Consider the following 259,099-nt stretch of genomic DNA (forward strand, 5'->3'; position numbering starts at 1 on the left):
CTCAGGGTGTGAATGCCCTGCCAGTGCTGAGGATAAATGAACCACACCTGATGGGCTGTGAGTTCAGCCCCCTTTGGAGATCCCATTTCACCTCTGCTGCCCTTGGAGGTGGCTGCCCATGTTCCACTCCAAGCCCATTGCACCTCTTAACCTCTCTGGCAGCATCCACAGGCTCCAGTTTTGTCCTCTTGATGCTGTGTGCAGCTACTAACCAGCCCTGATTGCTCTGGGTGATAAAAGCATTTGCTCTGGGTGTTTCCCATGCATAATGCAGGGCTTATGCTGGGTCCAGGCACTTTCAAAGGCTGGCTGTGCAGCTTGAGTTAAGAGCCCAATCAGAAGTTACTCTGCTGCTTCCCTTTGAAAGGCTCCGGCTGAACTTTGATCTCATTTCCCTGCTGCATTAAGAAAAACCAACCTGCCTTGTCCAGACAAGGTGAAGGATCATATCCAAGGGCTTTCAAGTGGAGTTGAGCCATTAAATACATCCTCTGAGATCAAACACGTTCAGAGATTGCAGAAGGAACAGTGACAGCGGCGCCTGTCAGCTGAGCCTGTCCCTCCTGTGGCACTGCCCTACAACTCCCAGGTGAGGGTCAACCTTTTCTTCCAGGTAACAAGCAATAGAACAAGAATGAACTGCCTGAAATTGCACCAGGAGAGGTTTGGATATTGGGAAATACTTCTTCACTGGAATGAGCTGCCTGGGGAAGTGGTGGAATCACCTTCCCTGGAAGTGTTCAAATAGCAGGTACATATCATGCCTAGGGACATGGTTTAGTGGTGGGCTTGGCAGTGCTAGGTTAATGATTGGACTCAATAATCTGAGAGTTCTTCTCCAACTTTAATTATTCTGCAGTTCTGTGCTGGCCCATATGGACTTCCCCAACCTGCAAATCCCCAGTATGGCCTAGGACTCACAGCTTACCCCAGTGTAAAGTGAGCAATCTGTGGGCTCTACAAGGCTGGATTAAAGCTGTTAAACAGCAGCCCAGGCTTCCCCCAGAAATCCAACCACTGCAGTAAGTTTTTCTGAACATCTTCCCATGGGAGTAGGTGAACACAACCCCCAACCCCTCCAGGTGAAAGGAGGGAGCCCCAGGAGATTAAGCAGGTGCATGGAGGGGTCTGGGGAGACTGCAGCACAGCTGATATCACAGCTGACATCCCCAGGGACTCCAGCCTGGACTTTGCAGGATGCTGTCAGGATGGACACCACGTGGGCTCATGCTCTGCAGTAAGCCATGCTGCAAACCAAACCCCACGAGCAGCAGCTTCTTGAGCAGGCAGGCTGCAAGGATCTGCAGGAGCTAATAATAGTGTGTTCCCCTAACGAGCTCATTAGCTTCTGGAACACTGAAATCATCTCTGACATATCCCTCCTGATCACTGTGGTTGTATCTTGTGTTTCTATCGAGACATTACTAATAGCTAATATTCATTGTGGTATTTCAATATGGGATTTACTCCCACTCTGCAAAATAGCCCTGGTTCAGCCCCAGGGAATAAAAACAACAGCATCTATCGGAAGTGTTAAGTAGTTGAGAATTTTTCTCCTCTGTTTTTGCCAGTCTTTTACATCATTTCATCAGTTCTTTGTGGAAAGGAGCCCTTGCTCCCTGGGACAGAGGCTGTGTGTGCTGGGCAGAGCCTGTCCCAGGGGAGCAGCTGGGCTCAGCTCAGTGCCCAGCATCGAGGAGGGGACAGTGCCTTGGCTGCACCACGGGTGGAGACAGGCTTTTATCTGGGCACTGCCAGAACACATCCCTGCAAACAACAGCCAGTGCTATTGGCCCTCCTGAGACAAGGAAATCAGCTAATGGTGGGAACCAAGCACTGATCCCATGAAAGAATAAGGCTTCAGCCCACAAGACAGAACTAGCTCACAACTAGAACACCAGGCAACAGGATGCCCACTCTGCAGAACCATTTCTCAGCCCTTAGTGTCTTCCTCAGGCCTCTTCTGGTCTCTTTATGTGATGCTGCATTTGCATTCCCAGCTGCAGCCTTCATGTCCAGTAGTGTTCAGGCACACTGCTCACTGGAAGCCACCAGCACCACTCACAGGCTGCACCATCTGACAGGGTTGCACTTCCCTTCACCTGCAGCATGGTTTTTGGTAGCACTGACAGAAAGTGTGGACACTCTCCAGCCCCATCTTGGATCCTGTGGATGGAGCCAATGGTTATCAGCAGAGTCTGCCATCATCCCAGCCTCCTGCCTTGTTTTCAGCACAAGCTCCATTCCTCTGGGTTTTATTTTCACTAAGAATTCTTCATAACTTGTATTTATTTACTCAGTGTCAGTTAGATGTCTGCTTTTCTGCCTGAGCTATCTTTAGCTTCCAAAATATTTTGCATTTCAGGGAAGTATTTGAGCAACTCTTCTGAGAAGAAATAAGGCAGAGCATCAGCACACAGAAAGTGTCCTATTTGCTTTTTCTCTTTTCTGTGTGGGGGCATCCATGGCCTCTCCCAGAATGACTGAGCAAGACTTGTACCCAAGGCAAGATTAGTGGGGATCATGGAAATAGGATGGGCATGGCAGCACACAGCCATGCACAGCCCATCTTACAGTTTTTCACTAAAGAAGGATTTCCATCTAAAGCCCAGGGAGGGAATGTGAATAAAACTGAACTCCCACAAAACCTGCAGGATTAGTTTTCTTTTTGTTGTCACTGAGACAGTTGTTTGCTGTAATACTTGCCATGTTGTTTGGGTCCTGGTTTTCCTTCTAAAAAGCATTTTCCTAAAACATTTTCCTTTAAGAATCAGTGCTTGCACTATTTGCAGGCAATCAATCATTAGCATGGTGACTTCTGTTTTGCATATGCAAATTAGCTATTTGCATTTTCTATTTTAATTTTAGCACATAAAAATAACAGGCAAAGAAAACAACAAGAATATGCTACATTATAAATATGTTATGATATGTTATGATGTAATATGGGATATTTTGGAAAGTGTTTTGCACACAGACTCAGGCATTAATGGTAGGAAGTCCCCTTTGATGTAAGTGAGCAGGAGAGGTTTGGCAGCGTCTGTCTAGGACTGTCACAGTCCCCAGCCACCCATCCTTCCCATGCAGGCTGCCACACTGCACAGGACCACAGGCAAACCTCAGGGTGGTGATTAACCCATCCCAGTGACCTTCAGAGATCTCTGCCACTTATTAGGACATCTCCTGGGCGCTGGAGCAGATGTGGCTGTTCTCAGCCATCCCAGCACACGGACTGCCCTCACTGCTGTGGGGTTGCACTGATGCCCAGCTCCATCCATCCCTGGTGCTGCAGAGCTGGCAGGAGCAGCAGCTCTGCTGCAGCTGCTCATCAGAGCCCTGTCTGTGTATGTGTCTGTGTGTGTGTGTGAGGGGGCACACAGCAGGCTGCAGAGTGGCCCAGTGGAGCTTGTCACTGTTAATGAGATTACACTGCCCTAATCTCACAGCAAATCCGATTGTCATGGTGGCGCAGGGAGCAGCGCTCTGCATCCACTCCTTTGGCTCTGCTGAGCCCTGGCAGGAGGGGCTGGTGGGTTTTCCTTGGGCCCTGGGGCTGGGAGTGAGTGTGGCCGTGCAGGAGAGGGGAAGGGGCAGATCTGAGCCCGCACCGCTGGCGGGAGCAGAGCGCAGCTCTTGGCACGCTGTCCGGCACCAGCAGCTGCGCTGCTTTCTGCAGGGTTGTGCAACTGCTTTGTTCCCAAATAGTATAACCAGTGTTGTGTTTAAATTCGTACCAAATCTTGTTTATCTTGCTGCAGTTTCACAGAGAAATCATGTGTGAAATTGTAGCAGGGCCTGAGGAGGGCTGGCCACGGCCGCAGCGCGGGTCCTTCCAGGAGGGCTGGGGGCTCTTCCAGCCCCTCCTGGGGAGAGGTTCTGCTCCTGCTTGGGCACTTGTGTCCCCTCTTGTGTCCTCTGCTCCCCTTGGGGATCACATTGTCCTGTCTCAGTGAGGGCTGCAATCCCAGAGCAGTGGTGAAACCCCGTGGCCTGATCTCTGCGGACGTGGAGCAGGGGATGAGATGGGCCCAGGGAAAGGCATCCCCAAAAAGAGCCAGCAGGAAGAGCAAGTGCCCAAACCACAGAACATCCCTCAACCTAAAGGAGACCTTTCATCTCCTGGTAAGCCCAAAGCAACAATTACATCTACCACTGGCTGATCTGACAAAACAGCCACATTTCTTTTCATGCACTCATCAGAAACATGGTAAAATGCCAAGGTGCTCCTAGGAGTGAGGAAAAGAGGTTCCTATAACCTCTCTGGGCTCCTGCTGCAGCCAAACCCACACTCCTGTGAAATGCAAGTGCAAGCTCAGCATCTGTGGCATGGCTGGAGGTGGGAGCAGCATCCTCATGTGCTGGGCAGAAACTGCACGGGAAGTCCTGTGTGTGCAACTGAATTTTAGGAGTCCCAGCCCAACTGCTCAGCTACATATTTAGGACAAAGCTGCAATAACCAGAGAGGCTTTTGAACTTGGGAACAATAGGAGCTATTTTCAATGGGTGAATAATGTTGAAAATCTGTCCCTTTATGTCAGCTCGCAGAGTCATCATTTTTCCCAGCAAATAATATAAAAGTTTAATTTTTTTCTCAATGGATTTCAATGCAACATTTACTCTGAGACTGTTTATTCCTCCTCCAAGAATAACAGGGAGACACACTGGAAAGGGACAAGATGATCTTTATCATTTTAAATAGAGCAATTCCAATTTTTTGGAATCATCTCACTGTAGTTCTGCATGCTTAAATGCATGCCATAAAAACAATTTTACAAAATTATTTCTTTTCATGTTTTGCATCACATGCCTTTGATGAAGGGAAATAAAGCTGAAACTCACAGATACTGCTACTGTTGGTGTAAATAAAATAAAATAATTCATTTTCTATGCAAAAATGAAGCATGTCTGAAGTAATGTATTTCAGGAGTCTGTTTTGATGTTTAAAGGAAAAGAAACATTATTCAACTGGATTATTTTTCATGGTAATAATTTACAAATGTTCACTGAAGGCTTAAATATTGTATGAGACACATATTTTGACTGGCATAATATTTTGACACTACTAAAAAAACTTTCTGAATAGACACATTTCAGAAATCCAACTTGCAATGGAAACTAATTTTGAAACACTGGAATCTCTCTGATTTCAAAGTAGGTCTCCTCATTACTCAGTGGAAGTATCTCTTCTTAATTAAAAGAATACTTAGAAGCATTTTTCATAGCCTGGCAGCAGTGTGCTGGGCAAATAATGAATATTGCATTGTCTTCTTGGCAGTGTGGCTCTTTCCTGCAACACCACTTGGACAGAAGTTTATCCCTGCATGAACTAGGAGCAGGCTCTGCTAAAATAAATTTCTGATGTGGAGATATTACAAGGACTGAAATTTTATTGCCACAAAAGCAGCTTTGCACAACAATTAGAAAATAGCAGCTTGTTTAATCCTGTGTTTCATGAACATGGCTCTCATTTTGTCAATTCAGAGATACCATCCTGCTCCTGTCAGACTCTGTGCTTGCAGTATTTTGTTTTTTGGTTATTGTTGAACACATTTAAACTGTGTACAACTGTTTTCCACTACTGACCCCCCAAAATGCAGCTTGCCACTGTGCACAGGCAAAAGCATTGAGGATGGCATGAAACCCCAGCTTTTGTTTAGAACAGAGTTGCCAGATAAGATTATTTAAGCTGATAAAACTCCACACAATCTCAGGGTCACCAATTTTGCCATTCTGGCGCATTTCTCTTTATGAAGTAGTTTTGGCCAAGGGGCTCCTGCTGATCTTGTGGCTGTTGTTTGTAACCTCCTGCCCAGTGATGATTTCAGCTGCTTCTTGACACCATTCTGCTGTGATTAGAAATGATCACCTGATAACAGGTCTGAAACAGAGGGATGGGCAGGGTGTCTCAGACAGGTGTGGGCAGGGGTCTCTGATGCAATTCCACGAGTGATCAGCTGTGGCATCCATTCTGTGCTGCACCCTCTGACACCAGCTTGGTTCAGCAGGAGTGTCCCCATGCCAGTGTCCCACCCTGCATCTCCTTCACCTCAGTAAGAGGGATTGAGAAGGTGGCAGCAAGGGAGCCAGCAGTGTCCTTTGGTGATGTTCTGCACATGGAAAAGCCTGGAAATCCTTTAAGTTTAAGCAAAAGACCAGGATGGAGAGTTGGCTCCCTGCAAAGTTCATCCCTTTAGGCAAGAGCAAAGCAGAGCTGGAGCAAACTGCATTTCCCCCATTGTGACAACAGCAGCTGCTTCCCAAAGTTTCTGGGTGGCTGCTGCCCCTACAAACCACCTGCTGTAGCACAGCCCTGGGCTGGGCTCATGGCACATCCACCCAGCAATGTCCTGCCAGATTCCCAGAGCCATGGGAGAAGGTTGTAAACGCCTGGGGAGCTGCTCCCCTGCACTAATTCATGCTGTAACTGCTCACAGCCCTTTCTCAGGCCAGCAGTTCCTCATGTTCTGCAGCCCAAATCCTTTCCCTGCCTGTCCCAGCACATGCTTCTCCTCTGGCAGGACAGGGCAGAGTCCAGTGAGCAGTTTTCACCTCCCTTCAAGGCACTGACACACTGACAAGCAGAGAGAAGATCCCTTGAGCTTAAACTTGAGCAGAACTGACTGAATGTGGCTGACTTTTGCCACAATTTCAAGAACATGGAAATTTTTAATGCATGTTTTGATATGTGCTGGGATAATCTATGGCCTTTTGAGTCTTTTTATATCCAAAGCAAACTTCAGAACACAATCCTGGCAGATTTCTTGGAATCGTGACGCTGAATGATTTTACAGATATTCCAAATGATGCTCTGAGAGGAATGAAAATATTTTCAAATTGTGTCCCATTTAGCAAAGGATGAAAGTGAACAGTAAATACTGAGTGTTCATTGCATGGGAAGCTTTCAGAGCAATCCCTTTGTATGTCTGTATTGTGTATCCTAGTCCCAAAGGAATTCCTTGCATGTTTCTGCAAAATTTAAATAATGCCCACTCTTCAGAAAACAATTTGTTTCACAGACTTCATATGGTTTTCAGAGCATTTGGGGGTAGGGAGTTCTGCTCTTTCTCAGGGTTGCAGTTTATCAGAATTTGCCTGTTTCACCAGCACCCAGAGTGTCCCAAGGCACAGCCTGGGCACAGCCAGGTGTCCCTGCATGACTGTCCCATGGCCAGAGCAATGTCTGCATCGTGTCCTTCACCCAGGGCAAAGCAAACTGCCCCCAGAACGGGATGGGACTTGCTGGAGACAGCCCTGGCTGAGCAGGCTTTACTCAAGGACACCAGCACAGCAAATTATGTTTTCAAAGCTGAGCTGCTCACAGTGCATGCAGAGCATGAGGAACTTCTCGTTACTGTCTCATTCTAAAAGTCAAGAATTATTTTCCCTAACCTGTCCAAACTCCTTGAGGAATTCATCTTGTAACATTACCATGGAGCAGGGCAGACTTGTTAAGAGTCTCCAAATAAAAGAGATTTTAGCCCATGTTATCACTGCTCCCCTGCACCAGGAACAGAATTTCTTTCACCCCTAAACTCTCATGTCTGTATCTAACCCTACTGACAGCCAAGAGAAGATCATTCAGTGTCCCTCTAATGCCAAGTACCCATTTAACATGTTCCATTTTCAATACAACCCTTCAGAAGCTCTGCAAACACCAGCCAAAGGGGTCACAGCTGAAACCTTGTCTCACAGATTTTTAACAAATGCTTGACTCTGTGCAGGCACAGCTCAGCACCTTTCTCACTGATCCTGGTTTCTGGGCTGTTTAAAGGATTATCTTAGATAACCTGCTAGCTAATAATTTGGGTGGGATGAGCCTTTCTTCAGCTGCTCCCTTCATCATTGCTAAGGGAAGTCCAAGGGATTTGCCACAAAGAGGAAGAGAGGACAACAGTCTAAATTGACATAATGAAGACATAAACGCAGTGGCATCTGTCAGGAGATGTTGTTGTAGGAAACACAGTGTTTGTGTGTTTGTTTACTTCAAAATCACTTTGTTTAGCTGCCAGGAGGACATTGCATGAGGAACTTTCTTTCCAAACATCATGTAGATGCCATCAGCCCCCACTCCTTCCTACTCCAGATGAGTTTCTTGCATGTGATTCCCAAGCAGAAGGAGTGGATGAACCTCTCTATTCAACTTGTTCTCTTTCTATGGGAAAGGGAACAAGAAAAACACACGGTCCTCATTCTGGAGAGGACAGCAGCATGTGTGAAAGTCCATCTTTGCTCATCAAAGCACTTAAGCTCATGTTTAAAGCTAAGAAAACACTTAAGTGCTTTGATAAAAAGGGAAGATCTGATGAATTGGGACTAAAGAGATGCTAGAGTTAATTGATTTCCTTTGAGGGCAGCCTGTATTTTCCTCAAAGGGCTAATACTGTAGTTCTTCTATTCAACTCTAAAGCTGTTCCAAAGCTGCAGCAAGTTTGATAGGGTTGGCATTTCTTAGAAGCTATTTATTCACCCATGACCAAAGTATTAAGACTCTCTCCCTGCAGTAAATATGCACAAGTGGACACACACTGGGAAATTCTTTGTCTTGTCCTGTTCTGCTGCTGAAGGAAGACACATGGTTTCAATGATGTCTTTGTTATCTGATCAAGCATTCAGTCCAATTTGCAATTTTAATGAAAATCAGACACCTGCACTGCAACTGATCTCCACTCCCAGGATTAACAACAACAAGGAGAAGCAGCAATCCCCCTTATGGGCAGAACTGAAGCCACCAGTATCCTGTTACCAGAGCTCAGGCTGTGATTTCAGATGTTGCCCAGAAGAAAGGAACCCTTTATCCCTCTTTGGGCAGTGATCTCCTCAGATGGAGAACCAGCCCAAAATGGGCAGCTATGGGTAACATTAGCCTGAGTGCAGAGCCACAGCCTGGGGAGCTCTGGCTGCACCAAACCTCTGCAAGCTCCAGAGACAGGCGGTGCTGGCTGGCCCTGGAAGCACAAACATTGCACTGACCACAGAGACAGCTCTCCTTTAAAATCATCTTCCCAGAACTGTTACCAGAACATGCAGCTTTTGGTGTTGATTCAAGTTTTTTTCCTCTTTTTAAGTCTGTACAGGTTCATTTGTAGTCTGTCTTGGATATGAAACACTGTAGCCTGAGAAAATGAAATTGGAAGAAGATCTGGAAATGGAACAGGTGTCCTGGCTCCAATGCCACCAGGAGAGGTCCCCCAGCACATCACCCTGTCACAGCTGAGCCTGAGCAATGCCCAGGAGGGCAGAAGCTGCACAAGAGACATTCAGACATCAGGGGGAAAAGAGCAGCTCAGCACATGCCTGGTACCTGTTTGCAAAGCCACAGCTCCAAATGTGTGCTCCAAAAATCTCCACAGCTCTCCAAAATGGGAGAAGGACACATGTGTGTAAGAAATGGGAAATCATGTAACAGACTGCATCAGAGTATCCTCCACTCCAAGACATGAAGAAATCCACTTCCTCGGAGTTTTAGCCAATGTTTACTGAAGTGCTTTCCAAAATGTTTCCTGATTTCTCCTCTTGCCTGAAGCCCACTTCTTCCCGTCATCTGGTTGTTTGTGTTTGTTGGTGTTTTTCACATAGGGAGAACAGGATAAGAGAAGGAAAGGAGGAAGTAACAACACTAGTGAGAATCTTCAATGAGTTCATAAACCTCAAAGACTGCCCCAATCAAGCACTTCTACTAAAATAGGCATTTTTTCACACAGCCTTTGGTGTTAAAACTTGTTTCAATTGAACCCCTGCTCTGGTGTGATGATGCTCAGGTAGATCTGATGAGATCAGAGAAGTTTTACATTCCAGAACTCTTGGGATCATCTTTGTCTTTGGAAAAAAAGTTTTATCTGCAATAGGACAAGAAGAAATGGCCTCAAATTGCAGTGGGGGGAGGTTTAGGTGAGGAAAATCTTCAGAGAAAGTGTTGTATTGGGAAGCACTGGAACAGGCTGCCCAGGGAATTGGTGGAGTCACCATTCCTGGAAGGATTGAGGAGATGTGTAGCTGTGACAGGGTTTAGTGGTGATTGTGGCAGTGCTGGGGGAATGCTTGGGCTCGATGCTCTCAGAGGTCTTTTCCAGCCTGGATCTGTGATCTATTGCACAGCTCATTGTCTCCTTTAACTTGAGCTCCCTCTTTTGCCCTGCTGAAGGTAAGTCAGGCAGCTCCACAGAAAGGGCTTGGCAAATTGTTTCAAGCCGTGGCTCTCTTCCTGTCCTACAGCAAGGCGAACAATTTGGGGACCCCAGGTCACATGTATTGCTGAATTGAGCTCTTTATGTGCCTGGGCTGATGTTTCAGAGAGGCAACGATGCTTTTTATAGCAAGACTATTTTCTATTCAGCTCTGAGTTGGGCTCTGCTTCCCTGATAAGGACTCTTCACCCCATTTTGCAAAGGAAATTGCACTATTTTGAAACAACATCTGAGGCCACCCCAGCCTCAGAAAATATTCTTGAAAACATTGTGCACTTGAACCTGCCACCCATGGAATAACAGAGGGAGCTTTCTCCCCAGGCTGTTTCTCTCTCTGTGTGGTTTAGGAGCAGCCACTCCACCATACAGTGGTTTGTGTCCTGTGCTAACACACCCAACCCAGCAGGCTGCTGCTGCTGAGAACATGCACACTCATTTCTAACGTGATCCAGGGCTCATGTGAGACGATTGAAAAATTCTCCTGTTGATTCCAGGAGAGCTGGACACCCCTACAACATCCCTGTGTGGCATTTGGACACACAGTGCAGGTGCTGCAGCAGTTCTAATGCAAAGCAGCTCCTTAAGAGCCTCTTTGATTCCTCCTGCTCATCCAAATGACACCCACAGCACCTCCCTGTCCCATCAGTTATCTTCCTGCCTCCTGTAAACACCAAGTCTGAAAAAGTTATTAAACAACCACAAAAAAAAGTTTAAACACCACCTTCAGGTCTGTGTAATGTCTCAGATCTCTTCTCCAAGCCCCACTGTCCCTGTGCATCTTGGTTGAGGAGCATTTGGTGAAGACAGTCAGGAACACAGTGGGGCATTAACAGGAACCAAGAGATGGCATTTGCAAACACCATCCAAGGTGGGGTTATGTGACTTAGTGCTGAAAACTGGATGTTTGGGTCCTAATGCTCAGGGCTGTGATTGCCCCATGGCCAGGTCTGCCCTGCACAGCAGTCCTAGTTGGAGTCCTGGAGGCAGTGCAGCTGTGTTGGCCCTTTATCCAGTGAGGAGCTGCTCTGATACAGCTACACTTTCTAACAACCAAAGCTTGATTTTTTAACAGCTTCCAGGAGGCTTTCTGCCCAAGATGAGCAGAAGTGCCTATTTTGCTTGTGCTTGATCTCAGTGCCCAAAGCTGACTCTGTAATAAAGGAGTTTTAGGAAATTCTATGCAAGGACATCTACAAGCTGTCATGGAGGGGATGTCAAAGGGCTGAGCACAGCTCCTGGGAATGTCCCCCTGCTCTGGGAAGGGCCAAAGCAGAAGCAAGCCTGTCCAGGAGCTGTGCACATGTCCTGGGCACGTCCCTGCTCACTTGTCACTGGCTGTGCTCTGCATGTCCCTGTGGGCTCAGTGGGACCATCCAGGTTTTCTTCCACCAGAGCCTCGAGGCACCACCACTGTCCAAAACCAAACCAGCAACTTCAGCTCTGCCTCCATCCAAGGTTTTTTAGCAGTTGTGGTGTAACTGTTGGGAGGGAAAATTTAAAGCTTTGTTTTTTCCTTCCTCTCTCTCTCCCTCTGCTCCTTTTTTCTCCCCTTTTGTTTTTGAAGCAGGCAAACATCTGCAGAGCACTTTGAGATAACCATAGCAATGACATGAGGACAGTTGGCAGGCACTCCCTGTGCTCCTCAGCTGTGATTCACTGGCCCGAGCAGCCCAGCAAGGAGGGAGCTCTCTGCACCAGGACCTTGCCCCGGGGTCAGAGATAGAGCAGCGAGAACTTTCATTGGAGCAGAACGGGGGGAATGCAGATATCAGGGGATTTTCAATGGAAATCACAGGTGTTTCTTCCCTGCCTCCACCCTCTGAGAGGCCCCTCTATGTTCTGTTAGGATTTGTTTTTCTGGCAGCCAGCGTGCTCTATTTTTCTTGCCTGTGTTTTTATGACTTATGTTTGGTTTCTGCTAAAACAACAGAAAACAGCACAGGGCTGGGGGTGGTTTTTTTTTTTTTTTTTTTTCTGAGCGGGTTATTGTCTTTTTCCTTTTCCTTTTAGGAACTATGCAAAGGGTCATTTGGAAGCCCTGATTCCAGTGAAACTTTGCAGAAGGATTGATGGAGGTTTCGGATCAGCTGAAGGTCACAGGTCAAATGGTTTGCCCCCCAGGCAGGCGAGAAGATGAGATTTGCAGCCCTGAAAGGGGACACGGCTCCCCAGGACACGCTCAGCAGCAGGAGGATGAGCTTTGAACAGAGGGCTTGCAAACAACTGCTCAGAAATGTCCCACTGAAGAGCCTCCCTTCCACCCCATCTCAGCAGAGAAAGTGAGCTGCAGCTGGCCAGAAGTGAGGAATTGGAAGGAAGCAGACATGAATTCACATAAGAGCAGCAGAATAAATATCTCCTTTTCTAGAGGAAGAGATTTTTTTTCATTTTGGTGGAGGACAAAGGTTTTTTTTTTAAATAACTGATACTATGTTTAAAAGCAAAATCAATTGCGATTCAGTGCAGACCTGAGCCAAAAATCAAGAAGGAAGTAAGAGCAAGTTAAAATAAATCTTTAGAGGAGTTGCTTCCAAAGGCATCTATGCTTTGCTCTAGACGTGAAGCATTGGTGCTGGTAAAATGCATTATCCACACACTTCCATCTAGCCAGTGAAGGATTTTGGCTGTTTAAAAGAAAAAAATCAGTGGCATATGGTCTGCATAAAGCATAAACATGATTTGTTCTTTTGGCTGATTTTGGCACAGGGGAGGTCACGAAATCATCTTCCAGAAACCCCAGCTGGACCGAGACAGAGCCTTCTCCCATTTTCCTGCTTCTCCTACCAAGACCCTTATTCAGAACTGTGACTGTCATTGTCATGAAACGTCCTCCCAGGACCAAAAATTTGCTGTTTTGAGTACAGAAGCATCTTGCTTTTACACATGGAAGACAGGGATAGAGGTTTAAAAACCCCAACCAAACCAACAGGTGTTATTCCCTGAGAAATGCATGCAAGTCCTCTGCATCTTTCATTATCATTATCAGTAGGGTTGGAAAAGACCCTTGAGATCATTGAGTCCAGCTGTTAATCTGACATAGCCAAGCTCAGCACTAAAGATGTCCCTTAAGAAGTGTCCACACTTCTTTTAAATACCTGCAGGGACTTCTAACATTTCAGATTTTCCCCCAATTCATCTGTGTTGTGAGAGAGGAGTCCAGGCTCTGCACAAGGCTCAGGACCCAGCTCGTGTTGCACATTCAATATTCACAGCAGCAATTGCTGCCAACTGTGCATCCCCAGGCTGAGGTAATGAGCACCCCTAACTTCCATGAGTAACCCTACCTGCAAGGCAGCCTTCAGGGGGAGGAGGACAGTGGAGAGTCTGGAAACAGAATATGGCAAGGGAAAATCCAAAGCTTCCATGTTATATGAGCTCATGAAGGCAAACTGCACAGCTCTGCAAGCAAACCCAGCAGGGCTCGTTGGCATGAACAAGCTTCCTTGCTCTGCCTTCACAAAAGGTTTGCAAAGTATTAAGGGTTTGGTTACTTGAGATCATGCAGAATGAGCAAACCTTATCCCATCAGTCCTTGAGATGGAAAGAAATGTGTTGTCCCCCAGCCCAGCTGAGAAATGTGTTTGCAGGATGGCCACAGCACGTCCTTAGCTGGGTTGTTTCCTCAAAGCAGAAAAAGAGGCTAGGCTGCCTTTTTCTTCCACACAAAAGGTGATTTATTTAAAGCCAAAAAGTGTGAAGGATTATCTTTTGAACCTGCCAAACTGGCTGCAAACATCCTGAAGTGCAGCTTTTATTGTTATTATTTTGCATTATTCTCTTCTCTAAAGAATGAAGGAAGCATTGGAAGCAGAGAGATGAAAACTGGCTGTCCCTTGACATATTTATTCCCCAGATGAAGTGTGTGTAACTGTGCTATACACACAGCAGTGCAGATAACAGAGGTGTGACTGTGGGACACTGCAGCATCCGGGATGTAATTTATATCCCTCCCCACGTCTCCACTCTCACACACATGTGGCTGATCACATTTGGCATTGCTGGGCTCTGGCAGGCCCCAGCATTTCAGCAGTCACTGCTCTTGAGGGGCTGCTTTGTCAATAGCCACTTCTGCTGTGTTTACCCAGGTATTATCCAGCTTTGTACCACTGAGACAAGCTGGCTCATGCCTCCTCTGCTCCTCATATTCTTTATTTTCTGGCATTTTTAACCTTTGAATTCATCTGTGAAGCACTTCTAGAATCTGCTGGGAGGCTGCAGAGAGGAGGACAGGGACAGGATAGGATATAGGATATAGGATATAGGATATAGGATATAGGATATAGGATATAGGATATAGGATATAGGATATAGGATATAGGAGATAGGATAGGATAGGATAGGATAGGATAGGATAGGATAGGATAGGATAGGATAGGATAGGATAGGATAGGATAGGATAGGACAGGATAAAGATGGGAGATGATGTTGGAGAACACCAGTTAGAAAAAGATTAATTTGACATTTCTATTAAACTTGATGTCTGCAAATTTAATACACATCAGAGGCATCACTCCTCTGTCCTTAACCTCACAGCATGAAGGTCAGTCACAGCTTTGGCAGACCTGTTGCCAATCCACTGAAGATAAGGGATATCTCAGGGAGGTACTTTTTTCCTTGTTTTGCATTTAACAATCACAGATTTTGTCCCAAGGGGAAATTCTGCCCTTTTCTCTTTCCAGCAAAGTACAATTCCAAGGAAAACTAAAGCAGCACAGTACACCAGGTAACATTTGGAGCCCAAGCCCTCTGCCCCCATGGAGCATGACTCTGGAAGAGCAGCTGAGGATGCCAGTGATGCTCCACCAAACCCAACTGCAACTATGAAAGTGTCTGCTCCACAAAGACCTCCAAGGACTGGGTCCAGACATCTTACAAGCCAAATTTCAGAGGATGGATATTAAAGCTTTCTGAAAGCCAAGACCTGTAGAAGGTTTTTCAGCTAGACACCCAATAGCTGAGGTGTCCCAAACCCCTGGCTATTTCTGATCATCTTGGCACACAGTGCTGAGCACAGGAAATGCATGAGATTAACGACTCCAAGTCACACATCCAACAGGATATGAAGGACTACATGAGCTATGTGCATAATGTGTCCCTTTTGCCAGTGTCAATCAAATTTTAAAGCACAAAAAAGAGTTTGTACCCACTTGGAGACCAAACATTTCACTTCTCCAGGTCAAAACTAAAGGGAAATATCCTCTTTCTTCTCATCCTTCTGCCATGGTCTGAGCTGGAGAATACAATTATCCAACATTCAAAATAAAAGTAAATAGACCAGCAAGTTTACAAGCTAAAAATTTCAGAGGGAACTTCTCCCTGTCTATGAACTCCTGGTGTTCTTGCTGCCTGAGAGAAGACTGAGCTTTTCCAAAGGTGTATCCAAGGATCTGGCACAAACACACTCAGCAGCACCAGACATTCCTTATCAGGGACTGTGAAAGCCCTGATAGGAAATGTGCCATTCATTCACAGCCTGCTGCTGGGATCTGAGGCGTGTTATCACAGGCTTTGTGTTGTCTGCTCCATCCTGAGAAAGAAACACTGCAATCAGACCGACATTTTCTGCTTCTGGAAATCAACAGCTTTTTTTTTTTTTTTTTTTTTTTTTTTTTCTGAGCCTTTTGCGTTGATTAAACGCCTTCCTGTTGAAACAGTAACTGGACAACCACAAAAAGAAAAAGAAAAAAAGACTTGGAAACTCGGTATCAGCTTCCCAGGTTCCTGTTGGCTTTCACATGAGAACAGAGTTATTCTGAATGAACAGGCAGGGAGTAGGTGGGGAAGGAGTGGAAGAAGAAATTTGGGGGGTTGGTTTAATGATGTTCACATCCTAGTGCTTGGATTTGATTCCTTCGGGCTTGAATCGTGCTGCCATGCATGATCCCCAGGAAAGGATCTGCAGATCTGCTGTGCTGAGCTCAGGGAGATTCTTCCATGAGCAAATTCATACCTACTTGAAATATTGAGGCCAAAAAATTGAAATCTGACACCACTCAGAAATTCTGGGAAATTTTACAGTTCACTAATTGAAACCAAGTCTGAATTTATTTCCAGCAGCATGTTTTTTCATTTTACTATGGAAAAAGGTTTTCCCATTTTTCTATCAAAAAGGTTTTCCCTTGCACGAGCTACACTCCCCATTTAGATATGCTCATTCTAATAAATTCCAACTTTCTGAATGCTTTTAACTGCACTTCCCAGCATGGGATACTTTTGCTGTGTCCTTTTACACCAGCTAAGGTGTAAAAGGATATTTTCTAATAGGAAGGAGAAGTCAGTCATTAAAAATGTACACACAGAGCCTCTGAGGCGGTGCACATGTAAGAGTAACACTTATCTAATCACACCAATATCAACCTGCTGTGACACTGCCTCCCAGAAAGGGAAAAAATTACACTAAAGTTAACACTGCAGCAAGATAAAGGGGATTTTAAAAGTAATTGTGCCTTTCAATTAGCTTCTAGCACTCATGGTTCTAGGCTGCCCTCTCTACAATTGTCCTTTCCTTAAAGGATGTTTTTAACTTTTTACTGCATGAAAATTCAGTGCAGGAAAACCAAAGCTGCTCATCTTTTTTTTTTTTCCTACACTAGCAAGCATCAAGATCTCAGGCTGCATCTGGGGATATCCAAGAAATAAATGCAGAAATGTAACATTCTGCCTATACGGGAAATTAAACATTCTATGGATAACAAAATATTCCCTGTATTACAATTTTTATCAGCTGAAAGAAGAGAAATAATGTGTTCCAGAAGTTATTTTAATTTCAGAAAGTCCACAGCAAAATTCTAGCTGTGCAGGGAGAATCCTTAACCCTCTCTTGCTTGTGTTTATAATAACCAAGCTGAGCACTTCCTCTGCTTCCCAGGCAAGTCCTGCACTGGGTTTCAGGATTCTGCACTGGTTTTGTGGCAGCAGCAGCTCTCTGACAAAGGACCCTGAGCTCAGTGGGGCTCAGGGACTTGGTGAGCTTGCAAGGCAGTGATATGCAGAAAGCAGGCTGGGTACAGAAATAATTGCATGAAAATGAAAATCCCAACAGACTCTCCCAGACATTGCTCAACTCCACGAGGAGATTCAATTGTCCTGGTAAGGAGAGATCCCAAATTCATCTTTGCCTAGATTTCATCTCAGTTTTGGTCTGGAACTCTTCTTTGTTCAGTGCTTGTGTTTCTTTAACCCTTATTCCTACCAGTTGAGGATTTTCCTCATGGCTACAACAGCTCTTATTCTGGTGTTCTTTAATTGACAATTCTGGATGAGTACATTTAGCTTGGGCACTGCCAATGTATGAATTCATACACATATATGAAATATATTTAAAAAATGGCTCATTGCTCTACTCAGTGCATCACAAACTGATGAAAAACAGCAAATAGCAAACTGTTTATTGGTTAAAAACTTAATAGCAGACACTTAAAATCCTTTAAAAATTCACCTTATATCAGAATTCAGCTGAAATTACTCATCAAATTCCACTCAAATCTGAGGCAAACAGCTCCCTAAGCTTTGTCTGGAAGGATGCTGAGCAGGAAGAGGGAGCTGACTGCTGCATGCACACGTACACAGACATCCAGGGAAGATTTAAGAGCCACTTTCTGCTGCAGCTGTTTTCATAATTTAGACCCAATGTTCTCACTCACTGCACGTAGTTGTATCAGTCAGGCTTATAGGCATGAGGAGGACCTAAAGATGAGTTCAAATCTAAGCCCTTCTCATCCATCTTAGTCATTTTACAGGCTTGCAGCAGGAGCTTGTGCTCAGAAGAGCACACCAAGCCTTTCCTGGGTCAGAGCTGGGCTGTAATTTATTGCAGTGCAGCCACTTTGGGAGGATGACAGCGTGATGACAGCAGGCCTGTGCCATCAGTCTTTCTGGGAGCACCCTGGTGATAACATCTCTGATGTCTCATGAAATTCAATGTGCTCTATAGAGCACATTGGAGTAGCACTTTAAAAAGGGGATGAAAGTTTAGGCCAGTGAGAATGATCCAACCTCCTGAATTAATGAGACCTTCTTATCTGTATAATTCCTGCCACGATTTGCCTGTCCTGTGACCAATCCTCAGTGGATTTTGCATCATTCTTGCTTTCTTAACCAAACTAGACATCCACTTTATGGTGAGCACTTACCAAGTTATCTGTTGTTTCTGGTTTCTTTGCCTCCCACAGGTGCTGAGCTCCCTCTCAGGGCAGAGGCTCTGGGTGACTGCTGCACAGAAGTCAAAGCTCACTGACAAGAAATCTCACAGCAAAAGGATCCCTTTGATCCAATCCTTAGGATCACTCCCTAATATCACTGATAAGTTGAGATACTGTTTTGGGAGAGAGAAAACAACTAATATCACAAGAAGAGATGGAGAACCACTTCGAAGAAGAGAGCCTTAGGCATGAGAGTGAAGCTATCCTTGGTCTGATCCATTTCCATTTCAAATTGCTGGGTTTTTCTGGGAAATCCTGACCCTTGAGACATCAGCATGAATGAATTCCTTGTTTTATTTCTACACAAAGCTCCCTCCTCTTGATCTTTCTTCATAAACTGTAACATCTTCTATTGCAGTTGCTTCCAAATGCACTCTTTATTGTTTTGGGGTTTTTTGTATATGGGTTTCTTTCTATTTGTCCACAGACCTATGCACATATGTTGAGTATAATTCAGGTTTAACTATCAGGGATGAGTCATTCCTAGAGAGTTTGCTTTTGTGTAGCACTCCAGTTTTCTGTCAAAGAATATCTGAAGTGGCTGTAGCTGAGACATCCTCTGTAAATTCACCCCTGGCTCAGGCAGGAGAGGCCAGGCTACAAAGCTAGATCTCATTTCTTGTTTAGATCACTTGCAGCAGAAGGTTGCATTATTGCTGCATATCCCAATTAGTTGTGCAGTTTTCCTGGGTACTACTGGCCTGTAAGTCAATCTGTTGGATTTGTGCAGGATGCATCAATTCACTGCAGCATCTCCTCTTCGTTCTCTAAAAGGAGGCTTTGTCCAAATGCCAAAATTCCATGGCTGGATTTCCAAAAGCACCATTTCTATAACTTTGTCTTACTGACTGCCCAGTGAACTATTAAAACACCAACCTCCAGGTCTAGAAAACTGAATGGGAGATTTCTTGGGACAGACCTGGCTTTCAGTGTGAGAAAATTCACAGGTTCAGTGTTTGGACTCTGAGGGCAGCTCCTCCATTCCCATCTGAGACCCAGATCTGCTTCCTCCCTCACTGACTCCCTAATTTAACACACCAGCATTGTCTGACCACATCTTCATGGGGCATGGGGCTTGTCATGGTGTGTGCCATGCTGCCTGGAGCATCCTCACCAAGGACAGCATCACACCCTGCAGTTTTTACAGCTGTCAATTTTTTTCTTCCTAAAATGGAAGCAAACCTTTGCAGACAAACTCAGTACACTGAAGCCAAGTCCAGTATCAGTAAATCAGTGCCCTCATCAGGAAAGCAATCACATGGTTGTTTTTATCTGCTATTATCTGTAAGTTTAATTGGAGTACAAAAAGTAAGTAAATTTTTAATGACAGCTGCATTCCACATCACAGCCTGTTGTATGACCTTCAGATATTGAAAACAAATGAATAATTGAAAACAATTCGATCATGCAACTTTTAGGTGTTTTTGAAGCTTGCCTAAGAGACCTCAAAAGACTCCTTGCTCCTACCAGAAAGCAAATACTTCAAACAATTCTGGTATTAACCATTTCTCTTTTAAAAATAATTAAAATCTATTTCTGTACCTTTCTGATATAGAAAAAAAAAATCTATATAGAAGCTAAGTTCTGATGGTTTTCCTGTGGCTTAAGTCAAATAAATTGCTCCAGATTTAAACAAAGAATTCACCGTCTTTGTGTTGGGAGATTTCAGCTTTGGTACGCATAAAGTCAATCTAAATTTCATGTAGAAACACTGAATTTTCTGGCAGAAAGAGAAGAAATGTATTTTCCATAAATAAATTAGGCAGGTCAGAGGTTCTGAACCAGCTCTGGACCATTTTAGCTGAGACTGTGTGTGTCTCTCCCAGGGTGACTCAGGCTGCCCCAGGAATGAAGCTGCAGGAGGAGCATCAGGGCCACACAGGGAGAGCCCAGAGATGTGGGGACAGTCAGGAGATATCACACACCCATTCCTGAACACTGAATGGGAAAACCAAGCTAACATCCAGCTTGTAGCAATGGGAAATGCAGGGAAATGTCAGTGGGAAGCACAGGCAAAAAAAGGCTTATTTCTAGTGAGCTCTTTGAGTGATGGGGGACCAGGAAAGCAGCAGCCCAGCAGGATGACAAGAACTTCTTCCATCACATGCCACACCTGGCAAGGTGATGCCTTTTCTCATAGAAACACTGACTGCAGGCCAGATTCCTGCCCAAACCCTCTCTGTTCAGGGTGTAGGAGCAACAACTCTGCCTATGAATTGTTTCCTTGAAGGAAAAGGAGCACACAACCAGGAAATTCACCTTCTATAAGCATCCAAAAAACAATCCCCTTGTATAGAAACCCTCCTTGCTCTGAGTGTCACCCCAGCATGGCCCATCCCAGCTGCTCCCCAGCTGCTGCACAAGAGGTTGGGGCACATTTTCCAGTGAGGGGCTGAGCTGTGAAATGCTGCACATTGCAGCCAAGCCCAGGGCACTCACCAGAGGTTTAGGAAGAAGCCCCTGAGATTTCCTTAGCTGGAAGAAAAAACATTCTCTGAATTCCCTGCTTGGACTTTTGCTTTGTCTTAAAAGAAAAGTAGCAGGGGGTTAGGGAGGGAGAGTGTCCTGCCCACCCTGCTGTGAGGGAGAGAAATTACTGCTGGAATTGTAAATAATCACCTGTGCATGAAGCACAGAGTGACAGGCAAATGCTGCCTTCAGCAAAAGCTGGATCTGGTGACAGATGACCAGGGAGAGCAGGCTGTTGACAGCAGCAATAAGGAGAGCTTTAATCCAAGTGCAGTTCTCTTTGCAGACAAACCCCCCTTAGCTGATGGCCATACACTCAATTCAGTGCTCACAGGTGTTGTCACCCTGGCAGAGCATCCTGCTCATCCACTGTTCCTGGGGTTTTCTTGATTTCAGAAGCCTCTTAGAAAGGAAAATAATTTTTCCTGCAGGTTAAGTCTTTCCCAGTGCTGCACAGCTGAAAGTTGCCCTGGGCAAAGTGCAACTGAAAAGGTTTTTCTGGCAAAACTGGCATTTTCTTTTCATTTTCTGTCTTAACTCTGAGATGTTAGAAGAAAATAGTGCATGCAATAATGAGAAATGTGTAATATACATATGTGTGTGTGTTTGTGTGTGTGTGCACCATTTCATATTTGATATTGGGCAAGAATTTAATGTCCATGAGAAAATCATTCCTCAGGGCAAAAACAGTCAGTAACTATTAATTTCCCAGTGTGGCAGGAGATACTTCTAATATCTGTAGCAGATTGGAGCACTTTTACTAGTGACAGTCTCATGTCATTTTTTTATCCCACTTTATGCCAGTGACTATTCACTACTGGATTAATCATTATCCTTGGCAAGGAAGAATGGGCTTTTATTGGAAAAAAGTATGAAACTGATAGCTGCAGTTATTTAAAGTTTAGTGGATTTTAAACTGACTAAACAACTGGAGTTCCAGTTATTAGAAAGGAATATTTCTCATTTTTACCTACTGGATCTCCCTCATAAAGAAAATTATCTTTGTTTAAATAGGTAAATCAAGCAGCATTTATCCAAAAAGGAAAATGCTGCATGCAGGATGTGAGTGATCAACAGCTTTAAAAATGAACAGGAACTGAGCACTATATCCCTAAAACATCCTTGCAAACCTCATACTGAAACCATATTTATACACCTTGACTCCAGTCTGAATGAGGCTTCCAGCCCAGATTTCTCCCCTTATCCTGAGTTTTGTTTCAAATGTACATTTTACCTTTAAGAAATTAATCTTTTAAATATGAATTGCCCTTCTGAGATGCCTGGCTATGATAAAAGGCTCCAGACACTGCCAGGAATGAGATTATGATGAATATTGCTATTTGTCATGATTTACTGCCTCTTTGCCATTTCATCTTATGCTTTGAACAGGAATAATCTGGGCCATGCAAATGAAGCACCTGTGGCTTCTAAATTCTTAGGCACTCAGAGAAAAAAGTTTTGTTCCAGAGGTGCTGCACCCCCAGCTCAGAGCTATGGGAGACATTTCCAGCTGTTCAGCAGGAGTTGAACTCCTTCCTTTGTCAGATTTTGAGGAAACTTGGAAGTCCTCATTCCTGATTACTGGCAAAGACAATATTTATTTTTTTATTTTTTATTTTTTTTTGGAAGTAGATATGTAAAGCCCTATCAAGTGCCCCTCCTTCCCTCCTGCTTGCTGGCCCTCCTGAATTTGGGCAGTCGTGTTTGCACACATTTGGTCTGCTCCCCATTCACTGTGATTTCTCTTGATTGAATAAAGCATTAGTAAGATAATCAAAACAAATGCCACTCTTTGTCCCTTTAGCATGTCTGAAGCTACACAAATCATTTGACATGATTGCTGGAAAATGGGAATGGTGTAAAACTGTGCACACTGTGCCATATGGCTTCCACACAGTATCATGATCAATCAGCATCAAATTAAAACCAGGAATTATTACTGAAGTTGAAATGAAGTACAGATAGAGAATGTGAGTACTTACAACTTCTGGGTCACGCTTGAGCAAGGAAATGATGCTGAGAGCTATAATTGGTTCTTTTTCAAAGGAGCCTTCAATAGGAGCTCAAAACCCTTTGAGAAGGAAAATGGTTTATCCCCCAAGAGCAGCAGAAGGCAGAGAGCTGAGGGGTGAAACTTGGCTTTCCCCACCTGAGCCACTTTTTTCTGGTGCTGCCTCAATTCCTGAAATCTGTAAAACGGGCTGGTATTCCCAGCAGCTTTGAGTGTGGGTAAAAGACACTGGACAGCACAGACAGAGCCTGGGCACCATGGCCAGCTGATGAGAGCAGCCTGGGGCACACTGAACCTGACCTGGCCCTGCAGCCTCCTCTCAGCACCCCTGGAGCCTGGAGGGACTGCCACAGCAGGGACAGATTGCATTTCTGCTCCCCACTCTTCAGTGAAGGGCGTTGCTCCCATCCCTGCCTTGCATTGTGTTGGCAGAGCTGATTGCATTAGAGGTTTTCCAGGAAATCTCCTTCCCAGCAGATTAGCAGCTCCCTCTCCCCACCCTCCATACCCACAGTCCTGGAGCACTCAGGAGGAGTTTTGGTCTGCAGGGCAAGGTCTGGTCCTGTTGCTAATTTAACTCACTTTTCCCTTTACACCATGGATACACATACCCACATGCCCACTCTCACTTATTTTATTAAAATTTGAGGAATTTTTCTCATCAAATCAAAATATCTATGGTATCTCTGGCAGTGCCATAAAATAACAGGTCTCTTCTGGAAAGCAAGAGAAGCAAAGCCAACAGCTGGAGGTGTGGGGCTCAGAGGACATTGGGGTGTTTTGAGGGTTTGGATTTCTTCCAGTCTTTCAGACTGAACAAGGGGAAAATGAGGATGAAAATTTTGCCAGGAAAATTACCTTTTATTATACAACTCTTTTAAAGGGAAAGTTCTGCCCACAGGCTCTTGTCTGGGACCTCATCAATGCAAAGAGAGGGGGAAATACATATTGACATTTTGAAAAAATATGGAGCTTTTAAATTTCATCCTATCCCATTTAAATATTTTTAGGTAGCTTGATTGTCTTTGCTGGTTTTCTTTAACCTCACTTATTTCTGTGGCAAGAAAATTTAAATATGAAAATATTTACATTAATTAGTGAGACACATGAAGCACCTTGAGCACCTTAAATAACCTATATCCCCAGTCTGTGTTCCACAAAGGCACTTTCCAACTCCCCTGAAACCTCAACCCTCTTTGGTTTCCTCACCTGCAGCAACCCCAGCAGACTTGATCATTTAAGTATTACAAACCATCTCCTTTTCTGCTTGTTTGTGTCCATTTGCTGTGCTGCCAAAACTCATATTGGGTTTTTTTTTACATTACTATTTTCTAAAGAAACAGGAAGTTAACTCGGAGTGCCATGTCCCTTCACCTGAACCATGTTTTGACAGGAACATCACAGACCTCTCCCATGTCAAGAAAAAGCTTCTCTGACATTTAAAGTTGTATTTCAACTAGCTCTTCAATTGTTCCATCAAACTGGAGAGTATTGGGGGAGGAAGAAAAAAAGGCAAAGCAAGCCAGGTACACTTTTGTCCTGTTTTTAAAGTAGAAATTCACCTCACACACCCTCCACTGATTCAGGCAAAATGCCAGCATGGGAATTCAGTGAATTGTCACCTTTTTTGCAGAGCTGAAAAATAAATGTTTCCCTTTTAAATGGGTAGTTCTGCAAGGGCCATACCCAGCCAAAGAGCTCTGGAGAGAGAGTCCCAGGGAAGGGACACCCCATGCAGGGACCCCACAGGGACACAAAGCCACCAAGGGACCTTCTCCTGCCTCCCACCTACACCCAAATCTGGCTGGGGACTGGGGCAGGGCAGCAAGGAAGAGTGGATTTTAAGTAATAAATGTACAAATAAGGAATAAAACAAACATTGCCAAAGGCCCCAAGCAAAAAAAAAAGCCCAAAGTGAGCCGGAATGTTATGTAATCCAGGGAGCATCTGGGAGCACTTCCTTCACTGTTTGCATTACAACCAGCACCCAAAAAAGTTCACACCTGTGCTGGGAACCTTGCCTAGAAAAAGCCCAGCCAAATATTTGAAACAAACACATTTGCAGACTTTTCTAACCCCAAGGCATTTTTGCTGGCATTGCCAAGGCTCCAAGTCAAAGCAGGGAGAGGAGAACAAACAAAACATCCCTCAGCCAAGCCCAGCTCTCCTGCCTTGTGAAAACCCCCGTTGGGATGACCACAGCCAGGCTGGGAGCTGGATTGGGCTGGGTTTCCTAAAAAAAGGCTTCTCCAGCTGCCAGTCCCACCTTTTACCATGGGCATTGTAGGGAGGAGCATTATCAGCTCGGCATCTTCAGGAGGAAGGGAAGAGCACCCTGATTCCAACACCTCTGAAGCTAAGGAGGACCAGATGAAGGGAATGAAAGAAAAACTAGGGAATGAAAGAAAAACAGGTTCAAAATGACAAGGAGAGGGTTCAGCAAGCGTGCTGGGCTCAGGGAGGTGTTCTGCTCACTCTCCCAGGGAGGTTTGACAGTAGCTTAGTAACTCCATGTCACCAAAATATTGCTGGGGTTTCCAACCTGGCAGAGCCTGCAGACTACATGGAGACCAACTGTGTCAACAAACAAAGCAGCCCCTCGGTGCTGCTCTCTGTTTAGCTGAGCACATCTTCCTGAGAGAAAGGGAAAGGTAATTCCTCAGCTATTTATGGGGGAATTTACAGCAGGAGTCACTTGCCCTTGCCATGTCCTGTGCCTTTGAGCCCACCTTGCTCCGTGTGCCAAGCAGTAGCCAGACAGAAGGGCAGACACAGATAATTAGCAGAGTCCTGGGATGGTCACACTGCCTGTGTGGTCCTGCTCCTCAAAGCTGCGAGCCTCAGCCCAGAGCCAGCCTAGGAAACGCTCAGGGGTGGTTTGTGCAGAGGACAAACTCCCCTCTGGCTGTGCCTCGAGGGGCTGGGATGTGCTGGAGGCTGCTCTGTGTGTTTGTCACTCAGGAAGGGCACAGGGAAGGGGAGCTGCCCTCCCTGCTGTCACTCATCCTGCCAGGTGTGGGGTGCTATCAGGGTAAGAGTGGTCCCCAACAATAGTTTTTATGTTTCTCAGATATCAGGGTAAAAATGGCAAAAATAAAAGAAGAGCAGGTACAACAACCACGACTTAGTAACATAAAACACTTTAATAATAATGAAAGTAAATGTGGGACAAGGCCCAAAAATCTGAATACAATAACCAAGAGAACAGGCTCTCCTTAGGAGCCAGTGGTTGAAGACAGAGATGAAGGGAGGTCCAGGGTATAAATGTGGGGCAAGAGAGGGGGTGGAATTGAGGTTAGAGTCCAATGTACCCATTTCCCATAGGGGAAATGGTGCAGAGGTGGGTAAGGGAAGGTAGGGTCCAATGGGATAGCCAAAGAGCTGTCTCAAGGTCTACAGGTGAGCAGTGAAGAAGCAAACATCCTCATCTCCTGCTATGACAGGAGAGAGACAGCAATACACCACTGCACCTCCAGTTTCCAGTTATCTGGGACAGGGTTCAAAACCCTGCTTGGATTGGTCAAATCTGTGAGTATCCAGACCCATGTTCTCCTTTCAGCATCTAAAATCTGAATTCCTGACAGGAAAGGCAGAAAGAGACAGCAAGGGAGTTAAACCCACAGTAGCCCTGCAGTTTTCCAACAGAGAAGAGGACTGCAGTTTGTTCCTGAGCCTGTCTGGCATTGTGAGAGGCTGACACAGTGCTCTCCACTGTTGCTGGCCCTGCAATGACCTGAGCTGTGGGTCAGATGGTGCCAGCAGAGGTCTGACTCTGCATGTGCACCCATGGCCCCATCCCCAGGGCAGCTCCCTGCACGCAGCATCTGCTCTGCTTCTCTCTCTGCAGAGAGAAATGCAGTGGCATGTTTGTGACTGCTGCACCCTTGCTGGAGTCTCAACAGCTCTGCTGGTGTCTGGGCTTCCGAGGGAATAAACAGAGAGGGGAGAAAGAGCCAAAGCACCAGGGGAAACGAGGAAGGAGACAGGGAGCTGCCAGCAAAGGCTGCCTCCTGCCTGTTCAGACAAAGCTTGTCTCGCTGCCAGAGTGGCAGAAGAATGCTGCCCTATAAAAGCAGGCAGGGAGAAGTGAAGCAAGAGGTGCCCCTCACTGCTGGCTGCTCACTGGGGTCTGTGTGCCGAGGCTGGATCCAGGGAATGGGCACAGCAGGATCCAGGAATGGGCACAGCAGGGTCCTGGAATGGGCACAGCAGGATCAGGGAATGGGCACAGCAGGATCAGGGAATGGGCACAGCAGGGTCCAGGAATGGGCACAGCAGGGTCCAGGGAATGGGCACAGCAGGATCAGGGAATGGGCACAGCAGGATCCAAAGAATGGGCACAGCAGGATCAGGAATGGGCACAGCAGGGTCCAGGGAATGGGCACAGCAGGATCAGGGAATGGGCACAGCAGGATCCTGGAATGTGCACAGCATATCCTGGAATGGGCACAGCAGGATCCAGGAATGGGCACAGCAGGGTCCAGGAATGGGCACAGCAGGATCAGGGAATGGGCACAGCAGGGTCCAGGGAATGGGCACAGCAGGGTCCAGGAATGGGCACAGCAGGATCAGGGAATGGGCACAGCAGGGTCCAGGGAATGGGCACAGCAGGGTCCAGGGAATGGGCACAGCAGGATCAGGGAATGGGCACAGCAGGATCCTGGAATGGGCACAGCAGGATCAGGGAATGGGCACAGCAGGATCCAGGAATGGGCACAGCAGGATCCTGGAATGGGCACAGCAGGATCAGGGAATGGGCACAGCAGGATCCTGGAATGGGCACAGCAGGATCAGGGAATGGGCACAGCAGGCACCAGGGAATGGGCACAGCAGGATCCAGGAATGGGCACAGCAGGATCAGGGAATGGGCACAGCAGGATCAGGGAATGGGCACAGCAGGATCCTGGAATGGGCACAGCAGGATCCTGGAATGGGCACAGCAGGATCAGGGAATGGGCACAGCAGGATCAGGAACGGCCACAGCAGGATCAGGGAATGGGCACAGCAGGATCCAGGGAATGGGCACAGCAGGGTCCAGGGAATGGGCACAGCAGGGTCCTGGAATGGGCACAGTAAGCACCAGGGAATGGGCACAGCAGGATCCAGGAATGGGCACAGCAGGGTCCTGGAATGGGCACAGCAGGGTCCAGGGAATGGGCACAGCAGGGTCCTGGAATGGGCACAGCAGGATCCTGGAATGGGCACAGCAGGATCCAGGAATGGGCACAGCAGGATTCAGGAATGGGCACAGCAGGATCAGGGAATGGACACAGCAGGATCCTGGAATGGGCACAGCAGGATCCTGGAATGGGCACAGCAGGATTCAGGAATGGGCACAGCAGGATCCAGGAATGGACACAGCAGGATCCAGGAATGGACACAGCAGGATCCAGGGAATGGGCACAGCAGGATTCAGGAATGGGCACAGCAGGATCCTGGAATGGACACAGCAGGATCAGGAATGGGCACAGTAAGCACCAGGGAATGGGCACAGCAGGATCCTGGAATGGGCACAGCAGGATTCAGGAATGGGCACAGCAGGATCCAGGAATGGGCACAGCAGGATCCAGGAATGGACACAGCAGGATCAGGGAATGGGCACAGCAGGATTCAGGAATGGGCACACCAGGCACTGTCCCTGCTGTGTGCACAGCCACATCTCCACCCTGCTGTGGAGGACAGGAGGAGGAGCAGGGTGCAGATGTGTGTCTCCCTAGCATGGCCCTCCTGGCACTAAAGCAGTAGGGAGCTCTTTTAAAGAGCTTCTCTCCATCTTTTCTGGATTAAACTGTGCTGCCTGTCTCCAGTCTGAATGTGAAGTCAAACTGGCTGCAATGTTCCTGCAGAAGCCCTGAGTGGAGCCTGGGACATTGTCTGGGTTTGAAAATCCCCTGTTTGAAAATCCCCCAAGGTCTGAGGCTCTCAAAGCAGAGCCCACCAGAGCTGCTGATAGACTTCCCTCTCCTTCCTGTGGGTTTTTGGCTCTCTGCTGAGCTGGGACACAGCAGAGCTTTGACCATAGTCCAGCATTTGGAGACGACTGGGGTGGCCAGGCAGAGGAGGAACCCAGCTGCAAGTCAGGAGATCCAGACTGAGCCACCAGCTCCATGATTCTGGATGTGCTCTGTCCTTTCCCTGATTATTGCTGACAGCATGATAAAGCCTTTTGCAACATCAATCATCTTAAAACAATTAAAGCCATAAAGCAGACCAAACATGTTTCTTCCAAACACACCAACATTAGTGATCTGATCAGCCATAAGAGTGACTTTATTATAATAAAATAGGTTTTATCAGTCCAATATTCTCAGCAAAGGCTACTTTAATAGCCTGGAGTTTATTTTCCTGAGCTGCCACACACAGTTACCACTGAGGAAAACAGAGAGGGCTTGATGGGACTCCAGAGCACGCAGATATTTCTTTGCAGCTTTAAAACTGATTTACTGCTTGCACATATGCAATGCTTCTGGATGTTTTGGATTCTGACAAGTTGCTTAGAGGGTTGTGCTTAAAAGGTGTCCAGGGGAAGCTTTATGTGAGCAATTAAAACACAGAGACACCCCACCCTAACACAGGGATGCTGCTGGGCATACACTGAACTATTACTTGGTGGCTGTTACCCTTTTTGTACTTGGCACTCCATCACAAAATCAACTCCCAGAGTCCAGTTTTCCTGGCAGTTGTTACTCAGCAATATCTTGAATATTTCCTGATTTTTGTGGGTTTTTTCTCTTTTTCCCTGCATGGGAAAGTAAAGCCCAGTTTCTACAAGTACTTATGGCAATGACATCCTGGTTTCTATGCTTGCCTGCTGCTGCCAGTAAAACCTGATGGATTTGGTATCAGTGAAAAGTGGATACAAAGGGTGTGCTCACAAGCAAATTAATGTAAAAATTCCAATGAATATTCATGACACTTTTGTGGCATGCAGCCATCAACAGCATTTTGGACTTCCCCCAGCAGCATCACAGCCAGCTGTGGGGAAGGGGAAAAGCTTTGTTCTTCACACAGGAGTTATCAACCCTTCACTGCTAAATTAGGACCCATGCAACTTTACTTTCTAGTGCTTAGCACAGCCTGTAAACATCCTAAACACAGCCCTAACTCCCACTTCTCCCCAGTTACCCTTGATGTGCTTTACCCCTGCAGCCTCAAAACACAGGGCAAACACCAACCTCTCCAAATTATTTCAGATCCACTGGTTCCTCTGCTAAAGACCAGCAGCAATTGGGGGACTGCCTTTCTCACAGAGACCTGGAGAGCATTTGGCACAGAGCAGAGAGCCTGAGCTCAGCCAGGTCCTCTGGCTGCTGCTAGAAGGCCTGCTAGGAGGAATGCTTTCCCTGATCAACAAAAATTCAAACAAATTTTGTATATTTACTCCTTGTTGACTGATAAAGTCTTGTGGGTAAAGAACAGACAGCCTCAGCCACCTGGAATACCATCTCCAGAGAAACATCTTCATTAAGACAGATAGTGCTTGCTTGCTGCAGTGAACATGACAATAAAATATGTTTAAGCACATCATAAAAATTAAATAGTACATCCATTACTTCACAGCTACTACATTGCCAGGGTGTTTGGTTTGTTGGATCCACAAATCTTCAGCAAGAAAGGCTCTGTAAATTCAGTCAACTTGTGATATTGCAAGATGTCAGGTCACATCCTTATAATGTGTTGTTTCATTGTGAAAATTCAGTTTACCAGAGGTTAATAAACCAGCCACTGCTGCAAGGAAGTGATGGTGTCTCTCAGTGCTCATCTGCACCAGGTTTTTCTGCAATCCTGACCTGGCACAAGGGCAGTGAAGGATGTCAGTAGGAGCAGGAACCTCAGCCCAAACAGCTGGGAAGCACTGACACATTTTTTGGGTCATAATTTGAAGTTTCTTCCTGCCACCCCTCCCACTTCCCCAAGTGCTCTAGCAGACCTGAAATCCAGTTCAAACCCCACCAGAGCCCTTTCCAGTCTCTTTTGAGGAACTTGATAAACTTGCACCAGTAAAACTGAAGGCAAATGGCTTCAGTCTGACCTGATGTAGCTCTGCTGGGATCAGTCTGACTTGGCCAAAGAAAAGACAAATATTCTCTCCCTACACAAAATAAGACAAAGCTGCAGAAAGCTGCTCGACAGCTTTTTGTCATGCAGAGGCACTTTCAGAGTTGTCAGGACATGAAAGCAAGTGCTACTAAATAATATTTGACTTGAGTATTATGTCACATGAAGTAAACATCATCTGTTGCCCTGATGGCTTGCTTTGGGCTGGAAAACAACCACCACTGCCAAGGCACCCAGGCAGATTCCTACCAGAGGCTCTTGCCCAAGTGCTCAGAGCAGAGATTTTTGGCTGCACACTGCGTTTGAGCTGGGGATGGACAGACAGAGGCAGAGGACACTGGAGCACATTCAGATCCCTTGGGGCTCAGACAGATGAGCAGGGCTGCATCCTGCTCCTGATTCCCAGATGTTCATGGGCAGCCTTTGAGGCTGGGGATGGGTTTCCAGCTATGGGACAATCCCAAGGATCACTCATTTGGACACCAACAGCCATCAGAAAAGTTGAGCCAAGTGTGCAGAACCACAGGAAGGTACAAGAGGTGTACAGAGATTTTTGGCTGTGGTAAAGATCAGGCTTATTCAGTGTTATCAGTCAAGAAATGAAAACAGCAGAGAATACACTCCAAGAATTCAACCTGGAAACTAAACTGCTTGAAGGGCAAAAAAAAGATGCAGAGGGAAGAGTCAAAACCAGAAGGAAGTGTTAGACTAATGGTTGGACTGAATCTTAGAGGTCTTTTCCAAACTAAACAATCCTATGATTTTGCTACGGAGAGCAAAACCACCTGATGCATCAAGGAGAAATTAATCCCAGTCTGTAAAATAATGCTATAAAGAGCAACGTGGGGCAAACCCAGAAAAGAGTTTTGTTTTCCTCTAAGAATGTCCCTGGAGACACCAGGAGGGGCAGAGGGCCAGGCACTGTGCCCCTCTCTCCAGCACAAGGAGCTGGGATCACCAGGATGCAGCAAGGGTCTGTGCAGTGACACAGACAGACCTTGAGGAGTTCAGTCCCTGGGCAGAGCAGTACCCAAGGAACACCCACAAAACAAAACAAAACAAAACAAAACAAAAAAAAAAAACCAAAAAAAAAAAAAAAAAAAAAAAAAAAATTGCCAAAAAATCCAGCACCTTCAACTCAGGGCAATACAAAGAACACCTGGAAAAATCAGTTTTCTTGGAAAAATTCCAGCGAAACGCTGTGGAAGTGACTCCACACCATTGAGGTTTTGCACATGTGGAATCACTCCTGCATGGAGAAGTCACAATTTTGGGGCATGCATGGTTCCCCCAGAGATCCCTGCAGGAAAACTCCTGCAGGAAAACTGTCGGAGAGTCTGAGCTGAGCCCAAGACAATGGGGCTGGCTTGGGAATGGCTGTGATTTTTACAGCCCTAAGTTTGATAGATTACCAAGATTTGTTCTGTTTGTTTTTTTAAGGGAAATGTTTTATGGAACCCAAAAGTATTTTGCTAAGGAAAATAAAAAAGCCACTTACAGAAGGCTTTGTGAGCCACCACATAGACAAACGTTACTAAACACAGTGTTTAACTGGGATTAGAGACATGGACATTAAATACCAACAGGCAACCTCTGGTGTGGAACGTCCCCAAGCCATCGATTCCTGTGGATCAAAACAATGCTGATGGTGGTATCAGGACCCTTTTGCTTTGTCCTTAGGTTTTTTCTCTCAGCATCTGCTCCACAGTCCCAAACACGAGGCAGGGCTAAGCTCTGGTCTGACCCACACAAGGGTCCTAACACCCACCACATACAGGATCCCATTCTGTGGTCAGATTGCAAACATCTCCTGGAGATCCTGGGGATTTTTCCTTTGGATTAAGTACAAAGGCCTGCTGGAGGTTTACAAACAAATGCCTTAAAGATAAATGCATGCCTTTTTTTTTTTTTTTTTTTTTTTTAGGAAAAGATTTTCTTTCAGGAAGAGAAGGAAAGAAAATGTGAGCTAATCAGGGCGAAGACAGAACAAATGAGTTCATGGCCAAAAACCCCCTAAATTCATTGCCATAAAAGATAAAAACTGAATGAGTAATGAGAACACAGCTCCATCACAGTGGGAGAAAAATTGGATGAAAATGCAGAGGCCCTTTCACCAAACAAATCTTTTCTACAGGAGGAAAAATGGGAAAATAGAAGCAACATCATTATCCATCAGCTGCTTTGGCAATTTTCTCTTAGTGTTCAGTATAATAAGAGCAACTGAACACTTTGGGTATGCAAAGTGAGAATTGTGTACTGGACTTTAGTAATGCTCATCTTTCTGTTTTCCTTTTCTCCCCTTTCCTCATTGGTAAGAGAGGACCTGGCTGCGAAAACCTGAATTTCCATTACTGTCCTTCCCTGGATAACGAGAGCATGGCTTGGCTGCAGCTGGGCTGTCCCAGTGGTCCCCAGCCCCTCTGGCCAGTGAGAGACTGCACACAGTCCAAAATGAAGGAGAAAACCACATGCCTGAAGATATCCTTCTCCATTCATTCATCTGCACAGCCTCCCCTGCACACTGAACCATTCCCTGTGTTTATTTTACGTTGCACTTTTCAGTGGTTACAGTTGTCAGATGCTTTCAGTGACAAGACACTGGTTTTTCAGTTGCTGTTGCCAAAATTCCTCTATTGGGGCTTAATTTTTCCAAGTGAGCATCTGCTACAGTCTAAGTCTTGGGGGGGAAAACACTTGAAATATGTCTCGTGTTTCGTAGAATGAGCTCATGGAAAACAGGGTTGTTTTGTCTACGTTTGCAAAAAAAAAAAAAAAAAAAAAAAAATAAAAGAATCATCAATGTTTCACAGAGCAACACAAACATTTCCATACAATAGCGTGAAACATTAAAGTCTGCTGGAGGAGAGAGGGGTTTGCAAGGCCATGAGAAGGAAACATCACTGCTGGGGAGGCTGAGCCATGGCCAGGATATTTTCTCCCTCTCTCCAAGTGGGAATCTGCCATCAGACAGAGCTGCTCCTGGGACAAACCCAGCACCCCCCCAGGAGCAGCTGGAGCAGGCAGGAGACCCTGACTGGATGGAGCAATTGCTCTGAGGATATTCCAGCCCTGGCTGGGTGCAATCCTGTGTCATGTGCTCTGGGACAGCCAGGCTTGAGCAGAGGGGTTGGACCTGGAAAACCACTGTGGTCCTTCCAGCCTGACCATTCTGGGGTTCTGTGTCCACATGTGCATCTGAGAGGGTCTCCCATGGATGCCTGGCCTGACCACGAGGTTTTGTGCAGGGCAAATGCAATGTGTTCCTGTCTGAACAGCACTGCTGAGGTATTTTCCAGCTACTTCAAGATGCAGCTGTGATTACATCATTCATTAATTTGTGGTAGGGACAAGTATCCCATAACTCAAGACCATGAGAGATTTCTAGGGCTTTGACACTAGAGATTAAACAGAAATAAACATCAGTATCAGTAAAAGTGACTGCAAAATAGCAGAAAGGATAAGTGGTTAAGAACAGATAAAGATCAGTTGTGTTAGCCTATAACAAGGATTTAACTGCAGGGAGAAGGGCACATAGAGACTGTGACAAATTGACAAGCTCTTCACTGTTTATGAATAAAGGAAGTATTTAAAAGAATAAATAGAGAGTTTCTAGAGAGGGGAGGTGTGTGCAGCCATAGAGTTGTGCATAGTCCACTAAGCTGAGTGTGCTGCATTTCAGATTTGCCTGGCTTGAAAAATGACTCCAAGGTACCTCATAACAGACTAATTAATACCTGCTTGTCCAACCCTAATTGTCTCTAAGGGACAGTGGTGTTCCACTGCAGCTGCCTCTGAGGCACACACATATCAGTCATGAAATCCTACTGCTTTCTAAGAGTTTTGGAAAGAAGTGCACAAAAAAGGCCCATAAACAAGGACAGCAGCAGTAGATCCATTCTTCTGGATCTTTACAGCCTGTTTGGGATCAGTAATCCCAAACACGGAGTTACTGCTCTGCCATGCACTCCACAAGGGATCAAATCCTGTGTTAAGCAATGCCAAAACCTTCCTAAACCCTTCCTTGGTTCAAGGTGTATTCCAGGGATTCACCAACCTCCGTCCCTTTAGCAGGTCCCTGGGACCATCCCAGCTCTGCCCTGGCAATTGTGGCCAGCAGGATTTGGTCACTATGAGCCCTCACCCTGCTCTGCCCTCCACAGGCCTTTTTTGCCAAGTTTTCAGATGCATTTGACAACAACCCAGTTGTTTTCTGTTTGTGTCAGTGCTGGGGGGCTGCACACACTTGGAGATAGCATCTTCATAATTTAAGCATCAAACAGAGGATGCCATGACACTATTTCAGCAAGAGAGTAAGGAAATCAAATTCTTTTAAGTCAATGAGTGATTAAACAAAATAACTTACATATACCTAATAATCTTAAACCAAAAGTAATGTTTCAGGAAAGCACTCTCATCTCCTCCTTACCCTTTCAAAAACTTCACATAAAGTCTTCAACACATAATATGGTTCTTCTTCAATCAAAATAATATAGTGTGCATTACTTTTGAGTTACTCCAGCTTATTTTTAAAGAAACTTTTCTCTTTTCAAAATTCTGAAATACACTCAAATCTGAAGGATGAGAGAATGAAGTGTGAGGGTTTTTTAAAAGCTTTAGTAGAGAAATTAAAGATTCAGCAAAATCAGCCTCAGTTTACAAGAGCTCCACATATCCAAAACCCAATTTTAAAACTATGTCCTTCTGTCCAAGGATTTGCCTTGGAGCCTTGACATCCTGCAACACCTTGCCCTAACCATGATTAAAAAACCTCCAGGATTATGAAAAAAAAAAAAAAAATAAAGACACATAAACCTGAGGAGTTTCCCTGAACAAACTGGGCACATGAATGAACTTCTGCAGGTTTTTCTGTGAGTGTAAAGAAATGCCAAGAACTACCTGTTGTATAGGAAAGGGCTCCATTTCTTGCAGTACCACAGGTTCCACATCCTGAAAAGTTCAGAATGGACCAGGCTGCAAGGAGAACAGGGACAACTCCCCAGACTGTTCTTAAAGGGTTTGCTAAAAACATGGCCAGCACGTGGAAAATATTTGGAACAGCCTTCATAAGAAAGGTTTTGTTCTATCTGTTCAAGTGAAGATATTTATGGTGTCTGCTGTGTCACTCCAGATTTGTCATGGGCCATTAAAAATCCACCTGGATATTGCATCATTTAACTACTGGAATGTGTAAGCATTTCTGCTGCCTGTGAAAGAGCAGCTCTGAGCTGTGCAGAGCATGAAGTGCACTGCTCCACTTTAACAAATAAATCAGAAAGTGGAGCAGATAATACAACTGTGTTCAGTTGTGGTGGACTGACTGTTATGTATATTTATTTCTTTTAACTGCTCATGACAAGAATGTGAGTAAGGACTGTATATATTATTTCTGGCCTGTCCTTGAGTTTGTTAATCTTCTCTGGGTGTCAGCAGCATTTTGGTGATCCATCTGAGCAGGTCTCTTCTCAAGCACAAACACAGTCAGAAGCCTCACACAAAGGCAGATGCTTGGCATGGACAAAAATCTCATCTTGATTCAAGACCATGCTCCAAATTTTGTGCACCTGAAGGTGGAAAACCATTGCTCAGCCCAGGTGGCTCCAACCTGTCAAGGTCTGGAACAGAATTCTGAAACAGCATCTCATTTCTGCTTTAGTACATGAAATGTCACACAAACACTGAAGTTTTTTGGCATGCAGTGCCTCCAAGGCATGCCCAGCCTCAGGCAATGGTTTTGTGACTTGTCCCCACGCTGGCTGCTCCAGCAGCCTCACATTTGTGTTCCAGTACCATCCACCTCTTTTCAGTGTGGCTGAGGGGGGACTTTGGGGTCATCCAGCTTTACTACAAACACCAGCACGGTGTCTAAGGTGCAAGAAAGGATCCATGGTTACACAGGGCACTGAAATGGATACTCCTCAAGAGAATGCCTCTAATGACATTTGACTGCAGACCTCCTTGGTGGTCCTGGTCTATCCCAGATTTTGAGAAAACATCTCATGCTGAACTGATGGAAACAAGGTGACATTGTGGTTGGACTGCTGGTGGATGTTGGCACCTGGTGTACAAGCAGGGACAGCACTGGAAAGAGCTGATTCTGCCAAAGCTAGGGGTTTTAAAATACATCTATTTCTTTCCAGTCCTCAGTGGGGATGGTGGAAAGGAACCTAAACCCTCTCCAAAATCAAGATGTAGTTATAGAGGGTTATTGGGGAAATAAAGTGGTTTCAGTGGGAGTGATTTAGCCATACTGGGGTGGGAAGCTGGATTTTGGGGCTGGGTCTCCTGGGGCAGCCTGTGAGCTGAGTGCCTGCTTGAGAGCCAGCAGCCCCACGGCCTCTGGCCTTGGCACACATCATCTCACAGCGTCCCTGGGGATGGGGATACTGGGAGCACGGCAGAGAGGTCAGAAAATCTGGCAGGTCTCTGCCCAGATGACATCAGCTTTGGAAGAACTTTGTAGGAATCAGTCCTGCTGCAGAGAAAGCAAGTGTCTGCAGATCCTCAGCTGCAGGGGAAGGAGCTGCTCTTTCTGCAGGAGGGTTTTCTGGTTCTCTGCAGGTTGCCCTGCATGCCCAGGCTCCATCACTTTTCCAGTTAATGTCTGCTGGTTCTCACTGGAGTGGCAGCAGCAGCTGCAGAGGCACAGGTTGGTCTCAAGTAGGATGTTGCTCCCTTCCAGAGCAGCAGAATGTTTTCTTTCGTAATTCCAAGGGATTGGACTGTAAATCTGATGTGTTTCCTCTGATAAACTGCTCACAACAGAGGTCCCCACCCTCCTCCTCTGAAACCAGCAGCATGGAGCACCGAGCAGGCGGAGGAAGGAAACTCAGTGAGATCAAGTCCTCTCACAGAACAATTTTATCAACAATTCCTAAGCTGCTCAGCTCTTCCCAAGCCCAGCAGAGGCAGGTGTTCCCAGTTTACTGGAAACCACCAGAGAAGTGTGAAACAGCTCTTACTGTACTGGGCCATATGGATAGGAAATCTGCCTCCAGGACAAATGTATTTCAATAAACCTGTTCTCAAGACACACTCTAGATTTAGCCTATAAAATAAACTCTGTAGCACTCATTTTGGAGGGGAGAGGGGAACTGTTTTCCTTGGCACCTCTCATCCCTTTTTGCCTCAGCTGCAGACAGAAGGAAAGCAAAACACACATGTGGTCCCTAGGACAGGAGGAGAGAGGGAGATTTTGCAGGGATTGGAGTTAGGATGCCATGGCACTCTGGAGAGCCCCTCCAGTGCCACCAGCATGAGACCAGCAGCTCACTGGGATCAACCAGAGCAACGAGCCCTGGAGCAGATAGTGCAGAACAGGAAAGGAAAGCCTGGCTAAAATGTGCAAACACAGCCTGCCAATGCAAGGCAGAGGGCAGGCAAACAAATAATAGCAGCAGGTAGAAAAGTGATGAATACAAAATTCCCGTCCTAAAAATATTGTCTTCCTACTGCTTAGATTCTATTACCTGAATTTCATCATCATCCCTAAAACCCACAGGGTGCTTCAAATTGGTTATTCTTCTAGTTTAAATACAGGAAAACTCCACATGAGCAGTCATTACAGAGGAAGCAGTGGAACCCCTTGTAGAGCAACCTGTCCTGATAGCTGTGAGCAAACAGAAACAGGTAAGACCCAGGTCGATATTTGATTTGCTTCTTTCCCAGACTAAGATCTGACTAGTAACAGCTGCCTACTTTATGGCTGTCTCCTTTTATTACTTTATTCACCCCTATGCCCCCCAAAATGGGGGAAGGGGGGAAAGAATGGCTAAAATTTACAGCTAGAAGAAACCGATTACTGTTGGCAAGTGAACTGAAGGGATCAATTGTTCCATACGGCAAAAGCCAAAGAACTCAGGGCTCTATTCACAAGAAAAGACTGATGTGCTAAAGGGCATGGAAATGCCACTTTTATTGTGTGGCAGAGAATTTTCACATTTGGGTCCAAATTCCATAGGAAAGCGTGGAATGTGAGAGAGGCAGCTCGGAGCTGGCCAGACGGCGTGTGTGAGCAGAGCATGTGCGCGGGAAAAGCACAATGCCCCGAGCACAAAGGTTCTGTGTTCAGGGCCTCCAGCACAGCAACAGGCTCCCACACAGGCAGGGAATTGTGTGCAGAGTGCCTGGAAGTCAGCACCAAACGTGCTCGGAAACAGGCAAAGCCAGAGCAATGTGCTCCCCTTCCCCAGCCAGCCTGGGCTGTTGGGTCTGGTGGTGGTGGTGTGAGAAAACTTGGTCAAACTCATGAGAATCCCTGTTTTAGGGTGGGAGAACAAACACCTCATGTTTCTGTGCTTCAGGAGAAGGAGAAGCCATTCCCAAGCTGAGCAGGCTGGGCCAGGTACCCGCAGGTGGGAGCAGGGATGCAGCACAGAGTGAGCACAGCAGCGTTTACAGCATTCAGGAGAAACCTTCAGAGTTAGGATGGGGTGAAATACAAGACCCTTGGCTCCAGGACAGACATGCAAACTGCTTATGTGTGTGTAGAGGGGCATGTTGGCAGAGCAGTTAAGCACGATGGGTCTGAAGAAGGCAATCCAAGCCATATTTTTGGGTTTGCATCTAAGGCAGCTCCAGTGGGGAACAGGAGGGTTGGAGGCCCTGCCATCTCAGCCCCACATGCTGAGCTCACTGGGGTGAAGTTCTCAAAGGTTCTTGGTGCTGGGTGCTGCATGGGAAGTGGGGACAGATGGTTCCTGCTCAACACTGGGGACAGCTATTAATTACCAGCTGATTCCGTGTTTTCCCATAGACAGCTGTACAACAGCAGGGAGGGATTTTGATTTTCAGTTTTACAAGCAAATAGGAGGTGGGCACACATTTAATAAATCCTCCAATGACAGCTGGGTACCTCACTCCCCAAAGAACCTTGGAAATCACAGTCCTTACTCAAGTAAATGAAAAACAAAAAACTTCTCAGAGCAGCCAAGTACAAATTCTTCTAAAGCAAATGCCAGCACTGAGATTTCCCAGGTTTTGTTTGGGGATGCTCTGTCTGCCGGTATCTGAAACTCAGGACACACAAGTGTTTATACATTTCAAAGGAGGCTCGTGGCTAAATTTGGGCAAAGTTTGAGAGCTGGAGGAAGGGGAAGAGGCTTTGGGAAGGATGCAGCAGTGGCTGTGCTAGTGCAGCCCCAGCTGGGCGTTGGAGCACAGCTCCTGCCGGGCGGGATGGATGCTCCCTGGAAGGCTGACAGCACAGATGTACTGCAGCTTAGCCTGGGACTAATTTTAACAAGCTGCTTGCACGGTTACAAATGGCAGATCTGTTGGCATTTTTACTTTCAACCACCTGGTCTTGACAAACATTTTCTGCAAATAGCACATATGTCATGAGGCTGGACTTGGGGAAGCGTGCGAGGCAGGGAGGAGTTTAAATCCTGAGGATGGAGGCAGAGGCTGGAAGTGGTTTTGGCCAGGATGTCCCACCAAACAGTCCAGGTCAGCATAACCAACTCTGGGCAACAGGCTGAAGGAAAGCAATGCTCAGAGGAAGAGGTGAAATATTTATAAGACAAATGATGCAGTTCAGTTGGACAGGTCTGTCACTCATGATGGACAAGGAGCCCTGTCCAGGCATGGACTGGAGCAGATTTCCTGCTCAGTATCACCTACAGAGCATTGACCTTAGCCTTGCACCAGCTCCTGTCCTGTCCATAGCTCTCTGAATGCCAGAGAGAGAGAGAGACAGCTCAAGGGAAAATGCCCAGATGGTGACAGAGGTTTGACTCTTTGAAGGAGACCATGTTGAACAGTTTTCATAGAAGTTTTTGACTAAAATAGTCCCTCTGTGTTTGAGCAGCAGGGGAGGACACAACTGCAGAGATTTGGTGCTTTCAGGGATAACCCTGGATCAGTTTGCACCCTCAGGCAAGGCTGTTCTTTTTTCATGAGATCCAGAGCACAGGCTGATCTGGTGGACCCAAACATGCAGCAGTGACCTCCACAGTTCTGCTTTCCTCACCCCACAGTAACATCCACTGCCAAAATTCAGGAAGGACTGGTGTGAATTTGTGTTAGAGATGAACATCCTCCAATTCAAGCGTGGTGACTAAGCACAAAGATAACAAAGGAGCTACTAACAGTCTCCATCCCCTGATGTCTCCACTGGCAGGCCATTTTGGGATAAGAGTTATTGGGCTCATTGCCAGTGTGACTGGTAAATCCCATGATTCATGAAATGTAAACTTCCAGTTGTTGATCTTGCGATACTCTCTGCCCTTAAAACTAATCCAGCTGTTCACAGAAGTTTTCTCTGTTTTCCTGGAGCCTGGCACAATGAGGGAGATGAAATGCAGGAGAACAAAAGAGTGAAATGACAAACTAGTGGGGCCATGACTCAGCTGTGTCATAGGCTTCTTTCTGAGATGGGGATGGGGAGGGACTGCTGACAAGCTGGGCTTTGATCAGAGCAGGGAAGGGAGGAGGACACCAAGTGGTGCAGAAACTATCACAGTGAAATTGCTTTTTCTTTCATAAGGATCAAGCTGGTTCTACTCTCTGCATTTAGAATTAATTTACTTTGGGTTGGGCGAGGAGCAGAGAAGCAGGAGAGCCCTGGAAATCTGCAGTTCCCCCTATTAAAATGTGTCCTGGCTCACAAACATGAACTGTTATTCCAGTTTGTTTTCAAGCTACACTGGAGCCATTTTCAGACTACAGAGTAAATCAAAAAGTCAACCAAGCAAACAGCAATCCAAGAGTTTATGTGTCAGATCAGCTGAAAAACTGGGTCTCTCCTCTCCAGAAAGTGTTTCATATTTTTACTGCAGCATTACCAAACGGGTCTCTGGTGACCTATTATATAAAGCTCATAGTCAAAACCAGACCACCAAAACCCTTCTGCACAAAGCCTTACCCCCAAAAAGGTCAGTCAGGAGCCTCCACAGTTGGTAAAACACACATTTTCAGCTGCCTACCCAACACACAAACTCTCATTGCTTGCTCTGAAATAGTTGTGGGACAGCAGAGAGGAACGAGAAGGAATTTGAAAAGATGGAGGTTTAGGAACAAATGATAATTTATGTCTTTCAGAAAATGCAAGTCAAACCTTGCCTGCTCTGGCCCTTCAGCACTCCTGATTGGAACAGGATATGTGTTTAGCATATCTCCAAGGTATTCTCACATGAACATGACAGCCAGGTGCCTACTGTGAGGACAGCTATAACAAATCACCCACATTCTTGTCAAGCCAACGCCGCAATTGTTCTGCTCAGATCATCTGGCTTCAGTGTGGGCTCCCTTCAATTTCTAACAGGGAAAGTATTTCCAATAGTTGACAGATGTCTTTCCTCGCTTTGCACTCCTTTCTTACCCTCTTCAGTGTCAGCCTTGCAGGAAATACCGAGTTAATTGGAGAGATTAGGGAAGGTCTCCTACAGCTATTGCAGGAGAAAGTGGGAGCAGACAGAATGCAGTTAAGAGAATAATTCATTGAATGTTTTATTTTTAGTATTAAACTTTAAATGTTAACAGCCAGAGGAAGGAAAGGCTCTAAAATTCTGTTGGATGTTTGTTATCACTCAGCACAAAGCAAAACGATCCCTCTCATAATAATTTTAAACTGGTAGGTTAATTCCTTGTTCACATGCAGAAGACAGTTTTCAAGAAGCAAGTAGTTGTAAACAGTTATTAGAAATGCATTTTGATTTTGCTCTAAAATACCAGAGTGCATGGTCCAGCTCACTGGTTTATTCCCCACACAGACCTCAGTTTTTTTGCCTATGAATTTCTCTCCTGTGGAAGATGAAATACTGAACCTCAGCAGAAAAAAAAAAATTAAAATAATTAAAAAATAAATACAGAGAAGATTTTTTTTAGTACATAGATAATGATAATTTCTATAGAAATTGTCTCATTGGATTTGAGTCAGGATTTGATGCCAAGATTTCTAAAGGACAAGAAGTCCTCCTGAAGCATCCAGGAGTGGAATCCAGGTTTTCACCTCCACTCCCTCTCCACCATTTCATGGGCAAAAAGAATATTCTCACATCAGTATCAGTTTGATATGGTGTTTGATCTGCTCTGATTTACAGGCTATATTCCAGTGTGAGAGGTTACAAAGAATTTTATTCCTAAAAGGACACAAAACACAGCCTGTCCTAATTGTGCCTCCATGTACTGGAGCCATCTCAGCTGTCTGGAGCCTACAGTAAGGAAGATATGTAAGCATCTCAATTTATTACTGCTTTGAAATGCTGTTCTTGCAGCAAGACAAGCACCATCCTCCTCAAAAAAAAGAGTTTTGTAATGAGAGGGAGAGGAGGGAAAAGAACACCCTTATGCTGCAGGGACCAGCTGCAAAATCCCTGCATGAGGAGAGTCAACCAAAGGAAAAACTCTGCACAAGCAATACTGAACATGCAGCTCTCAGCTCCTCAGGGCCAGTGCAGGAGGACAGAGATTGGGCATGGCTGAGCATGGATATATGAACAGATAATAAATTAAAAATGAGTTTTGTGTTTAGACCTCCTGAGGAAGCAGGGACAACTAGCAGAGACATGGTAATTCAAGGTACAAGTGGGTGACAGCCACTGCAGGGCTCCCCAGGACCCTGGCAGGAAATCACCCTCTGAGGGGCAGTCCCTGGGCTGTTACCACCATTACAACCAGTGGGGATAATTTGAGATAATTTTCAAGATTGGTATTATTTGTGTCATGCCAGCCAGCATTTATCCTGCAGGTCAAAACTCAGCACTCATTTAAAACCCATTTCAAAGCATTACCTGCTCAGGCATCTGGAAGTGCTTAGGCACGTGAACCTGTTTGCTATTTACACTGCTTGACTGTTCCCATGTCAGACTGTGTTGGGTGACAGCAAAGAAAACAGCCAAGAGCAGGACCCAGTGCTTTTTCCAAGGCAAAAAGATTATAAAAGTCCACTGGAAACTTTGTTTGCTCCCTAACTCCTCCTTGTCTCATGCCTTGAGAGCCCTGGGGAGCAAGTAAAAGGACAAGGGTAAGAAAATGAAGGGTGGCCATGACTTCAGATGAGGAGCCACCCCAATAACATCAGGATGAAGGCTGCCAAAGGCTGATGGAAAACAGGAGCATCCAGAAGGGAATCTGCAGGGAAGAAGAGCTGAACAAAGGTTTCCTCAGCTGGGACACTGAACAGATGAGATCCAGTGGGGAAGGATCTTCTGCCAGGAGCCATAAAGCAGAAGGAAAGCCCATGAGAACTGCAATGAGGGGCTGCAAGAACACTTCATGAGCACTACTGCACTGCCAGAAAGGAATCCTAGGTCTGCAAGTGGCAGAAAAACTGCCCACAGCACAGCCTGGGTGATGCTGACCAAGCTCAGGGCAGGTTTGTGCTAATAGATCACACCTCCACGTGCCACAGGTGGTGGCTGGCAGAAAAAAAGAGCAAGATTACAGCAGAAGGCAGGCCAGGATGTTTAAAACCTTCCAAACAGCCACGCCCCAGAGGCAGGACTGTCTCCTCAGGCACACAGAGCAGCAGCAGTGGGAGTTCAGTGCTGAGGGGGGCACTGCTGGAAGGTGCTGACAGCCCTGCATGGGCACAGAGTGACCTAGAGCAGCAGGAGGGGCAGGGAAGAGCTCAGCTGAATGGGGAGCACCCTGCAGTGTGTTCAGAAGCTCCATCCAGGACAGAATTCAGAGACAGGGATGTGCCACCCTGCCACAGGACACTCCATCCCTGGAGGACACAGGGCAAAGAAGGATTCAGAGAAGTAAACACTGAGGCAAGAAGTTCCCCTCTGAAGAGCCAAAGCAGCTACCTTAAAAGGAATCAAAAAAGGAGGAGACAAAGGAATCCACTTTCTATTATTTGAAGAAAGCTGATGAGGAATTCCTGTCTTCCTCCTCCCATGACTCCAGAGCTACCAGAGCAAGAGCAGTCCAGAGAAGAGCAAAAGGCACAGATTTGTTCAGTCTCATCACTGGGACGTGAGGCCACTACCGCAAGATTCCACTCAAACTGAAATCCTTATTAGCTTCAGGAGACAACTGCAACTGAGATGGGTATGAACATCCTTGAGTGCCTTCCCCAGGGCAGAGCAGGGGCAGGCACAGTGCTCAGTGCCAGGTGACACACGTGCACAGAGGTGGGGACAGGCACCTGCCAGCTCCCAGAGCCAGCACATGCCTGAGCCAGCAGCAGGAAAACAAACACAGCAGTGACTTGCCCCAGCAGCAACTTGAGGCTGCAGTTCCAGCTTGTCTGCAGTATCAATAAATTGCTCTTTGTCAAAGTGTGAGGTTTATTTGCTCAGAGAACACCCATGCAAATATTCAGGGGTATTTCTCCTGGGCTTGGGGGTATTTTAAATCTTCAGTCCTAGACACACAGCCTGTGGCAGTGCTGCCCTGCCAGTCTGCACTGCTCTGCATGCCCATGGGATCTCCCAGCCAGTGTGCCCATCATCCCACATCCAGATCATTTTCCAGCCTGGGAGTGGATGAAAAGTGCAGCCACAGCCCAGGATATCTTGCACCAGACTGATTTCCACATTGTGAGACCAGGCTGAAAAAACCTTTAATGCACATTAAGAGGATTCAAAAATTTTATGGCAAAATCTCCGATTTTTTTTCTCTCCTCAATCACGCCACAGGATACTTGGCAACAATTTTTCTTCAACAGGTCAATTCTTTCCCCCTTAATCTGCCAAGGCTCATACTCAAATTCCAACTTTCCTTTGAATCCCACCTTCTAATTGTCATTGTTATCTAATTCTTTTTCAAGAGAAAGGAATGCCCCTTGGTCTTTCAATCAGCTCAGATTTGTGACCTGACTTTAAATTCAGCTGAAAGCCATTAGCAATTATTCAATTGCCTTTGCTGTAAAATGGCTTAAATTACTTGACATTAGTGTGTTATTTGAAGAAAAAATATCAATTAAACCTTCAGGCTTAAAGAACTTAAATTTATACATTAGAGGCATTTAACAGTTTTTTTATTCTAAATTTTTTCCACCAGTTTCATTCAGAGCACAATTTTGCCTCACACAAGTCCTGTTGCATCTGAGGTGGTGCTGGACCTACAGTTTGTTCTGATGACAAGAAGAAGGAATAAAATAAAAGAGGAAAAGAAGGAAAGAGTCAAGTGAGCAGTTTGGTGGCAGTGCTGACCAGAGTGTGCCCATCCTCCCTGCTGCCTCTTGGCAGTGAACTGGGCTCAATTTTCTCCCCTTCTGCTCTGAGTTTGACTCTTCTTCAGGGCCTGGGATGTTGAAATACTCAGGTCTTGGCCATAAGAACCATCAGTCATACTCAGCACACCCCTCTGAGACTGTTCCCAAGACAGACCGACTTGTAACTAGAATTGTAACTAGAATTTTAATGCATTTTATTTCTGGAATTCAGTTTTCCCTAAGAAACCTTGAGCTGCATTTTATGTCTCCAACCCATAGGAAAATACATCAAAATTTTCCAAAAGAGGGAGCATTCCCCAAAAGCTCAGAGACAGACCCTCACAGTGAAGGGTGCACCACTCCCAGTGCTTCCATCCAGCCCAAACCCTGTCAGGTTTTGCAGCAGAGGGAGCTGACAAAGCCCTACAGCCAGGCTATATATTGCAGCCTGTTTCTTCTGCAAGGCACCAGGCCATCATGAGTGAACAACCAAGCAAGCTCTGACAGCTGGATTAGGTTTGAGGGGACCAAGTCTGACCTGGGGACCACAGCAAGCTTCTGCCACCTTGATGGAGACAGCCAGGTGAAAGTTCAGCCTTCAGGGGCAGCTGGGGCTGGGTGTAACTGCTTGGGGCAGCTGTCAGAGGGCAGCATGGGGTGGATATGGGGCAGGGGATGACTGCCTACATGGGGTTTTTGGGCTAATATCACCTTCTTTCAGTTACATGAGGTTTTTGGGCTAATATCACCTTCTTTCAGTTCCTCTGGAGCTGCGCTGTTCAGATGGACAATTTCCCCTGGATCCTTCTTCAGTGCACTCTGAAGGCAGAAAGGGTCAGTACTGTGATACAGGCAGTATTAAATCTCTTCAAATGGAAGGAGAGAAGTTCAGGTATGACACCATTCCTGATGCTGTGAGTGATGCTGCTGCAGAGAAGCACTTGGCTCTCCAAACACCAGGCCAAATTCAGATGCAGCTCCTAAGTGGCACGGATCAAAAGGCATTAATAGCTCAGAAAAAGGGAACAAAATTTGCAGTGCACAGACCTCCCCCCACACCATTCCACCCTTCCTTCTCGGCTGTTTTCTCAGCAGCATTCTCTGGGGCTGACAGTCCCTGCTGCAGAGGAGGCCAGCCAGGATCCTGCACCACAGTGGTGGTTTGGCAGCTTTACGATGTTTTACATCACTTTTGCAGAGAACACCAGAGCTATAAAATTCGTAGTTTTCCTAAACCCCCAGAATCCATTTAATCAAAACAGTCCGGTGGCCACACCAGGGCATTATGCAAGTGCATGGCTGCTGCTCCTTCAGCTGCTGGAGGAGGAATTTGCTGACAAGTCAAGATTAAACTTTCAGTTCCTTCTGCTCTCTGCACTCATTACGGACCGTTAAGAAATTTCAAGTTAATTAATTCAACCTCAGGAGAGGAAAATACTTGCAGGGTTTAACATGGTGCAGCTATGGAAGGGAAAGGCTGAGTGTGTTTGCAGCTGAGCAGAAAACAGTGCTTGTTCTTTGAAACTCCCTTCTCATCCTCCAGTGCACTGGGTGCTGTCATGGGGGAGCCTCGCTGGAAATCATTTCACATGAAATTAATTTTTTAGCACCTAAACGGGTTTGCACCACAAAACCCCTTGGTTTCTGAGCCACTTCTTGTTGTGCATTTTGTTTTCTTCCCAGAAACTGCCTGCATTCACAGCCCATAACTTGGCACCAGCACCAGCAGCCGCACCTCGCCTCCTTCCAAGCCAGAAACTGGTAGGCAGGCAATACAGCCCTATAAAACACAATTAACCTTTTCATTAAACAACAGCTCCCCAAGTGAGAACCAGCCCGTGCTGAAAGGAATGAGACTGCTTTATGTTAACGGTGTGTCTCAAACCTTAAAATAAAATATTTGTGCTCGCATAAATAGTTGGAAAGGTAAAAGTGTCATAACACTGGGTGTTTGTTATTGGAGCCGGAGCTTGCCTCCTGCCTGCAACAAAATGTCATAACAAAGCCAACGTGGGGCTCTCTGCGTTTACTCCTGGCTGCAGTGTTTAAACTCTGACACAAACCCAGCTATAAACAGATTGCGAGACAGCTCACGCCGGGCTCCTGTCGGAGTGGGCTTCGTTCAGCATGCCCAGCATCATCCAGGGGAGCAGAGCTTGTTCTGCAGTGGGTCTGAGATGGCACTGGGATTGAGATGATGGGGAGCCCCAGCCTGGAGCCAGCCCCTCTGCTAACACACCTCAATTCACAGCTGACCCGAGCTGTCCTTGTGTGACATCTTCTCCAAGCGTGTCAGGCACGTGAGGTGTGACTGTGCTCTCCTTGCCAAGGACAGGAGTTAATATTAACAGGCCATCAGATATTTTTTCTGGGTATTCTTGAAGCTCACCCCAAATTCCTGGGCCAGCCAAGCCTTTGTTAACAGAGAGGGTTTATTTGTCGTTTTTTACTGTGAGTTTCTCCTGGTGGAGGACACTCTGCAGAGTGGTTGGGGGCCTGTCCAGCTTGGGGCCACCAGCATCTCATGGCAGGCTTGGAGCCAGGGTCACCTCAGGTGATGTCACCTCAGCAAGGCTGGAGCCACCTCCATCAGGTGATGTCACAGCACCCTGGTGCCCAGAGTCACCTCACCTGCACCAAGGGCTGTGCCCTCTGGGACAGCACTGGCCCATGGCAATCTTGAGCCTGTGGCTTGAGCACCTTGCTGCCCAAAGCCTGCCCCAAAACCCTCAACAGAGAGTTGACTTCAGCCCTTCATGTCCTAAAATCTGCTTTTTTGCAGAGTGCCTTCATCCCCAGTGCAAACTAAGCCAGGCTTTCCAACCCAGCCCAGCCCAGGGGAGGGTGGAGGAAGACTTTTATCACACTTGGCCAACAGCAGCATCTTCCCAGCTGCTCACAGCAGCAGAGGAGCCAGCCCTGGGAGCTGTGAGCACTTGCTCAGGGCCCACCTGCTGCAGCAGGATGGTCTGGCAGCCTTTCAGCCCTGGAGTCCATCGATCCCATGGCTGGGAGGGGTTTCAGCTGCAGAGGAACCAATGTGAGGTGTGCTGCAGGGTGGAGCAGGGGGTTCTGTGGGTTCCTTGGATGGGTAGTGTCCCCACACCTCTAAGGAGGAGGAATTGGCACAGGGGACTGCACAGGGCTCCCATGGCCAGCTCTGAAGTAGCTCTGCTCTGATGGTTGCTCCAAAGCATGGACCACTCCCTGCAGTTCCCTGACCCCTCCTGCCTCCTCCAGCAGCTTGTGAACCCTGGGGTCACACAGGGGTCTGTGCCACAGCTCAGTGTCTGTCCCCTTGACTTCTGCACCCTGACCCACCCTGGGCATTCAGAACCTGGAGGAGGAGCAAGGGAGATTCAATCCTGTCTAACTGAGGCATAACCCCAGCATGCATTCAGGCACAGTGTGACTGGGCAGAGGGCAGGAGGAGCAAAAGCTGTATCTGACAGATGTACCAGCATCCCTTTTCTGTTAAAGTGCCACAGGTCACCTACAATTTACAGCCTGCTTTGCTAGCACAGGTCAGTACTGGTCACTGGTGTAAGCTGTGTGCAATGGTTTTGGGGAGCAATTGGCACTTTCCATGAAGCCCAAAGCAGGGACAGCCCACACAGCTGTGCTGTAAGAGGCAGCAGAACCTGTCCTTAGGACCATGCCTGGCTGACACACTTCTGCAGCTGTGAGCAGCCCAGAATTAACACTGAGCATAAAGCAGCACGATTCCCCCAGAACAGCTGTAGAAATGCTTAGCCTAAATTAAATAAGCATTACCATAGCAGCTAGGTGCTTATTTACAAATGAAAGCCTGGAAGCTGCAGCCAGATCAGCTTCCCCTGGTCCCCACAGACCCCCAGAGCCAGAGCAGGCAGCTTGCAGAGTTTGCACAGGCATGGGGCTGGGTTGATTGAAGGAGCAGGTCTCAGGGCTCATTCAAGGGTGGGGGTCTGCAGAGCTTGGGGGATCATTCCCTGAAGGGCTGAGCTGTGACAGAAGCCAGCCTGCTGCCTGGGGGTTGGTGCTGTGAGCAGGGCTGGTGGCTGTGCCTGAGCAGCCCCATGGAATGGGATGTTCTCCCTGAGCTGAGGCATCTCCCCATCACCCACCAGAGACCCTCTCACCCTTGTCCCTGCACCCAGAGCTGTGCCCTGGCCAGCTCCCCCTGGCTCAGGGACCCCTCTCTGGCACAGCAGCCTCAGACCAGCTCAACCTCACAGATGCTTTCCCACGTCCTGCACCAACTGGTGCCCTTGGCATGCATTTTCAGAAGCAGGTGTCTGTCTGGGGGCTCTTCAACCCACACAAAAGCTCCTTAAATTGCCTGATTTCCTGAGCCCCTGCCCACTCAGCATTCTGCAGTCCCCAGAGAGGCATCAATCCTGGGCAGAGGATCCCCAGCAGAGCAGAGCCCGTGGCTGCATTCCCTGGCCCAGGAAAGCCCCACTTTGTTTATTTGCCAGGCCTGGGCTGCAGACAGGCCCGTTTTCTGCCCCCCTGCTCGTGTGGGCTGGGGAGCAGCTGCAGCCTTGTCCTGGGTGGGTGAAGGCCAGCAGGAGAGGACAGCAGCAGCGAGCAGAGCGTGGCTGCAGAACCCAGGGGAGCCAGAGGAGGTTCCTGCTGCCCTCTCCCACCCCGCAGGAATCCGGGGTCACATCGTTCCCACCGGGAGAGCACTGCACAGCTGTCCTCCCCTGGGGCTCCCTGCTCCCAAAAACCTGCAGCAGCACTTCAAAGAGCAGAGGGTCTGGGAGCCAGCAATCCCAGGCTCTGAGTTTCATTAAAAGTGGAGGATGGAGGGAAATCCAGATGTATGGGAACACAGCTGGGAGAAGGCCTTTGGTGTTTACTGAGCTCAGCTCCCTCCTCCCCGCTGCATCACCTGGTGCCTTGAGGTGTGGTGGGTGCAGAGCTGCTGGCACAGCACCCAGGGCTCGGGGAGAGCCTGGGGCAGGCACAGGTGGGCAGCACAGGTGGGGCAGGGCAGGGAGCCATTGCCACTATCACACTGCACTCACACCCTCCCCTCTGAAATGCCTGGGCCTCCTGCAGGCTGGCACCTTCCTGTGGAAAAACGTGCCAGGAAGCTCTGCAGCCATCCCTGCTCCAGGGAGCCTCTGATAGCCCTGCCAGCCACCCTGGGGTCATCCTTCCTCCTCCCCACTGCAGAGGGACCTTTCAGAGCCCATCCTCTCCCAGCCTGGCCTCTCAGTGCCTCCCGTTTCTCCAAAGGAATTCCTGCACAGCCAGAAGACTTTACCACTTTGTTCTCAGAATATCATAATATTTTCTTTTTTAATTAAATCGCATTCCCCATCTGCCTTGCGTACATGTTTTGGGTAGTCTCCTTTTGCCAAACATAAGGTCAACATCCCTGCTACTAACTTTCAATAAAAGCTCACTAGTGCTAGAACTCTGTTTTATCTAAACCTGATGTCTGCTCACAATTTTGACCACACCCAGACTAGGACTATGTGACTTCACTGCCCCGGATTCCATCAAGAGCCTTTTAACATGAGTACACTCATTTAGCAGCAGGCATTGTCTTGCTTTCTTCATTAGCAAACTGAAAACTCACAAGAATGATTTACAATATTTCTGTAACAATGATGAACTTGTGGAGAAGGGTGGCTGTGTTTGATTTGAGCTGCAAGCAAATTAGCAGAGATGTCCTGGTTTTTAGTTTTAAAGCTCAAAAATGGGCTGAACTCAAGGGAATTCAAGAGAAAAAAAGCTAAAGCAAGGACATTAATAAGGGAGGCTGAAGGGGAGACAGCCAGGAAAAGCAAATCTCAACCTGCTGCATACAGACTAAAAAAATTAAATTCTATGCATGGAAAATGGACCACAAAAATATAGATATAGCAGGGTTTCTCTGATAGATGCAATAAAATGAAAAATAAAATTTCACATAACTCCTACAGGTTTTTTGTCCAGAGTTTCCACTCTTTTCCAAGGGAGGTTGCAACCTCAAACTCTCTCATTTTACAGAAGCACAAAGATTAATAATTCATAGCAGCTTCCATCTATATCCTGCAGTATGGAAAGGGGAGAAGGGAGCTCTGGCTGGACCATGCATTACCCAGGACCAGAAGCTCTATTTAATTCACAGAAGAAGGATTTTGAACAAAAGCTCAGCCATTCCCATGTTGTTGGGAAGCACAGTGCTTTCCCTCCTGTGCTGAAGCTGAAGAACAGCACTCAGCTATAAATCTGGACTAAGATCTGCAAGGCCAAATCAAGATAAGCACAAAGCAGAATGCCTGCAAGTATAAACTCATCTTCTTCAAAGCATTTCAGGCCCCAGCTGCAAATTGGTTTATTCCGAGAACAAATTGTTGCTCAACTACTTGGAAGAGTCTTCACAAAACTTCAGGCAAAGTATCTTTGATTGGAAAGAACTTAATATCAGTGATAAATAATATCAGGTGAGAACCTCCCCCAAAAGTGAGATAAGTAACATCAGGCATGTTCTATCACTTGCTGCTCCGTAGCAGCCAATAAGTTGCCCAAGAGCCTTCCCAGGGTATTGTACAAAATGTCCTTTTTCCTCTGTGCATAACAATTTTAATTCACTAAGACAAATTTACAGTAAAAAAGGACAAATAATCACTCTCTGTTAACAAAGAGTTGGCTGGCCTAAGAATTTGGGGTGGGCTACAGGGATGCCCAGAAAAAAATATCTGATGCCCTGTTAAAATTAACTCCTGTCCTTGGCAAGGAGAGCACAGTCACATCTCAAGTACCTGACAGGCTTTGAGGAAGATGTCACACAAGGACAGCTTGGGTCATGTGTGAATTCACCCTCCTTGTGCAGCTGTGGCACTCTGGATTCAGCACCACAAGCACCAGGGGCCTCTCACAGCTCCCACCTGCACAGTCATGACTCTGCCTGGACAGCAAAGGTGGAAACCAAGTCTCTTCTCTGCTGTCCCACCTGCTGCTGTCCACTGGCATCATCTGAGTGTGTGTGAGAGGCTGTAAGGCAGGTGGTATGATACTCTCACAGGTCATGGTCTTATTCTTCCTTTTGCTTTTTCCTACAGACTGAGAAATATGAGAAGAATATTTTACCTCCAACATGTTCTGTTTTTCAAGATGAACAAACAAAGGTCAAACCTGTTCCTAAAAGCCAGCCATCTCTTTCTTTCTCTTCTACTGCTCGTGGGGAAGGGTGCACAAGGAGGAGGGACAGAGAATGTGGGAGGACAATGGGGCAGTGAAGGAGAAACAATGTGAGAAGGCAATAAAATAAATAGTAACACATGAGGTAAACCAACCCTGATTTAATCACTAGACAGCTCAGCAGGGTCACAGATGATATGAGCAGCAAGCCCAGCAACCTCAAGGAAATATTTTCCAGGTTGTGTTTAGACAAGATGCTTTCCCCTGGAGCCCATCATAATTTGGGTTGGTCAGAGGAAGTGCTGCTGCTTGTGAGGGGGCTCAGTGGTACCTGTCCCCCACAGAAGAGATGCATGTGTTAGCAGGGAGTCAGTGAGCTCAGGTATCCCCCAGGTGCCCTCAGATCCTGCCCCAGCTCAACACCTGGGCTTGGTCCAAAACCAGGGCAGCGCTGCAGGGACCCACCTTGCAGCAAGACAAGGCACTTGCAGGCAGAACTGCAGCAGAATGAGGAGCCTCAGATCTTGAGGGATCAGATTGTGGGAGCTCCCTGGAGCATTAGAGCATTATGTCCCTGAATATATTTTGTTGTTTCTCAGAGATGAAAGATGAAAGATGACAGAGCTGCATGGTCCACAGCCACTCTCCACTTGGTGGCCACATGAGACTGGTGGCCACATCTGGGGAGAAACATCCACCTGCACTGGATTATTCTTCTGGATGTCAACCTCATTTTGGCTCTCTTGCTCAGTGTTTGAAGTTCCTCTGCAAAATCAAATTTAGCAGGGTCCATACCTAGGCTGAAAAATATATGTTCTGGGGGCACTTCCTCGGTCGTGCTGGCTTTCATTAACCCAGCTTCTCCACTGTCCTTCCTTCACACCCATTAACCAGCACCAAAGGGAGCTGGCAGTACATTTTCCTTTGCCCTTCTCCTTTGTGCTCCTCCTTGATGAATGGCTAAAGCAGATGCACAGTTGCCTTTGAAGGCTCTGGCCCATGAGCATGTTGAATCAATGATGGATTGGACCAAATGAATCACAGTGTGGGAGAAAGCACAAGGCAATGATTTCTAAGTGGCCTTCACATCTTTACACTTCAGAACTTGCTTTAAAAGCCTGTTTTCTTCTTTTTATCTGGTTCCAGTTTCTGCAGTGCCTTTGCATATGTTGAGGGAGGTAGGGGGGAAGGAGGGGAACCTTTACATATAAGCAGAAGAATCCACTTCTCCATTAGACAATAATGAAGCATTGTCATTTAGGGAGTTCAAATAGCTGGGAAACCACTTCAAGGCCATGCAAAACAACTGGGTAGCATCAGAAAGAACAACAGTTGGCAAACTGAGCAAGAGGGTTCAAAACTCCAGTAAGCAAGCTCACAAAAACCCACAGCTGGTTCAGTAGCCTACCTCCTTTTGCTGGGACACAAGAGCTGCTTCAGCAAGAAGCTGGAGTGAAACTGTGTTTTAAGGATATGGTGAATTGCCAGGAATAACTTGATAGATAACTGCTGCTGCTCCATCCCTGTGTGCTCAGCCAAATCCCCCGTGTCCCTTCCCACAGTGAGGGGGAGGTCTCCAAAACCCATCCAGAGCATCAGCTGCTTCCAGCTTGGCTGCTCTTGGGCCCTCCCTGTGACTGAGGACACAACTGTGCTCATCACATGGGTACATGCACCCACAGGTACAGCACGGTGCATGTAGGAAACCAAATTTTGCAGTGCTGCTTGGAAGAGTGATGCCTTCCTGGGCACAGGAGAGGGGCAGAGTTTGTGAGAAGAGGAAATTGTGTTTTTGGGCTGACAGTGACCTAAATGGAGAAGAACATGTGTGCAGACATACAAATTTTCAGGCTCAGACATCTGAAAAAAGAATCCCAGCAAAAGCCACCCCCCAGGCTGGGTGCTGGTTTTTATGGTGAAGCAACATGCCACACACGTTCCCCCCAGGTCTCTGCACTGCAGGCTGCCCTGGCTCTTGGTGCCAGCCAGCAGTGCCAGCAGCAGGACACAGGGGGCTGAGCCCTGCTGGGCAGAGGTTCTTCCCACACACAAGGCTCTGTGGGATCTGCTTTATGTTACAGCTCAGGACAGTGCCCTGTGTGGAAATACAAGTGGAAGCTTGTTCAGACCACAGAATTTGCAAAGCTGTTTGCTTAACCAGAGCTAAGCACGAGCCAAGGACAGCTTGGTTTGAGCTCCTTTATTCTGGATACCCCACATGAAGCGCTGTGGCTCCTGCAGTAGCTGTGCCAGTGCTGGACTGAGCCCATCAGGGACATCCAGGGCTGGCACACGCAGGAGGACAAACTCAAAGCTGCCCCCAAGGTCCTTCTTGGAGACCCAGTCTCAGTAGAAAGCAGGAAAAACTCCCTGAGGCACATGAAGGCTTCTTCCTCCAGCCTCCTGTTCCCAGAGCCACCATTGCTCACTCAGTTGCATCCACACAGGAATTGCTCATCCCCTCACAGCACCAGCACCACTCCCTGCCTGAGTCCCTGCCAGCCCAGTGAGGGACAAATCCTGCTCCAGACATAATGAACTTGGATGTATAAACTCCTCTGGAAGTCCCAGCTTGCCCCAAGCTTGCCCTGACCCCTACTCCAAGCAAGGGACAGATGCAGCCCACCTTCCCAATAAGTATTCAGATTCTCCATGGCCTGGCAAACAGGGTCTGGGAAGTGCCTACTGCCCTCCACACAGGCAGTGTATTTATGAAGTGCTCTGAGGTTTGGAATTATTATTTTATCCATGAACAATGGAAGTAGGGATGAGCTGAAACACGATTAGCTCGAGACTTTTCCAGCCTGACACCAAGTGTACAATTAAAACAGTGGAAAGGGCTGAACAAGCCTGTCTGTGGCCAGAGGATGGTACTGCAGCAGGGAAATGTGTGAAATAGAGGTGTCTGGGACAAAGGGAAGTCTGTTAAAGTAAGAAAAGCCTGAATAAACAGGGTTTCCCCCCCCCAATACCACTTTCAGCTTCATCCAGCCAGAGCTTAAGGACAAAAGAAAAAGGAGCTGCTGATTTTCCAGTGGGGGAAACCCAGCTGGGGGCTTCAGTGTTTATTAAGCACTGTGTTCACAAACTGATCTGATGAGGACTCAGAGCTTGGAGGTCAAATGCTCATGGGAGCTGAATCTTCCTTGCTTTACAGACCCCTCACATTTTAAGAGAAGTGAAAGATCTCAGCTGGACACCCCTGGGAGCACAGTTTCCCCCAGACCAGTGTTGGGACGAGCAGGGGATGCTGTGAGCTGTAAAACACAACATCCCTGTCCAAAGGCAGCATTTGCAGCCACCCCCATCACATTTTTCCCTGATTTTCAGTGCTCTCAGCTGCACACACTGTATCCCAGTGGGACACAGCCCCAGCTCAGCAATGCCCTGTGCATCTGCAGGGCACCACAGGCTTTGAAGTTTTGCTCCTCCAGCCAGAGCACTGGTTGGTATTGGAGCTCCCATGCTTATTAGGAGGTGAGGGTGATTAATTGCCTCTCCCTCCCTGCCCCTCTGAGGGGCTCCTCAGCCTTGTCTCGCTGACAGTGATTTTTCAGGGCCATATGGCACTTCCACATCCCATTAGTAACAGCCTGCAGCACCCCCTCCCCTGCAGCCAGGCTCAGCTTTCACTGGGCTGGGCAGCACAAAATACCAAAACTGGCTGAAAACTTCAAGGTCAGAGAGAAGTTTTGGGGAAATAATTCTGTGAAGAATTAAATGTATCTGCTGCCATGAGTAGTGCTGGTGTCACACAGCAGAGGATCACCAGCTTCACCCAGAGAAGGTTCCCTCTCCAGAGGGACCCCATGTGGGTGCAGAGCTGAGTCTCTGTCATTACACTTTCATAAAAGCAGCTAAAACCCTCTCCTCCCCTTGCCCCCACACTGTGGGCTTCCCCTGGGGCTGTGTTTGCTCTTTCTGGGACTGGCAGCAGTTGCAGAGAATGTGCCCAAATGCCCACAGTCCCAGGGAGCAGGGAACCTGCAGATTTTGTGGCTAGACAAGGCAGTGCCATGAGTGCATGATGCTGAAAACTATAGCTGTATGACAGGTAAATCTGGATTAAAATGGCCTCAAGTTGCTCAGATTGCTGCTCTTTAGTTGGTTGGTTTCTTACTCCATGCAATCCATTGGTTTATCTCTGTGCCCCTCTAAGAGTGCAGCTCACACCTGCATGGAATGGGAGCATCCCTCTGACCATGGGTCTGACAGAGAGCACCTATTCACAGCAGAAGCAATTCCCACCCCCTGCTGCTCCTCACCAGTGCCCAAGCACCTCTCCAGCTCATCTGTGCCCAGCACTCTGCAGCTAGGCACCTGCAGAGAGCAATGTGGGTGCTCTTGTCCCAGCAGCTGGTGCCTGACAGAAGCCAAGTGCCCCAGGAGTGCAGGCTGTGCTCACATTCAGCCACTAATCCCCACTCACAGCCCCCCTTGGCAGGCAGTGTGGAAAATGCCAGTGCTCACAGATATGGTCTCCAAGGAGGACAGTTTCCACAACCCACAGCAAAGCAGGAGAGCCTGAGCCAGAGCCCAGGGAGGCCAGGGGCCAGCACCCACCTCCCGAGGTGGCAGAGAGCTGTGACACCTGACAGGCACTTGTCCTGCAAGGATTTGATCCCTTACCCTATCTCTGGGTGCTGTTTTCACTGGAGAAAGAGTCCAGCCAACAAAAAAAAAAAAAAATCAATAAATACAAAAGCCAAGAAGAGAGCAGCTTCCAAATTACATTATTTTACTTGGTCATTCAGTTCCCATCACAGAAAGCAGCTGCTTTTTTCCAGAAAAAAAATAAAAGATGGTTGTTCACCTCAGTGTCCCCTGTGGGAGCTGAGCAGAAAGAGGCACCAGCAGTGGCTGCCAGCACCTGAGGGACACAAAGCAGCTCAGAGACCATCTCTGCAACCCCAGCAAGGCCTGCAGGGGCTTGGGACTGCTGTGCCAACACTGTCTCAAGGACCTGAGCTGGATCAGCATTGGGATTTCTGCCCCACACTCACTGTGGGCTCCTCTGCTGGGTTCCTGTTTCAGTGGACCTGGGGTCCTTCTCCTGCCTGCCCCCTGGCAATGGGCTCTGATGCTTCAGCTCCCTCCCTGGGAAGGCTGGGAAAACCCTCCCTCAAAGCCATTCAGAGCCATGTAAGGGGAAAAAGGGAGAAAGAGGGTGAGGGGAAAGCAGATCCCCACAGATGAGCCCCTGTGCCCACAGCACCTTCCCAGCCCCACCAGCATGCCAGCAAACCTTCCCTCTGCCTAATGTATTCCATGTGCAGCCTGCACCTCCAAAACATTACTTAAAATGGGAATAAATCCTTCATGAGACCTCTGCATGACAGATACCACTTGATTGAACTGCCAAGCAAGGAACTTTTATTCTGAGGAAAAGTCTGCATTTAACCTATTGTCACTCTGCAGCAGGGGGAAGCAATAAACTGTATATGTCTGCTTTCCTGCCAAGTCCAAAAGGTTTATCCACAAGCCCTTTGCAGCAAATCTCCTCCACAAGTTCTTTTGATACCTTGTGGATTTGCTAAACATTTATAACATGAAAGTGAGAATATTATACACACTGCCCTGGCATAAATCACAGGTCTGATCCTCTGTGTACACTAGCAGTGGAAAGGGGACCTGGAAGGAGTAAGAGGGTTCTAGGCTGCAAGGTGAGTCATTGGAAAGCTTTCCCTCCACCAGCACTAAATGCACAGCAAGGCATTAAGAGAAGCTGCTTCTCCCCCAGCCCCTCCAGTTTTTCAAGTTTTACACCTGGGGAAAGAAGAATGAACAGCCCCTGTTAGACACGGGCGAGGTGAGTGTACAGGACATTTAAGAAGTGGAAAAACATCTGTTTAGTCCAGATAGAAACCAGATGGAGGTGGGGGGAGGTGGAGGATGGAGAAACACTCGAGAGGAAAAACAGAAACCTGGTCAGGAAGAAGGAGGGATGCAGGAGGAGAGAGGCTTCCAGGAGGAGCAAATATCACCCACCGGGACCTGCCCGTCCTTCTGGGGTGGAGCAGGGCACAGCTCACAGGGTCAGGCACTGGGGGACACTCAAAGCAGCTGATTTTGGAAACTCAGATGCTGCCTGGCCACCTGGGACACCACATGGCCACCAGCACTGGGAATGGCTAAGGAAAAGTCTTGTGGTGGGAAGAATGGTGGATGTGGGCTTGTTTCCAGCCATCAGAGCCACAGGCTTCCCTGGAGGTTTGCAGCTCCCCAGTTCTGACCTCTGAAATGCCCCAGTGGTGCCTGGACCAGAAACACTTCCTACAAGGAACATGGAAAATCCTACATTTGCAAGAGAAAGTATTTTTTAAAGGGTCACTTGGCGCTATTCCCCACTCCTCTGTATCCTCACGTTCACCACGACAATCAAGCTTTTCTCTCCTGCTGCAGCCCAGCTCACTCCAAGGCTTTCAGAGGCACAGCATGGAGCTTTCACAGGCCCAGCAGGGCAGTAAATGAAAATTGTGCCTGGCAGACAGGGTGCAGCAAGCAAAATCCCACAGGGTATGGCACAAGGCGAGGCTCACACACACTTGTGGTGCCTGCAGGCAGAGAACAGCAATAGCTGCAGCAAGAGGGCTGGAAATCCCCCAGAGCTGAACTGGGAGCCTGGGAGAAGCCCTGCAGCACCAGGGACACGTTTGCTGTGGGTGCTTCTGCAGTGCTGCCAGCCAGGCTGGAAAGTTCACTGAAGCAGGACAGTGAGATGCAAAACTCACCCCTAGCCTAATAAACTGCTTCCTCCTGGTTTTGTGTCTGACTTTAGTCTCAGATTCCACTTTGGCTGGCAGAGTGAATGAAAAAAAAAAAAAAAAAAAGCAAGCAGATTTTTTTTTCAGACTGTAAAAGACTTCTCCAATAGTATCAAATGCTAGAACTAATGAGCAGTTTCCTCACTATATAATATTTTCCCACGGAAAAAATAAATATTTTCACAATGAACATTTTTGCAGGAAATGTTTAATTTTGAGGCCATTTTGATCCATTTCTTAAATCCAGGTGAAGTGTCCCATTTCAAGTGAGTGCCAAAATTGAAGGTCTTTTTTATGTAACTGTTCAAAACGTGTCTGTTCCCTACATTGCAAGTAGGAAAAGGATCAAAATAACTTCTCCCTTGTCCCCAGACAAAACCCAAGTGCTTGAACATGGTCACTATGTAATCTGAAAAACATTGTTCCAAAGGTCTCTGAAATATTCCCAGTTCAGGAAAATTTTGTAGTACAAATGGACCCAAGCTGCCTCTTAACTTGATTAACACTGCATAAAAGGAGACCTCAAATGTCCAGAAATCATTTGCAAAGAGGTGAGAGTAAATCAGCCCTTTTCTGACCAGGTACTGCAGGGAATAAGTGGAGAAGGAAGGATTGGAAGTTGTAGCAGCCAAAATAGAGAGGGAAGGAGGGAAAACATAGAGATTACCAACCCCTCCCTCCCAAAAAAAAAAAAAAAATCATAAAATAGTTTGGGTTAGAAGGGACCTTTAAAGTCCATCTAGTCCAACACCCATGCAACAAGCCAGGACATCTTCAATCAGATGTGGTTGCTCAGAGCCCTGTCCAACCTGGCCTTGGATGTTTCCATCCACCACCTCTCTGAGCACCCTGTGCCAGTGTTTTACCACTCCCATTGTAAAAAAACCATCAGCAGTCCATGCAGATTCTACTTCCAGCCCCTGCAGGCAGGACAGCCAGAGGGGTGACACTGAGACCAGGCTTTGGGACCACGAGCTGGACAAATGAAATCTGAATTCTCCAATTTTTCACCTCTAACAGGAGCTGCCCCTACCCAACCACAGCAGTGCCCACTTTTGAATTCCTCACTTCAGACACTGTGCAGCTGTGCATTTACACCTTTCTTACCAGATCACTATGGTCTCATCTCTGCCCTGATGACTACTTCTACAAAATTTTTGGAGCTCAGCTGTCCTGGAGCCGTGCACACGTACAGAGCAGTTCTCCTGCCAGCTTCCTCTCCGGCCAGCTCCCAATTTGTCTGCAAACCACAAGTTTAATTGGAGCTGGCAAGTGTTTTGACTTCAAAAACGTCTGTAACACCTGGAAGACAGCACTCAGGTTTAAGGGGGAGGGGATGGGATGACATCCAAGTGCTATTGTCACGCTCTCAGCTGCCTGCACCAGAAGGAATGAGTAGCTGCAGGGTCTGGTGCACGCACACAGCCCTGCTTCCCTCCAGCCTCACACTGCAGCAGGCTGTCCAGCTCACCTTACAGCCAGGTAAAAACCCCTTCTGCACAAATCAATCAATACATTAATAAAATAGACACACCCTGTAACGTTTGGGGAAAATTAATTGCAAGAACTGGGAAGAGATGGTGATTCCTGCAGCCCATAAACAGGCAAATGATCTAGCAGAGAAGGCAGAGGGTGGGAAAGACTGCTCTGATGAGGGACATGGTGGAGGGGACTCAGCATGGGCTCTGTCAGCAGCCTTAGGATCAAATACACCACAACTCAAATCTGCACACCCCATCATTCCAAAGGTGTGACTTCCAGCTGTCCTGGCTCCATTTCTGTGATCCTCCCCTTTAGGGTGGGCAGGGTTTTGGGAGAAGCATTCACCAGAGTCCTGGCTGGAGCTATGCCCTGGGCTGCCCTCCTGGTTTTTGGAAACTCTGAAAGTCTTCAGTGCCCACTGCTTGTTGACCTGTTGAAGGAAGAGAAGGAACAGAGCCAGTTCCCACTGGAGCTGCCCTGGCAGTGCTGGTGGACCTGGGAGTGTAGAGTTGGACCAGAACTACCTTTTATGCAAGAAACAGTTATGGACAAGTCTTGCTGAGGCTTTCAAAGACCAGGTTAGGAGGAAAGATTTATTTCCTGTGACTTTACCTTAATGAAGAGTGGAGGAGATTTCTCCTCATTGTGGGTTCTTGTAATTTCAACCAGTAATGCCTTGCTATTTATATTGGCCTTTCTCTAAAACGAGGAGAATTTTGAGAATTTCTCTAAAATAAGGAGCTTTGAGGGTGAGAAACATTAACCCTTAGATGAGATTTAAAACAGGATAAAACTGCTGATGAGTTGATGACACAGAAAAATCCTGCAGTGACACCAAGTTTTAGCATATGATATAAACCTGAGAAAAGCATTACATCCATTTGTCAGTTTCTTCCACAAGTTTCACCTTTTATTTTCATATATTACACTGTTGAAAGCCAGACTTGTTTTTTGGGATTTTTTTTCAGGAGGTCAGTTTATCTTAGTCAATTAATATCTAGATTGAGGGTAAACAAAATTTCAAAGGGGTCAATTGGCCATTTCTGTGAGTCTTTCATCTAAACTATTTATCAAACCTTTAATAACATCCACTAACATATGAGAAATGTTAACAGAGAATGAATGTTAAAAAAAAAAAGTGAATGTTTTGCAAGGTGCTCCAGCCACAGCCCCAGATCAGTGTGATTCATGTAACAGATTTCCTTCTCTCTCAGGGAACCATGCTGCAAAAGGACACAGGGGGCTTCTGACACATTCCTGGTGCAAAAGCAAAGCATGCAACCAGAAATCAAATAGCTGTTTTATTTTCACCCCATGCCTGCACATGCTGCATCCTGTCTTTTGTTTTCTTGTAACACACAGATGCTTTTCAGTATCATGTTCAGTGACTTCCTTAAACCTGGGCAAATTCTTCTGAGCCAGATTTTTGGAAAAAATCCCATCTGGAAAATTTGAGTGATAATTAAGGTTGTGACACTGGCACGATTGCCATGTGAAGGGATAGATAGTTTTGTTCATAAAAAAAAAAATCTCAAGAACTTCTGCAAGCAAGAGCAAGTATAACAAAAGCATGCAGTGAGTTGTCTCCCATTAACAGCACAGATCAAATGAGCCAATGCAACTGCTTCAGCTTTGCCTAAATAAATGCCTGGATCAGTCATCAAAGTAGAATTGTTTTCCACAATACACTTCCTTGAGCAACCCAGATAGCCTTTGTGCTGGCCCCAGTAGTGATGTAATGGGAAAAACTCCCAGGCATTGTCAGATTGCTCAAGCGCTGTTTCCCAAGGCTGCAGCCTCGCAGGTGTGCTCTCAGCCTGATTGATGGCTGTTCCCGGCTGTGGGCACACAGAGCCAACCTTTATCCAGTTGTGGATGGTCTGTGGGAGGATCCCAGTCACCTGGAGGCTGCCATGTGTGAGGGAGCTGTCCCAGCCACACAATCTGGGTATCTGAGAGAGGAGCCTGTGGCACACACACACCTCCTGCCTGTCCTGCACTCTGCCAGGGGAGGACATTTAGAACTACTGCCCAAGCCTCAAAGAGCCAAGGGAAACCACCAGTCCTGATGGAACCAGTCTGAAAATGCTCCTGCACTGGAACCAGCAGCCCCTCCTGAGCACCTCCAAGCGTGGGCATCTGGAGTCCCAAGGAAACACCTCACACAGCTCAGGCAATGCAGGAGCTCAGAGCCATTCAGCAATTATTAGTCAAACTGGAGGTAAACAGCCTAAAACAAGATAGCACTTGATAAAATAGCATTTAACACGAAAAACAAATCTCTTTCACTTACCCCTCACATGGTAGCTTGGGACCATGACAGATACTCCAAGTATCATAAGGCTCCACCATACACTCAAAAACATCCAGCACACCCCAGACAGATTCCCTTCTCCCCAAAAAAGGACAAGTTATAGGGCCAGAAACAAGGAGTCACCTGAACTGTAGCTCTGGCATTTCTGGCAAAATAGCTAGCAAGATCAGAATGGAGAGAAGAGGAGAAAAAAAAAATAGAAAGCAACCCACAACCTGCCACTTCACCCTCAAGGCTCCCTTGAAGGATAGAGGCTTGGGGCAGTGCAGGTGGTGCCTGGGAGGTTGGTAGCCCACAGTGGGTTTTCTCCCCACAGGTATAGCCCATCCAGGGACCCAAACACCCCATAAATACTGGAGAGAGCAGACAGCCCTGGTCCAGAGGGATGGTTTGTGTCACTAAAGGCTTGTCCAGGTGGTGGTGATGCAGCAGAAGGGAAGGAGTTCAGCTGCCCTTCCTCCTCTCAGCCAGCCTGTGCACAGGGCGCCTGGCTGTTTACTGCATGGTTGCCAGCTGGAGTCAGTGACTGCAAAATCCTCATCACAAGGGGGAAGTGGAAGGTAAGAGTGGCATTTTTGTTCTCTTCTTCCAGCTTCTTGTTTGGGGACTCTGTTGGACATTGCTTGTTCCATAGCTCTCCTCAGGGAGAGCTCCCTCCCAATGCCCCAGGAGCAGATGGAGCTGCTGTAGCTCTGTGAGGAGCAGAGGGGGTTGGTTGGTCTGCCCTTACCTTGGAGGTGTCTGATTTTGGATCCTCCAAAAGAATGTATTGTCCAGGGGGATCAGAATGGAGAGGCTTTGGCCAAGTGGGATGGAAGGGAGTAATACAAACCTCTTGGAGGAAAATATGAAAGCTAAGGAATAAAAATAAATCCTAGCTTAATTTAGCTCCTTTCTGGAGCAGCACAGGTGAGAGGCTAAAAGTTCTATGTTCTAAAAGTTCTATGTAGTTTCTGCTAATCCAAGAGATAAATTACATCATGCTGGAGTGTTTCGGGTTTGAGGGTATTTTCTTTCTTAAATTTGGGTGGCAAGGGACATAAAGCAACTTATGCCTCTTCACACAGTGCTACCTCAGATGACAAGCTGGTAAGGGATTAATTCTCATTATTTCTGTGTGAGCTCCTCATTACAGTGTCCCTTTCTGCAGAGCTGATGGAAGCAGCATCCTTATGGCAAAAGGAATGCAATCCTGCTGGATTGCAATGGAAACAATGGGAACAGTGGTTCTGCATCCCTGGAACTCCCCATGGTCATTCACATCTTGTGGGAGATGAAGGCTTGTGCTGAGAAATGGGTGTCACTGGAGACACACTAGCTTATGCACAGATTCCAAACATCCATCACTGGATCTGGGACAAAGTTGTCCAGCTACTGCAGTGATGGTGTGGTGTAGCCAGGACTCATTCATGTGCCATGGCAGACTCTGAGAGAAGCTTGAGACATTTTCCATCTACTTGCTTCCCCTGTTTCTAATTAGTTATGGTATTGGCATGAACTGGGATCTCTGTCTACTAAGGCTTCATGTGCTCTTCCTTATTCCCTCATGAAGTTATAATCCTTCATGTCATCCCAACTGTGCACTATGGGAGTGATTTAGGGTGTCTCAAATCAGAGGGTAATACCTCAGGTACTGAACAAACAGAATAACTGTGGAGCAAAACAAGCCTTGTGTCACACTCTGCTGGTAAGAACACATGTGTTGGCACAGGGAGACCAGTAGAGCAGTGGAGGAGAGGCTGATGTATCCACTGAAGAATTTGAAGAACAATCATGAGATTTTACACATGGCAGATGTCTAAGATATTTTGAGAGATTCTTCTCAGAGCCTCTAAGCCACAGCAGGGCCCTGCCACATATTTTGTTCTCCATATAATGATGCTGTGCCATTTGTATTGCAGTATTGATGCACTCCTGGGTGGTACCAGCAGGATGAGAAGTGTGGTTAATAGTTGGCTTCAAGGGCCAAACAGAAATATCAGCCTGCAGTTCAATCCCTAGCCAAGAATGAGGCACTCAAGCAAGGAAACAGATTTCTTTCCTAAACAAGGGATCAAAGTATGATGAAGCAGTGGACAAATCTTAATATCTTCCAGCCAGATGAAGCAACAAAAGACAGTTTGGTAGTAACAGCCCATAGTAATCACAGAGGCAGTAACTGAGTCCCAATAAAAGTTGTCACAAGGTATCTTGCCCCACTTCCAGTATGGATAAAGATCAAGGACATGAGTTGGGGAAAAAAATAGCTCTGACCTGTAAGGCAGTGCTTGCTTGCCAGATGCTTCCAAAGTCTGGCTGCTGGTCATTCTGCAATCATCTTCCTTAATTGTTGTATGGGATCTGGACCTCTGAGAACAGCCCTAACTTGTGCAACTCTCAGCTAAACTTGAAAACCCTGCCAGGCAGAGACCACCCCTGCTGATGGTGACCTTCATCTGCAGAAAAAAGACTGGACAGTGAGCTATTAAATAAATATGTTTTAAATTATACATTTAAATATGTTTATTAATTATTAATATAATATAAATACTCTGCTTGGCAGTTTTTTTCCAGAGGGCAACCTGCATTTACTCCATGTGGGTTTTTCCTTATCTGAGCCCACAGAGGGGTTGGGGTTGTTTTAGGGCAGGGTGAGTTACCTTTTTTTGACATGAAAGTCCCTGAAAGTCAAGTCAACAGCCACCAGCAAGGAAATACAAACTTTACTCTGGAAACACTTTGGAGCCCACTTCTTCCATTAAGCAAGCTCATGGCTCATTTCCCCACTCACACAGAGAGAAGAGCTTACAGTGAAATAAAGCATCTACTGCTTTTCAGCTGCACATGGAGTCTCCAGCCCTTTCTAGAGACTTATCCAGAGTGAAGAAATAGTCTTGATTTAAAGCATCCCTATCTGAAATGGATTAAACTTCTCCTCCAAGATTGCTATTTTTTATTTTCTATTGTCTGAGCAGGGGCAGGTGACTCCAATTTTATCTGCAGCAGGATTCCAGCTTCCTTGCTCCACTTGCATCTTTTCATCTAACACATTCCTCTGGGGTTGCAAGAACTTCACCCTTCCCTCTCAGCCTAGAGGTGAGAGCAAGGAGCAGAAGTCACACCATGTAATTATGGTTATTATGCCAGTTAATAGAGCTGCTCACAGCATAAACACTGCTAGCACCAGTCACTGCTGGGAACAGCTGTGGCTCCAGCTCTGCTCCTGCTGTTGGCACAGATCTGAGTCCAAGCCCAGATTTGAAGAGAAAAGCCCAAAACCTGCCAGCTTGCACATGGGGCCAAATCTTTCCCTGGGCTTGGGGAAACCTCTGGGGTTTGGAGTTCAATGTGATTAGTGTAATGTTATGCTGAAATGTGTGATCCAAGCAAACAGTTTTCAGACTTCAGGTCTACCAGATTTCTTCCTGCACTTTCCTTGTCTGCCAAAAAAAAAAGACAAGCCCATTGCCTTGTCTACAAAAAAAAAAAAAAAAAAAAAAAAAAAAAAAAAAGAAGCTTTTAAGCTTTGTAATCTCCAGGTATGAGTACTACAAGTTGAGTACTATTCACTCTTACCATGTATTTTGCCCAGGCAATATTCTAGTGCTGTCTTTTTCTCTCTCCCTTCTGTCTTGACAAGAAACTGCTGTCATGCTATTTTGATAGTCTGCTTTTAGAAAGATGAGATAAACACACACACATTTATGCAACAGTTTTATCAGAAGTCCTTCAGTATAGGAAATAAAAAGGAATCGGAGGTGGCAAAGTTGTGACAGAACTTGGATTTAGTTAATTGGATCTACTTATTTGCACCATTTTTTACTAACTGCCTGTGTCAGTTCCGGGCTGAGAAAGGAATTTAACTCATTGCCTGTGAAAAATGAAATGACAGCAGCTACTTGAGTGAACTTTCACATTAACGAAGCATGATCTGGTCTTGATCAAAGCCCTTATGTTCCTGGAGGACCAGAGTTCAAGCACCAGCCTCTAATTTCAAGAGAAGAATAGGTTTATGTGTCATTGCAAGGTAAACTTCAGAGTTTGAGGCCAAGGTAAGCTTTCATGTCAGCACTGTTAGTGACCCTATACTGAAGCTTGATTTGATCATCTCTTCCTTTAATTCTCACTGTCATATGCTGCCTCCTGCTCAGCTGAGCTGGCTTCAGCCATGTGAGCAGTGAGAGGTGATGTTATCAACTGCCAGTGCTTCCAGGCACCTGGGCATCATGTCATGCACCTTGCAGTACCAACAAAACAAGCTCTGAGGAGCAGGCTTGGGATCCAAGAGAGACAAGACACCAGCTTTGGGTGGCAACAAGCCATAAAACTGTCCTTGCAGGTCTGGTGTAACCAGAACAACTAATAAACCTCTGGAATGCTGATGCTGTGGTTGATCTGGTTGTTCCAGAGAAACCATCTCTTGCAGCTGGGATGGCAGGAGCCAAATCATGAGCAGCTAATACCAAAGGCCACTGCTAGAGATGTATTTATGTGACTGTTGCTATGCTGAATAGTCACTGCAACTCTGTGCTGTCTCCACAACACACCTGCTGAAAACTTTTTTGGCACCGTGATAATACTGATTGACACCTCAATGCACCAGGTTGACAATACAAGGGTTGTAGCCATGGCAGCAGTCGTTTTGCAAACCCCAACAGCACTGGTGTTGAGTGTAAAGCCATCATGAAAGTTATTAGAAGACAAATGTTGTTACAGATGGATCTGCAGCCCTGCAAACAGAAGTGAATGGAGGAGTGAATGAAAAATGTCAAATTCAAGGAGGTCAAAAAAAGCAAAGGTCCATCCTTTTCTATTTTGCTGCCTCCCACCTTCAGCCTGCCCCAGGAGAAGTCAAATGCATCATTCCCAAAGCTTTGCCATTGTCATCCATCCAGTGTGACACCTCTGGGTGCTCTGCAGATCACCAGGGCTCCTCCTCAGTGCTGGCTCTTGCTCTGACAGCCCAGGCACCTGAGAAAAGCAATATAGATCCTGGGTGGTGAGAAGTTAACTGGAAGGTCCAGCTTGCAAATCAAATCACAGAGAGACACTTCTGCAGGAACCAGGAGGCAGGAACTCAGCTGACACTGCAGATGAAGGGTGCCTGAGCCCGGGTGAGCTCCTGGCTATGCCCCAGGAGCCTGGGGTCACCTGAGGTGAATCATCTGGGGCTGCTTCCCCAGCTGGAAAGCAGGATCACACTTCTGTTCTCACCTCAGTTTGTCTTCTCTGTTTGGATTTCAAGCTCCTCAGGGCTGTGTCTGATACATGTATGTGCAGTTCCTAGCTTAATAGAGTCATGATCCAAACTGAAGCCTCCAGGCACTCCTGGATATTATATCATTGCTAATTTCACAAGAGGTTGCAATCAAATTCCTGTATAAGGGGAAAAAAACCCGTGAAAAATCCCAGAAAGGAATAAAGCAAGCTATAAAAAACTGAAGAACATTTTTGCTGAAGTGGAAATAATGGAACTTTGTCCCCAAATGTATAAAATATGTATTGCAATTAAATTCTCTATTGGCAAATTGCTCTACAATTAAAAAACACAGAAGCTTGAGTGAGGCAATTAGAATAATAGTGGAGTGTTAATTATAGCTTGATGGATTCTGCATGCTGTCAGCAATTACCTTCCAAGTGTGCACTTCTGAACCAACTCCAAATCCACAAAAAGACACCGGCAGAGTTAGAAGTATCTTCCGTGTTGGCATGCCTTTGCCATTTTAAAATTTGTTTTCATAAATACTTTTATAAGCTTTTTAATTAGATTTAATGAGGTTTGAGGAAGAAACATCCTCCATGCTGCACACAGACTCCAGCACAGGCATTGACTTGGGGATGAGGGAGAGCACAACTGAGAAGAGTCTCATTTCCTTCCAGCTGCCCTTATTCTCTGTGCAAGGAAATCTTGTGCTCATCTGAGGTGATTGGACACAGATTCCAGCAGAGTTGCTTCTAGCTTTCTGTTTTATAAAGATTATCTAAAGCTTTCGGATCTCTCTCTCTCTCCGTGGGAAATCCCATACTTACCAAATTGCCTTAATATTGAAAAATATTAACATGAATTAATGAATTAACATCAATTGTTAAAGTTAATTGAAAAGACTGGTTGTCAAATCTGGAAACACTGTAAAAGAAGCAAAAATATTTATTTCTATGATACCATCACTACTGAGCAGGAGAAATCCTCTCCATGAAAAGGCTTTTGGGTCCAGCAGAAGACTTGACTGCTGTCTGTGTCAGGCAGCTGGTGTAGTAAACTAAAAAATCCCTCTGCATTGTGTCAAATAAAATTCATGGCCCCACTGACCAATTTGTAAGAAATCTAGAAGAAAATACGGATAGGCAGGGGGTGAGAATGTCATCATCCAGAGTGAAAGCCTCCCAAAAATGTGTCTCCTCTCACACCTTCCCTCACATCATCAAGGCAGCACTTAATCACTGTGAGCACTGACAGTGATGGTTGAGAAAGACCTTGCAAGATTTTTGCCCAGTTTTGGGACTACAGGCAGGAATGCTGAAGCCCAGGCTGTAAAATCCAAACTGCTCATCATTCTGAGGGCTGGCTTGTCACCTGCCTTCCTCTTCTGTCGGCTGCTGATAATGCTCCACTGTGCTGCTTTTTCCTGCTGCTGGTTCTTACACATGGCTATGGAGAACAGGCTTCATGCTCCTCGTGAGGCTGCCAAAATCCCATGTCCTGCATGGGGAAGAGACACTGAGGCTTTGGCGTGGGACATTCACAACCTTTGGGCCAAATGGAGTTTCTTTGGTTGGGTTTACCGGCAAATTCAACATCACGTATGTTTATTTCGTTCAGCTGAACCTATTCTCTAGGTGACACCAATCCAACTTTGATGCCTCTCATGATTTTGTTCAGCTTATGTCCCACTCTGAACAGCCTGAAATGCCATTGCCTTTGTGCAGCCTGGTTTTTTTTTTTTGGGAAGAGATGCATGATATTGGGATGAGCAGCATGATTGGAGCATCCTGCAGTGCAATGCCCCATTCTGTTTTAGGAAGGAAATACGGCTCTGTCTCTGCACTCAGGAGGAATCTGCAGTAGAAGGTTGCAGATTTAATCAAAGGTTAAGCGGGATTGGCCTGCGATATGTGTTTCTCTCCCTAAAATATCCCCCTTCTCCCCATGTAACTCCTGCTGTAAGGGGTTAAATCGCTCTCCCGCCCGCCGTGGGTGCGCTGAACACTCCAGGAGCTTCCTTCCCTAAATGCTGTGCTGGGCCACATCCAAACTTGAGCAGAGCCAGCTGGATGCTCTCCCCTGAGCTCGGAGCATCCTCCCAGCCCAGCGCTCGGAGCGCATCCCTGCTCCAGAACGAGCCGTGCCCGCGATGCTCCCGGTGCGGCTCCCGGTGAGTCACGGCCCGACCCGCTCGGGCTGGCTGCTCCTCGGCATCTCCCGAGCTGGGATCCACACAAAGGCACATTTGGGAAGCGCATCCTCCGCTCAGGTGTGCCATGGAACACGCGTGAATAACCCATCCCCTCCTGCCACGCGTGTCGCGGCGGAGTGCAGCCCCACGGCCGCTCCGTGGCGTTTCCAGAGGCACAGCCCGGGGTGCGGGGATGCCCGCAGGCCGCGGTGCTCCCGCAGAACCCCCGGTGTTCCCGCAGAACCCCCGGTGCTCCCGGGGGTCCGGCAGCGCGGGGAGCGAGCGCTGGCGCGGCCCCTTTAAGAGGGGCGGCGCGGGGGGGCGGCGGCCGCGCGCGTTCACACCTGGAGTGGGAAATGGGCGGGCCCGCGCTGTGATTGACGGGCCGTGAGCACCAATGGCGCTGCGCGGCGCCGTGGAGGGGGGGACCCCTGACCAATGGCGGCGCGGCGGGGGCCGCCCGGCAGCCAATGGGCGGGCGCGCGGGGGGCGGCGCGGATACATGTTGCGGTGTCGCCAACGTGGGTCCGCGGCGAGCGGCGCTCGGGCCGGGCGGCAGCGGCGGCTCCGAGCCCGCGGCAGCGCACCGGGACAGGCCGGCGCCCGCCGAGCCCGAGCCGTGCGGAGCGGAGCGGGAGGAGCGGCAGGAAGCGCTTCCCGCGGCGGGGACGCGCACTCGACCCGGCCGGCAGTGCCCGGCGCATGCCGGTGCCGTAGCGCCCCGCGGGGCCGGCGGCCGAGGCGATGCTGCGGGCGGCGGAGCGGCGCTGAGCGCCCGCGGTGTGAGCGCTGCTGCCGCCGCCTCCTCTCGCCGCGGCCGTTCCCCGGTGCCGGATACAAAATGGCGCTGCCGTCACGGGCGGCGGCGGCGCTGCTGCTGCTGGCGCTGCTGGGCTCGGCCGCCGCCGGCTGCCCCGCGGGCTGCGCCTGCGGCGGGGACGCGCTGAGCTGCGGCGGGCTGGCGCTGCCCGCGCTGCCCCGGGACCTGCCCCGCTGGCCGCGGCACGTGTGAGTACCGGGGGGCACCGGGGGCGGTGCGCGGGGCTCGGGCAGCCAAACCGCCGCGCGTTGGCTTGTTGTCAAAGACAGGAAAACTTTAAACAAAAACCCCCGCGGAACTCCGGTTTGTTTGTTTGAGCCTTGCGGGCGCTGGGCTGCGCGGTGCGGAGCGTGTCCCGCGGTGCGGTGTCCCCTCGGGGATGGGGGATGGCGGGGTCGGCCCGGTGATGGGTTCGGTGCTGGTCCCGGGGAGGTGCTGTGGTTCGGGCTCCCGTGTCTCGGTCCGTGCGGGGCTGGCCTCGGGTGTCCCGGGGGAAAGGGAGCCGGGAGCGGGTTTGGTGTCTCAGCGATGGGATCTGCTGCAGATAACAGCCAGCTTGGGCTTCCGAATCCTTATTAGGGCATCGTCCGTCCGTCCATCTGTCCGTCCGTCCGTCCCGGGGCTGGGAGCGGGGCGCGCCCGGCTCCCCGAATCCGGACCCCAGCTCCGCCGCCGCTCTTCTGGCTTTTAATGCTGCCAGCTTTTAATAGGCTGTGAAATTCGGGGGATCGGAAGGGAGTCGAGGGTTTTGTGGCGTTTCGGTAAAATCCAGGTGTTTTCCAGCGAAGGCGGCGCGGCTGGCTGCGCTCCCTCGGTCCTTTGGTGTGTATAAGTTGTGGAGCTGCGGTGTATCGCATGTCCTGGGGCTGCTGAGCTCACAGCCCCGCACCTGGCGGCTGCTGCGGCACCGTGGGGTGCTTTTTACCCCTTAGGAGGTGTTTTCAAAGTGCTCAGGTTCGTGTCCAAGCGCAGAGTTGTGTGTCTGCTGTTTCCCGGGAAGTGCGGCGGGTCCGCTCCCGTTGTGTGACCGCTGCTCTGGGCTCGGAGAAGGTGAAATAAAACATTAAACACTTAAAGCTCAGGAGATTCAGGATGAAAAGTGTGCTCAGCATTGAGTTCGAGTCGTTTAACAGTCCAGGAGTACTGAGAGTGTGTGTGTGTGTGCTCACAAACTTGTGAAACTGAGTGCCTGAGCTGTTAGCTAACTTCGGGAAATCGGTGTCCAGAAAGGGAAACAGCGCTTCTGTTGCGGGGCCTTTCTGCTTTTTGAACAGATTCATAGATCATCGAATCTCTAAAACCTGGCTGCAATAGATACTCCTCAGCCTTGCCAGGAGAGAGGACAGTCACTGAAGTGTTGCTGGATATCATCCAGCTCCTTATTAAGAAGAATTATTAGAGTTTTGTCGCGTTCTCCTGGTGGTGTTCACTTTTAGCTGCAGAAGTGCCTTGTTTTACATGAAATTATCATGTCTCATATTGAGAGGAACGTGTGGCCTCTGTATTAAAGCCCTGACTCATCCCATTCACCTGTTGCTCTGAAGGATCTTTCCCTCACCTTTCAGAACAAGTTTTTAACAATTCCAGCATTCCCATGCACGTCTTAAAATAGGATGGTGTATCTTTGTTCGGGCAAGGAAGTGCGTTAATATCCCAGACAGAACAAATTTATTATTGAGTGTTTTTTTCCGGAGTGCTAATACCCAGGAGTGTCTTCTTCAAGTGGAGCAGGTTTTGGAGTATCTTGTGTTGAGTCAAAATTTTTTTTGTGAAGTAAGAACACGTATAAATCTTCTGCTATAGACCTATGGGTTCTTGATCTTTTAGACACTTACAGTTTGTAACTTTGTATGTTGCAAACTAACAAGAATTGATTAAAACTATGACTTTTGTATATGGAAATGCAACATTAAGGCTTTTTCCCCTCCTCATAGCTAGTGTAAAAATAAGAGATTGAAGCTGTTGCAAATACTTCTGTTTTTTCAGAACTAGAAACAGTGTTACTCTTAACTACTTAAAATTAGCTATTTCAGTTTAGGATCACAAGGATGACGCATATTTTTCAGGCTTTGTGGGATCATAAATTAATTTGCGAGTGAACAGCAGAGAGTTGATAACTCACTTCTTGAGTGGTTAAATGCTCTCTATAAAAGCACCGTGTGCAAGTATCTCTTGCTTTTTGTATTTTTTTTCTTTTTTTTTTTTTTTTTTTTTTTTTTTTTTTTTTTTTAACGAGAAAGAAGGCGAGTGTGGAGGTCTGCAGTGGTCCGTGGCTGATGCGGGGGCGCAGCCCAGAGGGTGCGGGTTCTCCAGCCGTAAATCGGGTAGGGACAGGCGATGTTGGAGCTGTGCATCCCGCATCTGGTCCCTGCTGGGCAGGCTGTATCCCGCCGGGGGTGATAAGCTTGGGCATGTTGGATCGCTAATAGGAGACGAGATAAAACCCAGCTTCCAGTGGCTCTGGTGGCACTGCTTTAACTTCATTAAGGCGCTATTGAACAATCCCTCTTTAGCAGTTTATCTTTATTCCTAACGAGTGCCACAATGCTGAGGCAGTGCTTGGAGTCGGCTTTCAGTGTGTTGGAGATAAAGCTTTTGTTTGTGGGGTTGGAAATGCGGCTCGGCAGCCGGGGAGGGTTCTGGAGCAGACTTAATCACGCCGCTATTTTGTCAACAGGACTATCAGTACCGAGGAAAAGCACTGGAGCTTTTTGAAACTATTGTTATTTCTCTGCTGGCAGCAGAGCTCGGAGTTGTAATTTTTCTCCCAAGCTTTCAGAAGGAATAGCTGATACTCAGAGGGGCTGCAGTCTCTCATATTTAATGTAGTATTGCATGGATGGTTTTAGATTGATTTGTTTTACTTTGTTTGTTTTTTTTTTTTTTTTTGTTTTTTTTTTTTAATATTTTTATCTTTCTTAAAAGCAACAGGCAGCTCAGCCCTCTGTACCAGTTATATAAATGTTCTTGACTTGCTGCACAGGGCACGTTGCAACACTGCCATGACCCATCCCATCCAGCAGCAGCTGGGAAGGGCTCCTGGTGCAAGGGGACAGTCCAACCCTGCTGGGCAGCTGATGTGCACAGAGCTCCTTTGCAGTGCTGAAGTTTGTTTTTACAGCAGAGTGTTATGTATGGCATAAAGTTTAGGGCTAAGCTTAAGTACAGAGTGCTTGGTGCCCCAAAAAAGCCAGGGCTCAAGCAGTTTTGGTGATGTGGAACATCCTCTGTATCCTCTGCTTCTGTCTCTTCACACATTTTGATTTTTGAGGAGTGACAAGAGGTATTATCTTTAGGCATCATGTATGACTGGGGTTTTTCCTTTGCTATTTAGTGATAAAGCAGCAATATTTTAGGTACAGCTTTTGGTGAGAAGATTTAGGGACAGTGAGGCTGTGGTTGAATAGTTAATTCATTGCTAGGTCTGCAGTAAAGACAGTTTTTATTCTAAACAGAAGTATTTTGCATTTTTGACCCAAATGACTGTGGGATGTTTTGGGAGATACTGACCATCCGTGCATGAGGATCCCTCTGGGTCAGGATGTGTGTGCCTGGCACGTCTGGGAGCAGGCAGAGTCCTCGGGTACCCAGGAGAGCTGGGCTGAGAGCTGCTGTGTTTCCCAGGAAGGCTCTGGGTTTGGCTCTATGGATAAGTTGCCCCGAGGCACCAGCTGCCTGCGTGCTGGCTCTTTGCACCGTGCTGCTGCTCTCTGGGGAGAGAATGCTTTTTAGAGTCCTGTGGGTGCCTGTCAGTGGTTTCAGGGTCTGGGAGTGCATTTGAACCGGGAGCAGTCTATTTCTGTGCTCAAGTGTATACATACAAAGACTTCGTTCAATGAAAATTGTTTGTGTCACAAAATTCCCTGTAAATTTCTTGCTGAACTGGCATTCTCATGTGTCGGCTCCTGTTGTTTTGCTTTCACATGTCAGGGCAGCTTCTTTGCTTGCTTGGTAAGGGGCTCTGGTCATGCTGGTTGCATGGGATATTTTGGAAGAAGGGCATTACTTGCTCTTGGGCTCTGCAGTGAATCTGCTCCTGCTGATGCTGGTTGCATGGGATTTTTTTGGAAGAAGGGCATTACTTGCTCTCGGGCTCTGCAGTGAGTCTGCTCCTGCAGATGCTGGAAGAGGAGCTGGTGAGGGGGGACTGTCCTGCTGGCAGTGCTGGGAGGGGGAGTGCTGCTGGCAGTACCTCTCCTGCATGCCCTGCTTCCAGGCCTGCTGAAATAATGGAACAAAGATTAAGTAATGGTCACCCTGGGCTCCTGGCCCCGTGCAGCTGTGGAGCTCAGTGTGCTGGCTGCCTGGGGGGCTGCAGCCTTTGGGAGGATGGCTTGGTGCAGGTGCTGGTCTCGCTCCTCCTGGGGCAGCAATGGAAACCCAAAGCCTGGGTGGTGCTCCAAGGGGGTTTTCCTGCTCAGGTGGGACAGTGCTGGAGCTGGTGGTGCTTGTGAAAGGACTCCTGTGTGGCTTGCAGTGACACAGATGTGGTGTTCTGCAGCCTGTCCTTGCTGTGCCCTGCTCTGGACAGTCCCCAGGGCTGCAGGATGGCTCTGCACTTGCAGGGATCAGCTCCTGCCCTGGAGCCTGCCCCGGTGGGTAACAGCAGAGCAGTGCCTCTCCGGGGCTGCTGCTCAAGCACAAATAAATACACGTGCTTGTGAGTAAATCCACCCTTCCTGTGCGAACATGTGTCGGTGGATCCGCTGACCACCCTCAGCACGCTGCAGTATTTATTTATCAGCTCCTACAGGAGGGCTGCAGTTACCAGCAAGCCTCTGCATCTGAGCTTCTCATCTCCATCCCACACTGAGCCACAGCCGGGCAGACATTGGCTCATTGGACTAGGATTAAAAGTAAATAAAATACTGATAAAAGGAAAAAAAAATAAAAATCCCCATTTAAGAAACCATTCTGGCTCTCGCAGAGGCCCCTGGCTTCTAGTGGAAGGCTCTAGGAGCCCCTCAGCCTCCTCTGCATATTCCTCTCTCCTTTTGAGAAACTTCACAGGCCTTTAATCACTCTGAGACTTTTCCTCTCTGCAGTGACTGCAATTTGAAACGCAGGGGTCCCATACAAAAGAAGCAAGTGCTCAATGGGCTGTGTTAATATTCAGTGCCATTTACAATGGGTGCAGTTTGAAAAGGGGAGAATGGATGGTCTGGGAGCTGGGGGAGGAGGAGCTGCAGAGGGAAAATTCCCAGGACAGGGGAACCAGCATCTCAGTAGGCAGTAAAAAAAAAAAAAACCAAACACACCATCAAGTGTTCTCTAGAAAAATCAACTATTATGTGTTAGGTACAGTTTAATATTTTTTTCTTTGCTTGTGCAAAGTGCTCTACAGTTTTCTGGTTGTAAGGTATGGGGGTGGCTGAGCTTTGCTGGATTTCCTGCTTGGAATTTAAGGAGCGAATGTGAGGTTGATTGTCTTATCCCTTTGCTTGTTGGCATCAAGAAGCTAAGTGTGGTAAACTAATACGTTTGAGACCCCAGACACTTCAACAAAGCACTTCAGGTACTTAAATGCTTCCTCAAGCATGGGTGAGATTTCACTTCCCTGCTTAAGATGCTGCTGAGTCCTGTCTGATGGGGATTTAGGCAGATGTAGAAGTGCCTGGAAGTGGGGCTTTTTTGGTGTGAGGCTCACCTGGTGCAGGGAAGTCTGAGAGGAAGGATGGTCCCAGACTGCAGCTTCAGAGCAGCCTGCTGGAAGGGCTCAGGGTGCTTTCATGTTGAGGCAAATCCCCCAGGAATTGTCCCTGAAATGCCCTTCTGGCTCTGTGCTTGCACCTGGGCTCAAGAACATCTCCCACGGGAGTGCAGGGCAGCTGGAATTGCTGAGTGCCACCCTGGGCATGCCCCAGCAGTGCCCAGCTTTGGGTTCTGAGGGCTTTGATCTGTCCAAGAGGGGATCAGATTTTGTCTTGAAGTTTGAGTGGCTGTAAATTGGGATGATGGCTCTCATTCCTCAGCAGGCAGCTCTGCTCAGGGCTTGTGTATTGGCCCTGGTTTGTGTATTGGCCCTGACTGGTGTGTTAGCCGCACCCAGAAACTCTCAATTAGGGCTGCTGGGCTTTTAATTGATCTCGTTGGCTGCCCTGCCAGACACCTTGGATTGAGTTAGCTCAGCTCATCAGCTTTTAACACAATCATTTTGTGCTGCTAACCTAATCACCCAGTGTGACTCCCTTGTCTTGCAGCGTGGAGCAGGATGGGGTCATGTGGATGGATGCAGCAGAGATAATTCAGATTAATGTTGCCTCCAAGAGCCATCTGTGGAAAATCCAGGCTTCAGGTTGATCAGCTCTGCAGGACCTGGGCTGGGCAGGAATTAGCACCTCATGCAGGGTGAGGGGGGTGATTTAACAGAATTTAGCTTGGGTGAATAACAGTAAATAAATAAAGCACCTTGGTCTGGACTGTGATTTCATGCACCCCCGACAGCTCTCCCTGCTGGCTTTTAGTGGCTTGTAAGAAAGAAGTAGAGTGTGAGGCTCCAGGGTGTGCAAGGAGAAACAAAGGGTTTCTTCCTGCACACTCTGGAAAAAACCTGTTTCCTGGTACATCCAGCTATTAAATGATGCACTATGATTTATTTTTTTTTTTCCTAGCATGCACAGAGGCCTAAGTCAAGGACCAGGATGCCGTTGTGCTAATGCACCACATGAAATACCTCTTATTGTTGTAGCTGAGTCATCCATTAATAGTTAACCAAGGGCTGTGCAGCAGCCCCAGCCTCCTCTGGTTCAGAGCAGGACCACAACACGTGTCATGTGTTACACTCCCTCATTATGTTTTCACCATGTTGTCTCTCAGGCCACAACCATATAATTTTGGAGATGTCTAGAAGCAGGCCCTGCTATTTTGGGGACACCTCTCAAGACCTGATGACGTGTCACATGCAATTCCAGGAGCATGGTTCACTTCCACGTGGTTCCATTTTCAGTTTGAGTATGAATTGAAGGACAGGTCTCAAACTGCAGCTATCTGTGTAGCTTTTATTAACCCTGCTAGATATTCAGACAGAATAGTTATTTGCACCTGCCATGGCTGTTTGTAGCATGTGGCTTTGTGTGGATTTCAGAAGTATAGGAGACTTAACAATTGAACAATTTGATGTAGAGCTACAGATTCTTGAAATGTTATACACAAGTTGCATTTGAAAATGCATTATCTGCCTAAAGCTTTGTCCTGGAGATAAGTTTTATATGCAAGAGAATTTGTCTTTCTTTTATTTTGCTTTCCAGGGTGGGAGGCAGGGTTTGGATAGTGTTGATATTGCTGCTCATAATGGGGCAGTAACTTGTATGAATTTTCCTATGTCTTTTTTGGACCTGCTGGGGCAATCTCATTATTTTTTGAAATTAGCAGAGGTGCAGTCTTTAAGTATAATTTTTGTGAATCCTACTCAACTTTGCTTGGTTGCATTTGCAAATGTTTCCCCTTTGAAGGTGATGAATCCTTTCAGATTAGAGAACACACCCTCCTGAATTCTATGGCAACTTGGCTGTGAAATCTTGAACTGAAGTGCTTTCTCTTATACCACCTCCTCCAACTTTTAGGTTTTTTTCTCCCTACAGGAAGGCAGACAAACCCTCAGGTGCAAGGAGGAAATGAGAAATTCAGAATGCTAAGTCTGGGCAGTGCTGCTGCCCACTTGCCACACACAGGGACAGGGATTCATCCTCACCACTTGCATGTTTCTCTGGTTGCCCAAAGCTTGTGATTTTGGGATGGGCTCTTGCCAGGATGGAACCCTGCTGTCTTTCCATACTCCTCTGCTCTGGAGAGTTTACCATCAGCACTAGCTGCTCACAAGCCTCTCTCCAAACTGCTGACCTGCAAGTTCCAGACACACTTTGCCTAGCTGGTGTTCAGGCTGCTTTATAACTTCACTTACTGTGTTTTAGCCTGCTGCATGCCAATATAAACACAAGTTTTCTATGTTATCTGTCATCTAAAAAGTGCTCCTAAGAAGTGCTGGCTGTCCAGCAGGGCATGCAGTGTGTGTGGCACTGCTCAGCTGCTTCCCAGTGCAGAGGGGACTGGGGCAGCACTGGTGGAAGGGATTCCCTTGGAGGTGACAGGTTTTGGTGGCCATTGATTTGTAGTCACACTTAGCAGGCAGTGCTGGAGGTGTCCTGTGTGTGCAGGTGCTGCACTGGGGTTTGCTGTGGGTGGTGTCCATGTAGGAGTGGGTGGTGGGAGACTTTGGGGGGCTGGGGGGAAGCTGCTGGTCTGTGTGTTGTGTCCTGGGTAATAAAACAGCGACTGTAGGAAGTGGCCTGGCTGGAGGCCCTGTGAAAAATTGCCCCCTAAATGTGTTCCAGTTGTCCAAACACCAGTGTCTCTCCTTGCTGTGCTGTGAGCAGGGGGAGCTGGAGCTGCTGCTGCTGCCTGGGGAGCAGCCCCAGGCACCCTCTGCTTGCTTTTTGCTGTTTCTCTGCCATCCACCCAGGCTTCAGAGCTGTGGAAAAGCACCAGAAACAGCCCTTTAACATAGGTTTAAAAACTGTCCCCTAGCAGTGTGGACAGGATGAGCTCTTCTGCATTCCATGGGTAGGCAGCCTGAATTTGGCTGTTCCCCTGCACTAGGTGGTTGATTTGAGATGGAGAAGGAGGTGCATGGAGCCATGGGGTTTCTCCCTCTCTCAGGAGGCTTTGCAGCCTCAGGGGATGAGAGCATGGAGGGATATGTCAGGGATGGCCATGTCTGTCATTTGCAGAGGGTGAGGTGTGTATTGATCCTGGATGTTCTGCTTCTCTCATGTTCCTTCATCACTCACCCACCCACCTGCTGGTGGCACAGGCATGGCAGAGCTGCCAGGGGCTGTGGCACAGGGCACTTGGCTGGTGCTGGAGGTTTTGCTGCCTATGGGAGCCAGGAGAGCATCCTGTGCTCTGTTTGTCCATGCAACTCACTGTGAACCTTTGTCCCTCTCTGAACTGCAGCACAGTCACATCCACACTTGTATTTCATTTGTTTTGGCAGTGTGAGGAGACTTCTCCTGTTTTAGGAGATTTAAACAAACCATGTGATGTTTTATTTTGAAAGGTGTCATAATAGTTTGTGCTTTTTCTTTGCTAAGTGTATTTTTGTGCTGTTCCTGTCTGTTGGTCTATAAACAACTCCGTTCATTCTTTTTCCTCCTTAAACAAGTCATCTAAATCAGAATTTCTGGCTTTTGAACACCTTTGGATTCTTTTGGAGTAGTGCATGCATTTTGTATATAAATCAGTAAATAAAAAATAGTGTGGTGTTTTTTGTTTTTTAGACTTGTCTGAATAGGAAGGATTTGTGAGAGTTTTGCCATCTTTGTTTCACATGGTTGTAAACCTCTTGTATATTCTCCCACTTTCTGACCTTTGTTATTGAGGTGGTGACCACCCAAAGCTGTTGACCTTGATTAAATTAAGGGGCTTGAATGACTGTTCATAAGAGTGGGTAAATCAACTTTCTGTTACAGTAGGTTAGGCTTCTTCCAGGAAGAAGGTGCCTTCACAGCCTGCTGGGCATGGGGCTGCCAGCTGTGGGTGACAAGCAGTGGCCCTGGGTGGCTGCATCCCTCTGGCAGCACTGGGGCTCTTTCCCTGGCTGTCCAGGGGTCTGGGATTTACAGCCCCTGTGGGGAGAAGGCAGAGCCATGCAGCTGGGCAGCATCCTTGGGAGATGCCAAATCACAGCCCAGGCTGTTTACTACAGTTTTTCATGGCTCCTTAGCACTTGTCTCAAGTGTTACCACTTTGTGGTCTGCTTCACAAGAGCCTGAGCTGTCCTTTCAGCTGGCAGGGACACTGGGGCTGTGCTGCATCCCTCTGGGTGTCTCCAGGCTTACACTGAGCTCCCAGGCTCTCCTTTATTCAGACTGCAGAGGGTTTCCCCATTATATTCCCTGTGTGTCCCTGTGCTCTGTGATTCCCCCTCTCACAGCCATGGTGTGTGATAACCATGGTGTGCTCAGGCTGCCTGGACTCTGTGTCCTGCTGTTCACTTTGTTTGCTTCTCTCTCCAGCTGGGAATTCTCAGTCCAGCTCAAAGGCAGGGCTTGAAGCACCCTGTGTGCAAGTTGTAATGCCAGCCTGGGGCTTTGCTGGGGAACAGGCTGTGCACCATTAGGATTGTCATAGATGGTTTTTTTTCAAGTAAAAAACCACAAATCCACCCTTTTTGGGGGAGGATGAGATGGCAGCTGAACACTTTTGGGCCCAGGTTAATTAATGTTGCTTGGCTTGTGAGGTGCATAGTTAAAAGAAGAGGAATTCAGCACAGACTTAGAGGTCTGTGCACTTGGAAACAAAATGGGAAAGTTTCCCTGTTCAACAAGTTCTAATTACTTCCTCTATGGTTTCCTGAGTAATTCTGACTGCTGGTTATAAAGCAGTCTCTTGCCATTGCAGGGTGCATCATTCCCCAGATCTCCCTTTGCCTACCATCCCATCCCTGCATGCTCCCTGGGCTGGTGGCAGCTGGGGACAGTTCCTTCACCAGGGCTCTGTGATAGACAGTAACAGCAACAGCCCTCGTGAGACTGGGGTTGGGAGTGAATTGAAAATGTGCATTGAAATATTTTGGGGAGGTTATGGTCTGTCATAAATGAAAAGCCTTTTGATGGTTTTCCTGCTCTTTAGGTTTGAAATGCAGAACTGGGGACTTGTTGGGAAGCTGGGCACAAATAAATGCTAAGAATAAATGCCAAGCTCCATAGGCAGGAGCTGAGCCTTGCTTTGGTGAGACTCCTCAGCCTGAAAATGGCCCTGTGATTAAAGCAGTGCAGATCTGTCTCACCTAAGGTAACCCTGTAAACATTAGGCTTTATGGATAAGCTAGAGGTTTAGTTTTCTCAGTTTCATGGAATGCAAGGGGTATTTCCAGAGGACAAGTCAAGCACTGTCCCAGGAGCCAGGCAAACAAAAAAAGCAAGTGTGGCTTCTTTGGTGCTTGTGGATGAGGGGGCATTGGCATTTGGGTGGGTCCTGTCTGGGAGAAGAGACTCTCTGCCCAGAGCTTTTTTACAGCATGATCATCTCTGTAAAGGCCAAGAAAACTTGGATCTGGAAGCTTGTTTTATTTATTCATTCCTAACTGCAGCCCTGCTTTGAGGGGAGCACATGGAGCCATCAGCCTTGCTGGGCATGCAGCTGTCCCCTCCTGCAGGAAGGGGTTCAGGGTAATACTTGAAATGCAACAGGAAACCCACACTTCCTTCAGAGTTTTGACTCCTGCATTTTTCATCTTGAGCATTTAAAGTTTTCTGCAGCATTCAAGGAAAGTTTTGGTTTCCCTTTGCCCACATGTCAAGCATTCCTGAACAAAGCAGCCTCAAGATTTGTGGAGCAAATTCTTGAAATTCTGCAAATGTTTTGAGCCAAAAAATGTTTGTTTCCAGAAAGTGCCTGACCTAAGTAGGAGTTGGTAGGACTTGGGCATGGCTTAGGAAAAATTAATAAGGCATTTTTATCCCTCTTTAAATTAGCATAATTCTGACCAAAACCACTGTTCCCAGTTTTGAGAGCTGCTGCCTTGTTGTTCTTAAACCACAGCTGTGCTTATTTGAATAAATCAGATAAAAAAAGATGCAGATTTTAAAACTGAGGTTTTCCCTGTTCTTGCGCTGACTTCCCCAGTAATCTTAGTATCATTTCAATCTGGAAAGGAGTTTAGAGGCTTAAAAGTGGGTTAAAAAGAAAGGGAAATAAGGGTGTGTGGCAACTCCTGTACCTGCAGGCACTGCAAACCTGCTTAAGGCTCCTGGGAATGTTCTCTTATCAGAATGTTCTTCTCTGAATGTTCACCTCTGCATGTTTTTCTAGAGGTGATTTGGTTGTGTGGCCACCAGCATCCCCTAGTTTGTGTTCTGCAGCACCCATGTTGCTGTCCTGGCTTGTCATGGATGCTCCAAACTTTGGGTTTGTGCAGTGGATGTCTCCTGCCATGATCTCTTTGTTAGAGGTATGACCATGAGTGACCAGGAAGGGGATTGGTAGGCAGGAAGACTCCTGTGTCTGGGACCACTGACTCATGTATATCTAACCTTATTTCCAAAGCAAACCCTTTGATATTTTGGCCCAAGCATAGGTTTTGTTTTCTTGTTGTTTTTGTGAGCACATTCATGGTGCTGGGGGACTGTGGTGTTAGCATCTTCTCCTCAGGGAAGGGGTTGACTCAGATTGAAATTTCTGATTGATTCCCTTTTTTGCCTTCCCCCTTTTTCCAGCTGAGGTCAGAAACCACTTCAAAGGCTCAGATGTGTTGGTGCCAGATGCCACACAGTTATTGTTAGAAGAATTTGAAATATAATTGAAAACAAACCTTTGTTCAGCCAGGCATAAACTGGCTGTCAACTTTCACTCATGACAGAGGTGGGTGCTCAGCCTCTTCTGCTGGATTTGATGTCTACACACTTGTTCATGGCAGATGAATCACCCATGAATTTACATCTGGTGAATGTTTGCAAAATCTGGAAAATGCATATTTTTAAGGAGGTTTTTTCCTACCTAGGAACCCACACTGATGCTCAAAAGTTGCCAGCATATTTGTGGAATTCCTTGCAGTAATAAAACACATCAAATTGGTCTTGGCAGGCTGATTTCAGTAGGGATGCTCCAAGTCCAGGTTTCTCAGCTTGGCAAGCAGAGCTGTCCCACTTCCTTTTCAGACTCGTCTCCTCTGTGGGATAAAAGGATATTGTTCAATGTAATAACAAAACCATTTGTAAAAGCATGGATAATGCAGATGTCTGCACTCATTTCAGCTTTACTTGCTGAGAAAGCAGGGGCTGGTGTAGGAGGTTTGCAGTCCAGCTCAGCCAGTTTTCATGGGGAAATCCAGCAGCCTGGAGGCTTCTGAAGAGCCCAGCAAACCTTTGCCCAGAGCAGCCCTTGCTTGCCTGCAGCTGGGTACAAGCTGTTGTTTTCATACCCCCTCAGATTACACTTCAAACATGGTACCTGTTGGCAAGGAGCACAGTGTGCTTTAGTTCCTGTTTCTTGCACTTATTTCCTGTATAAATTCAGAGGAGTGCACCAGTCTGTCTTGGATCAGAATTTGAGCTATGCTTGTGCACATTAACCCAGAGCATGGCCCCAGGACCTGTGTGCCACTCACTCCATTCTGTCATGCACCTGCCTGCTGTGACCACCTGGACATCACTTTGTCCCTCCTTGCCTTCCCTTGTGCCAGGATGATGGTCTGAGACCTAAAAGCATTAGTAAAGTGGGGTGTAAGGAGCTGGGTCCCTGCTGGAATTCACTCCTGCAGCCAAAATTGGACAAAAGGGTCCCTCTGGAATTTAATTTAAAAGTCCTTTAGCTGTGATTAGGTTGCTGGATTTGGTGTTTCTTCTCCTTTTAATTTGTCTCCCCTCCCAAAAACACCAGTCTCATTGCATGTGGCTGCCTGTCTGTTGTTTATTATCTTTGCTACACTGTGGTTAGTGCTCACACATGATATTTCTTTGGTTTCAGTACAGACTGAGCGGGTTGTCCGCCCCTGGATCCAAAAAATGTAAACTATTTATAAATGAAAAATACTCTCCAGTTTGAAAGTGCTGTGTTGTCCCCTTTCCATCCAGCATGTGCACATTTGTCTGTTCTTCTGTAATCCCACTGATATAAGTCCAAATTTTTAACAATTTATGGGACTGGGGGCTGTCTGGAGAAAGTTTGATGGGACCTTGTGCTCATGGGGGAGAACATGAAGCAATAGTGATAAAAAGTAATGGAAAAATGTTATTTGGCTGTGCTGCATTCAGTGCAGATACAGCCCCAAACTCAGATAAACCTTCCTGCAGAGTTCAGGGATTCTTGATTTTGATTTTCCAGTTGGGCTCATCTCCATAATAAGCAACTCTTGAAAAACTGGGACAAAAAAACTTATTAGTGTGGCTTAAAATGACCAGAGTGCTTTTTCTGGTACTCTCTGCAATTAAACTGTGTTTGATCTGTTTTGAGCATGTACTTAGTTTTATATTGAGCTAAGAGCCTATGTTTAGTCTCCTAGGGAAGAAAAATAAGAGAGGATTTAATAATATATTCTGGGAGGCTGGGGTAAGTTTTCAGTGCCTGTTTGGACAGCAGGGCAGGAGGTGATGCTGGGTGGGCCAGGAGGGGATGGGCTGGACCAGCAGCTAAAATGGTCAAGCCCAGGGGCAGGAGAAGAGGAGGCTGTGAAGGAAATACAAGGTGTTTAATTGAGGAGCTTGTTAGCCAGCAGCTGATGGGTTGTTTTTGTAGAGAACTCCAGGGGAACTTGAGCTGAGCTGGTTTCCTGGTTGAAATGAGCCTTGATCAGTGATGGAGCTGTTAGAAGTGAGGCATGTGGGCAGCAGAGCCCCTTCAGAAAAAGCTGCCAAAAGAGCAGGAATTATTTTGGTCTATGGTGACATGGTTTTCCATGCAGCCAGGGTGATGGTGAATGAGGTAGGGCTGTCCTGCTTCCTGCTCAGATCTGGAAGATCAGCAGATAGCTGAAAAAACAGGTGGTATTTTTTGGAGGACTGTTCACAGCATCCCAGCAATTCATCATTCAAATGCAAATGGTGGAAACTTTGTCAGTGCCAGTGTGTTCAGGCAGCCTTTGCTATGAAACTGTGATCAGTCTGTAAATGGTGGAAAACATCACTAGTGTAAGCAGTGCATAGAGGAGTAAAACATGAGTGTAAATTCAGCATCCTTTCCAGGTTTTCTGATTGTGGTAATTCCTTGTTCTGTAAAACAACAATTAATGGCAATACAGGGCTTGAGGTTTTAATTTGGACTGTTTGGGAGCACCTAAATGCATTTGCACATCTGTCCTGCACAAGACAGCACTTGCTGGAAAAGGCTGCTGCAGCCTGGCTGGGCCTGTGGAATGAAGCCTTTAATGTACTGATTGCATATTAATGAACAGCCAAGAAGGAGAAACGGTGCCAAAAAGCAGGGAGCAAGAAAGCCAACAATATCAGCACGAACTTTGCACTCTAGAAAGTGTGAAGTGATGTTGGTGAAAGGAGTTTACTGCACAAGTGGAGCACTGTGGTCCTCTTTGATGCCCAAATTTCTGTGCTAGTAAACCCAGGAAGGATAATTGAGCTTGGTGGGTTGCTGTTAACCCTTTCTGCACCCCTTGAATGCTCTCCACTCCTGGGTGTGTTTTGGCTCTGGGGTGTTTGACATGCTGTGTGTGACGTAGGGAGCTGTAACACCTCTTGGAACACATGGTGTTACCATCCACATCTGGTTTGTATCACCTTCAGTGGTTTTACTGCAAGCTCTAGTGCTCCATCTGCACCATTTCCTTTGCCCACTTCTGTCCCACAGCATCAGGAAAGTGAAACCCCAGCCTGGAAAAAGCTACAAAATGGGCTGGTGTATGAATTAATTAATATAATGGCTACTGATAGCAGTGTGCTTTTCCTGGTCCTTGGCAGAAATTGGATATCTTGGCTCTTGCCTCTTCATTAGCTGGTTTCCAAATCCCAAGCTCATTACCAAGTCCCAGGGATGTGGGTTTTGGGGTTTTTTAAGGGCTCCCCACCTGCTTGGAGGGGGAGGCTGGTCCCTGCAGAGCCTGAGTGCTGCTGTGGGTGATGCTGGTGGTGGCACTGTCCCCATGGAGTGCCTGGGGACAGACTGGCAGCTCTGTGGTGGCTTGTCACTTCTGCCTCCCTGCTCCACAGCTCCCTCCAGGAATGTACAGTATTCCACTGTGCAGCTGGGGGCTTTTCTGTCAGGAACATTGGGAGTATTTAAGATGATTTCACAAGTATTTTTTAAATTTTTTGGGGGGGTTTCTTTTGGCTCTGGGCCAATTTTTGCTCGTCTCTGATGTGTAAAGTGGGTTTGAAAAAATGTTGTTTCTCTCTCTTCCCCCATTTAAACATTTCAAGAATGTCAAGTCTTGTCAGCCTTAGCTTTGCTGGGAAAAAAAAAAAAAAAGAAATCCCTTGAGGAGCTTGGGGATGTGTTTTATATGTGATCACAAAACCCTGAGGGGAAGGTAGGTGAGGGAGGGAAGGAGGAGGTCATTAACAAAAGCTTCCTTTATCCCACATTTTAATGAGGCATTGCCATTAAATAGCAGCAGCCACACAAAAATTCAGCCAACCTGACTTTGTTCCCCAGTGTTTAGCCCCTTGGTTTAAATCATGCTCTCACTTTGCTGGTTCCCTGCTATGACCAGAGTTTTCCAAGGAAGATAAACTCCAAATTTGTAACATAAACCTGTTTGGTAACATGGACAAATTAAGACAAGACTTCTCATGGAATTTTTCTGCTGCAGTTACTTATAATCTCAGTGATATGCATGAAGATGGGCACAAGAAGTTTTGTTTTCTGAGGATTTGTGTCTCCAGGGCTGACTGAGGTTTTAATTGACTTCTGCAGAGTGTTCCTGTTATCTCTGGACTGTATTTATTATTGCCCTCCCTTGCCAGCTTGGCTGTCTGTGGTGTATTTTGGGGGTGTGGGGGCTCCTCTTTTCTGCAGTGATGGGCCCAGGCCATCCAAGGGTGCAGTTTGTGCTGGCCCTTGGCTGCTCTCCCTCCCTTGCCTGCCCTGCCCTGGCAGGAGCTCCCTTACCCTTCCCAGCCCTCTGGTCTTATTCCAGTTTTAAACTTGCTGGGGAAGAGGACAGACATCCACAGCCTTGTTCCTTTCTGAGCATGGCTACAGACATGATCCTGCAAAAATGAGGTTTGGTGGCTTTGGTGCATTTACTCTCCCTTGGTGGAGCAGTGGGATGGATATTTGGGGTTTCACAGGGACCTCCTCCTCTTTTCTGGGCTGTTTTGTGTGGGAGGTGCCAGTGGATGCCTGCCCACCCCAGCTTTCCTGCTTTTCCCAATGCAGGGGCAGCTGTGTGCTCCACCACCAGCCACCCTGTTTTGGGGTGTTTTTTGGGTGTTTTTGGGGGCTGTTGGAGGCGTGGGGAGCTGACTGTTCCACCCAATCCCATGCCTGCTGCTCAGCTGGACTTTGGAGCCGAGCTCTGGATGGGGCAGGGGGAAATCCCGAAGAAGGAGGAAATGTTTGTTTAATTGCTGCCTGGTGTAAGGTTCAGGGAGCAGATTGTGAAACAGCAGGGCCAGAGCAGGGCACGGTTCTAACATGTGTGGAGCAGGCAGCCAGCGTGGGGCTGGGGGGGAAGACACTGAGGTTTATTTGTTTGTGTGACTTGTTTTTAATTTAAATAACCTTTATCATTTCCCCTCCCTCTGAATAGTAAGTGATTCCTTATTTATAAAGGCTTCACCTTATTATTCAGCCTGGAATACAGGCTGCACTCCAGCTTTTGCAATTGGGATTAATTTTTGGGATGGGCACAGGCAGGGGGCAGGTAGTGTGAGCCCCCTGTGTTATTTCCTCTGCTGTTGGTGGGCTTTGGCTTCCCTGGTGCATAGCTGGGGCCAGCTGCCTGCTGCCCCTGCAGCTCTGCTGCTGTAAATGAGGCTGGAGTGGGGCTGGGTAATTGCTCTGGGCAGGTTTATGGTGGGGAGGTGTGAAGTGCCCTCTGTCTGTCTGTCTGTCTGCCCCCCTCAAGTGGCTCTGCAGATGGGCAGGGGGAGCTGCTTAGGGAAATAGTGGCATGTTATCCATCTCCAGAGCCATGGAGTCATTCAGATCACAGCAAGGCTTGGGTTGGAAGGGGCCTTTAAACCCGTCCAGCTCCAATGCCTTTGGCCTGTGCAGGGATGCCACCCACTAGACCAGATTGCTTAGTGTCCCATCCATAGGATCATCCTTTCTCCCCAGGGATTGCTTGGAGAATAAAGCCACACTGGGACTTCACAGTGCATCTCTGGATTTCAGACTGAGCTTTACTTCCTAAGGGCTTGGGGGAAAGGTGTCTAAGGAACCATTTGCCAGCTTTTCTTAAATATCCTAGGGATTTCACAGCCAAGTGCAGAGGCTGTTGGAGCTGGCTGGGCATACCAGAAACTTTATGAAATAGTTGGGTTTGATCAACACTTTACTAGTCAGGCTGCTTGTTCCAGTCTTGCTCTCCCTGCCCCAATCCCAGGGAGGCACAGGGTGCTGGGGTTGCTGTCAGCTGTGTGTCTGGGGTAGGTGATGGCACACTAGGACACCTGGCAGTGCCCAGGGTGACATCAGTGCCACAAGGAGAGCAGCAGGGCTGCACCAGGTGACTGCTGTCCCCTGAGGTACAGGGCAGGAGGGGAAATGCTGTGTGCCCTGTTCCACTGTGATGTGTGGGGAATTGCAAGAGCTTTTCCAGGCAGGCTTGCAGAGGTTTGCTGCAGTGGCTGGGTCAGGGTGGTGTGGGAAGGCTCTGTTCATTTGGTGTGAAGGCAGAGGGCTGAATCCACCAGTGCTATGCCCTTAATTTTCATTGTCAGTAGGTTTTCTGGGTGTTTGCTGCCCTAGAACCCCTTGCTAATGGTTCCTGTTTGTCCTGCTCATGTGAACAGCTTCCCTGCTCCTGGCTGTCCAGGTTTATGGTGTATCCTGGAGACTTGTTCTGCTTGGGTTCTCTGCAGACACACATAAATTCACATATTCCTCTTGACCCACATCCTTCCCAGCCTGGATTTGTACTGCTCTTGCATTGCCTTATGGGCCAGCATCCAAATTCAAGCACAAGACAGATATTTGAGGTTGATTCTTTGCTGGAAACCAACTTGCTTTTTTCTCTATAAGAACTGAACAGAAAACTTAAGATATGGGTGGGAGTTTCCAATTAATTTTATGAAGTTATTAGTAAACAGAAATGGAACATTTTCAGCAGCAACAATGCTTTTCAAAAGTTTGCCTAGGAGCAGTTTATTGATTTAGCAAATAGGTGGATAACACAAGCCTGGAGGTGTATGATGGTTAATGTGTAACCATTAAACAGACTTATTTGGGCACTTTTTATGGGTTCTCATAGCAATTAAAGCCTATAAACCTGTGGAGAGTGTTTTTATGTGGAGAAAAACGAGAACCTTTATCGCAGTGAAGGTGTTCATGGAAAAGGTACAGTTTATGTAATTGTATTCACGTGGCTTGATGTAAGTGTGGGGCTCCAGGAACCCACCAGAGCTAATTCCCAAGGCTGACTGCAGTATTCCTGTGCATTGGCTTCCCTCCCAGGGGCTGTTGCAGTATATTGAATTTAGTGTCATTCCATGGGGGGGCTTTTTGTTGTGAGCCTCCTTGCTCCAGACTGATTTTTTGGCTCTCTTCCCTATGGGTGTGGTTTTTTTGGTGTGCTTTTTATGTGTCTTGGAGCAGCTTTGGTGGTGGTGTCAAATTTACTGAAAAAAAGAGCATGAAATGGTTTCCTGCTGGATAATGTGATCAAGCAGTATTCTGCAGCTCTTGAAGCTCTGTCCTGGTTAAAGCAATTACACAGGACCCAAGCTTTGTGGGGATTTGGAAAAGCCTTGGTTTCTTCTTAGATTTGTTTTTTTCCTCCCCCAGTACAGTGTATTTAATGGGAAGTGAGGGCTGAGTGATATGTAGATTCAGTAGACATGTGTGTATATATATATATATATGTTTATGTATATAGGCATGTATAAAGCTGTAATTCCTCTTTTTCAACTAAAAGAGGATTGTTTCCTGTGTTTGCAGCAATACCTTCCCCACTCTGGAGCATGTGGATGGTAGGGGAGAAAGGATGGGAGGGCAGCTTGGCTCAGTTTGTGGAATTGTGTGATTGCAGAGCTCCAGGCAAATACTGACACCAGGTTCCTTGGCAGATGTGCTGTTCCTGAGATGCCTTGGGAGCAAAAGATCCTTCCTGGGGTGGTGGAGGTGCTGAGTGAAGGGAGAGAGGCTCAGTGAGTGTTAGTGATGGGTGCTAAAAAAGGTTTCACCACAAATAGTCAGATATCACATTATGCTGCCTCTGACAAAGGGATGGATGTCTGGCAGATGTGCAGAGGGATGGGACACCTCTGGTGGCACAGATCTGAGTGCAGGGCATGCAGGCATCTGCTCTGCTTTTTGGACCACATCTTGAAATGACAAAATAAAAACCAACTGCCAGCCAGAGAAAGGGAAAGCTCTGAAATGCTGTTTTCCATCAGCAGTTGGCTGCCTGGGCTCTGTGCTGTGGCAAGGGTGAGCCTGTGGGAGATAACCTGCTTTCTCTGCTGCAGCAGAATGCACCAGAGGATTAACAACAGCCAGATTCCTCTGAGGTGTGGCTCTGCAGTGCAGGCTGGACAAAAGGTTAAATTGGGATGTCATTTCTGCAGTTATTCCCATACAGCACTCTGGAGAAAGTTCAGTATCACTTAGTTAACTTCTGCAGAGCCATTTCCTGTAGGTTTTGTTAGAGAAAAGCAAGATTATGTGTTTCCATTTGCAGTAGTTATTTTCCCCTATAAAATGCATTGCAATTTATTTTTACACGAATTTGATTGGTTTGCAAAGACTTGAAGGGTTTGGAAGATCTGGGAAGGTTCTTTTTATTTCATACCTCACTCGCTGTGACAAATTGAGGAAAATGTGGGTTTTTTTTAATGTGGCTTTGCTGAAGTGTGGCCAGGCTGGGAATGAGGAGTGTGCACAGCATGTGCTCCCACACTGCCAGTCTGACCCAGGCTCCTGCTCCTGGCACTGCCAGTTTTGGGAAGCACTGGGGAAGGTTTTCTCCTGGCAGTTTGCTGCAGCTCTCTGCTCTTCATGGCTGCAGAAACATGGTGATGAATTGCACAGGGGTTCCTCCTTTGCTATGGTTTTTCAGCCATGTGAGGTGCTCTTGCCCACTTCCATCTCTCTCATGCTGCCCATGGATGCTTTGGCTTTTCCATCATGGTTCATCTCAGGATTTCTTCAATTTTCATGTGAATTGCTGCACCTTTTTCCCATTGCTGTCTGTGCTTGGAGCAGCAGTGCTTTCCACAACCCCTAACTATTCTATGATTTCCTTGAAGTGGTGACATTTATCATTTTCAGAGATTAGCCTGTCTACTCCCAAAGGGACATGGTTTGAATTCTTAGAGCAGTGAGTGCACCTGTGTCCCTCACTGTGCAGTAACAAACCTTGGGAGCACCTTCTGCATTTGTGTTTCCCAAAAATAATCATGTTTTGGAGCAGGAGTTGGTGTGAAGCCAGGAGCCCCTAGTCCTGTGAGAACTGCAGGTTGTGCAGTGAATGGTGAGCCCCTGGCACAGTGCCTGGGCTCACAAGGACCCCTCATAAGAGGGAAAGGGTATTTCTGTTCCTGGCCAAATTGCACTGTTAGCTTTTCTATTTTCAGGGCAGCCAGGTGGCCACCCACATGGAGTTTCATTTTGGGACTTTTTTAAAAAATATTTTGAGAGGCCATTGATGTAAGTTTAAGATGGCATCTACTTTGGATTGTGCCTGAATGAGGTGGGCTCAAAGTAAGAGGGAAGGACCTGTCTGCCTTTCAACATCTGTTGCTTGACTGCAGCATCCCTTCAGATAAAAGTATTCCTTGTCCTTGGAGCTGGGACTGGAGCTCCTGTGACAAATACACACCCTCTAGTGAGGAGAGAGTAAGATCATTATAACAAAAAATCTGACCTGAAATGCCAGGAGGAGCAGTATGATTCCAGTAATAATAGTTAAAAGAAGAAATTAGTTTATCCAAGTACCTTCTGAATCCAGTGATTTTGCAAGAGAGTGTGTTCTTTATTATTTTCCATAGCAAAAAAATAGGGAAATGTTCCCCTCCCAGTCCCTCTGCAATGTGGAAAGGATAAAAATCTATAGAAGGGAAAGTTTGTTCTTTAACTGAACCTTAAACATCTACATTCCCTTTGAATTAGCTGTGATGCTTTTAGCTGAGAAACTGTGCAAATCCAAGGGAGTTCATTGAATAATAAATCAAGGCATCCATCTAGCAAAGTACATCAGAGCCCTTTGAAGTAGATGAAAAAATGCCTTTCTGATCTGAAGGAGAATTGTGTGCTCAGCTTTGGTGCCTGACTAATGCTAATGCAGGGTTCAAACTCAGCTCAATGCCCCCAACACAGAGTGGGGAGCAGGAACAAATGTGGGCTCATGAGCAGCTGCTTCCCCTTGGCTCTGCCTGGAGCCCTCTTTGCCCAGGGTCCTGAAAGTTTGAGAGACCCAAAGAGCAAAAAGCTGCAACCACTGGAAATAAGGACTGGCTTTTGATCCTGCAAAGTTCTGAGATAGCAGGAAGAGCAAGCTCTTTTGAAGAATTTTCTAAAATTTAATTGCCTATAACTTTTTCTTCTGAGACTTTCTGCAGCCTAAATTGTACTGATACAGAAATCTGGCTTTGTAAGTGGAAGGAGCTGAAAACCAGCACCAATAAAAACTGTAAAGCTCTCAAAGATTTTTAAAATTGTGCTTCTGTAAAAGATGTGACATTATATGCTGGGGCAGAGTGCAATAAAGATTTTTTTACTAGCTCTCTTCACAACTTTGTAGGTTGTACAGCTGTCCCCAAGTCCCCTGGTAAAGCCTTTCTAGCAGTGTACATCACTGTAATTGCAGTGCCTCATGCACACATGCATGGGTGTGTTTGTGGTTAGAACTGCTCTGTATCTGTAAATGCACATGGGGAAGGTTGTGTACATGTGAGTTATTTAAGTGTGAATGTTCAAATGTGAGATTCTGCTCTTTGCAAGGAATGGTGAGGCTGACATGTAAAGCAGCAATAGGTTTAATTGTTCCTTCAATGACTTTGGGCAGAGACTTGAGCTTCAGCTCCATCTGCTTTGACCTTGCTCCTGTCCCAGTGGCAAAAAGCAATACAGGAGTTATGCCAAAAAATCTGAATGCTTGTTCTGAGAGCTGACCCTGATGTTAACATCAAGGTAGAAAAGTACTTTTTATAGGGCACACACAAGTTGCACACTCATACACACTCACACCTTTATTGCTCTCCATCTAGGTGGAAATGGCTTGTTCTAAATGCAGTCTTTCCATCTTGAAGGTCAATTAAACCAAGTTGGAGGTCAGATAAAAGGGACAGAACATTTTCTTCTTGGTGTATCTATTTCTGTAATGTTATCAATGCACGTGGTTTTATTTCTAGCATTTTGTTCCCAGGGCTTCCTCTAAGGCTGAACAAATTGAATCAGTTGGGTGTAGTACAGCTCCCAGTTTGGGGTTAGAAATCCATTAAATTGCTTGGTGCTTTGTTGGCAGTACAAAAGTGCTGGAAGTGCATTATGATTGGACATTGATTACTAGAAAGGAAAGGGGGTGGATGCTTGTGTAAACCACACACCTCCAGCCAGGATGGCCAGCTTAAAGTTTTTTTAGCTTAAAATCTTCAGGTTTTGCCCTTAAAATGCTGTTCTTTATTTCAGAGAAGAGCTATTTTTAAACTGGAAATGAAGAGCTGTCTGCCATGTGTTCCTCACACCTCTGGGGGATTAGAGCTGGCCCTGCACCACACAGTGCTGCCAGCCACAGGCAGCCCATGGGTAACTAGTCCTTGAGATGGTTTGAGCTTATATACATCATTCCTTTCCACACTCAAGATGTTTGGATTTGGCCAGCCTCTCAGTTTCAGCCTGTGGCATTGCAAAGTGCCAGCAGTGTCCTTGTTCTGGGAGATTTCAGACTGAGTTTATGGTGGGCAGAGCAAGGAGTCCAGCGTTGTAATTCCACTCTGGAGGGCTGCTGGGATCAGAGAGAGCTTTACTTGCACCGTGCCAAGCTGCAGAGCTGCCTGGGTGTTCTGTGAGATAGATGGGAGTCACTGCTGCCAGGCGGGAGAGCAGCAGGGCTGGGAGGGCTGACCCTCCTCTGTCCTGGCTGCTCCAGCTGGGCAGGCTGCCCTGCCTCTCCTCCTGGCACTGTGAAACTTTGCAGCACATTCAAGATGCAGAGCTCCATGTCAGTCCATCTGCTGGGAGCTCTCCTGGATGACAGCTCAGCAGATGCCCTGAGTGGCTGGGGAGGAGAGTGTCATGTATAGTGGCCAGCCAGGTGCAGAACAGTGGTTCTGTGTTCTGTGAGAAAACTTGCCTTAAAATATGGATTATTCAGTATTACTGAATGATTGACTTTGGAAGTTTTCTAAAATCATGGGAATTTCGAACAGTGTTTGAGGAATTTATGAATTTTCTCTCTCTTCTCTCTGCACTCAACTTCTAACCCACAGCTGGATTTTGCAAAATCATGTGGTGGGAGGGTTTGATTGCCAGCAGTCAAACATGTGGGTCCTCCCAAACCTCTGAAAAAGCCAGAGTTTTAACATGATTTATCTGCTGCAAGTACTTGTGAAGAGTTGCACAACTTTCAGATGAAAATATTTGCTTTGCAAAAGAAGCCATTTTTGAAACTGTAAATAGCACTTAGTGCTGATTTATCAATGTAGCTTGTTATTGTTAAAGGAGGCTAAGCAGTTCTAAGGTAGATATGTACAGTAAATTACATAGCTGTTAATTCTCAATAAATTGGTTTAATATGTGGAATACACAGTGGAGAACCTTAATTGAAAATGTCATTAAAGAAGTCATGGCCTTTATTGATTTACCAAAGAAACACAGCAGTGATGGAAGCAGGAGCAATTTGTTTGGTGACTATTTTGTTTATGAGCTGGTCTATCCAGCCCTTGCTTCAGTGGTTTAAGACACATTGCTTTGCTTTGTGGATGCAAAATCACCAATAAAGAAATTAGCTGTCCAATTAGAAAAAGATGAGTTTGGTCATATACAGTTGAGCAGTGAGGTTTTAGGGCTGTGTCTTTCTCATGGCAGTAGTTAGCACTTAAATTAAAGCAATAAACCCAGAACAAACCCTGTGGGTGTCAGGGCAGATGATGGGTGGGGTTTTGTGGGTTAAAAAACTTCCACATCCTGCTTTTCCTTCCAACTGCTTACCTGTCACAGGTAGCAAAGCAGGATTGCTTTACCTGAAATGAAATACAGTTATTCTTATTTAGATGCTCATGCCCCCTTTGAAATGTGTTTTTTCTTTGATGCAATCCTTGGAGCTGATGCCTCGGTGTGTTTTGGAGAGGATCATTCTCCTTCAGGCAGTGCAGCTTAACAGAAGAGGCAAATACAGAGAAAGATTGCTGCAATTAAATCCTGCCTGCCCTAAGCCCTGCAGCATCCCCTGTTCCTGCAGACAATGCTGCCTTTGACTGGCTGTCCTGCTGGGAGCAGAGAAGTGTGGCCCCAGCAGCAGGGTTTGCAGCCTGTGTGCCTGTGGCTAATGCTCTCCTCAGAAGCACAAAAGGCACTGTTGAATACCTTGTGATTGTGCTTCCTTGGCCTTGCTGTCCTGAGTGGCTGTGATGTCCCCAGGACACACAGGGCTGCTCATGCCCCAGCCATGAGTTCTGCTTGTTTTGGGAGGTCTCAGTCAGGGACAGGGGCTCACAGTCCTACCCCTGCCACTCACACCACTGGATCACTTTCAGATCACTTATTGAAATCTCAGTTTAATTTTTTGGAACCTGGAGCAATTGAAATACTGAGAGAACTTGAGTGGGCCAGGATCAAGCTCTGGTGAAATGAGTATCCTCATGTCTCTGCTGATGGTGCATGAGGTCCATGAGTACCTGAGTTACCCAGGTGATTTGTACATTTATTATGGAGTATTTGCATATTTGTGTGATTATGTAGACTGAGTTGCATCTAATCCTTCTGTCTTAAGAAACTAAATAGGGGCTTTTGGAGGAGATGGTCTTCCAAGAAAAATAAAAGAAAAAAGCAGACAAGAACTCTACTTGAGTTTTGCTAAGGTTATTAAAATAGGAGGAAATGGGATCCTAGGTTTTGTCAAAACACATTTGTGTAAGCCAAACAGGGCCTAAAATAACCTGACACTGCCCTGTTGAGACAATAAGCCTGTACAAATTCTGGGTGTAGGAGATGTGGAAGCCCCAGCAGCAGCTCAGTGTTACCCAGTGCTCCTGCAAGGGACTCCTGCCTTTCCTGAGCCCTGGGAGTGTGGCTGCTCATCCTGTGCTGCCTGCTGGAGTCTGGCAGTCCTCAATGGTAGAGATATTTATGTTTATAGATCTGTGTGCACCCAAAGTTGTGAGTGGCAGAGCAGAGGAGGAAGGGCCCAGAAGTTTATCCCTGGAAGTCACTTGAAGATAAGATCATTCCCAAGTTTCTCAAACCATGCCAACCACATGGTAAATTAAATTGTAGTCTGGCACTGCAGCACTTCTCAGTGATGTGGTTTTAATTAGTATTCTTTGTGCTAATGGCTGCACACATGCACTGGAGTTGGTGTGGTACCAGTTCTTTGGGGATCATGCTACAGGAATTTCCTTTAGATGGTGTCGTTGGTCATGACTGGGAGTGATTCATGGTGCAGTTTCTTAGTGTCTGGATGACCTCTCAGAGTTTGTCTTCACTGTCAAATCAGCTCATATTATGGCTTGAGGGCTGCCCTTAAGTTGACTCCCCCCTGCACATAAAGCCCCTTACATGAGCAGGCTGTTAACCCAAGGCAGTGTGCTGCTGCTGGTAATTTAACAGGGACACAAGGACAGCCTGAGTGAGCACACCAGCTGAGGCACTAACAGGACCTCTCTGGTGGGGCACAGCTTCACCCATGTGGGTGCTGTGTGGCCTCTTGTGTCTGCAGAGTCCCCTTCTCCCCAAAGCACTCAGAGCAGCAATCTGGGACATCACCTCTCTGGTACCCTGTGGTTTTGTGCTCTTATTTCCTTTTAGGAGGTGGCTCTCCCATGCTTGGTGTGTATCCTTTCTGTGCTCCATTTCAGTCTCCTGTAAGCTGGATGCTCTGCACTTGCAGGCAGCACACTCTGTAGGGTACCCCATAACAGAAATCACAAGGGGCTCAGCTTGGGCACAGTGCCTGGGAAGCTGCCTGCTGAAAAAGGACCAGGAGCTGCTGGTTCACAGCTGTCTGAGCATGAGCAGGGCTGGGCCAGTGAACATCCTCAGCACTGGTGAGGCTGTGCATTGAATCCTGGGTTCAGTTTTGGGTCTCACCACAGGACACACAGTGAGGTGCTGGAGCAGGGCCAGAGGGAGGGACAGAGCACAGGGCTAGTGAGAAGAGGCTGCAGTAGCTGTTTGGCTCATGGCAGTGGACTTTGGACCTGTCCTGTGGACTAAAGCTGTATCTTCCTGTCCTGACAGCCCATCCAGCCACCTGAGCCCATGCAATCCCTTGGATGGCTCTGTGCTTCAGCATCAGTGCTCACCTGCCATGCTTACAAGGACTCTGGCACCTCACAAGCTTCTTTAAAAGAGACATTTGAGCCTGCTTGCTTCCTGCCCAGCTGTTCACTTCTAGCATGGGCAGTGTGCTGCCTCTCTTGCTCCCCTGACTCCCATCCTCAGGCTGATTCAGCTGCAGCCATGCTTTTCATACCCACTCAAGTGTGCATGGGGCCTCCATTCCAGTGCTGTAAAGCCATCTACAGACATGTGGGAAGAGGATGGTGCCTATTCAGTAAGCTGCAGACTAGGCAGCTATCTGTCCACAGATGAGCCAGAGGAATTCCTACTGCAGGGCTCAATTGTTCTGGGCCCTCGGCTCCCTTTGTGCAGGAGCAATGAAAAGTTGTGTTATGACAACGGTTGACAAAGTGTTTAATGAAAGCCACAGTTGGCAGTGACAGGATTTCAAGCCATCCTCTTTTTCTGCAATGCCTGTCATCAAAAGGTGCAGGAGCACTTTTGATGTAATCATCTGCACTGACAGGTGAATGCTGTAAGGGTTGGAAACTTTCACCTTGCAGAACAGAACTCTGCCATCGTGGTGGTGAGCAGAGACCAGGAGCCATGTCTGTCTCTGTTCCTTTCTCTGGAGAGCCAGACAGGCACCTCTGTTTTCAACAGAGACATGGCTTTTCTCTGCACTGAGCAGAGCCAAAAGTGGCACATAAACTCCTGGTCTACCCTGCACCTTGCCCAAGGGGGCAGGACTGGCTCCTCACAGGTCAGAAAACTGATCCCTCCTCACTGGCAGCAGAACTCTTTCTGTGTGATTTCTTTTGGTAGTTTTAACGTACCCAGTTATTTACCAAGACTGTAGTGTTCAGTGATCCACAGTGCCACTTTCTCAATGCCAGCTGAAGGCAAACACTGCTTTCTTATTTAGGGACTGGAATGGCTGAAAGGACACAACAGGGCCATGCTGGTTTAACAGGCTCTCAGTTCCTGATCATGGGCATCTTAGTGGCTGGAGGGGAAAACCCTACACTGTTGGATTAGCCAATACAAGGAACACTTGAATTCTGTGATGGATAAATAATATGCAGAGCACTTTTCAAGCCAGTAAATCAGAATAAAGTTTAGAAACATCTACCAACTTTTCCTTTCCAATAGAAGCTGATAAGAAAAAAACAATCTGAATTCTAGGGGCCACTCAGTTTGGTTCTCCTCTGCCAGCTGTAACCTTCTAACCTTTGTATGATGCTTCCCTAAACTCACCAAAACCCAGGCTTTTGTCCTGAATTTATATTAGTTGACTTTTTTTTTTTTTTTTTTTTCTTTCTACAGTTGCCTTGGAGGGATCAAAATATCCTTCCATGAATAATTCAACAGAAGCATGTACCCATGCAGAGAAGCAGGCTCAGGGCACTGGGCAGTTGTGGGCAGTCCCACATTTGGGCCCTGCTACCTTCACTTGTAGGTGCCAGGAAATGGGCTCTTGGAACTGGCATAAAACACTGTAGGTGAAGCTTTATAAACTGGCTTTGAAGAGATGCCTTGAGCAAGTGCTGATTGGGGAAAGGACAAGGTTTTGGTGATGGGAGTTGATGGCTCTCTTTCTTTGAGGAAGACTTTGTGGAACACTGATGCAGAAACATTTGTTCAGCCATCCCTTGGGTGACTGTGTGCCATCATCCCCAGGGGCTCCTCGAGGGGGAATGCATTCTGTGCTAGAGGAACAGTAAAAGTGACAGCTTTTGATGGTGGGACAGCTGTGCTCTTGGGCTTGGCATCTCCAGTCCTGCACTGCTGGTCTGCTCAGCTCACAGAGGCCAGCCTGGTGGGGACATCAAAGGCCCTGCAGTGCTTCAGTCACTGCTGGACATTTGGGACCCACGCTCAGGGGTGGCAGAGCATCGTGTGCACCCATGACCTCAAGGTTTGAGCTCCCTTCTTTATTTGCATTACTGCAGCCCAAGCAAGACTGAGGCCTCATTTCATCAGCATCAGGCAAACCAAGACAATACCTACCTCAATTTTATTTACAGTCTAAATAGACAAGACAGACAAAGGGTGGCTGTGGAAACAAAAGCTCTGGAGAGGTGATGTGACATGACCCGGTCACACAGCAGGAGATGAAGAGAGCCAGGAATAGACAGAGCTTTCCTGACTCCCAGTCCCAGGGATCTCTCTATTGGAGCACATTCATTCTTTCTCTCCCTCAAACTCTGTGACTGGCATGCCAAATACTGCCTAGTGAGGGGATCAGAGTTCTGGGAAGCACATCCTTTGATTGCTAATGCTTCAGGCTAGAAATTCTTGGTATTTTAATATAAGTTAAAATACAGCTAGTGCTGGAAACTCAGTAAACTTTATTTTGGCATATCTATGTAATTTCAAGTCTCCTGTTTATTTTGTACTGGCTGTATTTCTAGCTTTCATTTCCCCACTGAATTTTGAACGGTGTATTGTACATTTAGTGAGGATACTTGGTGGTTGGAGTGAGTAGTGTGGGGAGAACTGATAACTGTGGTGTGCAGGAGGATGGAGTTCACCTGCTTTTCTGCAGCAACTATTGGAAAGTCTTTCTGTTGATGGGCAGCAAAATCTGTCTGTGCTATCTGAAGGGCCAACTCCTTGTGCAGTGACTTTGATGTTCAAATGTCCTGAATGGCAGCAGCAATAATCAGAAAGTTGCTTTGGGTGATGTTAAGCTGTGGCTGTAAAAACCTTTAATTTATGAAGATCTTTGTTTTTTCTCTTGTGAGCTTTGGAGGTTCATGTCAGTGTCACTCAGTGCTTGAGCACAGGCTAAGCCAGGGATCTGGTCCCTCTGGCAAGTGCAGGGATGCTCAGTTTTGGTGCATGTGTTCTTGTCCCTTGCTTCATAAAATAGCCTCAGCCTATTGCAAAGGAATGTGTGCAGAAGAAATACGTTACCTTAAAAAATGCAAAGTTTGGCTGCAGTAAAAGGCATAGAAATGCACAAAAACAGCTGGATTCATGCACCATCATGTCTGGCTGTATTTCTCTCTTTTAGTTTGTCACTTGAATTTCTGTGTCAGCTTTATAGTGCTGAGCCTGTAGAACATTACCTGTTGTATTTTCTCTTTTTGCCTGTAGATTAGGCAGGGACAAGCTCCAACCTGATCTTACTGTGTGGTTAAAAAAAAAAAAATAGTAATGTAATCTGTGGGCAAATTGCACTTTAATTCGTAATTGTGCTATGAATACGGACTTGGCTTTCAAACACACTGAGTTTAAACTGCAGTTTGACTTTTATTTAGATAAATGCCTTTGAGCTCATAGTGAAATGGATATCTGCTGTAGGCTGGTATTGATTTAAAGGTCTCTTGAGTGTTTTAAAAGACAGTAGGGGCTTACAGGACAGTATATTTTAAACTGAGATGCTTGGTTAGATTTTACACTCCTGTATAGCTTCAGTTCTAGCCAGCCTGTGTTGTTGATTTGGAGAGCATTCTTCCACAGCAGGTATTGGCAAAAAATTGAACATTTTGGGCAAGATGTAAGGAGCTGCCTTCAGAGCTGAGATGATGGGGAATGGGGTGATGTGAGCGCCATCAAATGATTCCCTCGTGCAGGGGAAGGCTTTGAGGACTTCCCATAAATGCATTACAAGAGGGCAGGTGATCAATACCTGCTTTTTAGCTTGAAAGAGGTGTTTGTCACTTCCTGCAAAGTTGGTAAGCTTTGTAGTCTTTCAAGTCTTGGTATTTGTAAGGCTGCTGTGAGCCTGGATGTCTCTCTGCATGGCCACAGAGTGCAGTGTGTTAGTGTGAGCATTTCAGGAGGTATTTCCCATCCAAGCTCCTGCCTTTTCTTCGTGTGTGCCTCACTCTTGGGTCATGGAGCATTGGTAAAAGTTCAGTAGGTGCCTTGATGACTTAGATCCTGTTTGGGTTCCAGACCTGCTTCTTTCTGTGGGCACAGTTTTAAAGCAAAGAAAAACCCAAACCAGGGAAGATTGGCCAGTTTTCTAGTCAGACTGGCTTGGTGGTATGAATAAGCAGCTAGGTGTTTGAGGGCTTATCTAAAATCAGGCCATGAATCTTTTGGGTTGTGTTCAGAGGTGCAGTCAGAGGGTGTAACCTCCCTGCAGAGGAGGCAGGAGGGTTGAATTTTACCCAGGGTAATATCCAAGAGCAGGGTGTGGAGCAAAACAAAATTAAAGAAGTCCCCCTCACAATTTCCTTACAATTTACTGTGGTTGCTCTTCTGCTACCACCCACCAATTTGCCTCCTCGCTCTTTAGATTACATTCTCACAGAAACATGCCAGCACTGCATACAGAATGTTGATTAAAGCACTTGTTACTTTCTGCATCATTAGTCACTGGGTCTTCATTGATCAGCTGTGTCCCTGGCTGCAGGTTTGACCTGTCCTGTGTGGTGTGCTGAAAGTGCAGATCTGGGAGGGAAGATTGCTCTTGCACTGTGTGATGCTACAGCAGGGCATGGCAAAGCTCTTGCTTGTGGTTTCTGGAGCTGGCACTTAATTGGCATTATTTTGCCTGTTTGCTGTCCCAGGCAATCCTTGCAGTGTTCCTTCCTGAAGCATGTTCAGCTCTGGGTGTGTTTCCAGTCAGGGATGTCCTGTGAGGCAGATCTCTCGCACCAGGCTGCTCTCAGATAATGCAGCACAACCCACCTGTTGTCCACCAGTGCTATAATACAAATTAGATTAGGGCTGTTGGATAGTTGGAAAGTGTTGGCTGGGGTTGTTGAGGACCAAAGTGTGTACTACTGTGTGGCTTGAAAGCTGTATTCAGTGTTTAAAAAAAACCATTTAGTGATAGACCAATTATATCATCTTGTTAGAAAACACAGAATATATTTTATATTTACACATAGTAAGTGTGCATACATATAAATGTGTATTTTGTGTGTAACACACAGTGGTATAAAAAATACTCTGTGTGAATATAGCTATAAAATATTTAGTGGAACGTTTGTTGATTGTTTCAGTTCAGACTTAATTTGTCAGGAAATATTCTATTCATCTGTGATTAGTTTTGTGGTTGTGAATAACCAATAGTAGAATAATAAATGTAATTGTGTAATATGAAGACAAATTAAAACCACACTAATCTAATGCAAAAGAGGAAGAAGCTTGGGGAGAGCTAGATAACAGTTTTGTCATGGAACTAAAGTCAATTGTGTATTCAGCAGAAAAGTGCTGCTCTTCTGTTTAAGTTCTCTTTTTAAAAAAACCAAAACCCAAACCCTCCCAGTGCAATCCAGAATAATTAAGATGACTTTGTTTTGCTGAGCAGGGTGACTGCAGTTTGCTGATCCCACTGTCTTTTCTTTTAACAGAAACCTGAGCTACAACAAGTTGACAGAGATTGATCCTTCTGCCTTTGCAGAGCTGTTGAACCTGCAGGAAGTGTAAGTATTCCTTCAAAGGTTTTAATTGTGTTTTGCCAGGGCTGCTTGTGGCTGTGAGGAAATTATATCTCGTTTCCTCAGACAGTACCTTCCTTTAGCTAAGTTGAATGAGCAGATCTGACTTAGTGTGGGGTTTTTTCCCTCTATATTGTACCTGGGCTGCTTCTTTTAAACTAATCAATTAGCAGAACACAACATCCCAATTAAAAGAGCAGAGCTGTTATTGGAAATCATTGGAGTTTGCCTCCCTGGTGTTGTGCAATGCTTGCAGGGAGCAGTTCAGCACACCTGAGCATACACACAAAGCTCCTTGCTGAAAGCATAACCCTGAAGCAAGGCAGAACAGCCTGGATTGTGATACCTGATGCCAGCCTAGCCCAAATCTCCCAGGAAACAAAGGTGTAGTGTAGTGGATAACAAAGCACTTAACTGTGTCTCCTCCTCTCTCAGACATTTGTGCTCCTTTTGGAAGCAGAACAAATTCTGCTGGAAGGGGCTAAAGCAGCAGAGCTGTCTTCTGCTCTGCTGGGGAGAAGAGGAGCTGGTGCAGGTCTGGGTGGCTGTGCCAGACCCTCCTGCTGGTAAAAGAGACTTGTTTCAGGGCACTGTGGGTTTTCCAGGCTCCTGGTCTCCTGAAGGCTCAGCAGTGTGACTCAGAGAGGGGCTGCACTGCCAGCCCTCCCCAGGCACTCCTGGAGCTCTGATTTTGGTGGCTGCAGCTGCGGGCGGTGGGCTGAGGTACTGAGCTCGTGTTTGCCTGGTGAATGGCTAAAATACTTGAGGTTTGGGCTCTGTTTGAAGAGCTACTGATGCCTCATGGGAAGCTGAAAAAACATTTCCTTTCAGAAACAATACTCTGCTCTATCAAGCAGTTTCTCTTGTCCTGTGTCTGTTTTCATTAAGTGTTGGCTCTGGGGCTCATGGAGGGGCCAGATCCTGAGATTCTGAAATAGGCAAAAAGTGGAATTCTCCCTGACTGATGCCTGCTGGATTGGGCTGTGGGGATTAATGTAGCATCTCTCTCCTGGCCTGATTGCCCCTGGCTCCTTCTGTTTACATGAATAGTGGGGACTTGCTGGGAATCATGACTAAGTGAGGAATGTATACTGAAGTGACTGCAGTGCTCTGAAATCAGCCCTTCACAATCTGTAGAGAGAAAGTGATGTGGATCACTGCCTATAGGATCTGTTTTCTCAGCTTCTCTTTTACCTGTGCAAAGCCTTAAATTGCTCTGTGCTTAAAGAAGAGAATTGCAGCCCTGATCCCATGAGACTTTATAATTATCCTAACATGACTGTGGCTTAGCAATAGCTTTTATTCATGGAAGTGCCTGAAGGTGTGTAACTTCAGGGAGCATGGGGTGGGAAATGAGTGTGGCTTCTGATTCCCCAGGTGAGGAATTCCCTTTGACAGGGTGCTGCATGTATATAGGGCAGGACAAGCCCTGCACTGAACAGTTAAATGCTGTAAAAAGGTGTCAGGGTTTCTGGGGAGATAATGCAGCCCACAAAGTAATGGGTAGATAAGAGCTGCTTGCTGTGTCAGAAAAACAGGGTTAGGGAGCAGAAGAGTGAGTAGGAGGGAAAGGGAGCAGTCAGAAATGGGAGACAGGAGGGGAGGCAGAAGTCTGGAGCACAGCCTGGAAGGCAGCTCTGGGAAGTGTGAGGGAGAAGCTCTATTAAAAGCCCTATCTACTAATCTTGGTTGCTTTTGAATAACAGCTAAACCACAGACCACTGAAATAAACTTCATTTCACGAGGAGAACCACATCTATATTGCCAGAGCATCTTCTTTCTGAGGGCTTTTTTTTAAGCACTTTACAAACATTCATGAAATGAGCATCATGCTGTGGCATGTCTCAAGAGCTAGTCAGTGTTTCTCTGTGCATGCTGTGCTGGGCAAACCAAGGCACCCTCAGGGAAAGAGATTGCCCCAAATAATAGATGTATTGATAAGCCCTGAAACCTCCCATGATGCTTCAAACATGCTGTCTGTGGTTCCTGAGCACTACACAAGGCTTGAAACTCTGTGTGTGTCTCCCCATGTGAATAATTAGTGTGATATATTTTGAAAACATTTTGTTTTCCCTTGATTTAAAGAAAATATCTGCAGACCATAAGATTTAAACTTCATACCTTATCTTTGATGCTCTGCTTTGCTTTACTGAGATTGTGATGAAGTCATAGCTGTATTTACCTTATACTTTTCCCTTTCCCTGAGTTTAGGCAGTTGTTAGTGTGGTTTGTTTTGGTGGCCTTCATGAGAAGTTTTTTAAAAAAAGTTATAAGTGTGCATAGGATGAAATTTAGTGGCTCAAAGTGATGCAAAGCCCACTTGCTCTGAAATAAGTGGTGCAGGCTCAGGGGGCTGGCCTGGGACATTAATCTCCTTCAGGACACTTGGTGGTTTCATCTGATGACAGTCCCCTGGTGTCCATCCATTCTCATTTGATGGATGGATGGATGGATGGATGGATGGATGGATGGATGGATGGATGGAGGGTGCTGCTGTGGGTGCCCTGTGGTTTTTTCTGGGGTTTCCTCAGGTCATATGGACAATGCAACCCACCCAGCTGATGGTTTCCTGGCTCTCAGGCTTTCCAGGCTCGTTGGTAGCAAAACAAGTAGTAACCACGCTAAAATTCCTCTCCAAACAACTCACCTTTTATTTTCTAAAGTGCCTTTCACTGAAGGCTCTGGAGAGCTGTGCTATTTTTGAGCAGGCTCCATTTCAGCTTGACACCAGCCTGGCAACTGGACTGTAAATATTTTATAGGGTGGCCCCCCCTCCTCTGCCTCAGCATCCAAGAGGGTTTGTGTCGTCAGGGGTGAGGGCTGGGGAAGGAGACTGAGAGTTTGAAGTTGTTGAGACTGGCTGTTCTGTTTTGAGGGGTTTTCTTCTCCTCCTTTTTTTTTTTTCCCTTTTTCAATTCCTTACATAGGGAAAAAGGGAAGATGAGTGGGAAATCCCAGGCAAATACAGAGCTTGGCTGTCTCCTCTGTGTCAGCAAATGGTGCCTGTGAGCCAAGAGAGAAAATGAGGTGGGAGAACCACTTCTGACTGATTCCTGACATGGCAGGAGGCTGATACATGAATATCACACTTATGTCAGAGGAGGGTTTGACCAGTTGTTAGACACTGGTTGGTGTCAGAGCTGCTTAACCAGAGCTGACCCAGGCTCCTTCTCCAGAAGATGCTCAGTTAGATGTTAATGAAATCGTGCTCAAATAAGCATTTTACAGCTTTTTCCAGCTTGCTCTGTACCTTTGGAAGCTCTAGACCATGTTGTAATATGAGCAACAGTGCGCTTTTAGTTGCAGAGTGGAGCTCCTTGCTAAATTGCAATGCATCTGGCTTTTTTCCCTTACATTTTAAGGCATGGGTATAATGTCAGAGGCAGAGGAAAGCTTTTATCCCAGCAGTGCTTGGAACTCCTCGTGAAATCAAATATCTTGCCTCCTCTCAGAGGAGCCAGAAGGGAAGTTCTGGGATGAATGTGCCACTGCCCTCTCCCACCTGCCAAAAATAGTGTTAAAGGAAAGAAGAAGGAAAAAAAAAAAAAATAGAGCCAGCATAATTTAGGATTGCCCCTACTCGTGCCTGTGGCTTTGCACACCTCAGCTGTGCAGCTCTGGGATGCTGTGCAGCTCTGGATGCTGTGCTCTGCAGCCAAATTGTGATTTTTTCAGGATTCCCTGCAGAAGGGAAGGCCTGCATTGACCCAGCAGGGCTCTGGAGCAGGAGCAGTGGGATCAGAGGTGGTTTGGGGGTCCTGGCCAGGGCTGGGCTGTGATCCCTGCAGCGAGGGGGAGTGGGCAGGAAGGCTGAGAAATTAGGTGATTTTCAAGCAGCCAGACGAGTGACTGTTACAGTAATTAATTGACTAATTCACCGTACAACCAAGGGCTCTTTAAAGCAAGGAAGAGGCAGTCACATGGCAAGGATCTGTTTTCAGTCAAAGAGCACTGGGGCATTAGGGGGATGTGTGCTACAGGGGATGTGTCTGTGCTGCTGGTTGCAGGGATGGGCTGTGGTTCCTTTGGCCCAGGGGCTCTGTGTGCCCCCATTAGTGTCCCTGCCTGCTGCTGCCTTGTGGGGAAATCCCTCTGGCATCTGCAGAGCTGCTCCTGCTGTGCAGAGGATGCCATATGGATGGAGGGGTTGTGCCCCCATGCCCTGACCTGGTCTGGAGGGGGTGAGCAGGGGCTGCTGCCTGGGGAAGGGGTGAAATCCCTGTCCTGAGGCACTGGGACACTTGGCCTCGAGGTGCAGTCTCCTGTCTCAGGCTAGTGGAGGGTTGTGGCACAATTCCTGCCTGGCACTTCAGAGACTGGGTGGCAGGAGGGGAGAAGAGCCTTGCTTGTAGTAGTGATGAGCCAGTGATGGTGGCTCTCAGGTGTTGAAGTGTGGCACAGCCCTGGAGATGGAGGTTTCTGCCCCAGTGTCAGTGCCACATGCTGCTGTGTGCCTGGGCATTCTTGGCTCCAACCCTGAATTTGTGTTTCTTGCAGGAGACTGGACAACAACGAGCTGAGTGCCATTCCCTGGCTGGGACCTGCTGCTGCCAGCGTGCGCTCCCTGCACCTGTGAGTCACTGCCCTCCCCTGGGCTGGGCTGGGCTGGGGCTGAGCCTGTCCTGGCTGCCACTCTGCCCTGCTCCATCTGGGTTTTGGCTTGTTGGCACCTTAATTAAGGAGCATCATCTGGAGCAGTGTGATTTGTGTGAGGTTGTGTGTTGTGCTTATGGTCAGTAAATTCCACAGGTTGAATAAAACTTCTTTTTTCTCATCTGCCTTTGGGTTTCAACCATCAGGTCATACTTGTGCTATTAAATTTTACCTTTTCTTTATTCTTTTTTTCTCCCTGGCCCTTTTCTGATCATTTCTTCTTTCCTCTTAAAGTCAGAGACTATTCATATCTTGAATCTTTTAGGGAACTCATTCCAGACCTGTTTTTATGATCTCTTTCAACTTCTTTTTAACACTTTTGAGAGAGTGATTGTAAAGCATGATCTGCAGAAGGTTTGAAGTTCCTAACTTTGGTAGTTTAGATGGCCAGAGAAGCACTGGACACCTGAGAGCCCTTGTGTACCAGCCACCAAGGATCTTGGGTTGATGGTGCTGCTGAAGGAAATAAAATGTCAAACTATTTAGCACCTAAAGAGTGTGGGTTTCTAAAATTATTTTTGCATGTGTCTGCTTGTAATGTGCACTGAGCAGGAATTTTGCTGAGGTATGCATGATTCCTCCCAGGTTCCTGGAAGTGTTTGTAGCTAGCAGGGGCTCCAGCAAAGTCCTGGAGCAGTTCAGGTGGTGCATGGCACTGCAGGCAGGTATCTGGATTTCCAGGGATTTGGTACTTCTTTGCTGGAATATGACTGTGACCACACCAGCAGCTGATTTGCCTCTCTAGCTCAGAAGGCTCTGGCTTACTCTGAGGCAGCCTTGATCTGCTGACTTACTGTGCACCAGGGTTCGAAAAAGACCTCCAGAAATGTGATTTATGGATGGAAAGCTTGCACAGAATTTGCCATCCATGGACATAGTTTTAGGCCCCCCAGATGGGCTTCTCTTTCTCATGAAGTCTGTAAATGCTCTGAGTGCCACAAGCCCCCGTTGTTATTTTTGCTATTAATTTAGCTGCTGGCAGAGAACCAAATTGCTAGAGCTTTGGGTTTTTTATTCCTGAAATGAAATAAGCAGTTTGGAAAGGAGGAATAATGACTGGTGGAAGGCACTAGATTTACAGCTCCTCTGAAATTTCAGAGTGGTGCAGAAGGAAGGAGAAGCTACAAAGCCAAATGATAAAAGGATGGTATTCTGAACAAACCTGCTTAGTATCACTTTCCAGAAATCTGAATTACTCTCCTCAGCTGCTGCACATAAATAACTCTGATAGTGGGATTTGTAATGCTGCTGTCATTCTTGTGCAAGAAGGGTCTCTTTGTTTAGCTTGTATTAGAGAATGCCACTTCTTTTCCCTCTTGCATTTCCTTTTAATTTTTATCAGAGATAAAAATAACCTGGAGGATGTTTTAAAGTACTTGCTTCAATCAATGCTGCTGACTCACATTGGAATGATTTGCTGAGGAAGTTTTCTCCATCTTTGGGAGTCTTTAATCAATTGGTTGGCTTCCTAAAAGATGGTACTTTAGTTTAACCCTAGGTTAATGAGCTTGATAGGCAAATTGGTGGGTAAAGTTATTTAGCCTTTTGTGATGCAAGGAATCAGATTATATGGTCATACTGGTTTCTTCTGGCCTTCCAATCTGTGAAGTAATAATTGGGGAGTCTGCCAAACCAAACCCAGGGTGAAGACTCATAATGAGGACTTGTGTACTGAGAAACTGGTTTCTGTTTAAGTGTATAGTGTTACAGTGTATTCTTAATGCTAAAGAAAAATAAATACATTTCCTTTTTTTTTCAGTGTTTAGAAATGTGTGAAGTGTGTTTACCTCACAAACCTCTGAAGTAGGTTTTGTATATTGCATGTGGTTAAGTATTTCCAAAGGACTGTTAATGTATTATAAAAGCAAGGGTTGTATATTTGTCATTCAAAACAGCCCTTCTGAATGAGTTACTTCATCTCCTGCTCTTCCTAAACAGGAGAACACACTTTTTCTCCTTTTGAGGCTGGGAGAAAGAAAACTGCCAAACTCAAATTTCCCATAAAGTTTTTATTTTTTTTTAATGAGCTTTTCTTTGCATTCCCTGCTTTTGAGTTTTCCATACCTGTCTCCATCATCCAAAACTTGCCTGACCCCTCATGTGTGAGGACCACAGGCCAGTTAAATATATATATAAGCACGTGAGAATCTGCTGGAGAGAGAATTCTCAAAGCTTTCTGCAAGCCTCTGGATGTCCCAGGCTGCAGATGGATGCAGACATAACATATGCATCAAAAATGCTTTGTCCTAATGTACTGCCATGAAGTTTGGTTCAGTCAGTTATTCCTCGAAGAATCAGTTTGTTTGCCTTGCACGCTGAAAATATTGCCAAAGTGGTTCATTTCAGCAAGAGCAAACATAAGGGACTTGATAAGGCTTTTAATAGAACAGAAGGGAAAAATAATCTATGTACGGGTTACCAAATAAAGGCAGACATTAAATGCAAACATCTGTTAGTGCGAACAAAAGCCAGGAAATTCAGCTGGGAGGGGGAGAGAGCAAATCTGGATTCATTCCGAAATGACATCGAATAGCTGAGAGGAGAACCTTGCCTGAAATTCCCACAGCATTTGTAATTTACTTGCAGTTCCTAGACTGGGACGTTTGGGAGTTGATGGCAGGATGTTTTCACTGACATGCCCTTGGCTGAGGATTTCCCATCCCAATGCAGCCAGTGTGTTAACTCTGAAGGCTCTGGAGGAGACCCTGTTACCTGATCTGGTGGGGAAAGGGTGATGGAAGAAACCATTTATTTGCAGACCTTAGTCTGTTTATATCCAACTTCCTCACTAACTTGCATGGAAGAGCTCTTAGCCTTGCCAGGTTAAAGGAGCTGTAATGAACCCTACACTGCTGTTTTATTACGAGTTTCCTACAAACCCCTGAGCATAAGCTCAGCCCTTACTCTGGGGCTTGTCTTCCCTGCTGCTGCATCCTGGAGGGGTTTGGGGGCATTTGGACGCTGTGATGGAGGTGGATCCTGGTCCTGTGCCTGGCTGCAAGCCTGATTCAGTCAGCATCCTGTGACACAGGCTGTTGGGCAGCTGTAGGGCTCAGTGGAGAGTGCTAACCAGACCTCTGAGCAAGCCTGGTAAACAGAGCACACTGCCACATCCTTAGCTGGCTGGGAATTAAGGAAGTTAAAAGATTAAACACTTAAAAATAACTTTCATTTCTTTCACTGTAATTCTTTTAAGCCTCCAGCCATTTAGGAACAAAGGGGACAGTGACCCACAGCAGTCAGCTGTGTGTTAGCAACAGGCTGAGCTGTTGGAGATGCTTTGGCCCCATCTTGCTCTGAATAAGCACAGATAACAAGGAACTCAGAATGGGGATTTTTAGAGCAAAAGAGTGTGAAATAGGATTAGCTGATTCACAAGAAGATGCAGTGACACTGCAGTGTATTTACTGGGGAAAGCGAAATCAATAGGACTACTCTGCTGCCAAACTGAGCAGAAAAGTCTCTGAAGAAAATCAATCTTCTTTACAGACTCATTAATGTAAAGATCAATTCACATTAAACTGTAATTAAACAGAGAGCTAATAGGAGAAGGGTAAGTGATCTACTGTGCCCCAGGCAAAATATATAATGTAAAATTTGAAAACTAAATGCATGGAGAATTGGAAACTGGGAGTGGCAGGGAACATGCTAGACTGCTTGAAAAAGGGCTGATGAGCTCAGATGCTGGTTGGGGCTGCATGATCCTCGTGGAAAGGAGGATACTCTGCTATTCCAGCTAGATACTGGGTAAGACAGGTCAAAGACTTTAGCCAGTCTCTTCCATTTGACTTGCATGGTTTCTTTGTAGAGCTTTTCCTCTTAGGTGCTAGGGATTTCATTATAATTCTGGTTAAATTAGCCACATTGTTATGATTGTGACCCTTGTTTCTTTTCTAACTTTGATTTTCTTTGGCTCTCATTAGACCTTTGTACTAGATTAAAGTTGACTGGTCTTGGAGGTCCATAATGTGGCAGAATCAGGATCCCTCTATTGAGCTGTTGCCTCATTCTTTCAGAGGAGGGCTTGGGAAAGCAGCTGTTATTTTAGTGCTGTGTGAATTGCTTCACTTGTGTTGTCAGATGGGGTTTGCAGAGACTCTTTCTGGAAACCCATGTGGTCCATTTAGATTCTGTGAGCTGCTGTTTTGCTTTCACCCAGGACAAAGGTGTCTTGCTCTGTGAGCTGAAACAATGCAAGCAGTCTGTGCTCTGCTGCTGTGAGCAGATCTCACAAATCCACCTTCCTTTCTGCAGGATTTCCCAGGAGCTGGGGTGGTGGTGTTGAGATCTGTGAGCTCACTGCATCTTTGCTTTTCAAGTTAAGATGGTGCAGACTTGTTTGAGCACCAGACCTACAGCTCTGCCCATGGCAGCCTCTCAGGGTTCCCTGTCAGAGGGAAGAGCTCAAGGCTGCTGCCCTCTGAGCTGCTCACAGGGCACAGCTCAAGCCTGAGCTGTCTGTACAGGAGGTGTGAGCTCACTCTGTGCTCCTGGCTGGGCCAGAGTGAACAGCTCTGTGGTGTAGGTGGTGCTGAGAGCTGGGAAGCTTGGCTTGCAGGAGAAGGAGGTTGGAGCTAACACAGCAGTGCAGACATAGCCTTGGAGGCCATCTGTGGCCTGGGATCCTGCTGTGCTAATTGCTGTACAAACAGAACAACTGCCTTGACCCCCAAGGGGTTTAATCTGCAAGTCATCTTTGCTGGAGTTAGAAAGGGATGATCTAACAATTAGAAATAAGGAGACTGCTCTGTTAGTTCCATCTGGGTCGCAGCAAGAGGGTTTGTGCTCATAAGCACAAAATGCAGATGAGTCAGGCTCTGGTTGAAGTCAGCAGGCTCTGCTTGTGTGCAGGACGTGCCTTGGGCAGCCCAGAAAACCACTGCCTTCCACTTTTCTTTGGGCCAGTAATTAGGAAAACTTTCTCTGGGAACTGAGGCAAAGTGGTGTAGGTCCATAAGTGGGAGCAGATTCCCCCCCAGCCCCTGCTTGCATCACCTAGGAGGTGTAATTTGCTTAAGCATTGTATTTACTTAAGCAATTCCCCTTGGAGATGGAGAGTGTTGTTTGCTGAGAGTTTGGTCCATACTACAGGCTATACTCGTGAGCTTCTGGGTGTCAATGTGAAATACATAAATATAGAAAGAGGAAATTAAAAGTCAGTCAGGCTGTTCAGTGTGCAGCAATGTACAGGCATAAGATATTCCAAAACCCACCTCTTAAGTTTGTTTTGTTCAGAGTTCATATTAAGACAGTGATGTTTAAAGTCTGCAAGTTTTTGATGCCCAAGACTGCAGGAGCCTTTCCCAGTGGAGGAAACTCTCATTAATCATGTGCTCCCAAGCACCAGAAGAGATGCTGTTTTGACTTCTCTTGGGCTGTTGGAACTGTTCTAATCATTTGCATGTCCTCTTTGAGCTTTTAGATATAACATGAGCACATGGAAATGGCAAAGGATCTGAGGCTATTCCAGGGAAATGAGTAATCATTTCTTCTAGAAAAGCAACAGCAGTAAAGCACACAGTTATCAGACTCAACAAAAGAGCATCAGAAATTAATCTGGGCACACACAACAGAGTGTAAAAATTGGCCAGAGGATAAAGATAGTGAAAGTTGGTGGCAGCTCATGAAATACCAGTTACCCCTGGAGGCTGCTCTATTATGTATTTAGTAACAAGGATAAGCATTTTGTACAGCTTCTTCTGTGAGCAGAGAATTGCTTTGAGCTAGGCCAGGTCTGCTCTGGCATCTGTGTGCTGCTCTGCAGGAAGGGGAGCACACCAGTGTCCTGTGGGACAGAGCACAAGGTTAGGAGCTGGGATACTGGAAGAGGATCTTTCTGTGCATGACCCACATATTCACTGCACCCCAAAGTAAATTCCCCTCTGGGTGGATCTGCTTCCTCTGAGCTGAAGAGGATCTGCTGCAGGGCAGATGGAACTCCTGGATGTGAAGTGATGCATCTCCAAGGGCAGGTGCATATTTTAGGTACAATGCATAGTGGTTTCCAAGGTCTGTCCCTCTGCAGATCAAGCCTGGATCAGTTGTTAGGGTCATTTGCAGCCATGATCTTTTGTTAAGGTCAGTATGAAAAACAGCTTCATATTTGAGCCTTATAATAGCCCAGACTTGCTACTATTAATATCTGTGGTGGATTGACTGCCTCATTTAATGGCATATGGCAAATAAAGCACACATCTACAAAAGCAATTCCTTTGTTAGTCTTCACAGACCAAGCAGATTTCAAATATAAATAACTTGCTGAGTTGAAAGTTTTTTTAGTGTATTGGAGTTTCCTGCCTAAAAACTGCTGGCAGTGGCAATTAAGTTTGCTCAGAGGTGAGTAAAAGGGAAGTTGAAGATACAGTAAAAGCAAGTTGAATTATTTCTGGGTGAAATTCACTCTCCATTTTCCTCTCTGAAAGCTCGGCCAGTTCAATTTTTTTAACAGAAAAGCTCTCAGTATGTGTTCCTGCTTCCCTACTGAGATTGACCAGTTAGTTTTCCTGGCTGTAGACAGTGGTGCTTGCTCAGAGCATGAAAGAGATGCTCAGAGAGGAGTAAGAATAGAGGTAGGGGTAGAATTTTGGGGTTTGAGTGGCATAAAACACTGGCACCATCAGGAATAATGTAGGGTGAATAAAACATTCACTTGAATGTGATCCTTCAGTGTGCAGGTTGGGAGAGATTAGCAAAAAAATCCATAGGAAGCTCATTTCTAACAGAACAAAAGGCAGCTGTGTGCTGGGTTTTCTCTTATTTTTAACCCATGTCAAATTCCCCAATTAATTGCAGAAGTGAACAATAGAGATCATGTCAAAAGTGATTATCCTGCAAAAGCAGCCCTGCTGGGGGTGTGCATCGTGGCAAATGTGATTGCTGGTTAAGATAGATGAGAAAGTGATCTGTCTGTCACGCCTTCAGATGAAGTGATCACTTGAGAGGCCACCCTCCCTTAGTTTGTGTGCATAACTCCTGCTTGTTAACAGGAATTCCACCTGCATATTGATTGGGAATAAGTGAGTGCATGTTCTGCCTGTCAAACCATTTAATGTTCAATTGCACATCAGGGAAAATAGCAAAGGTAGCTGGAAAATGAAATAGGAGTGCAGGGCTGTCTGAGTGAAAAGACAGCTGTGTTAGTGGTCAGATCAGATCTGAGCAGATAAAAATGAGCTGGGGAGAGGTAGAATTAAGAGTTGATGACAAAAGAAAGAATCTATAAATAGCTCATGGATTTTAGACTTAAATATAATTTTCTGTCCAGTCCATCTGCTGTAGATCACCCACTCTGTGCAGGCAGTTACTGAACAGGCTGGTGATCAACGTGAGCAATCAGGCCAGGGAATTGGACTTTCTGTAATCCCTGGAAAAGGAACACCTTTTGGTGATCTTACCAATATATTTTTGTCCTCAAGGCTGTTTCCTTGTGAGAGCAGTCATCTTTTTCAAAATAGGAGTAGCTGGAGAAGTAAATGGTCTTTCTGAATAAGCTTGTCAAACTGACTGGCTAAGTGGTGGTGTATGCTTACACTTGACTTTACAAGATCTTTACCAGGAAAGCTTGAACAGCCTGTTTGACACCAGCCTGGCTCAGCACAGAGGCAGTTCTACTGCAAAACCTAATTTTCCTCTTTGCTGGATGTTTTGACACCTTGTTCTGGGACTCCCAAAGCTACCCTTCCTTACTTGATGACTTTATTAGCAGCAGGGTGCCTGGTCTTGTGAAGAGCAGCTCTTTTCTTTACTAATATGACCACTACTTTCCACATAGGAGCTATTCCTTCTTGCAGGCTGAGCAGGAAGAGCTGAGCAGAGCTCAGTGAAGTCTGCCCAGAGGCAATCCCTGTTCCTGTGACCTTGCTGACAAGACAGATAAGCCCTTTCAACAGAGCACAAGTGTGTGTCATGTTGGAGCAGACAGAGCCCAGCCTATCTACATCTCTCAAGTGTTAACAGGAGTTTGACTGGCCAGTCAAAAATGTGTTTCTTCAAATGCTGCCTTTTTCAAGAGGCAGGTCTTTTAGCAGCTTCTGCTGCAAAGCTCCCTGAGAGGGAGAGTTTGATGGCCTGGAAGATGAATTCAAGTGTGTTGTCCTTTCTTTACCTCCCTTATCATCCATGCAGTTAAATCCACCTGTTTTCATTGTGTTCCTGCCAAAGGTGGGAGAAGCCCCTGTGTCACACTGTGGCTTAGAGACACAGACAGTGCATGCTATCAAGAAGTCTGCTTGCAGGTACAACTTGGATTAAAATTGCAGCATTATGGGCAAAGCCATTGCATTTGGGTTGCTCTTGAATTGCTTCTCCTCTTGTATTATTTTCCCCTCCTCACTCCCATGGAGAGACAAAAGCAAAACAAAACCCACCCACAAAACACATGCGCTCTCTGGGCTGTGGTGGATCTTACTTACTTTGATCATGTATTACACAAAGAGAAACTAAAATCAGTATCAGGATTTAAGGATAAAAGTGCCTCCATGCCCTGTGCTTTTGGACCTTCTTGGCTTTCAAATGGAAATACCATCCTTTATGATTGGAAGCACAAAACTTGGGTGCAGTGAAATGAAAGGAGACTGATGTCCCTGCTCTGTGCTAGTTCACTTGACATCTGGGCTGGATCTGATTTTAGGTGTCTGTTCTTCCTTATCACAAACCTGACTTGTCTTTGGGGCCAGTGAAAGGTGAGGGGCTTTGGCAGAATCCCTGGCAAGGGCATTGTGCAAGTGTGGGGCTGTGGAGAGCAGGAACTCATCACAGGAGCACACTGGAGGGGTGAAGCTGGCCTCTTTCTTGGCTTCAAGGAGTTGCTTATGCATTTAATTTGTGATAGAAAATTGAGTTTTGCTGGCATGTCTGAGCAGCAGATGAAAGCCCTTGAGGGAGAAGTGCAAAAGGAAAAGCCAGTGGCAGAGCAAGAGAGTAGCAGGCCAGAGATATGACATGTATGCATGGAAACACTGACCTGACTGTCATCTGCCAGCAACTGAATGACCCCTTTCAAATCCTGGTGCAGCCCTTCCTTCACAGGGGCTCTGCTGAGCCCCAGGACCCCATTCAGACAGCTGGTGCAGAGCCCTGTGGTTTCCTGCATTCTTCTGTGGAAACTGCCATTTACCTTATGTGACTCTTCCTTCTATTCCCATAGGACAGTTCTCCTCCTTAGCAGAGTTCAGCACTCACAAGAGCCTCTGCTCTCCTTTGCAGCCTGCTCCAGAGGGAGGTCAGGGAATGTGAGAAGTGACAGGGGTGGTAGTTTGGACAGAGAACTGGAGGAGGGGGTGAAGGCTAGCACAGCTATGAGTTCAAAACCAGCAGTGCTGGTGTTCAGTGGCTCAGAGATCCCATCCCTACCTTGTGCCTTTGGCCAAACTGCATCACAGGTTGGGCAGCCCCTGCTGAAGATACCTGGCCCCAGCCCTTGCAGGTGCATCCTCCACTGAGGGATGTGCTCAGGGCTCTGCAGATAATCACTGGGATGGTTTGGGGTCAAGCTGCACATGGGGCTGTGAGGTTGTGCTCTGGTGCCGAGTTCAGAAAAGTTCAGGGAGACTCTTCACAGAGAAGCTGTGCCAGACAATGAGAGATGCTTTGCACAGCCTGTTTAATAGATCTGTGTCCTGTGTGAATACATCATTTTAAAAGCTGCTGCAGACCACAATCTTGATGAAACATCCAGTGTAACCAGAAGAGAGCTGGTCCTCTTAGAAACACCCAGTTGCTGATGGGGGGACTGTGCCCATAACAGAGACTGTCTTGTCTTCAGGAATCTTAATTTGCTTTGATGTCATAGCAGGTTGTGTAATCTGCTGAAGAGATAAGACAGCCTCTGTTTTAAAGATTACTAAATTCTAATCCTGCCTGTCCCACACATTTTGTTCTCTTAATGGAATGAAATGCTGAAGGCGTAGGAAGTTGTATGTTGCAAAAAATATCCAAAATCATATGGTGGCAAGTCAAAGTCCAGTGAAAGGAAATGCAGATCAAAGTGAGGGGAGAGAGCTTTGAAAAATAACATGACTTACCTCAGTGGATCTAGCACATAGTGTAAGGTCATGTAAAAAGTCAGAAAGTTTACTGAGTGCTAGCTCAGAAATATTCAGAGAGAATCTGTATCTCACTGGGTATGTGGTGGATTTAGTTGCAGTAGGAGAAGGACTTTCCTTCATGCAGTTCATAATTAATCCAACAATACCTATGAATGACTGTTGAGCAGACCCAGGCCTTTGCTTATGCCCAGCTGCTAGGAAAGATCCTAAAGAGTGTGCTGGCAGCAGGATGACATCTGCCCTTGGTTGGTACCCCAGCACGAGGATGCTCTGAGGCCACTGGGAGTGCAGCAGGGTCAGTGGCTGCAGCCCATCAGTGTGAGAGGCAGATGAGCTTGGTCCTGTGAGTGGCCACAGAGCAGCCTTTAATAGGCAGAGAAAACATTGCCCTGGGTCACACTGGGCTCACATGAACAATCCTGTTGCCTGCTTTGTGTGAGTGAGAGTTTGCTGTGGGAATAGAGTTCATAGCACAGCCCTCTGCAGGTGGCAGCTGCTCCCAGGCCCAAAGGGGTGAATTAGCAAATCTCATCTCCCAGACTGATTTCTGCCTCCAGACATCCATGACCTGGAACAGAGATGCAGCCACTTCACTGTGAAAGGTTGCATATTTTTCCATCCCCTCCTTCTTAAAAAAAACCCAAACCCAGGTTGTTTTTGAAGCCCCCTGTCTTGTCCCAGCTCTGTGTAGCTGGGGGTAGTTTGCTGGTTGCTTCTCCATCCTAAAACACAAAGCAGAGTGAGAACATGACCTGATAAATAAAAGCCCCCTGGAATATATCTGGTTTGAAGCTGATGTACAGCAGATGCAGAAATTGTGTTCAGATTTTCTGCTGTAGTTAGATACAGTTGGAATATCTCCATCAGCTTGTTCGTGCATTATTCCTGTATATGATTTTAAGTGAAAAACAGTGTAAAATGGTCATGGATTTTGTTTGCTGCATCTTAAGACCTTTTTCTGAAGGAGTGCTAGGAAGAGGGAAGATCCTGACTTATAGTCTTGGGTAGAGCATATAAACCTTTAAGGGAAAGTTTGGATATCCATAAAAAATTATGCAAGTGACTTTTTTCAGTGGTTTGGGTTTGTTGTTTTTTTTTTTTTTTTTTTTTTTTTTTGTTTGGGCCTTTTGGGGGTGGTGTTTTTTGGTCTTTTTTTGGTTGGTTTGTTTTGTGTGGCTGACCCTAAAATGCAGTGGCTGCCTGGCCTGTTGTGTGTGCAGCCAGCACCTGAACAAACAGAGCTGTATCTGTGACAGCCTGGGAATCTGCCAGGGTTCCTCAGGGAAGGAGTGATTCAGAGCATCTGAGAAAAGTGGGGGCTGCTTCCATGCATCCTTGCTTCCAGTCCACACAGCAGCCCAGGCAGCCTTGCTCTGAAAGGACACTGGGGCAGTTCCCATAAGCAAATGCAGTTTTTGTGTTGGATAAAAATACCCATTCCTGTGGCAGTACAGAATCTTGTGCCTCATGGATTATTCTGGAAAGGCTGATATGACAACACAAAGTGTCAGACAGCTAGTGGGGCTTTCCAGAGCACTGGGGAAGTGTGAGGGCTCATGCACAGCAGGCAGTTCAGTTTTTCTGGGAAGGTCTCATGTTAAGAATTAGAGGATGGTGTGACACAGACTTCCAGCCTGTTTACTTCATCTTCAGCTGCAGAGATGGCTCCACTCTACACCAAGGCAGACATTTTGCTAATTACAGTAGAGAAGAAAAAGTTCTCTGAAATAAGTCTTTGGAAGAAAAATTTGTGAGTAAAATGTTAAAACCATGTAAGAAGTTCTACACTGAAAAACAGTTTGAACTTCAAGTCAAAACTGATGTGTAGGTCCCAATGACATTCTTCCCCTGCCTTCTTTAATAAAAATTGCTTAGGAGATCTTCGGTTATTGAATGTAAGAAAGGAAAAAGTAAAAGGAGAAACATTTATGTTGCCACTGTTGTAAATACAAATTCATCTTCCAGATTATAAGCTACCCTTCTTGCCTTGTTAGGAAAATTACTCAGGCATTGCACCCTGCTCTGAAACCATTATTTCATTATTTTTTGTGTTTGTGTAGTGAGTGACAGGCTAAAATCAAACAGAAAATCATGTAAGGTGAAAGCTTAGGAACCCATGTCTTTGATCATCTTCAGTGTTTCTGGAAGGATCAGTGCTGGATCCCCATCTCCTGTGAGCTGAGCAGGAGGAGGGCAGGTAGTTCCAGGCATGTGTTAGTCACAGTGAGTGTGATCCATCTCCAGTTACCCTGCCTTTGATCTCCCTCTCTTTGCACAGCCAGTCTCTGACACCAAACCTTGCCTGTCCCTCAGCAGCAAACTCCATAACTCTTTCTGGCTCCAGCATTTTGTTTCTTCAATGCTTTGTTGGGATGGAAATACTAACCAAACCCTGAACTTTTTAAATCTCTCTCTTTCTAGTCCTGTGATCTCCCTGGTATGCTAATTTTGAAAATGTGCTGGCATATTAATAGAACCCTGCCCGAGGTGTGGAGCCCCTCTTTAGAGGCTTGATTTTATTTTTGATGCCTATAACAGGTGCTGCTTTAATAGGTTTGCTGTATTACAGCTTTCCTTTTTCTCTGGTGAGCCTGGCCAGATCTGAAAGCTGACACTACATGAAGGCCAGGCATGTGACTCCTCCCTGCCTTTAGCCTCGCTTCACACTGAGCATTTACACTGCAGCCTTGCATCAGCTACAGCAGCCTTAATTTAAGCTTTGTCTCAGCCAGGAGCTTTTGTGTTATTGTATTTAAATCAGCCCAAGCAAAGCCCATCAGAGCTTTCCCATCAGAGGGTCTGCTTGCTTTGGTTTTTCCACTGTCAGCTTTTGAGTGGGCAGCTGCTGGGGGGAGTGAATGTGGCTCAAACAACGTGTTTGTGCTGCTCTTTCCATCCATTTCACACGAGGAGTTCAGAGCTGAGGTATAAATTAAACTGAGGGGTGCTCTCCTTGCTTGCTGCAAAGAGGAAGGTGAATTCTTCCCCTATTAGGTCTGGTGGAAAATGTTTCACAGCCTGTTTATCAAATAAATATTCACAAAGACGCTGCGAATGAGGAAACGCACCGGGATTAAAGTGTAACTTTACCTCTAAAATACAAGCTGAGATTCCTGGAAATGCTGCAAGCCTTTGACTTTGTGCCACCTGTTATTTTCCTGCCTCCCCCTTCAGCTCCCTCCCAGCTCAGAGCAAACCCAAACACGCTTTGGAACCTTCTCTTGTTTTTCTCAGCGAGGAGCAGGAGCACACGTTTATTTCCTCGTGGGGTCCTGCTGGGCTTGGTTCAGCAAAGAGCTGCTGAGGTTCACCCAGACCTCCTGTAAGCCCGAGGGGCTGTGCTGGCTCGGGGTGTTACGGGGTTCAGGTGAGCAGCTGCAGGGTGCATCTCCCCTCCCTCTGCGGCTGTAGCTGCTGCTGACCCGAGGGTGAAGAAGTTCCTGAGCAAGTGCCCTGTGTACAGAGTGTAGAAGTGATCCTGCTGGCTCTGAGTTACCCTAGCCTGGCTCAGAGCTGCTCCAGTTGCAGGTCTGTGTTTGCTGCAGATGAGGTGTCTCTGCGAATGACACTGGGTATGAGCTTGGGAGTTCAGCTGTTGTAGCCAGATCCTCCCATATTCATAAACAAACCTAGATGGACTTGGATGGGCTCCTTAGTTCCTATGATTTCTTTCTCACTTGAGCTGTTTTCACTCCAGATTTTTAGTCCTCAGCAGAGGCTGCATCACCCTAGCTGGATCGTCCTTTTCCACTGGAAGGGCAGAGGTACAGAGGGGTTAAGGAGCTTGCCCAAGGCAGATGAGCCGGTGCCAGAGCTGGGAATAGAAACCAAGAGACTTGGCTCCCACTCCAGGTTCTAATTGCACCATCTCACATTGGAGCCCTGTCACTGTACACTCTTGAGGTGTCACTGAAGTGAGGCAGGGAGAGCTGTGTCCGGGCTGTGGTACCTAAGGGGTGGGGAGAAGAAAGGGTGCCTGGAGGTGTTGGCTGTGCAAGCACCAGTTATTTGTGCTTGAACGCCTGGTTTTGGCAACTGGTGATAAAATCTGATCTGTCACGTTTGAAGCCAACCCAGTGTGAAGTGGTTGGGAAAAATCCAGCCCTTTTCCAGTCAGTGATAAAGGGGAGAGACAAATTCATAACATCACTGGTCTTTTTTTTTTTTTTTTTTTCTGTAAAACTCCCTTGCAATGAACAGGGGAGCAAAGAGGATCCAAGTAGTAACAGTAAGGGTTAAATCACATTTGGGCTCTTACCAAAAGAATGAAAAATAAATTGTAATCAAGCTAGTAAAAGGTTTGGGCTGTGTTGCCTTCATATCACATGCTGTGTATAGGAAAAGTCCCAGGCTTTGTTTGAAGTGCAGTGCTTTGAGAGGGTGCAGTGCTTTGCAGCGAACTGTCTGACATTCCCCAGCTGGGACTGGCCTGGGATGGTGTTTGGAGCTCAGAGTTGCATTTGGAGTCAGCCCATGTTTGAAGGAGAGGGAGAGAAAGGAGCCAGTTTTTCTGCCTGTGTAAAATAACATATCCATCTCATCTGCCAGCTGCAGCACATGAAAAGCAGGAGGCAAACAGACAGAAGTCACCTGGAAACTGCAAACCTAGCTCAAACAAAATAGTTCTTTCCTGTCCTTTTCTTCCCTTCTTCTGTCTTCTGGGATGGGTTGGGAGATCTGGCAGGCAGGCAGAGTGGATATATGTTGAGCAACCAAAGCACTAAAATATTAATACTCAAAAAAAACCCCTCAAAAAAACATTGGCTTCTGAAGAGCATTTCATGTCCAAATTCACTCTGTGCTCTCAGTCCCTTGCAGACTTAACTGCCCTGTGCAGGGATTGTCAGGTGATTTATAGATTCTCCACGTTCGTTTGTACAAGGCTTCATTTCCTGTTAATTTACAGCCAGATTCATCTCAGCCATCAGAGCTTAGATGAGATCAGAGCTGAACTCCTGCTTCAGGAGAGCTCCAGAAAACGTGGTTTGCTTTCAGTTCTGTCTTTGTTGAGATACTTTCCTGAATCAGGCTTGGACGCTCTTCTTTCGAGGAGGAAAAAAAAATTAAAACTTCTGAACCTTCTGATTCTACTAATAGAATTAATTGCAAAAAAAACTAGTTTTAGGGGAAAATAAATTCCCCTCACCCATGTGTTTAGCTAATGGAGGTCACAAAATTCAGTGATTTTTCCTGTATTTTAGTCTCACTGTACTGTAAATTCTGTGTACCTCTGTCCTACTGGGCACATGGATGTAAAAATTTGGACTTTATTCCCAGCTGTAAATGAATATTGGTCCTTTGGATAGGAGCCACGCCATTGCCTTTGAAACAGTTGTGATTGTGGAGACCTGTGTGCCAGTAACCCATGGAATAACCAGTTTGGAGACATAAATTAAAACTTCCTTTTAATTTTTCTTGACACCTCCTTGCATTGTATCAGCAGTTTATAGTGCTGTAGTGCTGCTATAGTGCTGTAAAATTTGTCCTTAATGTTTTCTGAGCCTGAACTGAATTAATTTAAACTCTTCAGTCAAAGTAGTGTTTCTGTGCCTGTTTCCCCAGCATTAAGCAAGGGCCATGTGCTGGCTGTTTAAAGGGTGAGTCTCCCAAAAACAAATTGTTCTGGGGCTGCAGATTTTACACTCTTCCTGCTGTGGACAGCAGTGAATGTTGCAGTGAAACAATCTGGATTTAATAACAGGGTAAAGGAGCAGATCACAGTGTGGGGATCATGTCCCTTGGCATGTGCTGCTGGCATCTTCTGTCAGAGGGAGGAGGATTTCTTCCACAGGGGATTGTCTGAGCCCCTGGGAGAGCCTGAAGTGGGGGTGAAGCTGGAGAAGATGGGATCCCAAACAGCTGTAAGCTTCAGTGCCTGAAAAGCTGTGTCAGACATGGCTCAGGTTTTTGTTTGAGAGATGCTTTGTCAGGGGAGCTGGGACTTGCATTCTGTGCTCTGCCCTCCTCTGCTCTCCCAGTAGGTATCTGGATGGATTGAGGCACAGGGCTTGTCTGAACTCTCTTTACTGTCTTATTATTCAGCAAGTTCCCAAGTGTCTGGTGAGCGTCTCTGTTTGGAGTGCCTCACTCACAGCCTTGCCAGTAATATCAGTGACTGGTCTGAATTCACATCAGGCATGGGCTCTGCCTCATGTGACTAATGCACAATGAATTTTTTAATTGATTACTGTTCTCTACTGACTCAGGCCAGAAAGGAGTCAGAGGAAAGGACTCAGTGTGGAGGGGTGATTTTTACTTAGACCTTGTTGAGTACAGATGAGGTCTAAAGGTATTTAACTGTTTGGTGGCTGTGGAAACACTGAGGGCAGTTGTAGGACTTTTCTGTAAAGAAAAACCTTAGATTGAATGCCTCAGGCTGTCCTGGTAAGCAGCAAACACAGGTGATGAGTGCAGGGTCTGATCCTGCAGCCTTGTCCTAATCCTGCAGTGGGACAAAAGCAGCAAAAGATGAGGAAACCCCTGCAAGAACATTTGCTTCTTTTTTCTGTGTGTTGCAAACCATTGTAACACAGTGCAAAGCTGGGAATTTTCAGAAGAATCCTTAGGAGTTAAGAATGTTATGTAACTTTTGTTGAGTTTGTACTTATTTCTCTGAAAGTCACTTTCTCTGGATAAAGCCTTGGCAGGTTGGTTAAGCCACTGATCTTCACTCCTTGCCTTTGAGATTCAAATCCAGTTTGGAAGTGCAGGCTTGTAGGAGAGCCCAGATTAATGGGAGAAAAACAGATGAGTGGAGTCAATAGTTATGTAGAAGGAAGAGAGTATCTGGGAGCATGCAGACACCTGAGGAGAGGAGCAGCCAGGGGATCAGGGAATGTCTCTCTGGAATGGGTTTCTCCTCTGACAGCTGCTGAAAAGTCACCAAAACTCTGAGTGAACAAACTCAGGGCCAGCCTGGGGGCCTGCTGCAGCAGATATTCATTCTGTTTTTCTAAAAGAACTAACCAGTCTCTTTTTCCCCTGCTGCCTGTTGCAGGCATCACAACAGGATCCGCAGCATCGAGGGCAGCCGGCTGCAGCCCTTCGCTGCCCTGGAAACGCTGGACCTGAGCTTCAATGACATCACGGAAATCCGGAACGGCTGCTTCCCACAGGGGCTGCACATCAAGGAGCTGTGAGTTTTTCTGCTTGGGAACTGCTTTTGTTGAGTTACCACAGCAGAGGAAAGGGCCTCAAACCTTTTAAAAAAAAAAAAAAAAAAAAAAAAGAAGTAATGAGCATAAGAAGTATGGGATTATTTGTCAGGGTTAGAAGGCAGCACATTGTCACTGTTGTCAGGTTATTTTTGGAGGGATGTTTGGTTTCTGATGTAGCTATAAAGAATGCAGATTATTATTGACTGTTTTGCAGAGAAAAGGTATCTTTCAGGTATCCTACATCCTTCATGTGTGAGTGTCTACAACTGCAGACCCATGTGCATTTAGAAGAGTGGAGAGAGAGCAACTATTTCATCATTAAAGTGGCTTTCTGAATATTGAGAACAGAAATGTCTCTGATTATTTGAAGAAAATGGGGTCAAGTAGAGTATCACCCTCCCAACAGGATGCTTGGCTATTCAGAGGAACATGAAATAATCTGTATTTTAGGTACCTTTGAAGAGGTGCAGGCCAATAGTCTGCCTGCATTAAAGTTTACACTAAAGTTTATGTTCCTGGTTGCAAGAGGGTATAAGAGTGGATTTGTGACTGATGTTTGCCTGTTGTCCTCCAGAAACAGCCCCCTGTGGCTCAGACTAGAATCCAAATAAGAAAGACCTGTGGGACAGATACTGAGATAAAAATGGGGAATAAATAGCATCATCCTGCAATGGAATAGTCTCCAGTTTCTGGTTTCCTCTCCTGATTGCCTTGTTCAAGTAGGAGAATGTCAGGAAGCTCTTTGGGAGTGTCCAGCAATCCTCCACATCCATCACAGGCTCTGGGAAAGCCCCTGTGCCCTTTGTGCAGCCAGAAATTCAGCTGGATTGAAGCCATCTCTGCAGTTTCACCAGCTTGTCTGCAGACCAACTAAATGCTGATAAAAGGTGATTTCTGACAGAACTGTTCATTTTTCTGCTGTGATTTATTGCAGCTACCTGGGGAGCAACAGAATCAGCACCCTGGAGCCTGGAGCCTTTGACAGCCTGTCACGGTCCCTGCTGACCCTCCGTCTGAGCAGAAACAGGATCACCCAGCTTCCTGTCAAGGCATTCAGGCTGCCCAGGCTGATACAGCTGTGAGTAATAATGTCCACTTTCAGTAAGCTCAGCCACACTCTGTGGAGATAAAGTGACCCTGGGGGTGTGCACATCAAATGTCACCCTTCCTCACCTACTGTCTATGCAATATAGAATCCACTATGCAGGAGTCCTCTGCCAGTTCTGGGAGAGTGTCCTTTTTGTCTTGTAACTCTTGGCTTTTCAGGCCGTTATTGAGATCAGGTGGGGAGGGAGGAAGGGAGGGATGCTGCAGCAGACATCAGCATCTTTTGCACTTGACAGAGTGAGACAAATCCATTCCCTTGCAAGCTGCTGGTGTCTGTGACGTTTCTGTTGGGAGTGACAGAACTCAGCTGCCATGTTAGTGTGTCAAGGCCACACAGGTATCTTTATGTGGCAATAAAAAAGCAGTAAGGGAAAGTAGTTAAACTGTGAGGTGATATTTGGGCAGAGAAAATTGCAACTCAGATGAGTTAACACACACACAGTTGTTGTTCTGCCTGCATGGGAACACACAGACATCTGCAGCTATAAACATGCTTTATGTGTAAAAAAGCAGCACTTAGTGATTGAGCTTTTTTCTTCTCCTGCTGTGGGAGAAATGGGTCCAGCCTAAGGCTCCTTGCAAAAGGCTCCTTGCAATCTTTCCATCAGATTTGATAGGCAAAAGGTCTACCTCTGTCTGTTAACACAAAGTCCACAAATGCTGTTGGAACTCGCACCTCTTGGTGTCAACCTCTTGATTGATCTTGGTTGATCCTCAAGCCAGGGTGTGCCCAAGGAGTGTGTGTGCATTTGTGTCTGCACACCTGCAGAATTTGTAGCCAGTTTGGGATGGGATGGGATGAGGGCACAATAGCATATGCATCTGAAAAGTCTGCTGCCTCTCAGTTGGAAGTTACTGTCCATTGAGTGAGGGTTTCTAAGTCACTGTGTTTGACTGCATCATGTGCAGAACTGTAATGAAAACAACTCAGTCTGTTTAGGAGCATGGTTTGCACTGAGACATGCAGTAATTGGTGCTCTTAATGACAGCCCCAGAGCTGGTTGTTTAACTCTGCAGATAAACATGAATGAATTGCAAGTTACCCAGATTGGTGTGTTGTAGAATTTGTGTACAGTTCGTTTTCTGGCAAAGCCTGTTTCACTAATAGCCCAGGAAGTGCAGTGCAACAAGGGACTCAGGCCTGCAAAATCTTCATTGCTTGCTTGACTTTAATTATACTCAACTTGAGTGCAAGTTCAACACTGTTTTTTTAGGCAGCTGAAAAGTAAGCTTAAAGTCTCTATGGCTTCTTCATCTTTTCCAAAACAAGTTTGGATGTTGTAACCTCCACCATTTTCCTCAACACAAACACTGAATAGGGAACTAATCTTAGCTTAATATTTGTATGTGTGGGAAAGTATCAGTTTTAAAACTCTAGCTTCAGATTTTAGTGCATTGTGTTGAAGTTTTCCACAGACTTTACAGAATTGGATTTTCACCTGGTGTGTCTGGGTTAGGTTGGTAAAGTGTGCTGTGATGATGTTCATATTGTTGTTCAGAAAAAAAGATATTGCCAAAATTTAGTGGTCCTTCCCTACATGGGGAAACTAAAGAGAAATTTAATGAACCAGTCTGGAAATCTTTGTTGACACAAATTCTAAGACTACATTGTTATTGGAAAAAGCTTCTTTCACTCTTTGTTAGTTTCTGAGAGTAGAAAAAAAAGAAGTGACATTTGTCAGGGTGACTGAAAGCCTTCCTTTCAGACTTGGCCATAAAGTTCCCTCTTGGGCCCACACTTCTGGGGCACCTGAATGCTTCAGAGCACATTTTTACTGGGCAATTACAAGTCCTATAAAAACAATGGATTGTAAAGGAAATAATGCCAACGTTGCACTGTATTGGTTCAAATGGTGTCTGGAGGATGGAGTGTGAAAATTGATGAGAAGGATCAGTGGTTTAAAAGAAATGCAGAGAGAGGAGGGATGAAGAGGGATTGCTGCACTCTGTTATTTCTCTGTAGCCTGTCCTGGGGTGAGTTTGTTTAAGCATTGCACCCAGCTGCCTCCCCTGATGGCTCTGGCATTGAAAGTTTCCGGTGCTGTCCTGCTGTCTCCTGGGAACCACTGACACAGGAGCTGCTGGCATTGCTGTCCCCATTGTGTGCTGCACAGATGACTTGGTGAGAAAGGGCTGGGCTTTAACAAACCCCTGTGGCCTTGGTGGTTTTAGGGAGCTGAACCGAAATCGCATCCGCCTGATCGAAGGGCTGACGTTCCAGGGCCTGGACAGCCTGGAGGTGCTGAAACTGCAGCGCAACAACATCAGCAGGCTGACTGATGGGGCCTTCTGGGGCCTGGCCAAAATGCAAGTTCTGTAAGTTGGAGAAATGGGCTCTTTTTCCTTAACAGCTTCAGCTGCTGTCACGTCCTTCTCTGTGTTGTAGCAGGGAAGTGGGTGCCTGTGCCACTTCTTGAGCTTCTTTCTTTGTCCTGCATGCCCAGAGCTGCTGCAGCAGCTTCTGTTCAGCTGACCCACGGTTTGTAAAAGCTCACTGCTTCAGCAGTGAATAAATAAAATTAATTAATTAAATAAAATACTGGTGTTCAACAAAAACAGTGCTGTTTTTAAAGCTGTGGCACTACTCCTTTGAAAGTTTGACAATTTGAACTTTCAGCATTTATCTCAACTGGTCTTTAAATACCTTCTGCATTCTGTACCATTCTGTACCTTTAAATACCTTCTGTATTCTTTAAATACGGCTTCTGCAAATTTGTTTGACTGGAAACTGTTATAGAGAGTGTTATTCCACCTCATACCTAGATATCTAGAAACCACGCTGGCCATTCTTGGTGATGTTTTCTTTCCATACCAGAGAATAAATTAATTAGTCATTGCAGAGAAATACCTGAAGCTTCCAACACATTTGGCTTCCAGGTGTGTTTGCAAGGTTCCAGGTGATGAAGGCAGCATGTTTCTTGTGCTGCTGTCACACAGCTGAGACTCTGCAAATACAAACTTGAATGGGATGCTTTAAGCCCAGTTTGCTTGCAATGGAGCTTCTCTCCATTCACATCTCCTTCTGGGCATTTCCTTTGTATCATCCTTGAATTTCTATCTTTGTTTGACAAGTAATGAATGCCCACACATGCATGTGTCATGGGTATGTAGAAAGTTGTGTAGGAATGGCTAAAATCCCAGTTATTTTTGGAAATTCTTTCAGCATTTGACCAGTGCTGCTTACCTGTCAATTCCTTCTGATTTTTCTCCACAGCCACCTGGAATATAACAGCCTGACAGAAGTGAACAGTGGCTCTCTCTATGGCCTTTCCTCCCTGCACCAGCTTCACCTCAGCAACAATTCCATATCCCGCATCAACCCCGATGGCTGGAGCTTCTGCCAGAAGCTGCATGAGCTGTAAGTTGGTTTTTGTTCTGTGATGTTGGCAGGAGAGAGGGGAGTAAGGAATTTTCTCAAGGCTTACAGCTGCCACTGCATCAACCTGTAGAAATGCAGGAATTGCAGGCTCCTAAGTGATGCCCTTGTTATTTATGATGTTATGACCTTCAGAGCACCTGGTTAAAAGACATTTGCACCAGAAACAAAGGCTAGAACCCACTAAAAGTGCACAGTGCCAGAAGACCTGGAGAGTTTGTGAGCTGTGGCTTGCCAACGTTTTTAGCTAGCAAGTTACAAGACTTGTAACTTGCCATGTACAGCCTGAAGGAAGCTTTGCTTTATCCTCTGTATTTACAAACAACAGACATGCTTTCAACCAGCAGAGATTTGGCCCTTTAAAGGCAGTTCTCCTTGCTTCTCCTATTTACACTTCATGCTTCCTGTAGGGTTCAGTTGTTGAGAAGTAAATACATTGGCTTTGCTCTCCTAAGGTTTCCAGCTGGAAATACAGGCTGAAAAATGAAGGAAAGCCTTGCTGCTGAGGGTGTCTTTTGTGTCTGTGGCATTGCTTAATGCCTTTTGAAGAGACACACAGGGGTGCTTGCAGGATTTACAGAAGTAGCTGCCATCCCCTTGGTGGGGCTGTGTGGAAAGCTTTGCCTTTTCCTTTGTGAACTTGACACATGGTCAGTGGAACTGGAATTCATTCTGCTTGCTGCAGGGAAATGTTAAATATTTTTAGGGATTTTCCTATCCACCAAAAGCAGCATGGTAAAGCAACTTTCTGCTGCCAGTCACACTAGAGGTTGGTGTCTGCCCACCTGAGTCCTGAAACCTTTGGGCTGTGGATTCAGAGATAGGTGGACATGACACAAGCAATTTCTTTATGTTTAGAATTAACTTACTAGCCCTGTGATCTTCTGTTGAATCCAAATTATTTGTTTGGGGGGCACAAGGAAGTACTTTATTTTCGGTTTTAATTAAATACACTCGTGGTTGTTTAATTACCTAATTTTTCAAATTGCTGCAGAACTGCCCATGCCTGGCACAGGTCTATGGACAGCTGCAGTTCTTTTACATGTAGATCATCACAGGATATTTTGCCAGATTGAGGCAGTGATAATGGAGAGATCTTCAAGGCAGCAGATCAGAACTGGAACTGTGCTCTGTCTTTGGTCTGTTAAAATCTGAAGCATCAAGAAAAGGGGAACCAAGGCACTCACAGTTGAATCCTTGGAGCAGCCAAATGCAGATCACTGCACTGCACAGCTCTGAGAGCTTTGTGCTCTCAGGACCAAATACCTGGTGCCTGTGCTGAGCTTTATTTCAGCCTGGGTTAGATGGGATGGGTAAGGCCCATCTGCACCTCACAGAGCTAATGTCAGAACAGTTTTAGGGAGAGCTAAGCTTGTCTTCTCTGCATGACACAGTCTTGCAAACCCTCAAGGTTTAGACTGGAGGTTGCTTGTCATGCTGAGTCCTTTTTCTTGGGAATGGATTAGGATCTCATCCAACAAGCAGTTCTAGCAGTGAGCTGTGCTGTCCTCCAAGCAGTAATTGCAGAAATCAGGTGCAGGACTCACCCATGCTGGTGCAGATGGGGAAGATTTGGAAGTGCCCAGTGGTGTGAGGTGGTGTGAGGCACTGGGGTGTGCCTGAGCTGACAGGCAGGGCTGTGCTGCAGCTTGAGATGGGAAAGGTGATTGTGTGGGTGTTAGCACATCCCTGCAGAGTACTACAGGCTCTTCCAGGTGCTGCCTTTAGGGTAAAGCTGCTGCAGGGAGCCATCAGATCTGCAAACTGAAACTCCCACAGCCAGGGAGTACCTGTAGGAATTTCTGTGCTGAAATTCAAGGGTGAGGAAAGGAAGCCACAGATATACCTAGACTGACTTGTGCACTTGGTTAGTTGTTTATGTTTCATTCCTGATTGAGAGATTCTTGCTCACTGTTGCTAAATCTACTGGGTTTCAGTTACCAGAAAACACTGGGAATGAATTTCAAAATCTAAGGAGGGAGTTGGTCATCTGCAGGAGCAGTTATCTCTCATTCAGTTGCTGGGACAGAACGTGACCCCAAGGTTCTGGTCTGATGTAAAAGCTGACAAGGAACGAAAACTTCTGCCTTGTTCTGAACATGAGAAAGGGCTGATTGTATTCACCAGTCAGGTGCTAGAGCATCAGCATCATGGAAAAATCCACAGTGGGAGCACAGGATTTCATCAGAGGTACATGGTGGCTTGGCTGCTGGGTCTTTCCTTTCCATTTTACCTGTGGCTTGGTCAATGGGAATGAAGTCTGTTAGATGTACAGAACAGGCTGGCAGCAGCAACTCCAGTGGCACAACAGGGTTCTGGTTAACCCCTTTCTGTACCAATTTTGGCATGGTGCTCATAATCTCTGACTTCACCAGGCTGGAAGGGCTGTGTAGACAAACATTGCCATTTATTCATTCCAGATTTCTCACTGGTAGAGAGATGCCAGGGTTGGGGAAGCAGCAGAGATCTGCTGGCTTCTCTCAACCAGATAATCCACCCTGCTGAGCAGAGGGGGGAAACCTGATGTTTTGGTTTTTGCAAATTGGCCTGTCCTGTGGCAGGAACAGAGCCCTGGCATGCTGAAGAAGCCACTGCCAGGTGCAGTGAAACCTTCTGAAACCTTCCCTGTGTGACACCATTGAGAGAGTCTCCATGTCCTGCTGCTGTCTGTCCATCTTGGGGTGACATCCAAGCAAATAGAGAGAACATGCCTTCACCAGTTGTAGCAGGAACTCTTATGTGTGGAATCAAAAGGAACTATTTATTTTCTCAGCCAGGTTTAGGATTACTTTTGAACAATTTTTTTTTTTAAAGCCAAATTCTTTAATAGCAGGTGAGGACATAATTTTGACCAGATGCCAGTTCTCCATAACTAACACTATAGCTTCTTTAGGAATGAAAGTATGTTGTCCCATACCTTCAAGCTCATTAATCTTTGCTGAATTTTTTCCAGAGCTTGCCCTCTGCACACTCACACAGCTGAAAGATAGACAGCACCCTTGCCAAGTAAATGACACTCTCAGTGCTTTGGAGTATGTGTCTGGACTTAGGTTCTGGCTTTGCAGTGAATTTCACCCAAGCCCTAGACACATTTTTAAGCAGACTCATTAACAGGCAGTACTAGAAGAGGAATTTGGAGGTTTGGAACTCAGTGAAGTTTTGTTTTTTTTTTTCACTTGTCTGTACAGTGAAGAATTTCAGTGCTTGTTCAAAGCTGTTTCACTTTTTCAAAAGTTGAGCAGCCCAAACCCTCACATCATTTGAAGTGAGTTGTACTCCCAGGTCACTAAAAAGGTGGTTTTGAAAATCTGGTGCCTTCTGCTACTCTGAGAAGTCCCTCATTTGACAATCCAAGCTTTAATCTGGATAGAAGGAGGTTGCACAGTGTGTGAGGTGGCTGCCCAAGTCTGCCCTCAGTGTCACATCTGCACAGTCTCATCTGGACCTTGCTGGGACAGAGGAGTAGCTGCCTTTCTGCCAGCTTCCAACTGCAACAGGAGCAGTGCTTAAAAACATCTCCCAGACCAGAGATAATGCAGGCAAGGAGAAGAGATAGATGGAAAACTAGGTAAAAAAACAACCCTCCAATAGTCACTTGTAAGTGGAGATGATTCAAGGCAAACTGTGCTCGTGTACAAAGGGGAGTGGAGGAAGGAAAGGTGGCTGGTTTACAGCAGACACCTCCTTTCTGTGCTGGAAGGAAGCATTCAATTGCCTTGTGGTGAAATGCTTTTGGCTCAGGGCTGGGGTGGAGCCCAGGCACCCCCACCCAGAGCCTGGGGCTGGCTGTGCACAAGTGCAGAAGGATAAGGCACCTCCTGACACAGAGCCCTGCCAAGAGCCAGTGTGAACGCCAGGATCCATTGTGTGACATCACTCTGCACCTCCCAGGGCGTGGGGACAGGCCTGCTGTTCCTGCAGGCCTCAGAGGGAGCTGAGCACAGCCCTCTGAGCAGAGTGTACCTGTGGGGACATGGCTGGTGCTCCCAGACCCTGCCCCAGCTGCAGGAGAGCTCTCCCTGCTGTGCCTCACAGTGTGTGTGTGTGTGTGTGTTGGGCTGCTGCTCTCAGTCACTTCTGCACAGAGAGTGTCCCCACAGCTGCCTCCTGCCCCCTTGGTGTCACCCAGGCTCCCCCAGGGGTTCCTGTGGCAGTTCCTGCAGGCTGCAGTTGTTTCCTGACCCAGTTGTTCCATTCCCACCCACCCATCACCTCCTGTCAGGTGGCTGGGGGAGGCAGGCACTGCTTGGCACAGAGGAGTTTGGAAAACACCAAAGTGGATTGACAAGGGCTGTTGTTGCATTTTTCCCCTCAGGATCCTGTCCTACAACAACCTGAGCAGGCTGGACGAGGGGAGCCTGGCAGACCTGGGGGGCCTGCACGTGCTGAGGCTGAGCCACAACTCCATCAATCACATTGCAGAAGGGGCCTTCAGGGGACTCAAAAACCTCCGTGTCCTGTAAGTTGCTCTCTGCTTGTGTCAGACCACACCCATGTTCCCTCCCCAGCTCGTGTTCTGCCAGATGGTTCTGCTTTGAAGATGCTTTGGGTGCCCATGTCTGGCAGTTTCAGGTTCCTGAAGCCAGCTCAGCTGACCAAAAATCCCTGAGGTCTCATTCCTGCAGCTCATAGCAGTATTTCACTTACTATCATATTGACTTTAAGTGAAATTCTTAGAAAAGCTTAGTTTCTTTTGAGTCATTCTGCAGTCAGAAGGAGCAGGGAATGATTCCTTCCACTGACAGCATTGGAAATTTGAATATCCTTAAATGTGCTATTGAGCACTTCTGTGCTGTTACTTCTTTTTTTTTTAAATTGAATATTAAATATAAAATTATGGGCTAAGATGATGTTAATAAGAAAACAATGGCATAACAAAAAAAATCGTAGAGGTTGGGTTTGGGATCTGACTGTAGCAGAAGTGCAACAACACATGAAGCTTCACCCAGCCTTCAGTCCAGTAACAGAAATAAGAAGCTTTTGCAGGTACCATGCAAGTAACCAAAAGTCTTTCTCTTTAGTGCAGTTGGGCCCATGAAACATTCTGTGCTCTGATTTTCATGGTAAACTCTGTGAAAAACCAAAAAGTTGCCAAGGATAGTTCTATGTACCCTAGTACTGAATTGCAAAAATGATCCATCCAGTGCTGGCCATGGCAATTTAATTAATTTTAAAACCACTGACACAGTATAATACCTGGAAATGTGATACCTGTGGAAATGAACTTGCCTAGTCCAAATGCCAGCTTGTAAGGTTTTAGGAGTGGTAAAGCCCAGTGACAGATCAGTGTGACCTCCTGTGGGGTGCAGGTGTAGCATTGTACCATTATTCACTGCTGAGTGTTAGACTGAACTACATCTGGGCTTGTCTTCTGATCATCAGAAGATGGGAATGCAGTTCCATTCCTGCAGCTTTCTCTGTCTCTACTGGAGCTGCAGGGCTGCTGGCTGCTCTCCTGCTCTCTCTGGGAGCTGCAGGCTCAGCACCTTCATCTGGCACACCACAAAGTTCTCACAGTCCCTGTGACAGCACCAGGCATGTTCCCAGGCTGGTTGGGTTCAGCAAACTGATTTAATTCTTCCTTCAAAAGAAAAAAACACACTTTGATACTTTCATTCCTCTTCTGAAGCCCATTGTGGCCCCAGTCATTAAAAGGAAATGGGAACAGAAAAATCTCCCCTCTTTACAGTACTTTTTGCATCTTACTCTTTTCTTTATTGGAGTTCATAGTGAAGGAAGTGACTGGAAAGCGAGTTTGGGTTTTGTTTGCTTTTTTTAAACTTAAGCCAAAGCCTTTCAGGCACTGGGCATTCAGAAAGGGACCTCTCTAGGCAGCTGTCAGGACCGGAACTAAAGGTTTCCAAAGGAAAATGGAGGGGAAGGGAAGCTGGTCCTTCCCTTTGCTCTGCAGTGAATGTGGAGCCTCTTTTATGTCCAGGGCAGAGGGGGGAGGTGGAGAGGGAGTGTGTGAGCGAGCTCTAATTTAATAAAGAGAAAGGCCTATTGGGTCCTGCACCTGGTGAAAAAGAGCTGAGCATGCTTTAATGATGGGCTATTGTTGGGGAGCCTTTGGTGGGTGTGAAACTGCTGAAATGTGGAGCTATTCAAATAGAGGTCAGGCCCAGAGACCTCTGAGCACAATGATTAACAAGGCTTCGAGCATTCAAGCTCAGCCAGCCAGAAAGAATAGGAAATTGGCAACAGGGGCTGGGAGAGGAGCTGCAGTACAAAGAGAGCTGGGCCAAAATACCCCACTCTTTTTTTCTCCCTCTCTCTATTTTCACTCATTTGTTAAAAAGGTTTTTATTCCTCCTTTCTAACACTAAACCTTTGAGTTGGATGAACAAGCAATACCATTTTCTTTCCCTTTTTCAAGAAAACACAATGTGTGGCAGTCAATTAATAAAAGTGTGTGTCAGAGCTCCTACAGGCTGTTCTCACTTGTCTGCCTCTGCCATGGGAAAGGGTTTGCTGCTCCAAAGACCAGTAGCCTGTGGTGAAACTCAAGAGGAGAAATGTCTGAGAAGGGATTTTCCCTTAAAAAACAAACAGAACAAGGGACATTGGCTTGGCAACCATAGGGAAAATGGAGAAGCTGAGCTGCAGGAGGATGTGTTTGCTCCTGTCCCACCAGGATAGTGATGGCACTCTCCTAGGATAATGCCAGCACATCAAAGCATTCTCCTGCACTGTCTCTCTGGCCACCACAGCATTATGTGGGCTCACACCCCACGGGATGTTGAGTTTTTGTGCCACAGATCACCCTGACATCCCCAGTGATGCTGGCTAAGGCCAGGGCACTCCAGGGATGTGGATTCAGGTCTCAGGCTTAGGGCAGCTGACAGCAATTGTGGCTTTTGTCCATCTCCCTTCACATCTTCAGTTCACCCTTAGGCAGAGAAAGGAGCTAAGACTGAGCCAGCTGAGGGAAAACCATTCCCATATTGAAACTGGGTCTTCCTTTTAAATTTGTCTTCCCTTCTTGTGAGTGTGTTTGTGCTGCACAGAAGCCACACTGTGATGGCTGTGTCTGGAGTGTTGCAAAATGCAGGGGGACTTGGTCTTTCTTTTTCTGGTCTTAATATTTTTTATTTAATCTGTAAACGTTCTGATAATCATCTTCAAAAGGTGCAAAAAGAGAACCTGAGGGCTCAGGGGTTATCTGGGTGGTGAAGTTTGCTTTGGTGGTTTGTTTTGCCAGGTTTTAAATCAGAGTGATGTAACAAAACCAACAAAGCCTATTTAGTTTTTCTTTCTTTTTACTTAACATTGGAAATGATGAATTTCTGTCTGTGTTACTGGGTATTCATTGCTAGCTGTATTTAAAAGCAGGGAGGGAAGGATTTTTAAACAGTCTGTTTAAACAGCTTTTGTGGATCTCTGTGTTTGTTCTTTGTGCTTGTTTTTCTTCAGACCTCTTTGACTCTTGTAATTGATGGTCAATTTGAAAGCCAAAAGAAGCTAATTCTGAAAAAGGAATTCTCTTGGTGGTTTTTTTTTTTTAACTGGTTATACAGAGTTAGGCTGGTGTAGTGATGCTGGTGCTTTCCTTTGTTGAGTTTTCAAGTTCATTGTCAGAAAAAATGCAGCTTTTTGGAAAATCCACCAAATAATTTTCCTAAGATTCAGCTATAGACAAATCCATGTATGCACTGGAATACCCCAAGTGATCTTATTTTGTGGTAGTAGCTATTAAGGACAACTGTTTCTTTCTGTTTAATTTTGGCACTTAATTTTCATTTTCCTCCTTGTGTTTGGATGTGCAGAACTAGAAAAGGACAGAAAGGTACTTGGTAGTTTCAGGTAGGAACAAGCCAGAGCTCTTTCTGGAATGCACCATCCCACCATGTGCCAGTGCAGGAGAAGTGATTGGTGCTGCTTTGGCTGCAAGACTCTGCATTTTCTGATAACTGTCAGGAGAAAATGGGAAGCTCTCATGTGGAACTCTCCAGCTTCCTCCACTTGTTTGTGACAGTGACATTGGGACTCAGGCATTGATTCTGAGCTCTCTCTTGTCCTCTCCCCAGGGAACTGGACCACAACGAGATCTCAGGCACAATAGAAGATACCAATGGAGCCTTTACAGGCCTGGAAAACCTGAGCAAGCTGTGAGTATCCCTGGGCTTGAATTCTGCAAGCCACTTTTGTTGTGTGCCTGTGTGGGGTTGGGTCTGTCCCTTTTTATGCAGCCTCCCTCACCTTGGAACAAGACAGAAATCAACAGAAAATCTGAGCTGTAGTAGTTTTGCAGGCTCACTGCAAAATGTGGTTTTCAAGCACTGATGTTTTTAAGCAGGTATGAGGCAATTATTCCTTTCTGAATGGTGAACAGACAGTGCTGCACACTGCAGCTCAGACACAGAGAGAAGTTTAAGCTGTTTTCGTGTATAAAACTCAGCACAGCCATTCCTCACTTCTAAAAGCAAACAAGAGACAAAAATGAGCCCTTGCAATCTTCAGTGAGGCACTGATTGATGCAGCAAATAACAATAAACAGAGGAGAAAAATCACCCCACTTCCTGTTACAGCAGAGGATTGAAACAGGATTCGTTTCTGTGGGATACTCCTTCTGAGAGTGATCTTTTGGGCTCAGTTCCATGTGCAGTGACAATAAAAGGCACCATGGGGCACAGGCTCTTAAAGAGATAAAAAGAAACCCAAGGCAAGCATGCGCCTTGCAAATGTTTATGGCTTGCCTGGCCTTGGCAGGGATTTTCACATTGCTCTGTACAAGTCCCTGCTCCATTTGAAAGGGGTGATATAAATCAGTCCTGTCAGAGCAGTCTCTGATGGCTTGTGACAAATCAAGAGTCTCTAATCATTACCTCTTGGCTTTGTTGAAGTTCTCAGCACCCCCCGTGCTGCTGTCTGTGATGCTGGGATGGCACAGCCAGAGGTGCAGTAAAAGCACCTCGATGGATAGCAGATGGCTGGGATGGCTCCTGGCAGGGGCACATTGTCACACTCTCATCACACACTCCTCAGGGAGTGGGATGAGCCAGGCAGGGCCTGTGGAGATGTGCAGTGCTTAGAGAAAATCTGCAGTCACAGACAGACATGGCATTTGGTGGTTGCTGAAGGGAGTCTCTGGGTCTGTGCAGAGGGGACCAATTGCAGCTGCAGGTAAAGTGGGGCAGAAGGCAGAGGAGGATTTGAGGGCAGGGGGAGCCAGGCAGGGAAGCACAAGTAGTGTGTGGGTGAGAGAAGTCAGGAAGAATTGCTGTGCATGCAGAGCCAGGGAATCTTCCCATGACTGCCAGAAAAAAGGCAGAGGAGCAGATGTGGTGGGTAGACAAGTCCTTGGCTGTCTGACTGAAGTGTTTGGTTTGTCTGAAGAAACCAGTGAGAGAGACCATGTGAGCAGCTGAAAGGGTGATGGAAGCAGAGAGTTTGTGCAGTGGGATTTGCAGGCTGTAGGGATTATGAGTCTGTAATGCTGCTTGAAAAGGGAGGGAAGGTGATGGAAAGGAGCAGAGAGAGCTGTCCTGGTGGTACATCCCTCCAACAGGGCCACTGGCATGGGAGCAAAAGTAGTGGTCCTGTGATCAGGATATGTTAGAAATGCTGGGTGCAGGTAACAGGAGAGTGGTGAAAAATTCAGGGGAGACAGCATCAAAGGAAAGAGTTCAGCAAAAGGATTGTCTTGGAAAGCAGGAGCAGTGAGCCCTGGTGAGCTGTGGGGGTCAGGCAGAGGCCAGGAGGAGGAAGGAGGGGAGCAGGGACAGCCTGTGGGGTTGTGTGCTGGGAGCTCTGGGCAGAGCAGCTCTTGCCCTCCCCTGTGGAATGCCCTGCCTGGTGTGGTGTTTATCACCCAGCACAAGGAACACCTCCAGAAGATGGCTGGTTTGGGCTGCCAGTAGCCAAGGATGCACTGAGGGCTTGTGCAGCTCTGAGGGAGTTTGGTTTGTACCTCTCTTTCCTTTGTTGACTGATGCCTGTCATCAGGCTGAGGGACATGTGCAGGGGAGGTTTGTGCAGGGGATTGCAGCACATTTCATAGCCTGGAAAAGCATGTGGGTCAGGTTGGTTTGGGGCAGACAGGAGTGGTTTGATTACTTATAACAGAGTGAACTGCTGTGGGACAGCTCACTGGGATTGTTCACTGTCAGCCACCATGTAAGGCTAAAAAATGCTCAGAACATGAAATTACTTTTTATTATTATTTCTTGAGATGTTCTGAGAATACTTGTGAGTGGTCACTTTTAAAAAGGTCTTCTCAGAACTGCTTTAGCTTATCAGCACATAAATCCCAAACTGATGATTTCTACAGCTGAAGTGAGTATCAGGATTTTTTTTTTTTTGTCAATAAAAGATCAGCCCTTACAACAAACATTTCACAGTGTGATTTAGGGCCTGTGTTTAAACCATCAGCTGCTTTAAATGCATTAGCATACAAACAAAATAAATGGCCACTTCAGAGGAGACCTTCCAATGAATTAATAATCACCTCAGCTCTGTGGAGATTGCCTTAAAAGCTGTTCCCCTTTGATCTGGCACAGATTAGCCTCTGAAAGGATTTAGCACAGAGAGGGCTGTTCGCTGACATGAAGGTGTTAAACAGAGATGGAGAGGCCAGTCACTTTAGCCTTCCCTGAATTATATATGAAGCTCTCCAGGATGGAGAGCACAGGCCTAAATTAAAATGTTGCTTGAAGAAAGAGGGAGTTGAGAAGCACTGAAGCATAAAAAGCACCGGTGGAATCACTGTGGAACAAGGAGGTTCCTAATTATTCAAGCTGCTAAATGTAACTGGCTTTTTGATGGCTCACTCAGTGAGATCTTCCTGCAGGTGCAAAACTGGCTGGAGGAGGAAACACTGCAATGAATTGTGTGCTTGGCATGTAATTACACTGGTGCAGTCTCCAGGAGAGCTGGTGCTTGGCTCTGCCCCGTGGAGGAGGCTTTGGCCAGCAGTGGGATGGCTAATTGTGGCAGTGTTCTGCTGCCTTCACATTCCAGCCTTCCACACCCCTTTGATGGGGCTGCTAGGTTCAAACTCTCAGATTTGTAGAGGCACTTAATTGAAATAAGTTGCAAGGAGTAATGAGTTTGCTGAGGCTTGTCTTGTTATGTGTGTTAGATATTTCTCATGTCCAGGCATCAAGCTGTGTACACCTACACAGTGGTGGAGTTGTGTATTCCCTTCCCCAGATATTCTGCTTATCTCTGCACAGATAACTAAACAGATAACAGCAGAATCTCCAATTTTCAAAGTCCAAAATGCACTAAAAAATAATAGAAATCTGCAGCTATCAAACCCAAGCTCAGCATAATTTTTTCAACAGCACCTGCCCATCTAACTTCCATTAGAGTCAGGCATAAGGTTGGAAAAGATTTTTAGGATCATTCAAGTCCAACCATTAACCATTAGCACCATCACCATGTTCCTCATTAAACCATGTCCTGAAGTGCCAGATCCACTTGTTTTTTGAACACTTCAAGGATGGTAACTCTTATCCTTAAAACCCTTTCTCTGCAGAAATTTTTCCTAAAATCTAATCTACACCTTCCCTGGCACAGCTTAAGGCTATTTCCTTTAATCCTTATTTTATCCTTACCTTGTCCTTATAGCACACTTATTTAGGAATATGGCTCCAGAAATCAGTGTGTATGGGTGCAGCCATTTGACCAGAGTTTACATATAGTAAATTATTTACTGTATTAATCATTCTAATGGATTTTTCAAAGCCTTCATTAATGCAACATCCCTTATACCAAATGGTGGCACACATGATTGCACACATCCTTTGGTGCTGGGGGTATTTGAAACTGGGCTTTCTGGGAGCCAGTATATAACCAGATTATCCTGACATTTGAAAAGTGCTTTGTGGAAAGCCGTGACAAGTTCTTGGAAATGTATTTGCTCATGGAATGGCTGCACATGCTCCATCTTGTACTCCTCTCTTTCCCTGGACAGTGGGGCCATCATAGCTTGAAGTCTTTTTAGGGCACAGAAGTGGGTCACACCCTATATTGAAGGACAGCTCCTGAAGGAAAACTCAAAATCAAATGCAGCACCAGATGTGCCTTTTTTTCACCTGGACACCATGTGCTGATAACAGATGTACCTGGAGGATAAACCTCAAAGGGAGCTGGGGAAGGAAAGCAGTTCCTAATTAATGGCACTGGTTGATGTTTCATTAAACAGGTGAGGGGACCATCCATTTGGCACAAACCCTGCCCCTGGCCATTAGCACTGGTCAATATTTATGGAGAGCTGTTGCTCTGGAGATGGCAGCTGGGCTGGGATCTCTCCAGCTGGCTGTTTCCTGGTGATGGTCCCCATGCCACTGCTGATTCACAGGAATGCTCTCTGGTCACAGGCCCACTCCTCAGCCCTGGACATTACCTGTTCTCCCTTTTGCCCCTTGAAATTATCCCTCGCCTGTGATCTGTTGCATGATGTTGTTTTGCTGTTGCATTTGCAAGGAAGGAAAGAGCAGTGCCTCCAGTCAGCTGCTGTGTGAATGTGCAGCCCAGGGGCAGCCCTCAGCTCTGTGTGCTGGTAGCTGCTCAGGCCAAGCACCACTGAATAAATTACCACTCTTTTTCCTGTTTGGGAAGAAGTCAGAAATGAAAAGTGTTGTGGGGAGAGACCAGTATCTTGTTAAGCTGTCACTGCACTTAATCCTGTCCACAGGCAGCCTGTGAAGAACAGAGGGGACCTTCTGTTACTCAGCAAGCTGGTTCCCAAGCACAGGAGCAAACCTGCCTTTTTACATGATATGGCACATTCCCTTTTGCCCTGTCATCACTATTAAATTCAAATACAGATAAAAGGATTTCATTTCAGGAGCAGGAAAGCGAGTGTGCTTCAGCCCTCTTAATCTCTATGCAGTTCAGATTTCCTGGGACTTACTCTGAGTGTGTATATCAGATAAAGCCACACTAATTGTGTTCCTTTTTTTTTTTTTTTTTTTTTTGTCCCACTCTCCCCATTTTCTTTCTGTTTATCTGGCACTGGATGTTTGGAAACTGCAGAACTCTGTTTGGAAACAAGATCAAGTCGGTGGCCAAGAAAGCGTTCTCAGGGTTGGAGGCTCTGGAGCACCTGTGAGTAACCCACCATGCCTCAGAGTTTGGGAAGGGGGGTCTGCCAAAAGTAGCTGCTTGAGAAATCTGCTAGCAATTTAATAGTGTCTTTGTAAACTGAGAAGCCAGTCCATTTGTGGGGGCCACCTGCTTCCTTCTCATTATAAGTCCGCCTCAACTTTGGCCTTTTTTTGTGCCAGGAACAAAGTTATAGAACATATGGGAAATTTGCATGCTCCTAATTTTTGAGAGTATCACCTTGACTTGCACATTACTGCTTTGCAGGCTGTTGGCTGGTTCAGACAGCACTCTCTCCTCCTTTGCCCCAGCTTCCTCCTAAAGCCAGGCTCTGGCAGTGACACGTGTTGCAGATGAGTGGTTTTGATCCATCCCCACTGAACATCCCCATTCAGCACAGCCCCCTTAGAGCCATTTGCAAGAAGTAAATTTTGGCTGCCTCTCTGTAATTTTTTTTCTGTGTCCCAAGGCTGATGACTCCAGCAGTGATTCATGAATAACCTCCTTTCTTGGATTAAGACAAGTTAAAGTATATGTGACTGTACTCTACATGTTTTATTGGCTGTTGATTGTATGAAATGTTATGGCCATTGACAGCACACTGAAAGATTTGGGCTGCCTGACTGGGAGTACATTCCCAAATAAAGGTGCCTTTAATGCTCTACTGAGATTGTCCTCTTTAAACAGTGCTTGTCTGCCCTACATGTCACTTAGTAAACTTCAGCCCTAAATCTGACACTGTACTTTTTCAGAGAACAAATTATTTTTTAATTAGCAATAGTTGTGAGGGAAACTCTTAACCCCTTCCTTTTGAAATACTGGGATGTTCTTTTAAACCAAACAATATCCTCTCCAAGTAATTTTCAAATAATTCCTCAGATGCTGCTTAGTACAAGTATTTGCTTTCTTTTATGTTTGCTGAAGGTCTAGCCTGGGGTACCACATTCCTGACTATCTTTGGTTATGGAGGGGCTGAGGAATTTCTGAGCTATGAATGATGGAGGTAGCTCAGACTGAGAAAGTGTAGTGAGGAGATGGAGTAGGGAATGATTCAGTTAAGTGTAATTTTTGTTGGCTGGTTATTGTTCAGCAATATTTTAATAATACCAAGGTGTCTTGAGGCACATTCTATGTGCTGTAAGTGCAGAAGGCCTTAACAAGGAGTTACCAAATGACCTGCTGCTGGAGTCATTGCTGAAATGAATGTGGAGAGGCTCTGTCCCAGCCAGAGCACCCCTTGTGCTCACACTGCCTATGGTTGTCCTGCAGGAACCTCGGGGACAACGCCATCCGCTCCATCCAAGCCGACGCCTTTGGCAGGATGAGGAGCCTGCGGCAGCTGTAAGTGATTCCCTGCTCACCCCTCAGCACGGTGGATCCCTGGCCCTGCATGGGGGCAGCAGCAGGGCTGTACCCACATTGCACCCATTCACTGCCCCCTCCCCTGTGTCCTCCTCTCTGGGGTATTTTACATTAGGAGCTGTCACGGGAACGTCTTGCATGTTCTAGTGAGTGAAGTTAGATCATTGGGATAGGTTCTTCCAGCAGGTTTGTGCCTGTGCAATTATTCATTCTGTTCAGGAAGTCCAGCCCTGGTCCTGTTAGCCAGCTCTCCTGCTCACACCACCATGGATTTAATTCCCAGTGGCCCATCTGCTCCCTTGCTGTAGCTGTGTTCAGGGTTCACACACAGGACTGATACTGCAGTGATAAGCACCATTTGAACTGCATCCACTTGTCATTCAGCCTTCTGGTGTAAAAATACGGATGTGTTATCAGAGCTGCTGCTTGTGCTCCAGGCTGGGGCTCTGCACTGTTATCAGACACTGTTTCCAGTCTTGCCTGGTTTCCTTTTCTCTTCTTCCCCGTAAATATTTAATCCACTGTCAGTGTGTTGCCATGCTCTGGAGTAGTGCAGTGTCTGTGGAACAGAAAATCATTTATTTGGTGTTTGGGCAGGTAGAGGTTCTTGCTCCTGACATTGGAAATGGGAATCAGATGGTCACTGTTGGCAGTGACACTCGATACCAGTGACTGGGAGTGAAGAAGATAAACACTGTGTGTCTGTTGTGTGATTAAAAACTTTCACTGGCACTTGAAACAAAATTGAGATGAAAGATTGATCTTACTAGGAAGAGATAGTGAGATCTCAGATATTGTGAAGGAATGTTTATAAAATGGAGAAGTTCAAATAGAGGACATTTACATGCACAGTGTGCTGAGGGATCTCGTGACCTGTCCCAAGTAGCCAGGAGGGTTTTATGCCATCATATGTGTTAGAGGCTACACATCTTTCTAGAACAGCAAAGTGGACAGCTTTGAAAAATCCCTATATTCCCTCCCTCTCCAGTCAATTTCTATCTTTTTCCCTTTTCTGCTCATTTCCCAAGGTATTGGGTAGAAAAACAGCTGGTGTTTTGGTCCCCACCAAAGATGCTCAAACCACAGAGGCAGAGCAGGAACTCACTGACACTGCTTGTCTGTTCCTGGGGGTCACTCTGGGAGCTGGTGAATAATTACAAGGTGCTGCAGAGTGCCACTGCAGTACAGGAGGGGGTTTCTCTATGTGGAAATGAAATTCTGTTTAAATATGTCATGTCTGTAACATCATCAGTGCCTCGAGGACATCCCTGCAGTCCTTTTTCCTCCTTCCACCCGTGCTGGGGGGGCAGGAGGAATGTGTTTAACATGAAAGGGCTGTGAGCCTCCCAGGACTCACAGCACCAAACTCATGTTGGTTTGGTTTCCCTGCAGCCACATCAACAGTGACAGCTTCCTCTGTGACTGCCAGCTGAAGTGGCTGCCCCAGTGGTTAGTGGAGAAGGAGCTGCAGTCCTTTGTGGAGGCCACCTGTGCCCATCCTGAGTCACTGAAAAGCAAGAGCATTTTTGCCATCCAGCCAGAGAGTTTTGTGTGTGGTAAGTCTTGTCTGCATGTTTTGAGGTTGTATGAAGGGTAGGAGTCACTTGGGAAACATTTTCTTTGAGTACCAGCATGTTATTATGAGAGGGTTTCTGTTTTGTTTTGTTATTCAGTGGGATCAAAGGAAGCCCAAGCCTGCATTTAAAAAATTTGTCATTGGCTGCAATTTATTTCCCACTAAAACCACACAGTGCATTGCTTGCATCCAGAGTATTCCTTACAGGGCTCCCTGAGTATTAAATCAAAAGGGACTAAAGCCTGTTCCACTTCCAGATGGGGCTGCCCAGACACTTCCCCACTCCTCTCAGTCTGACAGTATCAAGACTGCAGCTGTAATTTTTTTTTTCCTTCTGCAGTGTTCCGAGCTGTTCTGTGGATTTGTGTTCTTCACCCACCTTTTCTCCTTTTTGGAGACAGCAAAGAGTTAAAACCCAGAGGAGAATCCCTCCATCACAGCTGCTGCTTTGGGGCCAGGGGGCCAGTAAGGCCCACCCAAATACTGCAGTTGCCTCTGCACCTGAGCTATGGTTTCAAAGCAGCTTTACTTAATACCCAGCACACATAAACATCTACTACCTTTCTCATAAAGAAAACGAAATTTAAATCATCAGAAGAGGCCAAATCAATGCTGCTCAGGCATCCAGCTTTTGGGGAGAAGAAAGGCCAGGTTTGGGAGCCAAACCCTGTGCAATGGAGCAGCCAGTGAGGATCCTGGGTGGAGCTGCTTGAAGGAAAAATGAGCTTTTGCAAACACTCTTTAACTGAGCTGAACGCATGAGTTGCACTGCACACGGAGCAGAAGCTTTGTTCCAGTGTCCCTCCTGATCCCCCAGTGACATGCTCTGCCTAGGTGGCCTCTGTCTGAGCAGGCTGGGAGGGAGGCTTGCTGTGCTCATCTGGTAGAGGAGATCCTCAGGGCTCCATCCCCACAGCAACATCACAAAGCAAAAGCAGCTTTGCTTCCCCGTGCCTGCCAAGTCCTCCAGGGCATTAGTAGTCCTGCTTCCAGAGGCCTGGCTGTTTAATTAAACCTTAGTCAAATATTAAATTACACCATTTGTAGAAACCTAATAAATGAATCTGCTTGGAACTTTGCTAAAACCAACAGTCTTCAGGGCAGAGAGAGTGTGCAAAGCTTTCCAGCCCGGTCGGGTGACAGGCAAAGGCAGCTGCTTCTGCTTTGAGCTGCTTAAGAGTCATAGAGTCCTTTAGGTTGGAAAAGACCTCTAAGATCTTTGAATCCAGCCATTAACTTACTACAGCCAGACACAGCCCTGAGTGCCACACTGACACATCTTTTAAATACCTCCAGGGATGGTGATTCCACCGAGTCCTTGGTCCCTGGGCAGCTCATTCCGGTGCTTGACAGCCCTTTGGGGGAAGAAATGTTTCCTGTTAGCTAACTAAACATCTCCTGGCACAGCTTGAGCCTATTGCCTGGGAGAGGAGACCAATCCCCACCTCACTAAAACCTCCTGTGAGTGATTTTCCTGGGAGGTGACACTTGCAGCCCCTTACATGCCCTCTCCACTCCTACTTCATGCCAATGCAGGTCTGGAGGTGAGGTTTTAATTTCAGTCATGCTCTTCATGCATGGATTGTGCAAGGGAGGACAACCTGAATGTGGTCTGACTATTTTCTTCACACCGTAGTATTCATACAATAGAAAGATACCATAGCATCTTTCTCAGATTCAGTTGGTGAAGGAGCTGGGTGTCTTGTAGGTGTCTGAGGTCATTGGTGACCATCTCAGCCACTGAAGGAATCAGAGGAACAACAATCCCACGTAAACCAGTGACTCAGCTGAGTTGTGTATGGCACACCTGCTCAACAGAGCACTGCTTATTTCTCACTTCACCCCTTGCCTTGCTCCAGTCTCCCCTCAGTCCAGCACTGACTGTTGCTGCTGTTTCCTCCCAGACGATTTCCCCAAGCCTCAGATCATCATCCAGCCCGAGACGACGGTGGCCGTGCTTGGCAAGGACATCCGCTTCACCTGCCTGGCCGCCAGCAGCAGCAGCTCGCCCATGGTGTTCGCCTGGAAGAAGGACAACGAGCTGCTGCACAACGCCGAGATCGAGAACTTCGCGCACGTGCGCGCCAAGGACGGGGAGGTGATGGAGTGCACCACCATCCTGCACCTGCGGCACGTCACCTTCGCGCACGAGGGCCGCTACCAGTGCGTCATCACCAACCACTTCGGCTCCACCTACTCCAACAAGGCCCGCCTCACCGTCAATGGTGAGTGCCAGCTGCTTGCTCCTGCTCTCCTCAGCCTGAGCTCACTGCAGCCCCTTGGGACCCCCCTCGCTGCTCCCCAGGGTTTGTTCCTGACGGGACTGCCCTGTGAGGAGCACACGCCATTTTGTGTTGGCTGCTGCCATGATCCCCCACTCTCTGACCTTTCTTCTGGCTAGCCCTGGGTCAGAGATGGAGGGAATTTGGCATGGACAAAGCAAAAGACCAAGGAGGCTCTCCTTCCCGGGATAACCCAAGGTTTATTCCTGAATGAGGTCCAGGGAAAAAGAGGGAGAACCAAGGATTGGCGGGGAATTTCACACCTCGGCTGAGGGGCGGGGAAACTGAGCTGCAGCCAATGGGGTTGCACCAGAGGGGTGGGGCTAAGGGAGGGCTGAACCAACTTCACAGAACTGCAGGTGAGTACAGAACAAACCATTTTTCACTTGTTAAAAACACTGGTCTAAACTAAGAAATACACAGAAAAAAAACTAAGCGTGTGAAGAAACAGCAAAATATGCAGAAAAACAACCAGGCGGTAAAATATGGAGAAAAACAGCTAAATATAGTTTAGCTGGTGCATATGATATAGACTACGGCTTGGACTTGTTGACATGTCACTGTGGCCCAGCCTTGTTCAGTATGACTACAAATTGTCACCTTCATCCCTCCGTGGGAAGGAAAGCAGAAGATGGTGTTTCCCCATGGAATCACGTAGGAGACTGTACAGTGCGACAGTGGTCAGGACGGTCATGACAGACAGAGATCTCCATAAGCCAGGTCTTGAAACTTGCGGTTTATTGCATAGGGTGTGTAAAAAGGGCCCTGACAGGAGCTGCCAGCCACAGCTTGGAGCAGGGCAGAGAGACAGTGGGGGGTAGTAAGAGTTCTGAGAGGTGAGAGAATGGTAAGAGAGGGTAGTAAGAGAGCGATTTCTTGTTTACAATATACTAAATCTTCTTTGTTGAATATTCTAATTTCCGCTAACCAATCTAATACAATATACAAATCCTATAGCGTTTACATATAGCCTGTAGGAATCATTCCATTACCATCATGTGTTATACTTTAAACCCCAAAAACGACTCTTTGGACCCCTTCTGCCAAGCTAGCAGGGTCTTCTCTGACCTTTGGGCCTGGTCTCCAGCAGAAGGCATTGTTCTGTCAAGAGGGGATTACTTTCGGCCGGCCATCCTATTGTCTTCTAGTTATTTAGTAACTAAGGTTTGGTATCTCAAAGATGGCTTTCATTTCAATCTTGCTTATGGTTCCATATTCTCAAAACCTTTTGCTAGGCAATCACAATTATAAGGTTTTCCTGATTCATCCTTCCCAACAGAACCACTCACGCCCTTCCCTCGTTTCCCCTTTATCAGTGCTGCCGTCGTTTGTCAAGACCCCGCACGACATCACGAGCCGGACGGGGACGACGGCGCGGCTGGAGTGCGCGGCCGAGGGGCACCCGGCGCCGCAGATCGCCTGGCAGAAGGACGGCGGCACCGACTTCCCCGCGGCGCGCGAGCGCCGCATGCACGTCATGCCCGACGACGACGTCTTCTTCATCACCGACGTCAAGGTGGAGGACATGGGCGTCTACAGCTGCACGGCGCAGAACTCGGCCGGCTCCGTGCTGGCCAACGCCACCCTCACCGTGCTGGGTAAGGGCCCCGGCGTTAGGTTTTGTGTTTGACACGTTCTTTAGTGTGCAACTCTAAACTCTGTGTAGAGTGTGAGCTGCTGCTTCCCTGTTTTGGTCAGATATAATTCCTCTCCAGGCCTGGCAGTCAAAGACACCTCAGTGCCTCAGGCCCTGAGGGATGGAAACAAGAGCGAGTTGGGGGCAGCAAACATGCTTCATTACCTGAAGCTGTAATTGGAAGATTAACCCTCAACATGCAAATGTACCAAACCTACAAAACTATGAAAACCCATGACCCATCATCCATTTTTTGAGTGTAGCCCCTGGGGGGCTTCATCTGCCCTAAATGTACCTGAAGACCCTTCAATAAATATAACAGCTTTTTATTCCCTTTATTTTGTCTGTCCTCTGTTTTTAGGTAGTCTCACCAGTGCTCTAGGAGGCCAAGTGCAAGTGGGAAGTGGGAGGGATGGCCATTCAATCTCTTTATCAGTTGCAGATAAAAGAGAGACAGTGTCAAATGATCTGCTTAGTCTTGTTTCATTCTTTTATACTGTAGTTCACTAATGAAAAATACCTGTTAAATAAGAGCAGGAGCTGTAAGTCGCATCTCCTCTTGTGCTGAGGAAGACCCTCCAACCTATTTGCTGTCTGGGAAAATTACTTGAAAATTACAAAAAAGAAATTGCACTTCATCTCTCTTGCCGTATGAAATAATTCACATGCCAGCTGTTGGTCCACGTCCTCAGAAGTTTCGTGTTGGGAAAACTTAACACCAGTTGGCTGTGGTTGGTAGATCTTGTAACACTCTGTAACTCCCTCCTAGCTATTTACTCTGAGGGAGCTAAAGTGTGTGGGTTACAACAGATCTGTTGCGGTGTGCAGCTGCCATATTCCAGCGTGGGCCTGCTTCACGCATTGCAGTCTGCAGGAATATTCAGCGCTGTTTAAATCCATCCCTAACCATGAGTTTCCCCATGCTCGTTCCCCCGCAGAGACCCCGTCCTTGCTCCATCCCCTGGAAGACCACGTGGTGTCGGTGGGCGAGACGCTGGCGCTGCAGTGCAAGGCCAGGGGCAGCCCCCCGCCCCGCATCACCTGGCTGAAGGGCGACCAGCCCCTGGTGCTGACAGAGAGGCACCACTTCGCCTCGGGCAAGCAGCTGCTGGTGGTGCGCGGCGCGGTGCCGGAGGACGCGGGCCGCTACACGTGCGAGATGTCCAACGCGCTGGGCACGGAGCGCGCGCACAGCCACGTCAGCGTGCTGCCCGCGCTGGGCTGCCGCCGCGACCGCACCACGCTGGGCATCGTCACCATCGCCGTGGTCTGCAGCATCGTGCTCACCTCCCTCGTCTGGGTCTGCATCATCTACCAGACCAGGAAGAAGAGCGAGGAGTACAGCGTCACCAACACAGGTAGCTGTGCTGTGCCGGGGTCCCCTCTCAGCCTTGCTGCTGCCAGGCTGTGGTTCTCTTGGTCACAGGGCTGGGACCAGCCTGCACCTGCTGCTGAAGCGTGTTCAGGGCTGCGTTTCCCACCTTGGCTTGTTCTTCAGGAAGGTCTTTTCCACCTGGCAGGAGTTACAGCCATTGCTTTGCTACTTTGGTTTTCCATGACCATAAATGATAACTTTTGAGACAGTCTGGATGATGTCCGTGATGCTGGGAACCTGTCTTACTTTTTGGAAATCTCTATTTTCAAAGACTTTGAAGCCAAAACTTAAAAAAGTAGACTTTGAAGCAGGAATCCCCTTTTCCATGTTGGCTGTAAGCCCTGCTGCTGGGGGGTGGTATGTTACTTTTTAGAGCAAATTAGCATTTATTGCTCTCTCCTGATGCTCAGAGGGCATAATTCGATGCTGAAATAAGTGTTGCAGTGAGAATAGTCTCCTGCCCTCCTTACACAGTCTCTGAACAAAACAGAATATGGAAGAACCACCCTAAGTCTTTCCCAGCCTGCTTGGAACTTCCAGCCTTCCTACATTATGCTTAGCTTTAGATAAAGTACAAAAGGATTTTTAAAGATATTGGGTAGGTAGGAAGTCTTGGATAGCCTATTAACAGTGTGATGTATTAGTGGGATCCTTTTTTCAGTCCTGAAAATCCAGTGCTTCATACCCTGATACAATTGAGTTTCACCTGGTTTTGTGTGGCAAGGGAAACTGAAATTGCCTGATAGAAAATGGAGAGAGCTAAGAACAGTCAAGAGGCTTAAGACTTATTTCCTGCTTAGGAGAATCAGAGAATCATATGCTCTTCTGCAGAATACTTGTACTCCTGACTTCAGGAGGCAGAAGACTTGAGTCAAAGGAGGGAGTAAATTTAAGGGGAAAGAGAAGGATTTACTTATTCTGAATAAATAGTTCTATTCCACCTACTGTGTACTGACTATGCCACATGCAAACACTCAAAGTGCCTTTATCAGCACTTTCTCCCACAGCTTTAAGCTTTGAAAAATCAGGAATAGGGCTTCTGAGGGGAAAGGACTATTTAGACAGTTTAGAAAATAACCAGTTCTAGATCTGGTCCCAAATCCCCCTTGAAAATGCAAATTTACTTTGAAAATCCTGCTGGGAACTGACTTTTCCCTGCTCCCATTGCTCTAGATGAGACTATTGTGCCTCCTGATGTGCCAAGCTACTTGTCCTCCCAAGGGACTCTGTCGGAGCGCCAGGAAGTGGCCATTGGAGTGGACAGCCAGCAGCCCAATGGGCACATTGACAGCAACGGTGAGAAATGGCTTCAGCAGCCTCTAATGCTGCATCTCAGCTTGGGATGGGAGCTAGAAGGCTCAGCCCAGAGTAGTTCTGTGTTTGTGTTTGTTCTGAGTTATCTGAGAGATCTTCATAAAGTAACTCCTGCATTTATGCAGAGCAGGGATCTGTGTTTGACTTCACAGAGCTCTCCTCTCCCAGCAGTAAGTGTTCCTACAAGCTGGCTGCCTCAGAAACTGCTCAGTCAGGCCCTAAGGACTGGCTTTTTGCTAATTTTGGATTCTTTTTTTTGGCAGCAGAGTTACCCAAACTAGAAAATGCATTAGCATTGCCTGTCCCTGCCTTCAGGCTTTGAAATTAAATGTTGGGGTTTTACACTATTTAAGCACAGCACATTAGGAAGGAGAATTTAAGAGTTCTGAACTAAGATCCTCCTGAGATTGTGCAGCATTTATTCTGTTAAATGTTTGCTGAAAATTATCTGTTATCTCCACTGCTGTTTTTCCTCCCTTCTCCAGTACAAGTAAGACCAACAAGCCATCTAATTGTGAGCAGATGGCTGTGATCTTTACCCAGATGGTTTGTTTGTTACAGGGATGTGTCAGGCTGATGCTGGAAGGTGTCCAGATGTTGAAGCTCCTGCTGTAGGTTGCAGACAGCCCAAGCTGTGTATCAGCTATAATAAAGACACTTGGAAAACTGAGGACATGGCCGATGGAATGCTTGTTCCAGATAAGACAGGTACAAACCTCATTAATCTGGGAAGGCATTTCGTGTTTGTACAGATCACAAAACCCTCCAAGACACCATTCACACAAGAAATTTTTACCTTCAGAGAAAAAAAAAAAAGCTCAGAATGATTCTCAGGTGCAAGCACAGAAAATTTACTTTCTTCTGCTTGCTTTGATCCTCTCTCAAGCTTGGATAGTTGGAATTTGAGGAACAGTCAGAAAGAAGCAGAGTAAAGCTCCCAATTGCCATTCTGTGCAGCTGGCTGATGGGAATTTTGATTTGAGATATTCCTAAAATATGAGAGCACTTTCAAGACTGAAAGTGTTAAAATTTTTCATGCTCTTTTAAAAAGGCTGTTGACTTCAAAGCTCAGCTTTTTAATTTATTTTTAAAATTTAAAGGTTGTTTTGTGCACTACACCTGCCTTGCTCTTTGCCAATTTCTAGGGTGTTGCACTCATACTTTTCTATTTTTAGGATGGGCTTTCTGTTCTCACACTGTATTGTAAAAGCCACAGAAAATCAGCAAATGAAACAGATTTTCTCTGTAGGAGAAACTAATGTAAAGTTTAATAATGGAAAGTTGTTGAGCACACTAAGGAAATTAATTTTCAACATTTAGAGACCCCTTGGTGCTTTCTGCTCATCTGTTGTTCCCACTACCAGTAATAACATATCTTGAGATAACTCAGAGGAATGTGAGCTGATGGTGATCCTTGCAAAGCAGCAGCACAAAAATAAGAAAGGTAACTTGGTATTTTAAAGCAGCTGCAGGAAAATTCCACTTTGCACTTCTATGCTGATTAGAAAGTTTGGGAAAGGAAATAAATGTATAGTTTATTAAAAAAAAAAAGAAAGTTACAAGTACTTTGGAGTGAAAAAGAATCTCTAACTAACTAAAGTTGTTAATTGGAATACCTTTAGTGATGGTGGCTGCACAGTTCTGAAAACTGAGTAACAGCCCTGTGTAAGACCACGTGATTTAGTGAGGGATTCCCCCTCTGAACTACACAGAACTATCCTTTCCTTCCATGACTTGTGTGCTCCAGTGCTGACCACTTCCAGCTGCCCATCTTCCCCTGCTGACTCTCTCTTCCTCCCCCAGTGCTGACCATTCCCAGCTGCCCATCTTCCCCTGCTGACTCTCCCTTCCTCCCCAGGCTCGGGGCTGCCCGTGGTGTGCAGGGAGTGCAGCGGCAGCACGGACAGCGTCGGCGCGCACACGCACCCCCAGGACTCGGAGAGCCTCAGGGCAGTGGAGAGCGCCCAGCCCAGTGCACTGAGCAGCAAGGAGCGCCCCAGGAAGAGGGCTGCAGGCACCACCAGCCTTCTCCATGCTCAGCCCTGCAATGGCATTGCCAGTGGCAAGAGGCTGGAGACAGACGGGACCCTCTACCCCAGCAACCACGACAGGATAAGGGCGGAGGGCGCGGGCGGTACGTCCTTCCTGGGGTCACCTCTGCTGCCCTGCACTGCTCCCCTCAGCCCTTCCAGCCAGCCCACGGCCAGGGTGGGGTTGGTTTGAGCACAGAATGGAGTCAGTAACCTTGGGGAAGACCTCCAAGTCTTCCTGGAGGATGGGAGTGCTTGGCAGGCTGGGCATCACCTAACTGTGCTGCTCCTTTGGCGTTTACAGGCTCTTCACAAGCAGCAGCAAAGCCTTCAGAGCTCAACAACCTTAATTTGGTGAGAGCTTCACCTGCAGGAGGGTCACTAAAGCAACTGAACGTGCTTCCTGAAATATCCCCAGCACTACTGGATCTGCAGAGGGAGGCAGAGGTGGGGCAGGCTCTCCTGCCCAGCAGCAGCACAGCCCAGCCCCACGACTCCACCCACGAGCCCAAGCTGCCCAGCAGGTCTCTGGACTGAGAGCACAGACTGACTGCCACGTGCAAATTAACAAACACACTATTACTTTTTTAAATTTTTTTTTTTTTTTTTTTTTTTTTTTTTTTTTTGCACAGAGTATATAGGCTACTTACTTCTACCTCGAATCTTGAACTGATGGCCTGGCAAAGGCAACCAACTGAGGTATGAGAAACAAGCTTGTATGGGGAACAAACTCCTGTTCGAGCGTCATCTGATTGTACATAGTTTAAAACTTCCCTGAGAAGTATGAAGTGTTCAAAAGTCAACTTGCATATGAAGCACATAAATGCAAGGGATTACTGTGTAAAGAGAAAAGTATTTGATACAATTGTACATAAGAGTTTTCATATATAAATATATATATAAAAATATATATATATATCTTTTACAGAGGCTATTTTAATCTTTAGTGCATGGGAAACTGAGTGAAATTTTACAATTTTGGCAATATTGTTTCCAGTATCAGGTTGCTGTTAAACTTTGTGAGAGAAATAATTCTGGTGCCTTAAATGCATAAACAGAACTTTTAAAAGCCAGACCGTTCCAAAGGGATTTTCCTCTTTTCAGTGGAAGTTCCTTTACACTATGTACACCAGGGCTGGGGCAATCCCAGGGGCTGGTTGGGTGGAGAAGTGACCAGGAGCAGCCCTGAGGAAAGAGACTTGGGGATGTTGGTGGATCAGAGGCTGGACATGCCCTGGCCATGTGTGCTCACAGCTCAGAAATCCAGCTGTGTCCAGAGCCTTGTGGGCAGCAGATTCTCCTGCTCTGCTCCACTCAGGTGAGACCCCACCTGGGCTTCTGCACACAGTTCTGGTGCCCTCAATATAAGAACTGTAGTGACGAGACCAGCAGTAATGAGTTCAAACTCAGAAAGGGGAAATTTAGGTTAAGTACAGAAAAAATTGAAATTCTGCTCTGTGAGAGTGATGATCACAATGGCATCCTGGCCTGTATCAGTAGTGTGGCCAGCAGGAGCAGGGAGGTCATTATTCACTTGTACTCAGCACTGGTGAGGCTGCACAGTGAGTGCTGTGCCCAGTTCTATCCCCTCAGTTTAGGGAGGATGTTGAGATGCTGGAGTGCATCCAGAAGAGAGCAACGAGGCTGGTGAGGGGCTTGGAACACAAACCCTGTGAGGAGCAGCTGTGGGAGTGTGGGGGTGTTTAACCTGGAGAAAAGGAGATTCAGGGGTGAGCTCATCACCCTCTAAAACTCCTGAAAGGTGGCTGTGGTCAGGTGGGGTTGGGCTCTTCTCCCCAGCAATGACTGACAGAACAAGAAGCCTTAAGCTGTGCCAGGGGAAGTTTAGGCTGGACATCAGGAAAAAATTCTTCACTGAAAGAGTGATTGGGCATTGGAATGAGCTGCCCAGGGAGGTGGTGGAGTCACTGTCCCTGGATGTGGCACTTAGCCACATAAGGTGGTGTAAGGTCATAGGTTGGACTTGATCATCTCAAAGGTCTCTTCCAACCTTGTTAATCCTGTGATTCTGTCCCTTCCAACCCAAGACATTCTGTGATTCAGTTGGGTTACTTAGCACAAATTTCCTTCCCCTTGGAAATTTATTGTACTTAACACATTTAATAATAGAGATCTTCAACTGTGTCAAGTGAAATTTATAAAGAAAAAAAAAGCAGTGAGCAATTACATAGCAACCTGATATTTTCCTGTTGGTGGAAGAACTTAAATTCCATTATTTTTCAAAACTTTATAAAAATTAGTATTTGAACCGTGACTGTGTGAGACTTTAGAGTGGACCACACAGGAGGCACTAAATAACTCTTCAACAGTGCAGAGCCCCAAAACAACCAGAGGAAAAGGCTGTTTTGACTGGGAAGAAGTTGTTACCAAAATAAATAAACTAGGGGTGGTCTCATAGCAGTGCACCTCTCAAACAGGTCATCACAGGAGGTGTTACCCTGCCATGTGTGCTGGCACAGCACTGAGCACCACAGGCCCTTCCCCTCCCAAAGGGACCCAGCTCCACCTGTCTGAGGTGTGTGCAGCACTCCAGCCTTGCCCTGCTTAGAATAAACAACCTCTGCCAGTGTAATGCATTTTCACACCCAAAAAACACATCTGTTCCGTGGGGGGTTTGAAACCATAGAGCTGTTTTGACAACAAAACTAAACTGCACTCCTAAGGGGACAGCTGCATCACTAATTCATCCAACAGTTTATTTTTCCCCTGCAACACAATATTACACTTTGTAGTTGAACAGCCAGACTCTCTATATGAAAATATCACCTTCAAGTGAGTTATGCTGCCTTGTGCAGCAATTCTGGGCTAGTTAGAAATATACTTGTTTTATAAGGAAAACTGTGGATTCATGGTTGAACAGACTTTTAAATGGAAATGTCCCAAATGTTTTTATGTGGTCTTTTAAGTTCCTCCATTAATGGGGGATATAAAGAATGCCCACCTCAGTCAAACAGATCTTTATCACTTCTGACTTCACAGTGGCTCTTTTTATTTATAGAAAGGTTGCTTTCTCTTGGTGTTTGTTGGTTCCTGTGGATGGAGGACTCCCAGTTCTTTGTGATTTGAGTTCTGCTAACATGAGGTTGCTAACTCTGGTGATGACTATTTGGGGCAGGTTTATCATGGTGGGGAGGGGGGGGGGGGTTGTTACTTTTTTGCTTAGGAGCAACTCAAATACCAGTTCCACTGAGGCTGAGTCTGGGAATCCACCTTTGCCAGGACTGTGGCTCAGCACAAGCAGCAGAGATAGGGCAGAAACCCTCCAGCTTCACTTTGGATCCATCACTGAGGGACCTGCCCCTGTGCTGCTGCACCTGTGGGGTTTCAGGGAGTGGCTGCAAGCTGCCCTTTGGTTTTATTGCAAGCTGGTCCTACCCAGGCCTAGCTTAAGGAGCCACCATCTCCTGTAAGGGAAGGAGTTCAGGGTCAGGGAGCAGTAGCTGCCCCTGGAAGAATCCAGGCATAATTCAGCCAGTACCTGTCTGTCCCAGTCCCTGACTCTTGACACGTTTGCACTTTGAGACAGGTGGTGAATTATGCTGAGTGCCAAGTTTATCCAAAGCAAAAGGAAATGGATGTTAGAAAATTATAAACTGAGCACAGTTTTCCTTTCACTGAAGGGAAAAGTGCTCCAGAACCAACTCATGGAACCAGGGACACGGGGAGGATGGGAATGATTCAATGGGCTCGTTTTGCTGGCAGAAATGTCATCACCAGTGCAGATACAAAGCATGTTTGCCATGTTAACATTGAAAATAATGTTTCTGAATAAAGTTAACTGCCTAATGTTATGACTTCCACTAAATATGTGAATTTGCTGCTTCTAAGAGGCAATGTGAAAGAGGAAGTATTACTTTTGTGTACAAATTTATTTATTTATTAGAAAATTTGGTACAATGTTGTACATTGAAAAACATGTAAGATATTGAAGTGTCTAACAAATGGCATTGAAGTGTCTTTAATAAAGGTTCATTTATAATATTATGGCTGATTTGTTGAGAGTGAGCTTTTGGGAGTTTCAGTTGAAAATGAAATAAAATTCTAATCCATTGCTATACCTCTTTTCTGTCTTCCTCTCATGAAAATGGAGATTAACTGCCAAAGTACCTGCTCTTGAAATTGGGCCATGAGCTCCTGGGGAACAGCCTGGCATGTGCATGGGATGGAAATTTGGGGCTGCATTGAAAAATACAATACACAACTTGTAAGAAATACATTTCCACTATATCAGCTTACTCTAGTATCTGGCAAGTCCCTCTGTCTTGGCAGTGAGAACAGAACAGATGAGGGGTGTGTGCATGTGTGCAAGTAAAAACAGGGCCAGGACAGCACCAGACCCAGCTGCAGTTGTGAACACCTCTGGTGTTCCCAAACCCCAGCCCCACCTTGGATGGAAATTCCAGAGGTAGCTTTGGAGATAAGCCTGAATTCCTGCTTTAACTAAAAATCTCAATTCAGTTTCTGTATATTTTTAAAAAATTAAAACTAATTCCCCCTTGAAATTATCACGCAGGTTGTCTGAGAATACTCAAAGTTCTTTAATACATCAAGGAGTTAAAGTTTTTTAAAATTTAGAGAAGTTTTAAGAGGCTGCTGCCAGATCTGAAATTTGTTATCTCACTTTATCCCAGTAATGGGCTACAATTAGTTTTTAAAATTTTGGCAAACTTGAAATAACAAAACATTGCTAAAATTTAAACAGTCATAGCAAAACCCACGGATTTTTTGGTCTATTTTTTCTCCCCTCAGTCCCAAAACTAAAAATGTTATTTTCATCCATATTAGGCAAACTGGTACACTTGCCTGCTGCCATTCCCAGGTACCTTTGGCCTTCTTGTGATGCAGAGCTGCTCCACTGGCACAGAGGAAGGGTGACATCTGTCCCCTCCCACCATTAGCTTGGCTGAAACAATTTGGCTGCTTGGTTGGGTTTTGTTTGGGGTTTTTTATTTTAATTAAAAAAAAAAAAAGGTGTTGACAAAAACTAATTCTGCAATATTAATTAAAAACAACAAAAATTGCACCCTTTGGACCCAGTGACATAAAGATGATTATTTACAGCTCAACTGCAATGCTAACCCCCTCACCGTGTTTAAAAGCTTCAATAGAAAATGTGATAGATTTTTGACACAGAGTAATAAATCTCCTGGCCCCCAACCCCTAAAATTGGATGTGATATATATATATATATATATAGTGTCATTAAAGTGGCAGGAAGCACAGCTACACCAAGCCATGGTAAAGAGAAGCATTACCAACCAGCCAATACAGGACTTGGCTGAATTCCTCATTTTAATTGAAGATTATTTTAAGAATTATGTCCTTTGTTCTGTATGTTTTACTTGTCTGCCAGTTATTTTCTAAGTTTTGGCCTCTAAAAAGTCTTACTGCTCTGCCATGGATAGCAGGTAGCAGCCTGTGCTTTTGCACTCTGGGTCTGGTGTCACCTGTGTCCCCTGGTCAGGCCACCAACCTGGTCTGGCATTTGTTCTCCTCCTCCAGGGGCTCCAAACACTCCAGACATTGTGCTCATGAGGGGAACAGCCTCACAGGTAAATCCCAGCACCATGGGCAGCACATGCCCCTGGCACAGCAGTGTTGGGGTGGCAGGACAGAGCAGGCGCGGTGCCACCAGCACGGGTGACCTGGCAGGGCTCAGCCAAGGGCCCTGGGCCACCCTCTCCTCTCCTGTTCTCTGTGTGAGGAGCTTCCCAGAATCATTGCCCAGCCCACAGTAATGCAGCAAACCATCACCCACTGCAGCCCTTGGCTTTGCCAGCCCACACAAACACCTCCACAGCTGAACCTCCCCAGCCAACTGAGTAATTCCAGTAAGGTTTTTCATCACACTCATCCCTGCACCATTTTGGCTGCTGCAGCTTCTGTTTCCCATGTGAGAACAGTACCAGGATTTTGCTCTGCCTGCCAGCAGCCCCTGAGAGCCCTCAGGATCCATCCCTACACAATGATGTCCATCCCTACACCATGATGTCCATCCCTACATGAAGATGTCCATCCCTCAGCTGATGTTCTCCCTGCCCTGCCCTCCCAGGCTTCATTTCCATCCTCCTGCTGCTTCAGCAGCTGAGGTATGAAGACCAAAAGAAAGGCAGAGCTCCATGTCTTTGCACAAGCACAGCTGTAAAATAATACAAGCCTGTGCTTTTACTGGAGAAATATGAGTGTGATTAATAAAGCTGCACTGGCTCCCACACAGGAATGCTTGCTGAGCACCTGTAGGTATAAACAGGAATATAAACTTCCACAAATACAGCTCGAATCAGGAACAAATGGATTATTGTCTCTTACAAAGAGCTCTCCCAAGCTGGAAGCCTTTGCTGCTGTTGGAGGGCAGCAGGCTGTAACTCTATCAGCCCCTTCCCCTCCCTGTTACGAGGCAGGTGCCACTGAATGATGAAAACTTGCTTTATTTCAGCCTCCCCACTCAGCCCCCAAGCCAGAGCTTTCCAAAACACTTCCCCTGCAGGAGTTCTAATAATGCCTTTTGCAGCCACCATAATTAGCTGTTTACCCCCCAAACATTACTTTTTTGGCACCACTCTTCACAGTGACCTCACCCACTTTCCATGCAGGAAAATTTCATGTTTGGGAAACTGGATTATTGGAGGATTTACTTTTCTCCAGCAGGGAGAGTGGCTCTCAGCCTGTGGGACAGCTGCTGTGGGGTGCAGAGGAAGGCTCAGCCCCAGCCAGACTCCTCCTCTGCCCTGGCAGGAGTGGCCAGGCTGGCTCACTGCAGCAGCTGCCGAGTCTTCTCATATGTCCCCAGGAAGATGAAGCCTCCCAGGCTGATGGCTGCCATCCGTGGGACAACACCTGCAAACAAGCTGAAGGCACAGGAAAAGAGTTTGAGAGGGTGAGCAGGGAGCTTTGGAAAACAAACCAAGAAAAAGTCTCTCTTGCTGGTTTCTCAAATCCCCACTGCTCACTGAAGGAATCTGTCTGGACTTCCCCAAGGCAGCACTCCCAAGGCTTGTGGTTTTTAACCCCTCTTCACTCTCCTTGGGTGCAGAAGGAAAAGGCAGGAGGCCACAGTGGGCCACTGGACAGGGATGCTCAGGCCCAGGGCCACCAAGAGCTGCAGAACATGCTGCCCTCACCATCCCCTCTGGGCCAGGGGCTCCCCTTGCACAGACAGCCCTGCTCACTGCACTGCCTCTAAGGGAGCAGGAATACTCCATTTAGCTGCCACCCTTTTCAGGAGCCTGATCTTCACAGTTCTTCAAAATTAACAGGAAACTTGTGCAAAGCCAATTGCTTGACACATCTGAACTCACAGGTGGTTTAACAACCTCAGGACAGGCCAGTGTATCTCCCAGAGGATTACAGGCTCCCTTTGTGGCAAGCAAGGATTGAACATTAAGCTCAAATCAGTCTGGCATCTCATCCCCTTCCAGATCTGTGGCTGAGCCTGGCTCAGCTCCACAGGGATCCTGTGCCTGGCTTTCCCAAAACCTGGGAAAGTGTTTGGGAAACGTGGTCCCTGCTGAGAGCAGGTCCAGAGTGGGACAGGCTGCAGTTCCTGCTGAGACTGGCTGCTCAGGAGCTCCCTGCTCCTGCTGCACAGGGACACCTCTGGCAGTAATGAGCTCTGCTAAGGAGCCTGGAGCACACGGGCAGATGGAAACATTTTATGGCTTTACTAGACAGCAATTGGGCCTATTACCATAATGACAGCTTTAAAACAGAGTAATTTGTACAAGGCATGTATGGACAGAGCTCTGATAGGGCAAATCCTAGGGAGCAGCACACAGCATCCCTCTCCTGCTGAATTAGGAAGCCTCATTACAGGAGACATTTGTTTCCAGAACAACCCACTCGAGACACAGCTATTACACAAACAGGGGCCCATAACTGAGTTACCCAGGAGCTGCAGCCCTGGCAACCCCTATTACTGACCATCCCTTCCAAGAATCCTGGCCCTGCTCCTCCCAGCTTCCTGCTCCCCCTGCCACCCGTGGTCCCTGCAGTCCACGCTTCCCCACGGGCTCCTTTGTGCCAGAGGGCAGAGCTGATTTGGGCAGGGAGGGCCCAAATCCAAAGGGCAGAGCTCTGTGCAGGTCTGTCCAAACTGGTCTCTGCTGGGCCATGCCTGCCTCCATCAGCAATGAGATAAATTGGGTTTATTTCTGCTGGCCCCATCAGAAACTGCTCTGGTGGGCAGAGGTCTGCTGTCTAGTTGGATTTGCTCTCTGTCTGCAGATTTCACCTGGCACTCTGCCACTCCTCAGGTCCTAACTGGAGACTAACAGCACCCCTGCAGTTCCCTTTAGATCACTGAATCATTTAGGTTGAAAAAGGACAAGCCCAAAATAACCCAGCACTACCAAGGCCACCACGAACCCATGTCCCCAAGCACCATTACAAACGTTTTGAGCACTTCCCTGGGAAAGGGATGCTCATTCTACCACTTCCCTGGGAAAGAGGGTAAGGCAATGCAGGGCCTGGACACAGCACAGAGGGGCCAGTGCTGAAAAAATCCCATAGCTCCTCCCATGGTTTGTTCTTTCATGGGGCATTAGTGGACAGGCTCAAGAGTCTCAGCAGAGTAATTTGCAGCCCAGTGGTGGAGGCTTTCTCCTCCCTGCTTGCCAGAGATGGGACCCTTCTCTGCTCCCCAAAAATAATTCTCTCTGCTCTCCTCCCCTCCAGGGGGCTGCCCCAGCAACAGAGGCTTTCTCTGTGCATGTGCTGTTACTGCTGAGGAATGTGCCCTTCTGGTATTTTTCCACTGAAATAGAGATTCATAACCCACACTTCAACAAATAAAACTAAAGGATGTTGAGGGATTATTATTCCAAAATTAAATTGGTACCTCACATGAGCCAATCCCACTCTGACCAGGAAGCTCCTGGGAGGAACAGGACACCTGGTGCAACACCACCAGCTCCATCCCCAGCTCTGCACAGGCCACCTCTCCAGCATTACCACTCCACTAGTCCTCAAGTTCCTCACCAAACAGCTCTGAAGCTTCACCCAGGTTTCAAACACCACTATCTCCTTGTGTGAAAAGCCACCAGACAAAATGCAAACTCCCTTTCCTGTGAAGGATTCCTCCACCCCTCTGGCAAGAGCAAAGAGGTTCACAGATCCACTCACTCCATCCCTATCCTAGCCCTGCCACAGCCCTGGCTCTCCCTGGACAGAAAGGGATGTGGAATTCCTTGGCATGAAGCAGAGGGATTTACTAGGTGCAGACCAGGAAGCTGAGCCCTGTGCTCTGGTTTTAATAAGGTGGCAATAAGCAATGCGTCTTTCTGCCCTCAGAATTCCTCCTCTTCAAGTATGAGATTTATTAGAGGAGCCATAAATCATGTCATGTTGTAACTGGCCAAAAAAGCCCGACATTTTTATTGGTTTTGATTAATAGATTTATAATTGGCAGCAGGCATGGCAGCCTCTGCGTTTATTTTTCCCAAGACTTTCTTCCCTTTCCTCGCAGCTGACGCAGCTTGGCCTCCTTCACATGTTACTTTTTCTCCAGATCTCTTATTGTTTTGATTTCAACTGAATTGTGTTCCCTTTGCTCCTAGTCCACTGGTGCTATCTTTGGGCAGAGTTTAATTCTGTGTTGTTTAGAAAAGGGCACTGCTGAAACACTCTGAGAAGAACACAAACATAGATTTTTACTTTCTGCTGTTGGCTGGGGGGTGGGGGAAGTCACCTCAGCCAAATCCATGCCTCTTCACACCCTTCAGAGCCCAACTTCCACTAGCAGCAGACATGGCCTCACTTCTCCCAGCCCCTTTCTAAACATGCCCTAAGAGTCCACCAAGCCATGCAGGACCCAAAACTCCTCCACTGCCACATCACCCTGTCCCCTCTGAGAGGCAAACCTGGGACAGCCCATCCCTGAGTGCTGCTGGGGGCACAGCTGGGTGCCTCCCTGGAATCAGTGTTCAGGAACTTCCTGCAATTTGTTTTGAATTATTTCCCACATGTGTAGAAAGAGGGCTGAACTTTTATTAGCTGGGCAAGCAGAGATCAGATGTTCAGAGAAAGCTGTCCCCTGCAAAGCTGTGCTGTGCACAGTGCTGGGCAGCAAAGGTCAGAGCAGTGCCCTGAAAGAGTGAGAGGGTTAAAAACCTAGGGAAAAGCCCCAAGCTTCCAAAAATCCCTCCATTTCTCTTCCAGGACAAAGGCAGGTGAGACAAAAGCCCTGCTGAAGGAAGCACAGGCTGAACTTCATGGACTGGAGAAGTTAAGACACATGCCAGTAGCTGACCTCTGAAATTGAATATAAGACATGCACTCAAATAGGACAAGGTTGGTGTAAGTGAAGCAGTGTCAGTAAAAGATTAATTTTGACAAAAAAAAAAAATTTGACACCTCAAAATGTTCTAGAAATACTATCAGAAGAGACTGTGTTCCCACACTGCTCCAAGGCCAGGAAAGCAATTCTCTGTCTCAGGAAAGGACAAAGTGAGGCACTAAAGAGCCTGGATGAACATCACCTCAACTTCCACAGCTGCTCAAGGAAAGCCCAGAACACTTCTGCACTGGCTACAGCAGGAGAGCCCTGCAGAGCTGCTCTGTGGCTGCCAGACCTACTCTTTGTACTCAAGCCTGGCTCAGAAACTTTGCACTTTTGGCCTCCACACTGCAAAAACCCAGGGGCACAAGCTCAAGGCCAGACCTAAGAGGAGATTCAAAGCACAGAGCTCCCTCCCTGTGCTTCAGCTCATCCCCACTGCTGGCACCACACTGGCACTGCCTCTCACTGCACTTCACAACCAGAATGGGGAATGGAAAGGAACAGAGGAGACATTGCTGGTGCTTTCAAATCTGCAAGAAATTGCCAGGAGGAGGAGAAACTGTCCATAAGGGGCTGGTGGGTTCTATGGTGACCTTGCCTGGCACCTCAGGAGAGGAGATTTCACATCCCTCAAATGAAACTGCTGTGTTCACTGCCATGAGATGTGCCTGAGTTTGAATGGATACAAATCACAAATGCACATGTTCACAGGGAGAAGTCCATCATGGGTTATTAACACAAAGCCACCCTCATCTCTGACACCTGGAGCTGGGATTAGAGGTTGGATATGCTCCCAACAATGCCCCTTTCTGTGCTCCTCCCTGGACACTGCCCCCAGCCAGGGCTAAGGTGAGGACACTCAACCTCCCTGAGGGATTTGTTCTTGGCTACCTGACTGCAGCTCCCTGCCCAGGTGCACAGCAATGAAAAGGCTTTTCTGTATGCCAGTATTTAAATATAAACAGATCCCATCCCATCCTCTCACACTCCCCAAAACATACAGACAACACAGCCTTGAGGTGCAGCACATCCTTACCCTGACAGGCCTTGTGTCCTCCAGATGTCACCAAGGGCAGCCAGAACATTCCCCCTGGCACTGCTGGAACCAGCCTGCACCACAGAGACAGAGATTGGAAACTGCTGGCAGAGGTTTGGCTCTTCCCTGAGCTCCTGTCCCTGCCCAGTGCTTCATGACAGGATTACAGACATCCTAAGGACCTCCTTACCCCAGGCACAGGCAAAAAGCTCCTCCTCTCCAGGAATGGAAAAAAGGGCAGAAAGTGAAAGAGAGGCACAGAAGAACAAAACTATCGAGGTCACAGAGCTGGTCAGTTCAGAACTGGGCACTAAGTCCCTTCTGCACTACACTCAGCTCTACATCCAGCAGCTGATACTGCAGTCAGACTTTAAAAAAAACACTCTCAAAGCACCAAGTGGCTTTGCTGCTCCTTTAGATTTAAAACAACAAAAAAAAACAAAAAAAAACAAAAAAAAAAACAAAACAAAAACCTGAGTAGTGTACTGCACGTGAAAATTGTCTTGAGTGCAAAACAGAGGACAAACAGCAGGACCAGAGACACTTAAATTCCATGTGTGTCCCAGTTAATGTGAAATGACCAATATAAACTGAATGGTCTCCAGGCACCCTCATTTCTTTACCTGGTTGCTCAGGAGAGAGGCAGAGATAAATGAAATTCAGTTTTTACAGGTTTATCACTAACTCTTTCCAGAGACAAAGAAGCTGCAGCAGACACAACAGCAATGACAGATAACACAGCAACATGGGGAGCACAGATGTGACTCAGCTGGGGAGCTGCATGTCAGCAACCAGAAACATCCCAAATTGAGAGATGTGAGCAACAGGGTAAAAAACACCCAGAGAAACTCCAGAATGCCCATCCTTCACCTACACAGCTCTTTTCAGGGCTGGGAAAGGCTTTAGGAGCATCCACCTGCTGAGGGCTCTCAGCTCAGTGGCTGTCAGCTCTGCCCTGGGTCAGTGAGATGATGATGGGAACACCAGACTCACTAGCAATTTCTAAACTTATTAAACTTACTGTTCCTATAAGCAATGTTCCTTCTGCCCTGGTTGGCAGATGTTGGCCATCACAATCTCTATAGTTTAAAATTTTACAGAAAATCCAGTACCAAGCCCTCTTGAGAAAAGACATACACACACTCTGAATTATCAGAACTGTGCAATAAATCCCTTTGGGTGTCTGACTCTGCAAGGCTTTTCTCCTAAAGCCACTGCATGAGACTCTGGAAGCTGAGCACAAGCCTGAGTCTGTTTCAGACAGCTCCTTTGGGAAAGGACCAGAGAGGCATTCAAGGAAAGGAACACAATAATTTCATTAGTTCTGCATGCAGTGCCTGCTCACATCTAGTCCTGCCTTCTAGGACAGAGCAGAAATGATTATTAATAGGTGCTGGATTTCATTCTGTAACAGCCCTGCAGAAACCCTGGAATCCCCAGGCCACTCACTGGCCTGTCTGGTGGCCTCCTGCCCCCTTACCTTTGCCAACATAATTCTTGTCTTTGCCACGTCGAGCGGTGTGGTGACTGCAGCTGCAAATCCACCTGAGAAAAGTCAAACAGCAAGCACAAGTGAGACATTGTTGTGTGAATATGAATGCCACACTGCCTGTAATTCCCAGGGCTGTGGTCAGCACTGCTGTTATTAATGCCTACAGCACGTTCCCTCAGGTCAGAGCCCAGGTATGTCTGTCCAAGGGCTGTACACAGATGTTTGGTTACTGTGTATTGACTTCAGAAAACAGCTTCACTCTAAATCCAAACATCCCCATGGACATTACTGTCTTTTTGTTCTGGACTCTACATACATGAACATAGGAAGGTTGTGAGGATAACAGATTCCACTTCCAACATCTACAGCAAGTTTGGAAGGAAAAAAACTACTTATTTGCAGAGATGGGAAAATAAACTAATCACAGTGTTCTGCCTAGAGAATTAAAGTCTGACCATTTAAATGCTAGAAAGATAGAAACATGCTCAGTATCTGAAACACATGTGCTTGGGCTCCTCACTAGACACACACAGACTGGATCTGGGACTGTTTCAAGGAAAAAAGACAAGTCAGTGTTTGGGATGGAGCTCATCTCCAACACATTAAATCTGCTCCACTTTGGATAACAGCAGTGTGGAGCTGCCCAAGGGTCTTAGGAAATTGTAAGAAGTCTGCTGTCACCAGTGCCTTCTTACCCTCAGGGGCATTTTTATTCTCTCTTCTCTCCCAAGCTTCACCCTTGGAGCTCATTACTATCACTTGCCACAGCCAGCTCAGCTGTGACTTTCCTCCTGAAAGCCAGAAATCTTCAGCTCATCCATCTGCATGTCTCACCCCAAACATGTGTGGGTTTCTGGCTCCATATTTTAACCCTGTGACTACAGCCTGGCCTCTTGTGCTATCTAGAAACCAGCTCTGCTGCTTTTCCTCACAGGATTTTATTCCTTCTGCCTTATTTCCCCATCCTAAATTCAATTCTAATCTTTCCCTCATCTGTTCAAAATATTTAAAATGAGTAATTCATGCTGAGGAAGAGCCAAAGTGAAGGAAACTTCTGAAATGCAGGAGCAGCAGTAAGTGAAGAATGAAAGGGAAAGAAAGGGGAAGAAAGGAGAGCAAGAGACTTGTTCTGAAATCTTTCTTCTTCCTCCTAATTTTTTCTTTTCTCTGGAGCTTGTAGAAATCCTGTAACTGCTGCAGCCAGAAACAAAGTGACTCCAAAGACTGAAGCCTCCACAGTACCCAGGGAATAAGCTAAAAATAATCTATTTTCTGTTCCAAGTTTTATGGAATGTAGAAAAATTGATCTCTCTTTTCTTGGAATGGGAGAAGGGAAAAAGCATTTCTTCTAAAATCTGTAAAGCAATGAAAAAAAACATTTTCCCTGCTGGCTTGTGTTTTTACCTGCATCTCTCTCTCTCAACAACCTTAACTTGAACATATTAAACCCCTGTTTTACGACAGAGGAGGCTGGGCCAGCTGGCACCCTGCTTGACTTCTTGCAGTTAATTAAGGAATGTCCCATGACAGTTCAGGAGATGCAGAAAGGCACATGTGCAGTCCCCTGGATCTCCAGCAAGAAGAGCAGGGAGGCTGAGCTGGTGAGCAGCCCAAAATGCCTGGCTTTAGGAGCAGCTCCCACTCCCTTAAGGCTGGCCCAAGTGGTTCACCCTGCTGGGAGTTCTCTAGCAGTGATACCTCACTAAAAAGCAGAAAAATGGGCTGTACTCAAGAAGTCAAAGCAGAAACTATGAGCAAGTTAAACTAAATTCCAGTCCATTCTTGGACCTTCTTTAAGGTCAGAAAAATCTTTTTATTGTGAGCCAGTTTTTGCGTAAGTGACCAAAAGGCTTTGAGAGAATGGTCTGGATAGAAACTTTCGTACTCATGTCAGCAATGTATTTTTAGAATGGTAAAAATAATCTCCATGGAAAATAGTGGCTTTACAAGTCTGGATGTAGAAGGCCTTCCTTTGCCCACAGTCCAAGCTAAAATTAAACAGTGAACCACATGGCTGTCAGGCTCTATCAAACAAAAAAATCTCAAAGCATCACCCAGCTCTGATGGCAACACTTTAATCAGACTAACTTATGTCCCTTATCAGATCCCTGGCACTTTTTTTATGCATTTATTCCTGAGAGTCTCTTATTGGCAGCAGCTTCAGCTTGGCTGATAGAGTGGTTAGAACAAACACAATTTATCCTGACATGATGTTCCCAAATTCTTATCTGCAAAGTTTAATCAAGGCTGATTGGTTTTCATTTTTTTCCCCAGCTAACATCTGGATCTTCCCTACTCTTTCATTATTAACATTTCAATGTTTCTTTTTCCATCGCTGGGAAGTATTTGGTACAGATTTACCAATCAATTCAGAATGGCAACAGCAACAATAAAATGCTTCATAAGCACAACAAGCAGCAGGATAGCGGCTAAATTAAAAGCAAGTTTGTATATCTTGACAAAAACATGAGATTAAAGCTAGCATTTGTTGGGGACTGCTTTTTATTGAAGGCAGAGAGTCTGACAAAATGAATGTTCTCCAGCCTTAACTCTAAATGTCCAAGATAATTTTAGAGTGACCTCTTAAAGCTTAGTACACAGGTATCCAGGAAAAAGATAAGGGAACTTAAAACTTGACTGCTTCCAATCACCAGATTGATACAACAGACAGAAACTGCTAAAGTCTGTTCATTGAAAATAGGAGGGCTGTGCACTGCACTAATACACAATAGGGCCCAACAGATCTTTAAATCACTTACTTAATAATCACTCAGTTCCTGCTGTCACTGAACTCACCAAGAGCTGCCATATGAGGCTGGAGTCTGCTCCACTGATCAGCCACCAGGAAAAGCATCAGAGTATCAGGTGGGCAAGAAAGGCCCAGGCACATTGAGCCTCCCACTCCCAAACCATCCTGGTTTTTCTGCAGAGCTGATGGAGAAAAAGCACCTTTGCAGGCAGCCTGTGCCCAGGCTCACTCACCAGCTCACCCTTGGAGGCTCTTTTCCCTTGCCCTAGAGCTGGGGATGACTTGGCTCAGCAAGTAGGCTAAAAGATGGATTTTCACAAGGGAAAAGGCTCCTAGCAGAGTGACAAATTCCTCTGTTGGGAAAATAAACCTTCCTGCAGTAGTGGAAAATTCATCACCCATCTCCCAAGAAGTTGCAATGGTCACTGTATATTCACACTTCAGCTGAGCAGCCAAACTTTACCAAGTCAGGGTGTTAAACAGAAAATCCCCCTGCTACTCACACCTTCCCAGTGACCAGTCCTTGGAAGTGCTGGTGACAGACATCTGCAGAGAATGATTTACCTTTGTTTGGCAATAAGAATAAAAAGACTTGAAGACTTAAAATATTCCCCTATGCTGCTGGCATTTTCTACCATTTTAGCTGTCATACAGAAATAAAAGCATCAGAACTGAATGAAATACTTCACCTGGGAACAATACATAACCCCAGGTTCTTGCAGCCTGTAGAATTTGCTGCTACAGGAAAATGTTTCTCAGGTACTTAGACACAATCCTCAAATAAAATCCTATGAAGGGAAGAAGACAAGTTCTCCTTCAGTTTTGGCATCCTGTTTTTCTGTACCACTTTAACTTCTCACCTTTCCTAAAGGGTCCAGGGAATCCTTCTGGCCATTACAGGGGTTCTCCCTGATTCTGAGTTCCTGTCATATGGCCAGACCCTGCTCTCTTTTCTGCAATACCAGCCCTGTTCTGTAGGTCAAGCTCATTTCAAAAGACAGGAGTTTGTTCCTTGATGGAATTAGCCCATCTGACGAAAAGAAAAAAAAATCACATCAAACTGTAATATTGTCTTTCTTCATTATTATTTTCTGTGCTGACACCTGGATCCAGGACCTTATTTTTTTTGTTAATAAACAGGGTTTTTGCCACTTTCACCCAGGTATTCATTTCTCTCATTGGCAAGAAGGGTTTATTAGAGTCCTTCTCCTTAGAGGAAATGTTCATTCCAGGGTGTTTTAGCCTGAAATTTGTCTCAAAACTGAGACATAGGTTGAAAAACTGAGCAGGTCAGGTCCAATGCTAAACCTCACAGCATCCTCTTACATTGACTGACTTCCAAGTTCACAAATTGTCTTTTTTAGAACGCTTCAATCAATAAGTTCCTATTTGAACTTCTATTTTATTGGTATCATGTTAAATTCTTTTAAGAGGAAGTTTATTCTGGTCCTTTATCAGTGTGGGAACAGCACCTGCCAGAGTAGAGCAAAGTGATCTCAGAACCTCCTTGGATTTCAGCAGAAATACCAAGACAAAGCACTGCTCCCTCCAGAGATTTAACCAATTCAGGGTTAGGAGCATGTTCCAAGCAGATTCTGCAGGGAAATCTTGAGAACTACTCAAAAATTTATTCAGAGCTATAGAGTTAAAGAGGCTTTTAGACACAGTGTGTAATCTTGTCAGAGCCGATTACACCAAAACAAAAGTGATGGGAAATCCTCCTTGTTAATGTGCAAAAAGCTCTTGTTAGTGCATTATGATTCACTGGACTTGCACCTCCATTCTTGGTGACTCTGTCACCACAGAGCATTAATTATTAATGTCAAGCCACACTTTTTCTTATGGCAGTGAGAAAGAAGGCATCTTACCAGGGGCAATTTTCAGTCACATTAAATGGACACTCAGGTTCTTTGACAAGCTGGGATCACCTCTCTGCTCCAGGGCAGTACTTTTCCCTGGATTTTCACAGGATTTCTTTCCCACTTGCATGGAGAACAGAGGAAACCCAGAAGCTCTCCTGGGACAGCCTGCCTGGGACACTGGGGGGGTCCAGCCAGGCAGGCTAAGCCCAGAGAAGACTTGAGCATGGGGTGAAAGCAGAATCATGCCTGAGTGGGGACATGCTTCCCTCCTCTGCCTCCATGCCCTGCCCAGATCTGGGGTGGTGTCCAAACAGATCTGACACAAGGCAAGGTTTGGTTCAAACAAAACCTCAGGCTTAAAATCTCATTTACATCTACCCTTGGGACCTTCCCCACTGGCTGCTCAGGCATCACCTTTTCCTACTCCCCAAACACTCCAAACATCTCTGTTAAGACACAAAAGATGATGATAAAGCTGGTCATGGCCTTAAGGGATTCAATTATTAACAGATGATTCAGAGAGGATTTCAGATCTCTAATATTTATACTCATGCCTATTACATTTCCATAAAAAGCCCATGGATCACATACATCCATCTTACATATGAGGGCTGAAACTGCTGCCATTTCACAGGCACTGGGCATGGAATTCAACAGATTGTTGTTCTTGGTTCTGTCTTTACCAAATACTTATAACCAACTCAAACAGACACACATGTGCCATAAAGGGAAGCTAAACAGGACTTTTCTTTCAGTTTCTCTCAGCTTATTACCCTGCCCCTCAGGACCTCTAACATATTTTTAGAAAGTATTGAATTCAAGCAAAGAGCACAGGAGAAAAGCCTGTCTGTGTGACTTCACCATCCCACCACCACCATGGTGGCATTTGAAGGCATATCTGTCTGCAAAGGTTGTTTTTTTGGATAACATTCTCCTTTTAAGGTTTATAATACAATGATTTTAAATCACTTCTAAGCACACATCCACTCTGTTTTATTCCTAGACTACTGGCAAGGTTTTAATTTTTTTGTTTTGGGATGGAAAGAAGGGCATAAAAAGTTTGGTCAGCCTTTTCTTCCCTCATCTGATGCTGCATGTAGGTAGTTAATAATTTTTAACTCTGGAATCCATTGTTCAGAATGCAGGAAATTATTTTTCCACTGCCTCCCCTCAGCAAGAAAGCAAAATATTTTCAGTGAAATAGAATGGATGCAGTACCAGAATAGATCAATATCAGAGCCAGCTTGTTACATATCTCAGAGGGAGGCAATGGAGACAGAGGGGAAGGTTCTGATGCAAAAACAGCTCAACCTCCTGAGCTTTGAAGCAGGTCCTCAAAGGACACATGAGAAAGGAAGATTACAATACTGCTGGTGAAAAGGGAAGAATCAGGAGGCAGCACAGAGAAGGAAAACCAGGCTGGAGGAAGGATAACCCAGAGAATATTTATCCTCACCAATTACAACATGATCTACAAAATAAGAGTCCAGCTCTGCAAAGATTTGTGCCTGGGGAATAGAGCCTAGGAAGGCAAGCAGGCTGAAGTGTCTCATCTGCCCCCAGCTGGACCTGGCAGTCTCTGTGCTGCTCCAGGAGCTGGTGTCTCCTCCAACACAGAGCTGGTGTCCCCAGAGTGTGCCAAAGGACAGTGAGCACCTCTCCATGCACTGCTGTGCCTCTGGAAGCTCTAGAAAAGGAGCAGACACTGCTGAACATCTATTAAACAGCAGCAAATCCAAGCACAGCTGGTCAGAATCAGGATATACAGAGAAAGAATTGGAGGCACTGGGCTGAATTTCCAACTGAGGCACCAAATTTGACCTCAGGAAATTACTCTGCAAGGCTTTGGGTAAATCAGATAACCTTTCCAGCTCGCTGAACATGCCTGAACACTGTTTTTGTATCAATCTAACTGTAATCTCTCAATCAACAGTGATAAATTAATGATCCCCATCACACCTGCAGACATACAGATTGCATTTTAAAGCAGTATTAGTCTGTTAGTTTGATTTGTTTTAAATAAAAAATGAACTATCTGCTTCATTCCCTCTTGTTTTGTTTGCACTGATTGATGAAGTCAGAGTAAAATCCAACAGCAGGATCTGAAGCAGAATAAAACTCCCTTCCCATCAACATAAACAGAAAAAATACAGCTGGACAAGACTACAAGAGGTCACCTAAAATATTCCCTTGGCCCCAGAATGGAATCAGTTCTACCTAAACCATTCCCTCATTGCTCACACACCCCATCTGCTTAACTCTGTGCAGCCACAGCCAGGCTGCCTCCCCTCAGCTGTGCAGTTTCAGTGCCCTTCAAAACCAAGCCTCAGTCTCTGCTGGAATTCTGCTGCTATTAATACTTCATTTCCCCCAACAGAACTTATTTTTTAAAAATTACATACAATGTAATGGCTCTGATTTTGTAAATTATCAAAAAACAAGTTTTGCTTTTGATAATCTATATTTCAAGAAATGTTATCATTTCTCTTTAAACAGGATTTATTTTTTCCACATATTCTGTTACTGGTTTGGAATCTCAAAATGTATTTTAGCTCCTTGGGGGAAAAGCTCTGGCTGTCCATCCTTTTACTATTAATCTGTTTTTTCTATTAAGACAGTTGAGTCTCTCCTCCTTCCAACTTGACAGCTATACTGATGAGTCATTAATTGATTTTTTTCCCCCTCTTTTTTGTTTTTTTGGAAACAAATACAGTAGGCTAAAATCAAGCAAGAAGCCTACTGAAGAATTCAATTAACTTCTGGCTTGTTTGGTAATAAATAGTGCAGTATTGTATTCTGCCACTCTTTATTCTTGCTGTAGTGTCTGGAGATTGCCCAGATGTTTCATCCTCTGGGGTTTTTTTTTGCTGTGGAAGGCTTTTGCCTGCAGGCTGAGCAGTGCTGGCCCTCTGCTCTCCTGCTCCAGTTAATCTAGGTGCTGTCAGAGCTGTCACAGGGATGGTGAATCACGGGCTCTGCAATCACCTCAGCCCCTGGGGAAGCGCTGGGAGCCAACAGCTGCACAAACCCCCACCCAAACCAAGCCTCTCCTGGATGAGGATTTTACAAATCAACTTTGAAATAATCACAAAGCCTGACTGACAGGCCCACAGTTTTTAAATAACAGAAATTTGTCAAAAACAAATTGGTTGTCTTTCAAACAGACACCCTGGTTGAGTCTCTTTTTTTTTTTTTTTCTTCTTCTCTTTCCTTTGCTGACTTTCCTATTTCCAAACAACTGGATCCGTTTTCTTCTAAACAAACTTGAATTACAAAGGAATGTTGTTCTGCTATACTTAATAGATTTGCACATTTTTCCCTTTCTTCTTTAGTCTTTCCCAGTATAACATATAATCCTTTGCACCTGCAAAAGCTCCACAGACTGCTGACTGCCAAGAATCCACCACGTGACCCTGCTTCCATGACCAGAGATCCTGTGTTTAAAGAGAAAGGAAAATAAAAAGTTATTAAATGCTTGAATCTATCTGATCCCCATGTGAGTTAACTCTGAGGATGGGAACTTAAGTGAAAAGCTATTTTTGTGGCATTTTTGAGTGATGTAATAAGTGATTTTTCCCAAGGAACTTGTGTACTTGAACAAGCAGATGGAGTGAGAAAGACGTCTGGAACTGAGGAGGGCTTGAAGCAAATTGCTTTCAGGGAATTCATATGTATGTATTTAAGCCTGTGGCCATGCAACTTTGCAAATATTTTGTGAATTTATTTTCTTTTTGGCAGATAAAACAGCACAAAGCAAAACACTGAGCGAGAGGGCGGCATGCAAGAACCAATATCAGCTCAGCCCAGATTTACAAAAGGCTCCCATTTCAAATGAGCAGCTCCCACTTCCATGAGATCCAAGTCCTGTTTGCTCCCCCACATTTCTTAAACCAACCCTTCCCCAAAAACCCCCATCATTAAGAAATTACTCTTATCACTCCCATTATATCCCAAAGCAGGTGTGTCTCTGTTTTTCACTTGGCATCATTAGGGACCACACACCCTCCTCTCCATGGCTCCCACACACCCTGCTCCCATCCATTTGCTCACAGCAGCATTTAAACACACATTTAAAGCCCCTAAGAGAACAATGCCTTCCAAAACCACCTCTCAAGTCACATCACACAATCTGATGAGCCTGTTCAGTACCAGCAGCAAAGGCCAGTGTCTGCCATGGCAGCTACAGCCACCGTGTTTTTCCCTCCTTCACCCTGCTCCATCTGCCCTTTCTCATCTCCAGAAACATCTCACACTGAAAGCTCTCTGGAGGACAGCTTTCTGGTTTATGAGTAACCAGAAAGGATCAGTACTGAGCAAAAAGGGATGGGATCCACAGCCCTTCTGAGACCCACTGCAATTTCATTTTATAGCCGTGGCATTCTCCCTCTTTTTAAAGTCACATTACTTCTGTACTATAAAATTTTCTTAGAAGCAACTGGATAGCAGTGCCAGGCTGAGATTACTGCTCCTGGTCTGCAGTACAGTCACTTTCCACTGGAGCAGGAGAACTCTGCTCTCCTTTGCTGACTCTTCATTTAACATGCTGTCCTCGTGACTGGTTTCTTCCAGCTTGGCTGGAGGTTGTATTTCAGTTGAATGTTTTAAAAATCAAACTGTTCAAGCAACAATGGCCAGCCACAATGTTGTTTGGTACCCTGCCACAGCTAAATAGCTGCAGCTCTGCTGTATGAAAGCACTAGAGGGGTTCCAGCCTCTCTAATGCTAGCCATTCTTTTCCTGGTGTTTTTGGTATGGGCTGCTATTCTGCCGTCACCCACAGCAGAAACTGATTTTCATTTCATAAATAAATAAATAGAGATTCATAAGTCTTCAAAACCATAATGTGCTTTTCTGGAATAACTTACAGTCTTCGGACACACAGTTCTCTTGCAACTCAGTCCTGATGGAAGGAGGACACACTCCCTTAGACAATTACCTTCCAGAGTATCTGGGTGCTGTCAAAGCATAAATCCCACCTTCAGCACCCATCTGCAAAACACTTCAGGTGCTTAAAAAACCTTGAATTGAAAGTCAGGGTTTAAAAACTGAACTGCTGGAGCCACAGCTTTCTTTTGATCAAAACAGAATTACTGTATTTTTTTTTTTAATTAAACGTTCTCCAAACATCTGTCCATCAAACCTGAGAACTCAGAACAGTTACTGCTGCCATGTAAAAATGCACTGTGGAAGAGCTGCTGGAAGACTAAGAGGAAAACCAGCCCATTAAGACAGATGTTCATGGCTTTGCCAGAACCCAGCCTATTCTCAGTCATGATGGAGTTTTATGTTAATGTCATTGTCCAAAGAAGAAGGAAAAGGCCATTCTGATTTCTTGGCATGTAGCTCTAAAATCTAGTTTCTGATAAAGCCTGGCTGCCCAGTGCAGCTCTGCACAAAGAGCCTCTGCCAAGCAAGGCAAGCAGTGATGAATTCCCATCCATTACTGCAAATTGACAACAGGTATTTGCAACAGTCATGCAATACGGAAAATGGTTTAAAAGGGTGGAGCCAGGAACAGTTCAATTAAATTAGGGAAAAGGAGAATTGAGGCTGGAGAACAGGAAGCAAATTCCCCAGCAGTGAGGTCTACTGAAGTGCAGAGCCAGCCTCCCCAGGGAGGAGAGGAAAGCCCTCTCCTTTGAGCCATTTAAAAATAGATTGGAGAAGGCACTCAAGACTGCACTGTGGGGAATAATCCTGTGCTGGCAAGGGCAGCATGAGATGACTTCATCTGTTTCTTTCCATCTCCAATTTCGGTGATTCACCCAGAGCTCCAAACCTGAACATGCAGAAGAGCAAGAGGGAAGCAGGGCACGGGGACATGATCCTGGAGGAAGCCAAGAGGAACAAGTGTCACAGGGCCAAGAGGACCAGCAGGACTCTGCTCCAAATTCCTTCTAACCACACAATGGTGTGGGCCAGGATGACGTGCTGGAGGTCATACATGTTTCCTCTCATAGTCCATGGGCCAACTAATTGACAGGGCTTTGTGGTAAGTCAGGCCTGTAAGTTCTTCAAAAACACTCACCCTTTCAGCAGGTGTTAACACCACTAAGGGCAAAGCACAGAAGCTGTTAGGGGTTTGTAGATTACTATAAAACCAGGGCCTTGCTCCTGGAAAGAAACATAGGATCCATATATATATGTGTCCTCAAAACACTGACTTGGGACAAAACTGCTGGTTATTGCAGTGATGGAGTGCTTAGAGCACACTCTGCCATCCTAGATGCTGCAAAGAAGCAGAAGATCCTTCCACTCTGGGGGATAATGGTGAAAGCCCAGGTCAGGCAGAGCTCAGAGCCCAAGGGGCACAGCTCAGAGCCTCCAAAAAGGGCAGAAGTGCCCATGGAATGGCTGCAGAAGCCCCAGTGACACTGCTCTGTCTCCAATGCTCCTTGCAACATGGAACACCCTGGCAGCCACGAGCAGCACGACTGCCTCAGCCTGCCCCACCACCAACCATCACCAAAAGGCTTCTACCTGCTCACACTGTGCTGCTGCTGCAGCAGGCTGCAGGGGATAACCTGACTTTTCCAGGGCAGTCCCCATTCCCACTAGCATTCCCAGCCTAGGAAAGCAAAATGACAAGGAGCACACTACATGAAAGCGGCCGCCATGCCAAGCCTGTGTCATGTGTATTCTATTAAGCTGAAGGCTGAATAGAAGACTTTGTTTTCCACTTCAAAGGACCCCATCCCAATCTCTCTCTCTCTCTTCCCTTATGAATAACAAATTGGAAATAAATCTTCTGGCTGAAGTGCATGGAAACTCATACAGTTGGGGCCCTCTGCAGCTTCCCAGCTCAATCACATGGTAATTTTTTTTTGTAAACACTTTTCTGTGATATATATGTAAATCTTGCTGTGCATTGCTGCACCATGTAAAGCAATACAGCGGGTGTGGCCTCAGGGGATGGGACACAGCAGGAAGCCTGGCTGCATATTTCCAATTATTCTCAGGGATAATGTTCACAGAGAAGGGTCAAGTTTTATACGTGGGCAGAGCCCTACTTTTCTTCATAGTGATCCCATTTCATCCTGCTCCACAGGCCAGTGTCCCCTCATTCTCACCATAAATGTTATTTAGGTCTTTTAGTACTGAGAAAACAAGGATATTTCATTTTACTGGGCAGAGGGAGCATTGGAAAAGTCCGTTTTGAGATATACCAAAGGCTCTTTCATCTAAAAACAGACAAAAAAGGAAAATCTTACCTCTGCTTTTAAATACTGGGGGCAAGTATTTGGTGCCCACAAATATGGACTCCTCAGTGCTGAGGACACCTGGCCTCCAGATGGCCAATAACCTTTGACCAGTGCACACAACTCTCACCTGGGCATGCCTGTCACCTTTGCCATGCATTTATAGCAAAAGTTCACAGCAAAAATCAGCTGTCAGCTTTGCATTCTCAATGCAGCCAGGTCATGGTGTCTATATTCAGGACATCTAAGCTTTGGAAATGCAGGAAAATGCAATAGTCACACACCTCTCAAGCCTGATGACCAGCCCAACACCAGCAATGCTGCAGGAAGCACTGCAGAGAATAAGACATCCCTGCCTTGCCCTGCTATTCTTCAAGCCTGCAGAACTCATGGCATGCACAGCACTTGAGGCCTGCAGCTGAATAAATACTCCAATTCACTCCAGTGATAAGCATCTATAGTATCTCTGTGTACCCCTCTGTTCACAACAGTGTTCAACTTCATGACAACGGGGGAGAAAAAATCCTTCCAAATGAATCCCATGGATCTGTGAGCATGTGAGGTCCTGCAGACTGGGGAAAGAAAAGCAATTCTCATGTTTGCCTTTCCTGCTGGGGATTTTACTCACAAGGTGGCATTCTGCATGGCTGACCCTTACAGATGCATGGCACATTAGCTACAGGAGAAGCAAAAAAAATCACAAGTTGATTGCAGTTTCTATACATAAAATCAACATGGAGCAAGGAGCCAAATGTCCTCCTCAGTGGATTTTTATGTGCATATGTGCAGCATATGAGCAAGTACATGTGTATATTATCTTGCAGGAAACATGCAAGCCCAAACATGGGAAAAATTCAATTATCTAAGTTCACTGTTGACATAAATGCTGAGGCTCCATTTGCACTAATGGAGTTGTGCTCACTTATGCCAGTACTGAATTCAGCCCTAGAATTAAACCCACCCAAATCCTAGATAAATTGAAAGAGAACAAAAGCTGGCCTATATGCAAGAGCATATTTTTCATGTTAAAAGCATTTCATTCCCTTTTTCTGCCCATATAATACTGCATTGATGTCTGTGACCCATTTGGATGTAAATCAAAATGGATGTGCTAAAAGCCTGGTTAAAGGAAATGTTCTTCGAAACAGTGTTCCCATGGCAAGGCAGAACAGCTACACTCAGCTTCCATGGCACAAAGGGACATATGGGGAGGGAAAATGCACTTCTGAAAAATCACTTTAAAGCCAGCAGGGTTTTTCTTGAGCACCTGCACTGCTCCTACCTAATAGATATTTGTAGGTTGTGTGAATAAATTACATGGAAGAATTATATAAATTACACGGAAGAATTACATAAATCTGCTAAGATTCTTCAGCAAATAACCAGTGTCCAAATCAAATCTTCGATATTCAAACATCCCCAGATGTCACTGGCAAGCTTAGCAACTTCTAGAGAACCTCCTGTGGCCTGGCCATGACCAAGAGCATCACAATCTGGCTCTGTATCTGCAGCCTGTGTGAGCCTGTTTTCCCCTGCTCTGTTCAAATGCTGCATTGATGACCCAAGGCCATCTGACTTTTCCCAAACGTGCCTGCAGTGCTGTGAGCAAGGGTTGCATTTGTTTCTCTGCCTTTGGTGCAGATGGTGTGCAGCATTCCTTGGGCTGTGCCCCAGGACGGCTGAATGACACTTATTGTGGCAGCAATAAAGCCAGGGCTGTTTGCTCAACAGCTGTTGGGGGCATTGTTCCTTTGTGAGAAACATGCAGCACTCTGCTCCTGGCATGGACACACCACATCCCACCCCCAGCACCCTGGGCAAAGCTGCTCTCCTGATTCAGCACCTCAGCAAATGGCACACAGTTATTTCACCAGTAGGACTTAATCCCAAAATCAGCCCAGTCTTGCTCCAAGAGGGAGCATGGTAGAACACTTAGCCTGTGAGGAAATGGCTTTAAAGCTGGGCCTGGGTTTCATTTACTCCTGGCTTACATGCAGCTGAGCACAGAGGAAAGAAATACTAGACTGCTTCTCCAGGAAAAAAGGAAAATGGTCACCTACCTGGAGAGCAGGGAAAGAGCCATTTAAGGCTCAGTTTGGCTACATGCCTCTATTTTCTACCTGCCCTGTTAAGCAGCAACAGATCTGACTGTAAATTTTAGGAGGGAAATAGCATATGGTTTATTGATTCAATGGTGGAGTTACAAACACATATTACTGCTGAGAACCCCAGCTGCCTGGGAAGAAGTATTCTGCAAACTTTTCATTCTTATTAACTTTAAAAATCAGGTGCAATGAGCTTCAACCAAAGTTGGAATCTTCACTCTCCACAGAAAGCCATCAGGCAGTCTTTGCAAAGCAAGCTTCAAGATGTATCTCAAAATCTACCTGCACTGATGACCAAGAGCAAGGCTGAGCTGAGCCCAACATCAGTTCACATCCCATACTGCCTATCCCAGCCCCCAGAAGCTGAGCTCTCTCAGCCTCACAGGGGAATGGCTGGCCTCTCCCCATTCTCTTTTTGTACAACACCTATTAATTTGTGAGAAAATTATTTTATTGCTAAAACCAGTGACAAAAAAACTTGTGGGCTCACTAGATCTGCAAAAAGTCTAAGAACTCTAAATTTTGCTCAGCACTGAGACAAAGAGGGAAATCCTGGCCCTACTGAGTGGCAGCAGAGTCAGACATCACCTTGAGCATGGCCAGTTGAAGATTTTTATCTTTCTTTGAAGCTCCTGGGCCAGCAGAGCAGCACAGAGTGTGCCAGCCCTCCCAGAGAGGTTGGGTTTGTAGGGGCAGGACTGGCTGACCCTGATGTCCCACAGTCTCAGCAATGTCCAAGTATCTCATCTTAAGAGTCTAACCTGTCTAATGAAAAAAACAAAAGGTTCCCAGGATAGTAGGATTGTTTTCCTTAAAAAAGTCCACCAACTAAACAAACAAAAAACCCCTTGTTTTTCAAGGCAACTCATTTGAGACCTGTGTCCTCCTGTCCTGCCTGCTCCTTCCCTCCTCACTGGCTACCAAAGCCTTTTCTCCAGACATACAATACATTTGGTCTATAAAGAGACCATTCTCCTTGTCCAGCTGCATTTCAGTAACTCTCAGAGGCTCTGAAGCACAGCCAACATGCAGAAATATAAAACCCAAGAGCACTGAGTCTTGTTTCACCTGAGAAGGGTTTATCTTACACACAGCACTGTTCTCTGAGGGATTTGACCATTTCCACTGAGTTTTATGAAACAGGCATTTTTGACATGATTTCTAGACTCAAAGCTAACCAGAGGCTCTTGATTTTCTGTAGGGTTTTAAAAATGCTATTTTATTGAAAAAACCCAAACACCTGTTGCCCTGTATTTCTGTAATAGCCCCCCAGCAGAAACAAAAGTTGTCTTTTTTCTTAGTTAGTTCTAAAAGAGAAGGATTGAAACAGGAAATAAAAGGAAATAAATGATTAATCACTTATGTGCTGATCACAGGAAGTTGGATATGATTATTTTAAGCACTGAATAAAATGTCTGAACAGAAAAGAATAAAAGACAAGACAGAAGGGATGGGCTCCACAGGGCCACAGCCATCTGAGCAGAGACTGGCAGCAGGGTGAGCACAGGAGCTGCACCAGGCTCTGGGTAACCCACAACAATTTCATGCCAAAGACACAGCCCAAAATGTGAAATTCCCACAGTCAGGAACACACATATAGTGTTTCCAAAGCAACTTCCTGAGGCACCCTGGAAATTCCAGGGCAGCATACAAGGAGACTGTATCTTCCAACATTAATTCCAAAACCTGAACTAATATGGAAGGCTCTGGGCTAGGCTGGTATTTGGGAAGCACGCCACATCTATGCTTTGCTGCCTTTCTTCAGGGCCACCTGGCTTTGAGATGGGATCAGAAGCATTAACCCCACATAAAAGAACCTAAACCTGATCAAACTGTCCCAGTAATATTCAACCATGGTGCTCTTCTGAGGGTTGGTGTAGCAGAAAGTGAATCCAATTTGTAACATCCCTTCTTTCCCTGAACTCTGAGAATTCAAAACTGTTTTTTCCTGTAAGGTTTGGACTAAAGAGACAGGAAAAAGCTACACTAACTCACCCTAGTTGGGAATTACAAGGTCCTGAAATCTGATACATCACAGCAGTTTCCTTCTCTTTTTTTGGTTTATAGCAATAATCTGTGCCTCAAACAAAAAATGAAAAAATTGAGAACTGGGAAGAGAAAGGACATTAAGCACATCTTAGAGCAGTGGATGCCACCTAAATTTTTAAAAAATACTTTTTTTAATTAAAAGCACTGTAATTTCTTTACTGTTGTTTCTTAAGTCATTGTGAACTAAGAAAGGAGTCAATAAGCTGTTCCTAAATTGTGTGTTCACCTGAGTCACTATTAGTAAGACCTGTATTTGAAGCAGTATTTGTTTCTTGCTAATCACTGCAATCCTCCCTTTGCCAGCACCCACAGCCAATGAAACTTTATAGTTCAGTAATCTACAGAATGCTCTCTTTTAATATAGTTCAGTGCATGGCATGCAAGTTTGCTCTCACAGGGGACAGCTGGTGAAGTCACAGACAGGAGAAAACTGTGCATGTAAACTCTGTGACTAAAGCATAGGAATAACCAGAGCAGCTTGGAGTAAAGCAGATAGAGAAAATGGGATATAGAAACACACCATTTGCCACCTATGACAAGTCTTTATTAGGCTTCTTTAAGCTTAACACCCTGCTGCTGGCTGCAGTCAGCACATATCTGAAGGAAAAAGAAACTCTCTTCTTCTTCCTTGTGCCTCTCAAACTGTCCTTTCACAGTGGAATGGTTTTCCTTATTTTTATGGTGATTAGCTTGTTCAGGGAATCATAAGACTGAGTCTCTCTTCCATCAGCTTATGTAACTTGGTACTAATGGTTTTAAAAATGACACAGCCACTTGTTCTGTTCTCAGTGAGATGGCCCACACACATCATACACAACTGCTCCCACAGTTACTTTCTCAAGAAATCCTATTAATACAGAGCAGAATAATCCCTTGGGCATCATCTCAATAACTCTTTTCTGTTCAGGCTTTGTGCCATTTTTCTCTTGTCCTTTGCATTTCTATTTCTTCGTAATTACTGCCTGCTCATGCTCCCATGCACCAAGAGGAGCCCTACACCCTCAGCCATACTCCCAGTGATGCTACTGGCCACATCCATCCTCTTGATGGGACCATAATGATTTTTGTCCTTTGTTATACTGTCAGAACAATTTTTTAAGAGCTTCCCTTAGATAAACAAAATGTATTCTGCTTTCAGTTCCTGGCTTTGATCTGACAAGCCCTGAGCTCTCTCCCTGTGCTGAGCCAGAGGGACTGAGTATGCCAGACTGATTTTGCAGTTTTCTACTCCTGACTCCACATCAGGAGAATATAATGCAACAGGTTTGTGGAACAAACTGACTGAAGTTTTGTTTCTCTTCAGATCTGCACTGACCTCTTTAGATTAAACATGAAGCCTCATCCTGAGTGACTCACTCCTGCAGTTAGCTAAATTCAAACTGTCTTCTTTAAAGCCTGTAATGTAAACAATACATTTTACTGTCACAGCTACGTGGACATTAGTTAAAACAACTTTACATTCTGCAAACAGCTGGACAATGCTGCTGGTTTATGTGGTTTTGGCACGAGCACCACACTTTTTCCCTTTAAGCATTGCCACCTCTTGCTCCCAAGCACGGCTGCTGCAGTAACCATGAGCAGGTTGGGCCAGTACCACTGCAGAGGAGTTTACAGAAAGCCATTCCTGGACACTGGCAGGGAAACAGATTCCTAATAAGGCAGCCCAAGCTCCCCTGTGCAGTGGGATGATGCCCAGACCCCACAGCAGGCTGAGCATGAAGCACCTACACAATCCTCCACGATCACAGCTCAGCTCTGCAAGAGCTCTTGATGATTTTCATTCTCCTCCTGCCTGTGGATTCACCTTTAAATCAAACTCCCTGAAGCCTCTGCATGCAAATATTCCCACTGTGGGTGTGGGTGTCCCCCCAAACAGCCCCACTACAGACACACAGCCCAACACACAAGGACCCACTTTGGGTCTCTGTGCTGAGCTTGCTCAGAACTCCAGCACTCCTACCAAGCAGAAAGTTTCTCTCTCCAGCTCCTCTTTTATAAATATGTTTTGCTACAATGCTTTTAATGATCTGCAATAATTCTCTGTGCTTCTACCCCATGACCTCCAAGTACTTGAAAAACCCTTCCTTTCATCTTCTGCAGTGAGTTCAAGGAAATACAGAGGGATGGAGAAATTACACCTTCAAATCCAACCCTCCGCTCAAAAATCTAGATCCTGACTTCACCATGATAAACAGAGCAACCAGCTGCTGGTGGGAGAACAGCACATCATTCCAAACAACTGCACTGTTAAAACATCTTCCATTGACACCTTCACTAAATGACCTAAAAATAAAGTACATGTAGCCAATCAAAAAGTCTTTTCAGTGATGTTTATAAAACCCAGGCTGAAACAGTTTTTTCATTTGCAATTTCCTTTTACCATGAAAAGCCAAACACTAAAAAATTAAATTTAAATTAAATTTAAATAAATAAATAAATAAATAAATAAATAAATAATAAAAAAGAAATCATACAACACGAGCTGGTTCCCACTCTTTTTAAGCAGTAAAAAAAGTTAGAGACAAAGATAAAATTTCTGGCATGCTGGGAGTAAAATCTAGCCTGCATGCCACAGATCAGTGGTTAGATATTCCCTGTTATTTTTCAGATATTCAGGAATATGATCTTCACATGCACAGGTAGGTTAGCACATAATTACAAAAAAGGAGTTAGATAAGTTACCATGGAAAGCCTTTGCAAAATGTATAACTTTTATTTCCATCACTAAAGAGAACTTACCTTTAAGGACTCCCAGAGGGGAAACTGTACCAGAGAGAAAGGAATCTGGAGAGGTGGGAAAAGAAAAAAAAAAAATAAAAACAACATAATGTTACAAAAGTAAATTGGGTTAGCACGTTCCTCAGCTGGCTAAATTAGGAACAGTTATTGTTCTCTCAGTGAACTGCAGCTTATTACACTTACAAATCTTTACGGACACTTTATGTATGTTGCCATTAAATGACTGGTTTCACTAAAGCAGTTTTACTTTGTTTATCACATTCCCTGCTGAGAGGTTAATGTATTGTTACCAGGGTGGCCTAGAAGAGCAATAAGCACTGTGATCTAGTGCAGGGACATTCTTGGTTTGACAGTCAGCCAAGAAAGCCATAAGGATGGTTCAAGAAACACGTTCCCAAGGCCAGGAACACAGCTTGGCAAAAAACCATCTTCAGCAGTGCAGACTCCCAAATGCTGAGCTGCTGTGCTGCAACCTGGGCTCTGCACTTGGGCATCAGCTGAAAAAATGTCCCATGTCCCATGGGAATGAGCCAGCTCCCTGAGAATTAAAAGCAGGTTGTGAGGACCTAACTAAACAACCAGGCTAGAGGGGAGAAGCTTGGTGGGCTCTCCTGGCTGCCTGGGCTCTTCTGCACCTCTGTCTGGGCTCATTCCTGCTGCCATTGTCCCAGCACTGCCTGTGCATTCCCACGTCCTTCCAGACTCTGCCCTGATAAACACTCAGCTCAGTCACTTTTCACTGTGAGCACACTGAAACACTTTGCAGCAGGACACATCACTTGCCAAGGTTATGTCTTCTATTTTATTTCTTCCTCCTCAAAGCCCTGCACTAAATTCCTCCTCGTCCTTCACCACTGAGAAGCCCTAACACCTACCCTGGCACCAGCTCTGCCTGTGCTATCTCCAGGCTCAGTATCTGTCTCCAGATCCTCAGAGAGCAGGGTCTGCAGGAAAGCACTGGCCTGTCCTGGATCACCCTACAGCTGTACCTGCAGGTCTGCTTTGCCCCTTCCTAAAGCTGCATTATCTCCTCCACTTTGTAAGCCAGTCAATCCCAGGCTCAAATCTTCCTCCAACTACCTATTCTTTTTTCCACTTTTATCTGTCTTAATTTTCCCCCTTGTTTAGGCTGATTTGGCAGTTCATATATCAAATTATTTAGTATCAGAAAGCATTTATACATCTTTTAGCATGAAAAGGAGTAGATACTCCAAATGGAACATGCCTATTTAATGCAGATATCTTTGCTCTTAGTGATCAAAAAAAATTCACTAAATGTTTACTAGAGATATGAATGGCTTATTAAACCCAAATTCAAGCTACACAAAGGAATCTGAACTGGAGCATCCATTCAACATCACAGGAGTCAAAGAGTATTGTCTGCTTCCCTGTGCTGCAAGTAATGATTAATAAATGAGTCTATTAAGTTAATCTGCCAGGCAAAACTAAACTTGACAGACACTTGCCACAGAAAATTTGTTATCTATTCAGGCAGGAAATGGCAGTGAGAAGAAATCAATGTCACTGCTGTACATTGAGCTGACAAACTGAAATCTCAGAGGAAGTTTGTCATCTTGGACAAGGGGCAGTATCCCTGGTGGCATCTCAAAGCTCCACAATAAAGGTCAGACATGGCTCTTCTTTATCAGGTCTTGAAACTCTAGTGTAGCAATTAAATTTCATTTTAAATACTGGGTGAAAAAGCCCAGCTCTTTGATAGTAATGTGTGATAATATATTTTTGAGAATATATATACACAGCCACATGCTACTGCAGCACTGTTGAACTGAAATTATATAGAATGATTTCTTTGCCAATGTAAAATGAAAAGCAACATAATCTTCTACTATCTAGGCCAAAAAAATAGGGAAGAATAAGTAACAATAACCAATACATTTGCTTCAAATTTATTAAAAAAGAGAAAAGGAAACGCTCTGTATCCAGCTGTACACCAAACAAAACAAGCTTTCAAATACAGCCTCCAAGTTTTGCTTTTTTATGCTTGTGAATGAGTGGTAAAATTAAGCAGCTGTTAATAAGACAACAAGGGAAGCTTGTGACATAATCCCCTTTATATGGCCTAGCTAGAAGCATTTCAGCCAAAGGGGAAACTTTTTCACAAGTGCTGCCTGATTTTCAGTGTTAGTGGTGTTTGTTTTCTGGTCCTGCCCAGGGGCAGCCCAGGCTCTTTGGGGATTATGGGTTTCCCTTTTCCCCACGTGATGCAGCCCAGAAAGATTTTGGATATGTGTTAGAGGGGTCTGCACAGCCACTGGGCTCCCTCCTCTCTAGAAAGGCTGCAGGATAAGACTCTAAACAATCGAAAGTCATGCTTTACTAGTTTAAAAGTTTAAAAACTTGTAAAACCCCAACAAAATAGGAAGCACCACCACCACCAAGCTGAGCAGCATCTCTGCTGCACTGAGAAGATGCCATACATTTATTGAAGTCACCCATTGGATCCTGTCTGACTCAAAAACAAAACCCACACAAGCAATTTCATGGGTATTGGAATGAAAGGGAGTCTGTCTTCCTGCAGATTTGGGTTTTGTCATCAGATTCCCTGAAGCCAAATAATTTCCAAGCTGCTTTTAGCAATCTTCCCATGACAGGGACCTCCATCCCATTTCTTCTCGAGATCTATTCCACTGCCCTTCTTCAAAGTTCAGCTCTTATTGAAAGCCTTCCCTCAAACCCCTTAATCACCTTTATACTCTCCTCACAGACACATTTTCAAGAAAGTTATCAGAGCTCCTGCTAATCTTTGCACATTTCCCTGGTCAAGATGTGGAAGGCTGCACAGGCTGCTGTGAGTCCATGAGTGCAAACACCCTGCTTGCATAAGCCCTGTCTCCCTAAGAGACCAGACTAAACAGCCCACACCCAAAATTACCATTAATATATGCAAAAAGAAACAGCTCTGTGAGGGTAGCACATCTGACCATGACAAAGCCTTTAGATGGCTTATTGCCCTTTATTCTTCCACCACTGCAGACGTGACAAAATCCTGCAGTCCAGGGACATTTCTTAATTTGTGCACTTACAGCATTTCATTCCTTTTCACATTTTGCCTCTTGAAAGAAAAGCTCTTCAGCAATGAACAGAATCACACCCTGTTAGGCAGAGATATTTCTGCCTGAAATAGGCTAAGGCAACAATAAAAATGTGGTCCACACATGTGGGTAACTTGCTGCCAGCAAATATGAAACCCTGGCAAGCTCCACCAACCTCTCATTGGACATCAATATAAAATAGACAGAGAGTACCAGTTCTCATGTCTGGCCTAATGTTATATAACTATGCTGTTTGTTCATCAGAGTCAACCCTTAAACACACACAAAAGGCAAGTTTAAAGCCCCCAAACAGCTGCAAATAATTATTCTAAAATGTTTTATAGGTTAGTGAAATTATCATTTACTCTGGTCCCTGTAGTCCTTAGCACCTGATGCCTAACTTAAGGTAATGAACTTTGCAGATGCATATTTCTACACATCTACTTAATTCCCCTGATACAAAATATTTTAAATTATTATGTTTAACAAGTTACTTTTAGAAATAGCTGCCCTTCCCCACCAGAGCAGCAGATACACACATCTCACTTCTAAGGAAAAATACCGACCTGTAAGTACTGAAGATTGATGACAGAGCAAAAGTCCTCCCACCAAATACAGCTTAATTAAATAAAAGAAATTTAAGGAGGAACTTAATAATGCTTTTTGTAACTACATCACAGCACTTTAAAGTACCTCAAAATATCTGATGGTAAATTGCAAGCTAACATTGTGCTGAGGAAAACAGCAGCCAGAGCTAGGGCAGCAAGCTGAAGTGGCAAAGAATGGGGGAAAGAACCAAAAGAAAAAAAGCCAAAACCTCATCAGCCCCTTCAGAACTGGGATTCCCTTCCAAATATGAGAATTCTTTCACACAAAGAGGAAACAGATGTCCATGGCTGGAATTTGCATGTGGCTTTATTCTCTTCTAGGATACAATAAAACTCTTCTTCTCATCCTCCGAGCTAGAAATTAAACAGTGGCATGTCATGCAGAGTCCAGCTGTGCTTTCTACCTCCAACCTTTATTACCAATATATTTAAAAAGAAGAAGAAAAGAGAGAGACAGAAAGAAAGGGAGAAACTAAAAAAGCAGAAGAAATGAAAAACTGTGGTATGTGTTCTCAAAACAATATAAAACCTACAGATGTTCTTACTAATCTGTGGCACATGTTTGTTTGTTCAGGTTTTCCCTGTCCCCAGTTCAGCAGGCTTTGCTCTCCAGAAGACTTATCTGTTTTTACAAATGTTAGAGTAAATACTGGAGGAGAAACTGGCATAAACAGCCACAGGAGGAATGGGCTCACCTTGTAAGAACCTTCTCAGTGTCCCAAAAATGCACCTCCAACCCAGAAACTGCTGTCACCCACAGCCCCACTGTTCCCTATGTTAACAGCAGTGGGAGGAAAGCAAACACTTCTGAAGAGGGTTTTGAGAGTATGAATGTCACAAAGGCCAGCAGCAAGAACAGCTGCTCACTTCAGGGAGAACCTATTTCATCCTCACAGGGCAAACGTGCACCCAGCCTGTCACCTGCACTCACCATGACAAGGACAGAGGGGCCAGCACTGCCCCAGTCTGTATTCATGAGGAGTACTGAGCTGCTGTGCCAGACTGTGCCTTCTCCATTGGAATTGCAAAAAAAAGTCTAATCACCCACTTCTGAATAGCAAAAATACACATACACAGCAAATTGCAGGAGAACAATCTTCCCTTAACCTAAGTCCCTTCTACAACCCCTTTTTTTCTATCCTTTATAAAGGATAGAAGGAGTTTTTAACAGCTTCAAGTTTAAGCAGAATAAAACAACCCTGTCAGCCCCCTGGAATTAAACATCTCTCTTAATAATCCCAGCAAATTTGTTTTGGTGTCTTGCCCTCCTAAAATTCTTCACACACTTGCCCAACACATCTGGATTATGATAAACTGATGTTCCAGCTATAAATATGCTTTTCCCAGGATGGGCTTTGAAAAGACAGCATGAAATGAGGCAAGCCTGGCCCCTGGTCATGTCAGAGGTCATAGCAATAGCCACCACCAAGAAAATCTGGAGGTTTCACAGCTTTTCTGCTAACTGAAGGTGAAGGTGTTTAAGACCCATCATGGATGGGACACCCTAAAGCTGACAAAGTAGACTTATTTTCTTGCAAAGCTTCAGTATTGTCTCCCAGGCCCTCCTAGAAAAACTGCAGACTCCACAGGGAACTGAAGTACAAGAAGGTATTTGTAATTTTAACATGAATGGAAGTCTGTCAAAGCCATCAGCCATGTTCCAGCAGCTCTGTGAGATGGAAGGTTGGGAGAGAAGTTTATATGTTAAACAAATGATGGAGGGCTTTGTTAATAAACACTGATGCAAAAACAAACAAAGCTTCTCAGGCAAGTTTAACAACGCTGGCATAGCAATGACCAGGGAAGAGCTCTTGGCTTCACTCCTTAAGGAAAACAGAGAAGGACCACGTTCACACACAGCACCTTCCTAAAAAACTGCACCAAGCCACAGAGGTGCAGCCCCACGGGAAGCTCAGCCATCCCAGGGAAAACTATCAAGTTGCATTTGCAACAAACAACTTTTCACAGCCCTTCAGTGTTGAACACGAGGCTCTGCAGCACCGCCAGAGGCAAAGGAATGGCATTTAGGGTGGTAGAAACATCAATCTCAACAATGCCAAGAGTATAATTAAAACAAAGGTTTCAGCTCATGCACCAGCAGCCACCTCAAGTAATCAGCAATTCCCTCATTTTCAAGAAAATAGCATTAACCATGTGTGAGCTGGGAGAAAACTGCAAGCTATAAATGGGAAGAAATACAAAATTCCTGAATTATAGTCATTTTTCTGGTTCAGGCATCTGCTAACTCTCAAGTAAATATTTGCACCTTGCTTCCTCCATTTCCCCAGCTCTAACCCCAAAGTATTTCCACTTGCCCCCTGCCATATGTGAATGGCTGGAACTAAATTCCTTCCTGAGACAAAACATTATGTGCCCCACAGGGTTGCTTAATTTGGTCACAAGCCATTCTCACAGATGTCCTTTGGACCTGTGTGGCAGAACTTCACATCCACATCTCCTTTTAAATAGCTCACACACTCATCATAAAAGCAACTTAGATGGCATACTATGTAATAAAGATAAGTAAAAGGAAAATTCAGTTTTCCCTCCAGGAGAAAAAGGTTCTGTAATTAAAAAAGCAAAGAAAAATGAAGGAAAAACATGTTTTTCTGTGGGGGCAATACTGAGCAGTGAAGGGGAAAGGCATAGTCAGAGATTCAGCACGACTGCATGTTTCCAAAACATGGGAAGAAGAGAGGCACTGAGGCAGATGCACAAACTCAATGTGGGCTGGATTGATTTAAGAGATCCTGATGATCACAGCCCTAACTCTGCACAGGAGTGAGACAGACCATCACTGAGCTACTGAAGGCTCCTTCCTCAAAGAAACAACATTCACAGCCTCAAATTCCACCCCCAACCCCTTCTTGAACCAGCCCCTTCTTATTCTGCTGGGAGAACAGAATAACTATTAGAGATTATATAATGTCAGCCACAAAAGTCGATTTTATTGGATTTCAAACATGAGCTGGACTGACCAGCCCCTAATTACACAAATAATATCCATGTTCTCCCATTTTCCAACTAACAAGCATTAAAGGAGATGCCCATTTGCTATTCATTTTCAACAACATATTAATAAAAAACCTCTCAGCAAGTAAATGAATATGCTGACACCGACTCGCACATGCTGTTTTCAGGGCGCAGATAAAAATCTTGTAGGATAAAAGATGAGTTTAGCAGCTCCAGAAGAATGAAGGTATTGTTTAACAGGAAGCAGATGTATGTCAGATGGCAAACTCATTAAAGTGTCCCATCGTTAAAGGGAAGGGGATAACAACGAGCCATCTGAAAAAACCTGGAGTGATCAGGAAACACACAAGCCGCAGCTAATCTCCCATTTATTGCTAGGTAATGCCTTTAAGTCATGCACATGCACTGAGTTTAGGAGCATGAAGGGCTAAGCTTTGTTCTCATGAAAGAAACAGGAGCAGAACCCAAGATCATGGAGGGCAGCATTTCTGGAAGAAGTCTTCTGAGGAAAAGCTCCCAACGTTTGGAGGAGCTATTCATACACACACAGCCTGGCAGCACGTCAGCTCCCTGGCTCTGAGAGCAGTTTAATGGGCATTTTACATACATGGGGCATTTTACATGGAAATATAATTTTTAAAATGCCTTATGAAAGGTACCTTTCAAGGAATAGCCTCTAAATACAAACTTGGAAACTCTAATCAAAGAAAAAAACATTCACTAGTGGACACCCAATGGAAGGATTTGCAGTATCAGAGTTGAGCAATTCCTCAAGTGAGAATTTTGCAGGTTATATGAGGACCTAAGCACAAGGAATTAAACAAGCAGCATAGATTTACAAAACCATAGAATCATTTAGGTTGGAAAAGACCTCTATGATCATTGAGTCCAACTGTTAACCCAGCACTGCCAAGCACTAAACCACATCCCCAAGTGCCACATCTACATGGCTTTTAAATTCCCCCAGGGATGGTAACTCAGCCACTTCCCTGGGCAGCCTCTTCCAATGCTTGACAAGTCTTTAAGTGAAGAAATTTTTCCTACTGTCCAATCTGAACCTCCTCTGGTGCAGCTTGAGGCCTTTTACCCTCATCCTGGCACTTGTTACCTGGGAGAAGAGACTGATGCCAACCTGGCTGCTCCTGCCAGGGAGCTGCAGAGGGTGAGAAGGTCCCACCTGAGCCTCCTTTCCTCCAGGCTGAGCTCCCCCAGCTCCCTCAGCTCCATTCCCTTCTCTGGACACACTCCAGCCCCTCAATATCATTTTTTTTGTAGTGGGAGCCCAAAACTGAGCCCAGGATTCGAATCAGAGACAGCATGTTTGATTCACAAGGCAGGTGGATCTGTGGAGGGAGTGACAGTATTGCTTCATCCAGCAAATATTCAGCCTAAAAAACTGGAAAACAGTGCAGCTGTAATTGCACTGACATCAGCAAAGGAACTCTTGTCCTCAGAGTAACAGCCACAAGAAAAAAAAAAAACAGACTGGGAAGAAACACATGTTTCTTCCATCCTGGATATATCTCAACCTATACTGGGTTTGTTACAAATGTCTTGTAACTACATTATGATTACAAATATAACACAGCAGCTCTCACCATAAAAATTAAATACATCTCTTGCCAGGAGTTTTCTGAGTATCACTAAAAAATTTCCAAGAGGAAATCCATCTCTACCTTTGCATATTGGCCTGATCCAAAGGCCACTGAAATTGCTGGGAATTTTGCACATGTGGCTTTGACAGCTTCTGGATCAGGACTGATGCTAAAGATGGAGAAAAGAGGAGAAGATGGATGCAAAGGTTCTGCAGTACAACACAAAGATCAGCTAATCTGGATTCTACCATGTCCTTCCCAAAATGCACAGACCCCACTCACAGCCAGAGCAGACTCTAGGATGTCCTTTCTTAAAACTTGTTTAACAGGAACTACTGCAAATTCCCTGCTTTTATAGAACATACACAACAGCCTCACTTATATCTGAGCCCAAACCAATAACTTTTCAGTACAATTTTAAGCCCCAATACAGTAAATGTAAGCTAATCAAGTTCTTGGTATTTTGCTGCATTGCTACCCCTGGTTATTTGGTAAGGGTATTCTTGCTTTGCCCTTGTGGAGGAAAAAAACCCAAACTGTACCAAAAAGATCAAGTAAGCAAACATTGTTTTAAACAAAACACGTCATGGATACTATAAAGAAAATTACTCCATCAATGCTAGTGCAAAACCAACATTAATGGAATAACTACTGTAAACCAAGCAGAAACTTCCTTCCCTGCAGTGGAAGGCCAGTGCAGTGCTGCTCATGTATCTTACATCGTTATCTCCATCATGTGGCAGAGAGGAAGAATGCAGACTAACACCAAATTTAGGAACTACTGCTCATGTAATGGTATTTTACTGCAGATTCAGAGTTTTGTATCTCATAAAATGAGGCTTTGCTAAGTTTCCTTCTGTGAGTGCCATTCTCAGCTGCTTTAATAAACAGCTGCATTATTTCTGCCCAACCACAGGACATGATCTTGCAGAAGAAAAATTACCTACTATGTTATGACAAAGATTTCCCTTAGCTTTCACGTATTAAAAGTTTCCTGAACTGCAGCTACAATTCCACAAACTTTAATCTGATTCTACATTACAAGAGACCTAATCTAAAACTCATCACAGTGAACTGAAAAATCCCAGCAAGCGTTTGCTTGATCCCCAAGGAGCAGTTAGACAATGCACGTACAGATACAGGAAGGATGGTTCCTTGATTATTTTTATTTTTTTACCCTCTATTATTCTTTTCTGACAGTTTAACCAATTCTGCAGACTCTGTAACTATTTAAACAGGAAGCCCCCTGGACCCAGCAGACCTCCCTGCTGATGCAGCTGGAGAGTTACTCTGCTCCTAATGGAGCATTTCTTATAGCCCCAGCCCAAGGCAGCAGCTGTAGGATGTTGGGCTGGACACTGCTGGGCCACCTGGGACTCTCTGCCCTCCCAGGTGTGGACGTGCAGCCCCATCCATGGCCATGCAGCCCCTGGGAAAGCTGCTCACTGCTGCATCCCCCAACTTCCTGCCTGTCAGCAAGCTGGGAAAAACTGCTGCACACACAAATCCAGTGTGCACAGAGCAGGGAGGGTTTGCTCTCAAGAACCTCTTGCAGGCTGCCTCAAAGGAGCCTAAACCCTCCTTGTACAGTGGCACCACCAGTGTAAGAACTGGACAGAAAAGCCACAACTCTCAGTGATTTGTTTTAATCCAGTTATGGAGAAGATGCTTTCATCCAAAGCCTTTGAGCTGCTTTGCATGACTTTATACAGGCACCTCATTTCTGTCTGCCTTGAGAATCTCTCACAACCACAATGTTTAACCATAAAGCTAAGCCAGAACGATTTCTCACACTTGCTCACCCAGCTTGGACAGGAGGAAAGTGTGGCAGGCTACAAAAGCCTGGCAATAAGATCAAGGGGAACAAGGGTGCTTTGGTGGGCATGATAACTGAACAACTGGAACATCCCAAGACACACAAACCCTTATTTTCTTCCTTTGCTCATCCTGCAGTCCTGTTCACACAGCCCAGGAGCAGCTTTGGGCTATCAGCAGGGCCTGAGGGAACAGAACTGCAGAACACAACAGCAGCTCATGCTTCTTCTCTGAAATCCTGCTTAGGGCTGTGATCACCAAGGTAGACACTACCAAGTTTCCACTTCACCAGTATAAATCATCCCCTCCACGTTTGGCAAAGCACTTAAGCACATGCTTAGCTGTGCTAGAGCTGATTTTCTTCACAGCAGCCAGGATGGGGCTGTGTTTTGGGTTTGTGCTGGAAACAGTGTTGATAACTCAGGGGTGTTTTAGTTATTGCTGGGCAGGGCTCACACAGGGACAAAACCTTTCCTGCTCCTAGAGAGAGGGCTGGGGGTGCACAGGGAGTTAGGGGACACACAGCAGGGACAGCTGACCCCAGCCAAGCCAAGGGACATCCCAGACCATGTGCTGTCATGCTGGGGAACAGGGAGGAAGGGATGGCATTTGTCTTCCAAGCCCCATTAGGTGTGATGGAGCCCTGCTGTCCTGGGGAGGGCTGATCACCTGCCTGTCCTTGCAGAGCAGGAATTCCTCGTGTTGCTCTGCTTGGCTTTTGCTTTACCTGTTCAACTGTCTGTATCTCAACTCACAAGTTTTCTCAGTTTCTCTCTTCCAACCCTTCCCTCATCCCACTGGTGGCTGTGTGGGGATGAGCTGCCAGCTGGGGTTAAACCCTGACAACAGCTTTCACTATTGCTGAATGGGAACAAGATTAAGCTTTAAAGATGTTAAAGACCAAACACAACTTCTCAAAACTCCATGCTCCTTTCACACTCCCAACTTCCCAATAATCTAAAAGCTCTCTCTTCCAGAGCTGGAGCTGGGCCAAAGCATTTTGTAGAACTGATGCCTGAACAAAGTGTTCTGCTAATTTGGGGCTGCAACCAACATAGTGACTGATGGGAAAAGCCAGCAAACTGTCTAATCTCTTCTGTGAGTTACTTTAGATACACAGTGAGGAGCTCAAAGTGATCTCAAACACCCAAGAGAGGACAAGCCAAGGGAGCAGCACCCCTGAAGCTCCACCAAGGAGCTCCAGCATCACAGCAAGCAGTGCTGGCCAGGCACTGATGGGATCAGACCCACCCCTGCCAGAGGCTCCTCTCACACAGCAGGTCTGAGCACAGCATCTGCTCCACTGATGTCCCTTCCAGGAGCCTCCTCCTGTGGAAAGCACTGACAGCAGGAGGAGAAAGCTGAGCTGCACACCCACTGCAGCAGGAGCTCCAGAGGGAAGGGCTGGAAATGCTGCTCCCACAGCTCAGACTCACCTGAAGGCCATTCTGCACCCAGAATTTCTGTTCCTCGCTGGTTCTGCAGCCGTGTCAAACGCCCATCACAGCAGATTTGCCAGCTCCCTGCTGTCACAGGCACATTCACAAAACTCACAGTGCAATGGCTCAACTTGTGTGGGTAGCTACAGGATTTTGACTGCAGTGCACAGACAGAATAACTGGGATTTACATATATATGATCTGAACCACAGTCTTCCCAATTCTTTTCCAGCTGGGAAGCAGTCAGCAATGAAATTATTTTCATGCTAACAGGCATTACTTGAGAGAAAAGAAAACTGAACACAAAAATGTTGCTTGGAGAAACAGTCAGGCATTCCCTGGCCATGAGAAATCTGAAATTTTACCTTTTCACTGGATAGTAGGGTAGAAATGACTTGGAAAACCTGCCTTTAGGTCTCTAGAACTATTCCTGCAGCCTCAGGAATGGATTGGATGCCTTATTCTTGGTACTACTCACAGTCCCCATAGGGCACTGATAATGATCCTTTCACCCTGAGCCTGGCTGGGATGTATCTGCCTAAATTAGTTCAACAAAACTGTGAAGCAGCATCTGAAATAAAAAACGTTGATCCTGATCAAAGACAAGGTGTCCCAGAGGCTGCAGTGCAACTTGGACTCAGGGAACTGGGCACCAGGCAGTGAAGTAAAGAAAAATTACCAAGCAAATTAAGAACCAAAGAGAAAAGGAAGGAAAGCAATGCTGCTGCCTAATACACTTGCTTTGCTGATGTCAAAGCAAGTGCCTTTTACAGTATAATGTTGTAACTTTTTGGGCTGAAAAGAAGCAGGCTGGTGTTAGCAGCATATAATATAACCAGGTGACTTAAACCAGGATTTTTTCTAATGAGATTAGCAAGCTATACATTACAATTCCCATAATGTTTCAACCTTAAGGCATTTTAATTGCATTTTTCATTTATCTTCCCTGGGATTTTCTGACTCATGCCAGAATCCTTTCTTCACTTAAAAAAGCAATTTTTATCTCAGGGCAAGTGCTAATAGACCACTTCAGACAAAACAACTAAAATCTACAGAACTCATACAAGAGCAAAAATCAACTGTGGCTTTCAATTAAAGGATATAATTCCATTAACACCTTTCTTTAAATAGTATCAGCATGTGCTGGTAGTGGGCTTTGGGATCATTGAGAGAATTAAGGAACTTGCAGAAGTGTGCAGATTCTGTGTTCTCACATTCAGTTCTAAAAACTCAGCTGACCTGATGCCAGGGAATGACCTGAGTTTGTCTGGAAGTCACAGACTCACAGAAGAGTTTGGGTTGGGAGTGATCTTACAGATCATCTCATTCTAATGCCCCTGCCATGGGCATGGAATTTCCATTATCATTGGACAGGCCCAGGACTAATCTGGGGTGGAAAAGAGGTTCCCAAATCCATTCTGAAATGCTGGTGGACATGGTGAAAACAGCCTGTTATGCTGGAAATTTCCTGTAGACAGAAAAGACCCTGATATGACGGTTTGTGCCCACAGACCAGCTGAAGTGTGCCCATTTGGGGAGATCCTACCCTGAACAAGAGCCTTTACAAGATGTGCTGATTAAAAAAACAGCAAAAAAAGTAAAAAACTCTTGCATTTGCTTTGCAACATAGAGTAAGATAAATTCCAAAAGCCTTTACTGTGGTAGAATAGTTAAATAGGGACACAATAAAATTCCACCTGTCAGCTCCAAAAGCACCCCACATGTAGAATTTACACAAGCTGAACCAGAGCTGGTTCAGGGCATGTCATAACAGCCATTTCTGCACTGAGCACTGCTAAAATTGGCCTCAAGATGAATTGAGTGCCTGGAAAGGGCAACCATATTTCAAGCAAACCAGGACATGCTCAGGGTGGTTGGACTGCCCCTTCAGCTGCATTCCTGAGTGTTTAATTTTTTGCCACTTGGTTTGTATGAAAAAAATACTTCTTTTTATGGAAATTACACTTCCAAAAACCTCTGCAAAAAGCAAAAAGACCTTGTGGTAAAACTTAAAAGAAGAAACATGTTAGTTTATATTGAAAGGATTTTACAGAGCATCATTCCAACTCACACCCCTAAGTGAAGAGTCAGCACCACAAGTATTTTTTGCTCTCACAAAATCTGTCAACTCTCACAGCTCCAATATGGCATTGCCAATCTAATCACTTCACAGGGGCTTTTTTTGAATGGCACCCTGTTTTGTTTGTGTTTGTGATGTTTCACAGCAGAAGTCACTCATGATGCAGGAAATGACATTATCAAAATGTAAATCCAAAGGGCAGTGTAAGTGCTTTCACTGTAAATCCACAGGGCACTGTAACTTATCTCAGCCTTGCTCCATTTTTTTCTCAAGGTCTTTTAACTCAAGAAATTTCACTGTGTGCAGAACTTTTGAATTGAGCCAGTGATGCTGAGCACCCTCACCCCTTTTTCAAGTCAGCTCAACTCCAAGCAAACAAGTATGGGGGAAATAATGAGGCAGGAACTTCCCTGGAGCTGTGCATTAGAGAAGCCAGTCTGAGATGAATGAACAAAAATCCTCTTGGGCTTTTTCAGAAATAAATGCATCAATAATGTAAGATTAATATGTAATAATGAGACAATTTTCTTCCATGTCCCACAGACTATATGCATTGTATGCCCTTTGAAGCCAGCCAATTACAATGTCAGCAACAAATACATTTCAGCTGTAGCAACTAGAACAGTTGTTCGTGGCAATTCTGCAGTGAAGCCCATGTCCCCTTAGCACATGAAGCTAAAATAAGTCTTCACATGCTCTGGTGCACAGTCAGAAACTTTGGTTACACATTTTTGAAAGGGTATTTTTGAAGGTAAATATTTTTGTAAACTATTTGATTTTAAAATGTTACTGTTCTCACATTTATATGGATTTTTTTTTAAATTGCTCTCTCATAACTTACATCTATCATTAAAAAAAAAAAAAAAGAGAGAGAGAGAGAGAGAGAGAGAATCAGATATCTTGGGTTTCCTCTTATTCCAGGTAACTTATTCCATATGCAGCCCAGCCAACGAGTTAAAACTTCCTCCCTTTTCTATTTCCTGCTGCTACCAACATCCAGCTCACAAAATCCACCATTTGGAGAGATAATGAGAAATCCAAATGGCCAGCTGGGCTGCACAAGTTCTGCTGAGGCCAGAGGCTCTTCAGTGGATAAGGCATCCAGCAAGGATTGATGGGGCAGCAAGAAGTGATCACATACTAAAGAAAGAGAATGTTGGAAAGGCAGTTACAATATTGTTACAGGTCACTTCTGTACCAAACACTTCACAAACAACTGAAGATTTGCCCCAAGACCTGCAAAAATGGGAAGATTCACGTTTAAGGAAGGCAGCAGACTCTGCTAAGTGCCACTTTGGTGACAGTTTATTCTTGATAAATAAATCATTTATACACCTGACACAGCTCACTTCTCTCTTTGGTGATAATTATAGTTTTAGAAGCCTCATTTAAGGGGTGCAAATTAATTTCCAAATTCCACCTACTGCCAAAGAGTGTGTTTTATTAGGTGATTAATTACCTGCAGGAGCACTCCAGGAGACACCTTGGGGGCAAACAAGGATTGCTGTGACAGCTCCTTTAAGATATGGCTCTGCTCCTGCAGCCTGATGAGCCCAGAGATAAAATAACTGCATACAGGTGTCATCATCTGCAGCACCTTGGGATGCCTGTGCCTCACAGAAGTGCATTTCCCTTCTGGAACATGCAAGAATTTGCCTGGATGCTATTTTGTCTGGGACAAAAATACTTTTTGTAAGTTTTACTTAAGTCAGCTACATAAAGGCTGCAGGATTTACAGCAAATTTTGTGCTGTAATTTCTAACCTCTACACTGACCAGAGCTTCCAGCAGACCTACACTCACACAGCTCCTCTTTGCAAGCAAGTTTGCTGCTCCAAGATGACTGAGAAGAAACCAAGGCAGCCCAGCACAGCTTATATACATACCTGTGCAGCAAGTTCAGGGGGCTCTACACTCACAGGGACTGAAGACAGTGAAAAAAAACTCCCAGAGAAGAACAACTCTCCCAATAACACAATTGGAGAAATGGAATTTAACAAACTCTAAATGCTTTATCTACCTGTTTTACCTAAGTCTCTTATTCTACACAACACCTAAAGTACAGCTGCTAGAGGAATTGCTCTGCTCCTGGCATTTCTTTTTCTCTTACAGCTGCACCTGCCTTTCACAGGAATTAGTCTGATAGAGAAAATAAGATCTGAAGGCCATTGAGCAAGGGCAGGCTCCCAGCTAGTCTGCCCAACCTGCACCAGCCTCTCCTGATGGATGGGCTGCACACATGATCAGCTCAGGTGCTGCTCTGTTGGATAGTTCCCCAGAGCAATTGAAGTCATTACTTCTTCACCTCCTCATCACGGCCATAGGAACAGATTTTTCTTCTCCTGCTTGCAGAAAATTTTCAAGTACTTGTCTTTATTTATCATTTTACCTTCCTGTGTTTTTTCCATGGCTCTTCTCCCCCCTTTCCTGCACAAGGACATCAAAGACTGCCAAGGGCAATTCTCACTGTGCTTTTCATCAGCAAGCTTAAGTCAGGTTGTTAGAAAAAGCTGTTTAAGTCTAAACCAACATTAACCCTTCAAGTCTGGGAGAAAAGAAAATATAGATTCTGAATAGTCTGAGAGATTCTCTTCTCTGAAGGAAACAAATTTCTTCTGATCTCAGGGCAGTGGGATGTAAATCCCCCTTCAGTAAAGCATGGAAGAGGGAACATCAGAGATGAACATGTTTGAGGTGGGAAAAGGGAACAGAAAAGCAGAGCTGGAAAATCTGAGAACTTATTTCACACTAAAAAATAATGATGAGGGACACAAAGTCTTTTCAGAAGCTTTTTGCAAAGCTGGGGATATGTGGCAAAGGGAAGATTGCTCTGGACTCAGAAAAGACCACCTGTGGCCATGATGGATGTACAACAGTTGTAGCTCTCAGGATGTGGAAGCACAAGCCCTTGACATAACTCTCAGCTAAACACAATCACAAAACTACTTGCTGCACTTTCTTTCTCTCTCTGAAAAAGCCAAAACCCCAACAACCATCAACAACAGCAGCCAAGCAAAAAAGCCGAAAAACCAACAACATGACACAAACTTCCCAGAAAAACAATCAGATCCCAGTAAAGATCAAGCTGGAGATTATTGCTCCAAATCTGCCCTTAATTAAGTGTAGTCTTCCAGCACTCAACAGTTGTTACAAGGTTAGAGAGAAAATATCATCTAAAATATCATCTAGCCCAAAGTAATTAACCAACTCTGACAAGACTGTACTACAAACCTACTTCAGTTTTAACCCATGGTGTGTGCTGGAAGCTTCCAGTCAAACATTCAGTATTTTCTCCTTTGCCCACAGAGGCGTGTTATTAAAACCACATGCGGGCACTGAATCATTTCATGGTTCGTTTAGAGACAAACACGCAGAAAATTGTGGGAAGCAAGAACAGCCCTGAGAGGCTGTGCAAGCCTGTGGAGTCTGAGCATGCTGTGGGGCAGCAGCCTCAGCTACAGGGCTTTGTTATTGTGGGGCTCAGAAGTGAACAGCAGAGAAGTCCCCACACATTACACTGAATTTCAGAGGAGATCGTTAGCAGAGTCAGCCAGTGTGACAGCTTCACCACGTGTGTGCTCAACTGCTAGTCCACAACAAAAACCCTTAAGTGAGGCAGCAGGATGGTCTTTCACTTCTGAAACTGCTCTGGCAATGAGGAGAATTCCCCAACTGCATAGGAAGTTCACAGCATAACCTCAGGCAAAGCACTCAATCTCTCTGGATCTGACATCTGGGAAAAATGGTAGCCCTTCATCTTGTCCATTGGACTAGAAGGTCATCAGCTCAAAGATGACCTTTTGCTGAGAGGACAGTCAGTTAACAGTAAGGCTTTGCTTTTGATCAGGTTTCTGTGGATTATTCATATTACAGCAGTGGCTGAAGGACCCAGACAGAATGTGCCAGCTCAGATGTGCAATGAGAACACACATGAAGCCCACCTGAGAACACAACCCCCTTCTGTTCACAATTACTGCTGCATTCAGAAGCACAAATTCCCTGAAGGAAAAAAGCCTTCTGGATAAGGATTTTCTTTAAGAACACATCTCACCTATGGATCTTATTCACCAGCAACACAGGGAACATTCATATTCTGCAAATTCCCAGTTTGGTTTTGAAGCCTAAAACAGCAAGTATGTGACCCAGGTTCCTTGTTGAGCCCTCTATCAGGATGGCAAAAGGTCAGATCCTGACACTGCAGCACAAACATCTTTAATAGCTGCAAGATCTCAGCTTTCCTCTTACAGGGATGTATGTGCACACATACCAGAGATTTTCCATGGAACCCAAATGCTCCAGGATAAAATTAAGCCATTAAATTATGACATCTTCCAGGAAGTCCTAGGGGAGACCTCACAAAGTCAACTCTGATCAAGCAGTTCTTTACTGGAGAGCTTCACAAAGAGGTCATTTGTAAAGAAAGACAAGGAAGATGGTAACTGATGAATCTAATGCTCTGTAACCCTCCTGGCCAGATATGGGGCACACAGCTCTCCCAAGAGAGGAGCAACACTCAAAAGCACTAATGAAACCTCAGCCCAGTGCTGCCACTCGAGTTCCCATCCTGCTCCTGTTGATGCAATGCTGTAAAACAGGACTGCTAGCTGGTATTAATGAGGCAGTAAAACATCCCCTTTCAGAAAAAGGCTCTGTAATTTCACACAGCTGCATATGTAAAACTCTATCTCGTTCTAAATAGCTGATTCCTGGAGAGGGAAAACAAAGAAAGCCCAGCCAGGTTCCTAGAACTGGCACTACTGATGGATGGCTGGAAAGGTGGAGGAGAGCAGGGAGGGAAGGTCACAAGATTAACAAGCATGTCACAAACAGAGAACAGCACTGCAGTCATGTCAGTACCATGGGAAAAGATGGCTTTAGTACCAAAAATCTAAAGCACAGACTACTTTTTTTTTTTTTTACTGATCTTTTGGGGTAATAGGAACCTTTAGTGGCTGCTCTTTACAGCTCTAGGAATTCATTCCCACTTGCAAGGCTGCAGACATAAGACAGTCCTTTTCTTCTTGGGTTTCTGAACAGAAACAAAGCCTTTTCCATGAGGAAAATCCATATCTTTGAAGGAAAGAATTTTATAGTGCAATCAAAATATTCATCAAAGCTCTACTTGTAACAGCAGGAACTTTGCACGTGGAAGCAGGTGGGGTGAATAAGAATTTATGGGATGTCTGTAGACATATTAAATATCTGAAGTTCTTCAAAGCACAGGTAACACTGAATGGAGTTTACAGACACAGTTGATTTAAAATATGCACAGTCTCAATCTATACTCATATTAAAACACAGTCAGAAGATACCATCTGCTCTTTATAGGCACTGGTAATCAAAGGTTTTCTGTTAGTCTGAGCACAGGCATTAAAGGATATGTTGGGCTAAAGCTCTGGCTAAAAAGGAAGCAATGCTCAGTGCTGCATTCTTTCATCCAAAAATACACCTGCATCCTTGATCAAAAAGTTTATTCCAGCTGTAGCATCTGGGCATTTGCACTATGTCCATATTCATGATGCTTTAGTTCCTAAAACCTGAAAAATACTTTTGGGCAACAGGATTTTCTAATGCTGCAATTTCTTTACTGTCAAAGGACTATTTAATTATTTCTTTGCTAAGCAACAAACTTCTTTTATCTCCTGATTATTCTCATGGAAAAATACAAGAAGGAGAGAGACAAGGTACTAGGAACTTCCTGATAATTCAACATGCTGCATCAAGTAAGGAAACCAGGATATCTTCCATCTCCATGCCTGGAGCAGCCTGACCCTGCAAACATCTCAGCCAAGCAGTTCACACCTAAGTTAACAGGAGCTTGGAGATCAGAGCAGCTCTTGATACACAGAAATGCCAACAGCTCTGTTTCATTGTGGTTTTGTTTTTTTTCTCAATGTATTAAAACACTTCCAAACCTGCTTGTACAAAAATAATTTCCAACCCAGTGACATGGAATGTCAAGGTGTGATTGAACAGAAAAGCTTTAGGGTCACAAAGCTATCCAGTTTTACTGTCTCTGGTCCAAACTCTAGCCTGGGTATCCATTTTCAAATAGAACTAAAACACATTGGGAGCTTTATGTTCTCTGAACTGTTATTAAGCTGCACTATAAATTTAATTATGGAAACACCTTTGACAGAATTAAATAGTAGTGCTTACAGTCAGAAATAAGATCACCAGTGGTGGAAATGACATTGACAGATTTACATAAACCCCCACTGACTGTACTAAAGCTTAAAAGCAGCAAAGTACCAGATATCTCTTAAAAAATTATTTCTAATCCCATTCAAGTACCTGTGACCATTATCTGCCATGGATACAATTAATTGTAAATAAACCAACAATAAATAACAATAAACAAACAATTAACTCCACCTCTGCAAGCACACAGCATTTGCAAGTCTGATTCTCACTGGGTAAAGGCAACAACCCAATGCACACACAACACCATGTAAAATTCTAATATCTTGGTTTTAAACTCCTTCATCCTCTTTATAGGCTTTTTTTTTTTTTTTTTTTTTTGCTATTTCAGGCATTTCACTATAATAAACTATGGAATTCTGCTCATACAGACAAAATTCCATAACTAAATCTTCAATTAAATTCTCATATTTAGCAGGAAGAGGAAAGTGGTGTCTCAGATGTGCATCATGGTTTGGTTACTCTCAGACTCCTGAAAGGATCTCTGCACTGATGAAGTCTGAGGACATTTTGTACCAACAAGTATTCCTCATTTTTCACACCTTAGTGCTTCCAGGAGTGCCCTGAACTTCAGCTTGTTAATCTCCACAGGTATTTGGACTGCAGCCCATGTATTTTCCATGGATACTTGACACACAATAAATGGCAGTATTTGGTTCATACAGTAAAACCCAGTGTCTTTGCCAACTAGTAATACTATTACATGGTCCTGATCCAAAATTCACTGGCCTTGTTGGGTTTTGCTTCCATCAGATGCAACTACACAATGTCTGGATGGTAAACTTGTAGTTAATCACTTGGATAATAATACTTAAACAGTACTAAGATTTCCATCCCTATCATATACTTATAATTTTGCTCTAAAATTAATTATTTCACTGCTGTACCAGTAAGTAATGGAGCATGAGCCATTCAGTGGGATATTTACTGACATCTTGTCTCTGACTGTATAGAGCTCCATTTTTAGAGTGCTTTGCTATTGAAGTGGTGCATGAATTCCCCTCTTTTTCCCTCCTCCTTAGCTTTTGAACTCATCATCTGATCTTAGGCAAACAGGACAGCAGCAAACACAGAGCTCCTAAAACTTATGTGAACATCAAAGAAACATCTCAAACCCATCTGCAGGCATCTTGGTTGAGCCAAGAGACTCAATCTGGCAGCCCCACTTTGCAGGAAAGACTGCAGAGTCAACAGCTGCTGGTGTTGCTGGCCAGGCAACCACTGGGCTGGCCAGCAGCACCTGGGGAAGTGCCCAGCATCTGGAAACATCTGCTCAGCCAACAGCTCAGGGCTGGAGGAGGGAGCTTGGGGCCACAGAAGCAGAGCTGGAGTCAGCACGGCAGGGAAGCAGAGGTGCTGTGGTACAGATGCATGGGGAGCTGTGGCTGGGCTGTTTGCAGAACTACATCAGTGAAGAAAAGGGTCACCAGGACTTTGGATGGCTTTGGGAGCAGGGTGCTGGTCCTGCCCTGCAGCATGTGATGAGGTGGATGCACAGGGAGGCTGTGCAGGCAGCTAAACAAAATTCCAGAATTTCCTAGGGAGCACAGAACCATCCAAAACACAGCAGGGGTGAGGGGGAACCACAGATGAGACAACAAAGAAAACAAAAAGCTGCTGCAGATCTGTGTAAATAAATGGTGAAGCTGCTTAAACCCCGAGGATTTCTGGTTTGTGGTGCTGGATTAAAGAGCAAAGCAAGAGCTGAAGAGATTCTGCCTGCATTCTGCTCTCAAAGGAAACATAATGCACAAAAGAAAGACTGGCAGCAGAAAGAAATGCAGTGTTTGGGGATGAGTGTACAACTATTAAGGCTGAAGTGCTCTTTAGCAGGGTTCTCTAACACACAGCCTCTCTGGGGAAGCTCTGAGACCATTTGCAGAGTGCTTTCCTGAGCTCAGGGCACCACTGAGTCTTTCTTGGCCACAAAATGTTATCCCTGGCTGCTGAGGATGTTCAGAGTCCTCAGTCCTCCCAAGGAGATGGGGAAATCTGTGAGGCCAAGAGGCCACGAGACATCTGAGGAACAGCTGCTGAGAACTTCAGAGGTTCCAGGGACCTTAAAGTTGATTAAAAATAGAAGTAATTTAATCAAGGTCACATTTCTCCTCAAAAAGAAGGAACTCTCTTTAAATACACAGTCTTTTGTTATAGGCAAAGTACTCCCTATGCTGGCAATTCATGGGCCTTTGGAAAATAAATACATGAAGTCATTCTAGGCCATCTTCTTTCAAGATCACTTCCAAGAGGACTGAGAGGTCAAACATGAACCTCAGCAAGAAGTCCCATGGTTCAGTTTGCCCCATAATCTATGAAAGATCTCCCAGCTAGCTTCTTAGGACAAAGGTCCTACTGGATCCTTGACTGGCTTCTTCCTACCACTCCTGCTCAGCTCTGCTCCCCTCCTAAATCAAAGAGGGGGGAAATGCAGAGAAAGGAAATGCTTTTGTTAGGAAAAGAAAGAAGAATAGCTCCCTTACACATACAAGATCCATTTCCAACTCATATACTTGAGCTTTATTTGTTTCTGGAAGTTCTAAGCTCCTTCCTCACCGTTGGTGGGAGCTCTGTGTGTCTGATGGGGTTTGGGAAAGCATGAAGGTAAAATAAAAATCACAGATGAGAGGACACATTCTTTTCAGGTCACTTAGAAATGCACAAGATTCCTGTGGCCTGAATTAGTTAGTTCCTAAACAGCTGAGACTGTCAAGAAAACCATTCTTTTGCATTCCCTTCTTTATGCTCCCTTCTGCTGAAGTACATTAACAAAAGAGGTTAATTTGTCAAACCACTGATATTCATATGCTGAGCTGAGATTCATCACACTTGGTGGTCTGGAAATCTTTTACAGGACACAGAACTAAACATGAGCTGGACAAAACAAGGAGAGGTACCTTGAGTCACCCTGAGCACAAATGGACAGATTGAATTTTCTAGCATTAGCCACAATAAATACATCCCAGGGCACGAGGGGTGACAAAACAGTGGAACAAGGAGGTATTCTTGGCTGATTTTGAAGGTTTTGTTCGTGCCCAATGGCTTAGGAAATTTGTTCATCCTTCCTTGAAGACCACATTTGTAATGCTGTACCACTGCTGGGGTGAGTCAGAGGTTAACTTAATGCCCAGATAAATCCCAACTGCACCATTTATGTTCACCTGACCCGTGGAGCTGAGCCACACATTGACTCAAATTTTAGAGCAAAATAAAGAACTAAAGATCTTTTGCATCTTGCCTTTCACTCCTCTCAATGAGGCACAGCCCAGTGGGAACCTGGGCAGAATTCCCTCCCCATGGTTTGCCAGCCTGAAGGATTTAGATTTAACTATATCTTCAAAATTCTTCTCAAATTGTTGTTTTTCCTCATTTATTTTTCTCACATCTGGACTACCTAGGCAAGGTGAGTTTGCCCTCAGTCACAGAGGCCATGGTGGTTCACCAGCCTCTTAAGTCACACAACTACACTGCCTTCTTCAAACACCCTCCTAAAATTCTGAATCAAGCAGCAACAATCTCAAAACAGGCTCTCAAAGTACAGGAATGAAAACAAACACATCAGAGCTCTTTTGTTGGCTGGTGTTGGAAACTTCACCACAGCATCCAGTTCATGCCTCAGACATTTTTTCCATGTTGTTAGATGCATACACATTTCTGTTTTTTCAAAGCAGCTCATACTTCACATATTTACATCAGTCTGAGAGATGTGGATCACAAGAGGTGAGAAGAAACAGTAACATCCAAGTCTACCCAGAGAACATTTATCCAGCAGGCACATTCACATTGTCTCTCAACAGAGTGTATGACCTGTATCATAACATCAGGGAAGGGGATGCTCCAGTGATCTGCAGATCTGTGAGCTTTATTCTTCTTCCAGTCAATGACAGCTGAGGCCAGAAGTTCCTGACCTGCCACAGAAATTCCTGGGCTTAGTTTCTAATTGCATTCCTTCAGACACTACATGCTATCAAAATAACAGTTAGTCTCATTAAATATTCAGAATAAGCATCTCTCAACCATCCAAAACTCAAAATTAACAAATTAAACACACATCTAGACTTAGGAGTAAAGTGAAAAAACAATAAGAGAACATTGGTGACAGAGCTGTGCATCCAAAATGGAATTCCTACTCTTACCTTAGGACGGAGTGTAAGCACTCAGAAAACATGCCTATTTTTCAGAGCACTAAAAAGGCAAATACTCTGAAGAATATCACACTATAGCTACATAACTTAGGAGGTTTTGGATTTGTACAGCTTTGTTACCTGCCCTGATACAGAGTGAAAACCTCTGCCAAGCACGACAGGTGTGGGATGAAGCTGTGCCAAAGCTGCCAAGAATTTTCATGGTGAGAAATTCTTTCTGAAACATCTTCTCTGCCCACAGCTCTGCTAGATGCTCTTCTGGTTATTATTTCTGGACAATGAGCTGTGATTTTCAAAAGATATTGCAACAAAGGTAAGAGACCATCATGCAGCCACCCTGCAGAAGCCTCTGCCACACAGGGCTTGTATCTGGACCCAAGCTGTCAGCACACAGCTCTGCTGAGAGGGAAGTCAGCAGGAGAACAGAGATGGGAGCATGATTTGGCTCTCAGAGACTCAAAGTTTATCTGTGTAAGATGATGTTTTGCAAGGCAGGATACAGAAATAAATAAGTGTGTTTTAGAGCAGAGTGTTGAAGGGAGAGATGGGGAATAACTAGGAAGGTTAATTTGTTTTCCCATACAATAAATATAAGCTGCCTCCCCCTTAAAATATCAATCATTGGTGTAAGGAGACTCTAAGCCAGCTGCATCCATTTAAAAGGGTTCATGTGGAAGTCTGGGATTTGTAGTACCTGTTTCTACAGTCATTTCTGCCAGGGGTGCTGGTAAGAACAAGGACTCACTGAAGGGAGGTTGAATGCTTGTCTTGTAACAGCTGCCAGCTGTGAGCCTGAAACACAGCAGGGCACCTTCCCTGCCCTCCCTGGGGATTCCACAGCTGGTCCCAAGGAGAGACAAGATACTGGACAGAACACAGGGCTCATCCCATCAGGCAAAATCTAACCTGGCTGCTTGGGTTTTGTCTCCTGCCACCTACAGAAATAAAAACTCCACATGTGAGATAACGGGATTATAACCAGAAAAGGGACAGGGGGACTTAGACAAGAAGCTTGTCTTTCAGCTAAGCTCAGGCTTATAATTTTTTTGGGGGGCTGGAGGGTTGCACTGAATTTTCACTGAATTGTATATTGAGGGTTGTAGAGAAGAACTTTCTACCTCAGTACACCCCAAACCCCACACCACTCTATTTGTGTGGAGCTCGAGCAGTTACAGAACTCTGGAGCAGAAAATCCCCATTCCACCACTGAATGCTGAACTTTTCTAAGCCAAACACTGGGAGTCAAATTAGAGGAATGGAGTTCCTCAGCTGGAAAGCTGATGGTAAAACACTGAGAAGCCATAGCTCCCCACATTCCTTTGCTACCAAGAAATCACACAGCTCTTTTATAACCAGGTGAAAAGCTCTGGGTAGTGCAGTTACCAACCACTGAAAGGCAGTGACTCTTACTGAACTAGGACAGCACCTGGGTGTATCTTTAAGGAGCAGCAAATAGACCCTGACTGATCTCCAGCTACTCTGTCTGCTGGCTGGCACCAACAGCTGAAACCCCAAAAAGGTCAGATAGCAAAAACACTGGTCTGTACAAGACACAGCAGGGAAATGAGCTTACCACATGGCACAGTGAAAATAAACCCTTGGTTCACCAGTTTTAGCTGAAAGAGGAGAGGAAGACAAGCATTGCCAACAGGCTGTGGAGGATCTGCACTGCAGGAAATGCTCACTTCTGCCTTCACAAAGCATCTGTTGATGTAGTCTGGGGTGCACATCACACCAGAGAAGCCTTTGCTGCTTTTCTTTAAATATAAAGAATAAGAAGAGCTATCTTTGGTGGCTTTCTCTAGGAAATCTCAAAACATGAACAGTTTTATTAGTCTGATCCAAAACTGTAACTAGAAGTCAGATCTACATGTAAAAGCAAAAGTCATGAATGCGTTTGATGTATTTTAAGTAAGACACTGAACCACAGTTGTTATTTACAGATCAAAGAAGCTCCAGCAGTGTCCTGAAACAATCTAAGTGAGAAATGCCAAAATCTGATTTCATCCCTGTCCATGTGTTGCTTTGAACTCGTAATTCACAGAATTGGTCACTATATTGAACTAATTATCAAGCTCAACGCTTGCCAATTTTGACGGCTGTGCTCCCTTAGAAAAAAGTCAGGTTTGAGGGGAAGTGGAATGATATATTGGAAGATGTGCAGCCCTTATTGAAATCTGGGGAGGAAAAACAATCAGTATACCAAAACATCCCTTCTTGCCAAGGCCCAAACATAATTTATTTTTCTAATTAGTTACTGCCACACAGATTAGCAAAATAAATAGTTTGCATTAACCAATACATTAAAAAAAAAATAAAGTGGTTAATTCCTCCTCCCTCAAAGAAAAGTTTCTTGTAATGGTTAAGTGAAAAAATATCTACACTATCAAAAAATCTAATGAAGCCACATATCGTGCATGGAAGTGAAACAACAATTTCACAGCACAGCCTAATACATTTAGATGGAAATACCAGCAGCAGTGAAAAGAAACACTGTTAAAGTATTTCTGCAGGCAGGAATATAGAAGCAAAGTCTGTTCAGATATCAGTAAAAACTTAAAAACTACTTTTTTGCCAATTACTTACTGTGGTTGGAAATGATCACAAACACTGGTTTGCCAAAGAAGTGATTTCAGGAATCACACAGCTTAGGCTATAATTAAAAAGCAATCTTTGGGAAATAGGTTATTACCAGTATTTAGTAGCTAATTTGTTCGTTAATGCCTTAACAAAGCTCTCCTCTGATTGCAACGGAGGGGGAACAACTTCAAGAGGATTATTTGCTATTAAGACTTGTACTCAATTATTGAGAGTGCTGCTGTGCTGCAATTACAATGGCAGAGCAGTCATCAGGAAAGCTGGATGGATCCAGCCTGTGCTGCAGCCAGCAATTCCCACATGCAGGGGCTCTGAATTTTAAGGAAAACTTGCAGAATATCCTTGCAAATTTGAGTGCTTGGTGATTAACAGAGAGGTGCAAGCTCAGTGTTCCTTAATACCAATCACATATTTTATTTTATGGGGAATTTCCCCCCCATATTAATTGTGAAGGAAAAATTGCATAACTGCTGGAATTTCTAGAAAACATTTTCCACCAAGATAATGTGATACTAATTTGGTTTTCCTTCTGACAATACTTCAGAAAGCATCTTCTGTCAAATTCTATGAATACCATATTTAAGTCACATTATGGGAGATAAACATAACAGTAACTTAGAAATACATGCCAAGTATTGACAGGTTATAATTGACTCAAAGCTGCCACCACTTGTCATTATCTCCTGTCCTGCTGATCAGGACAAGGGATTCAGCACCTCACTAACCCCAGATTTAACTTCTGTCCTGGGAACCATAACAAACAGACCTCTAGGTAACAGGACTGAGTTAAGAAACCCAAACTCACCCATACTTATGAACTGTTTCCTGCCAATAATGCAAAATCAGGGAATACCTTTAACATAACTGAAGCTGAGACATACTTTCTATATAAAGGTTGGTTTGGGGAGCTGCTGCCCAGCTGACACAGAATCTCAGGAAGCCTTCAGCTGCAGAGCAAACCAGAGAGGCCCATTAATCATATTTATCAAGATTGTCTACCCTGGCTTTCATGCAGTTAGGGGAAATGTGCTATTCTACTTCAGCAACAAGGAGTGAGGCTAAAACAAACTGACCTAACTGCATGGGTCATTTCCAGAAATAGAAAGGATATCAGCAGCACAGCTGCACAGGCCAGGAGGCAAAATGCTGGGAAGGTTGGAGAAAAAGGCATAAGAAACATCCACCCAAAACTTTTAAAGTATGTAGCCAGGGGCAAAATTAATAATGGGCTAAATTTTGCTTTAACTGGCATTCAGTACATTAAAGTCAGCAAGACAAGACTCAGTTAAGTGCCTTATGGTCTTGTATTTCATGAGCCTAAATGTTTTATTGCACTTCAGGATTTCATATCAGCAAAAGCAAGAAGGGAGCAGATAACCTCCCACTGAGGTATGAGCATATTACTTATTCTGATACTCATGCAACCTTCTTTATTTGCCCCTCTCTTTTACATTAAGAGACTGTGCAATGCCAAATGCAAGCACAGAATACAATGTACTGGCTGTTCTCCCATGGGAAAGCAGGGGTTGTATCCTGGCTTATGATTCTCTCTCTTTTTGAGGCTTTGCTCTATCTGAAAGAGCACTGAGATGCCTCAGTCTCCTCAGGACAGAAATCTACCCATGTCACATATTGTGCATCTTTAACTGGGAAAGATTCAAGCCTGGAGTAGCCACATCTGGCAGAGGGACCCCAGCATTGCAGAGTCATGCCAAAACATTCAGGCCAAACTCTAGACCTGCTGGCTTTGAAAAGCAAGAACACAATTTTCACATATCCAGCCAACATAAAAAGAAAACGTGCAGAGCTTATGCTTTATTGGCTTCCATAAAATTAACAGAAAAATAAAAGTGAGATAAGAGCCTGGTTTAATAGCACTATTTCCATCTGCAGTACACACACCAGGCCTGCTTTACCTAAGCTTCTATAAAAATTATGAAAATCATGTTGCCACCCTGCTCCACCTCCCACACACGTTTCCAATCACATTGTCACTAAGAAGTGACATGAGATATTTATTAAGGTGCACACCACACTAGCCCAAAGATTATGAATTTAGTTGTATTTTTCTTAGAAACAGATAAGCTAAAGAAATGCAGAATACTAACAGAAAATGATGCTGAAGTGAAATTTGAAATAGATGATTGCACAGCCCATGAAGTCTCAGCACAGACACTGCCAGGTGCTGGGATCAGACATTCTCCTTTCTCTTCTTCATGGCACATGGGTATTATTCCATGGGGAATGCTACAGACCATATATAATATATTCATACCTAATTAAAGCTAAAAAATAGGAGCCCATAAAATCACTCCCAAGCTAAACCTCACTTCATTTCCTCCCACAAGTCAGTCCCCAGAAATGCAGCAGGGCTAGTTCCCAGAATCAAATGGGCAGCATTTTGGATGCTGGGTGTATTTTGCAGGTGGGTTTTGAGGCAGGGTGAAAGGGATGGGAATTGCTGAAAGCATCAGCTCCAGAATTTGAATAGCATCAGCTCCAGTTTGGGGTTTCACCCCAAACGTTCCCCTGCTGCCCTCTGCTGCCTGGGATTCACCCACTGCCCTTTGCCTGCCCAAAATGTCCCTGCAAGCATGAATCCCTACTGAGCTCCCCTTGGAGTAAGCTAAGAAAGGTTCTTTCACTTATTCCATCCACTAAACCAGCCAATTCTGGCTGGTAAAATATCCTGAAGTGAGGTATGGCTTTCTGTTTTCTCTTTAAAGGGACACTTCTCCAGCTCTCAAAACACTGGGATCAATTCCTATTTTCTGCTAGATAATAAGCAGGTAGTCTTTCAAAATAATTGGAGTATGATGTGTCTTAAGCACTGGGAAGAGCTGTTCTTGTGGCACTCTCTCACAAGTGCTTCTCCAGCCATTCTTCCAATCATTAGCATAGCTGATAAATTACATAAGCTCTCTGCCACAGATTTGGTTTCTTTTTCACACCCTCACCATAATCTTTGGGTTACAGCTTCAATTTTTGACTTGCTGATTCTTTTAACTGTGCTTCTGTTTTTAGCAGGTGCAGAGAAACCAGAAAATAGTAGCCTAAGTATGAAAAAACATTTAAGTGCTATTAATGTTGACAGCAGCATGATCCTGCAAGTGGAAGTCTTCCACTGTAAAATCATGTTTTGGTCTACTCCAGGCAAGAATTTCATCCTTGAAATACAGCCCTGTACTTTCAGGAAATTGCTAAATTGCTTGCTGTTCCAGACCAATCACACACATTTACAGGACTAGTTGCTTCAGAGAGTCCAAGACCCTTGACAAGAAATTATTAACAGCAACACCATATTTTACACACAGAAGTATTCACATGTATATTTGTACATATTTTATCAACATATGCCCTATACATATATATCTTTCTGGGTTTAGAGAATTACCCATTTCACACATACAGAAGTTGCTTCACCCACCAACAAAATGTGGTCTTCCCCAAAAACAGCCCAGCAACTCCAGCCATCAGAAGGATTATTCTCCAGCTTAGCAAAACAGGAACTGAGACCTACAGAAAGTATTTAGACAAAATGCAGTTGCCTATGTTGGAATGCAGTTGAGGAATTAAAACTAAAAGCCACCACTCAGCCAGAAATTCAAACCATTGTGAAACATGCAGAAATCAAAGCAATCAGTGTAGCAAATAGAGTGCCTAGGTTATTTAAAAGATGAAAACAAATCAACAAGAAAAATCAGCAAAAGAAACAAAAATATCACAGCACAAAGAACACCAGAACTTTTTCTTCATAGTATTATTTTCTTCCCAACTAGTTCTTGCCCACAGTGCTGCTACCCACCCACAAAACACATTCCTACACCATGAATGCTGCATTTGCAGAAACACTTTAGTGAGCTGATTGAGAATGTATGGAAATGGTATCTTTGTTGGAAGCCTGGAGCAGGACATGCTTCCTGCAAGACTCTGCTTGCACCCACATTCAGCTGGAAAGAATCTGCATTATCAAATCACACACCATGCTTTGAGTGCACATGGCTTTCCAAGGGTTTTTCTGTTCAAAGACCCCAGCTGCAAGGCTGTGGCTTTCAAAATACAGAAATCCTCTGCATATATGGAATTCTTTTCATCTGAATGTACCCACTGATGTCAGAGAGATGCAGTAAGTGTGTGCTCCATTGGTAAATATCCGTGGCACCAAGGATGGCTGAAGTCTGCTCCTGGCCAGTCCATGTGGACACTGCACCTGGCCTGAGCAAGAGAGTGTGCAACCAGAACAGCTTGGTTCTAAACATGCTGGAGCAAAAAAAAGGCCAAAAACCCCTCACTCCTTCCTCCCAAACTTCAAGGAATTTGCTCGAGGATTCTGTCCACCATCATGTCACAAAACCTATTTCCCACAACTGGTAAATTAGGAAAACCAGGGATATTCTGTTGTCTGTAAAAGTCATTTACAACTGCTTTGTGAGATCTCCATTTTCATCTCCAAGTACTATTCCAGCATTTGCAGGGAGAAGGTAATGAGCACAACCTCCAGCAGCAGTTATTCATTTTATCCATTTACTGGTGTTCCAGGTCACAAGCCAGGGTGTGCCTGACACCCCATCCCACACTTGTCTCCTGCTCCCACCCCTCAAGAATTACCTTTAACCCTCACAGCCCCCTCAAAATGAAAATACCTTGAATATTCATACTTAGGATGATACAAGTGATACAAGAGCTGATACAACTCCATGCTGGGCTTTCCAAGACAAAGTGATGCTAGAGTGGGAAGCAGGCACTTATTTTTCAGCTCCCTCCCACCAATCCTGAAGTCACATAAACTCTGCACAATTAATCCATTTTACAGCCCCCATCCCTTTCATGAGACTGCTGATGCTCTATATGGAAACACCTAAGCCAAAGAAATGCTGGCTGCTCAGTAAAAGTCAAAAAAACACTATTACAGTTCCTGCCTGGCAAACTCCTGGTTAAACTGAACCTATCTAGAGTCACAAAAAAACATAAAAGCCAGCCCAGTTTTCCAGAAGGTAACAAAAGACAGATACTGCACATATTTCACTAAGGAGGATGTTTATTTTTCCAAATATTGTATTAAGATAGTGTCCTGTTTGCCTGTTTCTATCGACATCTGCTCTGTAATACACAGAGAATGACAAAAGATCAAAGTTTTAATTGTGCAAGTGAAAGAATGTATTAATAACATTCTTTCTGTCCTACAGCAACAGAGATAAACTTAAAAAAACCCCCTCTCTAACAGCTCAGAGAGCAGGATATTTATATAAAGATGTCCTAACAAAAGAAAAGCATGCAAAACCACCTTAAATGGATAAACAAACTCCCTGTTTGCAGTGTGCCCTATGGAGCTCAGCCCTCAGAAATCCCCTCCAACCCTCAGTCAACAGGGTCAACATATCTCACCTGGGTTTTACATCTTTATACAAACCCCCCTCAGCATCCTTTGTCCAGCAACCCTCTAAAATTAGGAAAATGCAAGCAGGTGTGCCTTTAAGGACCATTTTGCTGCTAGCTGCTTTAATTTCCCTCTCCCAGCACTAAGTTTTTAAGAGGGTTTTTTGTTGTGGTGGTTTTTTTTTTTTTGTTTGGGTTGTTTTGTTTGTTTTGTTTTTAATTTTTTTTTTTTTTTTTTTTTTTTTTTTTTTTTTTTTTTTTTTACTTTTAGCTCCTTTGGAGTGCCAAAACTGACAACTCTGCTTTCTCACCTAAAGCAGGGCCAGTAACCTGTGGTACCCAAGTGGGGTCAGGTTTGTCAGGGGTTTCCTTCCAAACTCAGAGCTCTGAAACAACATCAACAAGTAAAGCACCAGTGACACCTCCACCTGAATGAAGGCCAACACAAGCAGAGTTTGAATTGTCTCAGAAAAGTCTAAGAGCACAAGCTCAGCAAAGAATGACATTTGAAAGTGACTCTTCCCAAGACATCTGAGAGCTGCAGAGAGCCAGTCATTCTCCATCCCCTTTGTCTTTAAGAAAGTTTAATATTAATTTAGCTCCTTTTGAATCTACTTCCAGTCTACTCCTTTTGAAAATACTTCCATCTGCAATATTTTTACAAGTGACAAACTGGATTAAAAGCACACGGAACACCCACTCTGGACTCCCAAACCATGGTAATTCAGGAGAGAAGGGACACCAGATTTACTGTGAGGCTGCAACCTGCACTCAGACATGCCAGTGAAGTAACTCACAGGGAAACTGGACAAAGCACTTCCTTTTCTTTTGTGCTGTGCCCTCATTTATAATAAAGTCCTCTAAGACATCTGCTGGAGTCCTGTAACACCAACGGAAATGGAAGAGCTCCAATGGGAACTCAGGGCTTGCTTTCTTTTTCCCATGAACTGAACATTATGGAATTTTAACAGATGTTCTACTTGGTCATAGTTAATAAAATGAATTATGCAGGAATTAAAAATCTGGCTCCATTTGCTTATATAAGATCTCAGCAGCAGAACTCCATCCCCATTTAGGAATTCTAAAGGATTTGCAGTGGATTTATAGTCTGCTCCTGCTTTATTATGAGATGGCTGGAAATTTTACCAGTTAACTTTTCTCTGTTGTGGAAAACATTAATAAATTTACCTGTTCATTGACTGATCTTAGCAGAATGATCCAGTTTCCACAGTGGTGCACCCTGGTACACTACAGCCATAGGAAGGGGCAATTCTCACTTGGATTTGCTTTGGAAATGACATCATGGGAATTCCACATCATTTCACAGCCTCTGATTTCTGCCATTTATTCAAAGTCTCATTGAGCAACCCAATAACCACATCCCACTTCATGCTTTATGACAAAAGCCTTCCTCTTGGAGCACAGATGTCTCTTTCAAGCCCCTACTGCCAACAGAATGATGCACTGTACCTCACCTCCCTTTCCATTTTAGGATTAGTTCACTGGAACTACATCAAAGGAAGATGTGAAGACCAAAATGTAATGGAGATGTGAGAGAAGAGGCACCAAAACGGTGAAAAGAGTCACAGCCAAAACTTTCAAGCCCAGAGGTTCACTCAAAGTTGTTTCCAAAAGCATTATGCATTTAGCCATCTTCTTTCCCCTCTAATATCCATCTGCTCAGAAAGCATTCTGAGGAGATAAAGGGGATAAGTCAGAGTGAGAATCAAAACTGAAGGATGAAACAACAACCTTGCACCAGCACAGCAGCTAAAGCCAATTACATGGAGCAGGGTAAGGCTGTCCTGAAGAGATCTGCTCTGCTAGAGCAAGATGAGGCTTCCACACCACACTCCATCAATAAATACACTTATTTTCACTGAAATTCAATCAACTGGCAAGCAGATCTCTGTCCAGAAATCTGCTTGATACAATACACAAAATTTTATCCCAATGCAACAGCTAAAATTTACCTTCCTTAAACTCCAGCTCAAGAATTTTGCCAGCACAATAATATAATCATTTGAAAAGCACCAATATTCCCAGCCTTTTCCATTTTTTTTAAATGAAAAATCATGTATTGAAGACCCTCTATCCAAAAATTCCCACTCCATTATAACTAAACAAAGGGGCTGTGTAGGTAGAGAACCAAAGCATGTAAGTATAAAAGTCAGCTGGAATTAAGTACCAGCTGATATATGCTATGTTGCTACCAGGATGTGTCTAATACTGAATTAATATAGATTTTTATCTGAAAATAAAGACCCTAAAGGAAGAAGTGTACACAAAGAAAAGGAAAAATACTAAGATTAAATGTCAGGCTTACAATAGCTCCAGCTGAAGGTGCAAAAAACTGATACTAGAGTGGACATTGCTTTGCAAAATTTAGTGTCAGAAAAATGCATCAGTCTTAACAGCACTAAATTCAAAGATTTTTTTTTTCTTTTTAAACATCACCTATGATTTACTTTATTTTGAAGAGAAAGCACATTTCATTTAGTAATCATTTACTTCTCATTCCATTGGACAGATTCTCCCAAAAAGCAATACTTCAGCTGAAATCAGTTCTGAAGGATCTTTTATGAATATACATAATGGAGAGGGCTCCCATTAAATTTCCAACAAAGTGTTGCCATTTTGAGTAAACAAAGTTATCTCAGCAAGGTCACACACTGTGCCATGAATATGGTCTGCAAATTAATTACCACCCTGACATATGTCAAAACAAATTTTAAGGAGAATAGCACACAGTAGCAGCCATGTGCTTTATCTACCTGTTAGTATGCAAAATCTGTACTCAATGGGATCTAAATTTATTCATTTATTCAGAACCCCTCTGAGAAATCAAAATGATTCCTATTCATTCGCCTTTTTTGCCTGTCTGCAAATGAAATCTGAGTTTATAACACGTTTAGTGAGCCAGAAAATAAGTACAGGACAAAGCTATGGTGGGGGTTACATTTCAGAGAAGCAGGTGTCATCTTTGCACAAATAAGTAATTTTTTAAACACTCAAAACTGCTAAAATAAACCACAGTGCATTAGCATTTGTCAGCACTTTAAGGAACACTAAGTTTGGTGTTTCTTATTTTAGGTAATACCCATCTTTATCCTGTACTTGTAACAAGAGCTTATGGCAAACATAACTGTCCTGAAAAGAGTTTTCAGCATGAAGAAAAGCTTTAAAAAGCAGAGCTATTGAATGAAGAATAAAAAGCCCCTGCAAGTGGCCTTATTATCAGTGGAAACACAGACAACAGATCTGAGCCTGTGTTTAAACCAAAGAGGGAAGATCCAAACCCACTTTATTCACTTGAGGTACCCAAGGAAAGAGAAACCCACACACCACATCAAAAATGTCACATGGAGAGCCCTTCCTGGGCACCAGTGCTGTGTCAGACACATGGCAGGAAAGAATTCCTCCCTGGGAGTGCTGAGCCCTGGCACAGGGTGCCCAGAGAAGCTGCTCCACCCCTGAAGTGCCCAAGGCCAGGCTGGACAGGGCTTGGAGCAGCCTGGGACAGTGGAACAAGATGGGTTTAATGTCACTTCCAACCCAAACCCATCTGTGATTTTATGTTTTCCTAGGAACCAAGCCTGATCTCTCTATTTGAGGTACACACACATCATGCAACTCCTGTTTCGTCAAAAGGTGATCTCCTGGGATCTGATACTGGAACAATTTTAGACTGGGAGTCTATCAGTAGGTTTTTCTACTACTTTTATAATCTGCCCTCAGTTCACACAGCATGTCAAGCACTTCCATGACACTAATCCTGGAAATCACAGTACATTTATGAAAAGATTTTAGTTTAGGAACTCTCTTCTTCCGACTGAGCCAAAATATTTTTAGCCCTATTTTTTTTTTTCTAACAGTGAAATACTTCTGATTTGGAGTTAAGTAATGCCATATCAAATCTACAGACTGGGTGACTAAATGCATTTCTTTCACACATTAAAAAAGGAAAAAAAAAAAAAAAAAAAGAGAGACCACAATCCTCTCTATATACAGATGACAAATAATCCCTTGGCATCTGCTGATGAATATATTTAAAGAAAGCCTAAATCTGTCTGTGCTAAACTTGGCCTGATGCCACCAGTTCACAATTGTTGGCATATATAGTTCACATGATGCAATCACAAGACTTGAGAAAGTTTCCAGTACTTTACTTTATGGTTTTCTCATATTAATATATACCTTTCCATCCCTTTTCAATTTAGCAGCAACAGAACTGGGAGACAGGATGGCAAATGAATTTTTGCATGTACCAAAGGTTCTCTTAGTGCTCATTGTCAGTATTCTATTTAAATTAAGGGCTGGCAACTTACCTGGAATGAAATATGCTGGGATTTAGAGCTTAAGGTTAGAGCAACTGATCTCAATTGTACTATTATCTCTTGTTAGAAAACTAAGTGAGGCAAAGGAAGCAATTAAAGAAAATAAAAGAGAAAAAGACAAGTGTTTACCTCTCTTAATACTGTGCTTTTATAACCTCGATAAAGTCCTTGAATACCCTGTAAAGCAACAAAAGAAAGCATCATCCAGAGGGAATGAGTTTGTCAAAACCCACAATTTATTGGTGATTACAAGGCAAGCATTACAGCCCTAAAGTGTCACACCTCAGCTTCAAATTGACTGTATTGATTATAACACTGTGTACTGTATTCCATTATTTACAGTGCCAGAGGGTTTTATTTTCACCTCCTTAGCCTTGATTCAGAGCCTTTATCAAGACAAATGTTTTATATTTTTAACCAGCTGAAAACACTCAAAACAATTAAAACTTTTTTTATAAGTGTATATAAAATTATGTTGTTTATTATTATAGGGCACTTAATTCAAGTGTTTGGCAAGGCTTATGGTTCTCTGGCCAGCTATATGGAAAGGGAAAAACATATGGTTTTGACAGAATCAGCTACTAAAGCAGAATCAAGTCACAGAAAGAAGTTCTAGTGACCCTCTTGTGCAGGGTTATCACAATAGTTTCCATTTGAAAACACATAAAAATCAAGTGGATCATTTAAAGGTCATATTTATGTCTTTCTTTCCCTGGGTTTTACACTCAGAAAATGTGTTACAATATTGTTCCCCACACTGTTTTTAGGAGCAGCTTTCTCTTATGGAACACAGCTTGAAAATCCCCCCTTGTGAAGCTCTGCTAAAACAGACATGAACAGGTTTTCACAGGAGGGAATAGCATAACTCCTGAAAAGAAGACAAAGGCTCTTATTTTTCAAAAGTAACCAGTACAGGATGAGCACTCATTTCCAGAGCCCCTCTGAAATGGTGCCTTTTGGGATCCCTTCCAAATCCTGCTTCAAAAATTGGGAACCATTCAGCAAACTACACACAGACACTCCATGTCCTGCTGCCCCAGACAGGACTGTTTGCATAAATACAAGCAGAGCTTTGGAATCTGGAAGCTAAATCCCTTTATTTCTTTTCCTCTCATCTTTAAATGTGGGTATCCCATATAAAAAGAGGAGAAAAAAAGGAGCTGCTTGGAGCATGCATGTAAGTGCATGCCCCAGGGGGAGGTGGGGGTTTGATTTCCTCAATCATAACATGCCAATCACTTTAAAAACAGAAAAATAGATGGAAAAGTGCTGGGAAAGCACACAGCTGGAATAAAGTTGTAGGGATGCTTCTGGACATGTATGGCACTGAGTGGGAAGATTAAAACTTTTAGGAATTTTGCTCTGAGCTCACCTCATGATACAGGGTGTGGGAGAGAATCCGGAGGGTGCTGGAGGAAGGAGAAACCTGAGCCCTTTGCTTGACCACCTCGGATGGGACCCGGATGAGACAGGCAACCTGCAAAAGAACAACAGCTCAGGCAGACACTGCTGGCTTCCTCTTCATACAGCAAACTCTTCTTCCAGGAGCAGAGACCTGACAAACGAGATCAGGTTTGTAATTATGGGGCTTACAAGCTGTTCACGAGCAGCCTGTGTATTTGTTCTGAGTGCCATATATTTTCTGATCACAACATTATGCTAACAGGAGCATGGAAGCACCCTTGGAATTCTACAGAAGTAGATTTGAGTGGAGAAAGTCACTGAAAAAACCAAAATTTGAATCCATACTGTCTTTTGGCAGCCACAGGAATCCCCCCCCCACTTTCAGGGATTTAAAGTGGAGATTCAGAACTGTGAGACCAAGAAACTTCTTTCTTTGGTAATTCCTTTGTGCCCTCTAGTGACCAACAGTGGGAGCCATTCTGGTCAGCTTTAGACACAACATATTCCAAGGTTTAAGCTCCTTTTTAAGGTTTACCTTAAAATACACACCACACTTCATTCAAGGTAAAGCACTGGATTGATCCTTTCCTGCAGAAAGTGGATGTAAAAATGTGGCTGCTGCCACAAAGCTCCAGCTTTGCTGAAAAAGCCAAGCTTAGATTTTAAATATTCACCTGCCACTTTGGCTTCAGGAAGGGGTTAAGCTTGTGTGCACATCATTTCATAGAATGAGGATCCTGAAGTGTGGGAGTTACAAGCCTCTCACCTCTCTACAAAATGCCTGTTTATCAGCACTTAAAATTTTAAGCTGAGTTTATCTTCAAGTTGCCTCCAGGGATACTTTAAGCAGAGATGGGACTGGTGGCAAAACTGCAGACCCCACAGGCCTTTGCCAGATTTTTAGCCTGCCTTGAGACCATCCTAGCACACTGTAATTCCTAGACTGAAAGGTGATCACAGAGTGCAGAGCAGCTCAGGTGGAAGCTGTCCATCTGAAGTGGCAAACCAAGCAGCTAACTGGGAAATCCATGTGTGCCAAAGAAAGTGCAGAAATTCACAGACACAGTAACTTGAGTGGTCATTTGTGGGTAACACAGTACAAGGTTTAAGTTCCATTTTCACAAAGACACCAAGAAAATAATCTGTTATCCTGTTACATTCCTATGAGTTTGCTGGACAACAATATCCAAAAGTCATTACAAACAGATCTAACTCCATGTGCTCTTCAATTCTCAGGGTCAAAAATAACAAGTGCCCCCAATCTGTCAAGAAAATAAGACCTGTCAAGTTTTTTTGATAGTTCAGCATAAATATTTATAGAACTTCATGCTTCATAACACTCCATGTCCTTATATTAGCTTTTTATTCCTTAAAAATATGGAGGCAGGAGGAAAGCTTTAAAAAGGCTGGGATGAAAACAATATAGTCAATCAAGACCAGACAAAGAGCTCAGCGTGGCTTCCTGACATCTGGGTGCTGCAGTTTTGGCAGGAGAAGGGTGGCTACAAAGTAATGTCTCCATTTCCCCTGGACTACTTGGGGTGCATTTCATTTCAAATTAACTTTGATGTTTCTTCCATTTGAATTTGCGCTTACAAGGGAGTCTGTGGCTGCACAAGAACAAAAACAATGATTACACTGTGCTGCTCTGAAAGGAAATAAAGGCTCCAGTGCTGGCAGATTGGCTCCATAGGGCACTTGTGGCATTCACAAAGCCACGAGCTGCAGCTGCCAACATCAGACTGCACGGTGACATTTCCACTGTGCACCTGAACTTACAGTGTGTGCCACCTTGTTTGTTCCTGCACAGGCACCTTCCCATCAATAACAGCCCCAGCAGCCCTTTGATGTGCAGAACAGGTCTCCAAAGGGAAGCATGCAAGATTTAGTTGACATGTATCTTATTTAAAAAGTGACAGCCTGGATGGGTGGGTGCAGAAGAATCTCAGCTCTGATCCCAATCACTGGTGAGGCTGCCCAAGGTAAAATAACACAGTGCACGTCTCCAGGCTCTGCTTTTTTGGACAAGGATGTCCAAGCAGCAGCAGTATGATAACTCTGAGAGTCCACACTTCAATTTTCAGATGTGAAAGCTCTAAGCAAATGGCATGGGAAGGGTGAAGGATGCAGGAGTGCAGCTGTCCCACAGTTCCTGCCCACATTCACAATTTTACCTGCATCCACCATGGGATTAACAGACATGGAACACAGAAAACAAGTGGTCTCACACAGGGGAGCCCATTCAGCTCCCTAATCACCAAGGTCCCAGGAAGAAATTGCTTTTTCCTCTCTTGCTGCTCACACAGATGCAGCCTGTTGCTTGGCACAGAGCAGCACAATACAGACACCAAGCCCAGGCCACACCTGCTGCATCCTGCCAGATTTGGGGATGACCTTGTGACAAATTAGCTCTGTGCTGGACATCTGCAGAGCCAGGATGGAGAGGGTCCAGCACTGGCCCCTCAGCCACCTCAGTGACATTAGGACACCAGACAAGCACCCCATTGACAGGGGCCACACTCATTTTCCCAAGCAAGCTCTGGAGCCAGGGGCTATTCCCATCTTTTAATGGAAGCAAAAAGACAGAATCAAAACCTTGGGAAAGCTCATGTGCTGCCCTATAAGCTCCTTCCTTATTTACCAGGCCAGGTAACACAATTCAGTGCACATGTACACACACCATAAGGGCAGGAAGACAAAAATGCTGAAACAAAAGGCTCAAGAATTTTCAAAGCTATAGGAAAACTTGATTTTACAGCTACAAGCAAAGCCATTAATAGTTTACAGAGCAGGTATGCAGAAATGAAAATATTAGCACCTATTACCTTTCCAGATTTTTAATGCTATCACCACTTCTAAACAAGAGGGTGCTGAATTTCAAAAACCTTGTCTATAATCATTACTAGGTCAAGGGTGACTCCAGTATTTAGACAAAACCCTACGAGCATTTTTAATTTGCTGACTTGCATTAGCCAGTCAGGAACTAAAGCTAAAACCGGGTCTATTTCATTAACATTTATCTATGTGTTGCTAAGACAGTGGACGTTCTAATTAAATTAAGGCAATTTCTTTCCCTTGTCAGCTGGGGGAAAAGCGTTTTGACTTTTGGGAGCTCCTTGCACGAACCAGCACTGCCATCTCCTGGTCGGATTTGTGTTGGAACCAGACTCTCCTGGCTGCTGTGAAGAATGAAAATTAATAAAGTGCAAATAAAGTCTCAGAAGTGCTATGAAACAGTTATTACCTATAATAGGATTTAAACAGTTTGTTTCAGTGTAAATGTGGCTGTAGCAAACAGAAAATAAGATCTGTAAATAGCACCAGGAACCCACCCAAAGCCTTTTCTATGGCTCACCTGAGTTTAGTGGAAACACCTGATCTCAAAACTGGAACTTCTGCATAGGGGCCAATCCCACCTAAAGCTGGAGCAGCTGTTCACAATCAGGCAGATTCATCTAATTCAGCACAGAGGTAGCCAGCACTTTTCTTTATACAATAACACAAGATACAGAATAAAAAAAGACAAAGGGCACATAGTCCTGCTTACACAGAGGCTCAGTGCAAACAGAGACAATGCCAACACCTTTAGAAAAGAACACAACTACTCCTGGTTTTCAGTGCTATATTATGATCCAAATATCAACATATCTTATTTGGATTATCAGCCTTTCCCTTCCACCCTTTGTGCTCCAGGAAAAGCATTTTCTCCTGGGCTGGATTTGTAGGGTTTGGTAGAGAATCAAAGATAACAGATAAATTTGTTTTTAGGCACCTCCACTACAGTTTGACCACCAACCTTGTGACCTGTACACGAGGTGTACCCAGGAACATTTGGAAGAGGACAGAGCAGGTGTCCTGACTGCTATTAAGGGCTTAGGCTGGCATTTAAGCTGGGCTGGTGCACAGGTTTCCTCAGAACCAAGGGCACAGCTGCTACAACACTTCCAGCTTTGTGGCTCTAAGGAGAAAGTATTTACCTGCTCCTGCAGCACCCTGCACAGCTGATGATCTGACTCACACACTCCTAAAAGCTCCCACAGCCAAGGGCTGAGCACTTGTTATCTTTAATCAGAGGCAGATATTGCCCCTGCTGTAAGAGCCTGCTGCAGTGAGAGCCCAATTTCTGGCACCTGGCTAATGAGCTGAACTATTCTCTGCACTAACCTGGGCTTAGCTGAGCATCATGACCAAATATTTTTCCACTAATTAATTATCCAGCCCTTCTGCCCCATGGCAGGGGAAGGGGAGTCTGAGGACAAAGGACTCTTATGGAATTTTTGAGTGGCTGATGATTTAGGAACCTGCACTCAGTGACTCTGAGCAAATTTCTGGCTTTCATAGCTCAGTCTACTTGAAAATTTAGTACAGAAACATGGAGTAACCTCCAGAAACATTTTCTTTTGTTGCAGCTTTAAACCCTGTGGAACCCTTTCTAAAGGATTTTAATATTTCTCAAGCAGAAAGTTTTAAGGACTTTATCTGTCTGAGTAGGCTGGGAAGCTTTAATTGATGTTCACCATATAAATATAATTCAATACTTCATACAAAACTAAAGGAACATTCCTGGGGACAGTTTCTCTTAAATGTAATTTGCATAAGTTTATTCTTAATCAAATAAGAATATAATTTATGACACTGTAAAACTTTGCATCCAGAGAGCAGAAACTTTAGGCTAAACCTCACAATACCTGTGCAAGATAATCACTAACCCATTATGGAGGAAAAGCTGCTGCACAAAAATGACAACAACAAAGATGCTATGATTTATCAAAGGACATATGTTTAGGCTGCAGTCAATCTGCTAACAAAATCCTAATCTCTCACCCCGTTTCTGAAGGTCAGAAGGATTGCCTGCTGAGCAGAATGTAAAATAAGCAAGAAAAATAGAACAACTCTAAAACCCTGTTCAAAGAGAAGCAGCAATAAATTGGGGTTTGGGAGGTTTTTAAATGTAACCTGCATTAGCCCTGACTATTCTGCAGACAAAAGCTGCCTTGGAGCACAAGTTTGCTTTTTTGCTGGTTTTTTGTGTGTTCTGTTTATGGGGGTTTTTAAACATTAAAAAAAATGCTGCTTCCCAAAATAGGTTAATATGTCATAACCTGAACATCTCAGTTTCTATGTCTAAGTAGGAAGTTACTATTTTTAATCTGAACCATGAAAACTGTCCTTTTCCCCTTCTCAGATAACTGAATTATTAAAATAATAGGCAAGTTTAAAATTGAAATATCTTAAATTGCACTGATTTCCTGGATCTGGAGAAGAAAGGGGAAATTTCCCTCTTGATTCATGTCAAAGGCTCTCAATAAAACTTGAATTCAGCAGTGCAGCTTTCCATGCCTCTTCAAACCCTTCAAACCCTGTAAATTTATGCCTGGTTCTTCAGATCTCCCTGGGATGCCCCTCTTCAACAGAATGGAAAAATGAATGCAATATTATGAGATTAGCAAACTATTTCATCCTCCAAATAACTGCTTCTAACTGTGGTCACAGCTCTTGGGTTGGAAATATCAGCTAGCAGGGAACATGAACTGTGAGCTGCAGGTGGAGGATGAACTGCCTCACCCTTCCCAGCAACAGGAAAATGAGCAGAAAACAGGAGGAACATGAAATATCTTCATATTCATTTATATGGTTTCATATATTCCTTGGACAGAGCACCTGAACTGCTGCATTCACAGACCCAACACATTTCAAACACCAGTAAACCTTCATCTAAATAACTGCTGCCCTTTTGACCAAGGAGAACAAAAACACAAGTTTCTCTGGTCAGTAATTCACTGTGGGTCACAGCTGCAGTTGTGAACAAGTCCTTCCACATGTGCCTGTCAGCAGGAGCACAGAGAGTACAGAATGGAAGTGTTAATTCCTGGTTTAATGAGGGAATTGTCTCCAGGGATGACAGAAACTGCCCTGTACATGTACTGTCCACTGTCTTTAAATGCCAGCCCCAGGGAAAGGGTTCACCTTCAGCACAAAGCCTCAAAAGATGCTAAATCTTATTTTCCTCCTCCCCACTGCCATGCACAGCACAGTGAAATTCAGTCCTGTGTAAAGCTGCTGGGGTCATGGACAGGTGACTCCACTCCTAATTTAAACCCCATGGAGAGAACAAGTTTTGACTAATGGGCTCTGGATGGGAAAGTTTAGACAAAGCCAAGCTCTTTGTCCCATCTTTTCCTCTGACTGACACAACAATGCCTTCATTAATTTAACTGCAGCTCCCCTGTATGCTGGTAGGAAACATTTCTTCAAAGAACAATCTCACCCAGCAAGATCCCTCAGATCTCAGCACCTCCCAGAGCTTAAAAACATATTATTTCAGAGATGAGACCATTCACAGGGACAAGCATTTGGAAAACTGGAGTTTCTGCACAAACATATTCAACTTTCTCCACATTCCCACCTTAGATGACTTTACCTGGAATCTGCAGAGCTGTTTTGCAGATTTATTTCATCCTGTCATTTTCAAATCTATAACAGCTCTGTTTTATGACTTTCCAGAGCTCCCTCCCTCCTGCTTCAGAGCATCATCTGCACCAGCACACACTTGTCCCTTCACAATGACCATCCTGGCTGAGCCTTTCCACCCCAGCTGGCTCCTCATCCATCATTTCAGGAGCCCTCTCAGGGCTACTGGGCTTCTGCCCCTCTCAGATTTTCTTCCCACACATGGCTCTTCAATCACCCAGAAATATTCCCAACAAATCCTGCTGTGGGTTCCCTGCCTACCTTTCCTTTAGTTGTGTCAGATACACCTCAGAAAACTTCTGTCCTCCAGCAGTGGGAATTTGTGCCAAGCTCTGTTCACAGCAAGGAGAAACTCTTAGTCCAGTTAGATCAAGGGAAAGTTTGTGAAGCTGACAAGGCTGACACTGAACACTTCTTTGCAGAAGTACTTCTCACTGCAGATGTTTTGAAAGTTTGTGTGCTTTGCCTAAACCAATTGGTCTTTTAACATCTAAGCAATGTAGAGTTTTGTTTCCTTTTTAAAACTAGACCTAAAACTTACCAGAAGTAACCTGATGTTACACACCTCTTGTACTCAGAGATTTTGAAGTTCTTCAGTACAATCACAAACAGTTGGTTTAAACTCAAGTAGAAAAATCAGACAGCTGAATAACTTGAAAAAAATCTTCCTTAACCTGGTGGATGCTTGAATCAATTACTACCACTTTTAAAGACAGAAATCCTTAAAACCTAATAAAAATAGATCCTTAAGTCAATGTACAGAACCATCTGTATGATCCAATCAATTCCAGCAACACTTTCACCGTGAAAGTCTGTTAAACTTATTTTAAAAGGCTTAAGAAACTCATTAAATCCACCAGCCAAATGGTTCTTTCAGCAAAAGCTGGACAGTGCATCCCATCCAGCAGAAAACTGTTTCCAAGGAGCCAAGTGGGGTCAGGCTGTGTTACAGGAGGACAGACAGTAATGAGATTCCAGGCAAGAGAACACAGGCAGTATTTTCTGAAAACACATTAAGTCTCCTGTTGAAAGAAGACTAGTATTTTGCAATTTGCTCACTCTCTTGGGGATACATTGGCACAGAACATGGAAACTTCAACTACATTGTATTTTATTAAGTATTTTCCTTTAATTGATCCCTTACTCTTTCCTTCAGCCTTTTCACTTAAAGAATTACGGGTTTGTCCACATATGGAGCTATTCATAGCTATTCCTGACAAATCCTGCATAGAACATTAGCTTAAGGTGAGTTTATTCCAAAGTGTCTCAAACATTTCCAAAGCTGACTGCTATAGTAAGTGAGGAAATCCATCAGGAAGTACTTTAAAATTATTTATTTCTCATTTGTAACTTTTTAATCCAAATTTGCTTTCTTCTGTAGACACTTTGAGCTACAAATATTTCTAAATCAACTGAGTATCAGCCCTGTGATCAAAAGACATGACAAGCATCAAGTTTTAGTGCAAAGCAGCATGTTCTCTAAGCCCTGAAGCCAGCAGGTTGCACAAAGCAGTGTGGGGAGAGCAGCTGATGAAGATGCACTATGTGCACTTAGCATGGAGCATACAAGAGAAGATCAGCATGGGTGGCTGGCTAGGTATTTGACAGTTCTTCATTTGCTGTTTCAGCCTCTAATTGTATGATGAATTTGTTGGCAGCATTTGTGGATTCATGCCCTCATTCATCTTTATTTACAACCAATTCCCAGCCACTGCTCTCAGTTTCCATCCTCTCTCTGTTCTTTCTCCAGTACCTCTTAAAGGCAGCAGTCTCACCTTCCCAACCATCTCCTAACCTCTGCTTCTGCATAAGGATTTGGCAAAAATCCTGCTGTATCTGTATTGCAGACCTGACCTCACATAGATTCATTTATGAATATTTCAAACCCCACCACGATTAATTCAGAAGACCACCTACGTTGTTGCACTCCCCACCACTGCTCACCTTGCCAGGGTATTCCCTTTCTCAAAGCCTGAGAGCAGCCAGATTTGCACAGCACAAAAGGTACAGTCACAGCTAAAATGATAGGCACTGATCAATGAAAACAGGAAAAGAAAAAAAGTTTCAGTGCTGTGGAAAAGGTCCCATCACACTTGGACTGCTGTCACTTGCACACTGCTTTGAATACTATGATCTGCCAGCACATCCTACACTGGTTGAAGGAGATAGGATGTAAAGCACAAAATGCAGGACAATTTTGTCCATTTATTAATTCAGTTTTTAGAAAAGGAGTAGCTAAAACATCCAAAGCCATTAGCCCAAAGTCTAGACACAAGTACTTCATCTCCTCTTTGCTGAACTAAAATCATCTCTCCTTAGAGTGTTCAACGTTCAACTGAAAAGTCACATCTTCCAACATTGCAAGGTTTAGAGTTTGAAACAGGTAAAATTTAACTTCATGTCTGATGTGAGTGGCTGTCTCAGCCCTGTTGGATTGGGCTCCTGCAAGCTGATCTTCCAGAGCTTACCATGCTGCAAAGCCCTGGCCTATTATCCTGCTGGAGATTTTCATTCCATTACTCTGCAGATTTGTCTGACTCATGCTCCTGCCTTTTTCTCAGAACAGGCATTAATAACAACTTTCTTCTCTGACCTAGCCAGTTTCTCATGGAATTCACACCAATATACTTTTGGAGATTCCTGCTCTTCTATTAAACTGAAACTAGTTAACTGTTTCAAACAATGCTGCCAGGGCAGAGGGAAGAAGTGGCTGATTTGTGGATAGAGACAGACAACAGTGTTGTCCATCATGTCTAGAATTCCTCTTTTTATGCAGGAAAAGAAAATCCAAAAAAACACAAACGTAAAATACTGTGAAACATACACTTTCCTCTTGCATTTGAATTAAAAGCACACTTAAAATATCATTCTACAGAATCATGATTTGTAAAACTGCAAACTTGCTTACATTTGAGCTTGCTTGTTCTAAGAAACAAGCTCATACTAGTAGAGAAAGGTAAATTAATTCCCCAGAAAGATAATTCTTGCATTAAGAAGTTTTCCCATTTGACACATCCCAACAGCAGATAAAAAAATTCCAAAGTTATTAATATGAAGGGTCAGATGCTAATCACAGATGAACCACACACTTTGCTCTTATCACAGAAGTACCTCAAGTGGTAATGCACTGGAATTCCAAGTGAGCTTGGAATTTCACCTTGAAATACCTGTCCTCACCTTGCCCTGTGCAGTCAATGATCTCCTCTCCCCACTGTAGTTACAAAGTTTTGAACTTTTGGAATCTCCAGACTTTTAATCCTAAATTACTTTTTACAGACTTTTTAATCTTTAAATACTCTAGAAACTTGCACAAGGACAAAAGCAGCTCAATGACTTCAGCTGGTGAAGATCCAGAGCATGGTCATTACCACCAGCTGCCAAAAGAACAGGACATTTCCCTGCCATGCTGGTCCTCAGCCTCCCCAGCACTTCCTCTCTGAAAGTCAAGGTAGTTTGCTGTCTTGCAAAGGAGGGAAAAAAAAGAAAGACAATGCCATCAAAAATAGCCAATCAAGAACAAAAGATCAGAAAGATAAGAGTGAACCCACAATTTACAGGCAACAACCCAAAGCTTTCACTAATGCCTTACAAAGCTCAGATTGTAACCATAACAATATCTAAATATTAGATGGGAAAGGGCTGTTGCCAGAGCCAAATGACTTTATTCTCACCTCCATGGAAAAGCCACTGGGATGTAAAATTATCTGTGCTGAATCCAAATTAGCTGTGCTCAATCCAACCACTTTGGCACTCCTGCATTGGTCAAACTGGGACAATCTTAAACTTGTGCCATAAAACCACATTTGCAGGAGTTTGGTGGGAAAGGCTCAGAGGGGGCTTCTATTTAGCAAAGTTTCTTGTAATTAATACACACACTTATTAAACTGACATTAAAAAATCTGTGCAAATCAATCTGGAGCTGTACAGTTAACTCTGGGCCTGGTTACTGCTGAAAATGAGTACTAGGAGCTTTAAAATGTTGCTTCTTCTTAGAGTTACTTATACCACCTTAGAATATTAAAAGTAAAATTTCAGAACATCTGGTTTTCCTTTCCACTCCCTATGATATCATGTTTTCCAAGCACATTTGGCAGCTCACTGTAAAGATACAGGCAGACTAAACATACAGGGCAATGCAGAGTCAAGATGAAAAATTCCGAAGTCCTGGATGCAGTAAATGTGTTTTCTATCTCCAGATTTCAGTTACACAAGTGGTGTAATAAGGGCTTTTCCCCCATTGGCAACCCATGTATTCTTCAACCTTCTCCTTCCTTGATGAGATGATACACCATGTATCTGCCCTCTAGAGTTTTGGATGTGCCTTTGTAAGCAGTTTTTCACATATTATGGGATATTGAGAGTCCCTATGCAGCGAGATTCAGTTGTAGGGAAAAATAATTATGCTTAACAGAGTCAGATTTTGTATGTATTTTTCTTTATCTCCCTCTGGGAGAATAGATTAGCTTTCTATATTCCTCCTGCCTAAAAGGAAAAAAACAAAACAAAACAAAACACTGCTACAACCTCTGCCTTTTTATTGCTTGGCTTTGTCTCTCCCAGTCTGGAACAGGAAAAATGAACTAAACCAGTTTCAGGGCACTGTTTCTCCCATGAATTTCCACAGACTGTAAACAATACAGAAGAGTAGCTATTATAAAAGCTAAAAGTTTTTATTTGACCCATTTCTCACAGATATTTTATCAAATCTTGAAGCAACCTTTGTATCTCTTCCTCTTTACCTATTTTATTATTTTTAGCAGGTCACATTCAAAACACAGATGAGTCAGCACAAACAGTTTAAGTTTTGCACATACTCACATTTTATTGATGCACAACAAGGTATCTGACTTTTTTATACTCATCAGTGAAGGAACAGCAAACCTAGAAATCCATCAACACTTTCTTGCTCTAAGTCCTAATTTCTCTGTTTTGTAAGAAAACTGTGTGGAAATGCAAAGACATACCTTAAGAATTAAGTCTTTGGCTTAATGCTTCACATTTAAAAGCAATTTAAATCATGAAGTATAAAATGGAAGAAAAGTACATATTATCAAAAAAACTACTGACAAAATAATAGTCCCAGTACTTATGCCCTGATTAAAACTTAATGACTAATCAATAAAACTGTAATTATAACTTTCACCCTGATGCAGCTTGGACTAGTTTATATATTTCTATTGATCACCTAGCACTTTATAAAAAACATACATGAGAAGGTCTTTGTGCTATTTTATTACAGACTCGTTGTAGCAAATCATCTCAGTTATTTTAGAGCTCAGTTCTCTCCTCACACCCATCACTCCAAGAGGAGAAGAGAAGCTAGCAAAAACAGGAAAATGGCTGTTACAACATCACAGTTCCCACATATAAAGCCACTCTGCCATTTCAGTGGCTACCATTTTATATTTCTCTGGCCTTGGAGTAGCCAGGGCCAAGCACATGAGACAGCTCTGAGCTCACTGAACTGTGCTGCACCATCTCTGCCAGCCCAACATGAAAGCAGCAAGGGCCTGAGTTGTACAGGTCACAGACCAGCACAGGGAACAAATGGCAACAGGTTCTGTTGAAAGGAGTCATCTGTAGGCAACTGGGCTTTGGCTACTGCTGAAACAATTACTCAGTTGTCATTTTCTCACAGGATCCTCACAGGCACAGGGAATGTACCATAAATAATCTATTCCACAAAGAAGAGACTTTTTCTTCTGGTAGATTTTGTTACAAAGTGCTGGCACCTCTTCATGAGCCCCATTGCCATCTTGCTTGATTCTGCAATAGCACATGAGAAGCTCAAAACACCTCCTGGATCTGCTGCTCCATGACACATCAGGCAAACAAGGAGTTTTAGGGCTGTGCATTGGTGGTAAATATTGGTGGTAAATCATGCTGATTTCCAACAGCCTTTAGAGAATCTTCATGGAAATAAGTTCTGTGCATTGCCTTAAGTTAGAAGTTACAACCTGATGGCACAGGCTCTAACCAAGCTCAGAAAGAATCCACCTGAGGCAGCAACACAAAAAAATCCCACCCAGCCCCACATCTATCACCTTCCATCTACCCCTACCAGAGTGGTTATAGGTGCTGCACTCATCTATCTTCATGTACTTGGTATGTTAAATTAAGTTTCCTGGCTAAATCTCATTCAATCTAATCAGTACCATTTCCACAGAAGAATAAAAATTACTTGGGTAAAGCTGATCTCACAGAGAGCAGGGAGAGCTGAGCTGCTTCCCATGGGAAATAGCCAGGCTGTGCTGCTGTAGTAGTGAGGCACCTGGTGTTAAGCTGAAATAAATGGCATCTCCACATTCCTGGTAGCTTGGGACCAACATGCACCTAAGCTAAGCCCCCTTGGGAAAGAAAATAAAAAAGCCAGTTAATAAAAGCAGAATACAGAATCACAGATGCAACAAATTTTTCTGCCCCGTGCCATTAGCTAAGTTTAAGTTGCAAAAGAGCCAGAAAAGCTGTTTGTTTCCTTACCTCAAACCTGCAGAGACAATCTGCACCCCATTTTACCAGTGCAGTGCCAGGACAGAGTGTCAAAAACAGCACAGCAAAGGTGGCCAGTGCTGGCTGGAACAGCAAGGGGTGTTTAGAGTCCAACACCCAGCCCCAAGGCACTGTGCCAACAGTGAGAAATGAGGCTGTTGTAAGAACAGTAACAAGATATGACACCAAACCCAAATTCCCATAACTGGACACAAAAGAGATGAACTTCCTTCTTACCACTTCCCCAAGGGAGGCAGCCACCATGTGTGTCACAGGGGACAAGTAAGATGAAGATCCATGGGGCAGCACAGATTTCACATTCTCATAGGTGATAAAAAAAGCAGCAGCTGAAATTCAAGAAAACATGCAATCATTGTACTGTTCCTCCATCACAGGGCTGTAGTTAAAGCATATTTTTACTCCAAAACAGTACAACAGTATCAACAAACCTCCCATTAATACCAAAGGTGTCAGGACTCCAGGCCACATTTAGTATGAGCTACAGAAAGATGTGTTCATTAGCCATGGATGTCCAGCACATTTTGAAAAACTGGTATCTTCCATACCATAGACAGAGGGACCATCTCTTGGTTGAACTGAACACATGGTGCTTTTATTGAGAGGAGGAGAAAGGGAAAAACAAATCAGTTGATTAATTGAAAAGAAAAACAAACCCAAAAAGCATAAATTGGTACAATTCTGCTATCCTGCAATGTGCAAAACTGTTTCAGTAGCAGTTTATTAATAACTTCTTCCTAGCTATTGTCAGTTAAATATGTTGAATTTAGCTCCATAAATTTTTTTTCCAAGCTTCTGAAGGATTTGTGTAAGTACAGTGCAATGAACAAGAAACACACAAAACTAAACTGAGCACAGCAACGTGAGTGTGTTTATTCACTGCACGAGTCAACTACAAAGGCACTTACACCTTAAGGGTTATTCCTTTTCCTAAAGATAATTTCAGTTCTCAGTCATATGTGTGAAAGATAAAACTACAGTGCAGATTTTGGAGATGTAAATACTGAAAAAATGACATGTCTTGCGGGGGAACAGATTTTAATTGTAAAGAAGGGCTGTGTGAATTGCCTTCTACTAATCAAAAGATGCTTATCACCTCAAAAGGAGATAACAGAGCAGCCAAGATAAAGAACTGAATTTTTTTATATCACCTTATGAAGGACATCAAACATCTGAAGGTGCCAGTGGATTTGTCTGCAAAGTTCTCCTAACATTTATGTTCACAGCACAGATTGCTGTTTTTTCATCCCTCTCTACAAAGACAAAATGGACAAAGGCATCAGGAATTTCAGATGCCTTTTCTCTGCAGGGACTAAAAGTATCTACTTTTTTAAAGCCTTAGTTTCAAAAGTATTCCTGATGTCTTTACAACTGAAGCATTGTTGTCTCAGGGAGATGGGCAGAGCATCCCCAGGGCAATTAACTCAAACACCTGCAGTGCACTTGGAAATTCCATTCATTTCCAAGGCCAAGAAAGAGTGGGTCATGACAAAAATGGCCAGGACAAGCAAGACTCAAGCCCTCCTTGGCACCCAGAAATGCTTTAGTGTGCTCCTGTAAGAAGGACAGGCTTATATCCAGGAATGTTTCCAATGAATTAGGATTGCTTTTCAGAGCAAACATGCAGCAGCCTTCACTCCAGTCTTGCTGGAATTCTAGAAACTGCTCTTCACATCTGGACATGGACTCACAGAATCCAGGCACCCATGGGAGAGGAAGCCACAGACATCAATGTCCCATGTGACATAAATTACTGCTCAAAGAAGCCAAAGCATAATCCAAAGGAAATTTACCATTTGGGAAGGATCCTATTGCAGTGGAAGGAACACCAGCATAGATGCCACGAAAACCACCAGCTTTCCTAAATCCTTGAGGACTCTGCAGTCTTGTTTTCACAGTATCCAGGGGGAAAAGGATCAAGTCAACAAACACACCAGCAACTCCACCAGCCTTCAAAACAAAACCATGGAGAAAAGTGCATTAATATTCTCAGGGGTGAAGCTGTGGTGCTTATGTGAATAACTGAGGCATGTGCAACCCAAAGCACTGCTGATTGTATCCATCCCAAGTTTATAAATTGATAAACTTATAAACTCATAAACTGTCTTACACACAGCTCAACAGCTTCCACAGCTTTAACAAGGAGAGGTCAACAAAAGAAAGTAACAGATATTACAACTTTTAAACCATTTTAAGATATTTTCAAAACAATCTTAGTGTTTTCAATAGTACAAGCAAAGCAATGCAACACTTCCCCATCCCACAGAAAAGCCAGACAGTGGATGTCACTTATCAAGAGACAGCACAGAATGACCAACAGCTCCAACAGTTGTGTGATAAAATCAGGGAAAGACTGAAGCAATTCTGCTCACTCCCCTTAGGTATCTCACATTCACATTTTTCCAGCAAACATCTTCATTTAAAGTGTTCACACTTCCTCATTGCCTTTGTCAAACAAAGCCTAAAGTAAGATTTTCCCCCCCCACAATAAAAGTCTGTAGGAAAAAAAAAATGGACAAATCATTGAAGGTTTAGATTGGAAGAGACTTAAAGATCTAGTTCCAGCCCCTGCCATGGGCAGGGATATTTTCCACTGTCCCAGGTTGTCCCAAGCCCTGCCCAGCCTGGCCTTGGACACTTCCAGGGATGGGGCAGCCACAGCTTCTCTCTCTGCAGCCTGTGCCAGGGTTTTACCAACCTCACAGTAAATAATGTTTCTCTAATATTTAATCTAAACCTACTCTCTGTCAGTTTGAAGTCATTCCCCCTTGTCCTGCCACCATGTGCTCTCTCCACTTGTAGACTCCCTCAAGGTACTGGAAATCACGTTAAATAAAGTTGTTTTCATTACAAAGAAAAGGGAAAGGTTTTATCCAAAGAATGCATGAAACAAAAGCCAAAAAATTTAATCAACTAGGGCTCAATCTTTGTCCATTGTCTGTATTTCTAGATGACTGGGATTTTGTTTTTTTTAATTACTACATGATATGGCAGATTGTAGAAAATAATTATTTCATAAAAATATGAGGAAAAGGTTGAAATAAACAGAAAAACTGTTTTAAAATAAAACAACACCAATAGCTAACATTAATCCATTATGAGACATTATTTAGATGCAGTGCTACTCAGAGAACACAGTTTGAAGGCTACCTCAAATGCACAAGAAACACTGCACAGATTTTTAACCCTGCCTGAAAACAAATCACATGTGTGTTACTCTGATAATTTTTTTCAGGGTAACAGAGGATTCAGAGAGGTGTTCACTATCTACTACTAAAGGTTTAATCAATAAGTTAATTACTCTTTTAATCTAGTTGGCTATTTTGAATGCATTGATTCTTCGTCACTCTTTTTCATCAAAATCCTTATCTGCTCAAAATAGCATTGATCAGATTTAATCAGATTTAATCTAGCCATCTGTTAAAACATGAATCAAAAGTTACTAATTGCTTCTTTAAGTTCTCCAAGTTCTGAATCTAAAATGTCATTTAAATTCATGAGGTGGCTAACAGAGCACCTGCCAGTGGGTGACAATAGCTGTGTGTTTGCAACAACTGCAGAAAAATGACTTTTGGTTCATAAGGCACCTAGAACACAACTTCTCCCCCACCTGTCAGTAACAGCAGGGTTATCAAAAGAACCTTCAGCAGGAGTTGGAGGAGAATCAGACCTCACTGGGGTCTGCAGCCTCAGTCTCTGCTCTGTGTGATCAGTGACAGGAGCAGCTGGAGCTGTGCCAGGGCAGGTTGAGGGTGGGGGTCAGGAAAGGTTCATCCCCAGAGGTGCTGGCACTGCCCAGGCTCCCAGGGAAGCTCCAGGAGAGTTTGGGCACCACTCTCAGGCACTGGGTGGGATTGTTGGGGTGTCCTGGATCAGGAGCTGCAATGGATGATCCTTGATGAGCCTTCCAACTCAGAATATTCAATGACTCCATAAACTCCATCACAATGATTAAGCAAAACCAGATCTAATTGCAATGCATTGAGCCACAACCTCACTGCTCACACCAGAGCACTGGGGCAGGCAGCTGAACTCTCCCCACACCAGCCCAGGGCACCACACCCCTGATTATCCACACAGAACTGACAGCAGCACTGGGTGTTTCCAAGGGAGTCCCCAGCTATTGCTGGGATCACACATGGAAAAGCAGTTCCTAGGGTGGGGAATGCTTCAGACAGGGTCAGGGGCTCCCCACGGTTCTGGAGTGGCTGCTGAAGCCACAAACTGTGGCCACCCCTCAGCTCAGCTCATCACCTTGGCAATGGTCAGGCAGGCCATCTGCAAAATGAGGAATATGTAAAATATCCCTAAGAATGGATGTTCTTTGAGAGCCCTGTAACTTTCAAGCCTGATCAACAAGAAAGGAGATTTAATTGTTGAACCAGAGAGTAACCAACAGGCTCTATGTGATATCCACGTGCTAGAAAGACAAAACACTTGTCAGCAGAATTGCTAAAGTTCAGGGCTGCATGTGTTTCAATAATGTCAGACCTAGAGAGATGTTAACAAAGGCTGGGAAGAAGGATGCACCACTGACAGGATGCAGAATTTATGGGCCACAAGGACATTTGACAGAACCCCAAAGAAAAGGGAGAAACTAATAGAGACAGCTCAAGAACTGAGCTGAATCAGCTCTGGTGGGGTAAAAGGTAATTGCAGCAGGGGCACAGCACATCTGCATCAGGGAAACCCACCCAAGGAAGAGAATGACTGACCATGTGGATTAATTACTATGGGAAGCCAGAGAATCATTAACCTATAGAAGATACAGCACAAAAAAATTAATAAAAAAACCCTCTGTAACTTGTAGCCAATGAACATTAATTATTTTATTTGGTAAAGAGGAGAAATAGTGAAAAGTTTTGGTGGTCGCAGTGCTGGCTTTGGGGGTCTGCCACTCAGGGCCACTTTCTGTGCAGAGAAAAAAAACATATACATATATATATATATGTATGCATGTATGTATGTATGTGTTTATTATATATATATTATATATATATTATATATATATTATATATATTATATTACTATACCTATAATGTAAATATTATATATATATTGCGTATATATATATATATTACATATATTATATAGATAAATACATGCACACACATACATAAATACATATATATGTATATGTATATAATTTATAACCTGTAAATATACCTCTACTCTGTTTACTCTGGGCTCGTGCCCACCAAGTAAAACAGCACATTTCGGGCCCGCTCACTCACCGCCAAGGCCGCCCAGGACTCCCGGGGCTCCATGCAGGGCAGGCGGTCGGGGCTGGCGGTCCGGGCGGGGATCAGCGGGGCCGGGCCCGGCGCTCCGGGCACGCCCCGTGTGCGCACATGGGCGCAGCCATGTTGGCGTCCCCGCGCGGTCACGTGATCGCGGCTCCCAGCGCGCCTGCGGGCGCCCTGCGCATGCGCACGCCGGGCAGCTGCCGGTAATTAGCGCCCAGCGTTAATTGTGTGTAGTGATTTTTACTGTGCAGTATCGGTATAGCCGCTCTTCCTGGCGCCCTGAGATCTGTTTGGAAAGCAAAGTTTTCCCATGTGCCCTGGAAAAAAATGGCATCCTAAGGAAAGGAGTGCTGAAATCCTGAAATTGAGTTTTTCCTTAATTGATGATGATGTCTTCCAGCTGAATTTTCTGTCTCCAGGATGAATTTTCTCCCCTTTTGTGAACGTAACTGATGACATCAGATAGCTTCTACAAAAGAACTTTTATCTTTCCAGCATTGTGTCAGATCATATTATCCAAATAAATATGCATTAGACAGGTGGAGAACATGTATTAGATAGGCGAATTAATGTAAATTTTACTGAGTAATAGGTGTAACATTTTACCCCTTGGGGTGCTTGGTTTGTGGAAGCTTTCACCTTGTACCCTGTGCAGAATAAACAGAAGTGTTTCTGTGTTTGGAGAGCTCAGAAAACCAGCACAGAGCCTGGTGCAGCAGTTCTCACACCGTCCATGGGATGCTCCAACCAGCAATGCTCCCCTGAGCCTGAGCAGTGCAAGCAATAAACCCTCCCAGCCAAGGCCATCGCTCCTGCCTCTTCCCAAGAGCTCTGCTGGCTCTCCTGCGATGGAAAATGCCATTTTTCACCCAAATCCCAGACACTTTTACGTTTTGTATGTGTGTCCTGCTGGCTCTCCCCCTTTTCTACAAAGGGCATGTAATTAATCAGTGGTTCCAAAAGCTGCAGAAAGGATTTTGGCACAGAGTGCTCACACAATCCTCACCCAGCAGGAAACCACACTTGGAATTACGGGAAATGTGATTCGAGAGGAGGAAGAAAGGGTGGATGCTGGAGAAAATTCAGGCAGGCTCCAATTCCAAGATTTCCTTGGCTGCAAGCACGTCACTTGGGATGAGTTTTGGATGTAGCAGCAGGGAATGTGATGGTGCCTCACATCCAGATCAGGCTGCTTAGGGTGTTTGCTGGTGGGAAGCACTGTGCAGATGTGGGCTGTAACATCTGCATGACTGGCATGGAAGTGCCATTGCCAACTCCACCAAATTCATTACAGCTCTCCTATAACTCTGTGATTTTTTTTCTGAGCTGCCTCAGCCCCCAGAGACAGGTGATGTCAGAGCAGTCTTCATTTCATTTAGTCTTCATTTTTCATTTTGAAAAGCTCAAAGCTCTACAGGCAAAAATAGAAAGAACCTGAGTGTGTTGCATTTCTCAACCTCCTTAGATTTTTAAGGCAGCTCTTTGGTTTTCTGTCTCTAACTTACAATTGTTATGGTAATCTGGTGGGTTATTAATACTTTGTTTTAGTTTGGGCTGTATTGTGCTTGTTAAGAAACATTGTTGGTTCATATCAGGAACGATCAAACAAGAGGACTCCTTTGGCAGATGTGTGACCACCTGAAGTCTAAAGCAGACTGGTTTGCTGTCCTAGGAATTAATTCCTGAAAATTCCCGTGACAAGGGGGTTAGAACTGGATATTTAAGGTCTCTTCCAACCCAAACCATTCTGTGATTCTACAAAAACTTTGATCCTGGTTCCTGGAAGAAGCATATTGCATATTCCAGCTGTAGCACAGGGATGACAGGACTGTGAGCAGTTATTACAGTAACACCCGTCAGAGCACCTGGCTCTCTGAAAGAACCCTGCTATTTACACAGAAATAAAAAGAACCTGAAATCTACCATTTCCAGATGGTTTTCTGTTGAGTGGCTAAATGAACTCAAAAGCTGGAAGTTCCTCACTTTCCATGTCCATGTCTGTCATTAAATTAAGCACATTGGAGCCATACTGTGAGAAAAAATCAGACATGTGCAGTAAATGAAGTGGGCTTTTGGACTCACTGCTATCCCCAGAACCCAGCCATGGCAGCACTTAAAACAAGACCTTTTTACCCCCATGTGCCCAGGAGGTTTCTTGATGTAAAGGTTCTTGGGGTCATAGCTTCTTCACATTGCTCAGTGCAAAGCTTTCAGATACATTTGTGGCACTGACTCTTTTATTTATCACCTTCTGTCAGAACTGCTGCTGCATCAGAGAGGTCACAACCTTCTGTTCTTCCAAGGCACTGTCCTGTCTTAAATGAACAAGTTGTGCTTAATGCCATAGACCAAACATCCATCTTTGTGCCAAGTTCTTCAGTGGACTCCCCCCAGGCTTGGAAAGTGAATTGGCTGAAAAAAAGAGATCTGCTTTGGGTGCTCTCCAGCATCTCTCCACTGCAAGGGAAGAAGATGGGCTCAGCAGAACCTTGCACAGGTAGTGTCTGACTGCACCTGAACAGCAGATGTTCATGGTCAATCCTATTTTCAGCTTCTCCCAAGCCTGAGCCTGGCTGGAGCTCAGGGGCTGGAGGGCAAGCTGGAAAGGCAGAGGAGCAGCCACATCCTGAAGCAGAGAGCAAACACTTGTGTTCCTCCTGCTGCAAGTGTAGACTCTGCCAGCACCACAGCAGCTCACTGGCCAAATCTTTTTTTTGCTCAGCCCCTCCTTTCATCTTCATTTTTGTTCCCTGCTCTTCTCTCTCTGCCCTTCCTTGCCATGGCTGCAGGTTGGTAGGAATGCTTTTAAAAATGGCCATTATGCCTACACCACCTCACCTGCCTCCCTCAGCCTTTGCAGCACATAGTGGCCTTGGCAAGAGATGAAAAGCCTTTTAATTGTGGTGGGATAAGGAGCATACTGCATCTCTGGATGCACTGAGTGGGACATGAGCTGCCAGCAGCACAGCAACCCTCTAGCTTGTGTTCTGCAGAAAAAGAGATTGCAGGGAGTGAATATCAGCCACTCATGACTCCTCTTTGTCAGGGCTCCTTAAGCACCACTTTGCATTGATTTCACATTAATCCTTCCACTAGTACAACAGTGCCCATGCACAGAAATGCCTGTATGTGTGCATCTGTGAATATGTAAGCATGTTATATTCTTTGTGTGTATTTCCTCCCCACTCTCTGGCTGCTGTTGGATGTCTGACACCAGCAGCAGAAGATTTATTGATCTGGTCATAACATATTAAGGCTGCTGAAGAGCAGATGTTAAAAACAGACTTCTTGGCATGTATCAGCCCCCAGTGGTATTGGTCTCACACATGCTCCAGTTTATTTATTGAAGCAATTGCTCTCCTCATTCTCTTCATTATCTTCCTTCTGGGCAATTCAGGCACACCAGAGCCAACCCCTTCCAGTCAGTCAATCCTTCCTGGATCATCGTTTTTGCTTCAGCTTGGGCAACACCCGACAACTTTTCCTTCCTGAGAAGGAAAAGCCCATCCCACTGTTCATAAAAGCAGATGGAAATTTATCAGCTGCAAAAATTTATCCTGGCATAAATTCAGTGAAAATAAAGACTCAGAGATCCCCCTAATTTGATAATAAGCAGGTGCATAATGGGGCCAGGGAAGCCATCTGAAGGGGGAACTTCTATGACCACATACAGCATCCAAGATGCAGCTTTGCTGCAAACCTCTGCCCACATGCTTCTGGAGCTGCCTGCTTCAGAAAATGAAAATTAACTAAATATTTTCCTAATACGTAGCCAGCAGTGGACAGCTGGACCTGGATGGGCAGAAATCTTTCCAGCTCTCCTAATTTTGTCAGTCTTTCTTTTCCTGCCTTAACCCTCATGTAAACTGCAGGCAAGGCTGGTTTAATCTGGATTTTAGGTGATTTTTTTGCCATTCATACACCATTAGCTCCCCCTCACGTTTACAGTAGCATTCCCTGTTCTTAAGTCTGGCAAGGTTTAGAAATTCTGCTGAAATCATAATTGCAGTACATTTTTATGGAAACAGATGGGGGAACCAGACAGCCATAAATTTAATAACTCCTTTGAGTACTTAGTAGGAGAAACACGAGTCCCCAAATTCATTAAGAAAAAAAGTGATTAATGATGATATAGATTTTGCATAATGATAGAAAGCCCTAAACTGTACAACTTTTGAATGCTCCTCATTTATTCTGCCTTATTGGCTGCCTGGACAATTGAGGATGAAAGGCTTGGGAAAGACAGAAAACATGCATTTTAACTACTGGATAAAGTAAGTAAAATAATGATCCAGTGGCAGTGACCTTTACATGTGAACATGTCTTTCAGACTCTGCAGTCAGTCTCACAGCACAGCTGAGTTAATCTAATATTTCCATTTTAGCTCATAAGAGAAATGAAGGAAAATCTAAATTATGCCTGTAGTTGTGGTTATAATCCAACCCCTTGACACAGGAATTACTCACATCTGTTCTCAACTCATTTCGTGGGCCAATGCAATGACTTGGTTGACTCAGGAAGCAGAGCTAAGAAAAAGTTTATGACAGAATGGCTCTAAGCTGCCCAAATAATGGTGCATTTCCAAATTGTCCCATAAAAGCATCCCTGACATTCCCATAGAGTGGCTGAACTAGGAAACATGGTTTCTTCAGCCATTGATTTGCTTCAGTCATTCTGGTGATTCAGGTCCTTCTTCTTTTTAAAAAAAAGAAGGTCTCTTCCACAGGCTGTTGTTGGAGTTAGTGAAACGTGAGATGGGTGGTCCTAGGAGAAGGAGTGGATGCAACATTAGTGCTGGACCCACTTTCCCTCCCCTTCCAACCAGTATGGACCAGCACAAGATCAAGGCCATCCTGCTACAGGCTCAGCATGATCCCTTGGGCTATTTTGATGAACCTTTGTAAGAAAAGACTCAAATAGAAGAGGATTTTCTTGGCTTTCATGGGTTTGGAGAGCTGGACTCCTCCCTGTTCCATGGGTCTGGATGAGTCCTCCATCCCAATGATGTGACCCAGCAGTGCTTTGTGAGTGCCCTGACTCCAGGGAGAGGTTTGTGGCTCCAGCTCCAGGGTGACCCTCACCTCCACTGGCAGAAATAAACTGCAATTGTTTCTGGATAGACAAGGAGCAGTATTTTTAAAAACTGGTTCATTGCTAGCTGTTTGCTCAGCTGAGTTTTTTATCAGCTAAATCCCAGCTCCCAGGGAGTGGATGGAAAGTGCTTGGAGTGACAATAGAACAGCCACCATGGCTGAAACAATCCACCCATTGGGACATGTCACTGAAGAAAGGAGCTAAGGGCTTTATTTGAACAGCTGAACTTTGGCATGCAAACTACACCTATCCTTTTGACAAAAACTGTAAAAATAATACAGATTGCTTTAAGAAAAATGAGCTATGTGTTTGGCACTCTGTACTTGATATAATTCATTTTTAGTATCATCTAATTCAAAGAAAAGAGTTTTTCAATCTGCTGAGGCTACTCAGAGAAGGACAAAGAAACCAAAGGACATGGGTGACAGGGTAGGGGCAGGAGCAGAGGGCTGGAGGGAGCACAAATGATCATAGATGTTGGAGCACATGTTGACTGTCTCAGAACTGCACATTCCTTTTTTCCATCACTCCACACTGCTGCCTGTGTCCTGTAAGTCCACATGAAATCCTGCTCCATATTCCCTTCTAAAGAGCTGGGGACAGGAGTGGGCTGGGTGGGGATGATTGCTCCTAAAGAGGAGGTCAGCAGTGGGGAGGAAGGTTGTCTGATTTCAGTCTTCCTTTTCCATTTCCTGTGAAGTGCAAGTCAAACCCAAAGCAAAGGCCCTGGAGAGATGTAAAACAGCATCTCCAGAAGATCAGGGAATGGATCTGTGTCCACACCCAGCTGCCTCTGTCAGGCTGTCCATACACCACCAGGTGAGTGGCTTTCACAGCTCCTCCAACTCTTTCCAGAAGGCTCACGGTGTCTCAGCAAGCTGGGATCTCAGAAGGAGAGCCCTGACCCCCTTGCTTGTTTTCCCTGACCCTGTGGAGCCCAGCCTTTGGTGGGAGGCAGCCCAGAGGTCCTTCCCAGGACCAGCGGAAGGAGGCTGGTGACAAGGAGTTTTTATTCACTTCCCTGCCACTTTCCAGAGCCCTTTTCCTTTTGTTTTGCAGGGAGAAACTTGCCAGTTCTCCTCTCAGCAGGATTATCAGAGCTGGCTTCCCATGTGAAGTTTCCCACTGCTGAAGGTTTCTGCTGGTCCCTTCCCCTGGTCCCAGGGTGGGAGGTGTTCCATTCCCAGCTGATAACCCCTCGGTCAGATCCTGCTGCAGAAAAACCTTATCCAAGGGAAACAAACAGCCCTGGGAACAGGGGTCTGTACATGGCCAAGGAGCAGTGCATGACAATGAATTTGCCAGATGTTACCACTCTGAATCTTACTGAAATATGCCCTGACCACAGCTGCTTTCTCTGCGTGGCAGGAGTTGGGAGATAAGAGGTGTTTTACTGACAGTGCTGTCATGGCCTGGCCAGGCAGCCCAGGAGCAGTTCCCTGACACAGCATCACAATTCCTTGCAAGTGTGCCAAATGTTGGATTTTGTGTGGTCCTGAAATCACTGTTTCATTTGACAGCATCCTTCCTTCATGCCTACTCGGACTGAGACTGTTTTCCAGAAATTACACAGTCTTCCAGCATGTACATTTTGTTTATAAAGGGCCTTGGCTTTTTCTGCAGCTCAGTTGATGCCTCAAGGCCTGTTTTAATTTTCTTCTGACAGTGTCTTGTGTTTGTCTGATTGGAAATATTCCAGGTAATTAAAAAATTACACACCAACTGCTGCTTAAAAATCTATTGTGTGTATTTATTTTGCATATTTTGGCTTTGGAGGAGGCTGTTTCAATTCTCCATTCCCCCTTTCTGAATCTCCCATGTCAAGACTGGAGCCCAAGATCTTCTGAAGTCTGCAAAGCCAGAGAATGCCCTTAAGTGATGCTTGTTTATTCCTTATTGCCTTTTATTCTTTACAGGAAACAATATGGGGAGGCTGTGCCAGAAATACAGATACTGTAATTATTATTTTTATTATTCCAGAGTATGCACAGGAACTTATTATTTTTAAGTCTGGTCACCCCTGTACCCTGCAGTGCCTTAATTTGGAATTTTCACACTTGAAAGGAGAGAGAATTGCATCCATACTCATTGTCTGTCCTTGTCACAGGCGTGGGGCTGCACTGATGAGCTCTAATCACACACGTGAGTCCAAAGCAGGGAGAGCAGGCATTCCTCCGTGCATGGAATAATCAACTCTGAGCTAAATGCAGTGCTTGAAAGTGATTTGTATCCATCCTCACCCCCACCTTCTCAGTCTAATTAACTCCTCTAATAGAATTAATCAGCGCACTAAATACGAGACTCACTAACGACTGAGAAAACCACACCACTATCTATTCCAAAATACAATTACACTGACAAACTCAATTACATGCCTCAGTCACTTCTGAAATTACTCACTAGTATTGGACTGCTCACAGTTTAAGTTCCATTGTTGAAAGAAATCATAAACACTTTCTAAATCGTACAATGTTTACAGAAATACACAGAAGCACAGCTTTTATTACCCATGTGGCAAAATTAATTTGACACATTGAAAGCAAATGAATAGAGCTGGAGGACTTTATTCAGACAGTATTCTTCCTACTGATAGAATTTACACTGGGGGAACATCTAACACATTAACCTTATTAAACTCTGATGTAGGTAAATAGCATTTCAAAGGGAAGGAGAAAGGATCCAGATCAAAATCCTTACTGCATTTGAATGAACAATATCCAATTCTGCATTTCTAACTGTTCTTTTAGTTTACAACCCCCTTTCACTACAGTAGGCTTTTGCTCTGGAAGCTTTTGCAGCAGAAGCAGTCCACAATATACAATTATGATTCTGGGTTTAGTATTTTAAATCTGTGGTGAACTCTACAGTTGAAAATAAACTCCCATCAGATTTGCTTATATGAATTTAGGTTAATTTGCAAGTCAAAAGAGAAAGATAAACGTTGCTTGTGTTTTTAATAACCCAAGTTTATCTAAGTTCATCTTGATCTGAAGATACAGAAAGTATTCCTGAACTTTTTCTTTGTCTGGTATGCAGCACCTGCTTCTCAATTTAGTTTCTTTTCAAACTGTGATACCAGTCAACAGTAATATTTCTCAAGGAAAGGATAGAATTACTGTTGCTTACAATTGGGCACAAGTAGATAAAGTTTGAGCTCCAGGCTGACAAAGTCTGTGTTGAATTTGAAATTCCCTCCTCTGACTGAAACACCCTCCCATCCTTAGCAAGAGCCCACATCCATGCAGAACCAGTGCAACAAACTGGTTTTGAGCCTAAAAATTACAGTGGCACTTGCCTAGCAGGAATTTCTCAGGTCAGTAGAGTGGGTTTTACTGAAGGAGCTACAGATTGCTCAAAATTCCTTTGATGAAGGAGCGTCCAGCACTTTGAAGAGTTCTCCAAGAAGGCAAGGGACATCCTGCTGAACCTGAGAGAGACACAGGACTTGTGAAGGGAGGAGGGATCACAGCTCCCAGTTTAAACCAAAACATTAGAAGAGTTGAGCAGGTGTGTTCAGAGACCTAACAGCTGCTCCACAGGGATGGGGTGGTGCTGGGATGAGTGGGAAGTTGTGTTTTTATGGATGGATCACACATGGTGTCCATCCCTATGGGCTCTCCCATCCACCCATTCCATCCCCTGCTCTAAACCAGGGGAGAAACCAAATGATGGGAAAGGAAGATTGTTCAGTGCAGAATGATGATTGGCCTGTGTTAGTTTCTCATTCCACTTTCCTCAAAAATGATGAATTCCTATCCTATCCTGGGACAGTAGCATTTGAGCAGCAGGATAGCAGAACAGAAAGGATCTCCAGAAAAACTAATCCCATATCTTCTGGGGAATATTTGTTATATTTTGGCTTTTTGCCATGCCCATTCTATTTCACAGCACATCATCCCTATCCATAGCCCCCATTCCTTTTATGTGCAGCCAGGCAATTCACACCCACTGCTCCCTCCCTCTCCTTCAGGTGTTTAAAGGTTGCTTAAAGGAAGTATTAAACCAGATTTTATTCTAATCCACATGTTTGCAGCTCCATAGCCATTCCTGTTAGAAGTGCTGTGACACAACCACACAGTTTCACAGCTGAGGATGCATGTTGGGATAAAGATAAATTCATGGTAAGAAACTGGGGCCTTGAGCAAAGGGCTTCTTTTGCTGGAACTCAAGAATAAAACTCACTTTGTGAATTAATAGATTTTATACTTTCATCAGTGGAATATCATCCATCAAACCAAAACCTTTCAGGAAGGCTGGAGCTATTCCACATCCAGCCACCTTCTTTATTAATTCTGCACATTTCTGCAGTCACCAGTGCTGCATTGGATGACACTTGCAAAGGATTACAGGCCTGATACAATATTAGATAAAAATTACAAGTGAGAAGCTATTTTATTGCTATTTATTTTCATCAGCAGAGCATCCCTCTCTGAAATGCCATTCTAGTTTGGTTGATATTGACTTTTCAGGCTGCTGAGAAGTTCTGTAATTCTTTTTTGTTCATAGTTTATGTATAGAAATCAATACTGCTTTGCTATTTGTTGAAACTGAAATGGTCACATTAGGAGTAACATATGCCTGATTTATCCTTGCATTTTATTTCCAGTCAGAATTGGATTAATTTCTCAGTCAGTCTACAATATCTTATAATTAAAAATGGTGATTTGCACATCTCACATGCACTTTTTATTAACACAAAAACATAACTGAGCAAAGCAAGTAGGAACATGACTGTGAATCTTCCTTAATATCACTGGTGTCAGTGATTGAGATATCAAGGGTCTGGGTTTCTTTTTTTTTTTAATCAGAATTTGTGCTCACACCACCAGAAATAGAGATTTCACTGGTTTTAAGGTAGAGCAGTAATAGTTAACTGCAAAATTATCTCGCTCAAGATCTCCTTTTCTGGAAAACAGTTGGAAATTGTTTACAGTTTTTTAATTTATCTGCAAAAAGTTTGGGTCTGAATAACATTACCACATCACAGCTTATGCACCTCAAATTTCATGTTACAAGGAGCAAACCCCATTGAAACTGCCATGATTTGGTGTCACTGCATTCAGACATCCCTGGAATGTTCCTGGACTGACACTACCATCTAGTGTCCCTGTCACAGACTGCAGCTTCTCTGGGGGGAAAAATCCACAATGAATGCACTGGTTTCTTCATTTCTATAATTACATTATCATAAATAATTCATCTCCTGAGACACATGTACAAATAGAAGACAGACTGAAGGCCACACAATGCCAGCTTCCTTTTCTTCTTGAATTGTAACAGAAAAGCCAGCTAGGCACACAATCCTGGGGAAGAAAAAAAACCTGTGAGCTGATTTAGTAATAGCTCTCACAAGAAGCCTAAGTGATGTGTTTTGTTTCCATACTTTTCCCCCAAAGGTCCAGTAAAATTGAAAAACACATTAATGCTTTTGTAGCACACGTGGGATACTCAGAAAAACTGGCACAGATGAAATGTGGAGCCTCAGTGCCACACAGGGCATCTCTTACTGCCTTAGGAGCATCTTTGGCTTTCCTGGAGGGGCTCATGAGAGCTCTGCTGGACCAGCCACCCTTGAGGACACTTCACATTTCCTGGTGGGGGATAATGAGCATATTTAGAACCTCTCCAGGATGCCAGAAGAGATAGCTTTCCTCTAAAATAGGTTTGTCACATCAAAAGCTTCCTTGGAGCTCCAGCCCCACTGGTTGTCTGTCCTGTCTCCTTCAGCAAGGGGCAGGTGACTTCAGCAATATCTGAATTAAGCTGCAGTCTTTGTCTGCTGTGCCACCCTAAAACAGCAAGTCCAAAGAGGTATCAAGTGAATAACCCTAAAAAACTGCCTGAAGGAGAAGAGGACTCTGTTCTGGCCAGGTTGCTGCAGGGAGACTGGAAAATACAGTGGAAGTCATGAAACCCTGAATGCTTTTTTTTGTTTTGTTTTGTTTTTTTTTTTTTTGTTTTTTTTTTTTTTTTGTTTAAGGGAAGCCTTTTCCAGCATTTGACTTTTATTACACTTTCCAGAACAATTTCAAGAAGTTCCCCCTTTGACCTGTGAAAACTCCTGTGTCTAAATATGCTTTACAATCCTCTCATTCCCCCACTTGCAGTTCCAATGTGCTGTAACAGTATTTTCAGCCAGAAAAATACTGCATTGGGGACTGCTGAGGCAGCTCTGCTTTATTGCAGACACTGAATGAGCTGTGACAGACTGCACCATGCCAGGCTCATTATACACATTTTCCACTGGAACACTGCAGTTCAGAGAAAGCCTTTAACCTGCTGATTGCAAAGAAGAGCTATTACATTGCTTTTGATATTGCAGCCATAATGGCACCTTATTTCTTCAAATTATTGACACAATTTCACAATGTTGTCTTGACATCTTCAGGCTGAAGGTATCAATGCTCTTGAACCCTTTTTAGAGCCTTTCATTTTCAGCACACTTAAAACATGCTCTCTAGTAGACTGTGAAGAAATCCCAAACTTCTGCAGAATGTAATCCCCAGCATATCTAATTGTCCTTCTCTGATAAAGCCATTTAAGAATTAAAACTACTCAGTTATTTGGGCCAAAGTGAATCTTGTTGCTCCTGGATGAAAGTGAAACAGTTCCTGCTGTGGGGATGTAGGGGTAGAGCAAAGGGACTGGTTGCTGCATTGCAGAGCCCTCTGCAGTGAGGGACAGGATGGAGAAACCCTATCCCAGTAGAAATCCCCTGTTCTGGAGCCAGGGACAGACATCTAGGCAGGGAATTGGGGCAGATCTGTCTCCCCACAGGCCTAAGGGTGCCAATTGCAGTCTGAGACCAGAGTGTCAGAGAGCAGCAAAACTCCCCCTTCAGCCAGCACTGAGACTTTCCCCAGCAAGGAGGGACACAATCAATGGCCCCTCTCACTCTGAGCTTGCCAGAAATGTGATCAGGACTGACATGAAGGCAAGTCATTCCCCTGACATTAAAATGACATTGTTGGCATCTCAACCTGATGGCTCTTTTCTCTCTCAGTGCAAACTGTGTGGCAGCAGCCAAGGAACCCCTTTCAAAGGAAAGTAGTTTTATTGATTTAAGAGAAAACCTTATTTGAGAGATTTGCCACCAACATTCTCCCTTGCCACAGACATCCAACAACCAGAAGATGAGTGACCATTCAGACTGGGAGTGATATCAGTAGACTTCATCATGTCCTTTCTGTCTCCTGCCTCCTGTAAATGCCCTTATTAATTACACAGACACAAACAAACTCCCCTTCTGTGGTTCCCAAGGTCCCCAGGAGCCACACAGCTGCTCAGGTTAGGTGTGCCAGGAGATTATTTCAGAGCTTAAAACCAACAAGAGCTCTCAGGCAGATTGATTAAGGAAGTTGATGCAAAGGGGAGGGAGAGAGCACTAACCCACCTGTGACAGCAGAATTCCTCTGTTAAACAAAGGGGGCAAGGATGCATTCACTGTGCTAGGGGGAAACTACTTCCCTGGACATAGGAAAATCTGCTAGATGGGTTTTTTCAGAGTCTTGAACACCTTGCAAGTCTGGCATACCCAATGTTCAGGGTAACTCCAAAATCACTAGGTTCAGTATTTGTGTTTAGGCATCCATGGAAATTAGGAAACAAAGTTGTCTTTTATGAACAACAAAACACAAGCCAGAACTTAAATAGTGGGAGGTGGGTTGCTTTTGGTTTTTTTCTTTGTGGTCAAATTTGTCTTATTTAAGAAATGCTATAGGACATAAACCAATCTCTGCTTGGTTAGCAGCCTGCTCAGGTAGGAGTATTATATTTAAGATCATAGATATTGTTCTTGCAGTCTGTCATGTGCTGTGCCACATCCCTCCAGGCTGTGCCCCCCAAAACTGACCCTGCTGTCAGTCAAGAGCAATTTACTGAAAGTTTTGCAGCAGTGAGTGTCCAGGTCTTGGTCTTTGAACTCACTGAGTACTCTGAGAAAGCCCTTCAGTGATATTATTCAGAGTTTCAAATTACTTGCCATGCTCTAAATGCTTAAATAGATGCTGGATCGAGACTTCAGTGTGTTTAGAATTGTATCTGAGCTGCAGAGATTGCTTTAACTTCCACAGCTAAGACTTTGGGCAGATAAGAAGAGCAATAACATGTTCCAAGAGTCAGAACTAGGTGCTTTGACAGTGTTTCTCCTGTCATTTTATTTAATAATCCATTGCCCCTCGGTTAATAGCTTTCTGCTTGATTAGCCTGTATAAATCAAGGCTTCACAGCTTTATCCCTGACATGTTATACATTCTGAGTTGAGGGTAATGAATCGTGCCATGGGTTGATGTGCTCTGCCTTCCCTTTAGAGGAAGTCCTGTGTCAAGGAAACACCTTGGCTTTCAAATTGAGTTATCAGAGTTCTGTCAAAATTCAGAGGAGGAAATGCAGAGGATCCTAATAGTGTGCAGACAGGGATTACACAGCCCTGAGCAGAATGTGAGGCTGCAGGGACTGGCTTAGCCAATGCTGTCTTCACTAACACATGAAACTGCCTGCTCTGCATTTCCTGCCTCTGCTCCAGTCTCCTGCCCACCCTGCCCTGTTTGGAGTGGGGCAGCAGCACCAGCCTGCTTTCATTGCAGCTGATTCCCTCCAGGCTCTGAGAGCTGCTCAAACCTGGCTCAGGAGGCACCTGCAGAACAGGTGTAAATGTGATTCAGTGTGAGCTGCTGCCTTTCCTCGGGCAGGATATTGCTGTTGTGTCCCACTGAGAGCAGCAGTGAGAGAATCCTTGGTCCCACTGCTGGCTCTGGCTGTTACTTTTCCTGCCAGGCTGCACTGCTGCTCCAGAGCCCAGCACTGCTCTCCTTGGCCACTAGATGCAGCTCATGCTGCACTGCAGTTTGCTTCACATCATTCTAGTTTCATGACATTAAAAATTATTTCCCTTGTATTTTTGGGTATGTGTGGTTTGAGGAGGTTGAATCTTTATCCTAAAATCTTCCTGTTTTACTTTTAAGTCTCTTTCCCCCAAACTTCTTGCTTGCTGCATCAACTGTACCCATTTTGAATGCCAAATCCTCCCTCCTCAGATCTCCATACAGAAATCTACTCAGCTGCACTGTTTTGATGAACCTGTCAGGGTAATGGGGAGGGAAGATATCAGGTGAATTAAGAACACACTGATTTTCAGCCTCAAGCTGAGCACAGAATTTTACCCTGAGCTTCCCACCTCCTGCCATTTCATTTTCCCAAATAATTTTTATGCTGCAGATGTTGCACATCAGTGCTGCCTCTCACTGACCAGACATCCAGGGTAAGATTCTCCAGCTCCCACCTCCAGCTGGAGGAAAAGCTCAGCACAGAGCCCAGGAGCACAGCAGGGGATGGACTGGGAGCTCTGTTCTGCTTTTAGTGCCCACCCTGGCTGACACAGCAGGATGGGAGTGAGTCCTGGCAGAACAGGGAGTCTGCAGCCAGCAGCTGCAGCAGTTAGAGACCTGATTAAGAGCTATTTGAACTTGTCTTGAGGAGAGCAGGAATTAGGATGCCATTGCAAAAATCAGGACCCTAAAAGCTGGGGCTGGACATCAGAAAGACAAAAGGGCTGAGGAAGCAAAGGAGTGACACTGTGGCTGTCCCTGCCCTTCCAATAGTCCTCAGCTCAGGAGCCACACAGGGTGCAGGGGCAGAGGTGCTGGGCAAAGTCTGACTGATGCTGTGAAAAAACAGCTTTGCCTTGGGTGATTCTGAGAACATGGGGCCATGAGAGACCCCCTCACCTGTCCTAGCACTGTCTCTGAGCAGGTTCTCCAGAATTACATAAAATATTGAGATTCATCCTCTGCTTAAATGTGCTTCCTCTTGAAGAAGTGCTTTTGGTCTGGATGCTAATTCCTTCCACTTCCCCTGCTGCTCAGCCCAGGGGTTCATGTGGGAAAACAGCACCTGAGGAGCCCTGAACTCTTTCCCCTTGCATGTTTGGTCCCTGCTGGCTGTGCTTGCTGGGCTTTCAGCAGACAGACACCTGCACAAAAGGAGCCCATGTCCTCCAGCCCTGGCTGCCACTGAGGTTGGATCAGCTCTATTCTCCTGGAACACAGAACGTGCAACTCTGGCTGTCACTGTGGAATCAACTCCAGCTTAGTATGTGCTATTTTCTTACACAATGAGGCTGCTGATGGTGATGATATTCTTGTACTGTGGGATATAAGGAGCCAGGGTGCTGGAAATTACTGGCAGCAGCTGTGGGCACTTGTAGGTAACAGCTGGGGAGAAGACCTAAAGGGCCTGGTTATTCTATTTTTCTTTGACACAGTGAGATATTCCTATTAAGCAATTACCTCCTGGGAGAAGCAGCAAGGTAGCTGCACTACCATTCCTGGTTTGTTTTTTTTTAGAAAGTCTAAAATAATTTTTTCGTAATGCACCAGATGAGATGGCTCAGACCTGCTGTGAAGGAAGCAGAAAGTAATGCTCACAGTTTGTAATATTTCCTTGAGCTTCTGCTTTTGCACTGAAAAATGAGCTTCCTCCCATTAAAATGCTTTTAAATGACAAATCCACAGCTGTTCTCTCCAGCTTGCTTGAACACAATAAACTCAAAGTGATCTGTGTGATGGCTGTGGGCTAGCCAGCTTGTTCTTCCCTTGCTGGAGGCATGGGGATGGTGCTGGGCTCTCTGAGGCCACATTGCCATCCATCCAGCTCTCCTTTCCATCACAGATGGGGCTGAACCAAACAAAAAGCTCCCTGAGACTGAGCTTTGGGAAGCAGCAGGCACATGTGTCCTCCAGCATCAGGCATGCAGAAAGAATTGCCCACCCAGACCTGGAGGAGAGGCAGGGCTGGGAGCAGCAGGAGAGGCAAGTGCAGCCACGTTGTTCTGCTGAGCACACTGGATCAAATCCCTCAGATCCCAGCAGGGGAAGCAGAGCCTGGCTTTAGGAAACCCAGCACTGCTGGTTTGTGCAGGTGCCACCAAGCCCTCCCATGGAGCCAGTCCCAGCCCATAACCCTGCTGCCAGCACAGGCCCATCCTGCCTGCCCTCCATAGCAGGAGCTTGATTGGTTTCATTCTGCATTGAGGAAAAGTACAGCAGAAAAGGAGAAGCAGATGTTGTTAGACAATGTCTGCAGTTCCTGGAGCATCAAAGAGCTTTCTGATTGCACAGACTTTAGAAAACATATAAATGGGAGCCTTCCACTATATTTTCACTAGGGTAAAACCCTCACTGAAATTGGTATGGGAAGAAATTTTCAGACTGAGCCTGTATGGGAAAGTCTTATTGCTCACAAACCATATTTAAAACCCTTTTCACTGTTGGCTAGTTATTTTTTCTCTCATGTGCTGCCTTGGAGGCATGTCCAGCTCC

General features: G+C 45.2%; 2 protein-coding genes across 4 annotated transcripts; one reads left to right on the forward strand and one right to left on the reverse strand.

Annotated features, from left to right (window-relative positions):
* Window positions 1–71,460: 71,460 nt before the first annotated feature.
* On the forward strand, window positions 71,461–159,393 carry LRIG1 (leucine rich repeats and immunoglobulin like domains 1). 2 transcript variants are annotated; one of them, XM_056501254.1, is made up of 19 exons: window positions 71,461–72,086; window positions 104,265–104,336; window positions 108,849–108,923; window positions 126,048–126,185; window positions 127,142–127,285; window positions 129,487–129,630; window positions 130,529–130,672; window positions 135,006–135,149; window positions 138,718–138,798; window positions 143,672–143,743; window positions 145,010–145,081; window positions 146,495–146,658; window positions 148,583–148,903; window positions 150,277–150,558; window positions 151,535–151,954; window positions 153,145–153,267; window positions 153,847–153,993; window positions 155,144–155,419; window positions 155,620–159,393. In XM_056501254.1, exons 1-19 carry the CDS (start codon window positions 71,476–71,478, stop codon window positions 155,850–155,852), a joined length of 3,663 nt encoding a protein of 1,220 aa, XP_056357229.1. In that variant the 5' UTR covers window positions 71,461–71,475; the 3' UTR covers window positions 155,853–159,393. The 2 variants fall into 2 exon arrangements, with proteins under 2 accessions (XP_056357229.1, XP_056357230.1); XM_056501255.1 differs by lacking the exon at window positions 71,461–72,086 and adding an exon at window positions 88,550–88,569.
* Window positions 159,394–161,748: 2,355 nt separating this feature from the next.
* On the reverse strand, window positions 161,749–242,830 carry SLC25A26 (solute carrier family 25 member 26). Of its 2 annotated transcripts, XM_056501256.1 has the most exons (10): window positions 242,676–242,830; window positions 239,235–239,391; window positions 237,661–237,770; window positions 224,432–224,536; window positions 223,189–223,236; window positions 186,844–186,888; window positions 176,116–176,185; window positions 168,129–168,193; window positions 166,649–166,722; window positions 161,749–162,184 (listed from the first exon to the last, which is right to left on the reverse strand). In XM_056501256.1, the coding sequence occupies exons 1-10, from the start codon at window positions 242,706–242,708 to the stop codon at window positions 162,088–162,090; spliced, it is 804 nt and encodes a 267-aa protein (XP_056357231.1). In that variant the 5' UTR covers window positions 242,709–242,830; the 3' UTR covers window positions 161,749–162,087. The 2 variants fall into 2 exon arrangements, with proteins under 2 accessions (XP_056357231.1, XP_056357232.1); XM_056501257.1 differs by lacking the exon at window positions 186,844–186,888 and having other exon boundaries at window positions 242,676–242,815.
* Window positions 242,831–259,099: the final 16,269 nt, after the last annotated feature.

This window comes from Oenanthe melanoleuca, chromosome 12 (assembly GCF_029582105.1).
Source record: "Oenanthe melanoleuca isolate GR-GAL-2019-014 chromosome 12, OMel1.0, whole genome shotgun sequence".
NCBI classification, from domain to species: Eukaryota; Metazoa; Chordata; class Aves; order Passeriformes; family Muscicapidae; genus Oenanthe; species Oenanthe melanoleuca.

Coding starts and splice junctions, on each gene's coding strand:
- LRIG1 (XM_056501254.1), top strand. CDS start 71,476: ATGGCGCTGCGCGGCGCCGTGGAGGGGGGGACCCCTGACCAATGGCGG. Junction 127,286..129,486: donor CTGCCCAGGCTGATACAGCT/GTGAGTAATAAT, acceptor TGGTGGTTTTAG/GGAGCTGAACCGAAATCGCA. Junction 153,994..155,143: donor GCTTGTTCCAGATAAGACAG/GTACAAACCTCA, acceptor CTTCCTCCCCAG/GCTCGGGGCTGCCCGTGGTG.
- SLC25A26 (XM_056501256.1), bottom strand. CDS start 242,708: ATGGAGCCCCGGGAGTCCTGGGCGGCCTTGGCG. Junction 176,186..186,843: donor CCCTCTGGGAGTCCTTAAAG/GTAAGTTCTCTT, acceptor CTTTAAACACAG/GATCTCTGGTCATGGAAGCA. Junction 162,185..166,648: donor AGGACACAAGGCCTGTCAGG/GTAAGGATGTGC, acceptor CTGTGCCTTCAG/CTTGTTTGCAGGTGTTGTCC.